The sequence below is a fragment of the Oncorhynchus mykiss genome, chromosome 12 (genome assembly GCF_057628025.1).
Source record: "Oncorhynchus mykiss isolate SJ-2025 chromosome 12, ASM5762802v1, whole genome shotgun sequence".
In the NCBI taxonomy this organism is placed as follows: domain Eukaryota; kingdom Metazoa; phylum Chordata; class Actinopteri; order Salmoniformes; family Salmonidae; genus Oncorhynchus; species Oncorhynchus mykiss.
Genome location: NC_143033.1, coordinates 22,982,631 through 23,270,988, shown reverse-complemented (window position 1 = coordinate 23,270,988; position 288,358 = coordinate 22,982,631). Strand labels below are relative to the sequence as shown.

At 42.2% G+C, this 288,358-nt stretch overlaps 7 protein-coding genes, 1 long non-coding RNA gene and 1 pseudogene across 26 annotated transcripts; 5 read left to right on the top strand and 4 right to left on the bottom strand.

The window, feature by feature from the left end:
• Positions 1-10,960: 10,960 nt before the first annotated feature.
• cbln17 (cerebellin 17) lies at positions 10,961-12,370 on the bottom strand. The gene is made up of 4 exons (XM_021626102.3): positions 12,094-12,370; positions 11,931-11,993; positions 11,579-11,707; positions 10,961-11,316 (listed from the first exon to the last, which is right to left on the bottom strand). Exons 1-4 carry the CDS (start codon positions 12,341-12,343, stop codon positions 11,033-11,035), a joined length of 726 nt encoding a protein of 241 aa, XP_021481777.1. The 5' UTR covers positions 12,344-12,370; the 3' UTR covers positions 10,961-11,032.
• A 13,556-nt stretch (positions 12,371-25,926) lies between these two features.
• LOC110537218 (uncharacterized) lies at positions 25,927-32,664 on the top strand. The gene is made up of 4 exons (XM_021623091.3): positions 25,927-26,533; positions 27,989-31,290; positions 31,459-31,533; positions 31,633-32,664. Exons 2-4 carry the CDS (start codon positions 28,055-28,057, stop codon positions 31,883-31,885), a joined length of 3,564 nt encoding a protein of 1,187 aa, XP_021478766.3. The 5' UTR covers positions 25,927-26,533; positions 27,989-28,054; the 3' UTR covers positions 31,886-32,664.
• A 40,533-nt stretch (positions 32,665-73,197) lies between these two features.
• On the top strand, positions 73,198-73,626 carry LOC110536819 (profilin-2 pseudogene; annotated as a pseudogene).
• A 2,632-nt stretch (positions 73,627-76,258) lies between these two features.
• LOC110537217 (E3 ubiquitin-protein ligase TRIM62) lies at positions 76,259-81,134 on the top strand. 2 transcript variants are annotated; one of them, XM_090192031.1, is made up of 6 exons: positions 76,259-77,030; positions 77,463-77,558; positions 77,704-77,937; positions 78,585-78,607; positions 78,710-78,825; positions 80,084-81,134. In XM_090192031.1, exons 1-6 carry the CDS (start codon positions 76,404-76,406, stop codon positions 80,626-80,628), a joined length of 1,641 nt encoding a protein of 546 aa, XP_090048157.1. In that variant the 5' UTR covers positions 76,259-76,403; the 3' UTR covers positions 80,629-81,134. The 2 variants fall into 2 exon arrangements, with proteins under 2 accessions (XP_090048157.1, XP_090048158.1); XM_090192032.1 differs by lacking the exon at positions 77,463-77,558 and having other exon boundaries at positions 76,283-77,030.
• Positions 81,135-89,846: 8,712 nt separating this feature from the next.
• LOC110537216 (bone morphogenetic protein 1) lies at positions 89,847-141,855 on the bottom strand. Of its 4 annotated transcripts, XM_021623088.3 has the most exons (21): positions 141,557-141,811; positions 134,395-134,527; positions 132,831-132,944; positions 132,464-132,619; positions 132,085-132,202; positions 129,516-129,694; positions 129,298-129,403; positions 125,513-125,637; positions 124,695-124,810; positions 118,556-118,658; positions 117,941-118,057; positions 105,549-105,694; positions 105,011-105,206; positions 104,529-104,654; positions 95,097-95,260; positions 94,671-94,851; positions 94,400-94,525; positions 94,066-94,193; positions 93,439-93,652; positions 91,534-91,784; positions 89,847-91,381 (listed from the first exon to the last, which is right to left on the bottom strand). In XM_021623088.3, exons 3-21 carry the CDS (start codon positions 132,898-132,900, stop codon positions 91,247-91,249), a joined length of 2,757 nt encoding a protein of 918 aa, XP_021478763.2. In that variant the 5' UTR covers positions 132,901-132,944; positions 134,395-134,527; positions 141,557-141,811; the 3' UTR covers positions 89,847-91,246. The 4 variants fall into 4 exon arrangements, with proteins under 4 accessions (XP_021478763.2, XP_021478760.2, XP_021478762.2 ...); XM_021623085.3 differs by lacking the exon at positions 134,395-134,527 and having other exon boundaries at positions 141,557-141,855; XM_021623087.3 differs by lacking the exon at positions 134,395-134,527 and having other exon boundaries at positions 95,097-95,257; positions 141,557-141,855.
• Positions 93,454-104,050, top strand: LOC118937646 (uncharacterized). Of its 2 annotated transcripts, XR_016484941.1 has the most exons (4): positions 93,486-93,622; positions 99,136-99,218; positions 102,854-102,978; positions 103,144-104,050. It is a non-coding gene; the product is annotated as an uncharacterized LOC118937646 (long non-coding RNA). The 2 variants fall into 2 exon arrangements; XR_016484940.1 differs by lacking the exons at positions 102,854-102,978; positions 103,144-104,050 and adding an exon at positions 102,443-102,575 and having other exon boundaries at positions 93,454-93,622.
• Positions 141,856-147,948: 6,093 nt separating the features above from the next.
• On the bottom strand, positions 147,949-163,590 carry LOC110539131 (neuropeptide FF receptor 1-like). The gene is made up of 3 exons (XM_021626101.3): positions 163,246-163,590; positions 153,286-153,385; positions 147,949-153,084 (listed from the first exon to the last, which is right to left on the bottom strand). The coding sequence occupies exons 1-3, from the start codon at positions 163,550-163,552 to the stop codon at positions 152,253-152,255; spliced, it is 1,239 nt and encodes a 412-aa protein (XP_021481776.3). The 5' UTR covers positions 163,553-163,590; the 3' UTR covers positions 147,949-152,252.
• Positions 163,591-170,521: 6,931 nt separating this feature from the next.
• Positions 170,522-209,958, top strand: LOC110537215 (anthrax toxin receptor 1). Its single transcript, XM_036937219.2, has 18 exons — positions 170,522-171,015; positions 177,284-177,355; positions 179,594-179,665; positions 179,833-179,914; positions 181,289-181,319; positions 181,578-181,657; positions 184,654-184,722; positions 184,812-184,892; positions 185,584-185,644; positions 190,483-190,581; positions 191,947-192,016; positions 192,761-192,839; positions 193,019-193,114; positions 198,634-198,675; positions 201,718-201,813; positions 201,939-202,106; positions 204,841-204,921; positions 206,573-209,958. Exons 1-18 carry the CDS (start codon positions 170,861-170,863, stop codon positions 207,035-207,037), a joined length of 1,899 nt encoding a protein of 632 aa, XP_036793114.1. The 5' UTR covers positions 170,522-170,860; the 3' UTR covers positions 207,038-209,958.
• On the bottom strand, positions 172,045-284,122 carry LOC110537214 (AP2-associated protein kinase 1). Of its 14 annotated transcripts, none has more exons than XM_036937218.2 (21): positions 283,084-284,122; positions 256,179-256,297; positions 255,821-255,929; positions 253,342-253,484; positions 252,693-252,814; positions 250,865-250,946; positions 250,346-250,478; positions 248,351-248,454; positions 247,490-247,584; positions 243,154-243,314; positions 242,167-242,321; positions 240,859-241,254; positions 240,240-240,376; positions 239,731-239,954; positions 239,435-239,536; positions 237,111-237,206; positions 235,234-235,338; positions 234,884-234,985; positions 233,262-233,417; positions 232,739-232,840; positions 172,045-172,635 (listed from the first exon to the last, which is right to left on the bottom strand). In XM_036937218.2, the coding sequence occupies exons 1-21, from the start codon at positions 283,241-283,243 to the stop codon at positions 172,580-172,582; spliced, it is 2,859 nt and encodes a 952-aa protein (XP_036793113.2). In that variant the 5' UTR covers positions 283,244-284,122; the 3' UTR covers positions 172,045-172,579. The 14 variants fall into 14 exon arrangements, with proteins under 14 accessions (XP_036793113.2, XP_090048146.1, XP_090048147.1 ...); XM_090192020.1 differs by having other exon boundaries at positions 237,111-237,203; XM_090192021.1 differs by having other exon boundaries at positions 172,323-172,635; positions 234,884-234,982.
• Between the last annotated feature and the right edge of the window lie 4,236 nt (positions 284,123-288,358).

Here is a 288,358-nt window from a genome sequence, read left to right as displayed (position 1 = left end):
TTTGTGCACTCGTTGTAACTACACTATTAAGTTTAAACTCCTCATCTCAGCACAATATGTCTTCTCAGTTTCTTATACATACTCACTGGCAGCTGGCCAGGGTTTTATCACATTGGTGAGCAGGGATGACACCAGCAGCTGGGACTCTAAGGGGTCCACAGACAGACACAGAGAGCACTCAATACTCTGAGAGCATTGGAACGCCCTGAATGGAGGGGGCAGCTGTTGCTCAGACTACAGGACCCTGTTAAGAGCTGTGTTCTTTATATTAGCATAGTGAAGGCTAAAAATAAGTGGCTGTGTATGCTGCAATTTATAAGTGTGTTGTTGCACTGTAGGCTGTATTGAGTTTATTACTATTACTATTATTGTGATAGTAATAAACTCTTGTGGGCTAGTATGTATCACATGTTTGCTGTGTATGACAGCATCCTTTATGAGAATCAAGGTCAAAACCTCAGGCCTGTGCTCCCTCATGAAACCATGTGACTGATGCAGTTCCCTGCTGGCCTTGGATGAGACTGTCTATTATTTATGTGTGTGTGTGTGTGTGTGTGGGTGTGTGTGTGTGTGTGTGTGTGTGTGTGTGTGTGTGTGTGTGTGTGTGTGTGTGTGTGTGTGTGTGTGAGCGCGTGCATGTGTTTTGGTGTGTGTACTGTATGTGTATGGGGGGGGCTTGCATGTGTGTATACATGTGAGCAGTGTTTGCAATGGTGCAAGCAGTGTCAGTTTAAATACCGAAAGCTAAGCCAAAAAGTATTATATATTGTGGTTACAGTGTAACACACACTGTGAACATGTCTATATTTGTGTTGCGTGTTGCGTGATGGTATGACATACTCAGCACAGAAAAAGTCAAGGGCATCATTTGCCTGTGGATTGATGATACTGTAAGTATGATTTGTTTGTTTACTCCATGTGTAACTCTGTGTTGTTGTACGTGTTGAACTGCTTTGCTTTATCTTGGCCAGGTCGCAGTTGTAAATGAGAACTTGTTCTCAACTAGCCTACCTGGTTAAATAAAGGTGAAATATATATTTTTTAAATGATAGGGCTAACTCTGGTGCACATTTCTTTGCCCTGCAATGGAAGGAAGTGGAGAGAGCTCACACAGGGAGAGGAGAGACAGATGGGAGATTTCACTGATCCAGAGTTGCTCTCCCCACTCTGAGTCAAAGAGCAGGGCCGGCCCTTTAAATCTTCCCATCCCCCCTCCTCGCCTGACCTCAATCTCTGTGTGTGTGTGTGTGTGTGTGTGTGTGTGTGTGTGTGTGTGTGTGTGTGTGTGTGTGTGTGTGTGTGTGTGTGTGTGTGTGTGTGTGTGTGTGTGTGTGTGTGTGTGTGTTTGTGTGTGTTAGAGAGAGACCTGTTTGTGACCTGTTGCCACAAGAAATGGGCAACCGGTGAAGAACAAACACCATCGTAAATACAACCCACATTTATATTTATTTATTTTCCCTTTTGTAATTGACATTTATATGACATTTGAAATGTCTTTATTACTTTGGAACTTTTGTGAGTGTAATGTTTACTGGTCATTTTATTGTATTTAACTTTTGTTTCATGTCTACTTCACTTGCTTTGGCAATGTTAACGTATGTTTCCCATGCCAATAAAGCCCTTAAATTGAATTGAGAGAGCGAGAGAGAGCGATTGTGTGAGTATGTGCATTAATTCCTCTATAGATGTAGTAGATACTGGCACGTGTAGACGCTTAAAAACAAACTGTAGTAAATTATCAGTCATAAAATGGGTTTGGTATGGGGGTGGTAAAATGGCCACTCTCTCAGCGGCAGACTCTCTCATTTATGGTTCAACATGTCCCCCTACTGCATTCCTCTGGAACTGACATAGACCAGAGAGAAACAGAGAGGTTATATTCAGTCATGCTAGAGGCAGACAGAGACCCATGATGGTCCTCGTGATGACCACAAAGCTGATCCTCTGCGCTCTGCTCCTGGATGCACTCACTGAATGGGCCTATGTGTGACTGGCTCAGATCTCAGACAAAAGGATAGACACAAGGTATATGATAAAACCTCTGCTAATGAATCCAATGGAACAGGAATGTGAGAATCCTTTGTCTGATTCTCTGTGTGTTAGTGTAAATCTGCCTCTGACCAGGACTAGTTCCTAACCAGGATTAGTCTTGTATTCTAGTTTAGTCAACATAATCACTGTAACAAAGTTAAAAAAAAATGTTAACACACAAACAAACAAACATGGATGGACACACATACACATACGCACACACAGACACACTTGTACGCACAACACAGCTGTGCTATGATATAAAAGAGTCACACAATAACTCATATGCTGAACACTTACACATTCCACATTCAGACAATGTTAGACCGATCCCTCCTCTCTCGCTCCTCCCTTGATTCCCTCCGTCCTTGGTTCTTTCCTTAAAAGGCCTGAAGCAGTGAGCCAGGACAGCGAGCCAAGGGTGGAGAGGGAGGAGAGGGAGGGAGGGATCGACGGAGTGAAGGGGAGTTGTCCTGGACTTACTTGCATTTTCTGACCAAATGAATGTTTTTGCAATGCTGCTATGTTTAACCTCATCTCCACATGTTCTCTGACTACACAAACAGAGATAACTCTTAAGGGTCTTCTCCTCTCTCTCTGAATCCTACCACTGCTCTCCTCTCATGTGGTTAGATCTCTCTCCGAGTAGAGGGACACCACGTGTGCTCCCTCCATTGTTCCCACAGCAGCCAAGCATGACTCAAGAGTGTTCTCTATTGGCCACAAAGAAGAACTGCAGGGCTGCCCCTCACATCAAATGATACTCTGCAGAAGTTTAACTATGAACAATTAGACAAGAGTTAAACAAATGTAAAACAGCACAGATGCCTTTTTTTACTTCAATAATATAATGAAGATATTGAACTGAAGTTGTTATTCTTATCCACTGTGTGTGAGTGACTATGAAAGCTTGTGTGAGACAGCAGATGTGAATTCTTATTGTTCATATTCTAAGTTTAACCTGTTCATCTCTAAATCTGTGCCGCCCTGTCTCTTTAATCTTTAAAACCCCTCACAATAACAAACTGCATGCGGGGGGCTTGGTGTATTTGGGGGTCTGTGTTTTTTTTTTACTTTTTGAGCTGGAGGTTGTCATGTTTACAGGGTACTATGGTGCTGATTACTAGAGGTGACCGCACAAAGGAAAATAAGGGTTTGGGGCTGAGTCACTGAATGGCCTGTCTCTGTTTTCTAGAGAAAGAAAGGCAGGAATAAAATGGAGGCAGCTGGGAAGCAGGAATTGTCTGACTCACTGGCAGATGGCTGGGTGAGGCCAGGGAGAGGGGGGCTAGCAGCATGGGCGGGTTCTGACAGGAAATGGGAGGGCCAGGTGGGAGGGGAGATGTTATTGGCGGGATTTAGGAGCTGCTCACTTGCGCACATCTGGTGTCTGTTTGATGCAACTGCAGGATGGATTCCTTCAAAATTATATTTTTCAACTTTAAAGTCAGATATATTCATGTTAAGATACAAATTTAAAAAATGTAATTCTTCTCTAAAAATAGATCTGGTTTGGATACAAAAAATGTATGTCTTTAATTTGTTTGTAGACTTCTAGTTTGGACATAGGACAATTTTGAATAAGGTATAAGCCTATACATTTAGAAATTGTGGTTTTAGTGTGCAAGTGAAATTGTGAAACTGAGTGATGTTATTTTGTTGTGATAGGCTATATCATACCTCATTTTTTAATGTCACCTTTATTTAACCAGGTAGGATAGTTGAGAACAAGTTCTCATTTACAACTGCGACCTGGCCAAGATAAAGCATACCAGTGCGACACAAACAACACAGAGTTACACATGGGATAAACAAATGTACAGTCAATAACACAATAGAAACATCTATATACAGTGTGTGTAAATGTAGTAAGATTAGGGAGGTAAGGCAAAAAAATAGGCCATAGAGGCAAAATAATTACAATTTAGCAATTAAACACTGGAGTGGTAGATGTGCAGAAAATGAATGTGCAAGTAGAGATACTGGGGTGCAAAGAAGCAAAAAATAAATAACAATATTCAGATGAGGTAGTTGGTTGGGCTATTTACAGATGGGCTGTGTACAGGTGCAACAATCGGTAAGCTGCTCCGACATCTGATGCTTAAAGTTAGTGAGGGAGATATAAGAATCCAGCTTCAGCGATTTTTGAAATTTGTTCCAATCATTGGCAGCAGAGAACTGGAGAACTGGCGGCCAAATAGGAGTTGGCTTTGGGGGTGACCAGTGAAATACAGTGCCTTGCGAAAGTATTCGGCCCCCTTGAACTTTGCGACCTTTTGCCACATTTCAGGCTTCAAACATAAAGATATAAAACTGTATTTTTTTGTGAAGAATCAACAACAAGTGGGACACAATCATGAAGTGGAACGACATTTATTGGATATTTCAAACTTTTTTAACAAATCAAAAACTGAAAAATTGGGCGTGCAAAATTATTCAGCCCCTTTACTTTCAGTGCAGCAAACTCTCTCCAGAAGTTCAGTGAGGATCTCTGAATGATCCAATGTTGACCTAAATGACTAATGATGATAAATACAATCCACCTGTGTGTAATCAAGTCTCCGTATAAATGCACCTGCACTGTGATAGTCTCAGAGGTCCGTTAAAAGCGCAGAGAGCATCATGAAGAACAAGGAACACACCAGGCAGGTCCGAGATACTGTTGTGAATAAGTTTAAAGCCGGATTTGGATACAAAAAGATTTCCCAAGCTTTAAACATCCCAAGGAGCACTGTGCAAGCGATAATATTGAAATGGAAGGAGTATCAGACCACTGCAAATCTACCAAGACCTGGCCGTCCCTCTAAACTTTCAGCTCATACAAGGAGAAGACTGATCAGAGATGCAGCCAAGAGGCCCATGATCACTCTGGATGAACTGCAGAGATCTACAGCTGAGGTGGGAGACTCTGTCCATAGGACAACAATCAGTCGTATATTGCACAAATCTGGCCTTTATGGAAGAGTGGCAAGAAGAAAGCCATTTCTTAAAGATATCCATAAAAAGTGTCGTTTAAAGTTTGCCACAAGCCACCTGGGAGACACACCAAACATGTGGAAGAAGGTGCTCTGGTCAGATGAAACCAAAATTGAACTTTTTGGCAACAATGCAAAACGTTATGTTTGGCGTAAAAGCAACACAGCTGAACACACCGTCCCCACTGTCAAACATGGTGGTGGCAGCATCATGGTTTGGGCCTGCTTTTCTTCAGCAGGGACAGGGAAGATGGTTAAAATTGATGGGAAGATGGATGGAGCCAAATACAGGACCATTCTGGAAGAAAACCTGATGGAGTCTGCAAAAGACCTGAGATTGGGACGGAGATTTGTCTTCCAACAAGACAATGATCCAAAACATAAAGCAAAATCTACAATGGAATGGTTCAAAAATAAACATATCCAGGTGTTAGAATGGCCAAGTCAAAGTCCAGACCTGAATCCAATCGAGAATCTGTGGAAAGAACTGAAAACTGCTGTTCACAAATGCTCTCCATCCAACCTCACTGAGCTCGAGCTGTTTTGCAAGGAGGAATGGGAAAAAAATTCAGTCTCTCGATGTGCAAAACTGATAGAGACATACCCCAAGCAACTTACAGCTGTAATCGCAGCAAAAGGTGGCGCTACAAAGTATTAACTTAAGGGGGCTGAATAATTTTGCACGCCCAATTTTTCAGTTTTTGATTTGTTTAAAAAAGTTTGAAATATCCAATAAATGTCGTTCCACTTCATGATTGTGTCCCACTTGTTGTTGATTCTTCACAAAGAAATACAGTTTTATATCTTTATGTTTGAAGCCTGAAATGTGGCAAAAGGTCGCAAAGTTCAAGGGGGCCGAATACTTTCGCAAGGCACTGTATACCTGCTGGAGCACGTGCTACGGGTGGGTGCTGCTATGGTGACCATTGAGCTGAGATAAGGCGGGGCTTTACCTAGCAAAGACTTATAAATGACCTGGAGCCAGTGGGTTTGGTGACGAATATGAAGCGAGGGCCAGCCAAAGAGAGCATACAGGTCGCAGTGGTGGGTAGTATCCGTTTTGGTGACAAAACTGTGATAGACTACATCCAATTTGCTGTGTTGGAGGCTATTTTGTAAATGACATCGACGAGGTCAAGGATCGGTAGGATAGTCAGTTTTACAAGAGTATGTTGGCAGCATGAGTGGAGGATGCTTTGTTGCGAAATAGGAAGCCGATTCAAGATTTAATTTTGGATTGGAGATGCTTAATGTGAGTCTGGAAGGAGAGTTTACAGTCTAACCAGACCCCTAGGTATTTGTAGTTGTCCACATATTCTAAGTCAGAACCGTCCATTGTAGTGATGCTAGACGGGAGGGTGGGTGCGGGCAGCGATCGGTTGAAGAGCATGCATTTAGTTTTACTTGCATTTAAGAGCAGTTGGAGGCCATGGAAGGAGTGTTGTATGGGATTGATGCTCGTCTGGAGGTTTGTTAACACTGTGTCCAAAGAAGGGCCAGATGTATACGGAATGGTGTCATCTGCGTAGAGGTGGATCAGAGAATCACCAGCAGCAACAGCGACTGTCACGTTCTGACCTCTATTTCCTTTGTTTTTGTATGTATTTAGTATGGTCAGGGCGTGAGTTGGGTGGGCAGTCTATGTTTGTTTTTCTAGGTTTTGGTCTAGTTCTATGTTCGGCCTGATATGGTTCTCAATCAGAGGCAGGTGTTCGTCATTGTCTCTGATTGGGAACCATATTTAGGTAGCCTGGGTTTCACTGTGTGTTTGTGGGTGATTGTTCCTGTCTTTGTGTAGTGTTCACCAGATAGGCTGTATTAGGTTTCACGTTCCGTTTGTTGTTTTCGTATTCGTTTAGTTATTTCATGTATCGTCAATTATTGATTAAAGAACATGAGTAATCACCACGCTGCATTTCGGTCCTCTCTCTCAACAAACGAAGAACGCCGTTACAGAATCACCCACCGCAACAGGACCAAGCGGCGTGGTAACGGGCAACAGCGGCACAAGGAGGAATGGACTTGGGATGATGTGTTGGACGGCAAGGGTTGCTACACATGGGAGGAGATCCTGGCGGGAAAGGATCGCCTTCCATGGGAACAGGTGGAGGCAGCGAGGAGAGCAGAGGCAGTCGGAGAGAGGAGCCGGCGATATGAGGGAACACGGTTGGCAAGGAAGCCCGGGAGTCAGCCCCAAAAATTTCTTGGGGGGGGGCTAACAGGGAGTATGGCTACGCCAGGTAGGAGACCTGAGCCAACTTCCTGTGGTTACCGGGGGGCTAGAGAGACCGGGCAGGCACCGTGTTATGCTGTGGAGCGCACGGTGTCCCCAGTGCGGGTGCACAGCCCGGTGCGGTACATTCCAGCTCCGCGTATCGGCCGGGCTAGAGTGGGCATCGAGCCAAGTGCCATGAAGCCGGCTCTACGCATCTGGTCTCCAGTGCGTCTCCTTGGGCCGGCTTACATGGCACCAGCCTTGCGCACGGTGTCCCCGGTTCGCCTGCATAGCCCAGTGCGGGCTATTCCACCTCGCCGCACTGGCAGGGCGACCGGGACCATTCAACCGGGTAAGGTTGGGCAGGCTCGGTGCTCAAGAGCTCCAGTGCGCCTGCACGGCCCGGTCTATCCATCACCACCTCCACGCACCAGCCCTCCGGTGGCAGCTCCCCGTACCAGGCTGTCTCTCCGGCCCATCCTTGCAGGGGCTCTCTCCTCTCCAGCGCTGCCGGAGTCTCCCGCCTGTCCGGCGCCTCTGCCGGAGCCTCCCGCCTATCCGGCGCCTCTGCCGGAGCCTCCCGCCTGTCCGGCGCCTCTGCCGGAGCCTCCCGCCTGTCCGGCGCCTCTGCCGGAGCCTCCCGCCTGTCCGGCGCCTCTGCCGGAGCCTCCCGCCTGTCCGGCGCCTCTGCCGGAGCCTCCCGCCTGTCCGGCGCCTCTGCCGGAGCCTCCCGCCTGTCCGGCGCCTCTGCCGGAGCCTCCCGCCTGTCCGGCGCCGCTGCCGGAGTCTCCCGCCTCTCCGGCGCTACCAGGGCCTTCCGTTTCTCCAGCGTTGCCGGAGCTTCCCGTCAGCCCAGCGCCGCCAGCGCCGCCCGTCTGCCCAGCGCCATCTGAGCCGCCCGTCTGCCCAGCGCCATCTGAGCCGCCCGTCTGCCCAGCGCCGCCAGCGCCGCCCGTCTGCCCAGCGCCGCCAGTGCCGCCCGTCTGCCCAGCGCCGCCAGTGCCGCCCGTCTGCCCAGCGCCGCCAGTGCCGCCCGTCTGCCCAGCGCCGCCAGTGCCGCCCGTCTGCCCAGCGCCGCCAGTGCCGCCCGTCTGCCCAGCGCCGCCAGTGCCGCCCGTCTGCCCAGCGCCGCCAGTGCCGCCCGTCTGCCAGGAGCCGCCAGTGCCGCCCGTCTGCCAGGGGCCGCCAGTGCCGCCCGTCTGCCAGGGGCCGCCAGTGCCGCCCGTCAGCCAGGGGCCGCCAGTGCCGCCCGTCAGCCAGGGGCCGCCAGTGCCGCCCGTCAGCCAGGGGCCGCCAGTGCCGCCAGTCAGCCAGGGGCCGCCAGTGCCGCCAGTCAACCAGGGGCCGCCAGTGCCGCCCGTCAGCCAGGGGCCGCCAGTCAGCCAGGGGCCGCCAGTGCCGCCAGTCAACCAGGGGCCGCCAGTGCCGCCAGTCAGCCAGGGGCCGCCAGTGCCGCCAGTCAGCCAGGGGCCGCTAGAGCCCCTCCGCCCGGAGCAGCTGCCCCTCTGTCCCGAGCAGCTGCCCCTCTGTCCCGAGCAGCTGTCCCTCTGTCCCGAGCAGCTGTCCCTCTGTCCCGAGCAGCTGCTTCACCTCTGTCCCGAGCAGCTGCTTCACCTCTGTCCCGAGCAGCTGCTTCACCTCTGTCCCGAGCTGCCCCTCTGTCCCAAGCAGCCCCTCTGTCCCGAGCTGCTGCCGCCCTTCTGTCCCGAGCAGCTGCCGCCCCTCTGTCCCGAGCTGCTGCCGCCCCTCTGTCCCGAGCAGCTGCCGCCCCTCTGTCCCGAGCAGCTGCTTCACCTCTGTCCCGAGCTGCCCCTCTGTCCCAAGCAGCCCCTCTGTCCAGTGGGGTCATTGAGAGGGGTGGGCATGGTGAGTAAGCCACGGAGGCGGACAATAAGGCGGACTGAGACAATGGCAAAGTGGGGTCCGCGTCCCGCGCCAGAGCCGCCACCGCGGACAGACGCCCACCCAGACCCTCCCCTATAGGTCAAGGTTTTGCGGCCGGAGTCCGCACCTTTGGGGGGGGGTACTGTCACGTTCTGACCTCTATTTCCTTTGTTTTTGTATGTATTTAGTATGGTCAGGGCGTGAGTTGGGTGGGCAGTCTATGTTTGTTTTTCTAGGTTTTGGTCTAGTTCTATGTTCGGCCTGATATGGTTCTCAATCAGAGGCAGGTGTTCGTCATTGTCTCTGATTGGGAACCATATTTAGGTAGCCTGGGTTTCACTGTGTGTTTGTGGGTGATTGTTCCTGTCTTTGTGTAGTGTTCACCAGATAGGCTGTATTAGGTTTCACGTTCCGTTTGTTGTTTTCGTATTCGTTTAGTTATTTCATGTATCGTCAATTATTGATTAAAGAACATGAGTAATCACCACGCTGCATTTCGGTCCTCTCTCTCAACAAACGAAGAACGCCGTTACAGCGACATCTTGATATATACAGAGAAAAGAGTCGGCCCGAGAATTGAACCCTGTGGCACCCCCATAGAGACTGCCAGAGGTCCGGACAACAGGCCCATTCGATTTAACACACTGAACTCTATCTGAGAAGTAGTTGGTGAACCAGGCAAGGCAGTCATTTGAGAAAGCAAGGCTGTTGAGTCTGCCGATAAGAATGCGGTGATTGACAGAGTTGAAAGCATTGGCCAGGTCGATGAAGATGGATGCACAGTATTGTCTTTTATCAATGTCTTTATGATATGGTTTAGGATCTTGAGCGTGGCTGAGATACACCCATGACCAACTCGGAAACAAGATTGCATAGTGGAGAAGTTATGGTGGGATTCGAAATGGTCGGTGATCTGTTTGTTAACTTGGCTTTCAAAGACTTTTGAAAGGCAGGGTAGGATAGATATAGGTCTGTAACAGTTTGGGTCTAGATTGTCTCCTCCTTTGAAGGGGGGGATGACCGTGGCAGCTTTCCAATCTTTAGTGATCTCAGACGATAGGAAAGAGAGGTTGAACAGACCAGTAATAGGGTTTGCAAAAATTGCGGCGGATAATCTTAGAAAAAGAGGGTCCAGATTGTCTAGCCCAGCTGATTTGTAGGGGTCCAGATTTTATAGATCTTTCAGAACATCAGCTATCTGGATTTGGGTGAAGAAGAAATGGGGGAGGCTTGGGCAAGTTGCTGTGGGGGGTGCATAGCTGTTGACCGAGGTAGGGGTAGCCAGGTGGAAAGCATGGCCAGCCGTAGAAAAATGCTTATTGAATTTCTCGGTTATCGTTGATTTATCGGTGGTGACAGTGTTTCCTAGCTTCAGTGTAGTGGTCAGCTGGGAGGAGGTGCTCTTATTCTCCATGGACATTAGTCTCCCAAATCTCTTTGGAATTACTGCTACATGATGCAAATTTCTGTTTGAAAAAGCTAGCTTTTGCTTTCCATTACTGCCTGTGTATATTGGTTCCTAACTTCCTGAAAAGTTTAATATCCTATTGCATATTGTATATACACTTACACCTTGCAATAAGCTATACTGGCCTCCATACATAGCAAATATATGTGTTGCCATGGCGAGGTTGAATAATTTCCATCCATCAATCCATTCACATTACAGGTCTGTGTTCTGTCTCCATCTCACTTGAAAGACCACACAACCAAATATAGGCATTTACTACCCCCTACTGGTCTAAGTGAATAATGCAGCATGTGTTGTAGATCAGAAGTGTGCGTTTGTGTGCAAGTGAGAGCGCAGGTGCTTGTGTATAATGTCTCTGTGCAGCAATAATTAAATGAAACAAGATTGGTCAAAAGCACTTCATTGATCAAAAGCACTTCATTGATGTTCATCATCACAACACATTTAAAACTTTTCTCAAACAGGGAAGAGTAGAATGCCAATAAAAGTGTTACGGTGATTTGAATCATCATATATCCTGTAGTTTGCAGGGAGTTGCATAAAAACGACATCTCCCACTTCCAGCTGTAGTATGACTGCATTGGATGCATTCCTAAACTGCTGATGGTCACCTACTTCCCCTGAATGAATTATTAGCTGTTCATTCTTGAACAGGGATAGGCCCATAACTGTTGACTGGAGAAAATCACCCATTGTGAAGCTGAAGTAGTAGACCCCTCTCACAGGTGCTGTGAAGATACCTGGATGTCAGGGAAATCATAGAGATCATCAAGACTTGTGCTGCACACTACATGACCGTACCTGTAGCACATTGACATAAAAGTATGATCTTGATTGCACTAAACAAAATCATGGGGCATCAAATGCAACCTGCCACCAACATCAAGCAGTTTTTACTAGTTGTGCTGGGGGTTTTTTAAACTTCAGATGCACTTGTTTTTGACTAGGTAGGCAATAGTCTACACTAACTGTTGACTGATGTTGATGAAGACAGTACAGTACCTGTAGCTTGGTTGTAGTGTTCACCGGTGTTTGTGAAGATGTTCTTGTAGACTACGGTGGTGGCAGTGTTGAATGGTCCTTGGTGTCCAGTTTTTCCCAAAGAGGTTGAAAATGCCACCTTGGGTCTCTCTGTGAATGCAGGAGAATAAAGAGAATGATTGACAAACATTTGCAGGAAAACAGTTGCAGGAAAATACCCCGGAGAACATGAAATTAGTGTCTTGATCATTAGCAATCATAATGACAAGATAATTAGGTACCTACATTCTGCCTGGTTTCTATGGCTACATTAACAATAGTTCATTTGATGTACAAACTAACTAAACAAACTGATTTAACTGTACATTTTTACCTGCATTCTCTGTCTTCAATGCCTCAAGTTGTCCTTCAGACCTCATCAGCCTGGACCCCATTACTAAGACAAAATTAAATAATTTTAATGTCAACAATGGAAATTAACCAGAGTATAACATGACTCAGTCAACTGATAGTGGGGCTTAGTATTCTGCTATGACCTGAGTTCTCTGTTTTCAGCACCTCCACCTGAGTCTTAGTGTCTCGTAGTTCAGTCATGGTGCGGCTCAGCTCTGCTCTTTGCTGCACCACCATGTCTCTCAGATCTCTCAGCTCAGACTTGATGTCAAAGTGAAGGGCTGTCTGTAAGTGAGAGGATTCATCTTCACTTGGAATGTCCTTAGCTACTCCCAAATGACAGATCAGCAACACCAGTGGAGTTAGAAAAGCTCTCATTGGGAAAATATGCATGGAGCTAGTTCAGTATGCAATACACTCCAAACATCAGTCTCTTTAAAAACACCTTGTGGTTAACCATTAACTTGGAGAATTTAGCGGTCTTCTGGTACACCCATAAAAGGTTTAAACTGGGCCATAAGCACTTTTCCCACCTGTTATTTTTCTGTAATATTTAAACTAGGTCATTGGCCCTTTGTCCGCTTGTTATTTTTCTGTAATATTTAAACTAGGTCATTAGCCCTTTGTCTACCTGTTATCTTTCTGTAATATTTAAACTAGGTCATTAGCCCTTTGTCTACCTGTTATATTTCTGTAATATTTAAACTAGGTCATTAGCCCTTTGTCCGCTTGTTATCTTTCTGTAAGGTTTAAACTAGTTCATTAGCCCTTTGTCTACCTGTTATCTTTCTGTAATATTTAAACTAGTTCATTAGCCCTTTGTCCTTGTAACGGCATTGCTCCTCCTCTGAGGAGGAGGAGAAGCGAGAAGGATCGGAGGATCAATGCGCAGCGTGGTAAGTGTCCATAACGTTTATTTCAAGATATAAACTGAACACTATGAAACAATACAAAAAAATAAATGTGAACATGAACGAACCAGTACCGTGGCAACAAACACACACACGGAAAACAAACACCCACAACTCAAAAGTGAAACCCAGACTACCTAAGTATGATTCTCAATCAGAGACAACTAACGACACCTGCCTCTGATTGAGAACCATACAAGGCTGAACTCAAAACCCCAACATCGAAAAACACACATAGACTGCCCACCCCAACTCACTCCCTGACCATACTAAATAAAGACAAAACAAAGGAAATAAAGGTCAGAACGTGACAGTTCACCTGTTATCTTTCTGTAAGATTTAAACTAGGTCATTAGCCCGTTGTCCACCTGTTATTTTTCTGTAAGATTTAAACTAGGTCATTAGCCCTTTGTCTACCTGTTATCTTCCTGTAATATTTAAACTAGGTCATTAGCCCTTTGTCTACCTGTTATCTTTCTGTAATATTTAAACTAGGTCATTAGCCCTTTGTCTACCTGTTATCTTTCTGTAATATTTAAACGAGGTCATTAGCCCTTTGTCCACCTGTTATTATTCTGTAATATTTAAACTAGGTCATTAGCCCGTTGTCCACCTGTTATTTTTCTGTAATATTTAAACTAGGTCATTAGCCCGTTGTCCACCTGTTATTTTTCTGTAATATTTAAACTAGGTCATTAGCCCTTTGTCTACCTGTTATCTTTCTGTAATATTTAAACTAGGTCATTAGCCCTTTGTCTACCTGTTATCTTTCTGTAATATTTAAACTAGGTCATTAGCCCGTTGTCCACCTGCTTTTATTCTGTAAAAGAGGTCCCCTCAAAAATAGTAAACTAATAAATATTGGACCAAATGCTACTTCTAGGGGCTTTAGGGTTAAGGTTAGGGTTAGGAGTTTTGAATGGGACAAAATGTTGTGTTCCCACAAGGTTAGTTATACAAGGCTGTGTGTGTGTGCGCGCGCGTTGTTTGGTGATGCCCAGCGTGCATGAGCAGAGCTGAATGGCGTGAAGGAGAAGTGTTTTGTGGGTAGTGGCGAGGGGAACAAGGGAGGTCACGGAACCCTCTCTACTGTACACATCTGAGTTGATGAGTGTTTCACTAGAGCCCCTGCTGCATTTTTAATGCCCAGCTAGTAAAATATTCAGAGCTGTGAGTCTGGAGGGACATATACACGGTGCCAAAAAAATAATAAAAAAGTAACAATATGTACAGTGCCTTCGGAAAGTATTCAGACCCCTTCACTTTTTACACATTTTGTTACATCACAACCTTATTCAAAACTGGATTGAATAAAATCCTCAGCAATCTACTCACAATACCCTATAATGACAAAGTAGAAACAGTTTCTTAGAAATGTTTGCAAAAATATATAAATAAAAATACTTTATTTGCATAAGTATTCAGCCCCTTTGCTATTGAGCTCAGGTGCATCTTGTTTCAATTAATCATCCTTCAGATGTTTCTACAACTTGATTGGAGTCCACCTGGGTTAAATTCAATTGATTTGACATGATTTGGAAAGGAACACACCTGTCTATATAAGGTCCCACAGTTGACAGCGCATGTCAGAGCAAACACGAAGCCATGAGTGCGAAGAAATTTTCCGTAGAGCTCCGAGACAGGAATGTGTCAAGGCACAGATCGGGGGATGGGTACCAAAACATTTCTGTAGCATTGAATGTCCCCAAGAACACAGTGGCCTCCATCATTCTTAAATGGAAGAAGTTTGGAACCACCAAGACTCTTCTTAGAGCTGGCCGCTTAGCCAAAGTCAGCAATGGGGGAGAAGGGCCTTGGTCAGGTAGGTGACCAAGAACCAGTGGTCACTCTGACAAAGCTCTAGAATTTCTCTGTGGAGATGGGAGAACCTACCAGAAGGACAACCATCTCTGCAGCACTCCAACAATCAGGCCTTTATAGTAGAGTGGCCAGACAGAAACCAATGCTCAGTAAAATGCACATGACAGTCTGCTTGGAGTTTGCCTAAAGGCACCTAAAGGACTCTCAGACCATGAGAAACAAGATTCTCTGGTCTGATGAAACCAAGACTGAACTCTTTGTCCTAAATGCCAAACATCACGTCTGGAGGAAACGTGGCACCATCCCTATGGTGAAGCATGGTGGAGGCAGCAGCATGCTGTGGGGATGTTTTTCAGTGGCAGGGATTGGGAGACTAGTCAGGATCAAGGCAAAGAGTAACGGAGCAAAGTACAGAGAGATCCTTAATGAAAACCTGCTCTAGAGCACTCAGGACCTCAGACTTGAATCTCATCGAACATCTCTGGAGAAACCTGAAAATAGCTGTGCAGCAACGCTCCCCATCCAACCTGACAACCTTCTAAAAACCTGTATTTGCTAATCCTAAACTTAAACTTAATCTGAACCCCCAAAACCCCCCAAAGTTCTTGCTTTCTTACCTTTTCAGGACATTCTAGTGAATTCTTAGGACATTGTGGTACTGTAGATAAACTGTAGGTTAACATTCACACACACACACAGACACACAGTGAGTTTAGATAGCACCAGAATATCTCCAAGTTTCCTGTCTGTGTCTGTAACCAGTTGAGAAGCACCTGCACCCTGATTAGCATCCACCAAGTTTCCTGTCATGAATGAAACATGTTTCTGGAAGCCATGGCTGTAAGGGCTTTGTCGTAAACAAACAGGCTGTTAGAGTGGCTGTAACTGCTGGCTGTGAGGACTTGTGCAGCTGGCCCAACTAAAAGAGTTGAGCAGATTCTAAAGGTATGGCACAGGGCTAAGCACAGAGTGGCCCTGCTCACACTATACAGAATCATTAACAGTAACACAAACAGACAGATGACATGGCAGTGTCCTCTCCCACACACATGGCCCCTGTCAAGGCCTGTCAGCACACTCAGCATAAAGGAAGATGTTTGCATGTGGTATTGTACCGTCCTTTCTGTTTGTTTTTCTGACACACTCAACTTGTGTTTGTGTGTCTCCATACAATCAAAAAATGATAATGTTGCATGAATGGTTGCATTTGTATTATACTTGTATTTTAAGCAGCTGGACAAACTGTAGTATTTTTTTAATATTTGTTTTTATCATTTAATAATTTATTTACCTTCCTATTTCCCAAGTAATGTTTTTTGTTATTCACAAGGCCAAGTGTTTGTTTTTCTGCTGCAGACAAATTGCCCTTCAGGGCAAATAAAGATTTATACTGCACTAGCAGACTCACATGTACTCATACAAAGAGACAAGGAGGTTAAGGGTTTCTGGAAATATAACTTCAATTAGCCAGGAGTGAGAGAAGCCATGCAGAAGTCACCTGGACCCCAAGGGGTCATGTTTTATTGATTCCCTCTCTCTCACTCAATTCCTGTCTGGTTAAATCCCATCAAAATACGTAAACGTGAAAACCATTTTCTGGAGAGAAGACTCTCCCCATAGTCCCACTTGCTAACTGTGTATTAAAATGAACTTTTATTGGCCACCCAAATTTCAGGAAATGGGGATGTAAATACATGCAGTAAACAAAAAAAAGGACTTCAGTCCACATCAAACACAGAAAAGTACTTTAATTAACACTGACATGGATTACCATGGGGACTAGGCTATGGTAATTAGTTGTGGATATGCCACACAAACACATTAATGCACGCATGTGCACACCCACAAACGCATACGAACACACACACATACAAACACGCACAGACACATTCTAAAACACACACTTAGGATCACACACAGGCAAGCTACTGCAAAATTAACTGAACCCTTCACACCCCCCTTCTTCACAGTTGTCACCTCCACATCATCGGCCCCATATACAAATCAACAATGACATTTGGCTTTATGTTGCATTATGGGCCATAGGGGATAGATGGCATTATATACTATAATGAACCATGCATTATGATTTTGAATGCTCATTATCATACAGTTGGACACATACAGACTTTCTATTTTGTCCTTTTTTAAATACTTAAGGATGCATGTAATCTCAAAACATTAAATACATGTGAAATAAACGTGAATGACAATCCTATTTGGTGTTTAACCAAACAACCTTTTCATAGGAATTGGCCCATAAATTACTGGTCATTGACTGTACATTTTTCATAAAGAGAATTCCAATACTTATTATTGGAAATGGACCTAATGTATATTCATATAGAACTATCATCATCATATTACATTCAGTCTCAATGCTTGGGCTTTCAGAGTGGCAATTTGGTCTAAGGCACTGCATCTCAGTGAAAAAGGTGTCAGTATAGTACCTGGTTCAATTCCAGGCTGTACCATATCTGGCTGTGATTGGGAGTCCCATAGGGCGGTGCACAATTGGCCCAGAGTCGTCCGGATTTGGCTGGGGCAGGCAGTAATTGTAAATAAGAATTTTAATTTGTTCTTAACTGACAGTTACATTTGTGGGGCAATACTTCCTTCTATTGTACAGTTATGGAACAGGTTTGCAGAGGGAAATACAGGGGAAACATGAGAATAAGAGAGCTACAGAGTAATGAGAATAGGGACATTTGTTTTGTAGAAAGAGGTAAAACCGTTATTTTTCAAAAGTCACTCTTCTCTTTGTATTACAGTATGTGCCTGACAGACAGAGGCCCTGTAGATACTCTAAAAGCAGCTACTCATGGCAGAGACACGTGGCAAAAATACAACACCAGACCTTGACATATTCCACAGGTTGATTCTTTCCCACAACACTTTGGGAAAGTTTCAAACATTTCCAGACATCAGTGTGTAAACTATTCGAAGATAATCGGATGGAGTCCATATTTAATCATTAGGTTTGACCTTGTTGTGTACTAGATAACAAAGATGATGGTTACATAATGTCGACTAATCTAGACATGTATAAAGAGGGTGTTCATGTTCCGAAAAGACACTTCACTAACGGGTTGTATAATACAGTGTAATGATGATGAGGGCTGTTTTAGTATCTCTGGTGTTACTTGTTTGTTTGTGTGGGACACAGGGACAGAAAGACAGTGAGGAGGTCAGGGAGCATGATATCCCTCAGCTGGGTATCAATGAAGAGGGATAGAGTCAGATTGGAAGATATGAAGTTGATACCTCTACTGAAAAACAGACAACCAACCAGCTTAAGATCTGGAATGAGCTGAAAGAACTGAGAGACATTGTGATGGATCAGAGAGTGGGGCTCACCACTTTATTTTAAGAATGTGAAATGTCAGAATAATAGTAGAGATAATTACTTATTTCAGCTTTTATTTCTTTCATCACATTCCCAGTGGGTCAGAAGTTTACATACGCTCAATTACTATTTGGTAGCATTGCCTTTGAATTGTTTGACTTGGGTCAAACGTTTCAGGTAGCCTTCCACAAGCTTCCCACAATAAGTTGGGTGAATTTTGGCCCATTCCTCCTGACAGAGCTGGTGTAACTGAGTCAGGATTGTAGGCCTCCTTGCTCGCACACACTTTTCCAGTTCTGCCCACAAATTTTCTATGGGATTAAGGTCAGGGCTTTGTGATGGCCACTCCAATACCTTGACTTTGTTGTCCTTAAGCCATTTTGCCACAACTTTGGAACCAAGCTTTAACTTCCTGACTGATGTCTTGAGATTTTGCTTCAATATATCCACATGATTTCCCTTCCTCATGATGCCATCTATTTTGTGAAGTGCACCAGTCCCTCCTGCAGCAAAGCACCCCCACAACATGATGCTGGTGCCCCCGTGCTTCACGGTTGGGATGGTGTTCTTTGGCTTGCAAGCCTACCCCTTTTTCCTAAAAAGATAACAATGGTCATTATGGCCAAATAGTTCTATTTTTGTTTCATCAGACCAGAGGACATTTCTCCAAAAAGTATGATCTTTGTCCCCATGTGCAGTTGCAAACCGTAGTCTGTTTTTTTTTTATTGCGGTTTTGGAGCAGTGGCTTCTTCCTTGCTGAGCAGCCTTTAAGGTTATGTCGATATAGGACTCGTTTTACTGTGGATATAGATACTTTTGTACCTGTTTCACCCAGCATCTTCACAAGGTCCTTTGCTGTTGTTCTGGGATTGATTTGCCCTTCTTGCACCAAAGTACTCTAGGAAACAGAACTCATCTCCTTCCTGAGCAATATGACGACTGCGTGGTCCTATGTTGTTCATACTTGCGTACTATTGTTTGTACAGATGAACGTGGTACCTTCAGGCGTTTGGAAATTGCTCCCAATGATGAACCAGACATGTGGAGGTCTACAATTTCTTGGCTGATTCCTTCTGATTTTCCCTCTTCTTTCCCTCTTCAATTTCTTGGCTGATTCCTCTTTGAAAAGGGACAACTCATGAAAAAAATAAAAAAGGATGTGGCTCATCCCCCAAAACCACAATACATTCAGAACATTGTCAACAGTTATTTGCATCATTTGGGATACTAAGAAGGTTAGGTCCATCTCTTGTCACAAATATAAGATTATTTCTTTAAACGTTAGGATGATTTCTAAAACGCATTATCTGCGTGTCAGTGCGACTACACACCTGTATAACAAGCAACTAGGAATTTGGAAAGCATCCAGGGTCCAGGGTTTTTCTTTCTTTTTTTTACTATTTTTTACATTGTAGAATAATAGTGAAGACATCAAAACTATAAAATAACACATATGGAATCATGTTGTAACCAAAAAAGTGCTAAGCATATGTGGGAAATCCTTCAAGACTGTTGGAAAAATATTCCAGGTGAATCCGGTTGAGAGTGCGCGAAGCTGTCATCAAGGCAAAGGGTGGCTACTTTGAAGACTCTCAAATATAAAACATATTTAGATTTGTTAAACACTTTTTTTTTGTTATTACATTATTCCATGTGTGTTATTTCATAGTTTTGATGTCTTCACTAATATTCTACAATGTAGAAAATTGTCAAAATAAAATAAAAACCCTTGAATGAGTAGGTGTGTCCAAACTTTTGACTGGTACTGTATTAGCTGAAAACCTATTGACTAACTTAGTCCTCTTTATTCATATGTGGAACTTAAGGCTTCCACAAGACTACCGCTGCCTTTTTGGAGATGGTGTTCCATGACAGGTCACAGTCCTTCACGGTTATAACTGAATAGGTCTGTGCTAAAGTGAAACTTAATGAAAGTCTTACTCTACCCTGGTGGAAGCTATTACCACAAAATCATCATGAAATTCAAAACAGGGAATGTGCATTGTAATAACAGATATACAGTGCATTCGGAAAGTCTTCAGACCCCTTGACTTTTTCACATTTTGTTACGTTACAGCCTTATTCTAACTAAAATGGATGAAAAACATTTTTTCCTCATCAATCTACACAAAATACCCCACAATGACTGATCAAAAACAGGTCTTTAGAAATGTTCAGACCCTTTGTTATGAGACTCGAAATTGAGCTCAGATGCATCCTGTTTCCATTGATCATCCTTGAGATGTTTCTACAACTTGATTGGTGTCCACCTGTGATATAAGGTCCCACAGTTGACTGTGCATGCCAGAGCAAAAACCAAGGCATGAGGTCAAAGGAATTGTCCATAAAGCTCTGAGACAGGATTGTGTCGAGGCACAGATCGGGGGAAGGGTACCGCCGTCTGGCCAAATTGAGCCCCAGAGTTTCTCTGTGGAGATTGGATAACCTTTCAGAAGGACAACCATCTCTGCAGCACTCCAACAATCAGGTTTTATGGCCAGACGGAAGCCACTCCTCGATAAAAGGCACATGACAGTCCGCTTGGAGTTTGCCAAAAGGCATCTAAAGGACTCTCAGACCACAAGAATCAAGATTCTCTGGTCTGATGAAACTAAGATTGAACTCTTTGGCCTGAGCATCACGTCTGGAGGAAATCTGGGCCCATCCCTATGGTGAAGCATGGTGGTGGCAGTATCATGCTTTGGGGATATTTTTTAGCGGCAGGGACTGGGAGACTAGTCAGGATCCAGGGAAAGATGAACGGAGCAAAGTACAGAGAGATCCTTGATGAAAACCAGCTCCAGTGCTCTCAGGACCTTAGACTGGGGTGAAGGTTCACCTTCCAACAGGACAACGACCCTAAGCAAACTGCCAAAACGACGCAGGAGTGGCTTTGGGACAAGTCTCTGAATGTTCTTGAGTGGCCCAGCCAGAGCCCGGACTTGAACCCGATCAAACATGTCTGGAGAGATCTGAAAATAGCTGTGCAGCAACGCTCCCCATCCAACCTGACAGAGCTTGTGAGGATCTGCAGAGAGGAATGGGAGAAACTCCCCAAATACAGGTGTACCAAGCTTGTAGCATCATACCCAAGACTCAAGGCTGTAATCTCTGCCATTGGTTCTTCTACAAAGTACTGAGCAAAGAGTCTGAGTACTTATGTAAATGTGCTATTTCAGCTTTTTAATCTTTATAAATTTGCAAACATTTCTAAAAACCTGTTTTTGCTTTGTCATTATGGGGTTATTGTGTGTAGATTGATGGGGGGGGGGGGGGGTAATTTAATCTGTTGTAGAATAAGGCTGCAACGTAACAAAATGTGGAAAAGTCAAGGGGTCTGAATACATTCTGAATGCACTTTGTATGTTGCCTCATGTTACTTTCTGTATATTGTCCATTTCTTTTGATTATTTATTCACAGACAGACCAAAGGTAGCATTCTCTGCCTCACTGGGAATCAGTGGAGAATTGGGACCCTTCAACAGTGGAACCACCATGGTCTATAAAAACATACAGTGGCTTATAAAAGTATTCGCTCCCTTGGCATTTTTCTTATTTTGTTGTCTTACAATCTGGAATTAAAATAGATTTTTTGGGCCTCCCGGGTGTCGCAGTGGTTAAGGGCGCTGTACTGCAGCGCCAGCTGTGCCATCAGAGTCCCTGGGTTCGCGCCCAGGCTCTGTCGTAACCGGCTGCGACCGGGAGGTCCGTGGGGCGACGCACAATTGGGTTAGGGAGGGATTGGTCGGTAGGGATCTCCTTGTCTCATCGCGCACCAGCGACTCCTGTGGCGGGCTGGGCGCAGTGCGCGCTAGCCAAGGTTGCCAGGTGCATGGTGTAGCCTCCGACACATTGGTGCGGCTGGCTTCCGGGTTGGATGCGCGCTGTGTTAAGAAGCAGTACGGCTGTGTATCGGAGGACGCATGACATTCAGCCTTCGTCTCTCCCGAGCCCGTACGGGAGTTGTAGCAATGAGACAAGATAGTAGCTATTACAACAATACCACGAAATTGGGGCAAAAAAGGGGTAAAAAATAAATAAAAAAATAGATTTTTTGGGGGGTGATTTGATTTACACAAGATGCTAAATATTTTTTTATTGTGAAACAAACAAGAAATAAGACAAGACACTGAAAACTTTGTAGAGCCACCTTTTGCAGCAATTACAGCTGCAAGACTCTTGGGGTATGTATCTATATAAGCTTGGCACGTCTAGCCACTGGGAGTTTTTCCCATTCTTCAAGGAAAAACTGTTCCAGCTCCTTCAAGTTGGATGGGTTCCGCTGGTGTACAGCAATCTTTAAGTCATAACACAGATTCTCAATTGGATTGAGGTCTGGGCTTTGACTAGTCCATTCCAAGACATTTAAATGTTCCCCTTAAACCATTCAAGTGTTGCTTTAAATTCTGACAAATTTCCCAGTCCCTGCCAATGAAAAACATCCCCACAGCATGATGCTGCCATTTTGGCGAACACCAAACCTGTTTGCTTGTTTTTTTCTTTAATTAAGCAATGGTTTGTTATGGTGCCATATTCTTTCCAATTTTTAATAATTGATTTAACAGTGCTCCGTGGGATGTTCCGTTTCGGATATTTTTTTATAACCCAACCATGATCTTTACTTCTCCACAACTTTGTCCATGACTTGTGGAGAGCTCCTTGGTCTTCTTGGTGTCGCTTGTTTGGTGGTGCCCCTTGCTCCGTGGTGTTGCAGACTCTGGGGCCTTTCAGAACAGGTGTACATATACTGAGATCATGTGACACTTAGATTGCACACAGGTGGACTTTATTTAACTAATTATGTGACTTCTGAAGGTCATTGGTTGCACTAGATCTCATTTAGGGGCTTCATAGCAAAAGGGGTGAATACATTTGCACACACCACTTTTCCATTTTTCTATTTATGATTTTAAAAAAAACATGTTATTATTATTTATTTTTTCACTTCACCAATTTGGACTATTTTGTGTTTGTCCATTACATGAAATCCAAATAAAAATCAATTTATATTACAGGTTGTAATGCAAAAAAATATGAAAAATGCCTAGGGGGATGAATGCTTTTGCAAGGCACTGTATTCACAAACATCAGCAACCACTACAACCTAATTACAGGTATGGTAATGTCCTCACAAGAATGTGTACTGAAGCACACAGTTATCTGATTAATAAAACACTAAACTGGAGCTCATCTCTATGTTAGGAATGATCTCTCTCCTTTAATTAAATCTTCACTGCACCAGTGAGAGGGGTCTACTACTTCAGATTGACCCTTTGTGGTATTGGTACAAATGGATGGGTGCTTTGCTTTATAAAAATATCAGCATAAAAAAAGTTAGTATTGCATGTTGATGAAATCAATAGCGGTGGGCATAAAAAGTTTGTGTCTAATGCAGCTGTACTACATCTGGAGGAGAGTGATGTGTTATACATGAAAACCAGTGAGAGAGCTTCTGATGATTCAAATAACCGTACTATCTTCAATGGCTTCCTTCTCTTCCCAATGGGAAATTAACACCATGTTGTGATGAGAAGCTTCACTAAAGTGTATTGATGCTGGGAATACCGCTCGAATCAACCAGTGAAATTTACTCTCACTAATAAATGCACGATTGAATGCACGATTCAAAAAAAACAAAAATAAAAAATAATAATATTTGTCACATACACATGGTTAGCAGATGTTAATGCGAGTGTAGCGAAATGCTTGTGCTTCTAGTTCCGACAATGCAGTAATAACCAACAAGTAATCTAGCTAACAATTCCAAAACTACTACCTGAAGACATAAAGATATATGAATGAGTGATGGTACAGAGCGGCATAGGTAAGATACAGTAGATGGTATTGAGTGCAGTATATACATATGAGATGAGTATGTAAACAAAGTGGCATAGTTAAAGTGGCTAGTGATACATGCATTACATAAAGATGCAGTAGATGCTATAGAGTACAGTATATACGTATACATATGAGATGAATAATGTAGGGTATGTAAACATTATATTAGGTAGCATTGTTTAAAATGGCTAGTGATATATTTTACATAATTTCCCATCAATTCCCATTATTAAAGTGGCTGGAGTTGAGTCAGTGTGTTGGCAGCAGCCACTCAATGTTAGTGGTGGCTGTTTAACAGTCTGATGGCCTTGAGCTAGAAGCTGTTTTTCAGTCTCTCGGTCCCAGCTTTGATGCACCTGTACTGACCTCGCCTTCTGGATGATAGCGGGGTGAACAGGCAGTGGCTCGGGTGGTTGTTGTCCTTGATGATCTCTATGGCCTTCCTGTGACATCGGGTGGTGTAGGTGTCCTCGTAGAAGTTTGTGAGTGCTTTTGGTGACAAGCCAAATTTCTCCAGCCTCTTGAGGTTGAAGAGGCGCTGCTGCGCCTTCTTCACGATGCTGTCTGTGTGGGTGGACCAATTCAGTTTTTCTGTGATGTGTACGCCGAGGAACTTAAAACCTACTACCCTCTCCACTACTGTTCCATCGATGTGGATAGGGGGGTGTTCCCTCTGCTGTTTCCTGAAGTCCACAATCATCTCCTTAGTTTTGTTGACGTTGAGTGTGAGGTTATTTTCCTGACACCACACTCCGAGGGCCCTCACCTCCTCCCTGTAGGAGCAAGACATCCTGGTCCGTGATGGGGCTGGTTTTCTTTTTGTAATCCGTGATTGACTGTAGACCCTGCCACATACCTCTTGTGTCTGAGCCGTTGAATTGAGATTCTACTTTGTCTCTATATTGACGCTTAACTTGTTTGATTTTCTTGCGGAGGGAATAGTTACCCTGTTTGTATTCGGTCATGTTTCCGGTCACCTAGCCCTGATTAAAAGCAGTGGTTCCGCTTTCAGTTTCACGCGAATGCTGCCATCAATCCACGGTTTCTGGTTCACGATTGCACTATACAACGTGATACCTTTATGATTCAATATTATTTTGGTCAATATCTGGGATTTCCTGGATATATGAAACGTAAACATATTGAAATAACTTTGTATCATGAGCATGTTTGTGGAGTTGTTCAGAGGGATGGTACTGTATATTTTGAAACAGTAGATGGCAGCAATACCCAATAAAACAATCACTGCCTGCACTAACAACTCAGAATAGGGGTAATAACAATGATAAGATATGGATATAAAGCTGTAATTACCTCAGAGTTAAACAATGTGCCATTACACTGTACATTGATCATGGTGGTTGTGCTGTAAAAAAAAAAATCTGATTGTCAAATACTATTTCAGTTATACAGTTATACAGTTATCCTGATTCCCCGCCTAGTGAGAACAATTGTTTGTGAAGTTGAATATTGGATTTCACTGTTGCTTTATATGAGTTGTAATGTTAATAATTCTGTCAAATATGTTATATTCTGAGAGAGTATTAAATATGTGTAGGGGGTACTGTAGTTAGATTGTATCACAACGTACTATGGACATACACAGTCCATGGCAGAAATATTAGCTCCAGACTATTGTAGCGAATGGTGGGGCAGGGAAGTGAATCCGGGTCGCTGGCATGAAAAGGCAAAAACCATACGTATTTGGCCACCAGGATTAACCCCATGGTGGAAATTGTAAAGTGGTTCATATAGCAAGGATCGCTACAATATCATCATAAGCAGGACATGTCACCAAAATGTATTTTTCTTTCTTGTATCACAAAACGTTCTGATCGAACTAAAAACTGTACAATGAAGAAACTGCTGTCACCCTATCACCCACATGATGTGTTGAGAGACACAGGGTAAAATATCATGTCTTCTCTGCTGGTGTGATACCCTGCAGCAATTTGCCATATCTTGTTTTTCAAGTCTGGTGGTACTTTTCACCCAGTCCCTTCCCTTGTGATTTTAGTCACTTCCTTCTGTCTCACTCTCTTTCTCTCTCCTTCCCCTCAGATGAATTTCGGATGCCAGTCACCCAGCCATAGATCTGTGTGTGCGCATGAGAAAGGGAATAGTGAGAGAGAAAGAGGAAGCGAGAGAGAGAGTGAGAGAGGGAGGGAGGAAGAGAGGAAGGGAGAGGGATAGTTGGACAGAGTGCTGAACGTAGGGCAGTGCATCATTGTGTTATGATGTGAGCAGGGAGGCAGGAAGGAGGAGAGGGACCAAAGTAAGAGGAGGAGAGAGGGAATAAACTGAGAACGCAGCTGGACTACATGTCTAGTCTGAGGGAGCCAGATTAGTGGTGACTCAGAGCTTTTGGAATACTTACCAGAAGGGAATATGGCTTTGCACCACTGTTAGACTGCATAGTGTATGCTCATGTGAGTTTGTGGGTGCCACGGAGGGACTGAAAGGGAGAAGGAGTTCAACCTCATCAAAAAGGAGTCACCCAGTGCCCCCCTCCTCAAAGACTTGGAGTAAAGGAGTACAGAGGAGGGGGGCAAGGTGGAGAGGAGGCCAGGTGGAGAGGTGGGCCCCCACGTCTGGACGCAGAACACCTAAAGGACAAAGTGAAACGTGCCACAGCTCAACCCAAGGTTTGACAAATGCTGACAATGGTAAGTCACCTGAACATGCTTAGTGACCCGGTCAAGATTGACTGTGAAGGCAGGGGACAGGTTCCTCATTGCTCTGTCCTGGATATAAATCTATATAGTGATGATGAGAGGACACTGTTTACACCTCTTTTACAGTGTCAGAAAGGGAATTATTGGCAGATTGATCAACTGTGTATGAGGAGGGGCTAAGGCATTTGTCACGGAATGTTCCGTAGTGACATCAGATGGGGTCAGTTGGGACTACAACCAACTGACATCTACAATGTGACAGTCAAAGAGTGGTGCCTGCAGGCACAACTGATTAGATGATCTGCCTGCAATTCTGACAGCACTGCATGACGCCTGGGGGGTGAGTGTGAGCTGTGGGACAAAAATATTTTTTGCATGCACACACTCAGTCACACACGCACGCACACACACAGCTATCTTGAGGTATTTTACTGTATCAGCAAATGCAAACTCACACATAATGTTTTAGGCACACCCACTGCCTCTCATACACACACACACACACACACACACAGACACAGACACAGACACACACACACACACACACACACACACACACACACACACACACACACACACACACACATACACACACACACACACACAATTGTCCTTGCTTTGGCACAAACTATAGTTGCATGCATCAGTCAAATAAAGACACACATACACACTCGGCTACTCTGGCATTTACTGCGTCAGTTAAATGCACACAGAGTCACTGATTCATTTCCCCTTGTCAGGCTTTAATTAAGTCATTAGCATAAATTCATACATTATCCCCCCGCCCAAGGTTGGGACAGGACGGTGTGAGAGGATGCCCATGAGGGAGACAGAGAGAGAGGTCACCACAGGAGTCATGCTGTGCCTAGATGATCTCTGTGAAATATGACCTCTGAAGGAAACAGAACCTGGGCAGACCATGCTTTTATGTTCTGAATATAATGTGCTGAATCCAGTAAGGGTTTCCTTTGACTAAAAGTAAGCAAGGGTCAGGACTCCAAAGACTGTTTCTTGACTGTCATGCACCCCCATGTCCTGCTCTGTGACACCTTGGTGTTATGAGGGTACTGTAATCCAGCTCACAATACTAAAACAACCTCTTCTACATTATCTGATATAATATTGTATCACATTGTCAGTGTAGGGTTTATCTCTCACATTGTCAGTGTAGGGTTTATCCTTCTAAATTCTTTCATGTTTGTTCTAACTTGTGGTAGACGAGAAAATGTCCATTATTCATGACTATCTCCAATTTGCTGTCAAGGCTTCAGACCTTTGTTTGTCCTCTATTTCTGATGCATATGGGCAGCTCTGGCAGTGTCCTTGATTTGTACTTTGTTGGAATCCAATTGTTCTGCCCTGGTACGGATTCCTTTCACAGTGCCTTATCAAAATGAGACATCATAATGTGCTCTTTACAATAAACTAACCTTGACTTTCCCATAGATGTGATGGTGATGGTGGACACAAGCTCTCCTGGGTTTTCAGGCCACTGAGTCAGTCGGCCAGGTGATGGGGAGACGGGCGGCTGACCTGACCACTCCTGTGCCAGTACTGGGAGTTCCTGCCCTGGTGGGGGTGCGTGGTTGGAGTACAGCAGGGGGGGAGAGGGCTGGGGGAGTGCTGCCATTGACATGGGGTCCCCACTGCAGTATCGGAGTGCAGACTTCACCCGGCATGAGAGCTCCACCCATCTTGCACGGGACAAAACTAACAGGCACATTCCCCAGTCAATCAGAAAGAAGCATTACTCCTACATGCAATGGCTACATCCCAAAAAAGGCAAAGGAAGAGGAGGGAATCAGACAGACTAAGAGTGTCAGACAAAGAGGTGTTCTTTCAAAACAGAGGAGTTTAGATTCCAAGACCAAAAAAGGTGTGACATTTGAAGAAATTTCCAGTGAACTTACAGAGAATGTGGTCTTCAACAAATGGAAAAGTGGGACTTATTGCTATGCCCGGGCAATCAAGACTAACCCACACCTATTAGGGGGCGTGGGGAACAGCAAGATTAAAGGGAGGCGGGACTTGCGCTACACAAATGGCAGCGTAGTTGACTCGGAGGCTATAGGAGGGATTTGTATTGATGGCAGTGATGAGGCGGAGCCTGTCTCGACCATGTCCTCTCGAGGAAGGGACCAATCAAAACCTAAAGAACATTCTGTGGCACATTCATATTGTGGGAATGCAAAACGACGACCTGCTCCCCCACCTCTCTGGATGCTCCAGGAAATGTGCAGACACTGTGGAGGGAGACAGACTGTGGTCCCTGGAGCTGGAGATGAAGATGCCAGTCTGGAAGTTAAGAGCACTTCCTCTGCATGCCCTGAAGGAACAACAGCCATGAAAACACCTATTTCACTCACAGACAGAAACCACCTTCTCCCTTCACATACTGAGAAAGAGAGGAACTCTACATGCTCCACTCCGAGGCTTGCAGACAGGGATCTGATACAAAGACAGCCGACACAAACAGAATCTCAATCCACCCACCCCCGCTGTAAACCCATAATTTACAACAACAAAGACAGGAAGCCCAACCTGCCTGCAAACCCAGCGCCTGCATGGAAAACCAAAGATCTGAAACAGACTAATGGTTATACCTCACATTATACATACCCCCTGCATACCTCTATCAGAGACCCAGTAGAAACCCTAGTTACGCCTTCACATACACACTCAGACAAGCCAACCCACCAAAGAACCATCTTACACACAAAATCTATTACAGTCACTAAGGCAACTATTGAACCCAGGCGTGCAGATGCCAACACCCATGAGACCCCATCTCACTGGAGTAAAATTCCTCGACCGAAAATACTCCAAATGTATCCTCAGATCGCAATAGCCACCAGGGCAAACACGCCACACGCACACCGTAAACATCCAAAGACACCCACACACCCAAATACACAGCCCAACCCATCAAACACATCATGTACATCTACTCACCCTTACCGTCCAAACACACCATACAGAACCTTTCCTCCAAGCCATGTTAACCCATCCCATGTTATTAGAGCCCCTAAGCCTGAAAACACAAAAACACGGTCTAACACTGCTACAACATTACATAGAAGTGCACCCCCTTACCCTGCTAACACACACGCAACTAAACCCCTTAACTCTGCAAACTCACATACAGCTACACCTCCCACCCCTGAAAGCACACTGACGACAACCACAAAACTCCTAAACAGTGCTACTAAAACGATACATAGAACAACACTCCCTAGCCTCGCTAACACATTACATATAGCTACAACTCTAAAACCAGCAAACACACCATGCAAAGCCACTCTCTCTTACCCTTACAACCCATCACACACAACTACTCTCACAAGCTATTATAACCCATCACACACAACTACTCCCACAAGCTATTATAACCCATCACACACAAATACACCCACAAACTATTATAACCCATCACACACAACTACTCCCACAAGCTATTATAACCCATCACACACAAATACACCTACAAAACCTTTGTTCCATACCCTTAACCTGTCAAACACATCACACACTCCTATTTCCCCTGACTCAGCTAATGCATCCCCCATAACACCCCCTAACGTTGATAACGCATCACATACAACTGTATCCTCTCTCTGTTCAAATGCCTTATGCACAGCTACGCAGCATCAGTCCTCATCCACGTCACTGACGATCTGTAGACCACTGATCATGACACAGATACACAACAATAAAACACCTGACCCATCAAACAGATCAACCACTAACACGCAGAATAACAGCACATTTATAAATACACATATTGAACAAACCGCTGCCCTTCACACCAGCTCTCATAACAGATTTGTTGTTGATCCAATAATGCATGCAAATGTATATGCCAAAGTATTGTCTCTGTATAACAAAAGTAGACACTGTACTCCTGTCATCGTATCACAGACACATCAGGAAAGACACTCTGGAATATTCAATGCATCACAGGTCACTAACCTTCCAAAACACATCACTGAAATAAAGATAAACAAAGAATGGGAACAGCAGGGACACATTGTCACACAACATCAGGGAGACCTTTTCACAAACCTAAAACCTGGATCTGAGTGTCAGATACATTCTCACAAAGAGCACATTCCCCCTAGCATGTTACATACACGTGCAAATACCACATTTAGATTCAGCGTTGGCAGGCAGATATACACAAATTATGCTCCAACTTCCAGCACACCACAGACACAAACAGATCCTAAGCCCCTCATTGCATCAAAGACAAACACTACTGCACATGTCAAACCCATCACCGAAACACCAAATCACATAAACAAAGACTTCCGTTCCACACCAACCCCACACAAACACACAAGCCCCACACACCGACTCATACCACAGGCCCGTCCATACACAATCACTGAACTCCTCACACACAAAGCCGTAAACCCCAAGTACAACCCCCTTTTGCCGCCATCACGCATGGCACACCTAGAATCCTACACCCTTACCCATTCCAATCAGACACACCAGATGATCCATCCAGTATTTTTGTTGTCAAGTACCATCCCACAACCCTCCCGAGACGACCCTAGGCTGGCTCACTCCCACCCGGCTGATACAGACCTGCTGCTGCTGCCCCCCTCCCCACAGTGCAGCAGGCCAGCCCCTTTCCATAGGAGGCTGCAGTGTGTGGAGGCCAGCCTGGCAGCCAACCAGGACAGGATCACTACACTTCTCAACATCATCCAAGACCTTGAGATGAGCCATGCTCTCAACATGGGGTAAGAGATAGAGGGGAAGAGAAAGTGAATGTGAGAAAGGGAAGAAATAGAAAGGGAAGTAGAAGGAGTGAGTAGAGAAAGTGAACGGGATGACATTACAGAGAAGAGAGAAGGAATTAGAGAGAAGCCTCTTTTGTTCTAGTTAACATCTCCTGCTCTTTGTTTCAGTCGGCGATGCTACAGGACAGGACAGGACCTCCGGGAGTGCTCCACCTGTCAGAAGACTGCTTGTATCGTATATAGGTGAGACACAGGAAGCATGGTCAGATCGGCGGACTCTTTCCTTCTGTTTTTGCTTTCCTCCTTTTCACCCTCTCTTGCTCTATCTCTCTGTCCCTGCAGTGTGGAGTATGACTTCAGGCAGCAAGAGAGACGTTTCTTGGAGGTTTTGTATCCCCAGAGGGCTGACAACAACACTCCTCCCTCCCTGCCCCACAACAGCACCCTGCTGACAAACGCCATCACTAAGACCATGACCAAGTCCAAGGTTAAAAGCAAAAAGTTGTGCAAGATGCTTTTCCAATGGCTGCCAAGGACAATTCAGCGAACAAAGTCCTCCTTTCACCAACTCTCTCCAGATCATTTGAATTCCTAGCATGTTATTCATGAGGTATTGAGGTATCCCTGTAATATAAGATCTGATGGTGTGTTCAAGACAACTGGGAACTCTGTTAAATACAAGGTCAAATCAAGATGTCAGTAATCTCCAGGTCGGAAAACCAGAGCTCTTGAAAGAGGCGGAATTCCTGAGTCGGAATTCTGAGTTAGATGAACGTTCCAAATGATTTTTCCCTGTCGGAGTAAGTTTTTCTGAGAGTTCCCAATTGTCTTGAGCACACTGAAGTCGGAAGTCAGAGATTTCCAAGTTCCCAGTTGTTTTGAACTCGGCATGATGTCCCTATCACAGCAAGTAGCACTTGTCATTGTAGAAGACACCTACATCCCTTCCTGTCCACATGATGGGTGTCCTGAAATCTGATTTGCTCCTTAATGACTGATTGACACCCTATTGCCCAATCATGACATAGCATGAACAGGAATTGCCCTTAGTAACTATAGACCTTTGCCCAGTCTAGCAACAGTCTATCATATGGAGAAAACTTCATCCCTCAGGTTAAAATCATGAACTTTCATCCAAAGCACATGCACTAGTTGTTGAACTAGATACAACATCCAAAAGTTTGCTAGATTGCAATCACTATTTTCAGAGCCTATTGTAGATGATAGTCCATATTCTATAGTATTTTATTGTAGCTAAGCATCAGTGAAGTGTTGTAGTCCTCTTACAGATTCCCCTACCAGATTATCCCAGGGTCAATGTATATACATCATAATTTTGAAAAATAAACCAAAGCCCACAGTACATACTGTAAACATTTTCTTTTCATGTTTGATTAAATATCTTATCGCTGACATCAATGTCTATCCTTCCTTGGTTGTAATATAATCTCTTACATAAAACACACATAAGGTACTGGGACATATACAAGCACTCACGCATGGTGCTACACAGGAATCCACCCATCAAACTCATGCATACTGTAGTCATCCAGGTCCCCTCTGTTCTCTGACCTGACACTGTTAGACAGTTCTCAGCAGCCAGCTCGTCCTGGAAGTGGAGAAACTTTCATTCTCTTTTTCCCAGAGGGGATGAAGCTCATGCAGAAGGTCTCCAAATCCCCAAACAATCTAAAGCCTAACAGGGTTTCTTAAAATTCCACGGAGTTAAACAAAGGCAGGTTGGAACCCGGCGGCAGGGTAGCCTAGTGGTTAGAGAGTTGGACTAGCAACCGGAAGGTTGCAAGTTCAAAACCCCAAGCTGACAAGACACAAATCTGTCGTTCTGCCCCTGAACAGGCAGTTAACCCATTATTCCCTGGTAGGCCGTCATTGAAAATAAGAATTTGTTCTTAACTGACTTGCCTAGTTAAATAAAGGTAAAATAAAAAAGGTAAAATAATAATAAAGGTAAAAAAATGACGCATGGAAATCCCACAATAAAATGTTCCATGGGCACATGCAGATACACATGTGTGCACCACAGCACATACACACTTACTGTGTTCATACACAACCTCCTACACCAAAAGCACCAAATGGCAGGCTTCAAGTAAGCATTAATAAATTTAGCTCATGCTGCTAATGAATGTCTCTTACAAATAAGCAGCTGCCAAGGGGTACATGCCATTTTGGAAAAGATTCATCTTGAGCCAGAGATCATGAAAAACATAGAGAGACATGCTGTTAGAGAAGTCCTGTCAGACATGTATTGTTGTGAACTATTTGTTGGCAGCCCTGGCAGCTATGCCAGCATTGCTGCATGACGAGGACAAAGTAGTGCCCTCTTACCCCTCTCATACACACTCTCATACACTCCCTTTGGCTTCAGAGCACTGCTAGCACTGGAGAAAATGGTGTGTATTCTTCCATGTTGCTCGCACTGGAGAAAATGGTGTGTATTCTTCCAGGTTGCTAGCACTGGAGAAAATGGTGTGTATTCTTCCATGTTGCTTTCCCTCATGTTGTTTCTCCAGAACAAGCCTCATCTCTTAAATGTCAACACAAACGTCAGACTATTCATCTTGTACTGTGTCTGATGCTAGAGAGAGAGTGAGAGAGAGAGAGATGGAGACTCAAATTGCATGCAAGGGTAGAGAGGAAAATAAAATGTTGTTGTGTGTGTGCTTTAGGCTGGTGCAGTTAAACAGATGTGACGTAATACAACTCTGTTGAAGTTTTAAGTGTTCATGTCCTGTCAGATGTCAAAGCAGAGAACTGTGAGGAAGCTCATCCTTGTCCTGCACTGTTAGCACACGATTCCCACGAACCTCCAGTTCAAACTGGCTTTGAGATTAAAGTTTTGGTAAAGAAACATTCTATTGGAAATGAGGCAGCTAGCTATAAAGAGAAGGCAATTATCCTACTAGGATCAAAGAGAGACCATAGTAACTGAAACAGGACCATGCCTCTTAGAAATAACTATAGACTAAACAGCTCTCTTGCATATTGCTTATTACTGCCTTGTTTAACAATACACCCAATCTGCAGTGATGTTTTTACTGAGACACAAAACAATGATGAATCGACAAAAAGTATTTCAGTTATGAACTGTGGCAGACTACAGAATGCGCATTTGTGTGTGTGTGTGCGCATATGGGCGTGTGTGTGCGTGTGTGTGTGTGTCTGGGAGGCATTGGTTTGGGGGAGTGTATTTTTATGCAGGTTCTTGTAATGGTACCGAAAGGTATGGTCGACGTTTTACGTGCTCCTAAGCAATTGTGCTATTTTGTGGTTTTTTTGCGTTGATCCTAACTTTTTTTGTACATAATGTTTTGGCCATCATTTCATATGACTGAAAAAGGCATCTGGACATCAAAACAGCAATTACTAACCTAAATTTGGCTGAGGACTTCTATTTCAAAGAATCAGAGGCCATAATGCTCATTCCAGATCAGCTTCATTAATAAGTGCATTGATGTCGTAATCCCCACAGTGACCATACATACATATCCTAACCAGAAGCAATGGATTAGAGGCAACATCCACACTGAACGAAAGGCTAGAGCTGCCGCTTCAATGAGCGGGACACAAATCTAGACGTTTATTTAAAAAAAACTATGCCCTCCGATGAACCATCAAATAGGCAAAGCATCAATACATCACTAAGATCGAATCCTACTACACCGGCTCGGATTGCAAACTATCACGAATTACAAAGGGAAAGCCAGCAGTGAGCTGCCCAGTGCTAGAAGGCGAGCTAAATGCCTTCTATGCTGGAGGAGGCGGCGCTATAGAGGTCGGCGTGCAGGATATCTAACGACACTGTGACCGCTCCTTTCTATTGGCGGACGTGCAATCATTGGAAAATATCAATCAAATGTATTTACGTCACAAAGTGCTATACAGAAACCTAGCCTAAAACCCCAAACAGCAAGCAATGCAATGTAGAAGCATGGTGGCTAGGAAAAACTGGATAAGCTCAGTTCGAGACCATCCTATAAATGTGATCTGAAGAACTGTAATATCCTGTGTTTCACCCAGTCGTGCCTGAGCAAGGACATGGAAAATATAAATATAGTTGGTTTTCTATACATCTGCAGGACAAAACATCTGCGTTCGTTAAGCTGAGGGGTGGGGGTGTCTCTATGCCAACAACAGTTGGTGTGGGATCTCTAATATTAAGGAAGTCTCAAGGTTCTGCTTGCCTGAGTTAGAATACCTGATGATAAGCTGTAGCTATTTTTCGTAGCTGTGTATTTACCACCATAAACCGATGCTGGAACTAAGACTGCATGCAATGAGCTGTATAAGGCCATAAGCAAACAAATACATGTTCAACCAGATGTGGCGCTCCTAGTGGCTGGGGATTTGAATGCGGGGAAATTGAAATCCCTTTTACCTCATTTCTATCAGCATGTCTCCTGTGCAACTGGAATATGTTCTGAATATGTTCCGGGATTCATCCGATGGCATTAAGGAGTTTACCACATTGGTCACCGGCTTCATTAACTTCTCTAGGGTAGGGGACAGCATTTGGAATTTTGGATGAAAAGCATGCCCAAATTAAATGGCCTGCTACTCGGGCCCAGAAGATATGATATGCATATAACATATAACTAATTCTGATAGAAAACACTCTAAAGGTTCCAAAACTGTTAAAATAGTGTCTGTGAGTATAACTGAACTGATTTGGCAGGGGAAAATCCATTCAGGAAGTAGTTTTTATTTTGGTTTTGTAGTTTTCTATTCAACGCCATTACAGTATCCATTGACTTAGGATTGCAGTTCCTATGACTTCCACTAGATGTCAACAGTCTTTAGAAATTGTTTCAGGCGTGAATTCTGATAAATGAGGGAGTAAGACCAGTCTGAATGAGACCCTTCATAGAATGGACCCTGACGTGTCACAAAGCTTTTTCATACGCAATCCCGAGAGAGTGCATTTCTTGTTTACCGTTTATATTGATGACGTTATTGTCCGGTTGAAATATTATATATAATTTAGGCTAAAAACAACCTGAGGCTTGAATATAAACATCGTTTGACATGTTTCTATGAACTTTACGGATACAATTTTGGTTTGTTTTGTCTGCCTGTTTTGACTGCATTTGAGCCTGTGGATTACTGAAGAAAACGCACAAACAAAACAGAGGTTTTTGGATATAAATAGACTTTATCGAACAAAAGGAACATTTATTGAGTAAATTAATGTCTTCTGAGTGCAACGCTATGAAGATCATCAAAGGTAAGGGATTCATTTTATCTCTATTTCTGAGTTTTGTAACTCTTCTGCTTGGCTGGTTTGTAATGATTTGTCTACTGGGCTATGTTCTCAAATAATTGTAAGGTATGCTTTCGCCGTAAAGCATTTTTTAAATCTGACACCGTGGTTGGATTCACAAGAAGTTAATCTTTAAACCTATGTAAAATATGTTTGGTTTTCTGAATTTTTATAATGAGTATTTCTGTATTTGAATTTGCCGCTCTGCAATCTCACTGGATGTGACTGCAGAGAAGTTAATTAAACCCATACTTTCTTCTCACTCCTTACCTACATTTTTATTTAATTTAACATTTTTTATTTCACCTTTATTTAACCAGGTAGGCCAGTTGAGAACAAGTTCTCATTTACAACTGCGACCTGGCCAAGATAAAGCAAAACAGTACAAATGTAGAAGAGTAGGGAGGGAAGACAATAAATAGGCCATAGAGGTGAAATAATTACAATTTAGCATTAACACTGGAGTGATATATGTGCAGATGATGATGTGCAAGTAGAGATACTGGGGTGCAAAAGAGCAAGAGGATAAGTAACAATATAGGGATGAGGTAGTTTGGTGTGCTGTTTACAGATTGGCTGTGTACAGGTACAGTGCTCTGTAAGCTGCTCTGACATCTGATGCTTAAAGTTAGAGGGAGATATAAGCTTCAGAGATTTTTGCAAATCGTTCCAGTCATTGGTAGCAGAGAACTGGAAGGAAATGCGGCCAAAGGAAGTGTTGGCTAAGGGGATGACCAATGAAATATACCTGCTGCAGCACGTGCTATGGGTGCGTGTTGCTATGGTGACCAGTGAGCTGAGATAAGGCGATTTACTTAGCAAAGACCTATAGATGACTTGGAGCCAGTGGGTTTGGCGACAAATATGTAGTGAGGGCCAGCCAAGGAGAGCACACAGGTCGCAGTGGTGGGTAGTATATGGGGCTTTGGTGACAAAACTGATGGCACTGTGATAGAAAACATCCAGTTTGCTGAGTAGAGTGTTGGAAGCATCGACAAAGTCAAGGATTGGTAGGATAGTCAGTTTTACGAGGGTATGTTTGGCAGCATGAGTGAAGGAGGCTTTGTTGCGAAATAGGAAGCTGATTCTAGATTTAATTTTGGATTGGAGATGCAACTTCTTGGCGCATCCATCCCGTTAGCGGGATCCTTTTCATCAACATCCGCTGAATTGCAGAGCACCAAATTCAAGTCTAATATAGCAAAACACAGTTTAGCTTGTTGTTAATCCACCTGGAATGTCAGATTTCAAAAAAGCTTTTTGGCGAAAGCATACCAAGCGTTTATGTAAGGACATCTCTCTCAGCAGACAAAACATTACAAACAGCTAGCAGCAAAGTAGATTGGTCACGAAAGTCAGAAAAGCAATAAAAGGACTCGCTTACCTTTGATGATCTTTGGATGTTTGCACTCACGAGACTCCCAGTTACACAATAAATGTTCCTTTTGTTCCATAAAGATTATTTTTATATCCAAAATACCTCCATTTGGTTGGCGCGTTATGTTCAGAAATCCACAGGCTCGAGCGGTCACGACGGGGCAGACGAAAATTCAAAATAGTATCCGTAAAGTTCTTAGAAACATGTCAAATGTTTTTTATAATCAATCCTCAGGTTGTTTTTACAATATGTAATCGATAATATTTCAACCGGACTGTAGCTTCTTCAATAGGAGAGAGAGCGAAAATGTCTGCTCCACTCTGTTGGCGCATGCAAAATGCTGCTGGCACCCAGCAATCCAATGACGCGATGTGATCTTTCTCGCTCATTTGTCAAAATAAAAGCCTGAAACTATATCTAAAGACTGTTCACACAATGTGGAAGCCATAGGAAAAGGAATCTGGTTGATATACCTTTAAACGGAGGGAAGGCATGCAATGGAACAGAGAGCTTTCAGGAAAAACAACAATTCTTGGTTGGATTTTCCTCGGCGAGGCAGTCATTTGAGAAGCCAAGGCTATTGAGTCTGCCGATAAGAATGCGATGATTGACAGAGTTGAAAGCCTTGTCCAGGTCGATGAAGACGGCTGCACAGTACTTTCTTTTATCGATGGCGGTTATATTGTTTAGGACATTGAGCGTGGCTGAGGTGCACCCATGACCAGCTCGAAAACCAGATTGCATGGTGGAGAAGGTACGGTGGGATTCAAAATGGTCGGTGATCTGTTTGTTATCTTGCCTTTTGAAGATTTTAGAAAGGCAGGACAGGATGGATTTAGGTCTATAACAGTTTGGGTCTAGAGTGTCTCCCCCTTTGAAGAGGGGGATGACTGCGGCAGCTTTCCAATTTTTAGGGATCTCAGACGATACGAAAGATTGGTTGAATATGCTGGTTATAGTGGTTGCAACGATTTCTGCAGTTAATTTTAGAAAGAGAGGGTTCAGATTGTCTAGCCCAGCTGATTTGTAGGGATACAGATTTTGCAGCTCTTTCAGAACATCTGTCTTCTGGATTTGGGTGAAGGAGAAGCGGGGGTGGGCTTGGGCAAGTTGCTGCAGGGGGTGTGAGATGTTGGCTGGGGTAGGGGTAGCCAGGTGGAAAGCATGGCCAGCCGTAGAAAAATGCTTATTGAAACTATCGATTATGGTAGATTTATCGGTGTTTCCTATGCTTAGTGCAGTGGGCAGCTGGGAAGAGATGTTTTATTCTCCATGGACTTTACAGTGTCCCATAACTTTTTTGAATTAGTTCTACAGGATGCAAATATCTGTTTGAAAAAGCTAGCCTTAGCTTTCCTAACTGACTGAGTATATTGGTTCCTGACATCCCTGAAAAGTTGCATATCGCGGGGGCTATACGATGCAATTGCAGAACGCCACAGGATGTTTTTGTGCTGGTCAAGGGCAGTCAAGTCTGGGGTGAACCAAGGGCTATATCTGCTCTTAGTTCTAAATTTTTTGAATGGGGCACTCTTATTTAAGATGGTGAGGAAGGCACTTTTGAAGAGCAACGAGGCGTCTTCTACTGTTTTAGGGAGCATTTGACAGTGATGAGGGGTGGTCGTTTGACCGTGTACCCATTACGCACGCAGGCAATGAGACAGTGATCGCTGAGATCCTGGTTGAAGACAGCAGAGGTGTATTTAGAGGGGAAGTTGGTCAGGATGATATCTAAGAGGGTGCCCATGGTTACGGATTTAGGGTTGTACCTGGTAGGTTCCTTGATAATTTGTGTGAGATTGAGGGCATCTAGTTTAGATTGTAGGATGGCCGGGGTGTTTAAAGACTTCTTTGAGATCGGTGTTCCATCCATGGGACAGTTGAGCTAATGTAGGCTAATGCAATTAGCATGACGTTGTAAGTAACAACAACATTTTCCAGGACATAGACATATATTGGCAGAAAACTTAAATTATTGTTAATCTAACTGCACTGTCCAATTTACAGTAGCTATTACAGTGAAAGAATACCATGCTATTGTTTGAGGAGAGTGCACAGTTTGAACATGAAAAGTTATTAATAAACAAATGAGGCGCATTTGGGCAGTCTTCGTACAAAATTTTGAACAGAAATGCAATGGTTCATTGGATCAGTATAAAACTTTGCACATTCACTGCTGTCATCAAGTGGCCAAAATCTAAATTGCAGCTGGGCTGGAATAATACATGATGGCCTTTTCTTGCATTTCAAATATGATTGTACAAAAAAGAGAATGGTTGGATTTTTCTTGGTATTATCTTTTACCAGATCTATTGTGATATATTCTCCTACATTCCTTTCACATTTACACAAACGTCAAAGTGTTTCCTTTCAAATGGTATCAATAATATGCATATCCTTGCTTCAGAGCTTTAGTTACAGGCAGTTAGATTTGGGTATGTCATTTTAGGTGAAAATTTTAAAAAAGAAGCAGATCCTTAAGAGGTGTTAAGCATGTCCCAGTTTAGGTCACCTAACAGTACGAACTCTGAAGATAGATGGGGGCGATCATTTCAGATATGGTGTCCAGAGAACTGCTGGGGGCTGAAGGGGGTCTATAACAAGCGGCAACGGTGAGACTTGTTTCTGGAAAGGTGGATTTTTAAAAGAAGAAGCTTGAATTGTTTGTGCACAGACCTAGATAGTATGACAGAACTCTGTCTCTAGAGGCACCATTTAAGCCAGGTGAGGTCACCGCATGTGTGGGGGGTGGAACAAAAGGACTAGCTAAGGCATATTGAGCAGTGCTGGAGGCTCCAAAATGAAATAAGACAATGATCACTAACCAAAACAGCAGTAGACAAGGCATATTGACATTAGGGAGAGGCACGTGTAGCCGAGTGATCATAGTGTCTAGTGAGTAGCTATGCGAGCTGGAGATACGGTGATTCAGACAGCTAGCAGGCCGGGGCAACCAGACTAGCAGATGGGCCTGCAGGGGACAACGCAATGGAAGAGCCTGTAGAAACCCCCTCGGACGGTTACGTCGGCAGACCATTCGTGATGGAAGGGCGGGACTCCGTGACGGTAGTAAAAGGGTCCAGGCCAATTGGCAAAAGAGGTATTGTAGCCCAGGAATTGGCTGATGGAATCTCTTCGGCTAGCCGGGAGATGGGCCTAGGTTCAGGCTTGCTCCAGGCTAACTGGTGGTTTCTTTGGGACAGAGGCGTTAGCCAGGAGTAGCCACTCGGATAATAGCTAGCTAGCTGCAATGATCCGGTGTAAAGGTTCAGAGCTTGCAGTAGGAATCCGGAGATGTGGTAGAGAAAAGCAGTTCGATATGCTCTGGGTTGATGTTGCACTGTGCAGACTGGCAGGAATTGACCGGGCTGAGATTGGCTGATGTCCGAGTTAACGGTGAAGACCGCTAGCAATGGCTAACCAACTACTAGCTAGTAGCTAGTTAGCTTGCTAGCTTCTGATGGCGTTTCCGGTTCTAAAGTATAATAAATAGTAGATCCATACCACATTGGGTGAGGCGGGTTGCAGGAGAGTATGTTCAGTCCGTAGATGGAAATTGAGATTAAAAACATTTAAAATATATACGATGAAAACAATATATACACAGGACAGGACAGGACAAGACAAGACAAAAACAGACGTCCGACTGCGACGCCATCTTGGAACATGTACTGTATATAGTACTTCAAACAATCACCTAATCAAACCTACATGTACATATTACCTCAATCAATCACCCCAACTGCCTCGTAACCAAGTACACTGACTCAGTACCAGTACTCCTTGTATATACAGTAAACTGTATATGGCCTCATTATTGTTATTTTGTGTTATTTTACTGTGTTACTATTTTATTTTTATTCTGTTGTTCATTTTCTTCCTTTTAACTGCATTGTTGGTTCAAAATTCAAAAGGCACTCGCACATCTGAGCTATCTTTGTTGCAGGTGCATGGTAACAGTTGAATAAGCTGAGAAAAAAGAAGAAACCTGCACACTGCTCTTGCTAGTATCACTGATCTTTAATAAGCTTTACGTATCGTTCTCAAGGCCTTCGTCAGAGCTTCTTGGTCCAATAGAGAAACCTTATTCAACTGCATTGTTGGGAAGACGCTTGCACGTAAGCATTTCACAGTAAAGTCTACACTTGTTCTATTCGGCGCAATAAAATAAAATGTGCCCGCCCCAACTCCTGCACACCCACCCCACCCTCTCTCTCCTCTGCCTTGTTCCTATAAAAATCTCCCAGCATAATCTTATAAACAGAACAGACTCTTCCACTCATTCTTCCCTAAAAATGGAAACAGTGCTGCCGGTTTGATTCAGTTGGAGAGGACTAGTGACTCACTCTGACGTGGAGATCTATTGGCGGCCCCTGGGGACAGTGAGGGGGGGACAGGGGGGTGTAGTGGGACAGGCGGAGGATTACTCCCCCCTCTGTATTCTCTGGGCTGGGTGTTCTCCAGGGGGGTTTGAGTGGAGCTTCTGTCCGGAGAGATGCGAGGTCGGTGTGTCCTGTGACGATGATGCGATGTGACAGAGCACAGCAGAGGAGAAGAAAGAGAGGAAGGCACAAAAAGAAAAAAATCATTAAGTTAGCACTGTGATATTCAATGCTGCTGGCGCGCAACAATGCACAGGGGATAGATAGGATAGATAGGGGCCATGAATCAGTGGCCAGGGATGATGCTGCAGATAGTAGGAGGTGGCCTGATGGGGAAGGAGGGGGAATCATCAGGTACTGTAGCTCAGGATTTAGATACAGATACAAGGATTGGCTGAAGTTCAGGCCTGACTTACGTAACAACCTAACACAGGGAAAAAAATGACAAACGGTGGCTGAGAAATATACATCACAATAGATAAAAATGTACGTCTAAACTTCGTAACAATATTCAACTTGTGTATTAATAAAAAAAACTAGCGCAGGAGAACTACAAAAGAGGTATGCCACAAGTGCCACTGTAGTATACATTAGTCCTCTTTCCACTGTGTGCTAAACCTGGTGCTTGAACGTACCGGTAATGGTGTTGGACTAGGCCGAAACAGCATCCCTCACCTCCAAAACAGGGTTAATCCAAACATAATGATGTACTGACTTATCCAAGAACTTGGGCCGTCTAAAAGCACCCTCAAACCCTCAGGGCCAAATCCGCAAGATCTGGGCTTACACAGGAAGTGTGTCATGCTCAAACTAGCATCTCCAAGAAGTGCATGGAGGCCATTAAAATGTTCTCCTATTAATTAACAACAAAATATTATTAAACCAACAGTTGCCAGTTATTCGTTTTTGTTAACCATACCCTACAAAACTCACAAAATGTTCCAATTAGCACAAATGATCAAAATCGCTAAAATATTGCTAGCTAGCTATTTAGATAACTACAATTTGAATTAAATTGTTAGCTAACTTAGCTAGCCAGCTGTATTACCAAAATTATTTAAAAAAATAGTGAGTGGGCTTGCAACCAAAAAGATATTAACCGGTAGTTAACTAGCTTGCAGACTGTTGTGGCTATCCAAAAAGGCTTTGGTCTAGGTTACACTTTGGGTTGGCTCTAAAACACATTGTACTAGTGAATTCTGTTTTAATCCCAAAACAGCCCAGTTCCCTCTTCTGATTGTGTATCTCTTAGCTGCGCTTTTGGGGGGTGGGGGAGGGTGGTCTTGAGCTCCAGAGAGGTGTGGTTTCTAGATCCCAGTCGATCCTGATTGGTAAGTATTGGTCAGGCTTAGGATGTACTCTGACACTATACAGTAATTACAGTAATGACAAATGTGCTCAGTGACAATAACGCTTGGGTCCAGTACCACCATGTAGAGAATCAAACAGCAGTGAGTTACACAGGACTGAAAGAGCTGTTTAGTCAGGAGAACGACGTGGGAGGCAGTCCACTAACAGCTTGTTAGCACACAGCAGAGGATGAGCATGATGGACAGAGACAGGGATTTAGCGCTAGGAGACCTGTTTAATCCCTGTTAATTGGCCCAGAAGAGTCATACAACCTAGATTATTTTAGTGACACGACATGTCCTCCTGAGTAACATAACCTATTCACACACACGCACACATACACACTCACCATGCTATGTAAACACACTGGGCAGGATACAAATAAACAAGTACATACAGTAACAGAGGAGGCCCATGCATCCCAAAAATCTGAGGGGGCACAAAGTACGTGTGGATGGTTGGGGGGGTGCACCTCTCTAGACCACCCCGTCCAGCAGTTGGAGAATTTTGCATTTTTCACACCTGAAATGACTTTTTCCTGCAATCTAGAGCCATACTGTAATCATTAAGCTTAATTCTATGTCAAATGTATGTTTCTTTTTCTGTATATCTAAGCATACCTCTTGAGCTTTCTGTACCCTGCTGACTGCTAAAAGATTGAAAGGAATGTGAGTCTTATTCAGTACATTTAGTAGTTGCTTGCTTTTCCAACGTCTACCAACCGTCCAGCAGGAATGCCAGCTAAGATAGTTAGACAAGCTAGCTACTCTAACTTGATAGCCTGAAATGGCTTCTTGGTAGCCAGTTATGAGGTTGGGAGATTGTGGACCTATCTGGGCTAGCTAAAGGCAAATGTCGAGGTGGCTAGTAGTATTACAGAGAAACACCCAGCAACAAAAAATGAAATGTTTTTTCCCCCCTACAGGACAAATAAGAGGGGGCACATGCCCCTCTGCCCCCAATGTGCATGACGCCTCTGTACAGTATTTACATTCTGAACACCTTTTCACATACATAAACTCACCCACTTATGCATACACAGTTCAAAGATGAATATTTTCACACTGTGAACAACATTTTTGTAGTGAGCACGTTCATGCACAAACATATGTTTTTGTTACTAGTACTGGCTCTGGGAGCCAGACATACATTTTCTCAATGGAACTTTTCCAATTGCACAAAACATAATTGAATTAGTGCTGTGTGTAATTGTATTGCATTCCACGCTCTATTTAATACTTGTATTGAAAATACTTTTCTGTTGATAATGTGTGTGATCTATAAATATATCTACCCTCACCTTACATTAGAGTCCAGTTAACAGGGGAATTCACAGCTGAGAATCACACATCACATTAGCACAGAGAGAGAGGTGGTGGGTGGCTATTCCACAGTGTGTGTATGTGTGCCCTTATGCTTGCATGAAAGAATGTGTGTTTCAGTGTGTGATTGTGTGTGAGTGTGTTGTTTGTTTCTGTATACCAGAATCTTGAAAATGAGAGCAGCTGAGATATTAATTGTGTCAAAACAGGTTTTCATAGTCCAAAAGATGACTTCAATACTGCCAATGGCCAGCAGACAGAAGCAGATAGTAACATTGCTCTCATCTCTCACTGTACATCCCAAACCACCCCATTCACCCCTACAAACTCACTCGAAGGGCCCTCCATTTTCACCTGTTGCTGACGAAACTCCAAGGTTGACTTCCAGAGAGTGGTGAGGGAATCATTAGCCGTATTTGAGGGGATCAAATCAAAACCTTAATGTGTCATGGGTAAATTGTGACTGACTTTGATGTACAAATAATAATGAGTAGTTATTTATGATGCAAGGTTCTTTGCAGATAAGTCAGTCGGCAGTCGCCTGCTCTGTCGGCTACAATGTCGAACAAGCACAATAAACTCATTAACTTCGTGACAATTGTGACTTGAATGATGGAATTCATGATCCGCTTTTAAAATAAAGTAAAAATGAAATGCAAATGAACAAATCCCCCTGTTGCTTTGCAAGATATAAACCTCAGTAACAGTTAAATACTTAATTTGGGAGGTATTTCATCTTTTACATGTCAGATCTCGATATCCGACACAACAAATTCATGTGGCATATGATTAGGCTCCTCTCCATTATTTTGTGTGAACTTGTGTGAAAAGCGCAAACTCAAAAATAACACAGTGCCTTTTGGGATTCCACTTCACTCTTAAGCCTGCAGCATTGCTGGCTCGGTCAAAGTGGTTATCGGAGGGTCTAATTAGCCCCCATACCCTCCATAATTTTCACTCACTCAGCTTTGGGACACTTGTGCATGCGGCAGAGGGGTGAGAGGCACAGCGTTCTAAGGCACTGCATCTCAGTGCTAGGGCCATCACTACAGACTCTGGTTCGATTCCAGGCTGTATCACAACCGTCCATGATTGGGAGTCCCATAGGGCTGCGCACAATTGGCCCAGTGTCATCAGAGTTAGGGTTTGGCTGAGGTAGGTCGTCATTGTAAATAAGAACTTGTTCTTAACTGACTTGCCTAGCTAAATAAAAAATAAACAATTAAAATTAAAACAAGCAAAAGGTGGGCAGAGGGGCAGTGAGAAGGGAAAGGGGGTGATTTGGGACTCATGTCACTCTTTGGCTATGGGTCCCTCCCATCTGGCCTTCTCCTTCAATGGGTTTTGAGAAGGAGGTTAGGAGAGAGTATGTAAGGAGTATGTAATTGAGATTCTCCCTTAGTACCAATTTATCTCTCCTTCCTCCCAAAGTGTGCAGTTGTTCACTTCCTTCACTAATTTGAAAGATAAGAATAATGGTGGAAACTCCTACTAGCCCATGCCTCCCCCAATCCAATGCTTTAAGATTTGTATGAAGTAGTGAATTAGTGCTAGGGGATATTACCCTTTTTCATTCAATTTCTCTTTTAATTTAGAACACAAAGACACACACAGAGAGAGAGAGAGAGAGAAAGAGAGAGAGAGAGAGAGAGAGAGAGAGAGAGAGAGAGACACACACATACACACAAATACACTCTGTGATAAGGATACAGTATGTGGTTTACAGTTTTTTGGTCGCCCACGATGAAATCGGGGGAAGGGACTGTGGATCTGTCTCCATCCTTTAGGATATTAGTATGTTATAGAGAGTTCGTACGTTAGACATGACACCACTGGTCCAATGTTGATGAAACTTGGCTAAATGATGCGTCTTGCCATAGAGATCCAGTATTTAAAAATTAACACTGATTGGCCAGATGGTGAAGAAAATGCTAAATTAAAAAGCTCACGCCCCTCACCCCGTTTGACCTAAAGTCATGACATTCGGTACATAGGTCCCTCTTCACAAAAGGAACAATTTGCCTCGGGGCCCCATAAGGTCCACCATGATGGATTTTCCGTAATTTCAAATTTTGTGAAAAACACTTTAAACGTTTATGTAATGGCACCGATTGACCGATCAGCACGAAAGTTGATATGCAGCATCTATTTTTTATTTATTTAACCTTTATTTAACCAGGTAGGACAGATGAGAACAAGATCTCATTTACAACTGCGACCTGGCCAAGATAAAGCAAAGCAGTACGACAAAAACAACACAGAGTTACACATAAACAAACGTACAGTCAATAACACAATAGAAAAATCTATGTACATTGTTTGCAAATGTAGAAGATTAGGGAGGTAAGGCACTAAATAGGCCATAGTTGCAAAATAATTACAATTTAGCATTAACACTGGAGTGATAGATGTGCAGATGATGAAATGCAAGTAAAGATACTGGGGTGCAAAAGAGAAGATAAATAACAATATGGGGATGAGGTAGTTGGGTGTGCTTTTTACAGATTACGGAGACAGAGGTCTCTCAACATAATATTTTCCAAATTAGTACCTAAAATAATATTGACCAATAAAAATTCCTATAGGTGTGGTCTGGCACATACAGTGGGGCAAAAAAGTATTTAGTCAGCCACCAATTGTGCAAGTTCTCCCACTTAAAAAGATGAGAGAGGCCTGTAATTTTCATCATAGGTACACTTCAACTATGACAGACAAAATGAGAAAAAAATCCAGAAAATCACATTGTAGATTTTTTATGAATTTATTTGCAAATTATGGTGGAAAATACGTATTTGGTCAATAACAAAAATGTATCTCAATACTTTGTTATATACCCTTTGTTGGCAATGACAGAGGTCAAATGTTTTCTGTAAGTCTTTCACACACGGTTGCTGGTATTTTGGCCCATTCCTCCATGCAGATCTCATCTAGAGCAGTGATGTTTTGGGGCTGTTGCTGGGCAACACAGACTTTCAACTCCCTCCAAAGATTTTCTATGGGGTTGAGATCTGGAGGCTGGCTAGGCCACTCCAGGACATTGAAATGCTTCTTACGAAGCCACTCCTTCGTTGCCCGGGCGGTGTGTTTGGGATCATTGTCATGCTGAAAGACGCAGCCACGTTTCATCTTCAATGCCCTTGCTGATGGAAGGAGGCTTTCACTCAAAATCTCACGATACATGGCCCCATTCATTCTTTCCTTTACACGGATCAGTCATCCTGGTCCCTTTGTAGAAAAACAGCCCCAAAGCATGATGTTTCCACACCCATGCTTCACAGTAGGTATGGTGTTCTTTGGATGCAACTTGAAGCATTCTTTGTCCTCCAAACACGACGAGTTGAGTTTCTACCAAAAAGTTATATTTTGGTTTCATCTGACCATATGACATTCTCCCAATCTTCTTCTGGATCATCCAAATGCTCTCTAGCAAACTTCAGATGGGCCTGGACATGTACTGGCTTAAGCAGGGGGACACGTCTGGCACTGCAGGATTTGAGTCCCTGGCGGCGTAGTGTGTTACTGATAGGCTGGTAGGCTTTGTTACTTTGGTCCCAGCTCTCTGCAGGTCATTCACTAGGTCACTCTGTGTGGATCTGGGATTTTTTGCTCACCGTTCTTGTGATAATTTTGACCCCACGGGGTGAGATCTTGCGTGGAGCCCCAGATCGAGGGAGATTATCAGTGGCCTTGTATGTCTTCCATTTCCTAATAATTGCTCCCACAGTTGATTTCTTCAAACCAAGCTGCTTACCTATTGCAGATTTAGTCTTCCCAGCCTGGTGCAGGTCTACAATTTTGTTTCTGGTGCCCTTTGACAGCTCTTTGGTCTTGGCCATAGTGGAGTTTGGAGTGTGACTGTTTGAGGTTGTGGACAGGTATCTTTTATACTGATAACAAGTTCAAACAGGTGCCATTAATACAGGTAATGAGTGGAGGACAGAGGAGCCTCTTAAAGAAGAAGTTACAGGTCTGTGAGAGCCAGAAATCTTGCTTGTTTGTAGGTGACCAAATACTTATTTTCCACCATAATCTGCAAATAAATTCATTAAAAATCCTACAATGTGATTTTCTGGATTTTTTTTCTCATTTTGTCTGTCATAGTTGAAGTGTACCTCTGATGAAAATTACAGGCCTCTCTCATCTTTTTAAGTGGGAGAACCTGCACAAATGTTGGCTGACAATTTTTTTTTTGCCCCACTGTAAATGCATATAAATCATTCAAGGGTATTCGTATTTTAACAAACTTTGATAAACCCTTTCAATACTCAACAAATGAAAGAACATTCATATCGACCACAAGGTGACGCTATAATGGGCACATGCTTATATCTCTTGATCTGTTTGACTCAGAGTGATTAAATTTGTCACACATGCTCATGGATATGAGTCTAGCTAACTCATGCGATATCTCAGACACCACTTGCCTGATCTTGACGAAACTTGGGTGAATGATGGTGTCTTGCCATAGGGATCTGTCATTTACACAATTGCACTGATAGGCCCAAGTGGGAGATATAGTAATTAACATAAATGTGGTAGTCACACACAAAAACAAATAAGATACATGTTTCAAAATTGCCATCTGAATGTAGTATACAACAGTACTTTAAATAGAGTACATTACACTGTTTTCACATTAGGCAATACACTTGAGCTACCCATTAAAGTTCACTGAACATCAAATTTCTATAATCCCATGTTTGATCAAAGGTGTAATCGTTGAAGAAATCTTTCACAACATAATAAATCAAAGAAATTTAAGAAATTGTTTTGAGCATTTGGCCATAAATTCTCATCGACATCGCAGTATATATCCACATTGTTCATGCACCTGGGGAAAATCATTTTGGCATGGCGAATCCAAGGGTGGTACACTCGTGGAGATGATAATCATCTGTATTGTAATCCACCCATGAAAAACACCTCAGCAACTTCATTTTGGTCACATGTTTACTGTATAGGGGATGCATTTCTTTCTTTTGGGGACTTTCTGGATTATTTGGGTATTAGTATTGTCTTGATATTGTATTAGTGCACTATAGGAGCTAGACACATAAGCATTTCGCTGCACCTGCTGTAACATCTGCTAATCTGTGTACATAGCAATACACTTTGTTTTGATTTGTTATAAACAGTACGTCTCTGATCTTGTCAATATCAGATTTTTTTAAAATGTGAAGTAAAGTCATAATAGTCATCATCATAGTAGTACACTCGAGTATATATCGTACTTATGTTTCTACTTTACATACATACATTTTGATTATGTAGTTCTCCAAATATGTAGTAAACAAACTACAGTGGGGAGAACAAGTATTTGATACACTGCCAATTTTGCAGGTTTTCCTATTTACAAAGCATGTAGAGGTCTGTAATTTGTATCATAGGTACACTTCAACTGTGAGAGACGGAATCTAAAACAAAAATCCAGAAAATCACATTGTATGATTTTTAAGTAATTAATTTATATGAACTTGTATTTCAATATATATATTTCACCCAAGTCATAGACTGTTCTCTCTGATACCTAGACTATTTACATTGACACCCCCCTACCTACATGATTTTACACTGCTGCAAGTCGTTGTTTATTATCTATGCACTGTCACTTTACACCTACCTACGTGTACAAATTATCTTGACTAACCTGTACCCCCGCACATTGACTCGGTACCGGTACTCCCTGTATATAGCCTCGGTACCGGTACTCCCTGTATATAGCCTCGTTATTGTTATTTTATTGTGTTACTTTGTATTGTATTTTTTACTTTAGTTTATTTAGTAAATATTTTATTAACTATTTCTTGAACTACATTGTCGGTTAAGGGCTTGTAAGTCAGCATTTCACAGTCTACACCTGTTGAATTCGACACATGTAACAAATACAATTTGATTTGATAGATTGAATTAACATTGTAAAATTAATAATTTAATTATACAAGGCATAAAGCTTAAGTTACAAGGCCATGCTGACATTATGATAGCATTCATAATCAATAAGGACAAGACAAAGCATGAACTAATCAGACCTACTCAGGCCTGGGAAGCATTTCATACAACATTATTCCAATGGAAGGATATGAGCAAGAACAACAGACCTAAAATCCATTTATACCAATTCTGACTTCTTCGGATTCAAAATCAATTGTTGACCAATCCAAAGACCAAACGAAAGGTAGTAAAACTAAGATATCCAATCAGATCAAACCAGCCAACATTCTCTAGGAAGGGGGTCACATCTATGTGTGATGACCTGAGGGATTGGGCTGAGTAGGAAAATTGCATACAGTGTCGTCAGAGTTTATACTGAACAACTACAAGGGACCACAGAGATCATGCATCCATATAAATGGCATCAGAGTTCTCCTCAGGGGACAAGTTTCAAATAGACACCAAACATGGATGCAATAGTGTTATTCTACACACATTTCTGTAGTCAATTCTCTGTTTACTGTTGCAGAGAGAGAGAGATACATTTTGGCCCCTCAGAGGGGGAAGGGTGTACTGGCCCGTAAATATTTGCCCCTTGTGTTTTCCTTGCGTTCCTGGGCCATTTGCCATGCAGCCCCAGGTGACAGAGAGCACATAGTTTTGGACCGATCCTACAATCATGCACATGTGGTCATGTTTGCTGGGTAGACAATTGGCACTGTGGTGAGGTACTGTGTTGTGACAGCTGTTAATCAGAGTGAGAGATGGGTTTAATGGCAGCTGAAAAGAGCCCAAGTTGTGTATTTGCATGTCTACTTAATCAGCATGACCATGTTGACCTCCTGTGTCTTCATGTCCTCCTCACTCTCCCTCTGAAGTCCCTGCTCCTATGCTGTTCCTCTCAATCCCCACCACCCCAAATATTCCTGTAAGGGGTGAGTAACAGGTGGCAGCGAAGTCAGACGCAGGAGAGCAGAACTGGGTAATAACCAGAGCAGTTTAATATACATAATATATAACCACCGGCATCCAGAATAATAAAGAACGGGTACAAAAAAAACGACTCGCACCACACAGCAAATGTGCACAAGCACTTACAACAAACAATACCATACAAAGACATGGGGGGAACAGAGGGTTAAAGGGGAACAGAGGGTTAAATACAAACACGTAATGAGGGAATGAAAACCAGGTGTGTGGGAAAACAAGACAAAACAAATGGAAAATGAAAAATGGATCGGCGATGGCTAGAAGACCGGTGACGTCGGCCGCCGAACACCGCCCGAACAAGGAGAGGAACCGACTTCGGAAGAAGTCGTGACAATTCCATTCTCATTCCCTTGCCCCATTTCCATTCTCTATAATTTTCTTTATTTTAGTTATATTTGTTGATGGTAGTGTCTGTGTGGAAGCCATTCACTGCATAATAAAATAATCGCCCCTCTGTTCAGTTCTCCATCTGCTCTTGATCTTGAGCGCTGTAGTGTGCACTTACTGTACAGAGACCAGACGCCACTCACTCTGTAGACCTTTCCTGATAAAAGTTCACAGGTGGATTACCCAAGGTCAATTAAATGCACTTCTTTCAAAACTGAATAAAAACTTAATCCATGAGTTTACAAACATTAGGAACACCCTCCTAATTGTTTTATTTATTTATTTTATTTCACCTTTATTTAACCAGGTAGGCAAGTTGAGAACAAGTTCTCATTTACAATTCCGACCTGGCCAAGATAAAGCAAAGTAGTTCGACACATACAACAACACAGAGTTACACATGGAGTAAAACAAACATACAGTCAATAATACAGTATAAACAAGTCTATATACGATGTGAGCAAATGAGGTGAGATAAGGGAGGTAAAGGCAAAAAAAGGCCATGGTGGCAAAGTAAATACAATATAGCAAGTAAAACACTGGAATGGTAGATGTGCAGTGGAAGAATGTGCAAAGTAGAAATAAAAATAATGAGTTGCACCTCCTTTTGCCCTTCGAACAGCTTCAATTCGTAAGGGGTTTCACTCTACAAGGTGTTGAAAGCGTTCCACAGAGATGCTGGCCAGTGTTAACTCCAATGCTTCCCAAAGTTGTGTCAAGTTGGCTGGATGTCCTTTGGGTGGTGGACCATTCTTGATACAGATGGGAAACTGTTGAGTGTGAAAAACCCAGCAGCGTAGCAGTTCATGGCACACTCAAACCGGTGCACCTGGCACCTACTACCATACACTGTTCAAAGGTACTTAAATATTTTGTCTTGGCCATTCACCCTCTGAATGGCACACGTACATACACAATCCATGTCACAATTGTCTCAAGACTTAAACATCGTTATTTGACCTTTTTCCTCACCTTCATCTACACTGATTGAAGTGGATTTATCAGGAGACATAAATAAGATCATAGCTTCACCTGGATTCACCTGGACACTCTATGTTATGCCCCACCTGCCCTGAATGACAGTTCGCCACTGCAATTTATCTGAGATTACTGCCCTGCAAGAATAGTGAGGGTCCCAAAACACATTACCGATACTGTCATTGGATCTTAGAATGTGCCAATATTTGTAAACGATTCAAATCAAATCAAATGTATTTGTCACATACACATGGTTAGCAGATGTTAATGCGAGTGTAGCGAAATGCTTGTGCTTCTAGTTCCGACAATGCAGTAATAACCAACGAGTAATCTAACTAACAATTCCAAAACTACTACCTTATACACACAAGTGTAAAGGGAAAATAATATGTACATAAAGATATATGAATGAGTGATGGTACAGAACGGCATAGGCAAGATGCAGTAGATGGTATCGAGTATAGTATATACGTAGACATATGAGATTAATAATGTAGGGTATGTAAACATTATATTAAGTAGCATTGTTTAAAGTGGCTAGTGATATATTTTACATCAATTCCCATTATTAAAGTGGCTGGAGTTGAGTCAGTGTGTTGGCAGCAGCCACTCAATGTTAGTGGTGGCTGTTTAACAGTCTGATGGCCTTGAGATAGAAGCTGTTTTTCAGTCTCTCGGTCCCAGCTTTGATGCACCTGTACTGACCTCGCCTTCTGGATGATAGCGGGGTGAACAGGCAGTGGCTCGGGTGGTTGTTGTCCTTGATGATCTTTATTGCCTTCCTGTGACATCGGGTGGTGTAGGTGTCCTGGAGGGCAGATAGTTTGCACCCCCCGGTGATGTGTTGTGCAGACCTCACTACCCTCTGGAGAGCCTTACGGTTGTGGGCGGAGCAGTTGCCGTACCAGGCGGTGATACAGCCTGACAGGATGCTCTCGATTGTGCATCTGTAGAAGTTTGTGAGTGCTTTTGGTGACAAGCCTAATTTCTTCAGCCTCGGGTAAGCCCTGAGGTTGAAGAGGCGCTGCTGCGCCTTCTTCACGATGCTGTCTGTGTGGGTGGACCAATTCAATTTGTCTGTGATGTGCACGCCAAGGAACTTAAAACTTACTACCCTCTCCACTACTGTCCCACCGATGTGGATAGGGGGGTGTTCCCTCTGCTGTTTCCTGAAGTCCACAATCATCTCCTTAGTTTTGTTGACGTTGAGTGTGAGGTTATTTTCCTGACACCACACTCCGAGGGCCCTCACCTCTTCCCTGTAGGCCATCTCGTCGTTGTTGGTAATCAAGCCTACCACTGTTGTGTCGTCCGCAAACTTGATGATTGAGTTGGAGGCGTGCGTGGGCACGCAGTCGTGGGTGAACAGGGAGTACAGGAGAGGGCTCAGAACGCACCCTTGTGGGGCCCCAGTGTTGAGGATCAGCGGGGTGGAGATGTTGTTACCTACCCTCACCACCTGGTGGCAGCCCGTCAGGAAGTCCAGTACCCAGTTGCACAGGGCGGGGTCGAGACCCAGGGTCTCGAGCTTGATGACGAGTTTGGAGGGTACAATGGTGTTAAATGCTGAGCTGCAGTCAATGAACAGCATTCTCACATAGGTATTCCTCTTGTCCAGATGGGTTAGGGCAGTGTGCAGTGTGGTTGAGATGACATAATCCGTGGACCTATTTGGGCGGTAAGCAAATTGGAGTGGGTCTAGGGTGTCAGGTAGGGTGGAGGTGATATGGTCCTTGACTAGTCTCTCAAAGCACTTCATGATGACGGAAGTGAGTGCTACAGGGCGGTAGTCGTTTAGCTCAGTTACCTTAGCTTTCTTGGGAACAGGAACAATGGTCGCCCTCTTGAAGCATGTGGGAACAGCAGACTGGGATAAGGATGATTGAATATGTCCGTAAACACACCAGCCAGCTGGTCTGCGCATGCTCTGAGGGCGCGGCTGGGGATGCCGTCTGGGCCTGCAGCCTTGCGAGGGTTAACACGTTTAAATGTTTTACTCACCTCGGCTGCAGTGAAGGAGAGTCCGCATGTTTTGGTTGTGGGCCGTGTCAGTGGCACTGTATTGTCCTCAAAGCGGGCAAAAAAGTTATTTAGTCTGCCTGGGAGCAAGACATCCTGGTCCGTGACTGGGCTGGTTTTCTTTTTGTAATCCGTGATTGACTGTAGACCCTGCCACATACCTCTTGCGTCTGAGCCGTTGAATTGCGATTCTACTTTGTCTCTATACTGACGTTTAGCTTGTTTGATTGCCTTGCGGAGGGAATAGCTACACTGTTTGTATTCGGTCATGTTTCCGTCACCTTGCCCTGATTAAAAGCAGTGGTTCGTGCTTTCAGTTTCACGCGAATGCTGCCATCAATCCACAGTTTCTGGTTTGGGAACGTTTTAATCGTTGCTATGGGAACGACATCTTCAACGCACGTTCTAATGAACTCGCTCACCGAATCAGCGTATTCGTCAATGTTGTTGTTTGACGCAATACGAAACATATCCCAGTCCACGTGATGGAAGCAGTCTTGGAGCGTGGAATCCCTTAATTTGTTCAGAGCACTTTGAATAGCGTGTAACACAAGAATGCTTATTTTTGCCAGACTGTCCTTGAAAGAGATCATGTCTCAATTTGTTTCATTTTCTCAGTAGCAGATTTAATCTGACCATTTTTGTACCCCCTCTCCTTGAAATTTCTTTGCATCTCAGCCATATTTCTGTTGAAATCTGATCGTTTTTTGCAAAAAAAATATGATTGGACAGAATTGGCTGTAGGAAAGTGGGTGACAGCTATCAGCCCAAAACAAACTGTTACGATTAGTAGGTTTCCTGTAAAGATCAGTGTATAGAACATTATCCTCACACAAAATCAAAAGGTCAAGGAAACTGATTTGACGTGTGCCAGATTGCATAATAAATCTCAGGTGCTCAGAACAAGAGTTAAGAAAAGCATGGAACAGCTGGAGCTGTTTAACGTCACCCCTCCACAAAACAAAAATATAATCAATATACTGTTTCCAAATAATGTTAGGCAAAAATTGAATTGAGAATTTGAGAATTGAGAATTTCTCCATGTAACCCACATACAAATTAGAATAGTTAGGAGCCATAGGGGATCCCTTAGCAGTACCCTTCGTCTGGATAAAGACATTGTTTAGAAACATTAAATAATTATGTGTGAGTACTATTTCAGCCAATGTTGTAATGCATTCACTGGAAGGTAGTTCATTGTGGTCAAGTTGCAGAAGAAAATGTTCCATGACTTCAATACGGCCCTTGTGTGGAATATTAGTGTATAACGACTCAACCTCAAAAGTAACTAACAAAGTATTCTCAGGGAGAGGATCAAGAGATTCAATGATAGAGCTCATACTGCTGGTCAGTGGCGGTTTTAGCATGTAAATCTTTGTGGGGCAAAAAAGAAAAATAGTCGGGTGCATGCCAGCAAAGCCACTACACAACACAACACTAAACTATACATTATTTGCACTATAATGGTGACAAACGGTGCATACAAACAGCCTACATAAAGATGTCCCAACAGCAGTCCCCACATCTTACCACTGTTACACCTGGCTATCAGCGGAGCCTTGTCTGGCAGCGAAACAGTTCATTCAGCCTCATTTACTGCCTTTAAAAAAAACATAGCTGATATGGCTAACTTGCTTAAACAAAATGTGGTTTCTAATGACAATTGAGATTTACAAAATATGGCAAGCAGATAAGAGGCAATCCGTAATTTTGATTAAGACATTAATGAGCAAGCTAGGACAGACGTGGTCAATATAACTATTTGTTTAGCACTTTTGAAATCTACAGCGACAGAATTCAGAACATGGCCATTTCTTACAATATTCTCCCTGTACTCCAGGTCAGAACTGTAGAATAAATAAAGGTGACATATAAGAAGACAATGAAAGCTCTTACAATATTTGATGATTACATTTCTCTAAAACAGGTTATAGGCTACAAGTGCACCACCAAGTCAGAACAGTAGGTGAAATTAAGAGGGGTAAATTATTAGGGTGAGGCACATGGGCTACTAACATCTTACTACACAACATACACTTAGTATTACTTTCTTAGCTATAGTATTATCTCCCTGGCATATTACATCATTTATGCAGCAGCATACAATATATTTTTTGCTGTGCTCACTTGAACAGGAAGGTGGCGCAGCTGTCCTTTGTGGGAAAATGTTGTCATTAAAGTCTGGCATTCTCTGGATTTATGGTACTTTCAAACAACTGGGAACTCAAATCATGATGACGTCATTGATCTTCAGGTCGTAGCTCTAGGAAGAAGCCGGATTTACAATTCCGAGTTGGATGACCATTTAAAGCTCATTTATTCCCGACTTCCCAGTTGTCCTGAGTCAAGTTGTCGCAGTTTCGAGTTAACAATTGTTTTGAAAGCAGCACAAATCATGCTTCATTGACAGCATGGCCAATGTTGAATGTTTATCATTTTAAACTTGGAAAACAACCCCTTAATCCCAAATTAGGGCCACACAGCCACTCCACCGAATAGCAGGCTAGTGATTGCTTTGCAATGCTTGCAGTTAGCCACTGTCACTGATTCCTTCCAAACCACTCATTGTTGAATTTGCGTTTTCCAACTTGTTGTGTAATGTTTATGTCCAATGGCCGACGAGCACCGATACATTTTATCTATAATTTTTCTTAATTATTCTCTCATCAAATATTGTAAGAGCTTTCATTGTCTGCTTATATGCCCCCTTTATTTATCCTACAGTTCTGACTATGATCACATGTTATCCATTCACGTTTTTTATATGTTCTATTTATATCTGTAAATCAACCAATGACATCAAGTCACACCCAGCCACGATTACAGAAACCTACAGTGGGGAGAACAAGTATTTGATACACTGCCGATGTTGCAGGTTTTCCTACTTACAAAGCATGTAGAGGTCTGTAATTTTTATCATAGGTACACTTCAACTGTGAGAGACAGAATCTAAAACAAAAATCCAGAAAATCACATTGTATGATTTTTAAGTAATTAATTTGCATTTTATTGCATGACATAAGTATTTGATACATCAGAAAAGCAGAACTTAAAAATCGGCAGTGTATCAAATACTTGTTCTCCACACTGTATGTGTCCTTCCAAACTATATAAATTAGTGACCCGCAGTGTTTGTCATTATACCCTGATGAAGACAGCTTGTCTGTTGAAACGTTGGTTATTAAATTATTGTATCTGAGCTCCTAGAGTGTGAGGCTCTCCGTTTCTTTTTCATACTGTCTGAAAACCACGGCTTTCAGCCAATCTGTATTAAGGGCTCAAACCACCCAGTTTATAATGGGGGATAATCCCACCTTTAGCCTCACATTGATTTACCATGTCATACTAACCAGGTCTGTCAGTATAAATATCTGACGAAAGGTCCCACAACGTGAGCGCCTCAGTAGTCCTAATAGTACTTCTGAGCTGGTGAATAGAATGGGACAGTGTCACACGTGTTTGCGGCACTGCTGAAATACTGTGATGATGGTCAGACAGGAGCTGATGACCCAGTAGTTTTCTTTAGCTATCGTGACTGCCTAGGAACTGGTGTGTTGTAGTTCCATGACACTTCCAGATCACACAGATATTGTCCTTCATAAGGGCTCAGGCTCACCAGTTAACAGTCACTTGCACATGCTGGTAAATGGACACAAATCCCCTGGGTAGATTTTTGGCCAATTCTCATGGGACATCTACCAGGAAAACGAATAATGTACACTGAACAAAAATATAAAACGCAGCATGTAAAGTGTTGGTCCCATGTTTCATGAGGTGAAATATCCCAGAAAGCTTCCATACACACAAAAATCTTAATTCTCTAAAATGTGTACAAATTTGTTAACATCCCTGTTACTGAGCATTTCTCCTTTGCCAAGATAATCCATCCAACTGACAGGTGTGTCATATCAAGAAGCGTTTTATACAGCATGATTATTATACAGTGGGTTGTGTTGGGGACAATAAAAGGCCACTCTACAGTGCCTTGCGAAAGTATTCGGCCCCCTTGAACTTTGCGACCTTTTGCCACATTTCAGGCTTCAAACATAAAGATATAAAACTTTATTTTTTTGTGAAGAATCAACAACAAGTGGGACACAATCATGATGTGGAAAGACATTTATTGGATATTTCAAACTTTTTTAACAAATCAAAAACTGAAAAATTGGGTGTGCAAAATTATTCAGCCCCTTTACTTTCAGTGCAGCAAACTCTCTCCAGAAGTTCAGTGAGGATCTCTGAATGATCCAATGTTGACCTAAATGACTAATGATGATAAATACAATCCACCTGTGTGTAATCAAGTCTCCGTATAAATGCACCTGTACTGTGATAGTCTCAGAGGTCCGTTAAAAGCGCAGAGAGCATCATGAAGAACAAGGAACACACCAGGCAGGTCCGAGATACTGTTGTGAAGAAGTTTAAAGCCGGATTTGGATACAAAAATATTTCCCAAGCTTTAAACATCCCAAGGAGCACTGTGCAAGCGATAATATTGAAATGGAAGGAGTATCAGACCACTGCAAATCTACCAAGACCTGGCCGTCCCTCTAAACTTTCAGCTCATACAAGGAGAAGACTGATCAGAGATGCAGCCAAGAGGCCCATGATCACTCTGGATGAACTGCAGAGATCTACAGCTGAGGTGGGAGACTCTGTCCATAGGACAACAATCAGTCGTATATTGCACAAATCTGGCCTTTATGGAAGAGTGGCAAGAAGAAAGCCATTTCTTAAAGATATCCATAAAAAGTGTCGTTTAAAGTTTGCCACAAGCCACCTGGGAGACACACCAAACATGTGGAAGAAGGTGCTCTGGTCAGATGAAACCAAAATTGAACTTTTTGGCAACAATGCAAAACGTTATGTTTGGCGTAAAAGCAACACAGCTCATCACCCTGAACACACCATCCCCACTGTCAAACATGGTGGTGGCAGCATCATGGTTTGGGCCTGCTTTTCTTCAGCAGGGACATGGAAGATGGTTAAAATTGATGGGAAGATGGATGGAGCCAAATACAGGACCATTCTGGAAGAAAACCTGATGGAGTCTGCAAAAGACCTGAGACTGGGACGGAGATTTGTCTTCCAACAAGACAATGATCCAAAACATAAAGCAAAATCTACAATGGAATGGTTCAAAAATAAACATATCCAGGTGTTAGAATGGCCAAGTCAAAGTCCAGACCTGAATCCAATCGAGAATCTGTGGAAAGAACTGAAAACTGCTGTTCACAAATGCTCTCCATCCAACCTCACTGAGCTCGAGCTGTTTTGCAAGGAGGAATGGGAAAAAATTTCAGTCACTCGATGTGCAAAACTGATAGAGACATACCCCAAGCGACTTACAGCTGTAATCGCAGCAAAAGGTGGCGCTACAAAGTATTAACTTAAGGGGGCTGAATAATTTTGCACGCCCAGTTTTTCAGTTTTTGATTTGTTAAAAAAGTTTGAAATATCCAATAAATGTCGTTCCACTTCATGATTGTGTCCCACTTGTTGTTGATTCGTCACAAAAAAATATATATCGTTTTATATCTTTATTTTTGAAGCCTGAAATGTGGCAAAAGGTCGCAAAGTTCAAGGGGGCCGAATACTTTCGCAAGGCACTGTAAATACTGTTAGAGCAATGACTGGAAGTCTATGGTATCTACTAGCATGCTAGCAGTTACCATAGACTGCCTGTCATTGTGCTAACTCTATTTAGCAACTTCCTTCAAACTGTATGCAGAGTCATAAAAATGGTTCCCACGTGTTAATCTAACTCTGGGGAAGTCCTGAAGTATCCCTTTAAGGAACTTGACAAAAAATACTTTATTTTCTTGTTATTTCGTTAATTTAACAGAATGTTTCCTAAAAGTTTGTACATGGTTACATTTCATTTCACTTTTGGTAATGTTCCAGGAATGTTGTAGAGCTGGTTTGACATTGGGAATGTTCTCAAATAATTCAGAGACCTTTATGGGGTAGGAAGCATGAGTTTTTACTCACCAAAGTGTGGTCAAAGACTTAGTAACTTAGTTATAGTCACGATTTGGTTACCTGTAATTACAAACATAGTTATGTTTTGGGGTTATTACATATTTATTAATTGATTTCCCTAATTCTTCTAAACTACCTACAATGCACTATTTATCAACATGACATGGAGAATTTACTCTGTGCTGAGTTTATATGCTAGCTCGGTAGCTAGCTCAGGCAAACCATGTTAGCCACAAGTTAGCATGTAATTACATTCCAGACCAGGTGTTGGTGAGGAAGTGTGATGTAAACAAGGAACAGATGGAGCATGTGCAGCCATGCAGCATCCTCATGCTCTTCACAGACTTTGTAGCTATGTTATCTATTGGGAACCCGTTAAAACGGTCTAAGAATGTTTTTTAAAAACATATACATTTCATTCTCAGCAGCAACAAAACACTCTAGGTTCTATCTTGTTAAGTGTGTTCAGGCGTGTTGGCTGCACCCACTAATTGGCCACAACTAATCTTAATGAGTGCTTGTTTCCTTTGAAATAGGGTCTGTTTGAACATACTAAAATGAACAGCTTTGTATGAGTAAAAAGACATGGCATGCTAGCTCCATCCTGGTGGTGCAGTGGACAAATTCCATAGCTGGAGAACAGGAGATTATAGGTTAGAATCTCACTGAAGCTGTGTCACAATAATTGTTTTTATGTGTTTGCATGATTAATGCCTAACACGGAACCCAAACCGGCTGGGTGCGTGCGCCATGGTGCCTACATTTATTTTGTCCCCCTACACCAAACGCGATCACGACACGCAGGTTAAATATCAAAACAAACTCTGAACCAATTACATTAATCTGGGGACAGGTCGAAAAGCATTAAACATTTATGGCAATTTCCTCTAGCTTGGACCTGCTAGCTAATTTGTCCTATTTAGCTAGCTTGCTGTTGATAGCTAATTGGTCCTGGGATATAAACATTGTGTTGTTATTTTACCTGAAATGCACAAGATCCTCTACTCCGACAATGAATCCACACATAAAACGGTCAACCGAATCGTTTCTAGTCATCTCTCCTCCTAGGCTTTTTCTTCTCTTGACTTTATATTGTGATTGGCAACTTTCATAAATTAGGTGCATTACCGCCACTGACCTCGTTCGTCTTTCAGTCACCCAAGTGGGTATAACCAATGAGGAGATGGGAGAGACAAGACTTGCTGTGTGATCTGCGTCACAAATAGAACTGACTTCTATTTTAGCCCTTGGCAACGCAGACGTTCGTTGGCGCAATAATTGAATAATACAAATTTCTAAATTTATTTTGCAACGCGAGCGGTGTAGTCAGACTGTAACACTTCAGCTCCACTATTCGAGTTGCGTAGCCATCAGCTTCCTGTCAATGTGACGTTCTACCTGCTACACAGAGCGCAGTGTTCTTTATTCTATTTCCCGTAATGTACTGTACCATATTTATTGATTATGCGTAAGTACAATAGCGTTGGTCCAGTTTTTCGCAAGTACTCATTCAATTGTTGCTAGTGGCTGTACTCTTAATTACACAAGTTGCTTTTGTTTATATTGTGAACAGTCAATGTAGCTAGCTAGCTATAGTTTCTGTTAGCTAGTAGCTTCTTGACTTTATAAATATTAGTACCACATCCAATGCTGTATAGTCGAGAGTACATTCAACAAAAATCTACATTATTTCTCAATATTTCAATTAATACGATAGAATGAACTTGCACGTCAGCCATTGAGAATTAAACCTCCATGATTCTTGAGCTTGGACGCTGCCGTTGGACGTGATGCAACGTTAGCGCAACACGGGCGGTTTAGCAGCTTTCATTGATTTCAAAGGAAGCATTTCCTCAATGGCTGATGGCAATGCTGGATGACCGATGGCTATAGTGCAGCAGTTCAGTAAGGAAATGAATTTATATGTGTCCTATCTGTAACCCAAAATAACCTAGCAGAGTTATTAAAAGTCTTATTGAAACATTCAGTGAATGTTTTAAGGAAGTTATTCAAAAACGTCCAAATAACCTATCATTTCTATTTTTCAGAGCATTAATAAAACCTCCCAGGTAAACCTTCAAAGAACCAGAGTAAAACGTTCTCAGAACCTCCCTGAAACGTAAAAACAAATGTTCCCAGAACAGGCTAAATTTTCACTTCTGTTCTCAGAACTCTGTCCCTTCCCTGACAGTACCTAGAACCCTACTCATGTGGCATCAAGACAATGTTGGAGGTTGGAATTACCAGGGACTGGGAGACCAAGTCACCATGGAAACAGACAAGAGTTCACTCCACAGAGGAATCTATATTGACTTGAAGGTTTCACTTGGTTTTTCTAAAGGGCACAATGCAGGTGAGACATTTACAATGTTCTAATACAGTGAGAGGCCATGGACTCCTCATTTTAAATCCTAATAATTTCAAATGCTGGTCTCTCACAAACACTATCTCCCCCATCTCCCTTCCCTCTCTCCCCTCTCTCTATTTATATTAAGAAATAGCTTAATTGCCACTAACCGTACAGACATGTCTTTTGTCAAAGCCTACTGTAAATGTCAATGTTTGCTTACATTCTGTAGGGTGGTAATGCCATGTCCAGACTATGGTAGATTGTTATTGTCAAATCAAAGTTTATGGACTTGCCATTTTTGGCCTTTTAACTGAATTCAATTTTTTTGATACCACTGCAGTCAAACATACAAAAATTCATACGGAGGATATTATGCAAGAAAGAAAATGGAATGGCACAATTTAGCTCACACATTTACTGTACATTTGTGTGTGTGCCCCTCCATCTATGAAGAATTATGTTTGGATTATGGAGGTGAGCTAAGGCATGAGTGATTTGATATGCCTAGTTTACATAAGCCCATTGGTCCTCAGACTCTGCCTGTTTACCATTCGTCCCTCCGGCTCCAGATAGGAACATAAGCAGTGTTTTGACCTGTCCTCCCATGATAAGATCAATAACCACAATTGGATGATTTGGGCTGCATGATAGATATGTTTCAGTGCATACCTGTCACAGTCCCCTCCTCTCCATCAGGTCTCATTGCTGTGCGGTGCTACAGTAGTTGGGGCAAGTGTCTGCTTGTTTGTCCATGCCCGCTTCACCATTACTGAGTATGAAGTGACCATTCACCCAGCTAACAATTCTAGGGAGAGAGAATGTTTTTGCAATGTTACCCGTAATGTTCTTCCAGTTTTCCGTTAGTTAGGGGAACATTGTATCTATGAGTCTGTTATAGCAGCAGAGGGGGGACCAACTCCATATTATTGCTCATGATTTTGCAATGAGATGTTTGATGAGAAGATGTCCACATACTTTTGGTCATGTAGTGTATCTCTCTACGATTTGGTCCTGCCAGACATACTGTACCTACACATATGCTATGGTCACAAGACGTAGGCCTGCTTATTGTTCCTAGAATTTCTAAGCAAACAGCTAGAGGCAGGGCGTTCTCCTATAGAGCTCCATTTTTATGGAATGATCTGCCAATCCATGTGAAAGACGCAGACTCGGTCTCAACCTTTAAGTCCTTTCTGTAGACTCATCTATTCAGTAGGTACTATGATTGAGTGTAGTTTGGCCCAGGCGTTCGAAGGTGAATGGCAAGGCACTGGAGTGATGAATCAACCTTCCTGTCTTTGCCTGGCCGGCGCCCCTCTCTCTACTAGGATTTTCTGCCTCTGACCCTATTACAGGGGATGAGTCACTGGATTGCTAGTAATCTCCCATGCTGTCCCTAGGAGGGGTGCATCATGTCTTGCCAGGCTTTTTCGCTATACGTGGCTTGAGTGGGTTGAGTCACTGAGGTTGTCTTCCTGTCCGGTCTTCCACACCCTCGGGCTCGTGTTGTGTGGGAGATCGTTGTAGGCTATACTCAGCCTTGTCTCAGGATAGTAAGTTGGTAGTCTGTTGATATCCCTTTATTGGTGTGGAGGGCGTGCTTTGGCAAAGTAGGTGGAGTTATATCCTTCCTGGATTGCCCTGTCCAGGGGTATTGTCGGTATCGAAGGCACTCCTGCGTTGTCATGACTGTGTGGTTAGGGTATTTGTCCTGTTGGAAAGTGAACCTTGGCCCCAGTCTGAGATCCTGAAAGCTCTGGAGCAGGTTTTCATCAAGGAGCTCTCTGTACTTTGCTATGTTCATCTTGCCCTCGATCCTGACTAGTCTTCTAGTCCCTGCCACTGAAAAGCATCCCCACAACATGATACTGCCACCACCATACTTCAACGTAGGGATGGTGCCAGGTTTCCTCTATACGTGACGCTTGGCATTTAGCCCAAAGTGTTCAATCTTAGTTTCCTTAGACCAGAGAATCTTGTTTCTCATGGTCTGAGTCTTTAGGTGCCTTTTACTGAGGAGTCGCTTCCGTCTGGCCACTCTACCATAAAGGCCTGATTGATGGAGTGCTGCAGAGATGGGAGAACATTCCAGAAGGACAACCATCACAGTCAAACTCAAGCGCTCTGTCAATGCAACCATCGGGTTCTTGGTCACCTCCCTGACCAAGGCCCTTCCCCCTATTTTTTTGTACCGTTCCCCAGATTTGTGCCTACGCTCCTGTCTCAGAGCTCAATGGACAATTTCTTTGACCTCATGTTTTTTCTTCTCTGACATGCACTGTCAACTGTGGAACGTTAGATAAACAGGTGTGTGCTTTCCCAAAATAATTTCCAATCAATTGAACTTACCACAGGTGAACTCCAATCAAGTTGTAGAAACATCTCAAGAATGATCAATGGAAACAGGATGCATCTGAGCTCAATTTCAAGTCTCAGAGCAAACGGTCTGAATACTTATGTACAGTGGGGCAAAAAAGTATTTAGTCAGCCACCAATTGTGCAAGTTCTCCCACTTAATAAGATGAGAGAGGCCTGTAATTTTCATCATAGGTAGGCCACTCCAGGACCTTGAAATGCTTCTTACGAAGTCACTCCTTCGTTGCCCAAGCGGTGTGTTTGGGATCATTGTCATGCTGAAAGACCCAGCCACGTTTCATCTTCAAGGCCCTTGCAGATGGAAGGAGGTTTTCACTCAAAATCTCACGATACATGGCCCCATTCATTCTTTCCTTTACACGGATCAGTCGTGTAAATAAATTCATTAAAAATCCTACAATGTGATTTTCTGGATTTTTTTCCCTCATTTTGTCTGTCATAGTTGAAGTGTACCTATGATGAAAATGACAGGCCTCTCTCATCTTTTTAAGTGGGAGAACTTGCACAATTGGTGGCTGACTAAATACTTTTTTTGCCCCGCTGTAATAAGTTTTTTTTATTTTTTGTAAATTTGCAAAAATGTCTAAAACTGTTTTCACTGTCATTATGGGCTATTGTGTGTAGATAGATGAGAAAAATAAATAATGTAATATAATTTTAGAATAAGGCTGTAACGTAGCAAAATGTGGAAAAAGTCAAGGTGTCTGAATACTTTCCGAAAGCAGAGGGGAAAGAAGGACATCTGGAAGTGTCATCCAGGGATCCCGGCTCCAAATGGGATAGACAGGTTAGCTGACAATGTCACGAAAACGATGTGCGCAATTCAACTTTGTAGAAGTCTGTGTGTTGTGAGTCTAGATGGCTAAATCACTAGCAAAAATGTTAAGAAGCTGCCATGCGGGATTTGTAGGTGGCTCGTGTCAGCCAGTTTTATCTTGTTCTTGATATCATGTCTTGTTTTCACTGTCATGTCTATGCTAATATGGCAAAACTTTACTAGCTAGCTAACCAACAGCTAACGGTGTATTTGAGATACAAGTGCTGATTTTGAAGATTTATTTTCAATAAACATTGGAGACAAAACAGTTTGCATGTCAACAATCTGTTTTGCCCCAAAGTTGCGCACATGGCGGTTGTTGCTAAACAACCAACCCGTTTATAACTGTCCACCTTTAAATAATGTACCCCTGCATCAACAGCCAGACTAGAGCGTTCCACTGGGAATAGGTTCCCCCACAGTGCTTCCCAAACCTTTGTGTCATGACATCTTCCTTTGGCCCTCATGTAAATAATGTTTTCCTGCCAAGCCGACAGCTGTGTGACCCAGTAGAAATGACTGACCTACTGTTTGGCAAATACTGGCTCACATCAACCCATCAACCCTCACGTTCACTTGTTTGCAAGATACTCACCTGTGATGCCATATTATAGCATGTGACATTCACACTTGAAGGTTTATCAGAATGTAGTAATTTCCTGTTGGCTTTTTGCCCACTGGATTTGCAGAACGCTTTATTTCTGTCTGGCCATGTGGCCTCGTTGTACATAAAGTGAATAAAATAAACGAAAATGTTCAAGACGTCCCAAGAGAACCAAATACTCTCATTTACTCAGACTTGCAAACTCTGTCATTTGTCTGCAAGGATTTCTGTAAATTACATGTTCCTGCCCTCTAGTGACCAAATGTATCATCACATTCACAAGAACAGATGTGACTAAAGAAAGGACTAGGGTGGCCTGCATCTTAGACTAGGTTGAGGAGTGATGTTGCCACTATGGTGCATCGGTCAGGATACAGGCATGATTGAAGACACTGTTTCCAGTTCAGGGTATGTATTACCTAACAAATAAAGGCACAGCACCAGGGCACAGGAAGGTATGGGGAGGTATGGAGTGGCTTTTAAGGCTGGTAAGGTTGTGCTAGAACAGGGATGGGCAACTCCAGTCCTCGGGGGCCGGAGTGCTGCTACTCCCCCCCCCCCCCCCCCATCCCTAGCAAACATAGCTGATTTAAAGTAATTGCATTCTATATTGAAGTTTATGATTAGTTGATTGTTGGAGTCAGATGTGTTAGCTGGAGCAAAAGTGTGACAACAATCAGGCCAGAGGACTGGAATTGCCCATCCTTGTGCTAGGATGTGGTTCTGGAGGGTACAAAAGGGAGATACAATACATTGGCATATGTGACTGACCAGCGCTATAATACTTCAGGCCATTTTTTTTCTCAGTAGGATCCTTTCCCTGAATGTAGAGACAAATATGACATAATTGACACACATCACTTTATTGGAAGTCACATGTAGGCCTACATATTTTTATTTGTATAGTTAATAATATTTCACTATAGATGACAGCCCACAGTAGTCTATAAAATGACGATTATGTGATAATTAAGATGACAATTATACGAGAAAAATCTTCAATCTTGGTGATTTGCTTACCATCCTCAGATGTGAAATAAACTGTTTCTCTTGTGGAGAGTTTTCCTCTAGGAGTTTGCATGTGCTTAGGTCTCTTCCGTTTATTTTCAGTTCCCCCCCCCCAATAACAAACCTAGTCCTTGCCGATGACTAGCATACCCATAACATGATGCAGCCACCACCATGCTTGAAAGCATGAGAGTGGTACTCAACGATGTGTTGTGTCGGATTTGCCCCAAACATAACACTTTGTATTTAGGACATAAAGATAATTTATTTTCCAAAATTTTAGCAGTGTTACTTTAGTGCCTTATTGCTAATAGGATGCATGTTTTAGAATATTTTGATTCTGTACAGGCTTTGTTCTTTTCAGGCTTGGTTCTTTTCAATCTGTCTTTGTGGAGTAACTACAATGCTGTTGATCCATCCTCAGTTTTCTCTTATCACAGCCATTATACTTCATAAATGTTTTAAAGTCACGTTTGGTCTCATCGTTCCATCCACTCCATCAACTGAGTTAGGAGAGGATGGAATCTTTGTGGTGACTGGGTGTATTGAAAAACAAAGTGAAAGGTCTGCTTTATCTACCAATAAGTGCCCTTCTTTGCGAGGTATTGGAAAACCTCCCTGGCCTTTGTGGTTCAAATCAAACATTTTTTGTCACATTTTACCTTTAGGGAAGTCAAATTCTTATTTTTCAATACCGGCTTAGGAACTTAACTGCCTGTTCAGGGGCAAACTGACAGATTTGTACCTTGTCAGCTTGTGGGTTTGAACTTGCAACATTCCGGTTACTATTCCAACACTCTAACCACTACCCTGCCGCCGGCGTTTATATACATGCCCCGAATACAAGTGTCGACCTTACCGTGAAATACTTACTTACAAACCTTTAACCTACATGTGAAGTGAAGTTATAATAAACAGCGAGTAGCAGCAGTGTACAAAACAAATGGAGGGGGAGGTCAATGTAAGTAGTCCATGGGCCATTTTGATTAATTGTTCAGCAGTCTTGGGGGTAGAAGCTGTTATAAATATTCTTAGGGATAGGCGTCCCGCTAGCGGGACACCAGCCAACAACTTCCGGTGAAATTGGAGGGCGCATATTTCAAATAAACAATCGTAATATTAAACATTCATGAATATATAAGAAAGTTGTATCATTTAAAAACTTAAATTCTTGTTAATCTAACTGCATCGTCCAATTTACAATAGGTTTTACAGTGAAAGCATACCATGCAATTGTCTGAGGACGGCGCCCCACATCAACATATTTTTCAACCAGCAAAGGCTTCATAAAATCACAAATAGCAATTAAGTAAATCACTTATTTTTGAAGATCTTCCTCGGTTTGCAATCCCAAGGGTCACTCCACAAATTTCTTGTTAACAAACTATAGTTTTGGCAAATCAGTTAGGACATCTACTTTGTGCATGACACAAGTCATTTTTCCAACAACTGTTTACAGACAGATTATTTCACTTATAGCTCACTATATCACCATTCCAGTGGGTCAGAAGTTTAAATACACTAAGTTGACTGTGTCTTTAAACAGATTGGAAAATTCCAGAAAATGTCATGGCTTTATAAGCTTCTGATAGGCTAATTGACAGCATTTGAGTCATTTGGAGGCGTACTTGTGGATGTATTTCAAGGCCTACCTTCAAACTCAGTGCCTCTTTGCTTGACATCATGTGAAAATCAAAATAAATCAGGCAGGACATCAGAAGAAAAATTGGTTCATCCTTGGGAGCAATTTCCAAATGCCTGAAGGTACCATGTTCATCTGTACAAACAATAGTACACAAGTATAAACACCATGGGAACACACAGCCGTCATACCGCTCAGGAAGGAGACACATTTTGTCTCCTAGAGATGAACGTACTTTGGTTCGAAAAGTGCAAACCAATCTCAGAACAACAGCAAAGGACCTTGTGAAGATGCTGGAGGAAACAGGTACAAAAGTATCTAGAAATGTCCTCTGGTCTGATGAAACAAAAATTGAACTGTTTGGCCATAATGACCATCATTATGTTTGGAGGAAAAGGGGGAGGCTTGCAAGCCGAAGAGCACTCTCTCAACCGTGAAGCACGGGGGTGGTAGCATCATGTATTGGGAACTAGTAGGAGGGACTGGTGTACTTCACAAAATAGATGGCATCATGAGGCTGGAAAATTGTGTGGATATATTGAAGCAACATCTCAAGACATCAGTCAGGATGTTAAAGCTTGGTCACAGATGGGTCTTCCAAATGGACAATGACCCCAAGCATACTTCCAACGTTGTGGCAAAAGGGCGTTAAGGACAACAAAGTCAAGGTATTGGAGAGGTCATCACAAAGCCCTGACCTCCATCCCATGGGCAGAACTGAAAAAGCGTGTGCAAGCAAGGAGGCCTACAAACCTGACTCAGTTACACCAACTCTGTCAGGAGGAATGGGCCAGAATTCACCCAACTTATTGTGGGAAACTTGTGGATGGCTAACCAAAATGTTTGACCGAAGTTAAACAATTTAAAGGCAATGCAACCAAATACAAATTGAGTGTATATACACTTCTGACCCACTGGGAATGTGTTGAAAGAAATATAAGCTGAAATAAATCATTCACTCTACTATTATTCTGACATTTCACATTCTTAAAATAAAGGACGCCATTGAGATTGACCTAAGACAGGGAATTTTTACTCAGATTAAATGTCAGGATTTGTGAAAAACTCAGTTTAACTGTATTTGGCTAAGGTGTATGTAAACTTCCGACTTCAACTGTACATTCCTCCTACAGATAACCATTAACTTCTGGTGTTGTAACCAGATTGTGGCACTCCTCATTTCAATAGGATACCTGATGACTAACAATATTTAAAGTTTAGAAGTCAGAACCCATCAGTTGTAAACTTTCATTCATAGGCTAGGTTGTAGCAACCTCATGGGTACAGGGAGCATTTTGACCCGAAAGTAGGCTAGTCATGACTTCACTGTTTGAATGTAAAACATGTGTGATCTCACTTTGTTTACCTAATTAGGTTTATTGTTTAACTAGCTAGCTAGCTACATGTCTTAAGCTAAAGTGTACTGTTAGCTAGCGTTAGCTGGCTGGCTCCCTGGCTGACATTGTTATTCGTATCCCAGAGCAGTTTGCTTTTCGAGTTAGAGCCTAATGTTAGCTTTCGAACATTGAACCTGGTTGGTTAGCTCCCAGCACTCTGTGCCATTGTTAGCGCTGTGTTCATTGTTGTTTAGCTAGCTAATGTTAGCTGGCTGGCTCATTAGTTAACATTATTATTATATTTTACTTTAGTTAAGAACAAATTGTTATTTTCAATGACGGCCTAGGAACAGTGGGTTAACTGCCTGTTCAGGGGCAGAATGACAGATTTGTACCTTGTCAGGTCGGGGGTTTGAACCTGCAACCTTCCAGTTACTAGTCCAACACTCTAACCACTAGGTTCATTGTGTGCCTAGCTAGCTAGCTAGCTACATGTCTTAAGCTAAAGTGTACTGTTAGTGTACTGGCGCTGTGTTCATTGTTGTTTAACTAGCTAACGTTAGCTGGGTGGCTGGTTAGCTAACGTTATGTGACGTGTGTACAACACCCGTTGAATATGGCCGGTGTCAGTAAACGTCTACAAAAAAGCGTAATGAAATTGTTGCCAGAACGAGCTGGTTAGGCTGTTTTCATGTCATTCATAGGTAAACAAATCATCGGCCAGAGCTTCAAGTGTGTGCTCCAAGAGCTAAATGAGTTGGGTGGGGCTATGACTTAAGAGTGTGTGAACGATGCTGAATGGGTGTAGACAAAGAAGAGCTCTTCACTAGATACCAACACATTCAAAGGCCATTTTCTCAAAAGTGAGTTTAAAAGTTGATCAACTTTCAAAGCAGATTTACTTTCCCATTGTTCCTCAAATGCAGAGAATGATATACCATTTTGTAGCCCTGAGTCTCTACTTTTATCCAATGTAAAAAATAAAATAAAAACACAATTTCAAATGTTGCTACATAAGACCAAATCCAGGTGTTAAGTCACATTTGAGTATCATGTTGTAGCCTAAACCTATCGATGTTACATTGAACTGGGTGAATGGAATATGAATGACAGTCATCCAATATGCTGTAATAGAAATAAGGCCATGCTCATGAAAAAATAAATGTGTCCTCCCTCATCATAAACAGCACTGAAGCGCCACTGGTTTGCAAGGTACTGGATACATTTGTTTTCAGCAATAGTCAGGTATTTTGTTGGAAACTAACATTTTGTTAGTTGATCAGATATTATGAATGTAGTTAAACACAAAGTTCTTGGCTGAATTTAATTACTGAGTTTATTTATTTTCTAATTTTCTCCACCCCACTTCAGATGAGTATATCCATGAGTAATATAATTCCATCTCCTGCCATTCCTAGATCCTGTATGTGAATTATAATACAGGTAATGGCAGACTTGCACTTTGGCCACTAGATGTCTGTATTCTACTTCTAATTCAGTGGTAGGCTTTGTGCAACAAAAGGGGATGACATTATTAGTTATCCTTTGTGACATCACAGAAGTCTGAGACGCTTCAGTTGACACAGTGGCAGTATTTCACTGACATGTTTTCCCCACACCAACAAGGTAGGTTTTTAGGGAATTCTCAATATGGACCCATGTTGGTAGATAATCAATTCTCTCCATACTTGATCACCATTCAGCACACTTTCTGCTTTAATTATCTCAGGCTAAAATAAATTAATATTTTCAGGGACACATCCCTCCCCAGGAATGGCATTGCCCAGCTTGCAGCACTATGTGGACAGGTTGATGTTTGAGGGCCAGTGTGCAGACTGTGCGTTGGTGAACGTCAGTACCCGCAGGGTGATGGCGGCCACTCCAGGGGGATCCCTGGAACATCTGACCCGGCGTGAGATTAGGAGGATACTGGCCAGGAAGAGAGAGGCCATCCAGACCCAGGGAGTGAGCCTGGGGGGGCTGCGCTGTGCCCTGGTGAGGGACAACATGGTCACCCCAGGGGAAAGGTCAATGGACCTGCGCACCAAGCACAGGCCCAGCCGGGGTGTGGCCGTGCGCCGGACACGCCATCTCCTCCTGGTGCTCCTCGGCAACAGGGGGATCAGCAGCGGATTCCTCAATCACAAGGCCTATCAGATGGCTGCATGCCTTCGCAACGCAGGATCATCACAACTTGCTTGAATTTACTGCTTACCTGAACTCTTGCTTGGGAGGATATTCCTGTGTCATGGACAGTATGGGATATTTGACGGAGTAAACTGAGTTGAAACTGTCTAAAACTGTCTACACTGTGTCCTGTAGTTAGTGGCATATTTGTGCTTCTTTAATTGTGTAGTGACCTAGAATACAGTAACCTAGTATGCAAGACAAGTACACACAAGTCTGTATGGCCAGGTCCTACATTGTCATTACAGTATTACCTGTACATAACCATCTGATCATTTATCACTCCAGTGTTAATCTGCATAATTGTAATTATTCGCCTACCTTCTCATGCCTTTTGCACACAATGTATATAGACTCCCCTTTTTTCTACTGTGTTATTGACTTGTTAATTGTTTACTCCATGTGTAACTCTGTGTTGTCTGTTCACACTGCTATGCCTTATCTTGGCCAGGTCGCAGTTGCAAATGAGAACTTGTTCTCAACTAGCCTACCTGGTTAAATAAAGGTGAAATAAAAAAATAAAAAATAAAAAATTACATGGTCAGCCACAGACCAGGATAAACAGGCAATGTGACAATAACTGACAAAAAGACAGTTAAAAAGTTAAGTGTCAGACACTCAGTTTAAGTAGTAGACTAAGTATGCCTGCTGCTTGGAATACTAGACACCAAAAGCAGAGTAAATACGTACCCTGTCAAGAATCTTGGAGAAATGGTCACACATTGCGTTTATAACTTGCATAATAGCATAACATGAGTCTAAGGTCTATAATATACCTTCAGAACAGAATGTATTAGAGACGTGAACAATTAAGAAAGAAATGTGACTCATGCATGCAGTGCCTGATATTAACATCAGGTAGAAGAAATAAAAAAGGGCATATGCTCAAAATATGACTTCAGCCCATAGTGTTTGACAAGGTGTTTGTCTACATTGGAGTGCACTTAAAAGTAACCAGCTAGCGCAGGCTGACACTGTACTGGTTATTGAACTTAATTGCGTTGAACTATCCTCCCCACATTGTCTGATACTACTGCGCTGTTGGAACTAGGAACACAAGCATTTTTTTTTTACACCCACCAATCAAATGTATTTATATAGCCCTTCGTACATCAGCTGATATGTCAAAGTGCTGTACAGAAACCCAGCCTAAAACCCCAAATAGCAAGCAATGCAGGTGCACGTTGGCGAGGAAAAACTCCCTAGAAAGGCCGAAACATAGAGAGGAACTAGGCTATGAGGGGTGGCCAGTCCTCTTCTGGCTGTGCCGGGTGGTGATTATAACAGAATATGGCCAAGATGTTCAAATGTTCTTAAATGACCAGCATGGTCAAATAGTAGGTCTGGGACAGGTAGCACGTCCGGTGAACAGGTCAGGATTCCATAGCCACAGGCAGAACAATTGAAACTGGAGCAGCAGCACGGCCAGGTGGACTGGGGACAGCAAGGAGTCATCATGCCAGGTGGTCCTGAGGCATGGTCCTAGGGCTCAGGTCCTCCGAGAGAGAGAGAGAGAAAGAAAGAGAATTAGAGAGAGCATACTTAAATTCACACAGGACACCGGATAAGACAGGAGAAATACTCCAGATATAACAGACTGACCCCAGCCCCCCGACCCAAACTATTGCAGCATAAATACTGGAGGCTGAGACAGGAGGGGTCAGGAGACACTTTGGCCCCATCCGATGATACCCCAGGACAGGGCCAAACAGGAAGGATATAACCCCACCCACTTCACCAAAGCACAGCCCCCACACCACTAGAGGGATATCTTCAACCACCAACTTACCATTCTGAGACAAGGCCGAGTATAGCCCACAAAGATCTCCGCCACGGCACAACCCAAGGGGGGGGCGCCAACCCAGACAGGAAGATCACATCAGTGATCTGTGTATGTGTATAATAAAATTAGATTTGATAAATGCACACACTTCTATTGGAAAGTTCAGTTATGAAAAACCTGTTTGGGTACTCACATGAACATGGGTGTAGTTGGCTATAGCTGACTGGAGCTCCAGATGTGCGAGTACACACATCAAGGTACTATTTAAGCACAGTAGGCTCCCACACTTAGGAGTTTATAGAGAACAGCCATCACTGTTCACTTATATATTTTTGTATACATTTTCTGCCAGTTGATTATATATTTTGTCAGTGATGTTACAGTATATGGCTCTTTGAAATAATGTAATACCATTGTTTAGTGTCATGCAAAATGTAGGTAGTTTTCCAGCCAGCTAAATAAAAAATAGGGCACATCTGTTTTGACTCAAAGTTTTCACATACAATACTGTAGGCCTAAACACACACACACACACACACACACACACACACACACACACACACACACACACACACACACACACACACACACACACACACACACACTAGGGATTAACTGATTCCCATAACTAAGCATTATAGTAAAGTGGATTATTAACAATGCTATTCTGCTCAAGAACCAGGACTGCACTGCAGTTACCACAATAACTTCTCTACACAAACAATCAGAGCACAGAATGACCATGGCTGGCCTGCCTTATTTTCCTGACTGTAGCTCTGACATCAGAGGGGGAGTTTACAAGGGGGCCCACAGAGCACCCCTGCCTATCTGGGATGGAGCAATAGAGAGGCCGCCTCCTCACCAGCCCCTTCCTTTCCCACAGTCAACAGGAAGACTGAGCTGAGTCAGAGCGGAGACCAGACAGAGAGGACCCAAACACTCAGGAGAAGGTGGACGTCTCAAAAGCTTCCAATCCAGCACAAAAAAAACGATAATTCTGAAAGAAGGAATGAACATAAGGAGTAAGAATCACAGAGAGGTGGAGAAACTCCAGTTAGCGTCTCCACACAACGTCGAGGTGGAGAAATCAGACAAGAAAAGTTCCAAAAACAGGGAGGGGGAGCTTCCAATGCAAACTACAAAGGAAAAGCAGAGGTCGTCTAGTATGGCTGGGCAAGTATCCAAGAGCTCAGCACAGCGACTCAGCCGAGACCTGACCTGTTCTATCTGCCTGGACCTCTTCAAGCAGCCTGTCTCCCTGCCCTGCGACCACACCTTCTGCCAGGCATGTATCGCTGGCTACTGGACGGGCCCCAGAGGCCAGGTCCAGGGGGGGTCCGGATCCTGTCCCCAGTGCAGGAAAGTCTTCCCTGGCCAGAGCTACCGGCCCAACCGCATCGTGGGTAACATAGTGGAGAGCTACTGCCAGGGCCTGGAGGAGAGAGAGGGGCTGCTGGGGGACATGGGGGTACCAGAGAGGAGCCTTGCTCCTGCCCCGTGCTGTGCCCGGCACCGAGAGGAGCTGAAGCTCTACTGTGAGGAGGACCAAGAGCTGTTGTGTCTGGTGTGTGGACTCTCTCAGGAACACCGGAACCACAACATGGTGTGTGTCCATGAGGCACAGCAGAGATACAGGGTAAGTCCAAATTCTATTTGACTTGTGTTGCCTTGTTACACTCTTACATTTTTCAAAGAATGCTAGCAAAAGGCTTAGCTCAGAGTTAAAAAAAACAACTCAACCAAGGGTCCCAGTTGCAGGGAAAATTGAAGACAGGTGGTGCTATGGACTGAGCAGTAGAATTTTGCTTGGGAGGAATTGAAGCAAAAAAAGTTGATTTGATCAAATGTTGCACAAAAAAAACAAAGTGACTTGACATCATCAACTACAATGTCAATGACTTGTCACCACTTTATGTGTCACTTTTTTCTGTAAGACAAACTGCTCATTATTCTCCCCACATTCTCCTGTTATGAGTTGCATCCGGATTGTTTCCCATAACATTCATATTCCAGCACCAAGCCTGATGCCGACTTTGAATCATGCTGCTACTTTATTCTGGCCATGCAGGCGTCTCTCAGCAGTTCCATGGACTCTCTGAAAGGGGAGCTGAACACAGCCCTGCAGTGTGAGAGAGAGACTGAGGACGAGGTCAAGAAGCTCAAGGTGAAACACTCAAGTATCTACAGCTTGTAACAATCTGTACATTGCACTTAAACCTTGAGTGTCTCATAAACCTTGACCCTCTTGAACTAACTGCCATTGCTAATGAGCCCCCCCCTATAACCCCACACACTTTCTGTCCCCCCAGGAGCACACGGCAGACCTGAAGCAGCGCATCGAGGCCCAGTTCAGCGACCTGCACCAGTTTCTGTACCAGGAAGAGAAGCTGCTGCAGGTGAAGCTGAAGACAGAGGAGCGCAGGGAGCTGATCAGACTGGACGAACACAAGGCCCTGCTCTGTGTGGAGGTCTGCCGTCTGCAGAGGGCCCTGAATGAGATTGAGGACAAGCTGAGGGAACAGGACCCCTTTACATTGCTGCGGGTGAGAGACAGGGTAATTCTAGGCTGGTGGAATTTCACATGAGAAGTAACTCAATGAGCCTCCTTGACGGGGGAATGTGAAAAATATGTGTTTCACACTGAAAAGTTTTAGGTTAGATTTTATGTTATTTTGCTTGTGCTGTTTGAAAATGATGTACTGGATGGGAGGACAAAATTAGCTTGCACACTTCTAGACATATACATCTGCTGTAATAAGTTAGTAAGTAACCATTCTAGGCATTCTACAGAAAGGTCTTTCTGATAGCAATGAGTAGAGTAGTACTTCATTGATCCCAACTTGGGAAATTCACTCAGCATTATCCTTGATAAGGACAAGACCCTTATCAATGACAAACACATAAAATACACACAATGGCCCTCCAGAGTGCAGGGAGGGACCCTTCAGGGTGGAGCACAGGCAGGATGTGGGCCCATGACCTCACTCCTGGTCAATGGTGAGGATAAGGAGATTATAGGGAAAGCAGGCTCAGACCCAGGGACTTTCCCCCAACCACTGGGAGATCCCACAGGGCCGGGATAGCGTGAGCTCAGACACTGATGTCATGTGGAAAACAGCTTTCTCTCATTTTACCCACTGCCAAAACTAATCAGCACACTCTCCCCTCTGTTTTTCCTGTCTCGTCCCAGAATATCAAGACCCTGGTCCAGAGGTGAGTGCGTGATGGGACGTGGGACGTTTTAGATTATTATTCCATAATGGAGTTTTCATGTTTCTGATATGTATTGTCTGAAGCTTGTGTTGCCTTTGGCAGGCCGACTCCCAAGTTTGAAAAGCCTACTCTCACGGCCCCCAGCCTGTGTGAGGGTCGGTTCGCAGGGCCCCTGCAGTACCGAGTGTGGAAATCACTGAAAGGAAGCATCTACCCAGGTACTGTAAGGCATTAACCTTTAGAGTGGAGGCTGCTGAGGGGAGGAAGGCTTATAGTAATGGTTGTTATGGAGTCAATGGAATGGTATCAATCACATGGAAGCCATGTTTGATACCATTCCAATGACTCCATTCCAGCCCTTATTATGAGCTGTCCTCCCCTCAGCTGCCTCCACTGAACCTTTAGTAGAGTGACTGATAATTACAGCACTCAGGAGCAATAATTCAGGAGCTTTCAGCAACTATTTTTCCTCTGCAACATACATGAATTGCCCAGAATTGACTACTTGACAGTTGTTTTGTTATTTAAAATGGAAAGTTGAAACTGCTACTGAGAATTATACTGTGTTCACATTGTCAAATCAAATCAAATTGTATTTGTCACATACACATGGTTAGCAGATGTTAATGCGAGTGTAGCGAAATGCTTGTGCTTCTAGTTCCGACAATGCAGTAATAACCAACGAGTAATCTAACCTAACAATTCCACAACTACTACCTTATACACACAAGTGTAAAGGGATAAAGAATATGTACATAAAGATATATGAATGAGTGATGGTACAGAACGGCATAGGCAAGATGCAGTAGATGGTATAGAGTACAGTATATACATATGAGATGAGTAATGTAGGGTATATAAACATAAAGTGGCATAGTTTAAAATGGCTAGTGATACATGTATTACATAAAGATGGCAAGATGCAGTACATTATATAGAGTACAGTATATACATATATATATGAGATGAGTAATGTAGGGTATGTAAACATTATATTAAGTGGCATTGTTTAAAGTGGCTAGTGATACAATTTTTTACATCAATTTCCCATCAATTTCCATTATTAAAGTGGCTGGAGTTGAGTCAGTATGTTGGCAGCAGCCACTCAATGTTAGTGGTGGCTGGTTAACAGTCTGATGGCCTTGAGATAGAAGCTGTTTCTCAGTCTCTCGGTCCCTGCTTTGATACACCTGTACTGACCTCGCCTTCTGGATGATAGTGGGGTGAACAGGCAGTGGCTCGGGTAGTTGTTGTCCTTGATTATCTTTATGGCCTTCCTGTGACATCGGGTGGTGTAGGTGTCCTGGAGGGCAGGTAGTTTGCCCCCGGTGATGCTTTGTGCAGACCTCACTACCCTCTGGAGAGCCTTACTGTTGTGGGTGGAGAGCCTTATGGTTGTAATGCTTTGTATCTGTGTCATGGCATGTAAAATCATGCAATACCTAACTTGACCAACTAATTTTCTCTTATTTTCAGTTCCGGCCGCCATCACCTTGAATTCGAGCACGGCCAACCCCTGGCTTAGCCTGACCTCCTCCCTCACCTGTGTCCGCTACCAGACCTTCAACCACTCTGTCCAGGACAACCCCAACCGCTTCAATGCTGCATTGTCCCTGTTGGGCAGTCAGGGCTTCACCTACGGCCGCCACTACTGGGAGATAGAGGTCTACAGCAGCACTGTGTGGACCGTGGGTGTGGCTAGAGAAACTGTATCGAGGAAGGGAGTAATCAAAGCCTTGCCGGCCAATGGCTTTTGGACCCTGTCCCTGTCCTATGGAATACAGTACATGGCCTGTACATCACCCCCTACTGTGCTTTCACTGGAGGAGCCTCTGGCTAGGATAGGGGTATATCTGGATTATAAGAGGGGTCTGGTGTCTTTCTACAATGCAGAGAGCATGACACATCTCTATACGTTCCGTGAAACCTTCACAGAGACGTTGTACCCCTACTTCAATCTGGGATTCCTGGATAAAGTGCATGAGAATGAGCCCCTCAAAGTTTTCCTTCCCAAAATCTGACAGATGCAGCACTTATCTATTCCCCACAAAGCCTGAGGCCATCCTTACACTGGTGTGATGCTAAAATACCCTCAGAATCTAACTGTTAGATTATAAGCTATATATAATATATTAAATATATTATATATAGCTATTATATTGTTTGAGATGTTAGAGAGAGTAAGCAGGCCAACTGTAAATAATACATTTTTCAAATGTAATCTTGATGTGGGCCAGAGCTTCACCATCAAGGTTTGTTAAATGTATGTATGCGCAATAACCTTTTGCAGTATTACAGTGTAAATTGTACGTGACTGGCGTAAACAGAATGATGAATACAAAATTGCCTTATCGTGTACAATGTAAGGCAGTTCAATATTTTGAGACATAAATGGGCCAACTATTTTAATAAGTAATCTTCAATGCATAATAATAATATTTTAGTGAATTGTGGATATCATCAGTATTTCAAATGTTCACCTCACAATACTGTACCATTCAAAATAAATAAGAATTTGTTTTGTGTCTCTCTGTTGAAATAGAACCTGATATTTGATCTGGACAGTCTCAGCACAAACAGTAACAGGCATAAACACACTTCTGCATGGTGGATTTGTGCATGTCAGAGCACAGGTGTCACGTAGAGTAGGCCAGAAGGCTAAACTGGATAACCTAACCTCTATCAAAATAAAAAGATGGCGGAGCCGCAAAAGTTCTTCTGTGCAAAGGTGTTTATTTACAAGTGATTCTGGAACAAAAAACAACAGTACTGCCATCAACGTCTACCTTATGGGACAGCTTAAAAACAATGCTGCCCCATCCACAGCTCAATCCAAAAAATGCCCTCCTAGAGACTGGAGAGAGGCTCCTTTTGTAGGGCTAGCCCCTCCCCTCAGAACAATTAACCCTAATTAATTAATCAATTAACAATACAAACCTACATTTTCCATGAACTAAACATACTAAAGGATATACATTGCAACACGGTTTTAAACAATATCACAACATAACATTTACAACATTACATCACTACTGACAATATCTTTCAATATGCATTAATGAGCCATTTGGGACAGGCACTATAAAGCCAACCCAATTCCCTTAGCTCGGGTCCTTTTCCAGCATACCCGGAAGCTACAGAGATGGAGAGAGGAACAGAACAAACAATGCGCCCATCCACAACATTGATAAGTATAATAATTATTGTATCTCTCAAATATGAACATTGACAAGTGTGAAATGCATATACCAAGACAGAAGTTAAATTGTGTGTCGACCCACATTGTTAACTTAATGGCGCAGGGAGGAGTGATGAATATGTGTGTGCGTTAAAGAACCAAATGCTGCCCGCGGCCAGTGACGGACTTCTACGTCACATTACCTTCCTCCTCTCCTGAAGCGACCATGTTCGGGAGCCTTGATAGGTAGTCCGCAGTAACGTTCTCTTTTCCTGCCTTGTGACGGACACAGAACCTGAAGGGCTGGAGCTCCAGATACCACCTGGTCACACGAGAATTCCGGTCCTTCATGGTCTGGATCCAGGTCAGTGCTCTGTGGTCTGTGTGCAGGTCAAATTCCCTCCCAAGAAGGTAGTAACGGAGGCTATCTAGGGCCCACTTTATAGCCAGGCACTCCTTTTCGATTGTAGAATACCTGGTTTCCCTGGGCAACAGCTTCCGACTCAGGTACAGCACAGGAAGCTCTTCTCTTGGCTCCCCTTGGGCCAGTACAGCTCCAATTCCTACAGCCGAAGCGTCCACCTGCACGAGAAATCTCTTCTTAAAATCAGGGGTCTGGAGAACAGGGAATGAGCACAGTCGTTTTTTCAGTGTCATGAAGGCTTCCTCACACTCCTCAGTCCACTTCACAGGGTTGCTGGCCCCCTTCGAAGTGAGGTTGGTCAGAGGGACAGAGATGGTCGAAAACTGTGGAATGAATCTCCGGTACCACCCTGCCAGACCTAGGAAGGACTTCACCTGTGTCTTGGTTCTGGGTTGAGGGCTATTCCTGATGGACTCCACTTTCTCCACCTGAGGCCGAACTTCACCCTTACCCAGCTGGTACCCCAGGTACTTTGTCTCCTGTTTCGCCCACTCACACTTCAGAAGGTTAAGCGTGAGGCCTGCTTCATGGATCTTCCCCAGGACGCTGCTAAGATGCTGTATGTGCTCCTCCAGGAGTGGCTGTAGATCACCACGTCGTCCAAGTAAGCAGCACAGTAATCGTCACAGTCCTGGAGGACCTTGTCCATCAGCCTCTGGAAAGTCGCAGGGGCCCCATGAAGGCCAAACGGCATGACCTTGAACTGGAACAGGCCCATTGGCGTCCGGAATGCAGTGTAGGCCTTGGATTGTTCATCCAGGGGCACCTGCCAGTACCCTTTGCAGAGATCCAATGTGGTGATGTAATGAGCTCTACCTATTCTCTCCAGTAAGTCGTCAATGCGGGGCATGGGATAGGCATCAAACTGGGAGATGGCATTCACCTTACGGAAGTCCATGCAGACGCGCTGTTACGAATCCCTTTTGGCCCGACAGTCTAGGGGGGATGGTAGTGAGACCCGTAACATAACTCATGTAAATTATAATTGTGACAAAGTGAGTGTGAACGAAATAACCACGACAACCGAAATAATACCGTCAAACTCAGGGTTTATTTATAAACACACGGTAATGGGGGGAGCAGGAAAAAGGGGCTGAGCTGGACCCAAGGAAAGAAACAATAAATATACAAAAACACCCCTAAGTTAGACTAGCCTACTTTAATAACAGCTAACTAACTAACCAAAAATACAGTGGGTGGTCCGCCCAGTTCTAACTAGTGTTTTTAACAAAGTTTACCTACGGGTAGTGTATGCCCATGGGCGACTTGTCTTGGTTTCCCCCTTTTCCCACCAGCAACAAACACCATAACCAAAACAATACTCACAGGAGATGACAAAGTGATTTGGAGGTGCTCAAACAAAAGAAGAGGTTAAGACCCAAAGAGAGAGATCTACACATACATGGCATTTACAAAGAGATTGAGCTACTGAAATCTATGAAGAACAGAGATCTATCAACATGGCATTACAAAGATTGAGCTACCGAGCAAACAAATGATGGGGTTTTTAAACCATGGGGAAGGAACTGTGATAGGGTAGGAAACAGGAGGAGGTGTGTCTTCTGATTGATGGGTTGATTGTTGACTGATTGGGGAGTGATGATGTTCACCTGTGAGGGGAGACGGAGAGAAAAGAAACACACAGGATACACACACAGGATACACACACAGGATCCTTGTATCCGTAACACGCGCAAAGAGCCATCCTTCTTTGGGACAATGACAATAGGGCTGCTCCATTCACTTGAAGATGGCTCGACAACATCCATCTCTATCATGGTGTGGACCTCTTCCTTGAGGGCTACCACCAGCCTCTCAGGCACACGGTAAGGATGCTGGCGGACAGGGTTCTGGCCTGGTTTCAAACAAATGACGTGTTCCAGGACTTTGGTTCTTCCTGGTCTCTGACTGAAGAGGGCCGGATACTTGCCAAACAGCTGCTTCAGCTCATCTTGCTTGTCTTCTTCCAGGTGAGCCAGTATGACTTCTGCTCGTTCTTTCCATGCCTCTGTGACCCCATCCGACTCATCCTCTTCTACTCTGCGGACCAGAAAGGACCTTCCTTTGGAGAGTTCCTCTTTCTCCTCCCAGGCCTTGAGAAGGTTCACATGGTAGGTTTGCTTCTTCTTACCCTTGTCCGGGTGCAGCACCTCGTAGGTCACTGGGCCCATCTTCCTCCCGATTAGGTACGGTCCTTGCCATTGCGCAAGGAGCTTGCTAGTAGATGAGGGAAGGAGGAGCAGGACTTTCTGTCCTGGCTCAAACTCTCTGTGGCGAGCGTGCTGGTCATAGCCTCTCTTCTGGGCCTTCTGGGCTTGCTGAAGGTTTGCTCTAGCTTCCTCTCGGTACCGTTCCAACCTGTCTCGCATCTGGAGGACATACTGGACAATCCCCTGTCCTGAGGTAGCTACTGGGGAACCTTCCCAGCACTTCTTCAGCGGGTCCAGTGGTCCTTGCACTGGCCATCCATAGAGGAGTTCGAATGGCGAGAAACCTGTCGATGCCTGAGGCACCTCCCTGTAAGCAAAAAGCAGAAAGGGTAACCACTTATCCCAGTCTTTACCAGTGTCAGCCACAAACTTCCTCAGCATGTTCTTGAGCGTTTGATTGAATCTCTCTACGAGCCCATTCGTTTGGGGATGGTAGGGAGTAGTCCTCAAGCCTTTAATGCCCAGCTGTTGGTGGAGTTGAACCATCAGTCGCGAGGTGAAGTTTGTCCCTTGGTCCGTCAGGATTTCATCTGGGATTCCTACACGAGAGAAGAGCTGAACAAGAGCACTGATTATTTTTGGAGTGGTTATGGAACGGAGTGGGAAGGCTTCTGGGAACCGGGTGGCATAGTCACAGATCACCAATATATACTTGTAACCTGCACTACTCTTCTCCAAGGGTCCAACAATGTCCATTGCAATTCTCTTGAATGGGGTAGAGATAACTGGCAGTGAACATAGAGGAGCCCGTTCAGACCTACGGACAGCACTGGTTTTCTGGCACGTGGGGCATGATTTGCAGTATTTTTGTACATCAGTATACATGGAGGGCCAAAAGAAACGGGAGCCTAGCCTAAGATAGGTCTTATGTTGCCCTAGATGGCCTGCCCATGGAACTGTATGTGCAAGGTTGAGAACAAGTGGTCTACAGGTAGATAGCAGGAAGTTGGTGGTGCCATCTGCCTCTGACCCAAGGTAGAGTATGTGGTTGTCTACTGTGTAAATCCCCCCACATGAAGATTGACTGTCCCCAGCTAAGGCCTTGTCAAACAAACATTTCAAGGTTGCGTCAGACTTCTGCAGTGTAGCAAAATTTTGTGGAACATCCCATTGCACCTCTAACCCAGACACATCCGCTACAGGTACAGGGGTTCCCACATACTTCTCAAGACGCCGCTGGCGGCGTGACTTTCTGGGCCCTTTGGTTCCCCCCCCGCACAGACTATCACACAAGTCAGGCAGAGGTTGTAAACCAGCTTTGGCCTGGGCACAAGTGACAACTGAACATGCCATCTGAACATCAGACTGGCAAACTGACTGCTCATATAGCTGACCCCCCACACTTCCCAACAGATCAGAGAGTACAGGCACATCCCTCCCCAAAATCATCTCAAAAGGTAGCTTCTCCATTACCCCAACTTTGAGGAGGTATTTCTGACCCTGAATCTCAACTGTGAGCTCAGCTGTGGGCTGCTGTGACTGGTCACCATGGACACATTGGATCAGTGTCTGATGACCATAATCAATGTCATTAACAGGTACATTACCTTTTCTGATCAATGACAGGGAACTGCCGGTGTCAATCATTGCAGTAAGACTTTTACCATTCACTTTTACAGGTACCAAGCATGACCCTTCCCGAGTCTGTCTATTCTGAACACCATCCCCCTCTCTGGGTACATAACAGTAACCTGAGAGCTTGGATTTACGTAGCGGACACATTGAAGCTTTGTGCCCCTGCTGCCGGCAGTAAAAACAAGTCAGACCCCTCCCATCAGAGCGAACTGCATGATCCCTTACCTCCCTCCCAGACACATAACCCCCAGAGTTACCTCCACCATCTCTGGCGTTTCTGATGTCCCTTGTGTCTCTGAGACTCCTTGGAGCGGGTGCTGCAGGTTGTGGTGGGCCCCCTTTACGTGCATTAAGATACTGCAGTGCAAGCTTGGCCGCCATAAGCCCGTCCTTGGGCTCGTGCTCTCGGACCCAGGTTCGAATGTCGTGTGGTAGAACTTGTAGAAGTTGCTCGAGGATGATGACCTCCCCGATTTCGTCCTGTGTCTTCTCCCCCGGTCGAACCCATCGTCGGTAGAGACCCTTGAGGCGGTGGTACGTCTCTGTCGGTGACTCACCCGATGGCGTTGATGCAGCTCTGAAGCGTTGACGGTAGGTTTCCGGTGATATGTCAAACTTCACCAGCAGCGCTTCCTTCAAGCCCTTGTAGACATTGGCCAGCCCCTCATCCATTGCTGTGTAAGCCTCTAAGGCCTTGCCCGTGAGCAATGGGACAAGCCTGCAGGCCCACTCTACCTCAGGCCACTGCCACGTCTTAGCCATGCGCTCAAACCTCAGCAGGTAGTTTTCGATGTCCTCCCCCTGCTGGTATGAGGGCATCTTTGGCTCCTTCCTCAGGAATGCTGGAAGATGGACGTTAACACTGCTGGACTGGTCTCCTGGCGCTGGCCTCATTACTGCTTGGGGTGCCTGCTGTGGAGTTGAAGTCCCTGCTGCATCGAGCCTTTGTCGTCCTGGTGTTGGAAGACCCAATCTTGGGCTCTCACTGACGAGTTCCGCCTGGTGGGGAGCTGTGAGGATAGATTGGCGTAGGCCACGTAACTCCTGCTTGAGGTCTTCGTCCCTCCTCTCAAGGCAGGAGAAAAGTTGCTGAAAAAGGGTTACCATGGTTGGGTGTGGTTCTGGTCCCCCAACTGCTCCTTCAGTCAGCAGCTCACCCAGTTCTGGTTGTCTTTGGCCCCGCGGTCGGGCTCCTAGTTTCTCATACTTGACCTCTTCTTCTCCAGACGATTCCATGGTATTCCACCCCGGTTCAACTTCAGGTACCTTTTCTGACAGTTGCTGCTGTTGCTGAGAACGCAATCCGGTACACATTCCTTTACCTCTCTTGTTGGAATTCACTGATTTGCGGTACGCCATCCCACCACTGCCACCATATGTCACGTAGAGTAGGCCAGAAGGCTAAACTGGATAACCTAACCTCTATCAAAATAAAAAGATGGCGGAGCCGCAAAAGTTCTTCTGTGCAAAGGTGTTTATTTACAAGTGATTCTGGAACAAAAAACAACAGTACTGCCATCAACGTCTACCTTATGGGACAGCTTAAAAACAATGCTGCCCCATCCACAGCTCAATCCAAAAAATGCCCTCCTAGAGACTGGAGAGAGGCTCCTTTTGTAGGGCTAGCCCCTCCCCTCAGAACAATTAACCCTAATTAATTAATCAATTAACAATACAAACCTACATTTTCCATGAACTAAACATACTAAAGGATATACATTGCAACACGGTTTTAAACAATATCACAACATAACATTTACAACATTACATCACTACTGACAATATCTTTCAATATGCATTAATGAGCCATTTGGGACAGGCACTATAAAGCCAACCCAATTCCCTTAGCTCGGGTCCTTTTCCAGCATACCCGGAAGCTACAGAGATGGAGAGAGAGGAACAGAACAAACAAACAATGCGCCCATCCACAACATTGATAAGTATAATAATTATTGTATCTCTCAAATATGAACATTGACAAGTGTGAAATGCATATACCAAGACAGAAGTTAAATTGTGTGTCGACCCACATTGTTAACTTAATGGCGCAGGGAGGAGTGATGAATATGTGTGTGCGTTAAAGAACCAAATGCTGCCCGCGGCCAGTGACGGACTTCTACGTCACAACAGGAAAGAGGAAGCTCACTAAGAGGTCATTTGAAAAGAGTTTTCTGTGTGGTTGTGTCAGTCTTTCTTCCTGTGATCCTTTTGGCTTAGCCCACAGTACATTGAACCGAGCTGAGTAATGCGTCAAAAATATTGGAGTAAAATTGATGGACCATTTCCAAGAAATCCCTGACTAATCAAGAAAGAGAGGGAGAGAGCGAGCAGTTTAAACCCGCACAGTGATTTTGTGTGTGTGTACCATTAGCAGTAGCACTTTGAGGAAAACATTCTCATTCCACCATGCAGGCGGATACAACCCACACACATCAGGAGTGGTCCCGTGTGACTCAGTTGTTAGAGCATGCCGCTAGCATCACCAGGGTTGTGGGTTCGATTAGTATGAAAATGTGTCTCGAGGATTTGGACAAATTCACTTTTCAGTGAATTAAAGTAGTATATTTTGGTCCCATATTCCTAGCACGCAATGAATGCATCAAGCTTGTGATGCATTTGCAGTTTATTTTAGTTGTGTTTCAGATTATTTTGTGCCCAATAGTAATGAATGGTAAATAACGTATTGTGTCATTTTGAAGTGCCTTTCATTGTAAATAAAAACATAATTTGTTTCATAACACTTCTACATTAATGTGGATGCTACCATGATTACGGATAACCATGAATAATGATGAGTGAGAAAATGAAAGAGTGATAAATATCAAACCCCCCAAAAAATGTTAACCTCCCTTGTTATTGGTAATAGTGAGAAGGTAGCATGTTTTGGGGGTATAATCTTTGTGCCTCTGTAACTTTCACACTCATTATTTAGGATTGATTCAGGATAATCCATAATCATGATAGCATCGACATTAATGTAGAAGTGCTTGTAAACATATTATATTCTTATTTACAATAAAAGTGACTCCAAAATGACACAATACATTATTTACCATTCATTTCTATTGGGCACAAAATAATCTGAAACACAACCAAAGCAAACTACAAATGCATCCAACAAGTTTGTAGAGTCACAAGCTAGGAATATGGGACCAAATAATACAATGTTTGACTACTTTAATATGTTATAAGTGAATTTGTACAAATACTTATGACACCTTCAAATGGGGGAACTAGATACATTAAGTGCTTCAATTTTTAAACGGTAAAAGAGATATGTATGAAAATACCCTCAAATAAAAGGTGACATTCTGAACTGTCACCTCATATATAACATTTGGTCTTCAATCCAAAATGGAGTGTAGAGCCAAATGAAATGTTTTAGCTTCACTGTCCAAATAAATACAGTTGAAGTCGGAAGTTTACATACACCTTAGCCAATGTCACGCCCTGGCCATAGAGATGCTTTTTATTCTCTATTTTGGTTAGGCCAGGGTGTGACTAGGGTGGGCATTCTATGTCATTTTTCTATGATTTTCTATGTGTTTGGCCGGGTTTGGTTCTCAATCAGAGGCAGCTGTCTATCGTTGTCTCTGATTGAGAACCATACTTAGGTACCCGTTTCCCCCACCTGTTTTGTGGGAAGTTAACTTTGACTTTGTTCAGGGCACATAGCCCAAAGCGTCACGGTTTGGGTTGGTTCTTTGTTTTGTCGGTGTCATTTTTAATAAAAAGAAAATGTACGCTTACCATGCTGCACCTTGGTCCAGTCCTTCAGCCAGCCGTGACAGCCAAATACAGTTAAACTCAGTTTTTCACAATTCCTGACATTTAATCCAAGTAAAAACTCACTGTCTTATGTCAGTTAGGATCACCACTTTATTTTAAGAATGTGAAATGTCAGAATAATAGTAGAGAGTGATTTATTTCAGCTTTTATTTCTTTCATCCCATTCCCAGCGGGTCAGAAGTTTACATACACTCAATTAGTATTTGGTAGCATTGCCTTTAAAATTATTTAACTTTGTCACGACTTCCGCCGAAGCCGGTCCCTCTCCTTGTTCGGGTGGCGTTCGGCGGTCGACGTCACCGGTCTTCTAGCCATCGACACTCCACTTTTCATTTTCCATTTGTTTTGTCTTGGTTTTCCTCACACCTGGTTCACATTCCCTCATCTGACTAAATGTATTTTACCCTCTGTTACCCCCATGTCTGTGTGTGGAATTGTTTTTTTTGTTTTGTGTGGTTCGTGTTTGACCCGTGTGTTTTGTTTATTGTACCGTTTGTGGACTTTGGGCGTTATCGCTATTTTCCAAGGGCATGAATAATGTAGATGTCCTAACCGACTTGCCAAAACTATAGTTTGTTAACAAGAAATGTGTGGAGTGCTTGAAAAACTAGTTTAATTGACTCCAACCTAAGTGTATGTAAACTTCCGACTTCAACTGTACGTAAGGGAGTCTTTATTTGGGACAAATCATAAAAACAATTGGAAAAGAACAGACCACCACCTTAATCTACAGTTATCTATATTTATTAGCCTAGCCCTTGAAAAGAATAACAACACATGTTCACTTTTCTTCTTCTTCTGCCAACATCAATCCTGTGTGTGTGTGTGGGTGGGGGGGTGGGGGGAATCATCCCTGTTCTGCGTTGCAAGACCATACTAATTACAACTGTGTGCTCAAAACAAATTTCCCCGGTTCTATCCGTCTTTCCTAATCATCAATGTGCAACCCTCAATGATACACAGTATAGTGCCAAGATTTAAGTCAAGAGTAAATAGACATATTTAGGAACCAAGGCAAGGTGGGAAGGTTATCTTCCCAAGAAGTTAGGGCTCAGCTGGATTTCAAGTTAGGAGGTGGTTGGGGAACTTGGGAGGTGGTTGGGGAACCTATTCCCTAAAACCCTGACAATCCTGTATCCTATACAGTTATACCACCATCCCACTGATCCTTACAGGCCTGTGGGATCCTTTTTGTTATCTTGAGGAAATGACAAACTTTTGGGGAATTCATTTCAGATGTCCCACACATATCCACTCTCTCGGCCACCCTCCCTAATCTAAATGATACAAACTTGAAAACGCTCTCTACTGCTGCATGGCTTGACTCCTTACAGCTGGCTTTGGGCGGAGTGGGGTATGGGGGGGGGGGGGGCAGCTATCCAAGCATCCGCTCCTCTTAGGGAACTGGGAGTGTCAACACTTTGGGGTGCACAGTCTCCTCTTAAGTCTTGGTAAAGAGGGGTTCACTTGCTTGTGTGCAATGTGTCTTGGAACTTTGTGCTCGTGTACCGTACATGGAAGCCCTTCTTATTGATGGTATCATCAGAATGGAACTTTATAACAATGGCATCCCCAGCAGAGTAGATTTCCTCAGGAGGCTGGAAGATAAATAAAAAGAGAGAGAGAGAAAGATTATCTTATACCTCTACATTTAAGTAGGAAAACACCCCTGCCATTTTGTGAATGCACTATATATGTATAGTAGTTGTTACAGTCTAGTAGGTGTACTGAAATCTTTTGTTGTCCTTACCCCAGATCCACAGTAGCGACCAAGCCTTGGGGCCTTGACATCAGCACCATCAAATAGTTCAATGTAGTCATAGCCACAGTCTGCCTCTTCCTCAATCTCAAAGGTTTGGAAGATGAGCTCTACTCCATAGCCCTTCTCAGCGGATACCACCCACTGGCAGTCAGATGCCCCTGGGTAGTTGTTATCCCCAAACTGGGCGTGCGAATAAAGATCTTTGGTCTTGACCTCAGCTTTCAGGCTTCCTCCACACTCTGAGAACGCACAGCCACAAAAAAAAGAGACAGAGCCTCAGAGAAGGAACTCATTGAGATATGGAATGTCCAATTTATCAACAAATAATTATCTGAAAGGCAGTGTTTCTCCTCTACATTCCATGTGGGATTCTATAACATTATACCCATCTGAAAAAGCTGACCTGTTGTCCCTTTGTTTTCTTTGTTGAAAGAGACCAAAAACCACAAACCCAGGTGGCAACATGGGCATTGTCACCCCCAATCATACTAATGAATTCATATCTCATTATTCATGGGTCCTGACAAAAAATGTAGATGTTGTCACGCTGCCTGCTGAATCACACATTACAAACATAATGTACTGTACTTTAGGGATAATATAATACCAAGACAAGATGAGAATCAAAAACCAGAGACACTGACATCAGCATACAAGAATACCTTTGCATCAGTAGACACAGAGAGATAATCATTAATGATGGAGGTAAACAATGGTCCCAGGATCAAAACCTTGTTGCACATCCTTTTCAACCTCCCAGTAATTAGAGTTGTCTTTGGGAAAAAGTAAGCCTTTTTGATTGATCTGAAGGACAAAATTAGTCCCAACTGGATCAAATGCCTTGGTAAGATGAATGAATACCACTTAACTGGTCTGCTGGAGTTAATGGATTATTATTAGGGTTACGCTCCCCAGTTTCTGTGTTGTGGGTTTGTATGTGTGTGTAATTCAGGAAATGGTTTTCTGGAATCCTAAAGCCACAAACCCCATCGCTGATTGGAGCTCTGACCCCTCCCCCTCATCAGGGGAAACAGCTGTCTCGTCAATTAAGAATGCCTTCTCCAGCTTGATAAAAGCCAGTGTTCCTCCCTCAGGGAAGATAGCTTATTTTTTTATGTCCTGTGTTGGTTGTTGGTCAGTGAAAGTTTTGTTATTATTTTGTAGCCACTCCTTCAGAGGTTTATGTATGCCAAAAGGACTTAGTGTTTTTGGTTAATTGAAATTGTTCACGTAAATGATTCAGTTTCATTTGTTTCCAGGGGGGGGAAGAGGAACGCACCTTGGGAGTATTTAGGCAAGAGGCATACGGGCATACATAAACCATAGTATTTAATCTGTCTATGCACATTATGCAAGACCTGGGCGGACCACCCCATGTATTTTGGTTAGCGTGCCGGGTGGTGCTAAAGGTTAGGTAAGAAGTGGGAAGATAGGTAAGGTAGGAGAGGGGACTCCTTAATATTACTTTCTTTGCCTTGGTTCCGTCCAGCCCCCTTTCCCCATTTTACCGTGTTAAGGAATATTAATTTCCCTGTAAACGGTATTTTTCTCTGCCTCTGTCGTCCTTCCCAGCACCTACGATCACATACTTTTTCACTTCACTGGGAGTTGAGATGTAGCAGGTTGATGCGTTCCATCCTCCAAGAGGCGTACGTAACATTTATTATCAATATCTTAAATAGGTTATGGCAGTGGATTGACCAGACCTACATGGAAAAAGGTTGAATAATGTATTATACAATGAATATTAGTTGAATATTCTCATCTCTCTGAAATCAAAACAACATGTTAGCAGTTCAACCATATACCTGTGTGCACCAATGAGAATTATCCATTTCAATCCTTTTCTTTCTAGTATCACAAAATGCTAATGCCAGTGTATGTGTCACCCACCTGCACTGTGTGAAGCCTCAAAGCCTCTCTTCTGGACTGAGTTATCAGAGAAGAAGCGCATAAACATCTCGTTGCCGCTGGAGATGACTGGCGAGGGTTTCTTGATGCCACAGAAGCGTCCCAGACTAGGGGCCCGGCCATCCTGCCCATCGTAGATCTCCAGGTGGTCGTAGGCACACTCCAGGTGAGCCTCCATGTCGATCTCATTGAAAACCTTAAAAGTGAATGTAGATTCAGTGAGGTAGGTGGTGAGCTATTAACAACGGTAATAATCTACATGACCCATCTTCCACTAATGACTATGTACCGTTATAATGTAAATTGTAAGCATTACATAAGAGGTGTCTTTAAAACTATGCCAATCCCTACATATATTTACATTTCTACCTCAATTACCTTGTACTCCTGCACATCAACTCAGTACTGGTACCCTGTGTATATAGCCAAGTTATCGTTACTCATTGAGCATTTATTCCTCGTGTTATTATTTTTCTATTATTTCTCTCTCTGCATTGTTGGGAAGGGCCCGTAAGTAAGCATTTCACTGTTAGTCTACACCTGTTGTTTATGAAGCATGTGACAAATAAAATTTGACTTGGTTTGATCATGACACAGCAGTAAACATACGATTTTGATGCGGTGGCCTGGGGTGGTGGAGAGGGCCCAGGTACAGGCCTTCTTGCTGGGGTATTTGTCAGGCCAGTTGGGGCTGGTGATGGTGCCTAACACATTGCTCACCACATGATCACAGCCAGCTGAAAGATAAACATGGCTGATTCAATCAGTAATCTAAGAGGACATATCCTATCCCCAACTTTTTGATGTCATAATCCATGTAAAATAGGATGTCAATGGCTGTATGTAAATACTGGATGGATAAATATGGATAGGTACATGTATGAACAGAAATAGCTTTATGTAAATGTAGGATAAATCCATTAAAATAGGAGTTATTCTGTACCTTCCTTGCAGTCATGTTTATTGTCATGCAGCACAAAGCCACTACGACACTGACAACTGTAGCTCCCGAAAGTATTGACACACTCTTGTTGGCAGCCTCCGTTCTCCTTAGAGCACTCGTCCTTGTCTGCATGGGAACAGAACATTGTCAGAAATTGCTAAACCCACCTACAGTAAACCCTTTGACACTAGACTGTTCGAGCCATTGACCATATACTTTAAACATACTTTAAATGTATGTTTGATGCAAAAAAAAAAGTTTCAAGGCTTACCAGAGAAGAATTGGGCTTTGAAGCCTTTCTTTGACACTGTGTTGTCTGATTTGAACTCAATGCGCATGTTGTTGTATTGGGAGGTGACGGTTTCTGGTTTCTCAGTTCCACAAAACTTCCCATGAAGCCTGGAGTCAGCGGTCAGTCCACTCCTCACCTCCACATAATCATATTTACACACCTGAGGGAAGAAGAGACCACATAGGACATGTCAGACACACCTCAAGAGGATCTGGAGCAAGTACTATGGAATAACTCAAAGTAAACCACAGCACACACACACAGCTTACAGGACTAGACAATAATTTCCCTCATGAGCAGAGATCTTCATGGTCACCTTCACTGTGAAGTCATTGTAAATGCCCATTCCTGCCCACTCACAACATTTGTAAGCATTATAGGGTGTTCTCAGGCTATAATGCTTACATCGTTGCCCTCGGTCTCAAAGACATCAAACAGCAGGGTGATGTGGTAATGTGTGGGGGCCACCAGCTGCCAAACACAGTTCTTGTTGGGGGGGTATTCTTTGGGCCAGCCGGGGGTGTTGATGGAGCCATTAAGCTTGGTAATGAAGCCTCCACACGCAGCTGCTGGGGGGATACAGAGCTGACATTAGAGGTGGCCACGAGGCAACAACTCAAACCACCTAGGTTATAGTTTAGGGAAGGTGGAACTTGTTCACAGTTCAATAAAGTATGAAGCACGTGAATGTGACACAATGTCAAAATACTCCCCCCTATGTTTCAAACTGCAACATTAATTAAGCAAATAAAAAAGTCAGGTCATACCTATGTAGGTAGTCCTGTTATGAAATATGTACCAGGGTTTGAATCAAAGCTCTACAAAATGAAATAATCATCCACTAAGTACAGCAATTAAGAATAACCACATTTCGAGTGGCAGTAGGAAATAAAAAAGAAAGTGACAGGTTTATACCACACATGTCGTCTTAATGCAAAAGAGGGTAAAACACACCAACTAATGTAACCTCCCATATGGATAAGTAATATATGGCCAAACGTTTGGACACACCTACTCATTTAAGGGTTTTTCTTTTTTTTTTAAAACAAAAAAATTCTACATTGTACAACTATGAAATAACACATATGGAATCCTGTAGTAACCAAAATATATTTTAGATTCTTCAAAGGACAGTAGCCACTCTTTGCCTTGACCGCTTTGCACACTCTTGGCAGTTTCTCAACCAGCTTCACCTGGAATGCTTTTCCAGCAGTCTTGAAGAAGTTCCCACATATGCTGAGCACTTGTTGGCTGCTTTTCCTTCACTCTGCGGTCCAACTCATCCCAAACCATCTCAATTGGGTTGAGGTCGGGTGATTGGGGAGGCCAAGTCATCTGATGCAGCACCCCATCACTCTCCTTCTTGGTCAAATAGCCCTTACACAGCCTGGAGGTGTTGGGTCATTGTCCTGTTGAAAAACAAATGATAGTGGGACAAACCAGATGGGAAGGCGTATCGCTGCAGAATGCTGTGGTAGCCATGCTGGTTACGTGTGCAGCAATTCGACCATGAAGGCCTGATTCACGCAGTCTCCTCTGAACAGTTGATGTTGAGATGTGTCTGTTACTTGAACTCTGAAGTATTTATTTTGGCTGCAATATCTTAAGGTTGGTAACTCTAATGAACTTATCCTCTGCAGCAGAGGTAACTCTGGGTCTTCCTTTCCTGTGGCAGTCCTCATGAGAGCCAGTTTCATCATAACACTTGATAGTTTTTGCAACTGCACTTAAAGAAACTTTTAAAGTTCTTGAAATGTTCCAGATTGACTGACCTTCATGTCTTAAAGTAATGATGGACTGTCGTTTCTCTTTGCTTATTTGAGCTGTTCTTGCCATAATATGGACTAGGGCAATCTTCTGTAAACCACCCCTACCTTGTCAAAACATAACTGTTTGGCTCAATTGCATTAAGAAGGAAAGAAATTTCACAAATTAACATTTAAAAAGGCACACCTGTTAATTGAAATGCATTCCAGGTGACTACCTCAGGAAGCTGGATGAGAGAATGCCAAGAGTGTGCCGTCATCCTGGCAAAGGGTGGCTACTTTCAAGAATCTAAAATCTAAAATCTGTTGTTTAACGCGTGAGTTACAAATATCTCTAACAGTCGCCCAGCGTGTTTTTTTTTTATGCTTGTGATGTCAGAATGTACTCACCGTTCAAAAATGTGATTGTTACACGACAGGACAGTGAACCCGCGCTGCCCTCAAACCAAGGCACGTTGCCTGCTAATTATCTATAGGCTATGTTAAAACTAGTCAATTTCAAATTAATTTTTACTTTCAAACAACAGTTTGAATTGAGGTTTGTTCCACCTCCTCATTAATTCACAATTGAGGCTTTACTGAGCCGGGGACAAACTTCTCTCTTCAACAAGAGCCCAATCAATTCCCCAGTGTTTCCCCAGATCAAGTATGAAGACATTACGCATCTCTAGTCAGAACAGGCCTTGCACAAACGTTTTCCCCCAGCACATTATCTGGCTGGCACCCGAATTGCCTTCATTGTTTTCCTTACAAACTTTGGACATATATGCGTTCCTATCAAAGTAAGTGGCTTATTTTCTGTATATCGTGTTGTCGTTTCTATTGTAGCACACCATTTGTATGTATGGATCATATGTATGTATGTATGTGCTAATGCTAAGCTATTTGCTGGCTATGTGTGGCGCCATTTTGTTGACATCATACACTGCATTCTGGTTGTCACATAAGCGTCTGTCAGACCAAAGATGTTATAACAAGGGATAGTTCACTTGACTGACTTATGGTGCTTTCAAGACAATTGGGAACTAAAAAAACTACTAGCTTAAACCATGACATCAGTGATCTACAGGTCGGAAGGTCGGAGCTCTAGAAAGAGGCCCAAGTTCCCGAGTTGGAATCCAGAGAGACAATCCCAGTCGGAGCTTGTATTTTTCAAAGTTCCCAGCAGTGATGTTGGAAGTCAGAGATTTACGAGTTCCCAGTAGTTTTGAACACACCATCAGATTGTAATGTTGCCAGCTCAGACCCCCCTAAGGGGTTTATTTTTATTTAGCGTATAAACTTACCCTGTGTTTGCCCCCAATTTATTGATTGATCCCCCATGATAGTAATATTTCCTGCATCATATCCCCCCACAATACATTTCTACCCCCATGGATTTGAAAAAACACCCACAAATGAAATGAACCCCCCCACAAATCCCATTAAAATGGTTTCATCCCTGTTTAGCTTTTGTGATATGATTAGGCTAGGCAGTAGGCTTGTATTTGGTGTGATGATCTGTGAGGTGATAACATTTTACTTGTGTTGCGATTTGTCAAAAACAGTAAACGACTTGTCAAGTCATGTGCTCCGGTTCTTGTATACACTGTAACGAGTACATAGAATATTTGTAATATGCTGAAATGTGGCTAAACTAAATTCATATTTTTCAGACAATGGGCACAGCCATCTTTGATGTTGTTTATTTGCGTCTTATAGTGAATGGCATTCTGGGATTAGGGAGTTTTCACCAAGTCAAACATAAACAAACATGGCTGCCATCATAAAGAATATAGACGCTGTTAGCTTAGCTGACACGCATCTCCTTCCTAAACAATATTACATTTCTCCCTTCACCAGAGATGTGGTACATTGTAAACAAGTCTAGTGTTAGGTGTCTCACTTTAGTTTTTTTTTTTGTCAGTGCAACCTGTTATTTAGACTGGTTTATGTAATGAGTTTAGCTGTGGATGTGTTCCATGTGATGTTTGGATGATGACTTTCACATTTATCTTTTACAATAGCTGTGTTGCTACTGTTCCAATTACATATTTGTGATCGTATGCTGCAGGGACCACTCAACAATGATCACAAATACGAGATCATACAGGTCAAAGGGTTAACACTTTTTGGGTTACTACATGATTCCATATGTGTTATTTTATAGTTTTGATGTCTTCACTATTATTCTACCATCTAGAAAATAGTTTTTAAAGTTTTTAAAATGCACAAAAACCTATGAATGTTTATTTTCATACCCTATAATTTTGGCTGTCTATAGGGTTATGGAATCACATTGTATTTATAAAACATGGTTTACATGTTGTTGTAATCAATGGCTCTATGTGGTTGTAATCCACTTTTATTTTAGGCCCCTCCCCTCAACAACACTAGAAGATGCCTGTGACAACTAACCATTTCAACTAACCATTTCTGTATTTTGTTTTAGAAAAACTGTATCACCGAACACCAAGCTAACTGCACTAACCCTAGCCTGTCAAGCCTATAGGGTTGCTATTAAGTTAGTGGCTAACGTTAGCTGGTTCATGGCTGTGGTAGAGTCTATGTATGTGTCATTTGTAGCATTGTACAGATAAGACACGAGTCATTATATTCTGACCTAACTCAAATTTAAATATCTGGCTGCGTCATTATGTCTTTGGATAATTATTTATGACACAGTGAACTATTTGAAGAATTCTAGGTGGCAAAGCTAAAAGGGGAGAAGATCGGGAGAAAAAAGACAGATTGGATCCTGAAAAAGAGACCGCAATAATTGGTAAGTAGGTTTTTGTTAATTGATTGCAAATGAGCATTTGACAGTGTGCTGGTATTGTCATGATATTTTAAAAAATATATACGACTCATAGCATGCTAACTTCAGAAACATAACAATTGTATTAATGAGTTCATCTGACTCTGATAAGTAGAAAAACAACCGAAATCTCAATCTCTCAGTATTCCATTAAAAATGAATATCCCATAACAGGGTTGGGGTTAGTTTCACATGAATGAATTGAAGATGTTAAAGGGATAGTTCACTTGTTTACACCTTATAGTGAGATGGCTAACAAAAAACATATGTGGGAGATGGGGGAAATTAGACAAAGTTCAATATTCATGCCCAAAATCCCCTCAAGTTAATATTGGCTATTTAAATCACTCTGAACCATGGATTACATTTTCACCTGGCCCATGGGCTACTTTCAGGGCAAGGAACCATCTGACTGGCTATAAGGTGTAAAAAAAAAGTTAGTTATCCCTAATTAATTTACAAATGAATCATTGCAAATACGGCATTAATGGTCAATGATTTGTTATTAAACTGAATCTTACTGAAGGTTCAGTTTTAGGATCACTATTGTTTTCACTATATATTTGACCTCTTGGGGGATGTCATTTCAAAACATGATGTTAACTTTCACTGCTATGCTAATGACACACAACTGTACATTTCAATGAAACATGGTGAAGCCCCAAAATTGCCCTCGCTGGAAGCCTGTGTTTCAAACATAAGGAAGTGGATGGCTGCAAACTTCCTACTTTTAAACTCGGACAAAACAGAGATGTTTGCTCTAGGTCCCAAGAAACAAAGAGATCTTCTGTTGGATCTGATGATTAATCCTGATGGTTGTACAATCTCAAATAAAACTGTGAAGGACCTCGGCGTTACTCTGGACCCTAATCTCTCTTTTGACGAACATATCAAGACTGTTTAAAGGACAGCTTTTTTCCATTTATGTAACATTGCAAAATCAGAAATGTTCTTTCCAAAAATGATGCAGAAAAATGAATCCATGCTTTTGTTACTTCTAGGTTAGACTACTGCAATGCTCTACTTTCCGGCTACCCGGATAAAGCACTAAAACTTCAGTTAGTGCTAAATATAGCTACCAGAATCCTGACTAGAACCAAAAAAAATTGATCATATTATTCCAGTGCTAGCCTCCCTACACTGGCTTCCTGTTAAGGCAAGGGCTGATTTCAAGGTTTTACTGCTAACCTACACCACATTACATGGGCTTCCTCCTATCTATCTTTCTGATTTGATCCTGCCGAACATACAGTGGGGCAAAAAAGTATTTAGTCAGCCACCAATTGTGCAAGTTCTCCCACTTAAAAATATGAGAGGCCTGTAATTTATCATAGGTACACTTCAACTATGACAGACAAAATGAGAAAAATAATCCAGAAAATCACATTGTAGGATTTTTAATGAATTTATTTACAAATTATGGTGGAAAATAAGTATTTGGTCACCTACAAACAAGCAAGATTTCTGGCTCTCACAGACCTGTAATTTATTCTTTAAGAGGCTCCTCTGTCCTCCACTCGTTACCTGTATTAATGGCACCTGTTTGAACTTATCAGTATAAAAGACACCTGTCCACAACCTCAAACAGTCACACTCCAAACTCCACTATGGACAAGACCAAAGAGTTATCAAAGTAGACTTGCACCAGGCTGGGAAAACTGAATCTGCAATAGGTAAGCAGCTTGGTTTGAAGAAATCAACTGTAGGAGCAATTATTAGGAAATGGAAGACATACAAGACCACTGATAATCTCCCTCGATCTGGGGCTCCACGCAAAATCTCACCCCGTGAGGTCAAAATGATCACAAGACCAGTGAGCAAAAATCCCAGAACCACACGGGGGGACCTAGTGAATGACCTGCAGAGAGCTGGGACCAAAGTAACAAAGCCTACCACCAGTAACACACTACGCTGCCAGGGACTCAAATCCTGCAGTGCCAGACGTGTCCCCCTGCTTAAGCCAGTACATGTCCAGGCCCGTCTGAAGTTTGCTAGAGAGCATTTGGATGACCCAGAAGAAGATTGGGAGAATGTCATATGGTCAGATGGAACGAAAATATAACTTTTTGGTAGAAACTCAACTCGTCGTGTTTGGAGGACAAAGAATGCTGAGTTGCATCCAAAGAACACCATACCTACAGTGAAGCACGGGGGTGGAAACATCATGCTTTGGGGCTGTTTTTCTGCAAAGGGACCAGGACAACTGATCCGTGTAAAGGAAAGAATGAATGGGGCCATGTATCGTGAGATTTTGAGTGAAAGCCTCCTATCAGCAAGGACATTGAAGATGAAACGTGGCTGGGTCTTTCAGCATGACAATGATCCCAAACACACCGCCCGGACAACGAAGGAGTGGCTTCGTAAGAAGCATTTCAAGGTCCTGGAGTGGCCTAGCCAGTCTCCAGATTTCAACCCCATAGAAAATATTTGGAGGGAGTTGAAAGTCTGTGTTGCCCAGCAACAGCCCCAAAACATTACTGCTCTAGAGGAGATCTGCATGGAGGAATGGGCCAAAATACCAGCAACAGTGTGTGAAAACCTTGTGAAGACTTACAGAAAACGTTTGACCTCTGTCATTGCCAACAAAGGGTATATAACAAAGTATTGAGAAACTTTTGTGATTGACCAAATACTTATTTTCCACCATCATTTGCAAATAAATTCATAAGAAATCCTACAATGTGATTTTCTGGATTTTCTTCCCTCATTTTGTCTGTCATAGTTGAAGTGTACCTATGATGAAAATTACAGGCCTCTCTCATCTTTTTAAGTGGGAGAACTTGCACAATTGATGGCTGACTAAATACTTTTTTGCCCCACTGTACCTACAGGTACGCTACGGTCACAAGACGCAGGCCTCCTAAATGTCCCTAGAATTTCTAAGCAAACAGCTGGAGGCATTGTTTTCTCCTATAGAGCTCCATTTTTATGGAATGGTCTGCCTACCCATGTGAGAGACGTAGACTCGATCTTAACCTTTATTGAAGACTCATCTCTTCAGTAGGTCCTATGATTGAGTGTAGTCTGGCCCAGGAGTGTGAAGATGAACGGAAAGGCACTGGAGCAACGAACCGCCCTTGCTGTCTCTGCCTGGCCGGTTCCCCTCTATCCACCGGGATTCTCTGCCTCTAACCCTATTACAGGGGCTGAGTCACTGGCTTACTGGTGCTCTTTCATGCTGACCCTAGGAGGGGTGCGTCACTTGAGTGGGTTGAGTCACTGACGTGGTCTTCCTGTCTGGGTTGCCCACCCACTGGGTTGTGCCGTGGCAGAGATCTTTGTGGTCTATACTCGGCCTTGTCGCAGGATGGTAAGTTGGTGGTTGAAGATATCCCTCTAGTGGTGTGGGGGCTGTGCTTTGGCAAAGTGGGTGGGGTTATATCCTGCCTGTTTGGCCCTGTCCGGGGGTATCATTGGATGGGGCCACAGTGTCTCCTGACCCCTCCGGTCTCAGCCTCCAGTATTTATGCTGCAATAGTTTAGGTCGGGGGGCTAGGGTCAGTCTGTTATATCTGGAGTATTTCTCCTGTCTTATCCGGTGTCCTGTGTGAATTTAAGTATGCTCTCTCTAATTCTCTCTTTCTTTCTCTCTCTCGGAGGACCTGAGCCCTAGGACCATGCCTCAGGACCACCTGGCATGACGACTCCTCGCTGTCCCCTGCATTGCTTGCTGTTTGGGGTTTTAGGCTGGGTTGCTGTACAGCACTTTGATATATCAGCTGATGTAAGAAGGGCTATATAAATAAATTTGATTTGAAAATTTGATTTGAATCTGATATGCTTTTCACCTAGTTTTTGTCCTTTAAAATGTTTCATTTATTTCATTCTATGACCCCAAACCCAACACCTAACTGTTCTGTGCTCTTTATCTTCTATTTGTGCAACAAAGGGACAAATGTGAACCCCAGTCTGAGGTCCTGAGCAGGTTTCATCAATGATCTCTGCACTTTGCTCCGTTTATCTTTGCCTCAATCGTGACTAGTCTCCCAGTTCTTGCCACTGAAAAAAATCCCCACAGCATGATGCTGACACCACCATGCTTCACCGTAAGGATTGTGCCAGGTTTCCTCCAGACGTGACGCTTGGCATTCAGACCAAAGAGTTCAATCTTGGTTTCATCAGACCAGAGAATCTTGTTTCTCATGCTGTGAGACTCTTTGGGTAACTTTTGGCAAACTCTGAGTATGCCTTTTACTGAGGAGGGGCTACCATCTGGCCACTACCATAAAGGCCTGATTGGTGGAATGCTGTAGAGATGGTTATCCTTCAAGAAGGTTATCCCATCTCCAGAGGAACTCTAGAACTTTGTCAGAGTGACCAAGGGTTCTTGGTCACCTCCCTGACCAAGGCCCTTCTCCCCCGATTGCTCAGTTTGGCCAGGAGGCCAGCTCTAGGATGAGTCTTGGTGGTTCCAAACTTCTTCCATTTAAGAATGATGGAGGCCCCTGTATTCTTGGGGACCTTCAATGCTGCAGACATTTTTTGGTACCCTTCCCCAGATATGTGCCTCGGCACTCTATGGACAATTCCTTCGACCTCATGGCTTGGTTTTTGGTCTGACATCTTATATAGACAGGTGTGTGCCTTTCCAGATCATGTCCAATCAATTGAATTTACCACAGGTGGACTCCAATCAAGTTGTAGAAACATCAAGGATGATCAATGGAAACGGGATGCACCTGAGCTCAATTTCAAGTCTCATAGCAAAGGGTCTGAATACTTATGTAAATAAGGTATGTTTTTTTTTTTTTGTAACACATTTGCAAAAAATTATAAAAACCTGTTTTCACTTTGTCATTATTGGGTATTGTGTGTAGATTGCTGATGAAAATGTTTAACTTAAACCATTTTAGAATAAGGCTGTAATGTAACAATGTAATAAAAATGTAGCCTACAGAGGATGAAGATGTACAGTACTAAGCACTATTCTGCATACAATGGGCACAATTTCTCCATCCTCCAACCATGACTTATGCTCCACAGTAAGCATCTGGCACATTGATGTCCAAGTGATAAATAATATCAACATTTAGTTAGAAGACAGGGACTGATGAGTGCTTTTCAGCTACACTAGTGTCAATATTGGGATATTTCTCTCCTGAGAAGCTCATTAATCAATTATGACAATAGCAAAGATGATTATTTTGTGATGTGAGACTGTGGATTGAGTTGTCTATTACCTTGAGACTGTCCAGTGAGTGGGATGATGAAGTTGTGATTCGTTCTACATTGGTGTTTTTAGGAGATGGATAAGTAATAACCCCCTGCACTCACCCTCACAGCTGCGTCTGTCTGAGGCGAGCTCAAAGCCAGGGTCACAGGCACATCGGTAGCTGCCCAGGGTATTCACACAGCGCTGCTCACAACGCCCATTATCAGGCTTACAACACTCGTCCATCTCTACCACCCACAGACGCCGTTGTGATATGCAATTAAGAAGAAGAAAGGAACCATCAGTTCTACTGCACATTGTATAACTACTTCCACTTCCCCCCCTTTGTATGTTCATCAAAGTCGACCTCTTCCAAGTAGACATCGTCGTAATATGCCACGATGAAAGAAGAACGAGAACATTTAGCAAAGCATTCTAGGAAACCATCAATTCTACATCCTTCCCTTTGTATTTTCAGTCCACAGAAATAAAGAGTTCAACATATACTCCATCTCACCCAGAGGTCATGGCATCCCAAAATATTACCCGATCCTGTGTCATCATAAACACTAATCACAGATGGACACTATTCTTGGCATCTGACCTTTGAAAAAGGTGGCAGCAAATCCTGCCTTGTTCACTGATCCATCAGACACAAATTTCATCCAAAGCTGGTTGGAGCTGGTCTTGATGTCGTCTGGTTTGTCATGGCCACAGAAGCGGCCCAGCAGTGGACTGCTCTCTGAGTTCCCATCTCTCACTTCCAGGTAGTCATAAGCACAGCTGTCATGCCTCTCAATCTATGGTAGACATAAGGCAAGGAAGATTGGGGAGGATGTTGACACAGGATGCCCAACTGTCCTACAAATTCACATCTCTGCTATGTCGGTTTTAAATATGATTATTTTGACTATTATTTTGACAGTATCCTCCTGTAAGTGATAAAGAAGAAGTCTCCATCCAGCACGTCCTACATCTCAGTGCCTGGACTATACGATTGGCAGTAAGAGGATGTGCTGGATGGGCTGCTGTCATCCCAAATTGAATGCCGATTATTCATCCTGCTCAGTAGTGTCTGGGTGTCTCGTACAGGATTGAGTGAAAATTACATTCCACTTCCCTTTCCGTCTCACAGTCTTTACCTCAAATGACTGGAAGGAGAGGCCCACATGGAAATCCTGTGCTACTGTGATCTTCCACACGCACACTTTGTTGGGTCGGTAGTCGTCAGGGTAGTTGGGTGACTGGATCTGGCCATTGTCCCTGTTCACCTCTCCCCCACAGATGGCTGGTGAGAGAGGGAAGCAGAAGGAGGGGGGTATAACTTCCATGAATTCTTCCAACAACAATATCAACTTCACCCTTTTCCCCTTCTTTTGAGATCAAGAGAATATAGTGATAAGCAATAGTTTCTGTGCATAGAGCTTACGTAATTTGAATGTTTCAGAAAACGAAGGCTTTTTTCAGACACTAAAAAAGGGAAAATAATCTTGCTCGATATCTATCTATATATATAGTACCAGTCAAAGCTTGGAAACACCTACTCATTCAAGGGTATTTTTTTTACTATGTTCTACATTGTAGAGTAATAGTGAAGGCATCAAAACTATGAAATAACACATATGGAGTCATGTAGTAACCAAAACAGTGTTAAATAAATCAGAATATAATTTAGATTTTAGATTCTACAAAGTAGAATTTGCCTTGACAGCGTTGCACACTATTGGCATTCTCTCAACCAGATTCACCTGGAATGCTTTACCAACAGTCTTGAAGGAGTTCCCACATATGCTGAGCACTTGTTGGCTGATTTTTCTTCACTTTGCAGTCCAACTCTTTCCAAACCATCTCATTTGGGTTGAGATCGGGTGATAGTGGAGGCCAGATCATCTGATGCCGCACTCCATCACTCTCCATCTTGGTCAAATAGCCCTTACACAGCCTGTAGTTGTGTTTTGGGTCATTCTCCTGTTGAAAAACAAATAATAGTCTCACTAAGCTCAAACCAGATGGGAAGGCGTATCGCTGCAGAATGCTGTGGTAGCCATGCTGGTTAAGTGTGCCTTGATTTCTAAATAAATCACTGACAGTGTCACTTGCAAAGCACACCCACACCATCACACCTCCTCCTCCATGCTTAAAGGTGGGAACCAAACATGCAGAGATCATCTGTTCACCCACTCTTCGTCTCACAAAGAGAACAAAAAAATCGAACATTTGGACATATCGGACCAAAGGACAGATTTCCACCAATCTTATGTCCATTGCTTGTGTTTCTTGGCCCAAGAAAAGCTCTTCTTATTATTGGTGTCCTTTAGTATTGGTTTCTTTGCAGCAATTCAACCATGAAGCCCTGATTCACACAGTCTTCTCTCACCAGTTGATGTTGAGATGTGTCTGTTACTTGAACTCTGTGAAGTATTTATTTGGGCTGCAATTTCTGAGGCTGGTAACTCTAATGAATTTATCCTCTGCAGCAGAGGTAACTCTGAGTCTTCCTTTCCTGTTTGCGGTCCTCATGAGAGCCAGTTTCATCATAGCGCTTGATGGTTTTTGCAACTGCACTTGAAGAAACTTTCAAAGTTCTTGCAATGTTCCACATTGACTGACCTTCATGTCTTAAAGTAATGATGGACTGTCGTTTCTCTTTGCTTATTTGAGCTGTTCTTGCCATAATGTGGACTTGGTCTTTTACCAAATAGAGCTATATTCTGTATACAGTGATTCCTCCTTTAAAAGTTGTGTCATACTGCAGCACACCTTGCGGGCTGCTGCAGCAGTCTGTGGCAAGTTATTTAATTGTCAGCCATTTTTCTGTTAATGCGATTTAGTGCTAGTTTGACCACCAGAGGGCATCTTGGAGAAGCATTTGATAGTCTTCCATATTGGCATTACCAGAGAATGTAAAACCTTTTTTGGAATAACATTGTATATGGGATTGATTTTAAGAAATTTGGCTTAGTTCATTTGATTAATATTATGATGTTTCTATTCCGAGAAAAACAAAAAACAAAACTCTCAGGGTTTCCATTGGAATGGAAAATATGGAGCTGAACAATGTGAAGGTCAAGAGTAGGCTACAGCATAAGAGGATTAGAGGATTCTACATTTGCCTTCATTAGACAACTTTGTTCCAATATTTTTATATAATATATTTTTTTTATTTTTTTACATTTGGATAATAAAGCATTTAAGGCATTTTGAAGATATAATCCACCTGCATTTGTTTATTAGGCAACTGTGCAGTCTGACAAGTAAACATAGCCTACAATACATAATGTAATACACATGGGCCATGTCTGGCCATGTCTGTATTAGAGAATGAGGGCACGCAGGAGACTGGGATTCAATTCCCCGATGGGGAGGAAGGAGTAGGCTGTCCTTGTAAAAAATAATTTGTTCTTAACTGATATCATATGTGTTATTTCATAGTTGTGATGTCTTCACTATTATTCTACAATGTAGAAAATAGTAAAAAATAAAGAAAAACCCTGGAATGAGTAGGTGTGTCAACTTTTGACTGGTACTTCCTTAATTAATTTGATTAGTATTATGGTGTTTCTATTCCCAAGAAAAACAAAAAACCCTCTAGGTTTCCGTTAGGATGGATCGGAAAATATGGTGCTGTACAACATAATGGTCAGTAGTACAGTGCTGAGCTATTTAGCTAAAGAATCACTGTGTCGTGCGGGCAGGGCACGCGGAGGACCGGGGTTCAATTCCCCGATGGGGAGGAAGGAGTAGGCTGTCCTTTGTTCTTAACTGGCTTGACTAATTAAATAAAGGTTACACTAAGAGCATAACATCTCTTTAATTTTCTAATTTCAGTCTAACCATTACCCAAACGGAGATTAAGTGAAAATAAAAATCTCATTGATTTATCAAGACCAGTCCCCATGCTTGTCTCAGAGCAGTGCGAAACGGTGCTAAAATATGTGTAGGCTTTTGCTTCAAATCCTATTGCTTCTAACTTCAATATGCTCTTTAAATAAATAAGACCTACACCACTTTTAACAGCACATTACTCAACACTAATGAGACTCATTTAGCCTATGGTAGGTCTACAGTATATCTAAAAAAAAAAATTGCATTTTAAGGATTGGAGGATTCTGAATATCTAAGGGGCTTTTATATAATACAAAATTAATTTATAATAATAACATTCGCTTTGTTTAAAAAGTAATTATATTTTGGAGATTTCGTTTTCATTTAACCTAGAGTGAGTGAGAAAAAGGCCATTCTTGAACATGGGGTGAGACATTCTCACCAATTTGTAAATAAAGCCAGTTTGTTATTTAGAAAGGTTTCCCCGGAAATAAATCAAACTTGATTATTTAGCAGACATCACTTGCTTATATTTAGTCAACACATATATCTTAAGAATATCATTGAACATTTTAGTTTCTCCAAGCTTGTCTCAGAGCAGCGCAAAACGATGCTGACATAGACGTCCACAGCGGGAAGGCTATATATACCGATATTTATAGATTATTTTGTTTTCAAAAACGATAGTGAGTATTGTAATCTGAATTAGTCAAAATAATGTTTATAAAAGGCCAAAATATAGCCCTGCTAATAGCCATATTGTCACTGTACAACGTGACCGTGTGTTTGAAATAGTATTTTCCAGTAAGAAACCATTTGTTTACCTTCATTAGACAACGTTGTTCCAATATTTCTGTAATTCAGTGATATTTATTCCCATAGTAATTTGTTATGGATCCATAACTAAATAAACATCTGCATTTTGAAAGTATTTTTATCATTATTTTATTAACAAAAGCACAAAGATGATGAAGAAATACATTACTGTATAGTACAGTGCCTTGCGAAAGTATTCGGCCCCCTTGAACTTTGCGACCTTTTGCCACATTTCAGGCTTCAAACAAAGATATAAAACTGTATTTTTTTGTGATGAATCAACAACAAGTCGGACACATTCATGAAGTGGAACGACATTTATTGGATATTTCAAACTTTTTTAACAAATCAAAACTGAAAAACTGGGCGTGCAAAATTATTCAGCCCCTTTACTTTCAGTGCAGCAAACTCTCTCCAGAAGTTCAGTGAGGATCTCTGAATGATCCAATGTTGACCTAAATGACTAATGATGATAAATACAATCCACCTGTGTGTAATCAAGTCTCCGTATAAATGCACCTGCACTGTGATAGTCTCAGAGGTCCGTTAAAAGCGCAGAGAGCATCATGAAGAACAAGGAACACACCAGGCAGGTCCGAGATACTGTTGTGAAGAAGTTTAAAGCCGGATTTGGATACAAAAAGATTTCCCAAGCTTTAAACATCCCAAGGAGCACTGTGCAAGCGATAATATTGAAATGGAAGGAGTATCAGACCACTGCAAATCTACCAAGACCTGGCCGTCCCTCTAAACTTTCAGCTCATACAAGGAGAAGACTGATCAGAGATGCAGCCAAGAGGCCCATGATCACTCTGGATGAACTGCAGAGATCTACAGCTGAGGTGGGAGACTCTGTCCATAGGACAACAATCAGTCGTATATTGCACAAATCTGGCCTTTATTGAAGAGTGGCAAGAAGAAAGCCATTTCTTAAAGATATCCATAAAAAGTGTCGTTTAAAGTTTGCCACAAGCCACCTGGGAGACACACCAAACATGTGGAAGAAGGTGCTCTGGTCAGATGAAACCAAAATTGAACTTTTTGGCAACAATGCAAAACGTTATGTTTGGCGTAAAAGCAACACAGCTGAACACACCATCCCCACTGTCAAACATGGTGGTGGCAGCATCATGGTTTGGGCCTGCTTTTCTTCAGCAGGGACAGGGAAGATGGTTAAAATTGATGGGAAGATGGATGGAGCCAAATACAGGACCATTCTGGAAGAAAACCTGATGGAGTCTGCAAAAGACCTGAGACTAGGACGGAGATTTGTCTTCCAACAAGACAATGACCCAAAACATAAAGCAAAATCTACAATGGAATGGTTCAAAAATAAACATATCCAGGTGTTAGAATGGCCAAGTCAAAGTCCAGACCTGAATCCAAACGAGAATCTGTGGAAAGAACTGAAAACTGCTGTTCACAAATGCTCTCCATCCAACATCACTGAGCTTGAGCTGTTTTGCAAGGAGGAATGGGAAAAAATGTCAGTCTCTCGATGTGCAAAACTGATAGAGACATACACCAAGCGACTTACAGCTGTAATCGCAGCAAAAGGTGGCGCTACAAAGTATTAACTTAAGGGGGCTGAATAATTTTGCACGCCCAGTTTTTCAGTTTTTGATTTGTTAAAAAAGTTTGAAATATCCAATAAATGTCGTTCCACTTCATGAATGTGTCCCACTTGTTGTTGATTCATCACAAAAAAATACAGTTTTATATCTTTATGTTTGAAGCCTGAAATGTGTCAAAAGGTCGCAAAGTTCAAGGGGGGCGAATACTTTCGCAAGGCACTGTATATGCCTTTACATTTGGATAATAAAGCATATTGCATATAAGCATATTGAAGATATAAGCCACCTGCATTTGTTTATTAGGCTACTGTGCAGTCTGACAAGTAAACATAGCCTACATTACATACTGTAGTAAACATGGGAAAGTGCCTAATTCCTAATTCATAAGGGAGAGTAGGCCATGTCCAGACTTTCTCGTGACCTCAAGTACTCATTCCTCTGACAAACAAAGAACTTTGAGTCATGCAGGCCCAGGCATGGATCAAGCAAGCCGAGTCCCAAGCATCCGCTCAAACTCCATGTGTTGGGGGCAATTTCTTGCCAGGGATGAGGCCCATATTAGATTTTTTTATGGTAAGTTTGGCTATTTACAAAGCAAAAGGTACATAAAATATTGTAGCCTCCACCTCACAGACTGTTATGTGTTCCACAATAATTCACTCTTGCCTCCTTTTTCAGGTATCATGGCTCGAGATTTCTTTGAGGAAGAAATCATCAAGAGATATGCTGGACCCTAAATCAGAGAGGTTTTTCTCGAACCACATCGTTTCTTTCAAGGTAGGATTATAGCAATATTTTGTTACGTTTAGGCCTATTTACATGTATATTTCTATTATTGTACCTAATGTTGACTGTTAGGCTGAATGTATTTTTTTCTTCTCCAAATGCAGACGGCATAAACTGGGTCAAGACGTCAGCAGACCTTTATGTAGTAAAATAAAGGTTAAATAAAAAAGGAATAAATAAAAGACCTACAACACCTACGGTAGGCCCACAGTATATCTAAAAATATTTTTTTCAGCTCTACATGTAGGTCTCCTGATTTAAACCCGATCAAACTTGTTTGGCATCAACTGAACACATGTCGGCTCGGCAGAGTTATGGATGATAACTCTGCCAAGCCGACAAGCAAAGATGAACTAGTCAAGGCCATCAAGATGTTTTTGCAAGAGAAATTGACGATACAACAATAAAATGTAGTTTAAATAAACACCTGCATTTGAATGTATTTTTTCTCGTTATTTTATTAACGAAAGCATAAAGATGTTGATGAAGAAATACTGTACTGCTGTTTTAAGATAGAAATGTAACACTTTAGAGTACTTAAGCATCCAATACATTGCAAGTTGAGGGATTTTCACTACAATAGCCGGGCTATTAAAAAGTATATTGTTCTGCTAATAGGAAACATTTGTATGATGGGCTACACCTGCTACAATACTACAGTAGACTTGTGGAAGACAAGTGTTTGACAACCTGTTTTCAAAATGCCTCCAGTTGTCCATCACTACTGTAAATAAAAACACAGCATCTTGTTTACATTCTTTATTGTAACCACAATGTCACAAATCATTTATATCTACCTTTCCAATAACTTTGAGTTCGGGATTTACAAATGTGAGCTTTTCATTAACAGTTACATTGTTTTAGTTCGAACGTGCAGACTTTTTTTCTTTAAATGATTGTTTTATGTAGGATGCTACATTTTTGACCAGTTGCAATAGTAAGTAGGCCTAATAAAAAACTCCTTCTTCTATTAGGCTCTTCAGCCTCATAACTGGCTGAGGTAGGCTAAGTTATTTTATATAGGTCTTGGCTCCAAAGAACTAGACTCCAAATAAGCCCTCTTGTTGTTTGTAAAGTCAAATTAAAATGAAGATTATTGTTGAAATGAATTGCTCGACTGATGTAGGTTTTCTCCATCTGTTGGTGTGCAACACTTGCATAACAAGTTACACGGAACCCAAACCGGCTGCTTGCGTGCGCCATCGTGCGCTATCGTGCATAAATGTATTTTGTCCCCCTACACCAAACGCGATCACGACACGCAGGTTAAAACATCAAAACAAACTCTAAACCAATTGCATTAATTTGGGGACAGGTCGAAAAGTATTAAACATGTAAGGCAATTTAGCTAGTTAGCTTGCACTTGCTAGCTAATTTGTCCTATTTAGCTAGCTTGCTGCTGCTAATTTGTCCTGGGATATAAACATTGAGTTGTTATTTTACCTGACATGCACAAGGTCCTCTACTCCCACAATTAATCCACACATAAAACGGCCAACCAAATAGTTTCTAGTCATCTCTCCTCCTTCAAGGCTTTATCATCATTGAACTTTTATGGTGATCGCATCTACACTTTCATAGTATTACCACGACAACCGGCAAAACAATTTGTCTTTCAATCACCCACGTGGATATAACCAATTAGGAGATGGCACGTGGGTTTCTGCTTCTATAAACCAATGAGGAGATGGGAGAGGCAGGACTTCCAGCACGATCTGCGTCCAAAATAGAAAGGAGTTCTATTTTAGCCCTTGGCATCGCAGACGCTCGTTGGCACAACAATTGAATAACATGGATTTTTACAATTATTTTGCAATGCTCGCGCAAGCGACGTGTCCGGTCGGGTCAGCATGTTAGCTATATTTTCAGCACCAGCCAATGTTCACCTGCTATTGATTGTGCTGTGGTTGCCGCCGGTTGTTTTTAAATTTTATTTAACTAGGCAAGTCAGGTAAGAACAAATTCTTATTTACAATCACGGCCTACCCCAGTTTACCCTGGGCCAATTGTACAATGCCCTATGGCACTCCCAATCACGGTCGGATGTGATGCAGCCTTTATTCGAACCAGGGACTGTAGTAATGCCTCTTGCACTGAGATGCAGTGCCTTAGACCGCTGCGCCACTCGGGAGCCATGACCAATATATACAGTCGTGGCCAAAGGTTTTGAGAATTACACAAATATTAATTTTCACAGAGTCTGCTGCCTCAGTTTGTATGATGGCAATTTGCATATACTCCAGAGTGTTATGAAGAGTGATCAGATGAATTGCAAAGTCCCTCTTTGCCATGCAAATTAACTGAATCCCCCAAAAAACATTTCCACTGCATTTCAGCCCCGCCACAAAAGGACCAGCTGACATCATGTCAGTGATTCTCTCGTTAACACAGGTGTGAGTGTTGACGAGGACATTGCTGGAGATCACTCTGTCATGCTGATTGAGTTCAAATAACAGACTGGAAGCTTCAAAAGGAGGGTGATGCTTGGAATCATTGTTCTTCCTCTGTCAACCACGGTTGCCTACAAGGAAACACGTGCCATCATCATTGCTTTGCACAAAAAGGGCCTCACAGGCAAGGATATTGCTGCCAGTAAGATTGCACCTAAATCAACCATTTATCAGATCATCAAGAACTTCAAGGAGAGCAGTTCAATTGTTGTGAAGAAGGCTTCAGGGCACCCAAGAAAGTCCAGAAAGCGCCAGGATCGTCTCCTAATGTTGATTCAGCTGCGGTATCGGGGCACCACCATTACAGAGCTTGCTCAGGAATGGCAGCAGGCAGGTGTGAGTGCATCTGCGTGCACAGTGAGGCAAATACTTTTGGAGGATGGCCTGGTGTCAAGAAGGGCAGCAAAGAAGCCACTCTCCGGGAAAAACATCAGGGACAGACTGGTATTCTGCAAAAGGTACAGGGATTGGACTGCTGAGGACTGGAGTAAAGTCATTTTCTCTGATGAATCCCCTTTCCGATTGTTTTGGGCATCCGAAAAAAGCTTGTCCGGAGAAGACAAGGTGAGCGCTACCATCAGTCCTGTGTCCTGCCAACAGTAAAGCATCCTGAGACCATTCATGTGTGGGTTTGCTTCTCAGCCAAGGGAGTGGGCTCAATCACAATTTTGCCTAAGAACACAGCCATGAATAAAGAATGGTACCAACATATCCTCCGAGAGCAACTTGTCCCAACCATCCAAGAACAGTTTGGTGATGAACAATGCCTTTTCCAGCATGATAGAGCACCTCGCCATAAGGCAAAAGTGATAACTAAGTGGCTCGGGGAACAAAACATCGATATTTTGGGTCCATGGCCAGGAAACTCCCCAGACCTTAATCCCATTGAGAACTTGTGGTCAATCTTTGAGAGGCGGGTGGACAAACAAAAACCCACAAATTCTGACTAACTCCAAGCATTGATTATGCAAGATTGGACTGCCATCAGTCAGGATGTGTCCCAGAAGTTAATTGACAGCATGCCAGGGCGGATTGCAGAGGTCTTGAAAAAGAAGGGTCAACACTGCAAATATTGACTCTTTGCATCAACTTCATGTAATGGTCATGTAATTGTCAATAAATGCCTTTGACACTTATGGAATGCTTGTAATTATACTTCACTATTCCATAGTAACATCTGACAAAAATATCTAAAGACGCAAACTTTGTTGAAATTAAAAAGTATCTATATCCACAGTAAAACGAGTCCTATATCGACATAACCTGAAAGGCCTATCAGCAAAGAAGAAGCCACTGTTCCAAAACAGTCAGAAAAAAAACAGACTACAGTTTGCAACTACACATGGGGACAAAGAAAGAAAGTACTTTTTGGAGAAATATCCTCTGGTCTGATGAAACAAAAATAGAACTGTTTGGCAATAATGACCCTCGTTATGGAGGAAACATTGGGAAGCCTGCAAGCTGAAGAACACCATCCCAACCGTGAAGCACGGGGGTGGCAGCATCATGTTGTGGGGGTGCTTTGCTGCAGGAGGGACTGGTGCACTTCGCAAAATAGATGGCATCATGATGTAGGAAAATTATGTGGATATATTGAAGCAACATCTCAAGTCATCAGTCAGGAAGTTAAAGCTTGGTCGCAAATGGGTCTTCCAAATGGACAATGACCCCAAGCATACTTCCAAAGTTGTGGCAAAATGGCTTAAGGACAACAAAGTCAAGGTATTGGAGTGGCCATCACAAAGCCCTGACCTCAATCCTATAGAAAATGTGTGGGCAGAACTGAAAAAGTGTGCGTGAGCAAGGGGGCCTACAAACCTGACTCAGTTACACCAGCTCTGTCAGGAGGAATGGGCCAAAATTCACCCAACTTATTGTGGGAAGCTTGTGGAAGGCTACCCAAAATGTTTGACCCAAGTTAAACAATTTAAAGGCAATGCTACCAAATACTAATTGGGTGTATGTAAACTTCTGACCCACTGGGAATGTGATGAAAGAAACACAAGCTGAAATAAATCATTCTCTCTACTATTATTCTGACATTTCACATCCTTAAAATAAAGTGGTGATCCTAACTGACCTAAGACAGGGAATTTTTACTAGGATTAAATGTCAGGAATTGTGAAAAACTGAGTTGAAATGTATTTGGCTTAGGTGTATGTAAACTTCCGACTTCAACTGTATATATATATATTTTTTTCAGAACATTAACTGTGTGTATGTAGATGTGGAAACAAAGGATTTGTTGCAAGTTGGGGAGGGGATTATTTCTTTTTTTCAATGACGGCCTAGGAACAGTGGGTTAACTGCCTGTTCAGGGGCAGAACAGCAGATTTGTACCTTGTCAGCTCAGCGATTTGAACTTGCAACCTTCCAGTTACTATTTTATTTTATTTATTTATTTATTTCACCTATATTTAACCAGGTAGGCAAGTTGAGAACAAGTTCTCATTTACAATTGCGACCTGGCCAAGATAAAGCAAAGCAGTTCGACACATACAACGACACAGAGTTACACATGGAGTAAAACAAACATACAGTCAATAATACAGTATAAGCAAGTCTATATACGATGTGAGCAAACTAGTCCAACGCTCTAACCACTAGGCTACCCTGCCGCCCCAAAATTATTTAGTAGAGATTGAATAGTTTTTGTTCAGCTAATAGCCCATCCTAGAAATGTTGTTAGCATAATTCACAGCCTGCTACGCTTGCGAAAAACAAATAATAATAATTTTCCACTTGTTAAAGATTCCAATTGATAAAGTGTTTCTAGCCACAAATCGGCCCCAACCCCAATTAATACATTTGGGCACAATCGAAAGCGTGCTGGACTTCGGGCTAGAATGTTGAGGATTCAAAACCTGCTTCCTGCTTGTTTCATTCCATTATTATGCCGGTCTCAGAGCAAATAGCCTCGATTGTTACTCCCATCTCATTCCTCGCCTTCTTCCACGCGTCATTCTCCGCCTGAGTGGCTCGCTTGTGGGCATTCGGTTGGGTGTCAAGAATTCAGCATAGCAAGTTTGTTTGAAGGTCTGGTTATTCACAGGCAAATAGTAGTATGCTCTAAACCGCTCTAGGAAGTGTAGTGTACTGTTTTTTTTTCTTCTGTATATATGAATTACAAATCAGCCTTTACTTGAATCATGTTTCTAGTATATTGCATAGTTACAATGTGTAATCATTGATGTCCCAGGAGTGGCAGTGGTAAACACCGTTGAAGTGTATAATTGTAATACATACATACATGCAGACACAGCATCATTCAAAGAATGAAGTTTGATACACCTTGTTTTGGATATAACTGTCAAAATACTTGCTAAATAGCAATTTTCACAAATTAACTTTATGACAAAAAAAATATGCAAAATCGTTTGTTTCTACATTAACATATTCCTCTCAATTGTACATTCTTTGCTTGACTCGTTATAATTACTTACATTTGCTTCCACCGTAATGTTTTTGTCAAACACCTTTGCTGATGAAAGTCACCAGTAACGGGTGGCATAACGTCAAATTCATCATTGGAACCACTCAATATGATTGGTCATATAAAAACCTTGGGACCCAAATGCATAATGAGTGCTCTAACTCCCCCCTGCCGTGGTGTGGAGCAATGAAGCTGTGACGCTGGGTATCTCAAAGTCCCGCGGTGTAAGCTCGCAACTTTTAAAAGGAGGAACCACTGTACCACCCCTACCTTGTCACAACACAACTGAATGGCTCAAACGCATTAGGAAGGAAATAAATTCCACAAATTAACTTTTAACATGGCATACCTGTTAATTGAAATGCATTCCAGGTAACTGCCCCATGAAGCTGGTTGAGAGAATGCAAAGCTGTCATCCAGGCAAAGGGTGGCTACTTTGAAGAATCTCAACTATATAACACTTTTTTGGTTACTACGTGATTCCATGTGTTATTTCATAGTGTTGATGTCTTCACTATTAATCTACAATGTAGAAAATAGTAAAAATAAAGAAAAACCCTTGAACGAGTAGATGTGACCAAACTTTTGACTGGTACTGTATATAAACAAAATATAAACAATATGGACTATGGTCAAACGGCTGATGTTACCTTCATACACGGCTGAGAAGCCCTTGCCCACCCAGTTGCTGCTGCTCCTGAACTCTATCCATAGCCGACTATCCGTGGAAACGATAGGGCCAGGTAGACTGTCCCCACAGTAACGGCCTGATGCAAAAGATAAAACAAAAACACCACAACAACTCCAGGGTAATGACTAATAACAACACTGAGATAGGCAGCTCCTGGGCTGAGATTCATTACAATCTGAGTTAGATCCACCTTATTGTGCGATTTACATTTAAAGGTCATTTCCGATTGTGCCGACATGTGCAAAGTTTACTGTGAATGCGGTCTCTGTGAATGAGGGAACACTGTCTAAGGTACATAGCTGAAAAGGGGCGATTGGGTTGAATCCGAGGCATAGTTTATCACTATTACACAGACAGCTGGCGATGTCTGATCTTTATCCATCAGTCTATTATTCTGAACATATTGTACATTCCAACCATTCTAACATTTTTCTGCTCTAGGATTTAAAAATCTCAGGTGAACATTAACTTGATTGGATGTTTTCTGAGAGTTATTGGCAGATGTAGATAGCAGACCTCTCTGGAGAGTTCTCTATGGATAGGTTCAACTCTAAATATTTTTCCAAGTAAAGACCTTTCAGAGGGGCTTTTCTCCCGAACCCGTCTCGAACCTCCACATGGTCATACCAGCACAAGTGACTCCTGTAGAGGTCCATGGCAGTAATGTTCAGAATGATCTGTGTGTGAGCGAGAGACAGGCAGACAGACAGACAGACAGACACAGACACGCAGACAGACAGACAGAAATTAAGATAGGGAGAGATAAAAGAAAGGTATCATGACATTGGCCTGGGGGATAGGTTTATGACAGTCATAAATTCCTCTTTCCCCCTTTTTCCTCTCTCTACTCTCTATATTTTTTGTAAACTTGGTTAACATAGAGATTCTGGGAACATCAGTAGGTGGGGGGGAAATGAACTATATTCTGGTAATCCGAACAATTGAACATATGCGGTGGTACTTAATGAATATGATGTCAGTTCTGTTGTCATCTGAGACATTCTCATCAATGATGAGATGACATAAACTCTACAGTGGAAAGTCTACACATCAGAGTTATCAGATTCACATGGAATTGTTGTTCAATTTAAAATGTTTGAATATGAAATTATTTGTGACGGGATGAAATGTGATTTTAGCTTCTAAAATGTGAGATGTGGGTTTTCATAAGTTAGGGCTGCTCACTCAGTGGCCCGCCCACGTGAAGAGACAGAGGTTGTAAACTATGAAACACACCCCTTTTCTCCCTTCCTATATAAGCCCTTGACGACAAGATAACTTCCTGTTCCGAGGATGTGAGGACGACGGTCCGATGTCAGAATGGTTCAGATAATAACTACACAACGAAGCCAACATCAGCATGAGCTTTGGTTGCGAATGGTATGAACTTTGAACTCTTATTCACAACAGAAGTCATACCTCCTAGCCGTTGAGTTAGCGACCGCAGCTGCAAACGCAGGTTAGGAAGGAACAGACAGAGTATCACATCTACCACACAACGACGTTACTACAACGTATGCAATTGACTACCAGAGACATTCTTCAAAGGACTCGGTTTGGCAACACAGTCTTCCATCTACCACCAACCTACTGAAGCGCAGCTCAGAGTAAATATTTATTGCATTTTCCTTTTCCAAATGGGCGGTAATTTAGAATGCATAAGATACTGTATTTACGATAGCACAGCTTTTTTCCTTTGTTCCTCAGTCTCCCGCTCTTTCACTCAACCCAGACCCTTTTCCTTTGTGTAACAAGGTGTCATATCTGTTCCGCCCGCTAGGGACGTTTTCCTTTATGACGTAATTTGTAATCAAGTTATAATTTAATTATGTGTATGTGTGATTAGTTAGTTATTTAGTAAATACATGATTAAACCCAATTTTGTATTGCTATTCAACTTGTTAGCTAGGGTTCTTGCAGATAACCAAGAATTTACAACTTTCAGATTATGAGACTGAAGTAAGATGACGATTGATATTGACTGCTATTGATGTAAAACATTACTAGGTCTTTAAGAGTTTATTTGGAAGATAACAGCTCTATAAATATTATTTTGTGTTGCCCGACTCTCTAGTTAATTACATGTACATGATTAGCTCAATCAGGTGATATTAATTACGGAGAAAATATTTTATAGAATAGCATGTCATATCACTTAATCCGGCATAGCCAAAGACACGACAAGGGAAAGAGTAGAGTTTGTTAAGGGTAGCACATAAAGGTAAGAGGAAATCAACCATTTCTTCTCGAGTGATCGAGAGAGCAGCAGAATTAAATTCAGGTTGAGTTGTCAGGCAATGTAGCCAATGCACCTCACTTGACTCAAACCAGAACTATCCTCCCCTTTGTTATAGGATACCGTATATATTTTGTCAAGTGAACTGATTAGGGGTTGCAAAGTTTACCAGTAAACTACCAGAATTTTGGTATCTTTCAAGAGTTTATGTAATCTATCACAATATCTCTAATGGCCCTTTTGGGTACATCAGTTGAGGTGTCTGTAATCATCTCTGGCCCTCTGTGTGGCTTTATCACGTAAAATATATAAAATAATTAAATACGATAATTAAAAAAAATGTAAGAGAATGACAATGCTGTAAAACATTGTCCTAAATACAAACCAGCAATTTTGTGAAAATCATTGGTGTTTAATATGATGGTTTCAGCATGAAATATAATTTTATTTTTAATTTACACATTTTTATTTATTTTACTATGTCAATGTGTTGGTGTCAAACTGGTGTCGGTTGTGAAAAAAGTCAATAGTTGGAAGAGTTGCAGAGATAATTGAAAATAATGCCATTGTTGATTAAATGCTTTTTTCATTAATTAGGCTATTTTCTTTTCAACCATATGGTCTATCTACTAGAAACTCATGGACAAAATGTGATTCCTTTCAGGAAACTAGGTGTATGGCAGCATTTGAACGTAAACATACATTTTTTTTTTAATCAAAATGTGTTTTTTTTTGCCAGAAATACCTTATTAAACGTGAACTTCATGTGCCTTAATAACAAACTTGTATTCCAGCCATAAATTCAAATAAAATCGTTAAATTAAGAGTTTAGATTGTTTAGCCACGGAAAAAGACAGGAACATTCATGCTAGCCATAGATTTACTGAGATAATGAATGGGCTGGACATGCCGGGAGATGTTTGGATTGGTCTGCCATTTAGCATGCTTCCGTCTAAAATGTGAGCTGTTCAGTCCTTTCTACCACACCGTTTTTGAAAGATATAACATTAGCCATCGAGAAATAAAAAAGTTTTGCTACTTTTGTCAACAACATTGAAGCCCTGAATTTAGCAGGCGTTATCGACAGATCAGTTGGAAAATGTGATGGGCTACTTTCTGCACATGCCACATGGTAAAATGATTCAAGTCTGCCGTAAGAGTCTAGCTACATTTTCAGATATAAGTTTCTAAATTTTGTCAATAAGTCATTTTTATTGCAAGTTAAAGCATACTGTTAGTTAGCTAGCAAACATTAACTTGCTGGCTCAATAGCTAACGTTACATGTATGATCTGTGTAGTAATATTACTCAAATCAGAAAACTCTTTCCATTGCTAGTTATAGCTTAATATCAGCTATCTAATATGCAGATTCATACTACAGCTATGACAATGTTTATATAGGTAGCAGTATGCGTTGGGATTATGCCAGTTCTTGTTTAGCTACATGTCTAAACAAAAGACTCCATTTCGGCCGGATTATTACATGACCCATCAAATTAGCCAGGTATTTTTAACTGGACACTTTCTGTTTTTGATATTGCTGCTATGCAAGTACCCATTTCACTGTACCATTTACACCTTTTGTACTGTATCATGTGCATGTGACAAAGAAACTTCGATATGATGTGAACCCTTAAAAAGATGGGTGGGGTTAAGGCTTAAGAGGGTAGAGGGATTATTACCAATCTCCCACAAGGTATGACTCCAAACACCCAGAAAAGGCTACTCTCCTTGATGCTATCCTCACAAATAATCCTGATAGGTATCATTGTGGTGTTTTCTGTAATGACCTTAGTGATCACTGTTTTACAGCCTGTGTTCGTAATGGCTGCTCAGTGAAACGACCTGTCCTAATTTGTCATAGACGCTTGCTAAAAAACTTTCATGAGCAAGCCTTCCTTCATGACCTGGCCTCTGTAAATTGGTACAGAATGAGCTTGATCTGTTGAAGATGCTTGGACCTTATTTTTTAATATTTTCAGTGGTATTGTTAACAAGCACGCCGACATAAAGAAAATTAGAATTAAAAACAGGTTCAGCCCCTGGTTCAACCGTGATCTTGCAGATTTACTCCACCTCAAGAATAGCACTTGGCGAAAGGCTCTGCACACGAATACTCAGTCTGACTGGCTATCATTCAGGCAAATGAGAAGTAAGTGCACTCAAGCTATCCGGAAGGTCAAAGTTAGTTACTTTAAGGAGCAGTTCTCTCTCTGTGGGTCTAACCCCAAGAAGTTCTAGAAAACGGTTAAAGACCTGGAGAATAAATCCTCCTCACAGCTGCCCATATCCCTTAAATGTTGATGTGGGGTTGTTACTGACAAGAAGCACATGGCTGAGCTCTTTAATCACCACTTCATTAAGTCAGGATGCCTCCTTGCCTGTCCAACATTTCCTAATCTCCCACCCCTTCTAATGTGACTATCCCCGATGCTTCTCCCTCTTTTTCCCCTGCCCCGCTACAAACTTTCTCTCTGCGGGCAGTGACTGAGTCCGAGGTGCTAAAGGAGCTCCTTAAACTTGACCCCCCAAAAACATCTGGGTCAGATGGGCCTATTTCTCTTTTGCCCTGTTTATCAAAAGTGTTGGAAAAACTTGTCAATAATCAACTGACTGGCTTTCTTGATGTCTATAGTATTCTCTCGTGTATGCAGTCTGGTTTCTGTTCAGGTTATGGATGTGTCACTGCAACCTTAAAAGGTCCTCAATGATGTCACCATGTCCTTGATTCTAAGCAATATTGTGCTGCTATTTTTAGTGACTTGGCCAAAGCTTTTGATATGGTAGACCATTCCATTCTTGTGGGCCGGCTAAGGAGTATTGATGTCTCTGAGGGGTCTTTGGGCTGGTTTGCTAACTACCTCTCTCAAAGAGTGCAGTGTATAAAGTCAGAATAGCTGCTGTCTCAGCCACTGTCTGTCACCAAGGGAGTACCCCAAGGCTCGATCCTAGGCCCCACGCTCTTCTCAATTTACATCAACAACATACCTCAGGCAGTAGGAATCTCTCTCATCCATTTATATGGAGAAGATACAGTCTTATACTCAGCTGGCCCCTTCCTGGATTTTATGTTAAATGCTCTACAACAAAGCTTTATCTACCCTTAACCTTGTCCTGAACACCTCAAAAACAAAGGTCATGTGGTTTGGTAAGGAGAATGCTCTTCTCCCCACAGGTGCGATTACTACCTCCTGAGGGTTTAGAGCTTGAGGTAGTTACGTCATACAAGTACTTAGAAGTATGGCTAGACGGTGCACTGTTCCTCTCTCAGCACATATCAAAGCTGCAGTTAAATCTAGACTTGGTTTCCTCTATCGTAATCACTCCTCTTTCACCCCAGCTGACAAAAACTAACCCTGATTCAGATGACCATCCTACTCATGCTAGATTACGGCGACACAATTTATAGATCGGCAGGTAAGGGTACTCCCGAGCGGCTAGATGTTCTTTACCATTCGGCCATCAGATTTGCCACCAATGCTCCTTATAGGACACTTCACTGCACTCTATACTCCTCTGTAAACTGGTCATCTCTGTATACCCGTCGCAAGAGCCACTGGTTGATGCTTATTTATAAAACCCTCTTAGGCCTTACTCCGCCCTATCTGAGATATCTACTGCAGCCCTCATCCTCCACATACAACACCCGTTCTGACAGTCACATTCTGTTAAAGGTCCCCAAAGCATGCACATCCCTGGGTCGCTCCTCTTTTCAGTTCGCTGCAGCTAGCGACTGGAACGAGCTGCAACAAACACTCAAACTGCACAGTTTTCTCAATCTCTTCATTCAAAGACTCAATCATGGACACTCTTACTGACAGTTGTGGCTGCTTTGTGTGATGTATTGTTGTCTCTGCCTTCTTGCCCTTTGTGCTGTTGACGGTGCCCAATAATGTTTGTACCATGTTTTGCGCTGCTACCATGTTGTGTTGCTACCATGTTGTTGTGTTGTGTTGATACCATGCTGTGTTGTCATGTGTTGCTGCCCTACTATGTTGATGTCTAGGCCTCTTTTTATGTATTGTTGTGTTGTCTCTCTTGTTGTGATGTATGATTTGTCCTATAGGTATATTGTATTTATTATTTATTTTTAATCCCAGGCCCCCGTCCCCGCAGGAGGCCTTTTGGAAGGCCATTATTGTAAAAAAAAAATGTGTACTTCATGGACTTGCCTAGTTAATTAAAAGGTCAATAAAAGGTCAATCTATTATGCTGAGTTCATAATAGATGAATACTGTATATTATTATTATTTTTTTTTTTAAGTTATTCAAATATAAATGACCAACGTTACAATCAATTGCCATAGATTTTCTGTCAATTACCAAAATTACTGAAGATTCTGGTAACTTTAGTAAATTACCGGTAGGTTTGCAACCCTAGAACTGATTTAACTCAAGGAGAAACTCGCTGCACATTTGTGAACTATTTCCACAAGACAGAGCTTGACGGCTAGACCTTGGATGTTTTCAACCCACCTTCTCTCCAGGTGTGACAGAGATCCTCCAGATACAGTGGACATAGGCTGCATATCCATTGGGATAACCAGGAGAGGAGAAGTTTCCACTACTGTCCTGTAGGCTGTCCCCACACCCTGCCCACAAAACAGCACATGGTAATAAAACAAAGAAACAGACTCTAAACACACCACAGGAATGGCATAAGCTACAATAGAGAAAGAAGGCAGTTGTCTCAACATTCTGTCTCTACATACTGGAGATTTCCTTTAGCCTCAAAAAGGAGGAACAATAACTAGCACTTGAATGGTTGCTGATTTATTGGTTGTTGAATTTTAACAATGTTGGCCATTCCTGGGGCTTGAGTTCTCCAGATTACAAGAATAAACTGAATTCCAATTTTTGGAAACAAAGAAACAAAAAAACAATCAACCTCCTTTCGACGATGACAACGCAAGTCCATTCATCTACTAATTTCACAGATTTGTCGTCACGGTCTTGTCTTAGACTAACACAGTAATCATCAGCCGTCATCTTTTGAATAGGCAGGGGTGGTAGTAGTTAGACCTTGTGCAGGGTTTATCAGCATGTTCTCTCTGACATTTCACATGGTGAGAATTCTACACTCTTAGAAACAAAAAGAGCTATCTATAACCTAAAAGGGTTCTTTGGCTGTAGCCATAGCTGAAACCTTTGAAGAACCCTTTTCGGTTCCAGGTAAAATGGAAGGGTTCTACATGGAACCCAAAAGGGTTCTACCTGAAACCAAAAAGGGTGCTCTTATGGGGTCAGCCAAAGAACCAGCAGTCAGGAGGCCTGCCAAGTCGGATTTGTCTTACTTGTACACTTGTAGAGTTTGCGAGCTTGTGTGATGTCCCCTTTGCTCAGCCTTGTCCTCTGGCCAATGGGTGGCCTGACTCCATTTACATCATAGCGAGGTAGAATGGTGTCTAAGAAAATGCCTCTGTGGTTCAGACACAAACACAAACACAAACAGGGTCAATAAGAGAGACCAATAAGAGAGACCAACACCTATTCTCTCTTTGCAGAACTGAAGTTTTCATTTGTATTAATGGACAAGAGGAAACTTTGGTTTTACAGCGAAAATTCAAAACCATTCTTCTTAGATATTCTTAGATATTACCATCATTAACAACAGTTCAATCGAGTACAGGCTTAACTGAATGAACAGCAAAGACGGAATGCAATATGATATTTTATTAAATAGTTTGGGGAATCCTCAGCGGCAGATGATGTGATGGCATCAAACCCCAAAACAGTTGCTGAAAAACAGCAAGTACGAGAATGAGGGTAAGTTTACATACAAATACATCCCAAGATTTGGTTGGTTGAGAGAGAGGAAGGTGATCATTGCCAGAGTGAACCAATGGGTTAAACAACAAGCGTGAAGAATGTGCATTATTGTGCCGTGCTTATACAGATGTAGGATCTTAATTTGATCACTCCTTTGTTGCTCATATAATTTCCTCCACAGCAGGGAATGCAAACTTGAGGTTTTAAAAACACTTCACTCTGGTCAAGCTTTATATTTCGATAAAACATGTTGAAGGCCCAAAATTGCCAAAATGGCTGCAAATGTTTTACTTTTAAACTCGGACAAAACAGAGATGCTAGTTCTACGTCCAAATAAACAAAGATATCTGCTGTTTGATCTGACAATTAATCTGGATGGTTGTACAGTCGTCTCAAAGAAAAAATATTTGAAGAGCAGCTTTTCTCCATCTTTGTAACATTGCAAAAATCTGAAACTTTTTGTCCAAAAATGATGCAGAAAAGCTAAGCCATGCTTTTTAAACTTCAATATTAGACTACTGCAATGCTCTACTCTCCAGCTACCCGGATAAGGCCTAGAATTTCTAAGCAAACAGCTGGGGGCAGGGCTTTCTCCTATTGATCTATATTTGTATGTGCTTTGGCAGTGGGCGGGGTTATATCCCGCCTGGTTGGCCCCATCCGAGGGTATCGTTGGACAGTGTCCCCTGACCCAGTCTCCAGTATCTATGCTGCAATAGTCTATGTGCCTATGGTCAGTCTGTCCTATCTGGTGTAATTCTCCTGTCTTATCTGGTGTCCTGTGTGATGTTAAGTATACTCTCTTTGATTCTCCCATTGCGCTCTCGGAGGACCAGAGTCCTAGGACCAGGCCTCAGGACTTCCTGGCCGTCCTCAGTCCACTTGGCTATGGTACACTAACGTGCTACATTTTCCCGGACACACACACCTCTCTCTCCCTCTCTCCCGCCCGCTCGCCCTTTAGTCCTGAAGTGACCTGTTGCACCCTCTAAAATAACGTATTATCTGACCCTGCCATCTATGAACGTGTGGCCATGTACTCTCATAATCGGAACTAGGCACAGCTATATGAAGACTATCCACCCCTCAGAGCCTGGTTTGTTCCTAGGTTCCTGCCTTTCTATGGAGTTTTTCTTAGCCACCATGCTTCTATAGTACATCTGCATTGCTTGCAGGCTGGGTTTCTGTATAAGCACTTTGTAACATCTGCTGACAACTGTGGTATACGCGGGATAAACGCCTCCGTTCTATACATACCTTGGAAAAAATAAACGATGCATAATCCTTTGTGGAGTTCACTTTTCCAAGGTAATGTACAGAATGGAGGCGTTTATCATGCTTATACCAGAGAAAATAATACTAAAGCACACATTTACCAGCATCATTTTTTGTTGTTGATGATATTTTCATTTTTATAAGCTCTCATCTTTCATTCGATTAGTTCGATATTAATTGACGCGACCCAGTTGTTCATTCATTATGTTCCATTGCCATGCTGGTGGCAACGTTCTTAACCCTTGCTTGCTAGCTAGCCAACTAACTATGGCTAACACGGGCACAACCCCTTCACCCAGTATAACAGCAAAGTAGCTGCATTTGTGTTTGTTTAAACCATTTTCTATCGACATTCATTTTGATACATCCATAACGATTAGCTGATGATGCCCGATTAGCTAGAAAAGTTTGCCTTCTCATCAGGATACTCGTCAACAATGACTGTTAATAACGAGGAGACAGCATTGCAAACTAGAAACATGTGTGAGGATTGGACAGCATAGCGGCAGCAGGTTCATCACTCACCTCGTTAGGTCATCAGATGCTCCAAAAATATTATGTCTCTGCAAAAGCAAATCAATGCTACCTAGCAAAAAAATGTCCTCGTTGGACCTGCATTTACAATGTATCTTATTTCAGTTTCTGTGGTTGTTGATTTAGAATTCTGTAAGTACAGTCTGCAGGTGTAAGCGCTTATTACATCATGATTACGAGGAGTCCCGATATCTTTTCCGACTGTCCCAATATATTTTCCAACTTGTCTCATCATTTGGTTTTAATGTCCATTCTAGAATGCCCTTCTAGCCAATCAGAAACAAGTTTTCAACAATGCTGTGGATTAACATCCACATAATAATTCACATTTCCTGTTGCCGCAGGATTTCCTGCTGTAGCAAACTGGCTCAAATTAATATCCTACATCTGTAGGCTAAGGTAAATAGGTGAATCACATTCCGCACATGGCTATTAGGAAAGAGGAGAAGAAACAAGACGCTATGCTGATGATGATACGTTTGTATTCATTCCCACTACGCCCGTAGAATAGGAAACAAAGTTAATTATGTTCTTCTTACTGGATGAAGTTAAATGATCATTCAGACCAGCCTTCCTGATTGAACTTTCATAAACTACATTTCCACTGGAAAAGCAGTCATGAGTCGGGACAGCTGAGGCGCAAGCCATAATAAGATATTTTCACATGGGGTTCCTGTTTGACACTTTACTACTTTATTGAACTCCCTTTCTGTCCCTCAGTAGCCAGTTAGGGAGCTCACCATCACCAGGTTCCCATGGCGATGCACCCTTGAATGGCAGGCATGTGCAAACAGAGTGTTCTGAATGAGGGCTTTAGGCTGTGCCAAAGGGCTCTGTGGAGCCCAGCCCTGAATGCAAGAGAACAAGGCCACTCCAGCCCAGATTGTCACATACAAAGACCCAACTGGCAGCCCTATATTTACCCTGGCCCGCCTCCACGACCCTGGCCTGCAAAGTGTTGGTGGAGGTAAAAAAGTAAAACACAGAAAAAGCAACAGGGTAACAACATGCACGAGACTGAAATGAAAAGACGTCCGTCTTCTGTGAAATCATTCCAATCAGGACCCAATCGCCATGGCTTCCAGTGGTTATTTGCAGGAGAACTATGTGCAAAGTGTTAGTTTTGTTGGAAGACAACCAGTTCCTGACAGTGAGGGACATTGTTATTCTAACATGTATACTAATAAGAGGATTTATCATGCACGGGGGGGGGGATATGGGGGTTATGGGGGATATTGGGGGATATGGGGGATTTAAAAAAAAATGGCACTATTAATTTATTGTATACCAGACAACTAAGATGCTTCACTGCATAAAATGTATATTTGACCTGACTAGAATATATCAGGGGAAAAGCAAAGTACTTGTGTGAATAATACTCAACTGAAGGTCAGAATATGTTACATGTTGATCCTAAGGAGTAGAATGTCCAACCAGACAGTTGGAGTCTGACCTAATGAACCAAACAGAGCCTATAATGAATCAGTTGCTTTGTACCAACCTTGAAAAGGTATTCCGTGCGTAATGCATGATGCTGTCAAAGTCGTACACTTCCCCAAGAGAGTCCACCTCCCCTGGCTCCATCTTCAGGAAGTTATACTCTTGACCTGGGACAAATGGGAAGAATCAAGATTTGACCTGTCAGACTAAAATCAGGTATTATTCAATAATTTGACTAAACAGGCAGGCAGACAGACAGAGAGAAAGAGAGAGACTTACCTGCCTGGATGTTATCTCTGATAATACTGACATGCTCATCGCGGTCGGGTCGTGTATGCTCGTGCCAGAAGCCGATCACGTGGCCCAGTTCATGCACAACGATCCCAAACTTGTCACAGTTCTTTCCTATGGAGATGGCCTGGGGACCTCCGCCCCTCCTGCCCACGTAGGAGCAACACCTGCAGAGGGAGACACAGTCTTTCAGGGGGATATGCGCTTGGGAGACAGTGGGCCTTTTCCCACAGATTGTGCTTGATTAACATTTACTTCAGTCAATTCAGCACATATAATACCTTATTACATGTATTGAATTGAAAAACTACCCATTGATTTGTACTCATTGATTTTCTTTCAGTTCATTATTTGACCCCTGAATGAAAATGGATTTGACCGTTTACCCCGCAATAACCCAGTATGTTCAAACTCTGCAACTGGAGAAATACAATACAGCTCTAGCTCTATGGTCAGTCACACATGAAAACCAAGCCCAGATTTAGAAACTGACCAAAGACTTTGCTCTGAGGCAATGTTCCAGGTTCTTTTTTTGTCACATGCAATTTGTGACGATCTCAGCTAGTTTTGGAGCAAGGGGGTGAAAGGTGGCTATAGGAGGCGCAAAAACACTCAAAAACACACATACAGTAACAGGTTGAAAATAATTGCACAGCACATGCAGGCAACACACACATTGTTTTTATTTTTTTTTATCCTTTATTTAAAGAGCGGGCACATTGAGATTTACAACTCTTTTACAAGTCAGCCCTGGCCAAAAGAACTGTGTACTTACACATGGTCTAGAATCAAATCCCATGTGTAGAACAACTATCTTACAGCCTCGCTCCCAGTCTTTTCTTTCTTTTTCAAAGGAGAACAGATTTTCTAACTCCTTACATATTTGTATTTATTTGTGAAATGACAGGAGCAGAGAAGCAGGGAGAAAGAGCAGCGGAATGAGAAATTCATAGGGCTGATGAAGGGTTTGAACCGGCATCTGTGTGTGGTTCCGAGGATGAGAGTGTTACTGCTAGACTATGCATTTGGAGCCAGTCCTAATCTGTCTTAAGCAAAAAATATGAGAGAAGAAAGAGCAATTAGTCCTGCAGTATGAAGTATGAACCTTGTCTGAATGGCAGACATTGTGAAAGGTTTAAGGTCAACGTGGAGGCATGTAGTTGCTGCTCATGAAGATAATCACCAGGTTTGAAACCACAGGAGCTGAAGATATAGGCTAAAATGACAGTGAAGCATTCCTGCCTGAAGTGTATTCTTTTGCATAGGAAAACATATATTTTGTGTCAAGGACAGCTTAGAAGGCCACAACCCAGAAGCAACTGGCAATGTTCTGTGGGATGGAGCTGTACTGATGAAAATCAGGAGAGAGCTGTAATTTACCAGCAGGTGGGCATAAAGGACTTCTAAGTAGTAGGTGCGTGCATTGAGCTTTCCTGGAGAGACAAGAGAAGATTTGGTATCCTAATAGACGGGTTGGTTGTTTAGCAACAAAACCGACGTGGGCGCAAATATGAGACACAACAGACTGAGTTGGCATAGGTTGTTGACAACATGTACACTATATTTGGATGCAGTCTATCACAGTGCCATCAGTTTTGTCACCAAAGCCCCATATACTACCCACCACTGTGACCTGTACACTCTCGTTGGCTGGCCATCGCTTCATACTCGTTGCCAACCCCACTGGCTACAGGTCATCTACAAGTCTTTGCTAGGTAAAGCTCTGCCTTATCTCAGCTCACTGGTCACCATAGCAGCACCCATCCGTAGTACGCGCTCCAGAAGTTATATCTCACTGGTCACCCACAAAGCCAATTCCTCCTTCGGCAGCCTTTCCTTCCAGTTCTCTGCTGCCAATGACTGGAATGAACAGCAAAAATCATTGAAGCTGGAGACATATATCTCCCTCACTAGCTTTAATAAGCACCAGCTGTCAGAGCAGCTCACAGATCACTGCACTTGTACATAGCTCATCTGTAAATAGCCCATCCAACTACCTCATCCCCATACTGTATTTTTTCATTTATCTTGCTCCTTTGCACCCCAGTATATCTACCATTCCAGTGTTTAATTGCTATATTGTAATTACTTTGCCACCATGGCCTATTTCTTGCCTTCCATCCCTTATCTTACCTCATTTGCACACAATGTATATATACTTTTTTTCTAATGTATTATTGACTGTATGTTTGTTTATTCCATGTGTAACTCTGTGTTGTTGTATGTGTCAAACTGCTTTGCTTTATCTTGGCCAGGTCGCAGTTGTAAATGAGAACTTGTTCTCAACTGGTTCTCAATACATCGTTACAGTTGTTGGTTAGCTAGCTAGCGAATTTAGGCCATATTAGCATCGATGTTAGATCAGTGAAAATAACAAGATAAAACTAGCTGAAACGAGTCACTTAAAATTCCCCACATCGCAGTTTCTTGTCATTGGTGCTATCTATCTGGCCATCTAGAATCACAACCTTCTGCCGCATTGAAGAATGAGCTTCATATTGGTGACTTTCTCAGCTAACCCGTCTATAGCCTATTGCAACAATGGCCTGTCACTCACCCGCACGGCCGGTAGGTGAAGACTATGTAGCTCTCCTCCGTTGTCCTCTCAATGAAGGTCACGCACGTGTGCTTCTCCCAGTGACGCATGGCCTGACGGAATATCGCTCGCTGGCTGCCTAAAAGGGAGGGTGGTCCTTCAAGTGCCCTAATCAAGGACTGCACTGAGAGTCTCAGTGGATTGAATTACTGATGTCGTACATTAGTAGACAACTTATATGATTGAACATCAAAAGCAAACAAATGATGATTTATTCTCTATAATGATTATGGTTATACTGCAGATATGTACAGACAGATGGAGAGACGTTAACAATCAATGAAGCATCTGAAAATCAAGTCAATTTAAGGTCTTTCTCTATCTCCTAGTCAGAACTCACCACTGAAATTCCCACTGATTACATATGGAATGACCCCATCTGGCCACACCCGCTCTGGTCTGGAGGTGGCAGCCCTCCTCCTGCGACGAAAGCCCTGCCCATGGCTGTCTGGAGACATGTCATTCCTACTGCTCTCACTGGACAACGAACCATTCACTGGAACAAACACATGCAAACAGATAAGTAACCCATGCAGGGTTGAGGTCATTCAGTCAATTTTAACTCAGTCCCTTCGGAAAACAAATGTAACCCCTCGTTTAAAATTCATACATGGTTTAGCAACTCAGATGGCAGTCATATGTGAACACACCCTAAATTGACCCCAATTGTGAAATCCTCCATGTCCAGCATGGCTCCTGTACTGTACCTGCATCTGTGTCGTTGAAGGTCTGGATGGACCTCTGAATAACATCCAGAATGCGGTCCACCTTAAACATACGTAGGTCTTCCTCATCCAAAGCAATGTCTCCCAGGAAGGCAGCTAGAGCAAACACACAGACACAACCAAGAATTCATCCTGTAGCTGAAACATTGTTTTAATGCGATTCACAGTTGGCAAAAAAAGTTTGCAAAACTAGAGAGATACTTATTTAGACAGGCAATCAAGAAGACAGAGATGGAAAAAGTGAAAGGGAGACAACTACTGTTTTTGGTAAACCTTTATTTGTACCCGAATATATAGCTACACAGTAGTTGGAAGAAACTGGAAGTAAAGGTGGGAATCTGGTATATTTAAAACATAAACATATCTACAGCCACTCGGCATGGTACGCATTTGAATTCAGCTGACAGTATATCACCTACAGCATGTAAAGCAGTGCTTTGGGGTATGTTATGCTTAGGTCCCTCATTTTTGACATGTGTGAAGCTATGCAGTAAGGCCCACACCCTGCCTGCTGGCTATGGTGTGTGAGCTGATGTGTGATTGGTGCTTCCCTCTCCCCCAATGGGAGGCCCTCAGGGCTCTGTTAGACTACTGTTTGACAAGCGCACACAGCTCCTGCATACAGTATGCACTGCAAAATAATCCTCACATACCCACTAACTGTCACATGTGTGAGCACATACAGTGCATTCATACTTAAACAGAGATGCCCAATAGAACACAATTATACTGAACAAAAATATAAATGCAACATGCAACAATTTCAACAATTTTATTAAGTTACCCTAATCTATGGATTTCACATGACTGGGCAGCGGTAAAGCCAGCGGTACAGCCTGCGGTGCAGCGGTGCGGCCTTAGAGGGCATAGGCCCACCCACTTGGTAGCGAGGCCCACCCACTGGGGAGAATGAGACAATCAGAATGAGTTTTCCCAAAAAAAAGGCTTTATTACAGACAGAAATACTGCTCAGCAGCGTTCCCGCAGGTGAAGAAGCCAAATGTGGAGGTCCTTGCGTGGTTACACGTGGCCTGTGAATATGAGGCCAATTGGACGTACTGCCAAATTCTCTGAAATGGCATTGGTAGAGAAATACAATTTTAATAATCTGGTAACAGCTCTGGTTGACATTCCTGCAGTCAGAATGTCAAGCACTCTCCCTCAAAACTTGAGACATCTGTGGCATTGTGTTGTGTGACCAAACTGCACATTTTAAAGCGGCCTTTTATTGTCCCCAGCACAAGGTGCACCTGTAATCATACTGTTCAATCAGCCTCTTGAAATGCCACACCTGTCAGGTGGATGGGTTATCTTGGCAAAGGAGAAATGCTCACTAACAGGGATGTGAACAAATTTGTGTACACATTTAAGCTGTTTGTGTGTATGGAACATTTCTGGGATTTTTCACTTCAGCTCATGAAACACTTTACATAGTGTGTTTATATTTTTGTTCAGTGTACATAAAGGGGTTGAAATAGACGTGCTTTCTGAATCTGAACCCTTTTTCCCCATGACATACAGTAATCTAAATCAACCCCACACAAACCTTATGGTCATGTTCCAATACCCATACTACCACATAGATCGGCATGATGGTGTGCAGCAGTGTGCAGATGTAGAGCTGAGAGGCCATACTCTTTGAATACCCAGACAGGCTGCTACTTGTCAGTTAGAGTAACCTGTCAAAGCATAACAATCGGAAGGCTTAATTAGCACAGTGAGTTGAGAGAAATTGATCAGAAAACAGGTTCAATTCAACCTGCCATGACAAATCGAACCTTTAGAGCCACAAAGTGTGAGATGCATGACATATAGATTGGTACATTTCAGATATGATACTCAGAATTTATAATTAAGTAGTCAAAGCAATATGTTAAAGTAGATGCCTCTTGGGAATTTGCTGACTTCTGTCCAGAGGGAATGAGTCTAGTGGGATTGATCTACACTCTGCCTTTTTTCTCCTTTTCCCTTGTGGCTACCCTCACACTGTGACATGTTCAAATAAGGTCCATGGAAAATTAGCACTCCACAATACTAACCTAAATGACAGAGTGAACAGAATCAAAATATTCTAAAACATGCAACAAGGCACTTAAATTATACTGCCAAAAAATGTGATAAAAAATAAACTTTTGTCCTGAATACAAAGCATTATGTTTGGTGGAAAAAAAGATCACTGAGTACCACTCTTCATATTTTCAAGCATGGTGGTGGCTGCATCATGTTATGGGTATGCTTGTCATGGGCAAGGACTAGAGAGATGTTTTATTAATAAAAAGAAACAAAATACAGCTATAAGTACAGGCAAAATCCTAGAGTAAGACCTGGTTTAGTCTGCTTTCCAACAAAACTGGGAGGGAAAATGCACCTTTCAGCAGGACAATAAACTAAAATACAAGGCCAAATCTACACAGGAGTTGCAGGAAATGTAAAACGTGCAGTGTATTTGAGGTTTGAAAAGGTTTTTGAAGTTTGCGATTTCAATTTTTAAGGGTTTGTATAAGTGTATAAACCCCTACAAAAATGTCCATTAATTATAATCCACATAATAATTCACATTTCCTGTTGCTGCAGGATTATTTTCCTGCTGTAACAATCTGGCTCAAATTAAGACCCTACATCTGTACATGGGTGATGATGCACCACTTCATGGGGCAAGGGAAAGTAAATTATGGAGAAGGGAACCACCAAATCCTGGGTCTAAGTAACCCTAACTAAGTACTTTGGCAATAAGCCCCGGTTGTCCCTGCCTTTGAAGCAAAGTCATTCATGCAAAGAGTGACTGTAAATGACTGCAGACCTAGGCCTACAGTGCTCAGCACATGCCTTGCAGCCAGTGGGATTTCACCGGCTTCCAACCGAGGACTACTCTGTCATGGCCTCAATGACCCGGGGTCTCCAGGCAACGGAGAGACGGATAGAAGGAACAGGACAGAGATGATATTAGGGGGGAGAAGGAAGAAGGGAACAGGACAAAGGAGGAAATAAAGAATGGAGAGGGAAAAGTAAATATGGGGAAGGTTGGGAGGATGGAGAGAAGATGAGAGTAACGTGATATAAAATTAGAGGAAAGGGAAGAAAAGAGGGGAGTTGAGAGATGTGGGGAACCAGATAGTTGAACACAATTGTAAACTGGGTCTTCAAGAAGAGGGAGCCTATTCAGTGCACCGTCAATGTATTATTAAATACAAATAAAAAGCATCGGAGTGGATCACAATGGTGCTGTGACCCGAGTTTGATCTATTGATGTCTAGTCTGTTAGGTAATGGGGTCATTGTGAAGAGGAGGAAGAGGCCAAATGGCATTGAAGTATGATGGAGGGGGTTCAGTGAACCACGCTCACGTGATGAGTAACCTTGTCTGAGTGTACATTTTCTGAGGAAGCTCCGTGGATTAATACAACCTCAGATGATCTGAGTTCAAACTAGGTTAGCGGTTACTGAGATTTACCTAAATGTACCACCTAAAACCACTCCCTTTTCCCAGGATAAATAACTGTGAGAAACCGATAAATTGTAATAAAATATTATAAATTATTTATATGAACATGACGTGAAATGGAACTTTTAAATTACAGTGCCTTGCAAAAGTATTCGGCCCCCTTGAACTTTGCGACCTTTTGCCACATTTCAGGCTTCAAACATAAAGATGTAAAAATGTATTTTTTGTGAAGAATCAACAACAAGTGGGACACAATCATGAAGTGGAACGACATTTATTGGATATTTCAAACTTTTTTAACAAATCAAAAACTGAAAAATTGGGCATGCAAAATTATTCAGCCCCTTTACTTTCAGTGCAGCAAACTCTCTCCAGAAGTTCAGTGAGGATCTCTGAATGATCCAATGTTGACCTAAATGACTAATGATGATAAATACAATCCACCTGTGTGTAATCAAGTCTCCGTATAAATGCACCTGCACTGTGATAGTCTCAGAGGTCCGTTAAAAGCGCAGATGAAGAACAAGGAACACACCAGGCAGGTCCGAGATACTGTTGTGAAGAAGTTTAAAGCCAGATTTGGATACAAAAAGATTTCCCAAGCTTTAAACATCCCAAGGAGCACTGTGCAAGCGATAATATTGAAATGGAAGGAGTATCAGACCACTGCAAATCTACCAAGACCTGGCCGTCCCTCTAAACTTTCAGCTCATACAAGGAGAAGACTGATCAGAGATGCAGCCAAGAGGCCCATGATCACTCTGGATGAACTGCAGAGATCTACAGCTGAGGTGGGAGACTCTGTCCATAGGACAACAATCAGTCGTATATTGCACAAATCTGGCCTTTATGGAATAGTGGCAAGAAGAAAGCCATTTCTTAAAGATATCCATAAAAATTGTTGTTTAAAGTTTGCCACAAGCCATCTGGGAGACACACCAAACATGTGGAAGAAGGTGCTCTGGTCAGATGAAACCAAAATTGAACTTTTTGGCAACAATGCAAAACGTTATGTTTGGCGTAAAAGCAACACAGCTGAACACACCATCCCCACTGTCAAACATGGTGGTGGCAGCATCATGGTTTGGGCCTGCTTTTCTTCAGCAGGGACAGGGAAGATGGTTAAAATTGATGGGAAGATGGATGGAGCCAAATACAGGACCATTCTGGAAGAAAACCTGATGGAGTCTGCAAAAGACCTGAGACTGGGACGGAGATTTGTCTTCCAACAAGACAATGATCCAAAACATAAAGCAAAATCTACAATGGAATGGTTCAAAAATAAACATATCCAGGTGTTAGAATGGCCAAGTCAAAGTCCAGACCTGAATCCAAACGAGAATCTGTGGAAAGAACTGAAAACTGCTGTTCACAAATGCTCTCCATCCAACCTCACTGAGCTCGAGCTGCTTTGCAAGGAGGAATGGGAAAAAATGTCAGTCTCTCGATGTGCAAAACTGATAGAGACATACCCCAGGCGACTTACAGCTGTAATCGCAGCAAAAGGTGGCGCTACAAAGTATTAACTTAAGGGGGCTGAATAATTTTGCACGCCCAATTTTTCAGTTTTTGATTTGTTAAAAAGGTTTGAAATATCCAATAAATGTTGTTCCACTTCATGATTGTGTCCCACTTGTTGTTGATTCTTCACAAAAAAATACAGTTTTATATCTTTATGTTTGAAGCGTGAAATGTGGCAAAAGGTCGCAAAGTTCAAGGGGGCCGAATACTTTTGCAAGGCACTGTACATGCAATGTCTAAATCTGGATTCTCTACGGCCTTCTCTCTAGTCACTGCATGTTCAATGCTCAGGGTGGGGACCGACAGCCAATCTCAGTATGTATCAGTATCATCTCATCATGGTAACTTTTTATTGTGACAGGTGGACCTACATTTGCTGCAGCATAGCCTATGCTACAGTAGTATAATGACCGAATGCGAGTCTAATTTACACATCTCTATCTGGCTTTCAGAGTCACCTAATTTTTAAAATGTTTATTGCAGCTGCAGAGAGTGCAAGAGCGAGCACACTCTCTCTCTCTCCATCAATTCCATTCAAATTTCTTCCAAAATAGATCATCCTGTTCAAGATTGATTTATAGTCCTATATATACAGTGGCAAGAAAAAGTATGTGACCCCTTTGGAAATACCTGGATTTCTGCATAAATTGGTCAAAAAATTTGATTTGATCTTCATCTAAGTCACAACAATATACAAACACAGTCTGCTTAAACTAATAACACACAAACAATTATATGTTTTCATGTCTTTATTGAACACACTGTGTAAACATTCACAGTGTAGGGTGAGAAAAGTATGTGAACTCTTGGATTTAATAACTGGTTGACCTTCCTTTGGCAGCAATAAACTCAACCAAACATTTTCTGTAGTTGCGGATCAGACCTGCACAACGATCAGGAGGAATTTTGGACCATTCATTTTTACAAAACTGTTTCAATTCAGCAAAATTCTTAGGATGTCTGGAGTGAACCGCTCTCAAGGTCATGCTACAGCATTTTAAATCGGGTTAAGGTCAGAACTCTGATTGGGCCACTCCGGAAGTCATACTTTCTTCTGTTCAAGCCATTCTGTTGTTGATTTACTTTGTGTTTTGGGTCGTTGCCCTGTTGCATCACCCAACTTCTGTTGAGTTTCAATTGGCGGACAGATAGTCTTACATTATCCTGCAAAATGTCTTGATAAACTTGGGAATTCATTTTTCGGCGATGATAGCAAGCTGTCCAGGCCCTGAGGCAGCAAAGCAGCCCCAAACCATGATGCTCTCTCCACCATACTTTACAGTTGGGATGAGATGTTGGTGTTTTGTGCCTTTTTCTCTCCACGCCCTAGCCGGCTCAAGATTTTTCCTTGCCCCAGTTGGCTCGGCAGGCGCCCATCCCACGTCAGGCCTCAGCCGGATCGCCAGGTTTTTATGCCTCGGCCGGCCCGTCAGGCTCGTCCGGACGGGACACCGGGTGGCGTCCCTAGTGGGGGGGGGAGCTTCCACTCTCCCTCCTTGGTGCTCGAGGGTGCCAGGCTGCCTTGCTTAACGCACTTCTGCCACCATCATTACGCACACCTGCTCCCCTCGTCACACGCATCAGCGATCCATTACACTTACCTGGACCCACTCACCTGTGTTTATTTCCTACCCTATATCTGTCTGTTCCCGAGGTTGTCCCCCGCTTCAGCATTATTGTCGTCATGTTGTTTTGTTCCCCCTGTTCTGACGCTGTTCCTGTCCTGTTCCTTGTCTGTGCTTGATTAAATGTTCACTCTCCATTCCTGCTTCTCATCATCAGCATCGGTTCTTAGAGAAAGAGGTAGGCAGGCTAAAAGCATTAGGGGAAATATTCTTAAAAATGATAACCAAATTTGCTATACTTTGTAGGACACATGGTGCTGCACCAGAATGTTCTCTCTGCTTTATCATGGTTTGAACGAGGTGCCTAATTCCAGCCCATATAATACAGTATAATACAATACAGTACAGTAGTACAGTTCACACTCAAAAAGATTAGCCTACTGGAGCTTGTTTCATTCATTATATTTTATTTTCGTGCTTAAATTTTTGATTAAAACTATTCAAATCCAGACACAGGGTTATTTATATCCTTTAAATGCTTTTGAATGACACTTCCGGTTTTGGCGGGAAATACCGTGTTAGTGATTTATTTTCGGGATGGAACATTTGTAAAATACCGGGAAAATATTCAATCCGAGTTCAAACCCAGGTGGTCACAGATACATATAGCATTGTGGATAACAGTCGTCTGGCTGAGCAGACCCGTTTCCAAAATGAAGTACCTTGTTACATACCCTAGAGTCCAGAGTGTTTAAATTGATGGATTTAATTAAATGGACATTTCACCTTAGCTCTATATTAAAAACATCAAGACTTTGTCATAAACATTTAAAAAAGTGCTCACCACAAGCTAGAACGAGCACATTTTAATTTCACAGGTAGGATCAGGAAGTTTCGACTTCCTATGTATTAGTCTGCTTATAGTGTACCACAAGGTCCTGCATTCATAGCAAATGCACGATGCATGACAGGGCCAGAGCAGGAAGCACCGGCCCACGCTGAGCTGTAGTCTTTCAGAGGCTGAGAGAAAATGTGGCACCCTGTACATCTAACAATGAATATGCCGATAGGAACATCGCTGGAAATGTCCAATGGCTCTATCGAACAAGGACAACCATATAAAGTATACCTGAACACAAATGTATAGAACGATAATCATAACATAGAGGCTTTGTGGAATGCACACAAAGCGGGACTACGTTAATGTTCAGATCTCATCCACATGAGGTCATCGGGTGTATAATTCGGTGCGTGAAACCCAGACATGACTTCTCGGTGGTCAATATGTGTGAAACAGATCTCACTGACCTAGAGGTGCCTTGGACATGATCAAAACAAACCCAGAGTCATAGGTGAAATATCCCTTTAAGGCTTTGTCCCTTGTTTTGACTCTATCATCTCTTGCACCCAATTGACATGTTCCATGTCTGTTCTTTAAAACTGTTTCATAGCTATTCCAGCCTCGCTTAAGTACAATGTTATGTCTATATATATATATATATATATATATATATATATATATATATATATATATATATACACACACACACACACACAGGTTTTAGGACCACATTTTGTGCCCAATGTTATTTAGCACGCCTAGATTCATCAAAAGGCCATATCCTCTGTTTTGAATATTTTTCATCATGCCCCCACTTGACATGTTCCATGGCCATTCTATTCAAGTCTTCCATAGCTCTATTCCAGCCTCCTACATACACTACAGAAGGTAAAACAGGATAAATGATCTTCACATAACAGAGAACATTGAATTGTATTGAAGCAAGCTCAAAGTGATGCTTGATTGATTAATGGACAAAGGCTTTTCAGCCCAGTCTGGATTTGACAGCTGTCTGTGTGTTCCATACAATACCCCTAACACACCACTGTGGAACAATGCCCGGCGCACCATGCACGATATGGTTGGACTTGGCCTCGAGTTTATAATCATTTATACCATAATTGATTTCGGTAACTTTACACGCTGTTGCTATACTACGTAAGTGATGTGCTTCACCTTCGAGCGGCGCGCTTGTGAAAACAAGTTCAACTCATTGCCTGTCCCTTTAAATCAACCATCACTTCGGTCTTGCCCAATGTGCAGTCTTATCTATAAAGGGAATCCAGATAAAGCAAACTATAATTAAATATCCCATATAATATGAAACATAGTAACATTACCAGCTTTGCAGGGATCTTTGTAGTCGATTACTTCTGGGGCGCTTAGGTCAATGAAGTTACTTGTTTCCACATCCAAATCAACCGTAAGTAAAACGCGGAGACCTGATAGCAGTAACAAATAGCTCGGCATAAAAGTCATATTTTGAAGTTAATAAAAGCAGAGTTTTGGAAAATTAAAAGAAAAGAAAAGAAAGGAAAAGCGGGTAGACAGAGAGGATTTGGGGAAACGCAATCTTTTTTTTTTTTTTTGAGGGCGGGTTTATACACACGGTGCTGCCTCTCCACAATGTCTTTATTCTAGATCAGTGATTCGCTAACATACCCGGGCGCCAGGCCAACATCCCATAGAAAAGCTTACAAACTTAGCACACTGGAGGTCGTGACACAAAGCTGCACCCTGGTCACCAACACAGGCCAATTCAGTTTTTTTTTAAATCAACACAATTTTGTAGTGCAATCTTGTTGTAAACTAGACTTGTAAAATGCCTATTTTTTATGTATGAACCCATACAGGATGTTATTTTCGTCATAGGGGTTTATAGCCTAGGGGCCGGATGTATGGGGTTAGGATTGAGATGGGGTGTTAGGGGTAAATTGGAGTTTAGGGTTTAAAAACTATCCAATGCTCTGGGTGAACTGAATAAGTAAACTGACCCATTTCACTAACATTTCCAGCTGAATGGTTGGTTGGTTTATCCCAGTTAGCCTAGACCTGGGTGACAGCGGGCCCTATATTACTTTCATTCAATGTCTATAGCCTGAGCCCTTGTTGATTAAATGTGTGTTCAACATATTGGACATTGTGATCTCCTCAACCCCAGAGTTAATGGGACAACCAACCCCAACAAAACTGCTGTTGACACACCTAACAGCATCATATACAATTATGTTGAAAAGTTTGGGGTCACCTAGAAATGTCCTTGTTTTCCATGAAAACATAAATGAAATGAGTTGCGAAATGAATAGGAAATATAGTCAAGACGTTGGCAAGGTTATAAATAAGGATATTTTATTTGAATAATCAGTTTGTCCTTCAAACTTTGCTTTTGTCAAATAATCTTCCATTTGCAGCAATTACAGCCTTGCAGACCTTTGGCATTCTAGTTGTCAATTTCTTGAGGTAATATGAAGAGATTTCACCCCATGCTTCCTGAAGCACCTCACACAAATACGGTCGATCTGCTCCCACAACAGCTCAATAGGGTTGAAATCTGGTGACTGTGCTGGCCACTCCGTTATAGACAGAATACCAGCTGACTGCTTCTTCCCTAAATAGTTATTGCATAGTTTTGAGCTGTGCTTTAGGTCATTGTCCTGTTGTAGGAGGAAATTAGCTCCAATTAAGCACCGTCCACAGGGTATGGTATGGCGTTGCAAAATGGAGTGATAGCCTTCATTCTTCGAGATCCTTTTTACCCTGTACTCCCACTCTTCCACCACCAAAGCACCCCATCACATTGCCTCCACCATGCTTGACAGATGGCGTCAAGCACTCCTCCAGCATCTTTTCATTTTTTCTGCGTCTCCCGAATGTTCTTCTTTGTGATCCGAACAACTGAAACTAAGATTTATCTGTCCATAACACTTTTTTCCAATCTTCCTCTGTCCAGTGTCAGTGTTCTTTTGCCCATCTTAGTCATTTATTTTTATTGGCCAGTCTGAGATATGTTTTTTTTTTTGAACTCTGCTTAGAAAGCCAGCATATCTTCAGTTTCTTGGCAATTTCTCACATGGAATAGCCTGAATTTCGCAGAACAAGAATAGACTGACGAGTTTCAGAAGAAAGTGCTTTGTTTCTGGTCATTTGGAACCTGTAATCGAACCCACAAATGGTGACGCTCCAGATACTCAAATAGTCTAAAGAAGGCCAGTTTTAATGCTTCTTTAATCAGCACGACAGTTTTCAGCCGTGCTAACACAATTGCAAAATGGTTTTCTAATGATCAATTATCCTTTTTTAAATGATAAACTTGGATTAGTTAACAAAACGTGGAACACAAGAGTTATGGTTGATGATAATGGGCCTCTGTATGCCTATGTAGATATTCCATAAAAATCAGCCGTTTCCAGCTACAATAGTCATTTACAACATTAACAATGTCTACACTGTATTTCTGATCAATTTGATGTTATTTTAATGGACAAAAAAATGTGCTTTTCTTTCAAAAACAAGGACAATTCTAAGTGACCCCAAACTTTTGAACAGCAGTGTACCTATTTCCTTCCTCAATCCAAGAAAGATATCATTCATGTTAATATTATACATCATTGTCACGGTCGTCACAAAGAGGAGACCAAGGCGCAGCGTGGTGAGAAAACATAACTCTTTAATAAAGAGAGAACACTGAACAGAACTAAACAAAATGTGAAGCAATATGGCTAGTGCAGAACAGGCAACTAAACATAGAATAACAACCCACAAAATAACCAAGGAATACGGCTACCTAAATATGGTTCCCAATCAGAGACAACGAATAAACAGCTGCCTCTGATTGAGAACCAATCTAGGCAACCAAAGACATATAAACACCTAGACTAGCGAAACCCCTAGACATACAAAAAACCCTAGACAATACAAAAACTACACAAACCACCCTTGTCACACCCTGACCTAAACTAATAATAAAGAAAACAAAGATAACTAAGGTCAGGGCGTGACAGTCATAAAAAACATTTGTCGACATTTTAACGATTCATGACGCTGACATGACATGTATTATATTAACAACATGGATGATCTCTTTATTGCAATGTCTAAATACTATTACAGCCACAGTAGAGGTGTGGGACCTTCATTTGACCAGTTTTGTTGCAGGAATAAAACAATCCTGCCGCAGGAGGATTTTATATTCTTCAAATAAGTGATCGTTTCTAACGGGAAATTAGTTTTGATAGGTTACAGGAGGCAATAATTTAGATGTTGCCTACAGCTGCATTTCGGGCGATTAGGCCTGGCTTGCAGTCGGCGTTCCAATTCGTTCAAAATGGGTTGAGGTGAGGGCTCTGTGCAGGCCAGTCAAGTTCTTCCACACCGATCTCGACAAACCATTTCTGTATGGACCCAGCTCTGTGCATGGGGGCATTGTCATGCTGAAACAGGAAAGGACGTTCCACAAACTGTTTCCACAAATTTGGAAGCATAGAATTGTATAGAATGTCATTGTTTGCTGTAGCATTAAGATTTCCCTTCACTGGAAGTAAGGGGCCTAGCCTGAACCATGAAAACAGCCCCAAACCATTATTCCTCCTCCACCAAACTTTACAGTTGGCACTATGCATTCGGGCAGGCAGCGTTCTCCTGGCATCCGCCAAACCTTGAATTGTCCATCAGACTGTCAGATAATGAAGAGAACACGTTTCCACTGCTCCAGAGTCCAATGGTGGCGAGCTTTACACCACTCCAGCTGACTCTTGGCATTGCGCATGGTGATCTGGATTGTGTGCGGCTGCTCGGCCATGGAAACCCATTACATTTTTTGTGCTGACATTGCTTCCAGAGGCAGTTACGAACTTGGTTGTGAGTGTTGCAACCGAGGAGAGATGATTTTTACTTGCTACATGCTTCAGCAGTCGACGGTACCGTTCTGTGCGCTTGTGTGGCCTACCACTTAGCAACTGAGCCGTTGTTGCTCCTAGACATTTCCACTTCACAATAACAGCACTTATAGTTGACCGAGGTAGCGCTAGCAGGGCAGAAATTTGACAAACTGACTTGTTGAAATGGTGGCATCCTATGGCGGTGCCACGTTTAAAGTCACTGAGCTTTTCAGTAAGGCCAATCTACTGCCACAGTTTGTCTATGGAGATTGCATGGCTGTGTGCTCGATTTTATACACCTGTCAGAAACGGGTGTGGCTGAAATAGCCGAATCCACTAATTTGAAGGGGTGTCCACGTACTGTTTGGCCACATACTGTCACTTTAGTGTTAGTTTCCTTCAATTTGTAGCCTACATTTTGGATAATTCCATTCCGTTTACCTTTCTTTCAGGTCATGTCTGTCACGACTTCCGCCGAAGTCGGTCCCTCTCCTTGTTCGGGCGACATTCGGCAGTCGACGTCACCAGCTTTCTAGCCACCGCCAATCCACTTTTCATTTTCCATTTGTTCTGTCTTTGTCTTATCACACCTAGCTTCACTCAACTAATTACTTGTTTATTATTAATCCCTCGTTCCATGTGTCTCTCCTCAGGCCGGTGGTGGCTGGTCCACTCCAGGAAGCTGAGGTGCGGGAGGTTCCTCTGTCCCATCTGGACATCGAGGGGGGCCTCGGCGCATGCTGTTCGAGCCATCCTAGACTCGAGGCGTCGGGCAAGGGACCTTCAGTACCTCGTGGATTGGGAGGGTACGGTCCGGAGGAGAGATGGAGGACGTCCTGGACCCTTCGTTGCTGCGGGATTTCCTTGTTCGGGCGGCATTCAGCGGTCGACGTCACCGGCTTTCTAGCCACCGCCGATCCACTTTTCATTTTCCATTTGTTCTGTCTTTGTCTTATCACACCTAGGTTCACTCAACCAATTACTTGTTTATTATTTAACCCTCTGTTCCCCATGTTGTGTTTGTGAGTGAATGTTTATTGTATTTGGTCCGTGTTTGTGGGCTATCATTGTTACTTTGTATATTTGGAATTTTTGAGTAAAGTACTTTAAGTACTCATATCTGCTGTCCTGCGCCTGACTCCTTACACCAGCTACACATAGGACCGCTACAATGTCTTTGTGGTTGTTTCTGTGGGCTGCTAGCAATAGTGGATGATATTTGGCTAATCTTGTGTAATAATTTGGGATATGTAGCCTCAATTTGGAACACAGTCTCCACATAGCTGTTTAAACCTGGAGCCTGGCCTGGAGCAAGGCGCACGGTTCACACAACTGGACAGCTGTCATTATCGTTCCATGATTAGTGAGGATTATGGTAGATTTATCTCGTTTTAAAGGTATGGCTTTAGATAAATGTACTGAAAACCATATTAAATGAATACTCCACAATAAATTGTGTTGGCCATCAAGTGGGAGGGTTTTCAGCAGTTTAATTAAATGTATTCAATGCGTGCAACGGAGTCACACCTGCAAAGCCAGTTACACAAAGGAACAAGGTAGGTCTGAAAACCAACTACTGACAATTGCTTAAATCAAAACACACATAAAAAAAACATAGATTTTAATCAACCCCTAAGTGAAGTGCAAAGAAACTAAAAGCCGTTTTACATGAATCTGTACAGACCGAATGAACTTTAAGTGTTAGCCATCCCTGTGAGTGGTTATGGTATCTCGTACTTCTAACTGCACCCAAAGAAGAAATATTCAATGACTGATGTCTCAGCATGTGTATTCCTGTCTTCCAGAAATACCCATGTTTAAATGTCATTTCACAGGCCCAGAGGACCCATACACCCAAACACATTTGCATATAATGGCTTCGGGGCTGTTTGATGTGTGTATATGCACACGTGCATGTGCTTGTATTGATATTGGTGGTGACGGGATTGTATCTTATCAGCCTAAAATTAATCAACAAAAGATTTTACTTCAAAGGGGAACCTCTAACAAGGAATAGATCATGATATCAATGCAAAACGAGTCTGATGGAATATGATGGGGGGGGGGGATCAGACCCGAGTTACCCACGTGAAAATGTTACTTTATTCTGACCTTGAATTTAAGCATGAGGTAAAGCATGTGCCAGCCAGCTATTTGTTTGGGGTGGAGATCATAGAAATGGAGGTGTGGCAGAGGTGTGTTTACAGAAACGCCTTATTCCGACCTTGACTTAATGCAATCATAATTCCATTACCTTTACATGCGAGGAAACTCTGAATAAGGTGGAGCAACCCATTGGTTCCGAGTAAAAAAACACCAATCTCTATGCACTAATTTATAAATTAATTAGCCCTATCGATAAGACCAGGGTTGGGTAGGTTACTTACTAAATGTAATCAGTTACCAGTCCTAAATAGTAATCAGTAACGTAACTTTGGGATTAACCGAACTCTGTAATGTAATCAGATTACTTCTAATTACATGTTTTATTACTTCCCCTTAACAGACATTGGAAGACCGAAAGGAGCCATCAAAAACATTATCATAGTGGTCCCTGATTCACTCAGGTGGAAAAAACGTAAAAGTTGTGCCTTTCTTCAAATGTAATTGAGAAGACATTTAAAAGTAATCCAAGTAGTTAACTAGTTTTTCTAATGCAATCCGATTACAACTATGCTAGTAACATAACTGATTACAGTTACCTTTTTTTGTAATCAGATTAAATCTTTCAGCAAACTGAAAAGCATGTCAATATGACAGCTATTTCAGCCCTGTAAAATAGCTCAAAGAAACTGGGTAGGATGGGTGGGAGGTAACGCAGTAGGTAGGTCTGCATGAACACAAAGAGAGGGTAGCCAATGGATCTTTTATTGAATAGATTTGTATCATTGGTCTTTGTAGGCTTCAGACGGTGTTACAGTTAACAGATGTGATAGATGGTGATGTAGGTGAGGCATGAAGATTTTTTCACTAGGGTGAATAGAAACAAGACATTGTTTTTACATTATGCCATTAACTTGGGCAATAAAGGGCAAACACTTATACTCATGTCACCAAACTGGAAGGCTCAAAGATACACATTAGCATCTATGTACAATATTAGTGCTCTATGGGCAACAAACAAGCACAACCAAATTAGCACCCATGCTGTAGGGAGAAATATAATATTTATTTACAGTAACCTAACAAAAGGAATAACTCCAACTTGGACGCCACACACCACATACGTATGATACTCACTGTCAATGACCGCATCTGTCACATGCTAGTTTGGTTGAAAGGGGGCTAATAACTGCAGGTGGGGGGCATTTAAAGGGGTAGGCCCACCTCTTTCAGGTGCACGTGATTGTTCTTAAGGAGCTTTGATGGAGGTGTGTGGCGACAAATGAGGGGAGGGCTCACCTCCAGGCAGAAAGGGAGTGGGAGGGGTGTTGTACAGGACCCTTTTCCACCGTGAAGTATAAATAGCTGTCATTATTCCACAATTTTATTATATGCCTATGGCTTCATCATTTGCAGGGGTGAAATTTGGAAACACAAGCCAAGGCTATATGGAAATCGATGCGCACTGACAGTAGCGCCGAACATATCGAGTTGATTTATGCACTCTAGAATGTTTTAATTATGTGCCCAGGCTATTATATATGTTTTTACCATTTCTATTATATTAAATATTAGCCGCTATCAGAAGCCACCGTCAATAATACCCACATACAGTGCCTTCAGAAAGTATTCATACCCCTTGACTTAAAAAAAAAAGGGGAAAAAAGTTGGCAAATTTATTGAGAATGAAATACAAAAATATCTAATTTGCATAAGTATTCACACCCCGAGTCCATACTTTGTAGTCTTGGGTATTTCTGTATCAGCTTTGCACATCTAGGTTTGGGGATTTTCCTCCATTCTTTTTTGCAGATTTTCTCAAGCTCTGTTACATTAGATGGGGAGCGGTGGTGAACAGCAGTCTTTAAGTCATTCCACAGATTTTCAATGGGATTCAAGCCTGGGCTTTGGCTGGGTCGCTCAAGGACTTTCACATTCTTGTTCTGAAGCCATTCCAGCGTTGCTTTGGTTGTATGCTTGGGGTCATTGTCCTGTTGTAACGTAAATCTTCGCCCCAGTCAATGGTAATTTGCTCTCTGAAGCAGGTTTTCATCAAGGATTTGCCTGTATTTGGCTCCATTCATTGTTCCCTCTATCCTTACCAGTCTCCTTACCACTGAAAAGCATCCCCATAGCATGATGCTGCCATCACATGCTTCATGGTAGGGATAGTGTCAGACAGGTGCTTTGCATTCAAGCGAAAGAGTACCAATTTTTGTCTCATACCTTAAGCTCTCAGGTGTGCTACCATGTGCCTTTTTCTCAGGAGTGTCTTCCGTCTGACCACTCCCCCATAACACATATGGAATCATGTAGTAACCAAAGTGTTAAACAAATCCAAATATATTTTAGTTTTTAGATTCTTTAAAGTAGCCGGCCTTGAAGACAGCTTTGCACACTCTTTGCATTCTCTCAACCAGCTTCACCTGGAATGCTTTTCCAACTGTCTTGAAGGAGTTCCCACATATGCTGAGCACTTGTTGGCTATTTTTCCCATCCCAAACCATCTAATGTGGTGGCAGGTAGCCTAGTGGTTATAGCGTTGGACTTGTAACCGAAAGGTTGCAAGATCGAATCCCCAAGCTAACAAGGTAAAAGTCTGTTGTTCTGCCCCTGAACAAGGCAGTTAACCCACTGTTCCTAGGCCATCACTGAAAATAAGAATTTGTTCTTAACTGACTTATAATATATATATATATATAAATAAATAAAAATTGGGTTGAGGTCGAGTGATTGTGCAGATCAGGTCATCTGATGCAGCACTCCATCCACTCTCCTTCTTGGACAAATAGCCCTTACACAGCCTAGAAGTGTGTTGGGTCATTGTCCTGTTGAAAACAAATGATAGTCCCAATAAGCGCAAACCAGATGGGATGGCGTATTTCTGCAGAATGCTGTTGTAGCCATGCTGGTTACAAGGCAGTAACCACAGACAGTGTAACATCCATTGTTTGACCCAAGCAAGTCTCTTCTTATTATTTGTGTAGTGGTTTCTTTGCAGCAATTTGACCATGAAGGACTGATTCACACAGTCTTCTCTGAACAGTGTGCTTTGAATTATAAAGAAATCACAGACAGTGTAACATCCATTGCTTGACCCAAGCAAGTCTCTTCTTATTATTTGTGTAGTGGTTTCTTTGCAGCAATTTGACCATGAAGGACTGATTCACACAGTCTTCTCTGAACAGTTGATGTTGAGATGTGTCTGTTACTTGAACTGTGTGAAGCATTTAATTTGGGCTGCAATTTCTGAGGCTGGTAACTGTAATGAACTCTCCAGCAGAGGTAACTCTGGGTCTTCCTTTCCTGTGTCGGTCCTCATGAGAGCCAGTTTCATCATAGCACTTGATAGTTTTTGCGACTGCACATCTAGAAACTTTCAAAGTTCTTGAAATTTTCCGGATTGACTAACCTTCATGTCTTAAAGTAATGATTAACTGTCGTTTCTCTTTGCTTATTTGAGCTGTTCTTGTGATAATGTGGACTTGGTCTTTTACCATATAGGGCTATCTTCTGTATACCAACCCTACCTTGTCACAACACAACTGATTGGCTCAAACACATTAATAAATAAAGAAATTCTACAAATTAACTTTTAACAAGTCACACCTGTTAATTGAAATGCATTCCAGGTGACTACCTCATGAAGCTGGTTGAGAGAATGCCAAGAGTGTGCAAAGCTGTCATCAAGTCAAGGGTGGCTACTTTGAAGTACATATATTCCATATGTTTTATTTAATAGTTTTGATGTCTTCGCTATTATTCTACAATGTAGAAAATAGTCAAAATAAAGAAAATTCCTGGAATGAGTTGGTGTGTCAAAACTTTTGACTAGTACTGTATGTAAATAAGATATGTGTTTCATTTTCAATAAATTAGCAAAAATGTCTAAAAACATCTTTTCACTTTGTCATTATGTGGGATTGTTTTTAAAACAATATATTTAATCATTTTTTAATTCAGGCTGTAACACAAAATGTGGAATACGTCAAGTGGTATGAATACTTTCTGAAGGCACTGTACATAATAACTGTCACTTTAGTGCAGGGACTGTTCATTTCCTTAAATTTGTAGTCTACATTTTGCATCATTCCATTACATCGTCTAGGCCTCCCTTTCTTTCCTCTGTCACGTCCATGTGGATGTTTCGGAGGGTCGCTATTAATAGTGGACATACAGTATTAGCGTATTACAAGTTGTGCAATAATTTGGGACACGTAGCCTTTTTAAAATCATTATGGGAAGCAGACCATACATAGCAGTTTAAACCTGGAGCCTGGCGCACCGTTCATGGCGACTGGACCGTTGTCATCACAGTCTGTGGATTTATTGGACTACTGTTCAACTTCTATTGTACACCTTTCTCACCTTCCAATATCTAATGGGTTGATCTATTGAATATGGCAACTTTCAGGATAAATCAAACCACTGTAATTTTCATTCACCAATATATTTTGTGTATGAAGGCTCTCCAACCCTGTTTATGTATGATTTATAAATACTTTCCTAAGCCTAAATAATCTATAAAATCAGAGTATTTTAAAATCTACCAATTGGTGATGAATATGTGTGTATTTCCATGGCTTGCTTTGATTGATCCCTATTCTGAACCCATTCTCTTGATACATATTGTAGTGAGTTTGTCGAGAACATTTTAATTAAAGGTACACCGTATTCAAAGGGATGGCTTTAGATAAATGTACTGAAAACCCTATTGAATGAAATCTGTTGGCCAGAAAATGGGAAGGTTTTCAGTGGTTGAATTACATTTATTCAGTGTGTGCAAGGGAACCACACCTACAACATGGGTGGGTAACGTTGGTTATCATTTTGCAAGCAGAACAGCATGGTTAATAGTTAATAGAAGCTTCATTTAAAAAATTCCCAGCAGTCAAAACAATTTGTTTTTGAGACAGGGGTGTGTCAACAAAACTATGTTGTATTCATTAGGTATCTCATAGCTAATTTGTAAAGATGCATTACAAGCTCAATTATGGCAATAACCATGGCCATTTGCACAACAATTAATCTATAATCGTCACAGCCCTAAATATAATCACTCCACCCAGGCTCCAATCACCCTGTTGAGTCCAACATTCCTGTTAATATCATCTAGGAGGATTCCATTGGTTGCATGTGGGATAACCTTAGGAGTGCCCTTAGAGCAGTGGCCTTTCCTCCCACCAGAAGACTCAGGGTTCTCGTTAAATACTCTGTTAGGGGGCGGGAAGTTGAAGCGTGTATTAACCACCCCTGTTGTTGTTTTTTGTGAACAGGCCCTGCAGGCCACTGCAGCCTGGAACCCCCTGCGGAAGTTCTCATTGAAGAAGCCATATATGATGGGGTTAATCCCACTGTTAAAGAAGGCCAGCCAGTGGGCCACAGGGAACAGGTAGCTGCTGAGGAAGTCAATCTGCTGCGTGTCCAGATCCCTGTAGTCAGTCAGCAGCATCAGCGTCCACAGAGGCAGCCATGACACCATGAAGAGCACTGCCACCATGATCAGCATGTTGATCACTTTAACCCTGCGTTGGGAATGGGCCCTCCGCACCTCTGCCAGCCTCACCTGCCTCAGGTTGACGGAGAGCTTGGCAACGATGCAGCCATACATGATGCTGATAACACCCAGGGGGGCCAGGTACACGTGCACGAAGATGACCATGGTGTAGACACGACGCATCTCAGGCTGGGGCCATTTCTCAAAGCAGACGAAGACAGGGTATGTCTGGTTGTCCTGGACCAGGTAGGTGTCTTCCAGGTGAATGATGGTCAGGGTAGCAGCCGAGGGGCAGATTATAGCAAACGCCAGCACCCAGATGAAGAGGATGGTGACGAGAGCAGTCACAGGCCTCATTCGGTGTCTAAAGGGGTACACAATACCTGTGAACCTGAGAGAAGGGGGAGGTAGGGAGGAAAAAAAACAGACAGAGGGAGAGAGAGAGAGCAAGATAGAGAGAGGAAGGGGTAGGGAGGAAGAGAGACTGAATGCCACAGAGAGAAATGTTTGGCTTGACAATTATAGCAATGGAGTTGACAAGAGCACAAACAGATCTGTGACAGGATAGTGCGGTGGTGTGGTGGTGGATTACCTGTCAACAGCTATGGCCACCAGAGTGAAGACTGATGCTGACACTGACATCCCCTGGACCAGGTTGCTCATGGTGCATGTAATCTGGCCAAACGGCCATCCTGGTAAGAAAGACTGCATTACACACAAGCGGTAGCCCGGTTGCTACACCAAATATTTTAATCTTAACAAATCTTAATGTGTTTCGATTGAGAATGGATTTTTATACTGTAGATGTGTGGATATACATTGCGTTAAGGGAGCAAATGGCCCTGAAAGGGATGGAAAATGCATACATTTAATAGATACAGTTGAAGTTGGAAGTTTACATACACCTAAGCCAAATGCATTTAAACTCAGTTTTGACAATTCCTGACATTTAATCCTAGTAAATAATACCTGTCTAAGGTCAGTTAGGATCACCCCTTTATGTTAAGAATGTGAAATGTCAGAATAATAGTAGAGAGAATTATTTATTTGAGCTTTTATTTCTTTAATCACATTCCCAGTGGGTCATGGTTGGGATGGTGTTCTTCGGCTTGCAAGCCTCCCCCTTTTCCTCCAAACATAACAATGGTCACTATGGCCAAAAAGTTATATTTTTGTTTCAGACGAGAGGACATTCTTCCAAAAAGGTACGATCTTTGTCCCCATGTGCAGTTGCAAAACGTAGTCTGCCTTTTCTTATGCCGGATTTGGAGCAGTGGCTTCTTCTTTGCTGAGCGGCCTTTCAGGTTATGCCGATATAGGACTCATTTTACTGTGGATATAGATCATTTTGTACCTGTTTTCTCCAGCATCTTCACAAGGTCCTTTGCTGTTGTTCTGAGATTGAGTTGTGCTTTTCACACCAAAGTACGTTCATTTCTAGGAGACAGAACGCGTCTCCTTCCTGAGTGGTATGACGACTGTGTGGTCCCATGGTGTTTATACTTGCGTACTATTGTTTGTACAGATGAACGTGGTACCTTCCTTGCTCCCAAGGATGAACCGGACTACAGTTTTTTTTCTGAGGTCTTGGATGAGTTCTTTTGATTTTCCCATGATGTCAAGCATAGAGGCTCTGAGTTTGACGGTAGGCCTTGAAACACCTCCAATTGACTCAAATGATGTCAATTAGCCCATCAGAAGCTTCTAAAGCCATGCATTTTCCAAGCTGTTTAAAGCCACAGTCAACTTAGTGTATGTAAACTTCTGACCCACTGGAATTGTGATACAGTGAATTATAAGTGAAATAATCTGTCTGTAAACAATTGTTGGAAAAATTACTTGTGTCATGCACAAAGTAGAGGTCCTAACCGACTTGCCAAAACTATAGTTTGTTAACAAGAAATTTGTGGAGTGGTTGAAAAACGAGTTTTAACGACTCCAACCTAAGTGTATTTAAACTTCCAACTTCAACTGTACCCACCGGGCACAAGCTGGTTGAATCAACATTGTTTGAATGTCATTTTTCAATGTATTGTGACATCTACATGGAAAGTACATTGGATTCGAAAAAAGTCAAAACATTTGTTTTGAGGGTGAAATTTCAACCACAGGATTATGTCATCATAGTAACCAATTTTCAACATAGACAAACTGTGTATAAAATATGTATAATTGGTACCTTTGAAACAACGTCCGATCTTCAATGTAGCATCCACTACCTATTACCTGAGAGTTGATCTACAACTATTCATTTGCTATCCCATCCAGGGTTTTAACCATGCCCTACCCTGCTTAGCTTTTATTTTGTCACTGACTAGTACCGATATATCACTAAATATATTCACTGTTGCTATCAAAGTCATGCCAAAGGGTAGGTTTGACAGAGCAAATGAAATGGAACCATATATATTTGTAAGTCATATATCATCAATTGTACTATTTTGGCCTATATAACACTTGCAAAGTCATAAACAGCTATTGTCTCAATTCAATCCAGGGTTCAACTAAAATATGCAAAACATAGTTCATAAATTGGTGTGATTGGTCAAAAGACCAATTAGTGGAAAATATCAGAATTGGGCTGCCTGTGTAAACGCAGCCTTATAGGCCTATGGTTTCAAGCTTTGGTTGATTTAAAATGTAATCTTCAAATTCATCATTAATATTTGATTTTAATTACTTTATTACAATCTCCATTACCCAATGCCAATTGCAACAGCTAGTCTTACTGGGGTCCGACACATAACGCAAAGACATTACAGACAAAAGACTTTACAATTGACATACATTTAAAAACATTAACATGTAGTGTGTGTGTGTGCATCTATCAGTTACACATACATGTCAGTACATAAACACAACACTTGGAATATGTTGGATTCACGTCTCGATTTCAACCTAAAAAAAAGTCAAAGTCTATTTAAAGTCTATTTAAAGTGCATTTAAAGTTTGCATAGATTTGATTTATTCCTATTACTTAACTTTGATTTTGGTTGATATGGAGACGTGAATCCAACATTTAATATTATTAATATATCAACTATTAATATTTGTAGACAAACTGGATTTTGTATTGTGTTTGGTTGTCAGTGCAAACAAATATCAACATTTGAATGAGATCTTCTGCTTGCATAGATCCATTGGTGCCACTGATTTAGTCTGTTTTTTCTATACATTAATTCTAAACTATATGTTGGATTCACCTCTATCTCAACTAAATTAAATTTGAAATGAACTTGAAATAAAGTCTGATTTGACTTAGTCCTATTCTTTAACTTTGATTATTGGTTGAGATTGAGACGTGAATCCAACATATCAATTATTAACATGGAGACAAACTGCAATTAAAACCAAACTAAGTCAGTGGCACAAAAGATACATTTCCTTCAAATTTTGATATTTGGTTGCATTGACAATCACACACATTTCAATTACACTTTTGCAATGTAGAAAATACTCTATTAACTTGTTACAAGTTAACAAATTATATGCTGGATTCATGTCTCCAACTAAACCAAAAATCTAAGTTAAAGAGTAGGATTAAGCCAGTGGCTCAGATGACACAATCCAAGCATTAGATAGGCTATCCTTTAAATGTTGATATTGGACCAATGTGTAAACCAAACACAATGCAATAATACTTTTGTAATACAGTAGCCTAAAGTTAAGGCTATGATACAAACGAATGTAACAGTATTTATTCAACCTTAAAATGAGTAACACATCCATGGCCACATTTTGAGGTTAGCCTATTGTAAATGTCTTCTTATGTAGACCTAACCAGAGAAAGAGTGCATTTTCAAGATAACATGCAAAGATTGCAGATTTTCTACACAATTGCTATAATAATATGTGCAGAATTTTGAACAACATTGATCACTTGCAATGTACTTTTAATGTAATCTCAACTGCAATACAGGGCCCGGTCTCCGAAAAGCATTTTAAGCCTAAATTCATGGGCAGAACCTTTGTAGGCGCATCATTAAATCTCTGAGCTGTTTCCCAAAACCAGACCTGGTGCAAGGACAGACGCTGGGAGACGAGAAGCAAGTACAGAGAGTGAACATTTAATGAATAACGGGCATGAAACGAAACGCAGACATCGTCTGGACAAGGGAAACATAATGACAATAATACTGGCACGGGTATGAAACTGAGGAATAGACTGATATAGGGGATGCAATCAAAAACGTGATGGAGTACAGGTGAGTCCAATGAAGTGCTGATGCCTGTAACAATGTTGACAGGTGTGCGTAATGATGGGCAGCCTGGTGCCCTTGAGCGCCAGAGAGGGTGGGCGGGAGCAGGCGTGACAGTTTTTTCACAGGGCCTCCTATGTGTGGCAGACAAAACACATTTAATAAATGGGTACAGTTGCGACCTGTCATTCACGGCAGGTGGGGCAGAGCATGTTATTTAGGCATTAATTTGTGTCACAGATCAGTTTGCGAACAATGTAAAAACAAATTTATTGAGAGAATAAAGCCAAATACAATCATGATCTCTTTCTTGCTTTCTTAAATATGGCAGCTCCAAAATATAGATGTTTCATCCTAGCTCAGTGCTTTCTGTGGTGGAGGGGCAACCAGTGGAAAATACAGAGCTTAGGCATTGGTAATCTTCTCTAGTGTCATCGCAGAATCTACCGGGAGAGCTAGGCAGTTCAAGCTCCCTTGGGTGCTGCCATAGATTTACATTAGAAGTGACCATCCTAGAAGGCTCAAGGTCATTGACTATAGATAAAATGACATCAAATCACGTTATATCTACAAAGCTTTGATTGGACTGATCATATCAACAACATACTTTCAAAATCTTAGCTAGCAAGCTATACATGTTAAGGCCTCGCCATGATGCTAAATTTATCTGAACTAATGTCTATCTGAATTTCTGTCTGTGTCCATTTTGAAAGTGCTGAACAAATAGGCTTTTTATCGAATTACATAAATCCACAAGGAGTGAGTAGAAACCACTATGTTTTTTTTTTAAAGGCAGTAAATGAGGCTGAATTTGTTTTAACTAGGCAAGTCAGTTAAGAACAAATTCTTATTTTCAATGTCAGCCTAGGAACAGTTGGTTAACAGCCTTGATCAGGGGTAGAACAACAGATTTGTACCTTGTCAGCTCGGGGAATCGATCTTGCAACCTTTCGGTTACTAGTCCAACGCTCTAACCACTAGGATACCAGTCGCCCCGAATGAACTGTTTAGCTGCCAGACAAGGCTCCGCTGTGTAGGTGTAGCGGTGGTGAAGAAAGGAAAGTTCTGCTGTTGGGACAGCTTTATGTAGGCCCTAACAGTATGGGCACAGTTTGTCACCGTTATAGTGCAAATAATGTATTGTTTAGTGTTGTGCTGTGTTGTGTAGTGGCTTTGCTGTCATGCATCTAAAAACAAAATGGGGAGCTTGCCCCACCAAGATTTACATGCTAAAATCGCCACTGAATGGGTGTAGGTAGTAAAGACCATAGGCAACTCATGAGTTTCAAGTTTGGAGAAGCTTGGACAGACGGGAGACTCTGGCAGCTCAGGACAGACGTGAGACTCTGGCAGCTCAGGACAGACGGAAGACTCTGGCAGCTCAGGACAGACGGAAGACTCTGGCAGCGCTGGGCAGGAGGAAGACTCTGGCAGCGCTGGAGAGGCGGGAGCACCTGTAGGGAGGAGACGGAGAGACAGCCTGGTGCGGGGGGCTGCCACCGGAGGGCTGGTGCGTGGAGGTGGCACCGGATAGACCGGACCGTGAAGGCGCACTGGAGGTCTCGAGCACCGAGCCTGCCCAACCTTACCTGGCTGAATGCTCCCTGTAGCCAAGCCAGTGCGTTGAGGTGGAATAGTCCGCACTGGGCTGTGCTGGCAAACTGGGGACACCATGCGTAGGGCTGATGCCATGTACCCCGGCCCGAGGAGACGCACTGGAGACCAGATGCGTTGAGCTGGCTTCATGGCACCTGGCTCGATGCCCACTCTAGCCTGGCCGATACGAGGCGCTGCTATGTACCGCACCGGGCTATGCCTGCGCACCGGGGACACAGTGCGCCTCACGGCATAACATGGTGCCTGCCCGGTCCCTCTCTCTCCACGGTAAGCACGGGGATTTTGCTCAGGTCTCCTAACTGACTTAACCACACTCCCCGTGTGCCCCCCCCAATAAATATTTGGGGCTGCCTCTTGGGCTTACAGCCGCGCTGCCGTGCTGCCTCCTCATACCACCGTCTCTCAGCTTTCGCTGCCTCCAGCTCTGCCTCCAGCTCTGCCTTGGGGCGGCGATATTCTCCCGGCTGTGCCCAGGGTCTCTTGCCATCCAAGATCTCCTCCCATGTCCAGAAGTCTGGAAATCTCTGCTGCTGCTGCTGCTGCCCGTTACCACGCTGCTTGGTCCTTTGGTGGTGGGTGATTCTGTAGCGGCTATCCTCTTCCTCTTCTGAGGAGGAGTAGGAGAGATCGGACCAATGCACAGCGTGGTAAGTGTCCATCTTTTAATAACGTAAATTAGCACTGAAAAAAAAAAAAGTGAACGAACGAAACCGTAACAGTTCAGTCTGGTGCAGAAACAAACACTCAACAGAAAACAATCACCCACAACTCAAAAGTGAAACCAGGCTACCTAAGTATGGTTCTCAATCAGGGACAACGATTGACAGTTGCCTCTGATTGAGAACCATACCTGGCCAAACACAGAAATCCCAAATCATAGAAAAAAGAACATAGACAACCCACCCAACTCACGCCCTGACCATACTAAAACAAAGACATAACAAAAGAACTAAGGTCAGAACGTGACACACTCTTCTCCGCCTGTCTGCCTCCCTTTTTATCTGTCTTGACCTGAGCTATTGCTAGTGAAGTTCAACATTGTATCAAATTATCACAGGGTCCGTCCGGAAGCTGTCTCTAAGAAACTTGCAACATTGAATCAACTAGCCTATTCCGGGCCCTCAAAGTTTCCTGCACCAGTGAGCTTGGGACAAAAAGCAGTTTTTTTATGACGTTTCCACTGGATATATGGGATTATCAGATCATGATATCTTGCTCTTTCACACTGAGGCTTAGTGATCAACAAGGACGGGAGTGTTGATAGATTTTTCAAATACTGAGGAACTACATGTCTCATTCGCAATGGCTGATAGAAAAACAGACTTTGTTGCCTCGTGTGAGGCGAAGACAACATGAGTGGTGAGTTAAGACAATCAGAAATAAGACATTGCCAAATGGGCACCTTCTTACATATGCATGCAAGGAAACAATCTACAGCATTTAAAAATAACAATAAGATAATGATCCTCTGTGGGTAAGTCAAGCTCCATGGTGAAGTATTTTTAATGATTTTATTTAGACAGGAGTAATAATATAATTTTGTTGAAACATCAATTTACTTTTGGGAATTCCAGCATCCTAATAGTGCACTGTACACCCGCACAGTGCAGGAAAATAACCTCTCCCTCAACGTCAACAAAATGAAGGAGCTGATTGTTGACTTCAAGAAACAGCAGAGGGAGCAAGCCCCTATCCACATCGACAGGACCACAGTGGAGAAGGTAAAAAGCTTCAAGTTCCTCGGCGTACACATCACTGACAATCTGAAATGGTCCACCCACACAGATAGTGTGGTGAAGAAGGTGCAACAGCACTTCTTCAGGAGGTTGAAGAAATTCAGCTTGGCCCCTAAGACCCTCACAAACTTTTACAGATGCACAATTGAGAGCCCCCTGTCGGGCTGTATCACCACCTGGTACGCTAATTGCACCGCTCACAACCGCAGGGCTATCCAGAGGAGTGTGCGGTCTGCCCAACGCATTACCGGGGGCACAGGAAATCTACAGCATTTCCTGTGCTTGTGTCACAGGAAGGCCAAAAACATCATCAAGGACATCAACCACCCTGAGCCACTGCCTGTTCACCCGCTACCATCCAGAAGGTGAGGTCAGTACAGGTGCATCAAAGCTGGGACCGAGAGACTGAAAAACAGCTTCTATCTCAAGGCAAGACATCACTAGTAGGCTACCATCTGGTTACTCAACCATGCACCTTAGAGGCTGCTGCCCTACATTATATACATAGACATGGAATCACTTTAATAATGGAACACTAGTAACTTTAATCATGTTTACATACTGCTATACTCATTTCATATGTTACTATATTCTATTATATTTTAGTCAATGCCACCCCGACATTGCTTGTCCTAATATTTAAATGTTTTAATTCCATTCTTTACCTTTAGATTTTTGTGTATTGTTCTACATTTTTAGATACTACTGCACTTTTGAAGCTAGGAACACAAGCATTTCGCTACACCTGCAATAACATCTGCTAAATATGTTTATGTGACCAATACAATTTGATTTTGATTTTAACTTTCCTTTCCAATTCACAAGAGGCTGAAACCAGAGATCTGTCATGATGAGATGCTCAAGTCACCACCTTAACAATGGGAGTCTTTGTCTCAAAGGCTGGGAGGCAGACGACAAGTTTAGGTCTGCATATTGTTCCCATAGAAACGCACTGGGTTTATACTGGACAGATTTTGGCGAGTGCTCTCTCGCTTTGCCGCTTCCTCTCTGCTGACACTCTATCGTCGGACAAAGCATCCGCGTGATCTAAACAGCGCCCCTCTATATGTAGCCCATGCAACTGATGCTGTATGGACATAAATAGTATGACATGCCATACTCTTTTGGTCCAGACAGCATCAGATACATGGTCTACACATACTGAGACAGAGGGTCGCTGTTTCGCTCACTCGGAAACTTTAACTGAGATTGATGCATCTTTCTGTCGGCGCGAATCTCGGTCAAATAAATTATCAATATTTCAATATTTTATTTGGAAGGGCAAGCAGATAAATTTGGGCGGGGCAAGCCCCCAAAGGTCCTCCCACAACTCCGCCCCTGCCCAAAACCATCGTTATTAACGATTCACTTGAAAACACTCATAATTGAAGTGTGCGTCAGACCACTCAAAGAACAACGAAGTGCGTCATTAGATGTTTTTTTTGCCCATAGCGTCATGTTATACACAGAACATCTCCGCTAAACATAACATCACATGGTTTGTCCGCCTCTCTGTGACCGCCGATAATTCAGAAAACAAAATTGACTACAAATACAAAGTTGCCAATGTCTTTGCAATTGCGACGTATAAAACTTAATATAAAAATATAAAACAGAGATGACTGTATTAAACAATAAATACAGTAGGCTATAGGCTAGGCCAATTTCAATTATGTTGAAATACATTCAATTGAGATATATTTAGCTACTTGTAGGCTACTGACTGTAATTTGTCTCAATATATTTCATGATGTGTAGCCTAAGGTGCCCAATGATGTGCCAAATATTTTAGTGCATTATTATAGGGTAAGTGTTGGAATTAGCCACCTCAATATTTGCAGTCATAGGTAATAATATCTTTCTAGGAGCTGATCCGTCGTCACTATTGTGGAATAATTTGAACGTTAATGTAAGATTTGAATGGAGAATGCTGATCCGAGAGCATCGTTGCCTTTCTTTTGATCCAATAGGTAGAAAACACATGCTTCAACAACACACTCAGCGAAATTTTCTCTGGGTGCTGTTTCGGCCATTGTAGGAAACATGCATCGTTAAAACACGTATTGTCTTCTCCTTTTTTCCCTTTGTACTGTTTGTGCCCAACAATGTTTGTACCGTGTTTGTGTTGCTGCCATTTTGTGTGGCTACCGGGCTGTGTCATGTGTTGCTGTCATACTATGTTGTTGTCTTAGGTCTCTCTTTATGTAGTGTTGTGGTGTCATGATGTGTGTTTTGTCCTACATTTGTATTTTTAATCACAGTCCAGTCCCTGTAGGAGGCCTTTTGCCACTTGATAGGCAATCATTGTAAATAACAATTGGTTCACAACTGACTTGCCTAGTTAACGAAAGGTTAAATAAAAAATAAATAAAAGTTAGCCTAAATTCCAACACTATGGGAAACCAGGCCCAGGTTATTTGTTTGTGCTTTTAGATGAAGTAGTTGTATAAATACAACATTTCTGACATTGTATTCCCATTTGAAATTGATTGTGCTTGTAAATTGTTGAAAGTGCAGTGATAACACATTTAGATGACAACTAACTAAAATCTGACATTGTTTTAACTTTTTCCTTTGGAATTTTGTTGTCCTTTTTATAGATGGATGAAAGCGTAGTGAATTAAACTAACATTTGGATTTCAAGAAAAGTATGGCTGTCTTTTTGAGTAGGTAAATAAAGGTTGAAATCTCATTGAACAACTTAACCAAATATTAGCCAAAATTCCCCGTTGAAATGATGTGGTGTGCCCAGTGGGTATGCAATAATTAATTATCAACAGCAAGTTGATTGAAAATCAGCCTTTTCACTCCAGACTTTCTCACACTTGGTTGACTCAACTGGAGACAGCCTCGAGCTGTAAAAGCCAGACTGAAACCTTTGATCCCTTCCTAGAAAGTTAACACTCTCGCCTCCAGAACCATATGATTCCCCTTACGGAGGGGATCCCGCATCGATTTCTGCATGTGCCCTACGCATTTCTGCTCCCTCCACTTTCTCACCTGATATTAGGCTGTCAATCAAAGTCGTTGGAACGCAGAACACTCCAATGAGCAGATCACTGATGGCCAAGTTGAGGATGAAGAGGTTGGTGACAGAGCGCATGTTGCGGTTCCGGAGGACCACCAGGGAGACCAGCACGTTCCCCCCGACGCAGAGCAGGAGAACCGCCATATAGCACAGGATATAGATGACAGACATGCCGGTGGAGTGCAGGTAGTAAGGCATGTAGGTGCGGTTGGCTCTGTCCATAGTGGCACTGTCCATGGTGCTGTTCACAGCAGTTTCATTCAGTGACGCAATCTCCATTTTCACAAGTCACCTTCCAAATGGAATCACATCAGAAAAACGTGTTATAGCCTACATATTGGCAGAGAAACCTAGCAGAGACAAATGTATATTTTAAAAGAAACGCAAGGAATATAAAAGAAAAACGATAAAGCCATAGCACAAACATTCTCTGAAAAAAAGCTTTAGTCATCATACAATGTTGCCATTTGGACGAATCCACTCCATCGTGATTTATTGTTCTTATTTTTTACCATCAAATGACACATATGTTCTTACTGAAACAAGTACATGAAACTGACGAAGAAAGAAAATACAGTAAAAGCTCAGTGAGAACAAATGGTGAGTTAAATTCATAAGATTGAGAAGGCAAAGTTGCTATTTCATAGAAATCTGCAGGATGCCTATTGAGATTTTCAAAGAGAGACTTACCTTTGTAAGAGCTACACTATAGTTCCCTTGTCTGGTCTTGTCTGTGCCGGTGCGCTCTACTGCGTCTTGTAATGCTTCTAGTCCACTTCTGGAATCGCATCAGCGTCACTCATACTCTATAACGATTAGGGATACTGTACCACATGGATAGTGCGACCAATGCATGTAGCCTATATTTGATTTATAGTAAGCCTACAGAACAATTTAAACAAAATTCGATGGTCAGTCTTTAGTTCCATGAAAAGGCTTATATTTGTAGGACTATTTTTCCCACCACTATAAGACCTGTTCATTCTTTATCCTGACTGATGACAAATAAGTAAGTAAATTGGGCACTTTCGGATCTGTCTCTAAACATGTCAATTATGTTCCAAGTGTAAGTTACTGTATGATGATATAACCTACTGACAAGTTACAAGGAGAGTCCCAAGAGACATTGAAATAAAGTAACCTAGTAGTTAAAAGATGTAACTGTACAGTAGAGTAGACATCTAAGAGGTGTATATTCACACATTCACAACACAAATACAACAGCTGGTTTTACAAAAAGATGAATGCTTTAAATGAGTGGTTCTCTGTTACGGTAAATAGGCTACAGTACACTAAGAATATGAAAAGTACCTCTCTTTATTAAATCTGTTCTTTGGGGCTCCGGTAGACTGCTAGAGCTCATGGCTCAGTCATCCCCAAGGTCATATAGCTGCGGTAAATATAACCCTGATGACATTGTATTTTTCACAACAACTTGCATATTTTCACTTCTCATTGTCTGTTAGCCTACTTGCACTTACAGTATTCCTTATGTATATTAAAAACAAAAAAATATGCTTTAAGTGAAAGTAGGTATTGGTCTGAAGCCGAAAAAGAAAGGAAATTCACATGAGCACCACAATGCCTACTTCACCCATGCTCTACCAAGGTTTTCCAGCACACAGCTTTGACCTACTACAGTAGCTATGTTGGTCTATTGTACTTCAAACAATGTGCAGGTTACTTAGGATTTAAACCTTCTCAAACAGCCTAATTCATATTCTTAGAGGAGGTTCTCCCACAATAATGTGATTTGCATCGCCTACAAGTTAAAGTATTGGATTCTTCACACACCACACTAATCCCATTCCACTACCTTTTCAAACTTTCTTAAATTATATGAAAACAAGCTTTGCTTTCATACTTACTAGACCATCATGCTTGATTCAGCGAGCTGTTCTGTCTTGTAGTAATGTGGTGCCTGCCTGTATTTTCTTAAACCTTTTTATTTAGCAATATAGTACATGTCATAAAGAAAAATATACTGTATATTTCATAAAATCATTGTTTGGTCAGTAGATGCCCAACATAACACCAGTTGAAGTCCAAAGTTTACATACACTTAGGTTGGAGTCATTAAAACTCATTTTTCAACCACTCCACAAATATCTTGTTAACAAACTATAGTTTTGGCAAGTCGGTTATGGCTTTAGATGTCATGGCTTTAGAAGCTTCTGATAGGCTAATTGGCATAATTTGAGTCAATTGGAGGTGTACCTGTGGATGTATTTCAAGGCCTACCTTCAAACTTAGTGCCTCTTTGCTTGACATCATGGGAAAATCCAAAGAAATCAGCCAATAACTCTTTTTTTTTTTTTTTTAACCTCCACACGTCTGGTTCATCCTTGGGAGCAATTTCTAAACGCCTGAAGGTACCACATTCATCTGTACAAACAATAGTACACAAGTATACTTGTACCGCTCAGGAATGAGACGCGTTCTGTCTCCTAGAGATGAACGTACTTTGGTGCGAAAAGTGCCAATCAATCCCAGAACAACAGCAAAGGACCGTGTGAAGATGCTGGAGGAAACTGGTACAAAAGTATCTATATCCCCAGTAAAACGAATCCTATATCGACATGACCTGAAAGGCCGCTCAGCAAGGAAGAAGCCACTGCTCCAAATCCGGCATAAAAAAGACAGACTACAGTTCGCAACTAAACATGGGAACAAAAATCGTACTTTTAGGAGAAATGTCCTATGGTCTGATGAAACAAATATAGAACTGTCTGGCCATAATGACCATCATTATGTTTGGAGGAAAAAGGGGGATGCTTGCAAGCCGAAGAACACCATCCCAACCATAAAGCACGGGGGTGGCGCATGTTGTAGGGGGCTTGGCTGCAGGAGGGACTGGTGCACTTCACAAAATAGATGGCATCATGAGGATGGAAAATTATGTGGATATATTGAAGCAACATCTCAAGTCATCAGTCAAGAAGTTGAAGCTTGGTCACAAATGGGTCTTTCAAATGGACAACCACCCCAAGCATACTTCCAAAGTTGTGTAAAAATGGCGTAAGGACAACAAAGTAAAGGTATTGGAGTGGTCATCACAAAGCCCTGACCTCAATCCCATAGAAAATTGTGGGCAGAACTGAAAAAGCGTGTGCGAGCAAGGAGACCTACAAACATCAGTTACACCAACTCTGTCAGGAGGAATGGGCCAAAATTCACCCAACTTATTGTGGGAAGCTTGTGGAAGTCTACCCGAAACGTTTGACCCAAGTTAAACAATTTAAAGGCAATGCTACCAAATACTAATTGAGTGTGTGTAATCTTCTGACCCACTGGGAATGTGATGAAATAAATAAAAGCTGAAATAAATAATTCTCTCTAATATTATTCTGACATTTCACATTCTTAAAATAAAGTGGTGATCCTAACTGACCTAAGACAGGGGATTTTTACTAAGATTATGGCAGGAATTGTGAAAGCTGAGTTTAAATGTATTTGGCTAAGGTGTATGTAAACTTCTGACTTCAACTGTACATACATTATAGTGCTGAGCGATTTGTGCTTTTTGAGGTTGGTTTTTGATTTCGGTTTCAAATATTCTATTTAACATTAAATGCACTCTGCATTATGTGGGTTGAATGCTGTAAAAACACAGAATACAAGCATTAATAAAAGTGACTGCCCATTACTGATTATCACTTATTAACCATCATTTATTCACTTTAGTTAACTTTAATAAAATATTTATTTTATTTGATTACTTTATTATTTCATTCCAGGTTATCATCTCATTTTTTTTAGAGCTGAGCTGTCTGACAAAATCACGATTTTGTAGTTCTTCAATGTAAATAAGGCACGCATTATGACTGTTGAATACCAACAATCAATCACTTTGATAATGTATTTTCAGACTCACGAAGAAATTGCTTTCTATCCCTTTCGGTCGCCTGTTCTCTCTTCTCTCAATCCCAATGTTTTACTCAGCACAGACTTGACAATTTTAAGCGTCCGCACAATGGATTATGGTCATTGTAGTTAATTACCATGTTTTCTGCGCTAAATTATGTAGCATATTGGCTTGTTCAGGCTTGATCTGATTTATCTCTACAGAAACTGCACTTCAAGCTCACAGGAAAAAAAACTACTTCAGGCAATTAGTCGTTTAAAAAACGAAAAATAACCACCATTTTGGTTAATCGCTCAGCACTAATACATTATTGACTGTCACATTAGGTGGCTGGGAGAGCAAAGCATGAGTGGCACAAACTGCATGGTGCTCTGCATCAGCAGAGACTTTGGACATTGGTGCGGCAGATGCGTGGATTTAGAGGGGTCATACGAATGTTTGCCGGGACGACAATGGTCTTTTCTGATACCGCGCAGTGGAGGAGCTGGATGTTCCAGTGGGACCAGAAGTGCATAGAGAGGTCCCGGTGCTCTCTCAATCAGCTGGGGTGCGCATTTCAGGGAACACAATCCACCACCCTGCCATTATACTGTGTGTCCCTGGGATGTACTGTAGAGGTGGAGTGCATCTGACAGATGAGGGCAATGACGTATTCCTTAAAAGTTGAGCTTTCCAGTCTCCACTGTTCTCTGCTCCGTAGAGCCACCTAATAATTGACAATAAGCACACCGTGCGTGCATGCACAGGCCAGTGTGTGTGTCGGGACTGGGAGACGGGTATTAAAACTATACACGAAATAGATTGGTCAGAAACCCAGGACCTTCAGATCCTATGGCCGTGACGTTGACGGTTACGCTACGAACTCTGTCAAGAACGTACACTCTACACAATCTGGTGATGACAGGAAGATGTTGTTGTTGTTCGTTCACTCATTACTGATTGAACCTTCATTTATCTTGCTTGTTTGAAAAACATAGTCTAAAACACTTGATGTGTTGAAAACAGTGACATAGCTTCTATTGACTCCGCAAAGGTCGTGCAAACATGCGATGATGTTGGTATTATTTAAAAAGACGATATGTAACTTTTTGGTTGACCCCACCAAATTCACATGGACATTTACAGATCTGGGGAAATGGAAATTTACAGATCTGGGGAAATGGAGATTTACAGATCTGGGGAAATGGGGATTTACAGATCTGGGGAAATGGAAATTTACAGATCTGGGGAAATGGGGATTTACAGATCTGTCATTCACCATTGTTATCAACTGTACCAGCAGAAATGGAACATAAATCACAGAAAATAGATGTTGTGGTAGGTGCAGCTGTAGAGAAGTATTTGGATGTAAAATATGTTACTGCAGAAGTTACTGCAGAAGTTACAAGGTGTGCCGGACTGGTAAAGGATCAGACAGGGCCAAGTAGTGGAATAGTGGTGAGGTTTTAATTGGTGTTGGGTTAGTTGGTAGGTAAATTTTTTCGTAACTTTTCCGGTTCCCTTTCGTGTCACAAGGTGTAGTGCATTCACACTCCAGTACACTAGGTGGCGGTGTATGCATCTTTCAGTTGGTTGCGATCTGCCAATACAAATTTAAAGAAGAAGGGTTTCGGGAATAAATTGAAAAGGACCTTGACACTGTTAATCACTCAGCACAAATTTAGTTTACAATGACAATAAGAAAATTGCATTGCAGAGGAAGGAGCGTACTGATTCATTGCAGGGATCATCAACTAGAGTCAGTCGCGAGACAATTATTTTCTTGAGCGGATGGTCAGGGGGCCGGAACATAATTATACAAATCATTTTTAGACTGCAAACTGACTGCCGGAAGCTTAAATAGATATAATATTTGACTACAACATATTCATTTCAAACCTTGCGATCACATACACTGAGTATACAAAGCATTAACCTTTTACTAGAGGGAGCTAAATCAGGGTCACACAGTGTTTCTTGGTAGTCTTAAACAAATATACTTTGAAACAAAAGTATACACCGTTACACACATGGTTGTGTTTAAAAAAAAAGTCAGATAGAGTTGAAATATATTACATTTCGAGTTTGCATCCCAATATTAAACTTTATATACATCACAGAAGACTGAAACAAAACCATTTGCCATAGTTTTAGGTGGTTTATTATTTTTATTTTTGACTTTATTATGAAAAATATTAATAACATTCCACTCATGAGGCCAATAGAGGGCGCTTGTGGTCATTAGACTGCAGGAAATTAAGAATACCTGCTCTTTCCATGACGTGACCAGGTGAAAGCTATAATCCCTTATTGAGGTCACTTGGTCAATCCACTTCAGTCAATGTAGATGAAGGAGAGGAGACAGGTTTGAAGAAGGATTATTAAGCCTTGAGACAATTGAGACATGGATTGTGAATGTGTGCCATTCAGAGGGTGAATGGGCAAGACAAAAGATTTAAGTAACTGAACGGGATATGGTGTGTATCAAGTGTGTCAGGCACACCGGGTTTGTGTCAAGAACTGCAACGCTGCTGTGTTTTTCACGATTAACAGTTCCCTGTGTGTATCAAGAATGGTCCACCACTCAAAGGACATTCAGCCAACTATACAAAACTGTGGGAAGCATTGGAGTCAACATGGGCCAGCATCCCTGTGGAACGCTTGGCACCTTGTAGAGTCCATGCCCCAAATAATTGACGCTGGCCTCAGATCTGTTTGTGCTCTTGCCAACTCCATTGCTGTCATTGTCAAGCCAAATGTTTTTTTTTTATGTCAATGACTGACAAGGTCATTTCCGATTGAGCTGACATATGCAGCGTTTACCGTGAATGCCGTCTCTGCCAACGCGGTAACATTTCTTCAAATTTCAATCACGCTGTAACGCTGAACTTCTGCGATACGGATTGAATAGAGTCCTGAATCTTTTATTATTGAACATTGTCCCAGTCAAATAAATTATGTAACATAAACATAATTAGCACCCTTAGGTAAGACAATGCATGTGATTAAAGGAACTATGTGGAATATTTGATTCTGTTCTGATGAATGATGTGTGTTTGTAACAAGCCACCCTGTGATCACTACTACAAACTATTGAAAAACAATTACTTTTACCAACAGTTGATAGCTGGACTTCTAACTAACGTCAATTGATTTTGCCTCGTTTTAATTACACTGCTGCTACCGACTTCGTAGAAAAAAAAAAGTAAATAGTGAACTTTTTGTCATTGTAAACTTTATGCAAAGTTGTGTGCTAAAAATAAAATAAAAAATATGGCAAAAGACTACAGGGGAATCATAATCACTGCAGTCATAACCCACTTGCCACTAAGTGGCACTATTGCTGAGGATGTAGGAAACAGAGGGAAGAAAGAAAGAAAAACAATAGAAAGAAAGGAAAAAGTACTGCATGACAAAAATGTATCCCCACTGCCAGTGTGTGTGTGTGTGTGTGTTGATTTGAGAGAGTGTTTGACCTGGAACAGCTCTTCCTGATCCAGTCCAAGCAGCTCCACTCCCCCTCTCCCGGCACAGGACTGCTGCTGTGGAGATGGGATGCTGATTCAGACTGGGAATATTTCATGCCTGGAATCTTAACTCTGGGTGGATCACCGCACCGCGAGGCGGTGTGCTGGGGAACACAGGAACTATCTGAAACTATCTGAAAGGAGATTATTTGGACTAGTTTGGACTTTTTGAAGGTGTTAATTTTGATTTTGCAGCTTTCTCCTGAAGCTGGAATAATGTCTCTGGGCAGTTGCAGGCAGACTATGCTTGCAGCAGAGATCTGCACCCTGATGGCAATTCTGGTGGCAGGCACTGCAGGACAGAGCCAGGACGGGAGGGAGGCAGGGTCCTCCTGCTACGGGGGGTTTGACCTTTACTTCGTTTTGGACAAGTGAGTGTTCTCCTCTGTCTTCTTGCCTGCTCCAAGTCTCACTTTTATGCAGGAGCATCCATAGAGGCTCTGTAGCAGCCTGCTTCCATTTAGTCCCAGCAAGTCACCTACCACATGTTGGACATTTCTATGCATTCTTATCATTATTGCCCAGAGAAATACTTACACCGAGCAATTACATTTTCCTATACAAATATATATTTTTATGGAGTGATCCACTAATCGGAACCAGAGGCATGACAACACAACGTGAACATATATGTCTCCAGAGGCTAATTGGAAGTGTTTGAGCATAGGGGTGGGGTGGTTGAAGAGGGAAATAGAGTTGGTGGAGGGGAGGGGGTGCTTGGGTTGAGGTACATATGCAGAAATTAGAGCAGGTATGTGGATGATATGCAGTCCCAGAGACCCAGGGAGCCAGAGGCTGCATACTAACCCCTCCCTAGTGGTTCCAATCAGTTCCACTAAAGCAGCACAGCAGAAAACTGGTCAAATCTACTTACTCAGCTTTCCCCACCTGCTCTATCAAGAGGCTCCATTCGTTTCTACTGGAAAATGAAATTGGGAAAAAACTGCCAACAAAAAACATAGGCAATCTGTAAACTTATTGTGCAAGCCTTAGAATCTCTGTTTTCACAAAAAATTGCCCATATGGCATGTAGGATGCTGGGTAATGCTAGGATGTTATTGTTATGTGTTCAAGTCATGTGTTCCTTACCGTTCCAGACTCACCCCTCCCACTGTCTCCAAATTCTTTTAAAGATGGTGATCCCCCCCCCCCCCGCCTCCCAGTTATTGGCAGCTCCATTGCAATGATATTTCTGCGGCGCACCATGCTAAAATACAGAACTACAGTAATTCCGAGCTTCCATAAGGGAAAGTTTTTTGACATTGGAGTGTGAGGTGGCATGCAGTTAGTGCAGTCTTATTCTATTCTCATCCACAATACGGTGAGCAGTCACGCTAGAGGATATATGAAAGCTAGCAAATAAGATGATTTTAGAATAAAATAGCCCCACAAAACCATTAGTTCATGTATTTTTTTTTACAAGTTGTTTGGATGCGTGTGGTAACACTTACCATAAAAATAACCAAGTTTACAGTAAAAGTAAATACAATTCTGCTCTTGAACGTGCAAAGGCAATCAGATCTGTTTTGAAGTGAGAAAACAACACATTTCTACTTTCGATAATTTTTTGCTGCTTTACATTTCATCCCACAAGCAATTCAAATATTTCATATTAACAGTTCTATAGATCAGTGTTTCCCAAACTCTGTCCTAGGGCCCCCTCTGTGTGCATGTTTTGGGGGGTTGGGCAGGATCGAGTTTGGGAAACCCTGCTATAGATCACATACAGTATTTCACACACTTTAATCAGAATACAGTATGCATGGGTGAAATGTGTGACTGTCTTCATACAACATGCAGAGCAATGGTAGCTACTTCATGACTCCCCCGTCGTTTCCCCTTCCACAGTGCGGTGTGCAGTGGGGAGAGCTCCTGTCTTTCTCTATGCCCCAAACCTCTCTCCATGTGTGCCTGGACTGCAGAACCCTTTCACCATTAGGCCCAGATGTTCCAAAGCTCCCGAGTGTTTGGCAGCTGTGTCAGGACTGGGACTCATATCACAGTACAACGGACAGAAAAACAAGTGAGAGGGAAGAAAAGAGAGGCAAAGAAAGAAAGGAGAGAGAAAAAAATATTTTGATTTATCCTTTCGCAATCAAATTATTCAGACTTTCAAGCATCAACATCTTTCAAATACTTAAACATATCCATGAAATATGTGGGACATTCTATAAGTATTCATAACTGCTGTATTGCTATTGTGTCAGTCTGAATTGGCCAATCACTCAAAACCTCTGGCACGTCTTTAGGCCGACAGAAAAAGGCACATTGAGTTCCATCCTTAACAAAACCTGTCTATATGCACCACACTTATCAAGTCTAAAGTGGTCACATCTCAAAGTTGCATTGACATTATCCTATTTGACTGTCTTTTTGGAAAAGCTGTGCTCATTTCCTGAGTCTAGTGTTGCTGTCCAAGGTAATCATCAAACACATACTGGTAATCATCCGAATAATCTTTTTCCTTAATGCTGTCCAAACTACTCCCCATTTCACGAGGTCCCTGCTTTTATTTTTTATTTGATTTATTAGGATCCCCATTATCTGATGCCAATGGTGACAGCTAGTCTTACTGGGGTCCGACACATAACAAAAAATACATTACAGACAAAAGACTTTAAAATGTACATACATTTAAAAATATTAACATGTAGTGTCTGTGTGCGCATCTATCAGTTACACATACATGTCAGTACATACACACAACAAGTAGGTCACCTGGGGAGAGGTGTTGTGCCGTGAGGTGTTGCTTTATTTGTGTTTTGAAACTTCTGCCTTATAATGGAAGGGAGTTCCATGCACTCAAGGCTCTGTATAATACAGCACTGTATTTCCTTGACATATATACTGTATTTCCTTGAATTTATTCTGGACCTGGGGACTGTGAAAAGACCCCTGGTGGCATGTCTGGTGGGGTATGTGTGTATGTCATTGCTGTGTGTGTGCAAATAATTAGGAATTTCCAACATTAATGTTTCTTATGAAAACAAGAAGTGGCATAGTCAATCTTTCCTCAATTCTTAGCCAAGAGAGACTGGCATGCATAGTATTCTTATTAGCCCTCTGATTACAGTGAAGAGCAAGATGTGTCGCTCTGTTCTGGGCCTACTACAGCTTAACTAGGTCTTTCTTTTCAGCACTTGACCATATGAATGGACAATAATCAAGATAAGATAAAAGTAGAGCCTGCAGGACTTGCTTTGTGGAGTGTGGTGTCAAAAAAGCAGAGGATCTCTTTATTAGGTGGCAGGTAGCCTAGTGGTTGGACTTATAACCGAAAGGTTGCAAAATCTAATCCCCGAGCTGACAAGGTACAAATCTGTCGTTCTGCCCCTGAAGGCAGTTCACCCACTGTTCCTAGTCCATCATTGTAAATAATATTTTTTTCTTAACTGACTTCCCTGGTTAAATAGAGGTTACATAAAAAATGTAAAATATATATATTGTCACGTGGTTAAAAATACCATGGGACCACGCAGCCGTCATACCACTCAGGAAGGAGACGCGTTCTGTCTCCTAGAGATGAACGTACTTTGGTGCGAAATGTGAAAATCAATCCCAGAACAACAAAGGACCTTGTGAAGAGGCTGGAGGAAACAGGTACAAAGGTTTCTATATCCACAGTAAAACGAGTCTAATATCGACAGAACCTGATAAATAATATGAAAGGCTGCACTGAAATCTAACAGTACAGCTCCCACAATCTTCTTATTATCAATGTATTTCAACCAATCATCAGTCATTTGTGTCAGTGTAGTACATGTTGAGTGCCCTTCTCAAAAAGCATGCTGAAAGTTTATTGTTCATTTGTTTACAGAGAAATAGCGTTGTGTTTGGTAAAACACACATTTTTCCAAAAGTTTGCTAAGAGCTGGCAACAAGCTGATAGGTCTACTCTTAGAACCAGTAAAGGCCGCTTTACCACTCTTGGGTAGCGGAATGACTGGCTTTTCTCCAAGCCTGAGGACAAAGACTTGTGGCAGCACAAGTAGGGCATTTGATTTGCAAACTCATCACATGATCAGTGTCTCGTCAGGAACACTAAAAATGCACATCCGGGCCAAAGAATTTCTAAATGTTTGAACATAAAAGTCCCCCACGTAATAGTAGAAAATTGTCAATAACCATTCATGAAAAATTGTCTAAACATTAACAATGATTCATATTTGTTCATATTTAAGTGACATTTGCATTACATTTGGGGTTTTACACATGTTCCAAGGTCAAATATATGTGTTGCTGGCTTTTTACTCCACCCATTCTATTGCCGCACTACGGAAAACCTGCTAACCAAACAAAGTGTTTCTTAGATTTTGCCCAGACCTCAAAAGTCATCCCCTGATGTGGTTCATGCATTGTTGTGAACACAGAAAAAATATTGAACAAAATGGGGGTAAACCAGAAAAAAATTGAGAAATACGAAACCTGGAATAACAAAAGAAAGAAAACGGGAATTGTGGGAAAAAATTGAAGTAGATAAAAAATTAAAAAATGATTTTAAAAGGTCATACCAACATGTTTTTCTGTGCATGACTGAACTTTAGAATGTGTGTATTGACTATGTACCCAAGAGGGAAAGAGGTTGGGCCATCCTAGAAATGTTCTAGTGAAATATACAGTAATATATACAATTTAGCAGATGCTTTTATTAAAAATGGTGCTTATGCCACCCTTTATAAAGCACAGGTTTATGTCATATTTGACATAGTGGGTTATATCACATTTGACATGGGTGGTTATGTCACACAGTTATGCCCTTAACCAACAGTTATAAAGCATGACACATGGTTGAGATGATTTGTATCACATTTATGTAGTGTTTATGAAGGCATTATGTAGCCTTTATAAGCTGTACGTAATTTAAAGCGGGACAATTTAAAGTCATTAAGCTGTCATATTAGTTGATATAGAATGGGAATATGTTTTCAAATACATTTTCTTCCAAAATGCCATGCTCAAATGCCACCTCAATAAGAACGACCCACTTGAGAAAAAACATATTTCTATAAAAATATATTACATTAGTGCACACTTTCTCTCGCTCTCACTTTCCCTATTTCTCGCACACACATTATTATTTGTAAAAACATTTTAGTCATTTAGGCAACGCTCTTATACAGAGTGACTTAGTGAGGGCACAAATTTTTACAAACTTAGTGCATAAACTTAGTGAGTGCACAGTAGTGAGTGCACAAATTTCCGTACTGGGCGAAATCCTCTTTTTGCTGGTTCTACACAGAAGTAAGGGCTTAGATAATGTGTTGGAGCTATACACTGCGTCTGGCCCATTCTCTTCACTCAAACTGCCTTTGATTGTGATTCTGAAAAGATTTCCTGATAGAAGTCAATCATAATGGAATGTGTATGGCATGCATTCAAAGTAAAACCCCAGAGAGGATAAAAATACTTATTCTACAACGTCTGCGGTCTAAATGAAAAAAGTAAAGGAAGTACACAGTATCTATTCTCTGTGTCTGTGTCAGTGAAAGGTGGGGGAAAAAACTATATTGACAGGCTCTGTTGTTTTATCCGTAACTATGTCATTACCAGTGATGTAAACTACTATAAAGTACTACTTAAGTAGCTTTGGAGGGTATCTGTACTTTACTATTTATATTTTTGACAACTTCTACTTTACTACACTCGTATAGAAAATTATGTACTTTTTACTCCATACATTTCCCCTGACATTCAAAAGTACTCGTTACATTTTGAATGCTTAGCAGGACAGAAAATGGTCCAATTCGCACACTTATCAAGAGAATATCCTTATTCATCCCTACTGCCTCTGATCTGACAGATTTACTAAACACAAATGCTTTAAAAAAAAAATGATGAAGTGTGACCCTGGCTATCCGTAAGTATAGAAAAAAGAAAAAGAAAATTGTGCCGTCTGGTTTGCTTAATATAAGGAAATGTAAATTCTTCATACTTTTAACTTTTGATACTTAAGTATATTTAAAACTAAATACTTTTAGACTTTTACTCAAGTAGTATTTTACTGGGTGACTTTCACACGAGTCATTTTCTATTAAGTATCTTTACTTTTACTCAAGTATTAGAACGTAGTACTTTTTCCACCACTGGTCATTAGTGTATCTCTGATGGTTGAATTTTTCTCTCTATCACCACAGATTTGGTATATTTAAGCAATAAGGCATGGGGGGTGTGGTATATGGCCAATATATCATGGGTAAGGGCTGTTCTTATGCACAATGCAACAAGGAGTGCCTGGATACAGCCCTTAGCCGTGGTATATTGGCCATACAGTATACCACAAAACCAAGAGGTGCCTTATTGCTTTTATAAACTGGATAGCAACATACAGTAATTAGAAGAGTACAAATAAATGTTTTGTTATACCCGCGATATACCACGGCTTTCAACCAATCAGCATTCAGGGCTCGAACCACCCAGTTCATAAAATTGGTTGATGCATGTTACATCTGAACAGGATAATGCGTTATGTAACATCTGAGCAGGATAACGCATTATCATTAGCTAACGCCCTGTAGGGTGAGCTGATTGGAGGACACATGGAAGCAGCGATTGGTTTGTGGACAGTTCAATCATGGTAGCTGTAAGGGCCCTTTTAACAGCTCCACCACAATAACAGACATCTTCTAACCTTTATTTTAGGTCCGGGAGTGTGCAGCACCACTGGAATGAGATCTATTACTTTGTTGATCACCTGGCTCATAAATTCATAAGGTACAGTATTGCCTGGATCGTTACCCAGATACCACTACAAGTACCAGAGAGCTCAATTAATGTACAGTGCCTTGCGAAAGTATTCGGCCCCCTTGAACTTTGCGACCTTTTGCCACATTTCAGGCTTCAAACAAAGTTATAAAACTGTATTTTTTTGTGAAGAATGAACAACAAGTGGGACACAATCATGAAGTGGAATGACATTTATTGGATATTTAAAACTTTTTTAACAAATCAAAAACTGAAAAATTGGGCGTGCAAAATTATTCAGCCCCTTTACTTTCAGTGCAGCAAACTCTCTCCAGAAGTTCAGTGAGGATCTCTGAATGATCCAATGTTGACCTAAATGACTAATGATGATAAATACAATCCACCTGTGTGTAATCAAGTCTCTGTATAAATTCACCTGCACTGTGAAAGTCTCAGAGGTCCGTTAAAAGCGCAGAGAGCATCATGAAGAACAAGGAACACACCAGGCAAGTCCGAGATACTGTTGTGAAGAAGTTTAAAGCCGGATTTGGATACAAAAAGATTTCCCAAGCTTTAAACATCCCAAGGAGCACTGTGCAAGCGATAATATTGAAATGGAAGGAGTATCAGACCACTGCAAATCTACCAAGACCGGGCCGTCCCTCTAAACTGTCAGCTCATACAAGGAGAAGACTGATCAGAGATGCAGCCAAGAGGCCCATGATCACTCTGGATGAACTGCATAGGACAACAATCAGTCGTATATTGCACAAATCTGGCCTTTATGGAAGAGTGGCAAGAAGAAAGCCATTTCTTAAAGATATCCATAAAAAGTGTCATTTAAAGTTTGCCACAAGCCACCTGGGAGACACACCAAACATGTGGAAGAAGGTGCTCTGGTCAGATGAAACCAAAATTGAACTTTTTGGCAACAATGCAAAACGTTATGTTTGGCGTAAAAGCAACACAGCTCATAACCCTAAACACACCATCCCCACTGTCAAACATGGTGGTGGCAGCATCATGGTTTGGGCCTGAATTTCTTCAGCAGGGACAGGGAAGATGGTTAAAATTGATGGGAAGATGGATGGAGCCAAATACAGGACCATTCTGGAAGAAAACCTGATGGAGTCTGCAAAAGACCTGAGACTGGGACGGAGATTTGTCTTCCAACAAGAAAATGATCCAAAACATAAAGCAAAATCTACAATGGAATGGTTCAAATATAAACATATCCAGGTGTTAGAATGGCCAAGTCAAAGTCCAGACCTGAATCCAATCGAGAATCTGTGGAAAGAACTGAAAACTGCTGTTCACAAATGCTCTCCATCCAACCTCACTGAGCTCGAGCTGTTTTGCAAGGAGGAATGGGAAAAAAATTCAGTCTCTCGATGTGCAAAACTGATAGAGACATACCCCAAGCGACTTACAGCTGTAATCGCAGCAAAAGGTGGCGCTACAAAGTATTCACTTAAGGGGCTGAATAATTTTGCACGCCCAATTTTTCAGTTTTTGATTTGTTAAAAAAGTTTGGAATATCCAATAAATGTTGTTCCACTTCATGATTGTGTCCCACTTGTTGTTGATTCGTCACAAAAAAATACAGTTTTATATCTTTATGTTTGAAGCCTGAAATGTGGCAAAAGGTCGCAAAGTTCAAGGGGGCCGAATACTTTCGCAAGGCACTGTATACTGGCCAGTAAGGATGTATCAATTCCAGTAAGGATATAAATAGACATGTTTTTGCACAAAGTATTTGGACAAGACAGCAACATACATAAAGAGATTATGTATGTGTGTCAACTGTGGAAATACCCTCCCATCTACATGTAACTGGCAAAATAAAGGAAACACCAACATAAAATGTCTTAATAGGGCTTTGGGCCATAACAAGCCAGAACAGCTTCATTGCACCTTGACATAGATTCTACAAGTGTCTGGAACTCTATTGGAGAAACTCCATCATTTGGTGTTTTGTTGACGGTGGTGGAAAACGCCGTCTTAGGCGCCATTCCAGAATCTCCCATAAGCTTTCAATTGGGTTGTGATCTGGTGACTGAGACGGCCATGGCATTTGGTTTACGTCACTTTCAAGCTCATCAAACCAGTAGCCATTGTATCCAAAATAACGACCTGCCCAGCATTTTTATACATGACCCTAAGCATGATGGGATGTTCATTACTTAATTAACTTAGGAACCACAACTATGTGGAAGCACCTGCTTTCAATATACGTTGTGTCCCTTATTTACTCAAGTATTTCTTTAGCCCTCAGCTGCGGATGTCCTTCATTGTATTTTCTACAGAGGGACGGATCCTGATGAAACTAACAGAAGACAGGCAAGACATAATCCCCTCATAATACAACACTTTTAATGATCTGCCCATTTTACGCATTGGTCAATCGTTTTGTGGAGGGTACTGTGTGTCAATCCTTCTATTTCGGGGGTACTGCCCACACGATACACTGACGGTACCAATGGTATATTGTGGTTGGGTGTGAGCAGGGAGCAGATTCGGGCAGGCCTGGAAGAGCTCCGCATGGTGCATCCCGGGGGAGACACTTTTATGCACAAAGGATTCCAAAGGGTGAGTAATGGATTGGAGATGTCCTTCTGCAAAAATGTCAAAAATCTATTTTTATTTTCACATAACCTTATCTATCTATGGGTAAAAGCAGAAGACAAATTGCTGTCTCATATTGGTCAATAAAGTACAGTGGGGCAAATAAGTATTTAGTTAGCCACCAATTGTGCAAGTTCTCCCACTTAAAAAGATGAGAGGCCTATAATTTTCATCATAGGTACACTTCAACTATGACAGACAAAATGAGAAAAAATCACATTGTAGGATTTTTAATGAATTTATTTGCAAATGATGGTGGAAAATAAGTATTTGGTCAATAACAAAAGTTTATCTCAATACTTTGTTATATACCCTTTGATGGCAATGACAGAGGTCAAACGTTTTCTGTAAGTCTTCACAAGGTTTTCACACACTGTTGCTGGTATTTTGGCCCATTCCTTCATGCAGATCTCCTCTAGAGCAGTGATGTTTTGAGGCTGTTGCTGGGCAACACGGACTTTCAACTCCCTCCAAAGATTTTCTACGGGGTTGAGATCTGGAGACTGGCTAGGCCACTCCAGGACCTTGAAATGCTTCTTATGAAGCCACTCCTTCATTGCCCGGGCAGTGTGTTTGTGATCATTGTCATGCTGAAAGACCCAGCCACGTTTCATCTTCAATGCCCTTGCTGATGGTAGGCTTTGTTACTTTGGTCCCAGCTCTCTGCAGGTCATTCACTAGGTCCCCCCGTGTGGTTCTGGGATTTTTGCTCACCGTTCTTGTGATCATTTTGACTCTACGGGGTTGAGATCTTGCATGGAGCCCCAGATCGAGGGAGATTATCAGTGATCTTGTATGTCTTCTATTTTCTAATAATTGCTCCCACAGTTGATTTATTTAAACTAAGCTGCTTACCTATTGCAGATTCAGTCTTCCCAGCCTGGTGCAGGTCTACAATTTTGTTTCTGGTGTCCAGCTCTTTGGTCTTGGCCATAGTGGAGTTTGGAGTGTGACTGTTTGAGGTTGTGGACAGGTGTCTTTTATACTGATAACAAGTTCAAACAGGTGCCATTAATACAGATAGCAAGTGGAGGACAGAGGAGCTTCTTAAAGAAGAAGTTACAGGTCTGTGAGAGCCAGAAATATTGCTTGTTTGTAGGTGACCAAATACTTATTTTCCACCATAATTTGCAAATAAATTCATAAAAAAATCCTACAATGTGATTTTCTGGATTTTTTTTCAAATTTTGTCTGTCATAGTTGAAGTGTACCTGTGATGAAAAGTACAGGCCTCTCTCATCTTTTTAAGTGGGAGAACTTGCACAATTGGTGGCTGACTAAATACTTTTTTGCCCCACTGTATCCTTCTAAACATTCTGCTTCTATCTGCTCCTCCAGGCCAGTGAACAAATCTACTATGCTGGTGACAGTGAGTAGATTATTCTTGTTTTTTTGCACTTGGAATAAATCATTTGGGTAGAACTCTGGCTCTCTTTATGTCATAAGCAGACACAAAACAGTACACATTAAAACCCATTGAACCCAATTTATGGTATCAGAGGTAATAGAATGAATTATCCAATTATTATCTTCACCTTCTCAGAGACAGATAGACAGTACAGTCTGTGTTCTGAGGAGATTTTGTTCTGCTCTATTGTCTTGTAAGTAATTTGTCCTGGTCCATCAGGTTTCCGTACGGCCAGTGTCATCATTGCCTTGACAGATGGCGAACTGAGGGAGAATCAGTTTGATCTGGCAGAGAGAGAGGTGAGATAAATATTGGTTTTAGACCTACAGTAATGGATGATCTATTGGCAATGTCTACGGTATCTCTACACTCACAGAGTGAGGAGAGTTCAAAAAGCTAACCACATTCCACAGGATATTCCAGTCCTGGAAGAGCGGGTTCTCAGTACTCTGCTGCCTGTCATAATCTGCAATTATCATTATTAGAAACTCTGTTTCTGATAATACACTATATATACACAAAAGTATGTGGACACCCCTTCAAATTAGTGGATTCGGCTATTTCAGTCACACTCATAACTGACAGGTGTATTAAATGGAGCACACAGCCATGCAATCTCCATAGACAAAAATTGGCAGTAGAATGGCCTTACTGAAGAGCTCAGTGACTTTCAACATGGCACTGTCAAAGGATTCCACCTTTCCAACAAGTCAGTTCGTAAAATGTCTGCCCTGCTAGAGCTTCCCCAGTCAACTGTAAGTGCTGTTATTGTGAAGTGGACATGTCTAAGATCAACAACAGCTCAGCTGCGAAGTGGTAGGCCGCACAAGCTCACAGAACGGGACCGCCGAGTGCTGAAGCGCATAGCAAGTAAAAAATTGTTTGTTCTTGGTTGCAACAGTCACTACAGAGTTCCAAACTGCCTCTGGAAGCAACGTTTTTGCAAAACCTGTTCGTCGGGAGCTTCATGAAATGGGTTTCCATGGCCGAGCAGCCACACACAAGCCTAAGATCACCATGCGCAATGCCAAGCATCGGCTGGAGTGGTGTAAAGCTTGCCGCCATTGGACTCTGGAGCAGTGGAAATGCTTTCTCTGGGGTGATGAATAACGCTTCCCCATCCGGCAGTCCGACGGACGAATCTGGGTTTGACGGATACCAGGAAAATGCTACCTGTCCAATGCATACAGTAGTGCCAACTGTAAAGTTTGATGGAGGAGGAATAATGGTCTGGGGCCGTTTTCATAGTTTGGGATAGGCCCCTTAGGTCCAGTGAAGGGAATTCTTAACGCAACAGCATGCAATTACATTCTAGACAATTCTGTGCTGTCCAACTTTGTGGCAACAGTTTGGGGAAGGCCCTTTCCTGTTTCAGCATAACAATGCCCCTGTGCACAAAGAGAGGTCCATACAGAAATGGTTTGTCGAAATCGGTGTGGAAGAACTTGACTGGTCTGCACAGAACCCTGACCTCAACCCCATCAAACACCTTTAAGATGAATTGAATTTAAGCCTAATCGCCCAACACCAGTGCCCGACCTCACTAATACTCTTGTGGCTGAATGGAAGCAAGTCCCCGCAGTAATGTTCCAAGATGTAGTGGAAAGCCTTCCCATAAGAGTGGAGGCTGTTACAGCAGCAAAGGAGGGATTAACTCCATATTAATGCCCATGATTTTGGAATGAAATGTTATACGAGCAGGTGTCTAGTGAAATGTAAAGAACCTAAACTCAAGCCTTTCAATAACTGGATGTCCATATATTGGCTGATGCTAATTTTGTGCAGAACTTCCTAGACTTGAGAAGTTTACTTAAACTCACCAAGACCCAATAAGTCATCATGGGCTGTGGAAGATCACCCAAAGCACTGTAACTACATGAGGACACAGAGGTTTTTCGAATTTCAACAAACAAAAACCTTTCTTTTTCTTTTTAGGAACTCAGTTGGGGTCTCAATTTACTGTTGAGAGTTAGAGTAGTAGAATACACAAGGTGCAATTTCGAAACATAGTTGTCACTCACTAGCTAGGTTTCGATTCAATTGGCATAAAAACAATCTGAGCATTTGTCACCAGAGGTATTTCCATCAAATTGATTTGTTGCAGATAAAACCATGCGCATGATGACATAATGCGCATAAAATATATATTTTGCCATTCAATTCCCATTCCCAAAGTAAAATGTGTTTCCATTGCATTTTTCAACTCTACTGATGTTTTTTTCACGAAAAAATGTAGTGTTATATAGTGAGTGTGCACACTCTGGTATTGGCACATGCACTCTAGCTTTCACGATGAGTCGTAGTGGAAAGACCACACAACATGTCATCGCATGACTCCAAGTTTATTTCGATATGATGGCTATTATATCAACATTTGCGCATAAAAGGCGTTTCCACCAACATTTTTCGCATAATACATTTGACCGGCACAGAAAGATCCCACCTTGTCTAGCGTATTTTCTTTTGTCGACATTTGAAAAGTTTACAGAAAAATGTAGTGTTTCCATCAGGCCTGTAATGACAGTTTTTTATCCGACATGTACTTTACACACATAAAAAGGTTGGATGGAAACCATGTTACTGACAGTCACTCACTTAGCCCATGTCAGTAAATCAAATACATTGGTAAATTTGTCTAGCCAGCTATCTGGCCAGCTATCAAATCTAATTTGTTTACTTTTTGTTAATAAAATATTTTTTCTGCTAACAGATCCCTCTGTACTTATTACATTATAGTTTTTAATCCTGGTGCTGAGATAATGTGTAGCGGCTAATTGTATAGCTAATAGGCTATGTGTTTGTAGATCGACTAAGGTGAATGAACCTACCGCAGCCAGGTGATAATGGCTGGAGTCATTGTATAGTTTTTAAACTGTATATACATTCAGTAAATGAGCTCCAGCTTTCTTAAAATTCACCCTGTCCGTGGACCTCACCAAAACTCAGACTCTGGTTATGGCCATGAAAGCACACGATTTAACCAAAGCAATCGATCAAGTGGACTGCTACAAAAATGCCTGCACCATTATAGACAGCAAACTCTGCTTTGGAGAAAACTTGGATATCTTTGTCTCCATGTGTCAGTCATGACTCAAGACTAAATACCTGCACAAACTGAGATGGCTGGAGAAAACCCCCAAATCTGTTGTACATGCCTTTATGGAGACATCTTTATACACTGTGTTGTATTGGTTTTCTATATATTTAACACCAACATGAAGTTCTCTCTACTTTGGTCAATATAGAGTTATGAAATAACTTTCATGTCTATTTGTGTGACCCTTTTGAAAACTAGGCCAGCCGGTCGCGTCAACTGGGCGCCTCAGTCTACTGCGTGGGAGTAAAAGACTTCAATGAAACCCAGGTGAGCCACGTTCACATGTTTCTGTTGTGAGCAGGGGATTATTATTGTTATTACACTGTTATTGAATTAGAATTCTCCTCACTCCCTAGCTTTGGACAATAGCCGACAGTAAGGACCATGTCTTCCCTGTGAATGATGGCTTTGAGGCACTGCAAGGAGTCATTGATTCAGTAAGGGCAATGTTGTTGTGGTTGGTAGAATGATGCAAACACCTGTTCACTATTGTAAGGTATGTTTTCAACACTGTTGAAAGTATACCATGGTATAAGATTTAAATACTTTCAACAGCTCTAACTCTTTTTGTGTTTGTCTTTTAAGTTATTTTTTTTTTGTCATATCCAATTACGATCTTGTCTCATCGCTGCAACTCCCCAACGAGCTCGGGAGAGGCGAAGGTCGAGTCATGCGCCCTCCGAAACATGACCCACCAAACCGCGCTTCTTAACACCCACCCGCATAACCCTGAAGCCACTGTTCAACTGACAACTGAGGTCAGCCTGCAGGCACCCGGCCCGCAACAAGGAGTCACTAGAGCGCGATGAGCCAAGTAAAGGCCCCAAGTCAAACTCTCCACTAACCCGGACGACGCTGGGCCAATTGTGCGCCGCCCTATGGGACTCCCGGTCACGGCCAGTTGTGACACAGCCTGGGATCGAACCAGGGTCTGTAGTGACACCTCAAGCACTGCGATGCAGTGCTTTAGACCGCTGCACCACTCAGGAGGCCTCAACAGCTCTAACTCTAACAGATTTACGTTTCCAGTAGTGCTGCTTCCCGCCTTCACCATTAACCATCGCCTTCTCCTTCTCATCCTCTCCCTCTCCCTGTTTCTCTCTCTCTTGCGATTCTCCCTTCACTCAGATCCTGAAGAGATCATGCATCGAGATCTTGGCAGCAGAGCCCTCTAGTATCTGTGCAGGAGGTGAGTGGTGTAATAGCTCCTCTGTTGGAGTTCCAGAATAACCCATTTTAAACATAGACAAACCCTGTATAAAATATGTTGAATTTGTACCTTGGAAACAACATCAGATCTTCAACGTAATATTCTTGATGAGAAAAAAACTATAGGCTGGGCAGCCCCTCCTACTGGAGAGTTGATCAACTGTGCATTTGGAAAGCATTCCGACCTCTTGACTTATTCCACTTTGTTACGTTACAGCCTTATTCTAAAATTGATTAAAAAAATACACTACCGTTCAAAAGTTTGGGGTCACTTAGAAATGTCCTTGTTTTATTGAAAGAAAAGCATTTTTTGTCCATTAAAATAACATCAAATTGATCAGAAATACAGTGTAGACATTGTTAATGTTGTAGATTACTTTGTAGTTGGAAATGGCACATTTTTTATGGAATATCTACATAGGCGTACAGAGGCCCATTATCAGCAACCATCACTCCTGTGTACCAATGGCACATTGTGTTAGCTAATCTAAGTTTGTCATTTCAAAAGGCTAATTGAACCCGATCAAACATCTCTGGAGAGACCTGAAAATATCTGTGCAGCGACACTCGCCATCTAACCTGACAGAGCTTGAGAGGCTCTGCCGAAAAGAATGAGAGGATCTGCAGAGAAGAATGGGAGAAACTCCCCAAATACAGGTGTGCCAAGCTTGTAGCTTCATACCCAATAAGACTTTGGCGCTGGAGAAGATGGCTGATAACCAACAGTGCTATTTTGTTAGTTTTTTCATATTGTTTGTCACTTATTTTGTACATAATGCTGCTGCTGCTACAGTCTCTTCTGGAAATCAGAACAGTGATTACTCACCTTGAACTGGACGAAGAATTAATCTTTAATTAATGAGTCGGGCGAGAGGGATTTACCCCAGACACCCGAATAGGCCCTCATCCCTGTCATTCACAAAATAAACAGATTGAAAGGATATCGTGGAAGGAGATCGGGTGCCTTGTGAGGAACCGCCGACGAGTGGCTAATCTGCTGTTGCCATCCCTACTATTGGCCAACGTACAATCGCTGGATAATAAATTGGACAAACTAAAAGCACGTATATCCTACCAACGGGACATTAAAAACCGTAATGTCTTCTGTTTCACCGAGTCGTGGCTGAACGACGACATGAATAACAAACAGCTGGCGGGTTATACACTGTATCGCAGGATAGAACAGCAGCCTCTGGTAAGACAAGGGGAGACAGTCTATGTATATTTGTAAACAACAGCTGGTACACGATATATAAGGAAGTCTTAAGGTTTTGCTCACCTGAGGTAGAGTATTTCATGATATGCTGTAGACCACACTTTCTACATAGAGAGTTTTCATCTGTATTTTTCATAGCTGTCTATATACCACCACAGACTGATACTGACACTAAGACCGCGCTCAATGAGCTGTATACCGACATCAGCAAACAGGAAAACGCTCATCCAGAGGCGGCGCTCCTAGTGCCTTGGGACTTTAATGCAGGGAAACTTAAATCCGTTTTACCAAATTTCTACCAGCATGTTAAATGTGCAACAAGAGGGAAAAAGACTCTAGACCACCTTTACTCCACACACAGAGACGCATATAAAGCTCTCCCTCACCCTCCATTTGGCAAATCTAACCAGAAATCTATCCTCCTGACTCCTGCTTACAAGCAAAAATGAAAGCAGGAACCACCAGTGACTCTGTCAATAAAAAAGTGGTCAGATGAAGCAGAGGCTAAGCTGCAGGACTGTTTTGCTAGCACAGACTGGAATATGTTCCGGGATTCTTCCGATGGCATTGAAGAGTACACCACATCAGTCACTGGCTTCATCAATAAGTGCACCGATGACTTCGTCCCCACAGTAACTGTACGTACATACCCCAACCAGAAGCCATGGATTACAGGCAACGTCTGCACTGAGCTAAAGGGTAGAGCAGCTGCTTTCAAGGAGTGGGACTCTAACCCAGAAGCTAATAAGAAATCTTGCTATTCCCTGCGACGAACCATCAAACAAGCAAAGCATCAATACAGGGCTAAGATTGAATCGTACTACGCCGGCTCCGACGCACGTCAGATGTGGCAGGGCTTGCAAATTATTACAGACTACAAAGGGAAGCACAGCCGAGAGCTGCCCAGTGACACAAGCATACCAGACAAGCTAAATTACTTCTATGCTCGCTTCGAGGCTAGTAACACTGAAGCATGCATGAGAGCATCAACTGCTCCGGACGACTGTGTGATCACGCTCTCCGCAGCCAATGTGAGTAAGACCTTTAAACAGGTCAACATTCACAAGGCCGCAGGGCCATACGGATTGCCAGGACGTGTACTCCGAGCATGCGCTGACCAACTGGCAATTGTCTTCACAGATATTTTCAACCTGTCCCTGTCTGAGACTGTAATCCCAACATGTTTCAAGTATACCGCCCCAACAGATCCACAGATGATGCAATCACGATTGCACTCCACACTGCCCTTTCACACCTGGACAAAAGGAACACCTATGTGAGAATGCTATTAATTGACTACAGCTCAGTGTTCAACACCATAGTGCCCTCAAAGCTCATCACTAAGCTAAGGACCCTGGGACTAAACACCTCCCTCTGCAACTGGATCCTGGACTTCCTGACGGGCCGCCCCCAGATGGTAAGGGTAGGTAACAACACATCTGCCACATCCTCAAAAGGCTCTACAGCTGCACCATCGAGAGCATCCTGACTGGTTGCATCACTTCCTGGTATGGCAACTGTTCAGCCTCCGACCGCAAGGCACTATAGAGGGTAGTGCGTACGGCCCAGTACATCACTGGAGCCAAGCTTCCTGCAATCCTTCCTGCAATCCTTCCTCTATACCAGGCAGTGTCAGAGGAAGGCCCTAAAAATTGTCAAAGACTCCAGCCACCCTAGTCATAGACTGTTCTCCCTGCTACCACACGGCAAGCGGTAAACGGAGCACCAAGTCTAGGTCCAAGAGGCTTCTAAACAGCTTCTATTCACAAGCCATAAGACTCCTGAACATCTAATCAAATGGCTACCCAGACTATTTGCATTGACCCCCCCCCCCCCCCCCCTGCACCACCTCTTCACTCTTTTACGCTGCTGCTACTCTCTGTTATTATCTCTGCATAAGTCACTTAAATAACTCTACCTACAGTACATGTATATAATACCTCAATTACCTCGACTAACCGGTGCCTCCGCACAATGACTCTGTACCGGTATCCATTGTATGTAGCCTCGCTATTGTTGTTTTACTGCTGCTCTTCATTATTTGTTAGTTTTATTTTTAACATTTTTTTTTCTTAAAACTGCATTGTTGGTGAATTATGGGCTCGTAAGTAAGCACTTCACTGTAAGGTCTACCTGTTGTATTCCGCGCATGTGACAAATAACATTTGACTTGAGCCTGTAATCGCTGCCAAAGGTGCTTCAACAAAGTACTGAGTAAAGGGTCTGAATACTTATGTAAATGTGATATTTCAGTTTTTATTTTTACTAATTTGAAGAAAGAAAAAAAATACTGTTTTTGCTTTGTCATTATGGGGTATTGTGTTCAGATTGATGAGGAAAACAAACTATTTCCTCCATTTTAGAATAAGGCTGTAACGTAACAAAATGTGGGAAAGAGTCAAGTGGTCTGAATACCTTCCAAATGCGCTGTATCTATAGCTATCCCTTCAGTCTCCCATCCAGGGCTTTAACCAAACCCAGCCTTGCTTCGCGTTGATATTTGACTATAACCATGTGTTATCATGAGAATGATTGTTGAGAAGTCTGCACTTAATAGATTCACTGTTGCTATCTATGTCATTCCAAAGGGTAGGTTCAACAGAGAAAATGATATGTAACCATATTTAGGCCTACAGTATATAGCATTTGGGAAGTCATCAACAGCTATTGTTTACATTCTAAAAATAGACATATACATCTAGGGTTTCAAGCTCATAAAAGTTTAAAAAATAAAATAAGCAGATTAAGCCAGTGGCTCAGATTGAACTATCCAAGTAATAGATACATCTCCTTTAAATTTTTATATTTGGTTGCATTGTCAACCAAACACAATTCGATATTACTTTTGTAAGAGTAAATAGCTTAATGTTAAGGCTATCGTACAAACTAATGTAACAGTATTTATTCAAACTTAAAATGTGTAACACATCCATGCACATTGAGGTTCCTGTAAAATGTCTTCTTATGTAATCACAGAACTCGTGCATGTTCAGGGTCGCAGTTCTGTGGAAATCTTCACAATTGCTACAGTTATCTGAACATAATCTCATATGGCATTGATCACTTGCACCATGTAGTTTAATGCAATTTCAATTGCAATCCAGGTCATTTGGTTGTGCTATTAGATGACGCACATTGATAACACATTAAGTTGTTGTATAAATAAACAAAATATCTGACATTGAATTCCCATTTAAATGTTGTTGTGCTTTTAAATGGTTGAAAGCGCATTGATAACACATTTAGGTGACAACTAAACCAGAAATCAGATATGGATTTTCCATTGGAATTGAATTGTGCTTTTAGATGGTTGAAGGCATAGTGATAACACGTTGGGAATAAAAATTTAAAAAAAATTGTGTGGATGAAAATAGTTTGGAATCTCATTGATCAATGCCTCTACCAAATATTACCCAATTATTCACGTTGAAATGACATGGTGTGCCCAGTGGGATGTATCATTATGGATAATTGGGAAGCTTTTGGCCTCAGGAAATAAGGATTTGAAAATATCATTAACAACTGTAATACCACTTTACTTATGATTATCAAGGTGAACACATGGCATTGATGATTGTTCTCTCCCTTTCATCCCTCCTTAGAGTCCTTCCAGGTGGTAGTGAAAGGAAATGGTTTCTCACATGCCCGCGAGGTGGGGAAGGTCCTTTGTAGCTTCCGCATCAACGACACTCTCACTTTGAGTAAGTGGAAGTTACGGTATCTACAATTTACCGACCATTAACCTTAATGAATCCCATCAGTAACACCCCTGATTTGATCTGGATTTCTAATTTCTAATGAGGCTTGGAAAGAGATATGTTTCAGCAATGTCACAGTGAGTTGGCTGTTATCAACTGTGATTATGAAACAGGCAAATACAAAAGAGAAGGATTTCAAACATCCTGAACGAAAGAACCTAAAGGAATGAGCCTGAAAGAAAGCTCATTGGATCAAACAGGCACCAGTTGGGTTCTCAAGACAATTTCTGCCTGTCTTCTGTTCCTTACCTAACCATTGAATTGAGCCAATGTAGAACAGTAGTATGGTGCCCTACACATGACAGAACATTGGACCAAGAAAGGACTACAAATATTTTGATGCAAGAGATTACCCTCGCTCAAAAGTTGCAAACCACTGTCTGGTTGCAAATTCCACACCAATGGAGTCGGCAGCAGTGCACAGATCTGAGTTGGAGATTTAATTAGGTTTCTTTGTTCCGTTCACTCATCCAAAACTGATCTAGCACATCTGCTGTAGCCTCAGTGTCTCTGATAAGCTAGGTAGAAGGCTCTCTGAAGCTTTAAGGGCAAGGGTTTATTTCATCTAGAATCTCCAAAAGTTCTATGGATAAGGGACTTGCAATAATATCCTTTGACAAGCAATATTCAGTAGAGTAGTCCAATTCTTTACACTGAAGAAACATTTCTACATTCTTTCCTGAGGCATTATGCGAAATGGGGCTACGTTTGATTTAGCCACAAGCAAGAGGGGGTTATAGCATGCCCACTGTTATTACAAATCCTAATGAGTTCTGGTCTGTCTTTCCTCACTCCCCTACGCACGCACGCACACACGTCCTCACTTTAATTCATCTGGTTGAATACTTAAGGCTTCTCAGATGTACAGAAGGAATGTGGATCTTATGTGCCATATGCACACACTGGACGTTCTCTCGGCCAGGGTAAATAAACCACACTCACTATGAACGATTTCAGTTGCTTCATTTTCCACAAGTAAAGGGCCACAAAGACAACAAAAAAGAAAGGAATTTTCACAACTTGTCTCAAAGTATTTCAATTTCAACTATAGTCTTTGAAGCGCTCTTTGATCTCCAACTCTTTGAAACTATGATACTTTAACTAAGATAAATAGTTAAATTAATAGCAGTTTGGTAATGAATTAGCTACTTAACTGTATTTTGTTGATTTTATTTTAGATTTCATTTCCATGCACCTCTAGCTGGATAAGTAGCTACTGCATGGGATTTATAATGAGGCACATTATCCACAGTATGAGGTATTCATATACACACATAATACAATGCATTCTCTTCTATAATCTCATAGTGAAAAGACCATTGGTCGTGAGAGACACCTACCTGCTGTGTCCAGCTCCAGTATTGGAGGAGGAGGGGACGTAAGTGACTGTTTAACTCTCACATCCTCACTGCTTTAGTTGATGCATGCCAAACCCTACTCATGAAACGCTAAGATAAACATACAGTATGGCAAAAAAGTATTTAGTCATCCACCAATTGTGCAAGTTCTCCCACTTAAAAAGATGAGAGAGGCCTGTAATTGTCATCATAGGTACACTTCAACAATGACAGACAAAATGAGAAAAATAATTCCAAAAAAATCACATTGTAGGATTTTTAATGAATTTATTTGCAAATTATGGTGGAAAATAAGTATTTGGTCAATAACAAAAATGTATCTCAATACTTTGTTATATACCCTTTGTTGGCAATGACAGAGGTCAAACGTTTTCTGTAAGTCTTTAAATTTAAAGGCAATGCTGCCAAATACTAATTGAGTGTATGTAAACTTCTGACCCACTGGGAATGTGATGAAAGAAATATAAGGTGAAATAAATAATTCTCTCTAATATTATTCTGACATTTCACATTCTTAAAATAAAGTGGCGATCCTAACTGACCTAAGACAGGGATTTTTTTCTATGATTAAATGACAGGAATTGTGAAAAACTGAGTTTAAATGTATTTGGCAAAGGTGTATGTAAACTTCTGACTTTAACTGTATTTTCTCAGAAAAGCAGTCGGTCTCTGAAATTAAAACAGAGATGTGTTGAAGGATATTAGAGCAAAATATATAAGCAGTGCAGTCACCTCACCCCTCACCTTCCTCTCACCTCCCTCAGGGCAGCTACCCTCCACGTCAGTATGAACAATGGCCTGAGTTTCATATCTAGTTCTGTCACCATCACCTCTGTCAGCTGTGTAAGTATCAACCCCTCACCACTTCTCTACACAGTGTTGTGCTTCTAATTGTTTGGCTCATTTTAGTACTGTACTCTTCCATGTCTATTCCTGGGGGGTAATATAGCTTGTGTTCAAGCACAGATATTAGTTTACGTACACCAGGTTCTGACCTTATTTCCTCTCTCGGCCTCCCCCAGTCTGACGGGACATTTTTGGCCATAGCTCTGCTCATCCTGCTGCTCCTCCTGACGCTGGCTCTGCTCTGGTGGTTCTGGCCTCTCTGCTGCACAGTGGTATGTCAGCCATCTTGTCCCAACGAAAGTCCATGAGGAGATACTTTTTGTAATCATTTCGTGAAGTGCGTGTGCATTAGGATATTGCAGTACACAGCAGTATTTGTTCATGAGATTGTGTTTCATCTACAGTACAAACATACAAAAAATGAATATAGTCGCTAGTGAAAGTCTACACACCCCTTGCACATTCTTCATGTTTTGCAGCTTTAAAATTACATCTAAAAAGGGATTCAATTTTATATTTTTTCACACCCCAGAGTTAATACTGGCATCCATTACAGCTGTGTATAATTTTGAATAAGATTCTACAAACTTTGCACATCTCTTAGGACAACATACACCGAGCATACCAAACGTTAGTACCACCTTCCTAATATTGAGTTGCAACCCCCCTTTCGCCCTCAAAAAAAGCCTCAATTCATCGGGGCAAAAGCATTCGACAGGGATGCTGGCCCATATTGACTCCAATGCTTCCCACAGTTGTGTCAAGTTGGCTGGATGTCCTTTGGGTGGTGGACCACTCTTGATAAGCATGGGAAACTGCGTGAAAAACTCAGAAACCTTACAGTTCTTGACACAAACCTGTGTGCCTGGCACCTACTACCATATCCTGTTCAAAAGGCACTTAAATATTTTGTCTTGCCCATTCACCATCTGAATGGCACACATACACAAGTCATGCATCAATTGCCTCAAGACTTATTAAAAATCCTTATTTAACCGGTCTCTTCCCCTTCACCTACACTGACTGAAGTGGATTTAACAAGTGAGATCAATAAGGGATCATAGCTTTCAGTTCTTAATGTTTTGCATACTCATTGTATATCTCTTGTTTTTGTAAAAATTGCTCAAGTTCAGTAAATTTGGTTGGGAATAATTGTAGGACAGCAATATTCAAAACATGTCTCTGATTTTCAAGCAGATTTAAGTCAGGACTGAGACTGGTCCATTCAGGAACACTCACCACCTCGGAAAGCCAGTCTGGTGTGTCTTTGGCATTAAAATGCGTGTAATTGTCTCGCTGTAAAATAAAACTATCCCGGGGTTAGGTTCTCAGAATACTACGGCGGGTTTTCCTCTAACATTTAACCTGGATCTGGATCATTGTTACTCTAACATCCGTGACGCATACAAAGCCCTCCCTCGCCCTCCTTTCGGCAAATCTGACCATGACTCCATTTTGTTGCTCCCAGCCTATAGATAGAAACTAAAACAGGAAACACCCGTGTTTAGGTCTGTTCAACGCTGGTCCGACCAATCTGATTCCACGCTTCAAGATTGCTTCGATCACATGGACTGGGATATGTTCCGGATAGCGTCGAACAACAACATTGATGTATATGCTGATTCGGTGAGCAAGTTTATTAGCAAGTGCATCGGTGATGTTGTACCAACAGCGACTATTAAAACCTTCCCCAACCAGAAACAGTGGATTGATGGCAGCATTCACGCAAAACTGAAAGCACAGAGGCAAGGCGCCCGGAAACATGACCGAATACAAACAGTGTAGCTATTCCCTCCGCAAGGCAATCAAACAAGCTAAGCGTCAGTATAGACACAAAGTAGAGTCGCAATTCAACTGCTCAGACATGAATGGAATGTGGCAGGGTCTACAGGCAATCACGGACTACAAAAAGAAAACCAGCCCAGTCGCAGACTGATGTCTCGCTCCCAGACAAACTAAACAACTTATTTGCTCGCTTTGAGGACAATACAGTGCCACCGACACGGCCCGCTACCAAAACCTGCAGACTCTCCTTCACCACAGCCAACGTGAGTAAAACATTTAACTTCTTTGGGACTGGGGGGCAGTATTGAGTAGCTTGGTAAACTACCTGCTACTCAGGCCCAAAAGCTAGAATATGCATATAATTAGTAGATTTTGATAGAAAACACTGAAGTTTCTAAAACTGTTTGAATGATGTCTGTGAGTATAACAGAACTCATATGGCAGGCAAAAACCTGAGGAAATATCCAACCCGGAAGTGGGAAATTGAGGTTTGTAGTTTTTGAAGTCATTGCCTATCGAATATACAGTGTATATGGGGTCATATTGCACTTCCTAAGGCTTCCACTAGATGTCAACAGTCTTTAGGAGCTTGTTTCAGGCTTCTACTATGAAGGGGGAGCGAAAAAGAGCTGTTTGAGTCAGGTGTCTGGCAGAATTCCATGAGCTAAATCATGCGCGTGGCCGTGAGAGGTAGCTGCGTTCCTTTTCATTTCTAAAGACAAAATAATTGTCCGGTTGAAACATTATTGAAGATTTATGATAAAAACATCCTAAAGATTGATTCTATACACCGTTTGACATGTTTCTACGGACTGTAATATAACTTTTTGGACTTTTCGTCTGAACTAAGAGATCGCGCATTGAGCATTTGGATTACTGGGCTAAACACGCAACCAAAAAGGAGGTATTAGACATAAATGATGGACTTTATCGAACAAAACAAACATTTATTGTGGAACTGGGATTCCTGGGAGTGCATTCCAATCAAGATCATCATGTATGTATATACTGTATTCGATACCATCTACTGTATCTTGCCTATGCTGCTCTGCACCATCACTCATTCATATATCCTTATGTACATATTCTTTATCCCCTTACACTGTGTACAAGACAGTAGTTTTGGAATTGTTAGTTAGATTACTTGTTGGTTATTACTGCATTGTCGGAACTAGAAGCACAAGCATTTCGCTACACTCGCATTAACATCTGCTAACCATGTGTATGTGACAAATAAAATTTGATTTGATTTGATTTAAGTGAATATTTATTACGCTATTTCTGACTTTTATGACACCTCTCCTACTTTGGAAAATGTGTGCTTTCGCCGTAAAGCCTTTTTGAAATCTGACACAGCGGTTGCATTAAGGAGAAGTTGATCTATAATTCAATGCATAACACTTGTATCTTTTATCAATGTTTATTATGAGTATTTCTATAATTTGATGTGGCTCTCTGCACTTTCACCAGATGTTTGTTTGAGACAATGCATTTCTGAACATAACACACCTATTTAAAATGAGGTTTTTGGACATAAAGTTTAACTTTATCGAACAAAACACACATTTATTGTGTAACATGAAGTCCTGTGAGTGCCATCTGATGAAAATCATCAAAGGTTAGTGATTAATTTAATCGCTATTCCTGACTTTTGTGAGCCCTCTCCTGGGCTGGAAAATGGCTGTATGGTTTTCTGTGACGAGGTGCTGACCTAACAATCGTTTGGTGTGCTTTCGCCGTAATGCCTATTTGAAATTGGACACTGTGGCTGGATTTACAAGAAGTTTATATTTAAAAGGGTGTATAATACTTGTATGTTTGAGGAATTTTTATTTCACTGGCTGTTGGCGAGGTGCGACGCTACCGTCCCACATATTCCAGAGAAGTTAAACGTGTTAACCCTCGCAAGGCTTCCGGCCCAGATGGCATTCCTAGCCGCATCCTCAGAGCAGGCGCAGACCAGCTGACTGGTGTGTTTACGGACATATTCAATCAATCCCTATCCCAGTCTGCTGTTCCCACGTGCTTCAAGAGGGACACCATTGTTCCTGTCCCCAAGAAAGCTAAGGTAACGGAGCTAAACGACTATTGCCCCGTAGCACTCACTTCCGTCATCATGAAGTGCTTTGAGAGAATAGTCAAGGATCATATCACCTCCACACTACCTGACACTCTAGACCCACTCCAATTTGCTTACCGCCCCAATAAGTCCACAGACAACTCAATCGCAATCACACTCCCCTAACCCATCTGGACAAGAGGAATACCTATGTAAGAATGTGGTTCATCAACTACAGCTCAGCATTCAACACCATAGTACCCTCCAAACTCGTCATTAAGCTTGAGACGCTGGGTCTCGACCCCGCCCTATGCAACTGGGTCCTGGACAACATCTCCACCCCGCTGATCCTCAACACTGGGGCCCCACAAGGGTGCGTTCTGAGCCCTCTCCTGTACTCCCTGTTCACCCATGATTGCGTGGCCATGCACGCCTCCAACTCAATCATCAAGTTTGCAGACGACACTACAGTGGTAGGCTTGATTACCAACAATGACGAGACGGCCTACAGGGAGGAGGTGAGGGCCCTCGGAGTGTGGTGTCAGGAAAACAACTTCACACTCAACGTCAACAAAACAAAGGAGATGATCGTGGACTTCAGGAAACAGCAGAGGGAGCACACCCCTATCCACATCGACGGAACTGTAGTGGAGTTCCTCGGCATACACATCACGGACAAACAAATGGTCAGTGTGGTGAAGAAGGCGCAACATCACCTCTTCAACCTCAGGAGGCTAAAGAAATTTGGCTTGTCACCAAAAACACTCAAACTTTTACAGATGCACAATCGAGAGCATCCTGTCGGGCCGTATCACCACCTGGTACGGCAACTGCTCCGCCCACGACCGTAAGGCTCTCCAGAGGGTAGTGAGGTCTGCACAACGCATCACTGGGGGCAAACTACCTGGCCTCCAAGACACCTACACCACCTTATGTCACAGGAAGGCCAAAAAAATCATCAAGGACAACAACCACCCGAGCCACGGGTGTTCACCCTGCTATCATCCAGAAGGCGAGTTCAGTACAGGTGCATCAAAGCTGGGACCGAGAGACTGAAAAACAGCTTCTATCTCAAGACCATCAGACTGTTAAACAGCCATCACTAACATTGAGTGGCTGCTGCCAACATACTGACTCAAATCTCTAGCCACTTTAATAATTAACAATTGGATGTAATAAATGTATCACTAGTCACTTTAAACAATGCCACTTTATATAATGTTTACATACCCTATATTACTCATCTCATATGTATACACTGTACTCTATAGCATCTACTGCATCTTGCCTATGCCGTTCAGCCGTCGCTCATACATATATTTATATGTACATTTTCTTATTCATTCGTTTACACTTGTGTGTATAAATACGGTAGTTGTTGTGAAATTGTTAGATTACTTGCTAGATATTACTGCATGGTCGGAACTAGAAGCACAAGCATCTGCTAACCATGTGTTGTGACCAATAACATTTGATTTGGCGCTTTGCTCCTTTCATGTTTTTTTTTTTATCCTGAGAAACTCCCCGGTCCCTGCCGGTGACAAGCGTGCACATAACATGATGTTGCCGTCACAATACTTGAAAATAAAGAGGATCAACAACATTGCATTCACTCCACATTACTGGCCTGTATGAAAAAGTGAAAAGAAGAACGCCTATGTTAAAAAATCCATTCCAAATCATCCATTAGGTTTGCAGTAAGGCTGTAAAGTAATTCTGCATGACAATACAGCAAATAAAACCTCTGTAAAGACCGTGCAAGGGGTGTGTACTGTAGACTTTCACTAGGCACTGTAGATAACACTCTGTCATCAAACCATTCTCTCATTATCAAACACTCAAATTCAAACTCATTTCCTGTACCCCAGCAGAGACGCTGCCAGTATGCCAATGGAAAAAAAATATTTTTTCATGATTATGATTCAGTTTCTTTTTCCATCTTTGCAGATCATCCATGAGCCTCCACCTCCGGTACTGGAGGACAGCTCAGTGAGTAAATCTTGTAGTCTCATATACTTTGTTTCTAGACCCTGCAGAGTTGAAACATCCCTATCATACCCTGTTATAAGGCTCTCTGTGTCTCTCTCTGTCTCCTGTTGTCTGCTCTGAAACAGCCAGCTGTCTCTGCCTCAAAGGGCTCTGAACCTGCAGGAGCATAATAGGGATTAGATAGAGTTATTGACTCACAGCTGTCATTTTCAATTTTAACCCGACAGAAGCAGACATTCAGCATGGAAAAATAAACATTGAGCCTAGTGGTTAGAGTGTTGGACTAGTAACCGAAAGGTTGCAAGTTCAAATCCCTGAGCTGACAAGGTACAAATCTGTCGTTCTGCCCCTGAACGGGCAGTTAACCCACTGTTCCTAGGCCGTCATTGAAAACAAGAATTTGTTCTTAACTGTCTTGCCTAGTTAAATAAAGGTAAAATAAAAAAATAAAAATAAAATTGAGGCATCGATGTCAATCTGAAAAACATGAGTTGGTTTCAAAATGTAGCAGGGCATAGGGACTGGTACCCGAGGAGGGTACCCACTCGGCACACACTGGTTGAATCAACGTCGTTTCCATGTCATTACAATGAAGTTGCATTGAACCAACGTGGAATAGACGTTGAATTGACGTGTGTGCCCAGTGGGTAGTTATGGAAGATAATACAGAGGCAACACAAAAAGCCATGGTCAAGCTAAATGAGGTTTCTCTCTCACTCGCTCACACACACACAAACAAAACTCCCTTCTTTACCTAAAGAAATCACACTGGTAAAAAACAAAAAGCACAAGGTCAGTCAATCACCCAAGGTCCTGATCTGTACAGCACCATTTCAGTCCTCTGTAGCCCAGTAAGTAGAGAATGGCGCTTGCAACGTTAGGGTAGTGGATTCGATTTCCAGAACCATCCGTACGCAAAATATATGCATGCATGACTAAGTCACTTTGGAAAAAAATTATGCTAAATGGCAAATATGATTTATATACAGTGGGACAAAAAAGTATTAAGCCACCAATTGTGCAAGTTCTCCCACTTAACAAGATGAGAGGCCTGTAATTTGCATCATAGGAACACTTCAACTACGACAGACAAAATTAGGAAAAAAAATCCAGAAAATCACATTGTAGGATTTTTTATGAATTAATTGCCAATTAATGGTGGAAAATAAGTATTTGGTCAATAACAAAAGTTTATCTCAATAATTTGTTATATACCCTTTGTTGGCAATGACAGAGGTCAAACATTTTCTGTAAGTCTTCACAAGATTTGCATACACTGTTGCTGGTATTCCTCCATGCAGATCTCCTCTAGAGCAGTGATGTTTTGGGGCTGTTGCTGAGCAACACGGACTTTCAACTCCCTCCAAATATTTTCTATGGGGTTGAGATCTGGAGACGGGTTAGGCCACTCCAAGACCTTGAAATGCTTCCTACGAAGCCACTCCTTCGTTGCCCGGGCGGTGTGTTTGGGATCATTGTCATGCTGAAAGACCAAGCCACGTTTCATCTTCAATGCCCTTGCTGATGGAAGGAGGTTTTCACTCAAAATCTCACGATACATGGCCCCATTCATTCTTTCCTTTACACGGATCAGTCATCCTGGTCCCTTTGCAGAAAAACAGCCCCAAAGCATGATGTTTCCACCCCCATTCTTCACAGTAGGTATGGTGTTCTTTGGATGCAACTCAGCATTCTTTGTCCTCCAAACACGACGAGTTGAGTTTTTACCGAAAAGTTCAATTTTGGTTTCATCTGACCATATGACATTCTCCCAATCTTCTTCTGGATCATCCAAATGCTCTCTAGCAAACTTCAGACCGGCCTGGACATGAACTGGCTTAAGCATGGGGACACGTCTGGCACCGCAGGATTTGTGTCCCTGTCGGCGTAGTGTGTTACTGATGGTAGGCTTTGTTACTTTGGTCCCAGCTCTCTGCAGGTCATTCACTAGGTCCCGCCGTGTGGTTCTGGGATTTTTGCTCACCGTTCTTGTGATCATTTTGACCCCACGGGGTGAGATCTTGCGTGGAGCCCCAGATCGAGGGAGATTATCAGTGGTCTTGTATGTCTTCCATTTCCTAATAATTGCTCCCACAGTTGATTTCTTCAAACCAAGCTGCTTACCTATTGCAGATTCAGTCATCCCAGCCTGGTGCAGGTCTACAATTTTGTTTCTGGTGTCCTTTGACAGCTCTTTGGTCTTGGCCATAGTGGAGTTTGGAGTGTGACTGTTTGAGGTTGAGGATAGGTGTATTTTATACTGATAACAAGTTCAAACAGGTGCCATTAATACAGGTAACGAGTGGAGGACAGGGGAGCCTCTTAAAGAAGAAGTTACAGGTCTGTGAGAGCCAGAAATCTTGCTTGTTTGTAGGTGACCAAATATGTATTTTCCACTATAATTTGCAAATAAATTAATTAAAAATCCTACAATGTGATTTTCTGGATTTGTACCTATGATGAAAATTACTGGCCTGTCTCATCAAGTGGGAGAACTTGCACAATTGTTGGCTGACAAAATACTTTTTTGCCCCACTGTATATATATATATATATATATATATATATATATATATATATATATATATAATAAAAACATATTTTTTTTATGAAGGGAGGTTGGCCTCCTGGCTCTCTTGCCAAAGAACACACTGTCTGCATGTGGACCGCCAACCAAGAGAGTGACTGGACTGCAGCTGTAGGTGAGAGGGGCAATGCAGCCAGGACCTGACAGGGCAGATTGTCTGACCTTATTCCAGATGGATGGAGTTGTTTTTGACTTTCTGTCCATTAAACTGGATAGCAGCCCCCAGCACTTTAGGTAGAGAGAGGAGTTTAGTCATGCTACAAGTTTACATCAAGTTTAGTTACTGTATACTGTAACTGTTTTCAGGCTCTTAGATGCGGCTGCAGTTTCTAACAGGGATACTCCATGGTCACACACACCACAAGGATGCCATGCTACAGAGTACCAATCAATAGTTTGGACACACCTACTCATTCAAGGGTTTTTCTTTATTTTTACTATTTTCACTATTGTAAGGATGAGGACGAGGACGGGTATCCCAAGAAGAGGTGGCCCACTGTGGATGCTTCATACTACGGTGGCCGAGGTGTGGGTGGCATCAAGAGAATGGAGGTGAGAAAGACATACACTGACTGTTGTGCCCGGGCTGCTGTGCCCTTCATCCAATTACGGCTCAGCTCTGCTCATTAATATTACCATTCCTCTGCCACTGACTGTTATTGACTGTCCCTGTTCAGGTCCGCTGGGGCGACAAGGGTTCTACTGAGGAGGGGGCCAAACTAGAGAAAGCCAAGAATGCCCGCGTCAAGATGCCAGAGCAGGAGTTTGACATGGCACCAACACGCACTCTCAACAATGGCATGCATAAACCCATCAGTCCCCAGAAATGGTACTCCCCTATAAAGGTACTGTTCACTTTATGTTACGTAACCACGCCCAGTTCCTGATCAAATGTGGTTGTTTTCCAACTTAAGACCCATTCCGGCCTGTTGTTACACAGGGAAGAGATGTTGGTAAATACACTATATATACAAAAGTATGTGAGCACCCCTTCAAATTAATGGATTTGGCTATTTCAGCCACACGCGTTTCTGACAGGTATATAAAATCGCGCACACAGCCATGCAATCTCCAAACACCGGCAGTAGAATTCAGTAGAGCTCAGTGACTTCCTCGGGAAGCCACCTTTCCAACAAGTTACTCAAATGTCTGCCCTGCTAGAGCTGCCCCGGTCAAGTGTAAGTGCTGTGAACTGGAAACGTCTAGGAGCAACAACGGCTCAGCCGCAAAATGATAGGCCACAAGCTCACAGAATGGGACCACCGAGTGCTCAAGCATCTGTCCTCGGGTTGCAACACTCGCTACCGAGTTTCAAACTGCCTCTGAAAGCAATGTCAGCACAATTACTGTTTGTTGGGAGCTTCATGAAATGGGTTTCCATGGCCGAATAGCCGCACACAAGCCTAAGATCACCATGCGCAATGCCAAGCGTCGACTGGAGTAGTGTAAAGCTCGCAGCCATTGGACTCTGGAGCAGTGGAAACGCATTCTCTGGAATGTTCAATCACGCTTTCCCATCTGGCAGTCTGACAGACAAATCTGGATTTGGAGGATGCCAGGAGAACGCTACCTGCAACAATGCATAGTGCAAACAATAAAGTTTGGTGGAGGATGAATAATAGTCTGGGGCTGTTTTTCCATGGTTTGGGCTAGGCCCTTTAGTTCCAGTGAAGGGAAATATTAAGTCTACAGCATCTAGACAATTCTGTGCTTCCAACTTTGTGGCAACAGTCTGAGGAAGGCCATTTCCTGTTTCAGCATGACAATGCCCCTGTGCACAAAGTGAGGTCTATTCAGAAATGGTTTGTCGAGATCTGTGTGGAAGAACTTGACTGCCCTGCACAGCTCCCTGAACTCAACCCCATCGAACACCTTTGGGATGAATTGGAACTCCGACTGAGACCCAGGCTAACGTCAGTGCCCAACCTCACTAATGATCTTGTGGCTAAATGGAAGCAAGTCTCCATAGCATTGTTCTAACATCTAGCCTTCCCAGAAGAGTGAAGGCTGTTATAGCTGCAAAGGGGGGACCAACTCCATACTAATGCCCATGATTTTGAAATTAGATGTTCAACAAGCAGGTGTCCACATACTTTTTGTCATGTTATATTTGCCAAAATTATTAAAAGTGCAGAGAATCTAAACGATATGTTAATTCTAAGTTTAATTTTGTTGGGTTGAAAAAATAAAAACATTCTCATGTGGCAGGTTGCCGACATTAGCATTCCCATAGACTCAACATCGATTGTTATCTAGCTAGCGTAATTACACTGTATCTAATAGTCGTTATCCATAAAGGCTATTTCCATTTTCAATCAAAGAGCAACACTTGAAAAGACATCTTGTTAGACACAGAATAACATTGACAAATTACAGAAACAATGCAGAAATATTTAATGAAGACTGTCTTTTGTGCCACAATGCTAAGAGCATTTATAAGGACACTGCTGACCTCCAAAAAGACTCACCAAAATCAAAAAATGGACTCTTACCTTAACCAAAACCCAGACCTAATTTTAACCAATTCTGAAATGAAATATTGGTTTGCAGGTCAGGAATGTCTGGATAGGCTTTTCCTAACGCTTCATCAGCTTCTGAGTGCTGTTAAAATGTTTCAATCATTTTCCTCACCAGATAATTAACACATTTTTCCAATTCTGTGTGCATGAAACATTTTTGATGAATGTCATTTACATTTACCATCACCAACGGTGTCAATGCGCAGGAAGTTGAAAAACAATAGCAACAAATTGGATACACCCACCCCTTGCCAGGTTGCATGAGGTGGATACCATAAAAGGTACCATTTCTAGTTGAGTAGTGGAATAACAAGAACAAAATTGCAGTACCTTCCTATCGAAATACAAGTGCATCATATGCACTCTCCACTCCATGGAAAAGATCAAAAACATGTATGGTATACCATACAAGTTCAAATTACTTGTAATTGAGTGTGGCAACAACAAGAACAAAATTGCAGTACCTTCCACTCACATACAATCATATGCACTCTAAATTCCATTACCCACCAAAAAATGTCTATGATCAAAACAAGTCTTAGTTAGTTGCAGTGTTCCTGTAGCGTCAACATTTCCAGGAAGTTTGTTTCATAACGTCTCAGTCAGCTGGATGAGCCGTAATATGAACCAGGCATGAACTGAGCCGACCTCGGGAAGACGATATCTGCAGAGAAGAGGGGAGCTGGTGCTAGTCCCAACCCAATACATTCCTTCCCCTTTATCTCTACCTACCCTCCTCCCTGACTGGTATGACGTGGAGGGACACAGCTTTCCATGGACAAAGAGCACCAGACAGACAGACACAGACACCTACCCTTCTCCTTGGCTATTATGATGTCGAGGGACACAGCCTTCCATGGACAAAGAACACCAGGCAGACAGACAGACAGTCCGACTGATCAACAGACCTGTATACTAAACCATATACAGTATAGAAACAAAGCACAGCAGAGTAAAGCAACTGACATGCAACCACACAGTCAATATTATTGGTATTATCATGTTGTTTGTCTATTATGTAATGTTTTCTCTTCCCTTTACTGTGCCTGTCTTTGTTCAGGGCAAGCTGGATGCTCTGTGGGTATTCCTGAGGAAAGGCTATGATAGGGTATCTGTGATGAGACCCCATCCTGGAGACAAGGTAAGACACGAAGACAAACAGCATAGAGAAAGACACATCCAACACATGCTACCTACTGTCACTGCACTGTATGGGCTGACACAAGGATATGCAGAGTCATGGAAAGCCCTTTTAGCAACTCAATAAGAAAGCCAGTGTGTGACTGATGCTTACATATGGGACAGAGAAGGATAGCTTACAGGGGATTTTCTTTCAAAGCTCTTCTAAGGGATCATAAGGCCCACTGGCCCAGCACTTAGATATGCTGTTATGCAAGAGAAGCAGGATAAAAATACAATCAGAGGAAACAGTTAAAGCAGTTGAAATCAGGAATTGAAAAAAATGTAAAAGTGTTTCCCCACCACTGCTTTGGTGAAAAGCTGAGGGATGGTTATGGAGAAGTGTACTCTCAAATTCATAGACAGAGCAATGAAGTATCCATGATATCAAAATTATAGCTTTAACCATGTTCTGAGGCTATATAGTGTGTGTTTACATTTACTTTGTTTACAAACATTGGGGTGAAACAAGCTTATATTTTGGGTTCTGACAGAACTAAGCTCATGAGGCATTTACTTTCTTCAAGAATCAATGGGTACATATAAAACATTTATGAGACAAAAATGGATGTAGCAACAACAGACTGCTCCTTTAAGGAGGCAGAGACCACACTACGTAATGCCTAGGCCCACTCAGTTGCAAATCCTCAAGAGAAAGAAGAACTCAAACTCCTGGAAAAGTGAGGGAAATAGGAAGGTCAGGAGCCAAGACCACATCCTGAGGAGCAAAGCAGACAGCATGGAAAATAGAGAGGGGCTCGGCTTCAGTCTACCCTCTTCCTTTTTTATTCTCTTTTTACACTTAGTTTTTTTTGCGACGATTCTTCCAGAACCTTTAATCTTTTTTTTCTTCATCTAAACTATTCCACCAGGCAGTTGAGGAGAGTGGGCATTTTCATTACCTCCCTACACACTCATCATGTTGGCAGTTTTGAAAGCCTAAATTCGTTAACTCCTTTTCAATGCCCTCACTGCCCATTTCTTCATTAAATAATCTTAAAACCTAATATTTTAAACAATTTTAAGCCAGGCAGTAAATCATAGAGCAGAAAAGTTGCAGCTGTTAGTCATTATAACAGTGCACAGACAGAGTGGCTGCGAGGAAGGCACAAAGTAACCTGGCATTTACAGGCTGAGGTGCTAATACTGTATTGCTCCAACCTGAAGGAATGTGTTCTAATCTGCTGAAACCATTAATATTAGATGACTACCCACATCCCCACCTTCCTGTAACTCTAGCCTAGCTGGGAGTTTTATTTTTATATGGTCTCAATGACAGATGTGGATAGGAGGATGGGGCAAACCATCCACACAATTCCCCCTCCTCCCAAAGCTGTTGCTACCTTAGTAAATCTCCTTGTTGTTTTGACCGAATTTGACATTTATAGCTAAGCAGAAGACAAGATGGAGTCAGCACATTATTCCGAAAGGAAAACAAATAAAATGAAAGATTGGTCTTATTCCCTTCCAATCCTATTTGAATGGAGACGCTAAGGTCTATAAATCCACTTTGCATGGAAACGTTATAAAATAATTCCAATGCATCAGTAAAACTCTGATGACTGCCTCTGATTGCACTCTTCCCTGTTGTATCCCTCTCTCCTAACTTACAGGGCAGGTGCATTAGCTTCACCCGGGTGAAAGCCTACCCTGCTCCTCGTTATCCAGTCTACAACCAGCCCTCCACAGCCATCTATAGTCTGCCTCACACCTACAGTCACCCTTCCTCACACAGCACCCTCTCCCACATGCCCCCCTCTCCCACCTCCACTCTACCCCCTCTGCCGTCCACTCCACCCCCAACCTCCTGCATCACCCATCCCCCTTACACCCCCCCTCCAAACCGAGCTCTGCCCCCCACTTCTCTAAGTCCTCCCACATCTGTTTCTCCACCCACCCCTCCACCCCTTTGCCCTCCCACCCCTCCCCTCTTTTGCCCTGCCACCCCTCCACCCATTAGCTCCGCAACACCCCCTTCCCCAACTGGCTCTCTGCCCCCACCCCCTCAGGCCCCACCCCCATGCAGAGCTCCCCCCCCTTCTCGCCCTCCCCCACATCCGTCTGATCAATGCCTGTGAGGAAAGAGAAGAGAAGGGCAAAAGCAAGAATGGTTAGTGCTATCCGGGGTCCATGGGACTTCCCTACCCTTAACCCTTACCATTTTCAATTTCAACTTCAATGGGGTGACGTCAGAGTTGGACATCCCAAGGACCCAGATAGCAAGGACCATCAAAGAACTGAGCAGCATGGACCCTGAAGGCCCCTGAATACTGTGCCTTTCTCTCCTTCTCCACCAATCGAAACCACTATCAACAGTTGGACAGGCAGGACAGCAAGCTCAACTCTAGTCATCAGAAATGCTTTCTACTTTACTCAGAGTATCATAGAGAAGCTGAGCAATTGATCTGTGAAACAAAGTTCCATTAGATTTTTCATGTGCTCTATTCCAACTGACCAGGATCTTGGGCATCCTTTCATATACTGTAGCTAGCTACAGGTAGTGCAAGATTTTGAGTATGGCTCACGAGACTATAGTGAAGATAATATCAATACTTCACTGCTTTACAGAAAAATGCAATATTTAGCAGAAGGGATACAATTACAGTTGAAGTCGGAAGTTTACATACACTTAGGTTGGAGTCATTAAGACTCGTTTTTCAACCACTCCAGTTAGTTTTGGCAAGTCGGTTAGGACCTCTACTTGGTGCATGACACAAGTAATTTTGCCAACAATTGTTTACCGACAGAATATTTAACTTATAATTCACTGCAGCACAATTCCAGTGGGTTAGAAGTTTACATACACTAAGTTGACTGTGCCTTTAAACAGCTTGGAAAATTCCAGAAAATTATGTCATGGCGTTAGAAGCTTCTGATAGGCTAATTTACATCACTTGAGTCAATTGGAGATGTAGCTGTGGATGTATTTCAAGGCCTACCTTCAAACTCAGTGCCAATTTCCTTGACATCAGGGGAAAATCAAAAGAAATCAGCAAGACCTCAGAAAAAGAATTGTAGACCTCCACAAGTCTGGTTCATCCTTGGGAGAAATTTCCAAATGCTTGAAGGTAGCACGTTCATCTGTACAAACAATAGTAGGCAAGTATAAACACCATGGGACCACGCATCCGTCATACCGCTCAGGAAGGAGGCACGTTCTGTCTCCTAGAGATGAACATACTTTGGTGTGAAAGGTTCAAATCAATCCCAGAACAACAGCAAAGGACCTTGTGAAGATGCTGGAGGAAACCGGTACAAAAGTATCTACATCCACAGTAAAACGAGTTCTATATCGACATAACCTTAAAGGCCGCTCACAGCAAGGAAGAAGCCACTGCTCCAAAACCGCCATAAAAAAAGCCAGACTACGGTTTGCAACTGCACATGGGGACAAAGATCGTACTTTTTGGAGAAATGTCCTCTGGTATGTTGAAACAAAAATAGAACTGTTTGGCCATAATGACCATCGTTATCTTTGGAGGAAAAAGGGGGAGGCTTGCAAGACGAAGAACACCATCCCAACCGTGAAGCATGGGAGTGGCAACATCATGTTGTAGGGGTGCTTAGCTGCAGGAGGGACTGGTGCACTTCCCAAAATAGATGGCATCATGAGGATGGAATATTGTGTGGATATATTGAAGCAACATATCAAGACATCAGTCAGGAAGTTAAAGCTTGGTCGCAAATGGATCTTCCAAATGGACAATGACCCCTAGCATACTTCCAAATGTGTGGCAAAATGGCTTAAGGACAACAAAGTCAAGGTCTTGGAGTGGCCATTACAAAGCCCTGACCTCAATCCTATAGAAAATGTGTGGGCAGAACTGAAAAAGTGTGTGTTCCGAGCAAGGAGGCCTACAACTGACTCAGTTACACCAGCTCTGTCAGGAGGAATGGGCCAAAATTCACCCAACTTATTGTGGGAAGCTTGTGGAAGGCTACCCGAAACATTTGACTCAAGTTAAACAGTTTAAAGGCAATGCTACCAAATACTAATTGAATGTCTGACCCACTCTGAATGTGATGAAATAAATAAAAGCTGAAATAAATCATTCTCCCTTCTATTATTCTGACATTTCACATTCTTAAAATAAAGTGGTGATCCTAACTGAACTAAGGCAGGGACTTTTTACTAGAAGTAAATGTCATGAATTGTGAAACTGAGTTTAAATGTATTTGGCTAAGGTGTATGTAAACTTCCGACTTCCAACTGTACATATTTCATAAGTTCAATAAGATAAGATAAATGGCACAGATTTAAACTGAAATGTGTCTTTTATGTGTTATACTAGGTACATATTACATGCTGATTGATAAAAATAGATTTGTATTTTGGATTAATTAATGACAGACACATTGGCAAAGAGGAAAACCTCTGACTGGGGAAGAACAGATGACTTGGTTTACTTGCTTACACAGAGATCATGCAAAGAGTTTTAAAAGACTGTGGCAGAGTCCTGTGGACTCTTAAAGGCACAATATGGGATTTCAACAGTTGGACCCTGCTACTTGAGATTATGGATATTTTTTAAGCTTTACATTGTTTACAAAAAAAAAGAGTAACACCCTTGGACATTGGGGTATGATAGGGTAAGGCAGATGTACTAAGCTCATAAGTCATTATTATAATTTATGTAATTAATTGAAATAAATGACCATTGGAAATCAGCAAATATGACAGATTGTGCCTTTAAACTAAGCATGGCTGACCTACCACTGGGCAACCAGGAACCAGCGAGTGAACATGGACCTTTTGATGTGACCTTTGGCTGTTGTTATATGGGATATTTTGCTGGTGTCACTATTGTGGTGTCGCCATTCCTAGAGGTACTAGGAATGAGCATCTCTGTGAATCCACCAGGGTCTAATTCCATTTCCAATCCAGATATGTGTTTATTAAGTATGTGCTTGCTGAGTATCTTCAACTAATGTATAGAATGTATTCAAAACCAGTGAGGCCATTTTTTTCTGTGTAATAAAATATTGAATTTCAGAACAATGATTTCCTGTTATGTAACTCATGATCATTTTGCTTAAAAGCTTATTCTATATTCTACAACTATCCCACATAATGTCCTAAATCTATTTAACTCACTCCATCTATAGAGCAGAGTAGACGGGTAATGGTCCGCAGGTTCACAGATGAGATTGAAAAGTTAGGATGCTGGAAGCTATTTCATACCGGGTGAAATAACTTCAAACAGAATTCCTCTCTGAAGAAATGGCTCAATATGAATAATGCATTGAGAAGTCTGAATAGGGTTGAGGTGGGCCTTCCAATGGCAGACTGACAAATTAGTAAATAATATAATATAAAATAATTTCCTGAAATTGAATGTAATGCCTGCATCATCTCCTGCTGCTCTCTCTCTCAGTTAATCTGTCCTGGCCCCTGCAGACACAACAGACTGTCATGAGGACAGGGCTTTAGGGGACGCAGAAGTTCTGAGGAACATTAGCTTTGAATTTCACATGACAACTGACACCAATCACTGTATTCACACATGCTTAGATGCCTCAGTCCACCCACTTCCCATTATATACAGAATGCATGTACACGCGTCTTAATTGTTAGCAGCATCAGCATATGGATTCTGTAAGAGAGTACATATTGTCATGTCCCTGGACTTTAAGGTGCACTTGTACAGTTCCATTAGAGATTCATGTGGAGCAGCCTTGAACACAGCAGATGTAATGTTGAGCACTGGAGACTCAGCACTGTAGATGTTCTAACCCCTCGTCTCTGGTCCAGACAGATTTCCACTGACAAGCCAGATCAACATGGACACAGGTAATCACCATCAGTTGTCATGATAGGGTTTAGGGGCAGTCAAATCAGATGAACAGAGAAAAGTAACATAACTCATAGTAGCAAGTAAAGTAATAAGAAAACGCCAGTAGGTTCAACTGACAATGTCTGTGGGAAATTGGTCTGGGGGCGAGGCAAGTGCACTAGAAGACAAACAGCATGAGTTTCTCCTCTCCAAACAAAGAAACTACATGGTCACATTTGTGGACCTGCATGTCATGGTTCTAAGCATGTCATTTAGAAAGGGTGTTTGGTGCCATGTATCGTATGTGTATGAATTCAGTATATATTCTGTGTCATTTTCAATCTATTCTATTATTGGTCAAACAGTTCATACAAACAATGTGGAAATCTTTGTTTGAGGACTGAGGTTGTTGAAAATACACTCCCCTCCATATGTATTTGTTTTTTTGGTGGGGAGAGGGGGCTCTATACTCCAGCATTTTGGATTTGAGATCAAGCGTTTCATTCGAGGCAACAGTACAGAATGTCACCTTTTATTTGAGGGTATTTTCACACATCTGTTGCACCGTTTAGAAATTAAAGCACTTTAAGTATCTAGTCCACCATGTGAAGAAGTATTTGGACAAATTCACTTAGGGTATTAAAGTCGTCAGCCTATGGCTGTGCAATGGCATAGCTTTGTTTTGTTAATTTAGCAGACAAGACGCTTTTATTTCCTGAGCCCTTATCACAGTGAAGTAAAAAAAAATTAAGTGTAATATAGCAGAAAATAGAACAATAGAACAAAATAGAACAGAGTCTGGAAACCATATTTTCAAAGAGTGATCATTTGAAACAAGGCTCAATTTGGAGAGTTGAAATAAAGAAAATGATGGGTTACAAACCCAAATCTGTTTATTTCCATTATATAGACGTTGGATTAACAATTCCATATTGAAGACTCCATGATGAGGAATTATAGTCCCAACATCCATTTGGGGAGTAGGCATATGCTTAATGATTCTGATAAAAAATATTCTCTGTCTTTATCAAACTAACGTTTCTGCATATTTTCAGTGAAACCTGTCTATGTTTAGGGGTGTTATAGTTTAGACGAACCAATTGTAAATTGCACTAGCATTTTTGTAATGGAGCCTAAGCGGAAAATAGACTGAACGCAATTATTCAAAAACTACAGCTCATTATTTGAACACATATTCCATAGTTTCTGCAACTACCTGCACCTAACAAACAATGTTTTAATTTTGTTCTACCCGCTGGTGGCTTTGAGTCTCTAGCGACACTTCTCAGGGAGTGACATTTTTAAATCGGAATGCAATTGAGTGAATGAGACACAGAGGGGAAAGGGAATTTAGAGAAGAATTGTGTAATGCTCGACTTGGTTTCTTTTTTGTTGTGCCTACAAATGCACATGCACAAATTAAACAATGGAGTCAAAGCAATTAATGTTGTCTTCAAAACAACATTTCACTTGCCCGTTTGGGAAGCCACAAAGCAAATTGCACCAAATAGTATTTTAGTATATTTCTTTAATCTCTGGTTAAACCCCTAGAGTCAATGTCCACAATGCAACGGAAATCTAATTAGCATAATACAATTTTAAAAATCAGTCAGTTGAAGCTACAGATATCAGTATTTTTTTTCATTGGATGCGTCTCAATCCGCCACATCTGCGATGTCTAACTTCTGCATCTGTGGGGAAAGGTGTCAGAGCTAGAGCAGTATTTGTCAGACCAAGAGACAACCCAAAAACTGGTCTTCTCACAAAATCATAGTGTCCGAACGGTTTGGCCTACAAACTATGACCCCTCAGTGGAAAGGTGAGAACATGTACACTACCGTTCAAAAGTTTGGGGTCACTTAGAAATGTCCTTGTTATTGAAAGAAATGCACATTTTCGTCCATTAAAATAACATCAAATTCATCAGAAAAACAGGATGGAATATCTACATAGGCGTACAGAGGCCCATTATCAGCAACCATCACTCCTGTCTTCCAATGGCACGTTGTGTTAGCTAATCCAAGTTTATCATTTTAAAAGGCTAATTGATCATTAGAAAACCATTTTGCAATTATGTTAGCACAGCTGAAAACGGTTGTGCTTATTAAATAAGCAATAAAACTGGCCTTCTTTAGACTAGTTGAGTATCTGGAGCATCAGCATTAGTGGGTTCGATTACCGGCTCAAAATGGCCAGAAACAAAGCACTTTCTTCTGAAACTCATCAGGCTATTCTTGTTCTGAGAAATGAAAGCTTTTCCATGCGAGAAATTGACAAGAAACCGAAGATCTCGTACAAGGCTGTGTACTACTCCCATCACAGAACAGCACAAACTGGCCCTCACCAGAATAGAAAGAAGAGTGGGAGGCCCCGGTGCACAATGAGCAAGAGGACAAGTACATTAGAATGTCTAGTTTGAGAAACCGATGCCTCACAAGTCCTCAACTGGCAGCTTCATTAAATAGTACCCGCAAAACACCAGTCTCAACGTCAACAGTGAAGAGGCGACACCGGGATGCTGGCCTTCTAGGCAGAGTTGCAAAGAACAAACCTTATCTCAGACTGGCCAATAAATATCCAGTCCACAAGAAGGTGAGTCCAGAAATGTCTTCTATGCTGCTGCATAAATAATGTAATATGCCAGGGAGATCTGAATACTGTAGCCAAGAAAGTAATACTAAGTGTATGTTGTGTAGTAAGCCGTTTGTAGGCCCTGTGCCTCACCATAATAATTTGGTCCCTTTTTCCCTCATAACTTCGCCTACTGTTCTGACTTTATGGTACACATGTAGCCTATAGTCTGTTTTAGAGAAATGCAATCATTTAATGTTAAGAGCTTTCATTGTCTGCTTATATGACCCTTTATTTATCCTCCGGTATTGACTTGGTGTACAGGACGAATACTGTAATAACGGCCCATGTTCTGAATACTATCGCTGTACATTTCAAAAGTGCTGAACAAATAGTTACAGTGCTTTCGGAAAGTATTCAGACCCCTTGATTTTTCCACATTTTGTTATGTTACAGCCTTATTCTAAAATGTTTTCAATTGCTTGTTTTTTTTACTCATAAATCAACACACAATACAAAATAATGACTTGCAAATTTATATAAAACATTTTTTTTTAATATCACATTTATATAAGTATTCAGACCCTTTACTCACTACTTTTTTCCAAGCACTTCTGGCAGCGATTACAGCCTCAAGTCTTTTTGGGTATGGCTTGGCACACCTGTATTTGGGGAGTTTCTCCGATTCTTCTCTGTAGATCCTCTTCTGGAAGGTTCTCCCATCTCCGCAGAGAAACTCTGCAGCTCTGTCTGAGTGACGATGGGGTTCGTGGTCACATCCCCGACCAAGTCTATTCTCCCCCGATTGCTCAGTTTGGCCAGGCGGCAGGAAAGGTCTTGGTGGTTCCAAACTTCTTCCATTTAAGGATGGAGGCCACTGTGTACTTGGGAACCTTCCACGCTACATAATTATTTTGGTACCATTCCCCAGATCTGTGCCTCGACACAATCCTGTCTCCGAGCTCTTACGGACAATTCCTTCAACGTCATGGCTTCTTTTTTGCTCTGAGATGCACTGTCAACTGTGGATCCTTATACAGAGAGGTGTGTGCCTTTCCAAATCATGTTCAATCAATTGAATTTACCACAGGTGGACTCCAATCAAGTTGTAGAAACATCTCAAGGATGATTAATAGAAACCGGATGCACCTGAGCTCAATTTTGCGTCTCATAACAAAGGGTCTGAATACTTACGTAAATAAGGTATCTGTTTTAATTTTGTTATTCGCCAGACATGGGTGACATGTCTGGTGAATATGCAGGCCAAGGAAGAACTGGGACATTTTCACCTTGCAGGACTTGTGTACAGATCCTTGTGACATGGAGCCATGCATTATCATGCTGAAACTTGAGGTGATGGATGAATGGCACGACAATGGGCCTCAGGAACTCATCGCAGTATCTCTGTGCATTCAAATTGCAATCAATAAAATGCAATTGTGTTTGTTGTCTGTAGCTTATTCCTGCACATACCATAACGCCACAGCCACCATGGGGCACTCTGTTCACAATGCTGACATCAGCAAACCATTCGCCCACCTAACCTGTTGTCTACGGTTGTGAGGCCAGTTGGACGTACTGCCAAATTCTCTAAAATGACATTGATGCCAGTTTATGGTAGAGAAATTAACATTACATTTTCTGCCAACAGCTCTGATGGACAATCCTGCAGTCAGCATGCCAATTACACACTCCCTCAAAACCTGAGACATCTGCGGCATTGTGTTGTGTGAGACATCTGCGGCATTGTGTTGTGTGACAAAACTGCAAAATGGCGCCGGAAGAAATGGCAGCGGTTTTACGGGCGCCCAACCAATTGTGCTACTATGTGGGGTTTTTTGCAACATATTTTGTACATAATGTTTCTGCAACCATGTCTTACGGCAAAAAAAGAGCTTCTGGATATCAGGACAGCGATCACTCACCTCGGATTAGACTAAGATTTTTTCTTCAACAAACAAGATGCACAAGACATTCTCCAAACACCCGGCAGGGCCGACATCCCCGTTATTTGCAAGAAGAAGCGACATAGCTACAGAGGACTGGATGCCTGGTCAGGACCCGGAAAAGGCGAGTGGGAAAGCTGCTGTTACCGTCAATACTACTCACCAACGTGCAATCATTGGACAATAAACTAGACGAGGTACGATCACGAATATCCTACTAACGGGACATCAAAAACTATAATATTGTAACGATTCTCTTCCTCTTCTGAGGAGGAGTAGGAAATATCGGACCAATGCGCAGCGTGGTAAGTGTCCATGTTGTTTATTATAACCGGAACACTGAAACAAAAACAAAAGTAAAACAAAACGGCAGCTCCTGACTGACGGGCGGCTCCGGCAGCTCCTGACAGACGGGCGGCTCCGGCAGCTCCTGACAGACGGGCGGCTCCGGCAGCTCGTGACAGACGGGCGGCTCCGGCAGCTCCTGACAGACGGGCGGCTCCGGCAGCTCCTGACAGACGGGCGGCTCCCGCAGCTCCTGACAGACGGGTGGCTCCGGACAGACGGGCGGCTCCGGCAGCTCCGGACAGACGGGCGGCTCTGGCAGCTCCTGACAGACGGGCGGCTCCGGCAGCTCCGGACAGACGGGCGGCTCCGGCAGCTCCAGACAGACGGGCGGCTCCGGCAGCTCCGGACAGACGGGCGGCTCCGGCAGCTCCGGACAGGAGACGGAGAGACAGCCTGGTGCCAGACAGCCTGGTGCGTGGGCCTGCGTGGGGAGACCTACAGGAGGCATGGTGCGTGGAGGAAGCACCAGATGGACCGGGCTGTGGGGGAGTACTGGGGCTCTGGTGCGCATCATTGGCACCACTCCTCCAGGCTGGATGACCACTTTAGCCCGGACCCTCCAGAGTGCAGGCACAGGTTGAACCGGGCTGTGGGTGAGCACTGGAGCATGGTGCATAACACTCGCACCTCTCCCTTAGGTTCAATACACACATTCGCCCGGCACGGGTGGAGCGCAGGCATCGGGCGCACTGCACCCTCCCAGCGCCCTGGAGACACAGCACACAGCGCCGGGGCACGATACCCTGGGCCGAAACGGCGTACCGGAGACCAAACACGCTGGGCCGGCACAATACGCCCTGGCTGGATGCCCACTCTCGCAAGGCACTTGCGGGGTCTGGGATATAGCGCACCGGGCTAAGAACGCACACTGGAGACACTGTGCGCTTGACCGCATAACACGGTGCCTGACCAGTACGACGGCCGCCACGGTGAGCATGGGGAGTTGGCTCAGGTCTCCAACCAGATTCTGCCACACTCCTTCAAAAATGGGGGGGGGGGCTGCCTCTCGTGCCTGTTGTGCTGCCTTAGCTCAAATCGCCGCCGCTCAGCTTTTGCTGCCTCCAACACTTCCTTGGGGCGGCGATATTCCCCAGCCTGTGCCCAGGGTCCCTTGCCTTCCAGTATCTCCACCCAAGTCCAGGAGTCCAGAACCCTCTGCTCCAGGTTAGCACGCTGCTTGGTCTTTTTTTGGTGGGTGATTCTGTAACGATTCGTAGGAGTAGGAAATATCAGACCAATGCGCAACGTGGAAAGTGTCCATGTTGTTTATTATAACCGGAACACTGAAACAAAAACAAAAGTAGAATAAAACGCAACAGTTCTGTCAGGTACTCACACAAAACAGAAAACAATCGCCCACAACTCAAAATGGGAAAACAGGCTACCTAAGTATGGTTCTCAGAGACAACGATTGCCAGCTGCCTCTGATTGGGAACCATACCAGGCCAAACACAGAGATAGAAAACATAGAACATAAAACAACTCACGCCCTGAACAAACTAAAATAGAGACATAAAAAAGGAACTAAGGTCAGGACGTGACAAATATCCTATGTTTCACAGAATCGTGGCTGAATGACGTCATGGATATTCAGCTAGCGGGATATACGCTGCACCGGCAAGATAGAACAGCACACTATGGTAAGATGAGGGGGGGCGGTCTGTGCATATTTGTAAACAACAGCTGGTGTACGAAATCTAAGGAAGTCTCTAGATTTTGCCTGCCTGAAGTAGAGTATATTGTGATAAATTGCAGGCCACACTACTTGCCTAGAGAGTTCTCAGCTATACTTTTCGTAGCTGTTTATTTACCACCACAGACAGATGCTGGCACTAAGACCGCACTCAGTCAGCTGTATAAGGAAATAAGCAAACAGGAAACCACTCACCCCTAGGCGACGCTCCTAGTAGCCGGAAACTTAAATGCAGGGAAACTTAAATTAGTTCTACCAAATTTCCATCAACATGTTAAATGTGCAACTAGAGAAAAACAAAATTTAGATCACCTGTACTCCAAACACAGAGATGCGTACAAAGCTCTCCCTCGCCCTCCATTGGGTAAATCCGACCACAACTCTATCCTCCTGATTCCTGCTTACAAGCAAAAATTAAAGCAGGAATCACCAGTGACTCGGTCTATAAAAAAGTGGTCAGATAAAGCAGATGCTAAACGACAGGACTGTTTTGCTATCACAGACTGGAACATGTTCTGGGATTCTTCCGATGGCATTGAGGAGTACAACACATCAGTCACTGGTTTTACCAATAAGTGCATTGAGGACATCGTCCCCACAGTGGCTGTACGTACATACCCCAACCAGAAGCCATGGATTACAGGCAACAATGAGCTAAAGGGTAGAGCTGCCGCTTTCAAGGTGCGGGACTCTAACCCGGAAGCTTACAAGAAATCCTGCCCTGCGACGAACCATCAAACAGGCAAAGCGTCAATACAGGGCTAAGATTGAATCATACTAGAGTGTGATCACTGGGAAGCACAGCCGCGAGCTGCCCAGTGACACAAGCCTACCAAACGAGCTAAATCCCTTCTATGCTTGCGTTGAAGCAAGCAACACTGAGGCATGCATGAGAGCATCAGCTGTTCTGGACGACTGTGTGATCACACTCTTCGTAGCCGATGTGAGTAAGACCTTTAAACAGGTCAATATGCACAAGGCTGCGGGGCCAGACTGATTACCAGGACATGTGCTCCGGGCATGTGCTGACCAACTGGCAGGTGTCTTTACTGACATTTTCAACATGTCCCTGATTACGTCTGTAATATCAACATGTTTCAAGCAGACCACCATAGTCCCTGTGCCCAAGAACATAAAGGCAACCTGCCTAAATGACTACAGACCCGTAGCACTCAGGTCCGTAGCCATGAAGTATTTTGAAAGGTTGGTAATGGCTCACATCAACACCATTATCCCAAAAACCCTAGACCCACTCCAATTTGCATACCACCCAAACAGATCCACAGATGATGCAATCTGTATTGCACTCCACACTGCCCTTTCCCACCTGGACAAAAGGAACACTTATGTGAGAATGATGTTCATTGACTACAGCTCAGCATTCAACACCATAGTACCCTCAAAGCTCATCACTAAGCTAAGGATCCTGGGACTAAACACCTCCCTCTGCAACTGGATCCTGGACTTCCTGACGGACCGCCCCAAGGTGGTGAGGGTAGGTAGCAACACATCTGCCACTCTGATCCTCAACACCGGAGCTCCCCAGGGGTGCGTGCTCAGTCCCCTCCTATACTCCCTGTTCACCCACAACTGCATGGCCAGGCATGACTCCAACACCATCGTTAACCTGTTATGGCTGCAATCCCCCTATCGGGATAAGTGTCATAAACAACCGCTGAATAGCATAGCGCTACATACAATAAATATTACTATAAATATTTATATTCATGAAATAACAAGTGCAATATAGGAAAACACAGCTTAGCCTTTTGTTAATCCACCTGTCGTGTCAGATTTTGAAATTATGCTTTGCAGCGAAAGCAATCCAAGTGTTTGTGTAAGTTTATCGATCGCGCAATAAAACATTAAGAACACTTAGCATCAGGTAGCTCGGTCACGAAAATCAGAAAAGCAATCAAATTAATCGTTTACCTTTGATGATCTTCGGATGTTTTCACTCACGAGACTCCCAGTTACACAAAAAAAATTCAGTTTGTTCCATAAAGATGATTTTTATATCCAAAATACCTCCGTTAGTTTGTCACGTTATGTTCAGAAATCCACATGAAAGAGTGGACACCACAACGCAGACGAAAATTCCAAATAGTTTCCATTATGTCCACAGAAACTTGTCAAACGTTTTTTATAATCAATCCTCAGGTTGTTTTTAAAATATATAATCGATAATATATCAACCGCAAATGTCTTTCACAGTAGGAGAGGGAAAGGAAATGGCTATCCGAATTCTGTTGTGCAAGCAAAACTCATGTGACCACTTGACGCGATGTTATCGTTCTGGCTCATTTTTCAAAATAAAAGCCTGAAACTATGTCTGAAAACTGTTGACACCTTGAGGAAGCGATAGGAAAAGGAATCTGGTTCATATCCCTTTAAATCCAGCAAAGGAAGGCTATGGAACATGGAGTTTTCAAAATAGAGGCCACTTCCTGTTTAGATTTTCCTCAGGGTTTCGCCTGCAATATCAGTTCTGTTATACTCACAGACAATATTTTGACAGTTTTGGAAACTTTAGAGTGTTTTCTATCCAATACTAATAATAATATGGATATATTAGCAACTGAGACTGAGGAGCTGCACGTTTACAATGGACACCTTTTCATCCAAGCTACTCAATACTGCCCCTGCAGCCATATGAAGTTACAGTAACTTGCGAAAGTATTCGGCCCCCTTGAACTTTGCGACCTTTTGCCACATTTCAGGCTTCAAACATAAAGATATAAAACTGTATTTTTTGTGAAGAATCAACAACAAGTGGGACACAATCATGAAGTGGAACGACATTTATTGGATATTTCAAACTTTTTTAACAAATCAAAAACTGAAAAATTGGGCGTGCAAAATTATTCAGCCCCTTTACGTTCAGTGTAGCAAACTCTCTCCAGAAGTTCAGTGAGGATCTCTGAATGATCCAATGTTGACCTAAATGGCTAATGATGATAAATACAATCCACCTGTGTGTAATCAAGTCTCCGTATAAATGCACCTGCACTGTGATAGTCTCAGAGGTCCGTTAAAAGCGCAGAGAGCATCATGAAGAACAAGGAACACACCAGGCAGGTCCGAGATACTGTTGTGAAGAAGTTTAAAGCCGGATTTGGATACAAAAAGATTTCCCAAGCTTTAAACATCCCAAGGAGCACTGTGCAAGCGATAATATTGAAATGGAAGGAGTATCAGACCACTGCAAATCTACCAAGACCTGGCCGTCCCTCTAAACTTTCAGCTCATACAAGGAGAAGACTGATCAGAGATGCAGCCAAGAGGCCCATGATCACTCTGGATGAACTGCAGAGATCTACAGCTGAGGTGGGAGACTGTCCATAGGACAACAATCAGTCGTATATTGCTCAAATCTGGCCTTTATGGAAGAGTGGCAAGAAGAAAGCCATTTCTTAAAGATATCCATAAAAGTGTTGTTTAAAGTTTGCCACAAGCCACCTGGGAGACACACCAAACATGTGGAAGAAGGTGCTCTGGTCAGATGAAACCAAAAATGGAACTTTTTGGCAACAATGCAAAACGTTATGTTTGGCGTAAAAGCAACACAGCTCATCACACTGAACACACCATCCCCACTGTCAAACATGGTGGTGGCAGCATCATGGTTTGGGCCTGCTTTTCTTCAGCAGGGACAGGGAAGATGGTTAAAATTGATGGGAAGATGGATGGAGCCAAATACAGGACCATTCTGGAAGAAAACCTGATGGAGTCTGCAAAAGACCTGAGACTGGGACGGAGATTTGTCTTCCAACAAGACAATGATCCAAAACATAAAGCAAAATCTACAATGGAATGGTTCAAAAATAAACATAACCAGGTGTTAGAATGGCCAAGTCAAAGTCCAGACCTGAATCCAATCGAGAATCTGTGGAAAGAACTGAAAACTGCTGTTCACAAATGCTCTCCATCCAACCTCACTGAGCTCGAGCTGTTTTGCAAGGAGGAATGGGAAAACATTTCTGTCTCTCGATGTGCAAAACTGATAGAGACATACCCCAAGCGACTTACAGCTGTAATCGCAGCAAAAGGTGGCGCTACAAAGTATTAACTTAAGGGGGCTGAATCATTTTGCACGCCCAATTTTTCAGTTTTTGATTTGTTAAAAAAGTTTGAAATATCCAATAAATGTCGTTCCACTTCATGATTGTGTCTCACTTGTTGTTGATTCTTCACAAAAAAATACAGTTTTATATCTTTATGTTTGAAGCCTGAAATGTGGCAAAAGGTCGCAAAGTTCAAGGGGGCCGAATACTTTCGCAAGGCACTGTAAGTTTGCCGAAGACACAACAGTGGTAGGCCTGATCACCGACAACGAGGAGACAGCCTATAGAGTGGAAGTCAGAGACCTGGCAGGGTGACCTATCCCTCAACGTAACCAAGACTAAGGAGATGATTGTAGACTTCAGGAAAAGGAGGACCGAGCACGCCCCAATTCTCATCGACGGGGCTGTAGTGGAGCAGGTTGAGAGCTTCAAGTTCCTTGGTGTCCACATCAACAACAAACTAGAATGGTCCAAACACACCAAGACAGTCGTGAAGAGGGCACGACAAATCCTATTCTCCCTCAGGAACTCAAAAGGTTCTACAGCTGCAACATCCAGAGCATCCTGACTAGTTGCATCACCGCCTGGTACGGCAATTGCTCGGCCTCTGATCGCAAGGCCCTACAGAGGGTAGTGCATACGGCCCAGTACATCACTGGAGCTAAGCTGCCTGCCATCCAGGACCTCTACACCAGGCGGTGTCAGAGGAAGGCCCTAAAAATTGTCAAAGACCCCAGCCATAGACTGTTCTCTCAACTACCGCATGGCAAGCGGTACCGGAGTGCCAAGTCTAGGACAAAAAGGCTTCTCAAATTTTTACCCCCTACCCGGACTATTTGCATTGTGTGCTGCTGCTGTTCTCTGTTTATCATATATGCATAGTCACTTTAACTATACATTCATGTACATACTACCTCAATTGGGCCGACCAATCAGTGCTCCCGCACATTGACTAACCGGGCTATCTGCATTGTGTCCCACCCACCAACTGCCAACCCCTCTTTTACGCTACTGCTATTCTCTGTTTATCTACCTCAATCAGCCTGAATAACCGGTGTCTGTATGCAGCCTCGCTACTTTTATAGCCTCACTACAGTATATAGCCTGTCTTTTTACTGTTGTTTTATTTCTTTACCTACTGTGGTGGCATTTTTCTGCTTTACCAAATGAGGAGAGTTACAAACTACACACCAGTCAGAGTTATACTTAAATTACATCTTTAATAATAATAATAAGAGCTTTGCAATAGCCTCTTTTGACTTTCAATGATGCACTATCTCTAATGAACCATTGAAAAGTGACCTCAGAAAAATACAAAGATATTTTATAGCCAAGATACACCCCTCTCAACTTACATGACGAACCACAGATCTTAGGAACTGTTCACAAATAAATACTTTTTCTTGAGAAAGGAATATCCCTTAGCCAGATAACATTCGCTATTAATTATCGTTGAGTTTGGTCCCTCGGATGAGGTTCTAATCTTGTTCCTGTTACTTCATAGTACAAAACCATTACCTCATCCAATCTGGAATGCTCTTTAGGTTTTATCACCCAAAGACATCGTAAATCTCCTCTGTCAGTGCTATATCATAGAGGCCCATCCTCAGTGGAACACACACACAATACTCTATTCTGTCGAATAAAACAACCATTAAAATGCAATACAAACATTATAACATAATCTTGCAATTTTCCACGACACTACCTATTGTTCACCTAATACCTTTTTTCCACTATTGGTTAGAGCCTGAAAGTAAGAATTTCACTGTAAGGTCTACCTGTTGTATTCAGCGCACGTGACAAATAAACTTTGATTTGATGTTAGAGTAGCCTTTTATTGTCCCCAACACAAGGTGTAATGATCATCTTCTTGATATGCCACACCTGTCAGGTGGATTATCTTAGCAAAGGAGAAATTTGATTATTTGTCTTGAGGACAGCTTTGCACACACTTGGCATTCTCTCAGCCAGCTTCATGAGGTAGTTACCTGGAATGCATTTCAATTAAAGGTGTGACTTGTTAAGTTAATTTGGGGTTTTTCTTTCCTTCATAATGCGTTTGAGCCAAACAGTTGTGTTGTAAAAAGGTAGGGGTGGTATACAGACGATAGCCCTATTTGGTAAAAGACCAAGTCCATATTATGGCAAGAAAAGCTCAAATAAGCAAAGTGAAATGACAGTCCTTCATTGATTTAATACATGGTCATTCAATACGGAACATTTCAAGAAGTTTCTTCAAGTGCAGTCACAAAAATCATCAAGCGCTATGATGAAACTGTCTCTCATGAGGACCGCCACAGGAAAGGAAGACCCAGAGTTAGCTCTGCTGCAGAGGACAAGTTCATTAGAGTTACCAGCCTCAGAAAATGCAGCCCAAACAAATGCTTCAGAGAGTTCAAGTAACAGACACATTTCAAAATCAACAGTTCAGAGGAAACTGTGTGAATCAGACCTTCATGGTTAAATTGCTGCAAAGAAACCACTACTAAGGACACAAATAATAAGAAGAGACTTGCTTGGGCCAAGATACACAAGCAATGGACATTAGACCGGTGGTAATCTGTCCTTTGGTCTGATGAGTCTAAATTTGAGAATTTTGGTTCCAACCGCCATGTCTTTGTGAGACGCAGAGTAGGTTACTGGATGATCTCTGCATGTGTGGTTCCCACAGTGAAGCATGGAGGAGGTATAATGGTGCTTTGCAGGTGACACTGATGGTGATTTATTTTTAATTCAAGGCATACTTAACCACAGCATTCTGCAGCGATTAGCAATCCCATCTGGTGAAACGCTTAGTGGAACTATCATTTGTTTTTCAACAGGACAATGACCCAATACACCTCCAGGCTGTGTAAGGGCTATTTGACCAATAAGGAGAGTGATTGTGGAGTGCCTCCACAATTACCCGACCTCAACCCAATTGAGATGGTTTGGGATGATTTGGACCACAGAGTGAAGGAAAAGCAGCCAAAAAGTGCTCCTTCAAGACTGTTGGAAAATAATTCCAGGTGAATCTGGTTGAGAGAATGCCAAGAGTGTGCAAAGTTGTCATCAAGGCAAAGGGTGGCTACTTTGAAGAGTCTAAAATATTAAATATATTTTGATTTGTTTATGTTTTGGTTACTATATTATTCCATGTGTGTTATTTTATAGTTGAGGCTTCACTATTATTCTACAATGTAGAAAATAGTAAATTATTTAACTAGGCAAGTCAGTTAAGATCAAATTCTTATTTACAATGATGGCCTACCAGGGAACAGTGGGTTAACTGCCTTGTTCGGGGGCAGAACAACAGATTTTTACCTTGTCAGCTCGAGGATTCGATCCAGCAAACTTTCGGTTACTGGCCCAACACTCTAACTAGAATAGCTGCCGCCCCATACATGAAGTGCTTTCATTTCTAAATGGTAAAGCAGATACTGTTGGTATGAAAACAGCCTCAAATAAAAGCTGACCTTCTGTACTGTCGCCTAATACGAAACATTCTATCTCAAATTGAAAATGCTGGAGTATAGAGCCAAAAGTATAACGCTGTCATATAATGACACTTTGAGAAGCAGACACAGCCACAATCCTGTGGAGAGAGAACTGAAGCATGCCATGTGGCCAAACACAGAGCCAACCGTAACTACTAGCTGAGCTTGGTGGCAGAGGGATTGGAGGCAGTAAAAGAAAAGGCCCAACCATGATGACATAACCTCCTCTGCCAGGGCTAAGAACCAGGCGCACATACTCAAGGGAGAGCTGAGGTTCTGTGAGCTGCCCCTCGATCAACTCCTTAAGTCTGATAGACAAGTAGATCACTCCACTACCGCTATTTCTGTTGCAATTTCAAAATGATGAGGGGGATGCTGAGGACACGCTTGCTCGCATTGGATAAATCACCCATATAAGACTCTTCAATTCCATTTTGTATTAAGCCTACATTTGTTAAAATACCCTTCTGACTGATTACTCTGGGATCCAAACAATAATCCAATCAACTGATTCATTAGAGGTAAGAAAGCCACTTGACAAATGATGTCTAAATAAGCATATTGTTAAAATGAATGTTCAAATCAGATTGGTAGACATGTCAAGTGACTGAATACATTATCAGTAATAGGCCTACTACAGCAGTGCATGAAAAATCCTTTTAGTTTACAGCAGTGTGGTACATCGAGACCCATGTCTTTTCCTATGGTCTGTAGGTTGAAAAGGTTTTAGAATCATTGCTGTAGGTAGGTTATTTTGCATTATAGGTAAATAGGCATACAATACAAAGCTGCAGTCTGTTGGGCTCAACATAATGTTCCTCCTATATGTTAGAGTGCATTTTTATACATAGTCGCTAAGACATACAATTCAATATAGAGGCTGCTGCTATGGTTATGGACCAAACTTAAGTATCCTTTAAGATAAGCCTTTCAAAGTCCTCATTCTTTTGACAACATATATTTTTATTAGGACTGTCAAAATATAAAAACAATTAATTGATTTAATCACAGGGTTTGCTGTGATTATTCGTGATTCATTGCACATTAGAAATCTGCTCAAATTAAGATTTTTCATTAAAAAATCAAACATTTCACAAATATTGACATCTTGATTTTGTCTAAAGTAATGGTTTGCAAAATTTGGTGAATTGAGAAAGCACACTTTCTTTAATCATAATGTCAACTTGTTTTTACATTGCATTGTTGTTTTTAGCTGTATTGGGATGTTTTTAGTGTATTTTGAACGCTTTAAGACAATGCGATTAATCACGATTTAAAAAAATGTGAAGTCAAATTACAAAAAGTTAACTTGAGTAAACTGATTAACTCTGACAGCCCTACTTCTTATAAAACCGTTCCATGCTGACCTTTGAAGAAGGAAACTGCATAAAACAACGGTTACAATGTAAGGAATAGTAGATGTAGATTACATACGTTTCACACAGAGGTCAAATGTCACATGCTAATCAGGCAAATACTCAACTGATGTAATTTAGTACTTCAATAGTATATCAAGTCTAACCATATAAAAGCAGTGTAATTTACACAACATTAGTATATTATTAACATGGTGTTAAAAACAATGTGACAAAATTATATCAACATTTTAAATTAAAACCATTCAACAAAAAAACACATTTTCCTTGAGCTCTACTTTACATGGGAGACTTCTCTAATTCAGAAAATGTAGATTACTATCAGTACTTTTAGAGTAAAACAATCCTGGACAATCTTCGGTTTCAAAATAGTTTAAATCGGTTCGATGTGTCCTGAAAATCCTAATGTATTGCAAATAAAGTGCCGCAATGCTTCATCTGAAGGTGAATCAGAAAGCTGAGGCAGAACAAGGGTGTAGCAAAACAGGTAGAATATGGGCAAGATAGAGCAAGTCATTGTTAATACTGCAATTGTACAGAAATACAGTCAGTCTACCTATAGTATGACATCCTCAACAGAGGGAGACAGAGCAATCTAGATTGCACACTGGTACTGGGATATGACCTCTACAGGTGGATATAGAGCAGGGCTGGCCTGGGCCAGGCTTCAACAGATCACCTCCCTCCCTGGGAGGCCAGCTTTGGTTTTTGATAAGGGGTGGGGGTCCATATATAAAATACTTTCCCTGTGGGCATCTGGGGTATAAGGGGGCCCTGAGGAATGGGTCCACTATAGCTCTGCCTCCAATGGTCCAGGAGTGCAGGGGCCCCACAGTCACCGAGCCAACAGCAGCCTGCTGCCCCACACTGGAGACCACGCGGTGGGCTGCGACAGGCTGCTGGAACAGGGGGGCCTCCCGAGCACCAGGAGTACCTGGGCAGGGTCTGCCATAAGATGATGCAGCCACCACCATGCTTGAAAATATGAAGAGTGGTACTCAGTGATGTGTTGTGTTTACCCCAAACTTAACACTTTGTATTCAGGACATAAAATTACTTTCTTTGCCATATTTTTTTCAGTTGTACTTTAGTGCCTTATTGCAAACATGATGCATGTTTTGGAATATTGTTATTCTGTATGAGCTTCCTTATTTTCACTTTGCCATTTAAGTTAGTATTGTGGAGTAACTACAATGTTGAGCCATCCTCAGTTTTATTCCATGACAGCCATTAAACTCTAACTGTTTTAAAGTCACCATTGGCCTCATGGTGAGATCCCTGAGTGGTTTCCTTCCTCTCCAGCAACTGAGTTAGGAAGGATGCCTGTATTTTTGTAGTGACTGGGTGTATTGATACACCATCCAAAGTGTAATGAATAACTTCACCATGCTCAAAGGGATATTCAAAGTCTGTTACCAATAGGTGCCCTTCTTTGCAAGGCATTGGAAAACCTCCCTGGTCTTTATGGTTGAATTGGTGTTTGAAATTCACTGCTCGACTGAGGGAACTTAAAGATAATTCTATGAGGTATTCAAAAATCATGTTAAACTCTATTATTAGACACTGAGTATATGGAACTTGTTAAAGCAAATTTTTATTTTACTCCTGAACTTATTTAGGCTTGCCATAACAAAGGGGTTGAATACTTATTGACTCAAGACATTTCAGCTTTTCAATTTTATTAATTTGTAAAAATACATAATTCCACTTTGACATTATGGGGTATTGTGTGCAGGCCAATGACAAAAATAATCTGAAGTCAATCTTTTTTCTTTTTTTTGTGTGCAAAGCTATCATCAAGGCAAAGGGTGGCTACTTTGAAGAAACTCAAATATAAAATATATTTGGATTTGTTTAACACTTTTTTGGTTACTACGTAAGTTTTGATGTCTTCAATATTATTCTACAATGTAGAAGATCGAAAAAAAAAGACAAAAAAAACCTTGAATGAGTAGGTGTGCCCAAACTTTTGACTGGTACTGTAAGTGCATGTGACAGATGGGAGCAATAATAAATATGCTATGTTGCAGTTGGCTCACCTGTCCTATACTAAATGGACTTTAAAAAGTATGTGATAGATTGCTTACTTTATTGAGATGAAATTTGCAGCTGAAATCTGACCAAAAAATACATATTTTCACCCTCTGTAAATTACGTAATTTCATTTTTCATTCAGAACTTAAAATGAACCTAACTTCAACGTTTGGAAAATACTTTTTTCAACATCATTTTGCATAATGAGTATGAAATCTACTCAATGTCATCCCCCAAATGTAATTAAACCTCTGCGCATATGTAAATAATATGATAATAAGTTGTGATTAATTCACAGTACATGATTTAATTGATTGTACTTGAGAATTTGTATTTATTTGCATTTATTAAGGATCCCCATTAGTAGAAGTGAGTGTCTAAAAGATAACAGCTAGCTAAATGTGTCGCCCCTCTCGATCTGAATCAATCTGTCTGCCAATAAATCACGTTAACCACATGACTACCATGACAGGGTCAAATTCTCAGCAATCAACTCCCTTCAGTCACTCAATCAATAGTCAAAACAAAAGTACATTCACATATATATGTTTATTCAACATCCCTTTCTTTGTAACTCTTTAGTTGTCTCAAAAAAATAGAAGGTGCACACAGAAATGACTGCGCTGACGCAGGATTAGGTGTCATATAGACGGACAGAGATCCAGAACATTCAGAGGGATTAGGTGTCATATAGACGGACAGAGATCCAGAACATTCAGAGGGATTAGGTGTCATATAGACGGACAGAGATCCAGAACATTCAGAGGGATTAGGTGTCATATAGACGGACAGAGATCCAGAACATTCAGAGGGATTAGGTGTCATATAGACGGACAGAGATCCAGAACATTCAGAGGGATTAGGTGTCATATAGACGGACAGAGATCCAGAACATTCAGAGGGATTAGGTGTCATATAGACGGACAGAGATCCAGAACATTCAGAGGGATTAGGTGTCATATAGACGGACAGAGATCCAGAACATTCAGAGGGATTAGGTGTCATATAGACGGACAGAGATCCAGAACATTCAGAGGGATTAGGTGTCATATAGACGGACAGAGATCCAGAACATTCAGAGGGATTAGGTGTCATATAGACGGACAGAGATCCAGAACATTCAGAGGGATTAGGTGTCATATAGACGGACAGAGATCCAGAACATTCAGGAGAACAATGGTCATCAGAAATAGCTTTTTCCACTTTTGGCAAAAACAACTGGGCAACATGAAGGATCTCTTTTTCACAACAACACAAGTTGAACTACCTGGAGGGCAAGACCTTTACCAAGAACAACAGTACAGTGGTGTCTACAGGAAGAAGCAAAGATTGCATAGGTCAATAGCCTCATGAGTATCTGCAGATGACTAGACTGTACAGTAGTGGAGGGGATAAGATGTGAACTTCAGCTTGAGATAGATGTGACACAACATTGAATTTTAGAATACTGCCAATAAGTGCTGTTGCTTGGCATGCATTGTTTGGAAAACTGCAGTAGAGCAATTATCTGTAATTCCTTGAAATGTATAGTGAGCATTCCTATCTTCATAGGATCTAAATGTGGTCATAGTGTTGAGTCCTGTGTAGTGCTTGCCCCTCTCTGTCTGATAACCAATATATTCCTTTCCTCTAATTCAGTCAGATCACTGAGTCTAGTGGTCCACTCAGAGAGACACCGATGTGCTCTCAAAAACAGTGGCTTCCTCTATGGGCAACAGAGTGGACTCAGCGCTATTTAATTAAGAGGGCCTGTGCTTTTCAAATGTGACGAAGTCAACACAAACATCACTGTTGATGTCACTTATTGCAGCGAAGTTAGACAACAACACAACCGCATCACATCCAACGAGTCAGACTGGCTAGGAGTTCCATTACTGTATGTTCAAACATTCACACACCGATGATAACACTGTCTACCAACACAACAGAACAGAACATTCAACAACACGGTCATGCTTCGATATGCATCTTTTTGATAATATAAAATCTGCGTGGAGAAAGCACGGCTTTGTAGAGCACTATTTCAGCAACGGCTGTAGTTCTCTGCCTTTGTACAGCGTGATTAAGTATGGTACAGTATAAGACATGGTAAAGCTCCCTGGGTTGCGGTCCCAATGTACAACAAACTACTTTGTTTGCAATAAAACCCTCCTTAGGTCAAGGTAAGTTAATAGACACTACTTGAAGGAGAAATCCTACCCAACCCTCAACAACAGATCAAAGCTAAGATTGTCATAACTGTATGTTATGATAATGTCACAATAGGAATCTGGGGAGAAATATGGCGGAAAAAACACAGCTGCACAGGAAAAACAAAGTATTCGTCTATAATAGTCATCTTAAGAATTATATTGAAATATATGAATCTTTATTTATAATGATATTAATTTCATACATTCATTCTCTAACACTCTATTCATATTCACATTTATTATTAGCTATATATGAAATAAACTTTTCTATATATTTTTTTCACAATGTACGCTATGATGACCGATGAGTAACAGAGGACATACATGTTTTGTAACGTTAACTTTATACACGAGAGGAACCACATGTATGATCACTGGATCAGAGTCTGTGGGTATTGCAGATATACATACATTTACACTATGTAGGGCTGATAAATTACTGGAATATAGGATCTATGTACAAGTAGGAATGGACTTTCTGTGGGAATGCATGTTTGAATAGAATGAAAGGATTGCGTGGGCACAAACAGGCTGAAATGAAAGGGATGATATTGACCGACGGTCTGTATAGTCAGGCTAAGGAGAGGTCAACGAGAGGAAAACAAGCAAATGCTTTAGAAAAGCATCACTGTTGTCAATGTGCAGCTGAGTCCCGAGCCAAGCTGGTGTTTTTAAATCTTAGCTTCTTCCTTTGGGAATGTTAGCTCCATATTTATGTTAATGTAGGCTTTAAAAAGTCTTAAAATATGTTGGTGCTAACTTATAACTTTTTTGAATAACTTCCTAGCTCATTTTGACCAAAGACAGATAACATGCCTGGTGGCTCTTACAGTGCTCTGCTAATGGCAGCTGGGAGGATGCGTCCACAGGGAGGCTCAATCTCTGGACCAGCTGGTGGAGTAATCAGTCATTTTTGATCAAAATCTGTCATTTTAGATATTGACATCTATCCCATCACGCCGGCTATGATACCTCACGCTAAGGGTTAAAACACAATCCCTTAAAAACTCAGCCACCGAAGTGTGGGAAACTAAATTGGCAGACAGACAACCATTTTTTCAACATTCTACAGTACAACTCAAGATGTTTAGAAGAAATCAATGTTGTGATATTGTTGTTACCGAATGTGCGCAAATAATAATCCAAGTGAAATATAAATATAACCCCGGAGAAAGGCAGGAGACAAAACATCTACTTGTCCACCATAGCTACATCTACTAAAAAGAGTGGAATTATCTGGTTGCTTACAGGACAAGACTGACCAGAGAGATAGGAGTGAAACATGGTGAAACATTTGACCCTGGTCTACAGAAAGAAGAACTATTGGATCAAGTTAGAGTGACAAACACAAAAGCTAGAAAAAGTTAGTGTCGTGAAAGCAAAAGTTATATTGTTAGGGTGCCATGAACGCAAAAGCTAGAAGCAGTGTGCCATGAACTTGTTTGCCATGATGACCGCAGAAGGCAACAGAACATAGGCCTAAATGCTGTGAGAGCATGAAATGAGAGGGCAGAGGGGGGAAGGAGAAAAGTGGTGGACATGACGGGAATCAATATCAGAGGCATGATGGGACAAACACAGACAGGACAATGATTATGGTTCTAGAACTCTATCGCCCAGTGCGTTCGGAATGACAGCAGGAGTTCCCATGGAACAAGCATTGGTGATGAATGGTGTAGGGGTGTAACGACTAATGGTGGGGTCTATTTTCCTCTCCAGCATCAATAGTTCTACCTCGTCACTCCATCCCCCCACTCCCCCTCTCTTTAGTGTCCCGGCTCCCCACCGGCCTCTACAGGTCGATGAGCTGGTCCACCATGAGCAGGGAGCGGGCCAGGCTGGGAAGGCTGGACTCAGAGCTGCCACTGTTACTTCGAGAGTGGCCTCCTGAAACTGTCCGGACAGAGAGGAGGGCGGTAGGGAGGTGGGCCAAGGCGAAGCAGGGGGGACAGGGGGGAAAAGCAAGGGAGGTAAGTAAGAAATAACAGATACCAGGGAAAAGAGGGAGAGAAGATAAGGTTACAGAAGACAGAGAAAGACAGGAAGAGGAATTTCTCTCCAGATACAATCTAAGAGTGTTAAGGAATAACTACACAAAGGATGTGAGGATGGCTACTCAGATAAATCTACAAGGGGAAGAGGGAACAGGGTTTAATACACTACTGAGGACATTGACCGGAATCAAATCCCAGAGTTCCTCTGACCCTGGTTGAGGTATGAATGGCAATCTTAGTGGGACAGGACAGAGACTCCCTGCTTGTCCCTGCCTCTGGTCTGAAGGCTGGAAGCCTACTGGGCTTACCTTGGGAGGAGGCCATGACAGGGATGGGGTCAAACTCATCCTCGTTGCCTGTCTCTGCACTGGGTGGAGGCTCAAAGCCTGGGATCAGGAGATCAGAAGAGTCTGCAGAAGATGGAGCCGAGAAAGGAGGAAGGGGAGGTTAAGGTGTTTGGGAGAAGCATTGAGTAAAGCAAGCAGCACAACCAAGAGTATAAAGGAAGAATAATAATAAATGTCAGAAAGGGAGAGAGATAGAGGAGGAAGCAGATAAGGCGAGTTACAGAGCAGTGTGCCACACAACTACAGAGGGTTAGAGTTAGACTGCAAGTCAGTAGCCTGCTAGTGTAGTTGTCTCTCTTCACAGGGAGAAGAGCTAGCTTCCTAACAGGGAGAACAGCTAGCTTCCTAACAGGGAGAACCAAACCATTTGTTCCTACGGTACACATCAAGTATAAGTGGCAGCACTTCTGCCTCTCCCATTGTGGGACTAAGTGGTCCAGTTTGGGCTTGTTGTGGGCGTGTGATTTTGGAAACAGAGCCTTACCTGATAGAAACTGGGTGGAACCCCCAGATGCCAGGTCAAACTCTTCCAGAACAGACCTAAAGCCAGCAGAAGCGGGAGCAGAGGAGAGAGAGGAGACTCTAGAAGGGGGAGAGATGAGAGAGCAACCCAGCAGAGAGTCCTCCCCAAGCAGGGGATCTGTGGGAGGGAGGGCAGAGGAGTGGGAGGGGGGGCAAGGGTTAGACTGGAATGTTTAGTTCAGGATATCTCCAGGATATGGCCAAAATATATTACTGTATCATGTATAATATAATGGGGAGGCAGGGTAGCCTAGTGGTTAGAGCGTTGGACTAATAACCGAAAGGTTCATATAAGTTCATATCCCAGAGCTGACAAGGTACAAATCGGTCGTTCTGCCCCTGAACAGGCAGTTAACCCACTGTTCCTAGGCCGTCATTGAAAATAATAATTTGTTCTTAACTGACTTGCCTAGTTAAATAAAGGTAAATAATAGCTAGATTGTAAGCGCCAAGGAAAAGGGATGAAAAAGAATGTGTGTTCCTAATAGCTCTCAATGTCATAGTATATAATGTATGGTCATAGTGGCACTAAACATCAAAGTATCCAACCGTAAGTCGGGGTATGGGGAGGTTTCCTTTGAAACCATAAAAAAATGAGGTAACTATCTGCATCAGCTTTTTCAGTACTTCAGTACTTCTTTTGGGGTTTCACAAACACTAATATGAAGTCCAGCATAAAAAAAAAAAGACTTAGTTTCAACTTCCTTTTATCAATTCCAAAACTGTTATTATTCGGTAGATCTACTTGAACGTTTGATTAGTTACTTTCAGTGATCATGTCTTATTGTTTTACATTGCTTTGTGGTTTTGATTATTAGCCATTTTAAACCACTTTCACAGGCATTGTTGAGCACAGTGCTCAATCTACTAGCCTAAGTGGAGGTTGATCTGCACGCAATGGGCCTCAATGGGCTTGGCAACAGTAACAAGGCGTGATGTGTAACAAAAAAAATTGGGGGGGGAGAATGTTTCTTTGGGACCATCAAGCAACGTCCTGACAACTGATACACAGAACATGAATATTGTATATTCTGAAGACATGGCAACCACGTTCTGTGTATGTTTGATGTGATGTTGATGGAATATTCTCCTAACCCTGAGAAAAGTGGACACAAATGTTCTTGCAACGTTCCATAAAAAGCATCTAGAACGTTGTAGAATATTCTGAGAACATTGTAACCACATTCTAGACATTAAGGGAATGTTCTCCTAACTTTCACACCAAAATATGTTAAAAAGGTTGACAGAAGGTTTTTGCTAACGTAGATAGAATGTTCCCCTAACGGAAAACTGGACACACATTAGGGGAACATTACGGGTAACATTACATTCAATCTCCCTAGAACTGTTAGCTGGGTAGACAGACACTCAAAATATCAATCAGACAGTCTCATTGTACTCCACTCTGTCCTCTGAAAACCTTATACAATGATCAAAGACCAGTGTCGAGGCAGGTGGTATTATCAGTAATAACAGAAACCAAAACATTTTGGTTTCGTCAGATCTAAATAACCTTCCACTGTGGCATTCATTTTTGGAAGCATCTAGATTGTGTGTCGCATTGGCTGTGAGACAGAAACTAACCATGAAGCAGTGTAGAATCTGTCTCAGACTGGGACACAGGAGCCTCCAGACCAGGGATCAGAGTGTCCAGACTCAAAAGAGAGTTCTCTGCTGGACCCACTACTGTACATGTAGAGAGAGGGAGGAAGAGACAAAGACGAGGAGAGGGGGAAGCAGAGAGAGGGAGATGGGGAGGAAGAGAACGAGAAATGGAAGCAGAGAGAGGGAGAGAGGAAGAAAGGGTGCACTGAGGGTAGACAGAGGATATTGCGATGGAGCATTCCACGGTAAAACATTTACATTGGGAAAAACAAATGTAACAAAGTGTGTACAGCAATGAAATCTCCAGGAGTGAAAGTATTTTACCATACCATTAACAGCCTCCACCACCGTTCTGCCAAAGGGATCAGCCATGGACAGGAGGTCAGGGAGCAGGTGGTGTGTATCTGGGGACTTCAGTCCCTCAATAAGCTTCTCTAAAGGCCCAGAGAGAAATGAAGAGCGAGGAAGAGTAAATGGAAAGGGAGAGAACAGTAAGAAAAAGTGAGTGGCAGCAACACTCTAGCTAGCAAATACTGCATTTGACATGGTCAAGCAATTAAGGAATTTGTGAGGGTGGAGAAAAGGGGTGAAGAAAGGAAGAGAGAGAAGAGGAGAAGGTGAAGGACAAATAATAATTTTTTGGAACTAATATGCACTCCATGGATGGACTCAGCTGCACATCCTCCAAGCCTGTGTCATCTATTACTTTCAGAGAATGTACAGAATGTCCTTATTTATCGCTTACATATAGGCCTATACAGATAAGCTGTTGTACTACAACTATAACCACTCAACCCACTCATGTCGTTAAGGCCCGTTTCCTAGTTCATGGGGAGCAAACATTAAACATTGCTGATTAATTTATATTTACTGGCCAATAGTGTATCCTAGTTCCAAATAACCTGATACGGCTGAGACGTAATGTTTGTTTATCAAGTGCAGCTTTCCAGTCAGAAGTGATTGACAGCCCCCATGGAGATAACCTGCCATGGTATTTACATTGTCACCATTGAGCCTTAAGGAACTGGAACGGTATTCAATTGTTTAATGAAGCTATTGACCTTTACATTAGCTTTCAAGGGTTTTGTAATCAATGATATAAGAAATGCAACTAAAACCATAGATTTCTTTTTTTACGTACCAGTAGCTTAAACAAAACAGAGATGGAGGGAATGAGAAAATTGGGAAATGAAAGAGGTTGGGGATAAATTCATGAATTACAGATGAATAAGACAAAGATAATAACAGAATGGCTGAAGAATGACATTAAGACAAAGAATCTGAGAGAGACACATTAGAATATAGCTAAATAAAGAAAAAATAGCACCCTACAGATGAATGAAAGGTTCACCTCAAGCAGAGAAACTGTTTGCAGTGGAACCGTTCTCTTTGAAGAAAAGTTCTAAAAAACCAACAAGGTCAACTTTCCATCACATTCCAACAAGCCAGTTAACAAGCGATTAGAATATCTTGCATACATCGAGACGTTTGTTCACACAGCCACAAAACCCTAAACATTATTTTCACACCAGATGCATAACCCAGTTACACAGAGAGAGCTGTCTAGTAGCTACATCCACTATCTGGGGTTCCCCCTAAAGACCACTCTACACACCAGGTCATCTCCCAACACAACACATGCACACATCTGCTCTCTTCCTGCCTCTCCACTCTGTACTTACAGTTAAGTCATGGACCAAGGCACAGCACAAGTCCACTCTAGCCCCTTTAACTTGGGAAAGAGAGCACTGTACATCACTGCTAGCAACATGATTACCAGTACTTTGGCTTTCTTAGAGCAATATCCCACATGTTACAACATGAAGTACTGCATTATTTTGAGCTCCATTTTTGACTTAATTAAAAGAAGATTAGGCTTGGAATGGTTTTTTGACAACCACTTACTAAAACAGCCAAACGTTGCCATGACCACTAAGGAACAGTAATTGTGTGTGGATTCCAAGGGTGCGTTTGTTTTTCAGCCTGATGTTTACTGGCACCTGTCAAAAACAACAGGCATGACATGTTTTCGTAAATGCATCAGTTATTCTGCACTCTGGCACTCTCAAACCTGAGTGCTCTGAACTCGGAGTAGATTTCCAGAGTGGATATACGAATGCAGCATCTCAGTATGTCGTGTTGATGCTCTATGTGGGGTAAGTGATTTGAAGTGTACTTTTAGAAATAAAAAGGGACACAACCTTACCTGGAGTGTCTGAGAGTGCTATGGTGCTGAAAGGGACCGGAACAGTCAACAAAGACTCTCCTGTATCCAGTCCAAGGATGTCTTCAGATTGCTCTACTGGTGCAGCAGAGAAAAGACAACAAAACAGACATACACTAATGAACACTGCAGAGATACACAAAGCATGGCATATTGTCTGCATAGCGTCTGATAAGTAGAGATGATTGGGCATGGATAGTTCAAGGCAAAGACACAGTGTTTTCTTGGCCAGTTATTCAGTGAAGACATCCCATTAAATGGCTAGCTAGCTAAGGATTTTGAGCACGCAGAGTTAATGAAAGCTTTCAGAAAGGGATTTCTGCTGAGCTTAGAGTTCAGATTGCTACTGATGAGGTCACAGAGGACCATTCACTCAGCAGGAAAAAATCTGCACTTTTATGAACTTCTCCTGTCCTCCAAGAGTTGCTGAACTTTCTCTTCATTTCAGTAGCTCATCAGTTCCTGCACCTTGGTTGGGGAGTGGAGGAGTAACAGAGTTCCCTTCCTTTAAGTCCATAGTATGACATATAGAATAGTGAATTATAGGATTTCTATGGGTGTGTCACTGGAGATGATTGTAATGGAGAATGGAGGATCTGATTGCTAAAGGAAGAACAAAGGAAGGGGAGCTATGGGAATACCTGAGAGATACAGCGTATTCGGGAAGTATTCAGACACTTTGACTTTTTGTTACATGACAGTCTTACTCTAAAATTGATTCATTTTTTTCCCCTCATTAAACTACACACAATAGCCCACATACATTTGTTTTTATTGTATATACAGTAAAAAAAACAGAAATAGCTTATTTACATCAATAAGTATTCAGAGCCTTTGCTATGAGACTCTAAAATTAATCTCAGGGGCATCCTGTTTCTATTGATCATCCTTGAGATGTTTCTACAACTTCATTGGAGTTTACCTGGGGACAATTCAATTGATTGGACATGATTTGGAAAGGCACGCACCTGGAGTGCCAGTAGTCGATGAGGAAATAAAAAAGTGTGTGAACCGACAGTCAGAAGTTTACATACAATTTAGCCAAATACAGTTAAACTCAGTGTTTCACAACTCCTGACATTTAATCCTAGTAAAAATTCCCTGTCTTAGGTCAGTTAGGATCACCACTTTATTTTAAGAATGTGAAGTGTCAGAATAATAGTAGCGAGAATGATTTATTTGGGCTTATATTTCTTTCATCACATTCCCAGTGGGTCAGAAGTTTACATACACTCAATTAGTATTTGGTAGCATTGCGTTTAAATTGTTTAACTTGGGTCAAACTTTCGGGTAGCCTTCCACAAGCTTCCCACAATAAGTTGGGTGAATTTTGGCCCATTCCTCCTGACAGAGCTGGTGTAACTGAGGCAGGTTTGTAGGCCTCCTTACTCGCACACGCTTTTTCAGTTCTGCCCACACATTTTCTATAGGATTGAAGTCAGGGCTTTGTGATGGCCACTCCAATACCTTGACTTTGATGTCCTTAAGCCATTTTGCCACAACTTTGGAAGTATGCTTGGGGTCATTGTCCATTTGGAAGACCCATTTGCAACGAAGCTTTAACTTCCTGACTGATGTCTTGAGATGTTGCTTCAATATATCCACATAATTTTCCTGCCTCATGATGCCATCTCTTTTGGGAAGTGCACCAGTCCCTCCTGCAGCAAATCACCCCCACACCATGATGTTGCCACCCCCGTGCTTCACGATTGGGATTTTGTTCTTCGGCTTGCAGACGCAAACCGTAGTCTGGCTTTTTTATGGCGGTTTTGGAGCAGTGGCTTCTTCCTTGCTGAGTGGGCTTTCAGGTTGTGTCGATATAGGACTCGTTTTACTGTGGATATAGATACTTTCGTACCTGTTTCCTCCAGCATCTTCACAAGGTCCTTTGGTGTTGTTCTGAGATTGATTTGCACTTTTCGCACTAAAGTACATTCATCTCTAGGAGACAGAACGCGTCTCCATCCTGAGTGGTATGACAGCTGTGTGGTCTGCAAAAACTATCAAGCCATCGACTTTAATACATTTTTAGGCTGTAACATAACAAAATGTAGAAAAGGTCGAGGGGTCTGAATACTTTCCGAATGCACTGTATACTGTAGGAAGATTAATATAATATTAATATGCCATTTTGCAGACGCTTCAATCCAAAGTGACTTAGTCGCTCGCGCATGCATACATTTTAGATATGGGTGGCCCCAGTGGGAATTGAACCCACAACCCTTGGCGTTGCAAGCACCACTCTCTACCGACTGAGCCAGAGAGGACTGAACCACTATGAGTGATGGAGATGAGAAGGGTCTCACCAGCAGGTTGGGGGGTTGTTTCCCCAGGGGAGGAGACCTCCAGCAGGCCAGGTATCAGTTCCTCTGTGGGGGCCGTCTCCACCTCTGCTTCTGCAGCCACGTCTAATAGCGATAAGGTCAAAGTGAATGATACAGCTTTATCTGATTGGAAATACGATTACAGCAGAGGATATGTTAGAAATGAGGTCTACGGGTGTATTTTTAACACCTATCTCTTCACCTATCTGAAAGCACACGGTATTCTGTTGTGTGTGCAACACATACACACACATGTGCACACACACAAACAGCCTCACCATCAGCCTGTTCATCAACCAGGTCTTTGTTAATCAGTTGCTCTGCACTGAGATTGGAGAAGTCATCATCACCAAAAGGGTTCCAGGCGGGCTGCGTGGGGGAACCGGTGGCAGGGCAAGGGGTAGGGGAATGGGCAAAGGCAGCAAAGTTGCCATCTTGTGCTGGTTCACACACACTCTGCTGAAGGGACCGGGTGGAATTGGGTGGAGATGTACCGACAGATCTGGAAAAACACACAAATGCCGGAAGAGGTCAACTTGTTGTTACACACTGAAGCAGTGATGCCAAAACGTTGGTGGTTTACCCAATTAAATACTAGGAGTTGATATATAGAGTGCGCGACTCTATTTATTTTTACAGTTTACAGTTTATTCGTTGTTAGTCAGCACCTCTACACAAAATAATTTTCAGTGGGTGTGCGCCAGCTCATGCTTTTTATTACACATTGAAAACGAGACATATTTAACTAAGGATGATATTTCTGGTGATGATGTCATGCATATCTTACATTAACTGGTTGAGGTCATCCTCTGCAGTGGCCTCTTGCAGTAGTAGGCTGAAGTCACTTCCAGGTAGCCCACTGACTACATTCTGAGTAACGTTACTCGGGGTGCGCTCTGCTGTCTTTGGAGAGTGGTGCGGAGTCTTGGACAGAGGGACGGAGAAAGAGAGAGGAAATATAAGAAAAAATATAGTATAAACAATACAGATCTCACAGTCTAACTGAAGGGAGAAGAATTAAACAGAGGACGACTCATGAAAAATAACAAATCCCAATAACACTCACTAATGATTAACTTTCAATTCCAAATACAAATACATACAACACTAAAGAAAATGAGGCAAACAAAGTAAAATGAAGTGAAAAACAGACAGGGAAAAAAAGGCTATCACACAGAAATGAGGGTCATTCAAACATTCACAATGTTGCAGAGTTTTTCAAGTTACTGAGAGAACAACACTAACGAGTAAAACTGAAAGACAGCAAAATGATGAAGGCTGATGGCATTGGCATGACGATAGATGGCTGGGTGGAACAATGGATGGCCTGATGTCATTTTCAAGCAGGCTTTGAGTGTGTCTGACAGCTCAGGGAGCAGATGCGGTGCAGGCTGCAGGTATGTTACCGTCTCAGTCTCAGCTGTGTTGTGACTGGTCTCGGCAGGAGTGGACTGGGTCTTGACAGGTGAATGCTGGGCCGCTTCTGTCTGAGCTACTGGTTGCTGGGCAACTGGTTGTTGAGGAACTGGTTGCTGCCGAGCTGTAGGCTGCTGTGCAGCTGAAGGATGGGCTGGAGTAGGCTGAGCAGATGGTTGCTGCTGGGCCTGGCTCTGGCTGGCCTGCTTACGACGTGCTGGGGCTTTGGGTGGGGCTGGGCTGGACGGAGCCTGGGCCTTCTGAGGGGAAGGACTGGCCATCGGGGGAGGCAAGGCCTGTTGAGGGGTGCTCGGGGCCTCTGCCATGGTCTGCACAGGTGGGACTCCTCCCACTGCTGCGATAGGCTGCTGCTGCAATTGTCCTGGCTACCACACAAAGACGTAGGACAGCACAGTGTCAAAAAACCGAGACAACGAAAACAAAGCTGCTTCACACACAGACAACACACTGTGCCACTAAGAACGCATGTGGCTGCTATCATGGGTTCACCGGCATAACACTTAACTTTTTCACACATAATTATATACCGGTATACCGTAAAACTGTCTTACCTACCTAAAAACTAAGGACCAATTGTTGCAATAGGAGGAGACTGTAAAAAATGTAATCCCAGGAAAATATAATGGGGTGCAATTGTGTGGTAATGTTTTTTTCCATCCAATTTCCTCCCTCATGCACATTTCTTCTCTGTTTGGTCAAGAGTTTCCTGCACTTCAATGACCTACTTATCTAAGCTTGTTCCATGATGACAGTCTATACAAAGGTTGGCTGAACAATAACCCAACCCTGAGGCAGCAGCTTGTCACACAGATGGCACTTTACAGCTGGCATAAGTGGCTTTGTCACTAAGCAACAAAATCCTATGAAATAAATTAGCTATATTTCTTTGAAATTAATTTTACCAGACCCGTTAGAGGGTAAAGAGGAACATTTTCTTTTGAATTTTTTTGTTGTTACTAATAACCATAATTATATTAACCCACTTAAATCTTTTTTTTAAACTTGCAGGGTTTTGTACTGTAATTGATTAGATTCATTAAAACGCTTCCAGATGCTCAGAAGATACGTCATCCACCCCCACCTGGTGATGGCAGTTATTTTTGCAGCAGAAACCTAGATCAGCACTCCTATTCTGAGACGCATGATACAAACAGCCCCTGGTCTCCCATCCAAGGATCGACCAGACCCAACCCTGATTAGCTTCAGAGAGAAGCCAGCAGTGGGATGCAGGGTAGTATGGCTGTGGGTTTGGGTGTTAGCTGGCTGCCTGAGTTTACCTGCTTCTGCTGAGCACCAGCCTGGGGCTTTCCACCCAGCTGGGGTGTTGCCTCACTGGGAGGGTTATGTGATTGGCCGGTCGCTGGCTGAAGTGCCTTCTGTGCCTTCTGTGATTGGAGGGCTGCCGCTTGCTGGGCAAGGTTTAAGTTCACTCCTGCAAGGAATACAGAATATGGTTACTATACAAGCCATGAAACTAAGAAAATATATTGCATGCTATATACATCACTGGCAAGACCTCATTAGATGAAACTGTTGAGAGACATTCTAAGCATACCAGTCATTTGTTTCTAAAGAGAGCCATATAATGTTTGACTAAATATTACTAAGATCTAATTTTTGTAATAATTCAACCAAATTTGGCTGGTATGTTCTGAACAGTTTGCACCCAAAGAGGCATTTCTTTGAGTTACCGAGAAAAGAGGGCAAAACAACTGTTTTAGGTCAGTGCAGGTCCAGCTCGATGTTAACTAGCTAGCTTATTTGGGTACATGCCCACTTAGGCATACATTTATTTATCATGGCTAGTGCCCACTGTCCGCCATCTTAATTTACTTCCATTTTCTCCAACTTAGCTATTGCCATTAGGGTAGAGAATCTACCTCAGTCACTTCTGTTTATCTCTTGAGTAGCTACAGTGCCTTCAGAAAGTATTCACACACTTAGATTTTTTCCAAATGCTATTGTGTTACAGCCTGAGTTTAAAATTGATTAATTTACAAATATTTTTTCACTGACCTACACAGCACGCCATAATGTCAGTGGAAATACATTATTTATTTATTTTTATTAATAAAATATGAAAAGCTAAAATGTATTGAGTCAATAAGTATTCAACCTCTTTGTTAAGGCAAGCCTAAATAAGTTCAGGAGTACAAAGTGTTATGTTTGGGACAAATCTAATACAACACATTACTGAGTACCACTCTCCATATTTTCAAGCATAGTAGTTGCAGTAAATAGGCAGAGTGAGGGTGGGTACATACCAAGAGGAAGGGCCCCCCCGGCAGGTAGGTTGGCCCGTTTGCGAGGGGTGAGGGCAGCCGGCTGGATGGGTAGGATTCCAGCGCTGGGCTGGGCATGGCCCGCTTTGGGCCTCTGCCGGGGCGTGATGGAGGTCTCAGTGGTGGGGATGGGGTCTGTCAGTCTGGGGGAAAAAAGGTGAGAGTTGGTGAGACTTGTAGATAACCTGTAGCCAGTGGGTTTGGCGACGAGTATGAAGAGAGGGCCAACCAACGAGAGCGTACAGGTCGCAATGGTGGGTAGCGTATGGGGCTTTGGTGACAAAACGGATGGCACTGTGATAGACTGCATCCAGTTTGTTGAGTAGAGTGTTGGAGGCTATTTTATAGATGACATCACCAAAGTCGAGGATCGGTAGGATGGTCAGTTTTACGAGGGTATGTTTGGCAGCATGAGTGAAGGATGCTTTGTTGCGATATAGGAAGCCAATTCTAGATTTAATTTTGGATTGGAGATGCTTAATGGGAGTCTGGAAGGAGAGTTTACAGTCTAACCAGACACCTAGGTATTTGTAGTTGTCCACGTATTCTAAGTCAGAGCCGTCCAGAGTAGTGATGCTGGACGGGCGAGCAGGTGTGGGCAGTGATCGGTTGAATAGCATGTATTTAGTTTTACTTGCATTTAAGAGCAGTTGGAGGCCACGGAAGGAGAGTTGTATGGCATTGAAGCTCGTCTGGAGGTTAGTTAACACAGTGTCCAAAGAGAGGCTAGAAGTATACAGAATGGTGTCGTCTGTGTTTGAGGTGTACCGGAGAATCACCAGCAGCAAGAGCAACATCATCGATGTATACAGAGAAGATAGTCGGCCCGAGAATTGAACCCTGTGGCACCCCCATAGAGACTGCCAGAGGTCCGGACAACAGGCCCTCCGATTTGACACAGTGAACTCTATCAGAGAAGTAGTTGGTAAACCAGGCGAGGCAATCATTTGAGAAACCAAGGCTGTCGAGTCTGCGAATAATAATGTGGTGACTGACAGAGTCGAAAGCCTTGGCCAGGTCGATGAATTCAGCTGCACAGTAATGTCTCTTATCGATGGCAGTTATGATGTTGTTTAGAACCTTGAGCGTGGCTGAGATGCATCCATGACTCTGAAACCCAGCTCTGAAACTCTCAAAACGGTCAGTGATCTGTTTCTTAACTTGGCTTTCGAAGACCTTAGAAAGACAGGGTAGGATAGATATAGGTCTGTAGCAGTTTGGGTCTAGAGTGTCACCCCCTTTGAAGATGGGGATGACCGCGGCAGCTATCCAATCTTTGGGAATCTCAGACGATACAAAAGAGAGGTTGAACAGGCTAGTACTAGGGGTTGCAACAATTTCGGCAGATCATTTTAGAAAGAGAGGTTCCAGATTGTCTAGCCCGGCTGATTTGTAGTGGTTCAGATTTTGCAGCTCTTTCAGAACATCAGCTATCTGGATTTGGCGGGTTGCTGTGGAGGGTGCCAGGCAGTTGACCGGGGTAGGGGTAGCCAGGTGGAAAGCATGGCCAGCCGTAGAGAAATGCTTATTGAAATTCTCCATTATAGTGGATTTATCGGTGGTGACAGTGTTTCCTAGCCTCAGAGCAGTGGGCAGCTGGAAGGAGGTGCTCTTATTCTCCATGGACTTTACAGTGTCCCAAAACTTTTTTGAGATAGTACTACAGGATGCAAATTTCTGTTTGAAAAAGCTAACCTTAGCTTTCCGAACTGCCTGTGTATATTTGTTCCTAACTTCCCTGAAAAGTTGCATATTACGAGGGCTATTTGATGCTAATGCAGAATGCCACAGGATGTTTTTGTGCTGGTCAAGGGCAGACAGGTCTGGAGTGAACCAAGGACTATATCTATTCCTAGTTCTAAATGTTTTGAATGGGGCATGCTTATTTAAGATGGTGAGGAAGGCACTTTTAAAGAATAGCCAGGCATCATCTACTGACGGGATGAGGTCAATGTCATTCCAGGATCCCCCGGTCAGGTCAATTAGAAAAGCCTGCACGCAAAAGTGTTTTAGGGAGCATTTGACAGTGATGAGGGGTGGTCGTTTGATCGCAGACCCATTGCGGATGCAGGCAATGAGGCAGTGATCGCTGAGATCTTGATTGAAAACAGCAGAGGTGTATTTGGAGGGCGAGTTAGTTAGGATAACATCTATGAGGGTGCCCGTGTTTACGGATTTGGAGTTGTACCTGGTAGGTTCATTGATAATTTATGTGAGATTGAGGGCATCAAGCTTGGATTGTAGGATGGCCGGGGTGTTAAGCATGTCCCAGTTTAGGTCACCTAGTAGCACGAGCTTAGAAGATAGATGGGGGGTAATCAATTCACATATGGTATCGAGGGCACAGCTGGGGGCAGAGGGAGGTCTATAGCAAGCGGCAACAGTGAGAGACTTGTTTCTGGAAAGGTACATTTTTAGAAGTAGAAGCTCGACTTGTTTGGGTATAGACCTGGATAGTAATACAGAACTCTTGCAGGTTATCTTTGCAGTAGATTGCAACACCACCCCCTTTGGAGGTTCTATCTTGGTGGAAAATGTTATAGTTAGCGATGGAGATTTCAAGGTTTTTGGTGGTTTTCCTAAGCCAGGATTCAGACACGACTAAGACATCCGGGTTGGCAGAGTGTGCTAAAGCAGTGAGTAAAACAAACTTAGGGAGTAGGCTTCTAATGTTAACATGCATGAAACCAAGGCTTTTACGGTTACAGAAGTCAACAAATGAGAGCACCTGGGAGTGGAGCTAGGCACTGCAGGACCTGGATTAACCTCTACATCACCAGAGGAACAGAGGAGAAGTAGGATAAGGGTACGGCTAAATGCTATACGAACTGGCCGTCTAGTACATTCGTCACAGAGAGTAAAAGGATCAGGTTTCTGGGCACGATAGCATAGATTCAAGGCATAGTGTACAGATAAATGTATGGTAGGATGTGAGTACATTGGAGATAAACCTAGGCATTGAGAAATTATGAGAGAGATATAGTCTCTAGAGGTGTTTAACCCAGGTGATGTCATTGCATATGTAAGAGGTGTGACAACATGGTTGGCTAAGGCATATTGAGCAGGGCTAGAGGCTCTACAGTGAAATAAGACATGAATCACTAACCAGGACAGTAATGGACAAGGAATATTGATATTAGAGAGAGGCATGCGTAGCCAAGTGAACATATGGGTCCAGTGAATGGTTGGGCTGACTGGGAACACGGCGATTCAGACAGTTAGCAGGCAGATGCTAACACGATAACAGTTAGTAGGCCGAGGCTAAACAAGCTAGCAGTTAGCAGACCGGGGCTGGCAAGTTGGCAGTTAGCAGACCGGGTTAGCAAGCAAGCAGTTAGCAGGGGCTAGCAGTTAACAGACCGGGGCAGGCAAGCTAGCAGTTAGTAGACCGGGGGACGTCGCGATGGGGGTAAGTCTGTTTTTGCCTCTTTGTGCGGTGACGTCGATAGACCAGTCGTGGAGTTAGTAGGATTCCAGGTAGCTCTAGGTAGCTAGCAGGCCTAGCAGGTTAGCAGAATGGGCCTTCAGCGGGCGTCGCACCTGAGGGGCCTGTTGGAATCCTCGGGCAGATTATGTCGGTATTCCAGTCATAGAGGATCGGTGGGGTTCCGTGCCCCGTACCGGCAGTAGAAGAGGTCCGGATATTGTAGCTCAGGAGTGAGCCGGGGGATGGGTCTAGCATGGGCTAGCCCCAGGCTAGTTGGTGCTAGCTCCGGGACAGAAACGTTAGCCAGGAGTAGTCAACCCGGGTTGCGGTTAGCTAGCTGTGATGATCCAGATGAAAATATTCAGAGTTTGTGGTAGGACTCCGGTGATATAGAGAGAAAAATAGGTCCGGTATGCTCTGGTTTGAAGAGCATTGTACAAACTGGCAAGAGCTTTCCGAGCTAAAGGTTAGCTGATGACCGCTAGCAGTGGTTAGCTGATTGATAGCTGGTAGCTAGCTAGCTTCAGTTGAGTTATTCCAGTTCAGAGGTAAATAGAAATACTTTAGGGGGGGAAAAAAAGGATCCACACCACATTGGGTGAGGCGGGTTGCAGGAGAGTATTTTGAAGTTGCGGTTTAGGAAAAATATTAAAAATAATGCGAAGAAAAAGATATACACATGGGACGAGACAAGACAAAGACGTCTGACTGCTACGCCATCTTGGAACAAGATGTCAATGGTATGAAATTACCTTATGAATGATGTTAAAGCAGAACAGAGAACACACAACTAAAAAAACATGGATACTGGCCTCAATACTGCTGCGTATAATAACAACAACTACAAGATTACTCAGGCAGCCCCCTGTATAACAAACACCACAAACCTACCTGGCCTTACTCTGTGTCTGGCTCTGGTTCTTCTTCGCTGCAGCAGCCTCACTGGCTTTGATTGGCTCAGGGAGTTGAGCAGGAATTGGAGAGTTCTATATGATTAGAGGTAAAAGTATTGTAAATTCATATTTGGGAGGGAATGGATCCATATGACAAGCACATTCAGTAGATTCAGGCATGGATTGAATAGAACATTGGTAGATCTGACCTGAGGCCAATCTCAGAGCAGAGAGAGACAAACATACAGGAAACACTAGAGAGAGACACCCTAGAACAGAGATTGACTGACCCACATACACAGAGTGTACAAAACATTAAGGACACCTGTTCTTTCCATGACATAGACTGACTAGGTGAAATCAGGTGAAAGCTATAATCCCTTATTGATGTCACTTGTTAAATCCACTTCAAAATCAGTGTCGAGGAAGGGGAGGAGACAGGTTAAAGAATGATTTCTAAGCCTTGAAATAATTGAGATGTGCCATTCAGAAGGTGAATGGGCAAAACAAAAGTTTTAAGCGCCTTTGAGCAGGGTATGGTAGTAGGTGCCATGCGCACCAGTTTGAGTGCGTCAAGAACTGCAACACTGCTGGGTTTTTCACACTCAACAGTTTCCTGTGACTCAAGAATGGTCCACCAATCAAAGGACACCCAGCCAACTTCACACAACTGTGGGAAGCATTGGAGTCAACATGGGCCTGCATCCCTGTGGAATGCGTTTGACACCTTGTAGAGTCCATGCCCCAATGAACTGAGGCTGTTCTGAGCGCAAAAGGCAGTGCAACTCAATAATAGGAAGGTGTTCCTAATATTTTGTGCACTCAGTGTAGACTTTCCGCTGAGCAGAGAAAGACTGACCTTAACATTCTGAACAGGGCAGTCCCGACGAGCGTGTTTAAAAGCAAAGTAGGACACCTGGTAGATGTCAGGTCTTTTGTCAGGGTCGGGCTCCAGCATGTACCCTGACAAACACAAACAGAATGAGAAGGAGAGGTGGAAATGAGAGAGAAAAAGTGAGACACCAATCAAACCACAACATAAGAGACAAAAGCAACACACTGACTATCCCACAACGGGTAGATTAAGCATGGTTAGATGAAGAGGTAACACGTTGTACAGAACTGATACTATATACACTAAGTGAACAAAAGTATGTGGACACCTGCTCATCAAACATCTCATTCCAAAATCATGGGCATTAATATGGAGATGGTCCCCCTTTACTGCTATAACAGCCTCCACTCTTCTGGTTAAGGCTGTCCACTAGATGTTGGAACATTGCTGGGGAGACTTGCTTCCATTCAGCCACAATATCATTAGTGAGGTCGTGCACTAATGTTGAGCGATTAGGCCTGGCTCACAGTCGGCGTTCCAAATCATCCCAAAGGTGTTCAATGGGATTGAGGTCAGGGCTCTGTGTAGGCCAGTCAAGTTCTTCCACACCAATCTCAACAAAACATTTCTGTATAGACCTTGCTTTGTGCACGGGGGCATTGTCATGCTGAAACAGGAAAGGGCCTTCCCCAAACTGTTGCACCAAGTTAGAATCACACAATCGTCTAGAATAATTCAGAAATGTCTAGAAGGTCAAGACAGTCGTGAAGAGGGTAAGACGAAACCTATTCCCCCTCAGGAGACTGAAAAGATTTGGCATGGGTCCTCAGATCCTCAAAAGGCTCTACAGCTGCACCATCAAGAGCATGGTTGCATCACTTCCTGGTATGGCAACTGCTTGGCCTCCGATCTCAAGGCACGACAGAGGGTAGTGCGAACGGCCCAGAACATCACCGGGGCCAAGCTTCCTGCCATCCAGGACCTCTACACCAGGCGGTGTCAGAGGAAGGCCCTAAAAATTGTCAAAGAATCCAGGCACCCTAGTCAGAGACTGTTCTCTCTGCTACTGCACAGCAAGCACTAAACTGCATTGTTGGATAGGGCATTTCACTGTAAGGTCTACACCAGTTGTATTCGGCGCATGTGACTAATACAATTTGATTTGATTTTATGCTGTAGCATTAAGATTTCCCTTCACCAGAACTAAGGGGCCTAGCCCGAACCATGAAAAACAGCCCCAGACCATTATTCCTCCTCCACCAAAATCTACAGTTGGCACTACGCATTGGCGCAGGTAGCGTTCTCCTGGCATCGCCAAACCCAGATTAGTCCGTTGGACTGCCAGATGGTGGAGCATAACTCATCACTCCAGAGAATGCGTATCCACTGCCTTAATGGCGGCGAGCTTTACAATACTCCAGCCGACGCTCGGCATTGGGCATGGTGATCTTAGGCTTGTGTGCGGCTGCTCGGCCATGGAAACCCATTTCATGAGGCCCCTGACGAACAGCTTTGTGCTGATGTTACATTCAGAGACAGTTTGGAACTCGGTAGTGAGTGTTGCAATGGAGGACAGACGATTTTTAAACACGATTCGCTTCAGCAGTCCCGTTTTGTGAGCTTGTGTTGCCTAGCGCTTCAAGGCTGAGCCATTGCTGCTCTTAAACGTTTCTAATTTACAATAACACAGCTTACAGTTGACCGGGGAAGCTCTTGCAGGGCAAACATTTAACAAACTGACTTGTTGGAAAGGTGGCATCCTATGACGGTGCCACGTTGAAAGTCACTAAGCTCTTCAGCAAGGCCATTCTACTGCCAGTGTTTGTCTATGGAGATTGCATGGCGGTGTGCTCAATTTTATACCCGTCTGCAATGGGTGTGGCTAAAACAGCGGAATCCACTAATTTGAAGGGGTGTCCACATACTTTTGTAAATATAGTGTACTTCTAAAATATGTAATGTCACTGTAGAATCTACACTAATTTTCATAGCAGATACAGTGAGTGGTGGAATACTGACGGATGAGGCAGTGCAGGTCGTAGGAGTAGCGGGAATTGTCAGGAATGGTGAAACTGCCATCACAGATGGCCACCTGGCTCTCCCCAAAGGGTAGAGTGAAGTAGCACAGCTTATACAGCAAACAGCCCATTGCCTGGAGGGAGGGAGGGAACACACACACCACACAAACACAATGCTCTTAACCTCTAGGCTACCTGCATCAACACACACACACACTAATTAAGTTATATAACATTTAGAACAAACATCCAAATGCCTTGAGAAACAAGATGGGAAAGGCTTCTCCACACAAATATGTCTTTTCAAATGTCCTACTGTACCAACTACCTGAGATTCCTATTGCCACTGGCCAAAGACTTGCTATAAGTTTTCATTTAGTTTATTTATATTCTTTAACATTTTCATGGGCATTCTGTGACAAATTGCTGAAAAGTGTATTGTAAAAAAGCCCCATACAAATCAGAAGCTGGCACTGATACTATGACTAAAGCATAGATCTAAAATACAACATCCACTCACCCATATGTCAGCTTTAGTAGTGATAATCTTGCTGTTGTAGAGGTTTACCATCTCAGGAGCACGATATGACAGAGTGGTGTACCTGAGAGAGAACAGAACAAGGTCACAAACAGGAAGATGAACATCATAAGCTTTATCTAACGAACACTAACTTTGAAAAGGCTCGGCTCAGGTGGACTTTGAAAGGACTTTTCTATGGCTGTAAAAAAGTTTTTTTCAAAAAAAATGAAATGGCAGGAAATGGTACGCATATACAGTTGAAGTCGTAAGTTTACATACTCTTAGGTTGAAGTCATTAAAACTAGTTTTCAATCACTTCACAAATTTCTTGTTAACAAACTATAGTTTGGCAAGTCGGTAAGGACATAATTTTTCCCACAGTTGTTTACAGACAAATTATTTCACTTATAATTCACTGTATCACAGTTGACTGTGCCTTTAAACTGCTTGGAAAATTCCAGAAAATTATGCCATGGCTTTAGAAGCTTCTGATAGGTTAATTGACATAATTTGAGTCAATTGGAGGTGTACCTGTGGATGTATTTCAAGGCCTACCTTCAAACTCAGTGCCTGGTTGCTTGACATCATGGGAAAATCAAAACAAATCAGCCAAGACCTAAGAAAAACAATTGTAGACCTCCACAACTCTGGTTCATCCTTGGGAGAGATTTCCAAATGCCTGAAGGTACCACGTTCATCTGTACAAACAATAGTAAGCAAGTATAAACACCATGGGACCACTCAGCCGTCATACCGCTCAGGAGGGAGACGCGTTCTGTCTCCTAGAGATGAACGTACTTTGGTGCGAAAAGTGCAATTCAATCCAAGAACAACAGCAAAGGACCTTGTGAAGATACTGGAGGAAACAGGTACAAAAGTATCTAAAGCCACAGTAAAACAAATCCTATATCGACATAACCTGAAAGTTCGCTCAGCAAGGAAGAAGCCACTGCTCCAAAACCGCCATAAAAAAGCCAGACTACAGTTTGCACATGGGGACAAACATCTTACTTTTTGGAGAAATGTCCTTTGGTCTGATGAAACAAAAATAGAACTGTTTTGCCATAATGACCATCGTTATGTTTGGAGGAAAAAGGGGGATGCTTGCAAGCCGAAGAACACCATCCCAACCGTGAAGCACAGGGTTGGCAAGATCATTTTGTGGGGGTGCTTTGCTGCAGGAGGGACTGGTGCGCTTCACAAAATAGATGGCATCATGAAATAGGAAAATTATGTGGATATATTGAAGCAACATCTCAAGACATCAATCAGGAAGTTGAAGCTTGGTCACAAATGGGTCTTCCAAATGGGCAATGACCCCAAGCATACTTCCAAAGTTGTGGCAAAATGACTTAAGGACAACAAAGGCAAGGTATTGGAGTGGCCATCACAAAGCCCTGACCTCAATCCTATATACAATTTGTGGGCAGAACTGAAAAAGCATGTGCGAGCAAGGAGGCCTACAACCCTGACTCAGTTACATCAGCTCTGTCAGGAGGAATTCACCCAACTTATTGTGGGAAGCTTGTGGAAAGCTACCCGAAACATTTGACCCACATTAAACAATTTAAAGGCAATGCTACCAAATACTAATTGAGTATATGTAAACTTCTGACCCACTGGGAATGCGATGAAAGAAATAAAAGCTGAAATAAATAATTCGCTCTACTATTATTCTGACATTTCACATTATTAAAATAAAGTGGTGATCCTAACTGACCTAAGACAGGGAATCTTTACTAGGATTAAATGTCAGGAATTGTGAAAAACTGAGTTTAAATGTATTTGGCTAAGTTGTATGTAAACTTCTGACTGTCGGTTGACAAACTTTTTTATTTCCTCATCGACTACTGGCACTCCTTCGGTCTGTGGGTTCTGGAACTTATTGGTGGCGCTTCCGAAGTCACACAGCACGTAGTGACCCTTATCATGTAACAGGATGTTTTCCACCTGCAGAAACACAAAAGAGAAGAAGAGTCAAACAGAGCCAGAGAACTACAGAATGAGTCACGTAATGGTCACGCTATTTAAAAAATATATAATGTGAATTGGATAAAAAAAATTGTCTGCTGAATGGCATATATAAATACCGGTAACAGCTTGCCTATATAACAGCAAGACTAAGCCAATAAGAAGATGAGGAGAGAGGGACCAAGAGCAGAGAAGGGAGGTGGGAGAAAACACAGGAGAGGGTTCCTACAGATGTAGGATCTTAATTTGAGCCAGTTTGCTACAGCAGGAAAATAATCCTGCAGCAACAGTGAATTTTCAGGTGAATTATAATTAATGGAATTTTTGGGGGGGTTGATACATCATTCGTAAGGGAAAATCATGTCTGAAATATCAAAGTGGAAATTACAAACTTCAGAAGCTTTTTTAAACCTCAAATACACTAAGTTTTACATTTCCCACATTGCAGGAAAGTTCTCCTGCAACCGGGTGATCAAATTAAAATCATACATCTGTCCTCCGCATACCTTAAGGTCCCTGTGGATGATGGGTGTCTTGCCCTGGTGCAGTCGAGACACGGCGTCACACGTATCACAGAATATCTGCAGTACCTCTGCCTCGGTGAAGCCTGTCTGCAGACGCTGGTTCATTAGGTTCACCACCTGGCCTCCTGCAAAGATACACCACACAATTTCATTACTGAACACACACTGGGAATGGAGCTTACAGCCACACTCAGTCACACCTATCTTGCACTCAGACTCAGTCTCTTGATAATCTAAAATGACCACTTCACAATAGGGGCCTTTACTCAGTGGTTGCACATGGTGTTATATAGCTATGATGTGGAAGCTTACTAGGCTTGAGCAATATACCGTATACCAGGGTGTTTCAAAATACCAACAATATGATTTTCAACATCGCAGTGGGCTGCTGGGGTGCGTGCTGCGCCACTGCTTATAACTAACTATAAGTGAAGTAGAACTATAAAAAATCTAAGATGTCTCAAATAAATTACATCCAGCTCAGGGGCTCCAGCTATGCATTTGGTTTGCTAACTTGCTAGCTAAGTGGCTAAAAGTGTAACGCTCATTCCTTCAAAGATAAATGTGAATCTGAACCATCACCCCTGATGTGACAAAACCGCAATTCGTCAAAGAGCAATTCTGTCTGGTCCAGCAACGGTGGGTTTGTGCCCATAGGCAAGTGAAGAGCACTTTTTGCCATTCCTGTCTGGTCCAGCGACGGTGGGTTTGTGCCCATAGACGACGTTGTTGTCGGTGATGTCTGGTGAGGACCTGCCTTACAACAGGCCTACAAGCCGTCAGTCCAGCCTCTCTCAGTCCATTGCGGACAGTCTGAGCACTGATGGAGGGATTGTGCGTTCCTGGTGTAACTCGGGCAGTTGTTGTTGCCATCCTGTACGTGTCCCGCAGGTGTGATGTTCGGATGTATCGATCCGGTGCATGTGTTGTTACATGTGGTCTGACACTGCGAAAACGATTAGCTGTCTGTCCTGTCTCTGTAGCGCTGTCTTAGCAGTCTCACAGTACAGACATTGAAATGTATTGCCCTGGCCACATCTGTAGTCCTCATGCCTCCTTGCAGCATGCCTAAGGCACGTTCACGCAGATGAGCAGGGACCCTGGGCATCTTTCTTTTGTTTTTTTCCCCAGAGTCAGTAGAAAGGCCTCTTTAGTGTCCTAAGTTTTCATAAATGTGACCTTAATTACCTACTGTCTGTAAGCTGTTAGTGTCTTAATGACCGTTCCACAGGTGCATGTTCATTAATTGTTCATTGAACAAGCATGGGAAACAGTTTTAAAACCCTTTACAATGAAGATCTGTGAAGTTATTTGAATATTTATGAATTATCTTTGAAAAACAGGGTCCTGAAAAGGGGATGTTTCTTTTTTTGCTGAGTTAAAATGTTTATATTTATTAGTTTTTTGTTGAAATAGCGCCCCTTGTGTGCATAATTGGTAAAATCGTACACCCCGGTATGGTACAGAAACAGTATGACGGTATGAAAATCGGGATAAAGCTCACTGAAGGAAATGCAGTCTGAGTAGTAGGATCTACTGTACAGTATATCAAACATTGTATTATCAACATGTTGATACATTTATAAAACCGTCTCTACAGTATGTATGGTCTTCAAGGTTGAGCCACAGAGATAAAATTAAATAAAAAATTGTCCAATACACAAAACTTAGAGCCAATTCATAACCTCACAACCTTTTAATAATTTCAGACATGTGTTGTCTTTCAATGAACACTTAAGTGTCCTCTTCATTGTGACAGTTCTCCAATAGAGCGGAAAATGTTAGGCTGCTCTATCATTCCATTATTAAGAGCAAATTATTCTGTGAATGAAAGAAAGAATGAAATATATGACCCCAGATTGGCCGTGCTTGACCAGCTGTTAGCGTGATACGTAAAGTTAGCCTTGGAGTGAAAGAGTGCTAGAAAGCCCAATGTCACAATGGATAAAAACACTCGCAAAATAATGGCAACATTCACAGTTCAAAGGAAACATATTTTTCTTAAAGGGGGTAGGTTTTTAGTTCACACAGGCCTATTTTATACATTCTTAGAACCGCAAGTTTGAACATGCATTCACATCCTGGGAAAACAACCTGGTGCAGCACAGAAGTCAAATGAGTTGCAAAGATACAAAGACAGAAGTAAGAAATGTTTGATCTGAACAGTCCTGAAAAAAACAAGGCTTTGATTTAAAACAAGTATTTCCTAGAGATACGCTTAAACAATCACATTATCTACACCTTCACATTTTTTTGTGGAACAACTGAACGGTTAAACACAACATTTAAAGAAAGTCACCACCACAGCCTATATGGAGGACAGAATATAGTTAGACAGAAAGCGCCCTCAGGTGGACTACAAGTGGAGTGACAGTGGCCCACCTTTATTTCTACCTTTCATAGTCACTTTTGAGGAATGAACTACACTTGATTGAACACAGATCCTTCAGTAAACACTCACCTTTACAGTAGTCCATGAGGATGAGCACTTCCCACACATCTCCTCCTCCACAAGTGGTGATACTAGAGTCCAGATAGCCAACAATGTTCTTATGGCCGACCAGGTCCTTCTGCGATAGCACAAGGACAACCACATTACAATAAAAGACAGAGTGAACATTATCATGCCACTCAAATTCAAACTTTGTCTCCTGAGGATAATTTGGTTGCAAATCATCGTTGCTGATACATAACATGCTGCAGTTTGTAGAGCTGCCTGTATGCGTGTCATGTATGTGTTTTCATGTGAGCAAAGGAGAGAACTAGACTTAATAGCTCCCTTTTCAAGCATGCCGTGGGGTAATCCCACAGCAACTCACCATAATCTGGATCTCTCGCTTGCACACCTGCAGGTCGTGCTCATTGTTGACATACATCCTCTTGAGGGCACAGCGGAGCCCCTGGCTGGTTCGTACCAGGAACACAATTGCAAACCCCCCTGTGATATAGAGTGAATGAGACCAAATTAAATGTTCAGTGTTTGGAGGCAAGCAACCATTGGAAGTCTGAAGTAATAGAGAAAACTGAATATAAGAGATACTCCACGTCAGGAACAAATCACTTTCAAGTGTATTCAGGTATCAAGAACTGCTTGCATTTTGTATTTATATGGATGTGTTATATGGATCTGTAATTTATGTAATTCAGGGCTCATCTGTAAAATAGACCTTGGTCTCAGTATGACTGAGATCAAGGCTAGTATAGTAATTATTTACCTTTAATTAACTAGGGAATTAATTAAGAACTAATTCTTATTTACAATGACAGCCTTGGAACAGTGCCTTGTTCAGGGGAAGGACGACAGCTCGGGGATTCGATCTAGCAACCTTTCGGTTACTGGCCCAACGCTCTAACCACTAGGCTACCTGCCATCCAAATTACAGTAGTGGGATAAAAGGCTTTACTGGTGATTCCTCATGAAACTAGAACAAAAAGACACCATGATAATGTTTTTGGGCTTGGAAACCCGATGATCTTTAAAAGGAGGCAAATAATTTGTAGGATTTTTATTTGGCATTAAGCATGTTTAAATCCAACCTTTTTATGTGAGTAAAGTACATCAGATAAAAAATGTCATGACAGGCCTAATGGAAACAGAAAATTTTTCAGTAAACTTTCGAAATGTAGAGACATGTAGAGACATACATGACTTGCAGACTTGTTTTTGAGTTGCTGTGCGTTTTGTTGCCAACCTGTTTTGCTACCTGACAAATTTACGGTTTTTACTTTTTAATTACCGTTTATATTTTTGTTTTTTCCTACTCAACTTTTTCACTCCGGACGCTTTATCTGGACACGATTCGTCAGGACCTCCAACAGCCGAAGCTAAGTAGTAACATTAACATGATGCCTTCTAATTGCAGTCGCTGTACTCGCCTTACGGCGAGGATAGCTGAGCTACAAGCCCAGCTTCAGACGCAATCGCTAGGCAAGGGTAATTTCAGTGTAGGAAAGGATGAAACAGCGTCTGTGCCACCAGTAAGTACAGATAGTAGTATAAATCCCCTGGCACAGTCCCCGCAGCCGGACAACTTTCTCACGGTTTCTGGAAGGAAATGCTGTAGGAACGCTCAACCGGTGTCGCTCATTCAGCCGACAGAAACTTTCAACCGGTTTTCCCCATTAAGCAGCGGGTCGGAGTCAGAGGCCGAGTCTTCTCTGGTCTCTACTCCTCCCGTTACGGGGTCTGAGACGCCGAAGCTTCCCACCATTAGCTCTGACAAATTGAAAACTCTAGTCATTGGCGACTCCATTACCCGCAGTATTAGACTTGAGAATCATCCAGCGATCATACACTGTTTACCGGGGGGCAGGGCTACCGACGTTAAGGCTAATCTGAAGATGGTGCTGGCTAAAGCTAAAACTGGCGAGTGTAGAGAGTATAGAGATATTGTTATCCACGTCGGCACCAACGATGTTAGGATGAAACAGTCAGAGATCACCAAGCGCAACATAGCTTCTGCGTGTAAATCAGCTAGAAAGATGTGTCGGCATCGAGTAATTGTCTCTGGCCCCCTCCCAGTTAGGGGGAGTGATGAGCTCTACAGCAGAGTCTCACAACTCAATCGCTGGTTGAAAACTGTTTTCTGCCCCTCCCAAAAGATAGAATTTGTAGATAATTGGCCCTCTTTCTGGGACTCACCCACAAACAGGACCAAGCCTGACCTGCTGAGGAGTGACGGACTCCATCCTAGCTGGAGGGGTGCTCTCATTTTATCTACCAACATAGACAGGGCTCTAACTCCTCTAGCTCCACAATGAAATAGGGTGCAGGCCAGGCAGCAGGCTGTTAGCCAGCCTGCCAGCATAGTGGAGTCTGCCACTAGCACAGTCAGTGTAGTCAGCTCAGCTATCACCATTGAGACCGTGTCTGTGCCTCGACCTAGGTTGGGCAAAACTAAACATGGCGGTGTTCGCCTTAGCAATCTCACTAGGATAAAGACCACCTCCATTCCTGTCATTATTGAAAGAGATCATGATACCTCACATCTCAAAATAGGGCTACTTAATGTTAGATCCCTTACTTCAAAGGCAATTATAGTCAATGAACTAATCACTGATCATAATCTTGATGTGATTGGCCTGACTGAAACATGGCTTAAGCCTGATGAATTTACTGTGTTAAATGAGGCCTCACCTCCTGGCTACACTAGTGACCATATCCCCCGTGCATCCCGCAAAGGCGGAGGTGTTGCTAACATTTACGATAGCAAATTTCAATTTACAAAAAAAAAAAATGACGTTTTCGTCTTTTGAGCTTCTAGTCATGAAATCTATGCAGCCTACTCAATCACTTTTTATAGCTACTGTTTACAGGCCTCCTGGGCCATATACAGCGTTCCTCACTGAGTTCCCTGAATTCCTATCGGACCTTGTAGTCATAGCGGATAATATTCTAATCTTTGGTGACTTTAATATTCACATGGAAAAGTCCACAGACCCACTCCAAAAGGCTTTCGGAGCCATCATCGACTCAGTGGGTTTTGTCCAACATGTCTCTGGACCCACTCACTGTCACAGTCATACGCTGGACCTAGTTTTGTCCCATGGAATAAATGTTGTGGATCTTAATGTTTTTCCTCATAATCCTGGACTATCGGACCACCATTTTATTACGTTTGCAATTGCAACAAATAATCTGCTCAGACCCCAACCAAGGATCATCAAAAGTCGTGCTATAAATTCACAGACAACACAAAGATTCCTTGATGTCCTTCCAGACTCCTTCTGCCTACCCAAGGACGCCAGAGGACAAAAATCAGTTAACCACCTAACTGAGGAACTCAACTTTACCTTGCGCAATACCCTAGATGCAGTTGCACCCCTAAAAACTAAAAACATTTCTCATAAGAAACTAGCTCCCTGGTACACAGAAAATACCCGAGCTCTGAAGCAAGCTTCCAGAAAATTGGAACGGAAATGGCGCCACACCAAACTGGAAGTCTTCCGACTAGCTTGGAAAGACAGTACTGTGCAGTACCGAAGAGCCCTTACTGCTGCTCGATCATCCTATTTTTCTAACTTAATTGAGGAAAATAAGAACAATCCGAAATTCCTTTTTGATACTGTCGCAAAGCTAACTAAAAAGCAGCATTCCCCAAGAGAGGATGACTTTCACTTTAGCAGTGATAAATTCATGAACTTCTTTGAGGAAAAGATTATGATTATTAGAAAGCAAATTACGGACTCTTCCTTAAATCTGCGTATTCCTTCAAAGCTCAGTTGTCCTGAGTCTGCACAACTCTGCCAGGACCTAGGATCAAGAGAGACACTCAAGTGTTTTAGTACTATATCTCTTGACACAATGATGAAAATAATCATGGCCTCTAAACCTTCAAGCTGCATACTGGACCCTATTCCAACTAAACTACTGAAAGAGCTGCTTCCTGTGCTTGGCCCTCCTATGTTGAACATAATAAACGGCTCTCTATCCACCGGATGTGTACCAAACTCACTAAAAGTGGCAGTAATAAAGCCTCTCTTGAAAAAGCCAAACCTTGACCCAGAAAATATAAAAAACTAATCGGCCTATATCGAATCTTCCATTCCTCTCAAAAATTTTAGAAAAGGCTGTTGCGCAACAACTCACTGCCTTCCTGAAGACAAACAATGTATACGAAATGCTTCAGTCTGGTTTTAGACCCCATCATAGCACTGAGACGGCACTTGTGAAGGTGGTAAATGACATTTTAATGGCATCGGACCGAGGCTCTGCATCTGTCCTCGTGCTCCTAGACCTTAGTGCTGCTTTTGATACCATCGATCACCACATTCTTTTGGAGAGATTGGAAACCCAAATTGGTCTACACGGACAAGTTCTGGCCTGGTTTAGATCTTATCTGTCGGAAAGATATCAGTTTGTCTCTGTGAATGGTCTGTCCTCTGACAAATCAACTGTAAATTTCGGTGTTCCTCAAGGTTCCGTTTTAGGACCACTATTGTTTTCACTATATATTTTACCTCTTGGGGATGTTATTCGAAAACATAATGTTAACTTTCACTGCTATGCGGATGACACACAGCTGTACATTTCAATTAAACATGGTGAAGCCCCAAAATTGCCCTTGCTAGAAGAATGTGTTTCAGACATAAGGAAGTGGATGGCTGCAAACTTTCTACTTTTAAACTCGGACAAAACAGAGATGCTTGTTCTAGGTCCCAAGAAACAAAGAGATCTTCTGTTGAATCTGACAATTAATCTTAATGGTTGTACAGTCGTCTCAAATAAAACTGTGAAGGACCTCGGCGTTACTCTGGACCCTGATCTCTCTTTTGAAGAACATATCAAGACCATTTCAAGGACAGCTTTTTTCCATCTACGTAACATTGCAAAAATCAGGAACTTTCTGTCCAAAAATGATGCAGAAAAATTAATCCATGCTTTTGTCACTTCCAGGTTAGACTACTGCAATGCTCTACTTTCCGGCTACCCGGATAAAGCACTAAATAAACTTCAGTTAGTGCTAAATACGGCTGCTAGAATCCTGACTAGAACCAAAAAATTTGATCATATTACTCCAGTGCTAGCCTCTCTACACTGGCTTCCTGTCAAAGCAAGGGCTGATTTCAAGGTTTTACTGCTAACCTACAAAGCATTACATGGGCTTGCTCCTATCTATCTCTCTGATTTGGTCCTGCCGTACATACCTACACGTACGCTATGGTCACAAGACGCAGGCCTCCTAATTGTCCCTAGAATTTTTAAGCAAACAGCTGGAGGCAGGGCTTTCTCCTATAGAGCTCCATTTTTATGGAACGGTCTGCCTACCCATGTCAGAGACGCAAACTCGGTCTCAACCTTTAAGTCTCTACTGAAGACTCATCTCTTCAGTGGGTCATATGATTGAGTGTAGTCTGGCCCAGGAGTGGGAGGGTGAACGGAAAGGCTCTGGAGCAACGAACCACCCTTGCTGTCTCTGCCTGGCCGGTTCCCCTCTTTCCACTGGGATTCTCTGCCTCTAACCCTATTACAGGGGCTGAGTCACTGGCTTTACTGGGGCTCTCTCATGCCGTCCCTGGAGGAGGTGCGTCACCTGAGTGGGTTGAGTCACTGATGTGGTCATCCTGTCTGGGTTGGCGCCCCCCCCCCCCCTTAAGTTGTGCCGTGGCGGAGGTCTTTGTGGGCTATACTCAGCCTTGTCTCAGGATGGTAGGTTGGTGGTTGAAGATATCCCTCTAGTGGTGTGGGGGCTGTGCTTTGGCAAAGTGGGTGGGGTTATATCCTTCCTGTTTGGCCCTGTCCGGGGGTGTCCTCGGAGTGGGCCACAGTGTCTCCTGACCCCTCCTGTCTCAGCCTCCAGTATTTATGCTGCAGTAGTTTATGTGTCGGGGGGCTAGGGTCAGTTTGTTATATCTGGAGTACTTCTCCTGTCCTATTCAGTGTCCTGTGTGAATCTAAGTGTGCGTTCTCTAATTCTCTCCTTCTCTCTTTCTCTCTCTCGGAGGACCTGAGCCCTAGGACCATGCCCCAGGACTACCTGACATGATGACTCCTTGCTGTCCCCAGTCCACCTGGCTGTGCTGCTGCTCCAGTTTCAACTGTTCTGCCTTATTATTATTCGACCATGCTGATCATTTATGAACATTTGAACATCTTGGCCATGTTCTGTTATAATCTCCACCCGGCACAGCCAGAAGAGGACTGGCCATCCCACATATGCTCTCTCTAATTCTCTCTTTCTTTCTCTCTCTCAGAGGACCTGAGCCCTAGGACCATGCCCCAGGAATACCTGACATGATGACTCCTTGCTGTCCCCAGTCCACCTGACTGTGCTGCTGCTCCAGTTTCAACTATTCTGCCTTATTATTATTCGACCATGCTGGTCATTTATGAACATTTGAACATCTTGACCATGTTTTGTTATAATCTCCACCCGGCACAGCCAGAAGAGGACTGGCCACCCCACATAGCCTGGTTCCTCTCTAGGTTTCTTCCTAGGTTTTGGCCTTTCTAGGGAGTTTTTCCTAGCCACCGTGCTTCTTCACCTGCATTGCTTGCTGTTTGGGGTTTTAGGCTGGGTTTCTGTACAGCACTTTGAGATATCAGCTGATGTACGAAGGGCTATATAAATAAATTTGATTTGATGATTTGATTTAGAGAGAACAAAATATGCTAAACAAGTTGGGATCTTTTTCTGTCAGTAAAATTAATTATGCGATAATTGTCAGTGAAAACACTAATGTGCAAATATTGATATAATAACCATCATATCAAAGTAAACATGGAGTCATGCGATGACAGGAAAGCATGCAGTTTATTAAGCTATAGATGACAAATTATGAAGTTCACAGGGTGGTGAAAGTGCAAGGTGATGAGCTTGATACTCCTTTCCAATAAATATTGAGGTGTCTTATTCTGGTGACATGAAAACCGATGCTTGGCATATGACAAATAAAAATAAACTTGCTCCTTCGTCTATAAAATACTAATCTCATCATGTAAGTCAGGATGGGCAAAATGTGGCCCCCATTTTATAGGCCTGCGGACCAATATGACCAAAATAAGACCGTATTCAGACCGCTTGAATTTTTCAACATTTTGTTACATTACAGCCTTATTATAAAATAGATTAAATAATTTTTCCCCCTAGTCAATCTACACACAATACCCAAAATTGACAAAGCAAAACAGGTTAACAAATTATCAAATTTATATGAAAAATATATAATTAAATCACATTTACATAAGTATTAAGACCCTTTACTCAGTACTTTGTTGAAGCACCTTTGGCAGCGATTACAGCCTCGGGTATGACGCTACAAGATTGGCACACCTGTGTTTGGGGAGTTTCTCCCATTCTTCTCTGCAGATCCTCTCAAGCTCTGTCACATTGGATGGGAGCGTTGCTGCACAGCCAATTTCAGGTCTCTCCAGAGATGTTCGATTGGGTTCTGAAAAACATCCCCACAGCATGATGCTGCCACCACCATGCTTCACCGTAGGGATGATGCCAGGTTTCCTCCAGACGTGGCGATTGGCAATCAGGCCAAAGAGTTCAGTCTTGGTTTCATCAGACCAGAGAATCGTATTTCTCATGGTCTGAGAGTCCTTTAGGTGCCTTTTGGAAAACTTTAAGCGGACTGCCATTTGCATTGTACTAAGGAGTGGCTTCCGTCTGGCCACTACCATAAAGGCCTGATTGGTGGATTGCTGCAGAAATGGTTGTCCTTCTGGAAGGTTCTCCCATCTCCACCAAGGAACTCAAGAGCTCTGTCGGAGTGTTCTTGGTCACCTCCCTGACTAAAGACCTTCTCCTCCGATTGCTCAGTTTGGCCACGAAGCCAGCTCTAGGAAGAGTCTTTGTGGTTCTAAACTTGATGGATTCCACTGTGTTCTTGGGGACCTTCAATGATGCATAATTTTTTTGGTACCCTTTCCCAGACCTGTGCCTCGACACAATCCTGTCTCTGAGCTCTATGAAAAATTCCTTCGACCTCATGGCTTGGTTTTTGCTTTGACATGCACTGTCAACTGTGGGGCCTTATATAGACAGGTGTGTGCCTTTCCAAATCATGCACAATCAATGTAATTTACCACAGGTGGACTCCAAAATCAAGTTGCTCAGCTGCTGATGTGTCAGCAAGTCTCCAAAAATCCCCAAAACGACTCTGTGATGGTCAGATCTGTGGCGACATTATTTGCATCCCTCATCACTCTCACATAGCGATAAACTTGTCTTAACTGGTCTACTCTGGATACAGGTGGTGTCCATTATAGTAGAAAAAAATGGGGCTTCCTGCATCTCTCCCTGAATGTCACACTTCACTCGCTCGACTAAGACATAAATCACCCCATTTTGGATTTAAAGACTGAGATATTTAACGGATCCTGCAGGGCGTTCTAAAAGTTATTTCAGAACTGGGTCGTAAAATGACAGCAGTTCAATTATACTGAGAAAATTCCCACTGTTGGCCTGCCCCAGCTTTCGACGGTGCCCTCTGAACGCCAATTACATGATGCAAGTGTGAGAGTTACATTAACTATGCTCTCCAACATCTGTCGCCAGAAATTTGCTGCGTTACCCCACGCATCTCTCCATTTCTGCGTCAATAGTGCCATTGAGCTTCATTACTCATATACCAAACAGGCACCCATGTGAATCTGGGATGTCTCATGACATGCTATTATGGATGTTAGATGGCGCCAATCTCTCACCCCATTCACCCACGCATCAGAGAAGAAAAGGGCACTCCAATCTCCAAACAGGCAGAAAGGCTAACAATACGCGCAATCTAGCTTGACCGAATAACATAGCCATGTACGTGGTAATTTGATTCTAGCCTTGGTTGTAGTGGTGTAATATAACTTGGAAAAACACTGCCTTTCGTCAACTCATGGGAATGGGCCAGCAGGCTTACACGAGCCTAATGCAATAACATGACGTTTAACTTTTCCACATTTGTTGCATAATGTCCCATCAGTTGGATAGGTAAAAAGGCTGTCTGTCCCACTTCCACCTGTTTCCTCAGCCACCATGATTCTAGCCTCGCCCTGCTCCTCTTCCTCCCCGCCGGGGATAGCTTGTCCGACCTGGCTTGTGCTCAGGGTCGTATCCACCGATACCTGACAACCTGTATCCTCCTCTGTCAAAGTTGCTTCTTCTGGCACGATGGAACAGCTTGGCCTTGGCTCACTTGACCCGCTAAAAGCTGCTGCTGGCGACGATAAACCTACATCCTCTTCTGGTCCCGCTACATTGCTTGTGCTAGCAATGGCTGCACTTGAACTGCATTTGAAAAAGGAAGCCAATTTAACAAATGTTGATACCTCCTTTGCTTTCTCATTTTTGGCCTTCAACTTTTGTGTTCATACATTACTGATTTTGAAATCACCCTGGTGCGACTGCACCGGCTGCCCCGGCTGAAGCTACACCACTGGTCTGAATACTTATGCAAATAAGGTAAGTCATGATGTGACTATCATTAATGTGATGACTGTTATTCATCGAAAAATTACCCATTATGTTTAGTTGTTATTAGATTAAATTAATCACGTAACAATGAACTCATTAGGAAATTGGGGCACCACGGAAAAAGTTTGTTTAACAGGTTACCGTCTCCCGAATTAAATAAATAAATAAAAAAATAAGTTAACTAGACAAGTCAGTTAAGAACAAATTCTTATTTACAATGACGGCCTACGAAGAGGCAAAAGCTCTCCTGCGGGGACGGGGGCCTGGAATTAAAAATAAATATAAAATAGAATACAAATCAAAAGTCACTAATTAATCATTTCCTCATATCAGTCTCCTTTTGAACATCGCAGACTTCGTGAATCTGCAGAAATCTGAATCTCACTGATCATTCTATACCACACAAATTGATTTGATTATTTATTTACTAAGAAACTAAATGATAACATAGGATACACACACGGTATAGATTATCGATTAGAAACTCAATGCAATGACTATAGGGCCCTAGTGGACTAACACAATATGACACTTGTTACACAAGATGGAGAGTTAGAGAGAGAAAGCGAGAAAGAGAAGCAACACTTGGATACATTTGCAAACTACACTTACAGTAGCCCTAATACCTTGCCCTGAAAAGCCGCTCTTTTGGGGAAGAAGTAATGCATGTATTTACGTGCATTATTTACGTGCATTGAGAAGGGTTTGATTGGGCCTTCTTATTTCGGATGACCTTCTTCTTCTCTGATTGTCCACAAGAGGTCACAATATCCTTCTTCTTAGTTGTCTGCTAACTTGCACTCGTTATGGAAGAGTGGTCTCCTAAGGATGGCTAATCAGCCGTGTCGATGATCCCAGAGTGGTGATGAAAACAGTGCAGGCAACGATGATTTGAAGAGAATAACCGGTCCTACTAAAATTCATCTTCTTAGATACAGTACTTAGAACAGCTACTCAACCGTAGCATTGGATTGTTAGAGGTTCTTTTGTCTTCTTCAACCTCGTGTTGCATTTTGTGGTAGTGACTATCCTAGACCTCGCTACAGCTGTGGTCTGTTTTAGTCTGATATGTTAATTTTTAACAGAACCCTTTATACCCTTGGGTAAAAAGGGGAGTTTCCGTCATGCTGACACGCACTCTGGTTACGAGGTAATGTATGATAATTTACTATGATCTTGTTAGAAAACTAAAATCACAATCTTATCGTCACAAACACATTCTCTTTATCCTTGATATTTTCTACACAACGTAAAGGATGTAAACCAGATTAGAGGACGACTGATTATGATTTTCAACGCCGATAACGATTATTGGCGGACCAAAAAAAAGCCGAAACCGATTATTGGAGGACCAAAAAAAGCCGATACCGATAAATCTGCAGATTTTTTTACATGTATTTGTAATAATGACAATTACAACAATACTGAATGAAAACTTATTTTAACTTAATATAATACATCAATGACATCAATTTAGCCTCAAATAAATCATTAAACATGTTCAATTTGGTTTAAATAATGCAAAAACAAAATGTTGGAGAAGAAAGTAAAAGTGCAATATGTGCCATGTAAGAAAGCTAACGTTTAAGTTCCTTGCTCAGAACATGAGAACATATGAAAGCTGGTGGTTCCTTTTAACATGAGTCTTCAATATTCCCAGGTAAGAAGTTTTAGGTTGTAGTTATTATAGGAATTATAGGACTATTTCTCTCTATACCATTTGTATTTCATTAACCTCTCCTCGCTCCTCCCTGGGCTCGAACCAGGAACACAACAACAACAGCCACCCTTGAAGCAGTGTTACCCATGCAGAGCAAGGGGAATAACCACTCCAAGTCTCAGAGCGAGTAACGTTTGAAACGCTATTAGCGCGCACCCCGCTAACTACAGTGCCTTGCGAAAGTATTCGGCCCCCTTGAACTTTGCGACCTTTTGCCACATTTCAGGCTTCAAACATAAAGATATAAAACTGTATTTTTTTGTGAAGAATCAGCAACAAGTGGGACACAATCATGAAGTGGAACGACATTTATTGGATATTTCAAACTTTTTTAACAAATCAAAAACGGAAAAATTGGGCGTGCAAAATTATTCAGCCCCCTTAAGTTAATACTTTGTAGCGCCACCTTTTGCTGCGATTACAGCTGTAAGTCGCTTGGGGTATGTCTCTATCAGTTTTGCACATCGAGAGACAGAAATGTTTTCCCATTCCTCCTTGCAAAACAGCTCGAGCTCAGTGAGGTTGGATGGAGAGCATTTGTGAACAGCAGTTTTCAGTTCTTTCCACAGATTCTCGATTGGATTCAGGTCTGGACTTTGACTTGGCCATTCTAACACCTGGATATGTTTATTTTTGAACCATTCCATTGTAGATTTTGCTTTATGTTTTGGATCATTGTCTTGTTGGAAGACAAATCTCCATCCCGGTCTCAGGTCTTTTGCAGACTCCATCAGGTTTTCTTCCAGAATGGTCCTGTATTTGGCTCCATCCATCTTCCCATCAATTTTAACCATCTTCCATGTCCCTGCTGAAGAAAAGCAGGCCCAAACCATGATGCTGCCACCACCATGTTTGACAGTGGGGATGGTGTGTTCAACTGTGTTGCTTTTACGCCAAACGTAACGTTTTGCATTGTTGCCAAAAAGTTCAATTTTGGTTTCATCTGACCAGAGCACCTTCTTCCACATGTTTGGTGTGTCTCCCAGGTGGCTTGTGGCAAACTTTAAACAACACTTTTTATGGATATCTTTAAGAAATGGCTTTCTTCTTGCCACTCTTCCATGAAGGCCAGATTTGTGCAATATACGACTGATTGTTGTCCTATGGACAGAGTCTCCCACCTCAGCTGTAGATCTCTGCAGTTCATCCAGAGTGATCATGGGCCTCTTGGCTGCATTTCTGATCAGTCTTCTCCTTGTATGAGCTGAAAGTTTAGAGGGACGGCCAGGTCTTGGTAGATTTGCAGTGGTCTGATACTCCTTCCATTTCAATATTATCGCTTGCACAGTGCTCCTTGGGATGTTTAAAGCTTGGGAAATATTTTTGTATCCAAATCCGACTTTAAACTTCTTCACAACAGTATCTCGGACCTGCCTGGTGTGTTCCTTGTTCTTCATGATGCTCTCTGCGCTTTTAACGGACCTCTGAGACTATCACAGTGCAGGTGCATTTATACGGAGACTTGATTACACACAGGTGGATTGTATTTATCATCATTAGTCATTTAGGTCAACATTGGATCATTCAGGGATCCTCACTGAACTTCTGGAGAGAGTTTGCTGCACTGAAAGTAAAGGGGCTGAATAATTTTGCACGCCCAATTTTTCAGTTTTGATTTGTTAAAAAAGTTTGAAATATCCAATAAATGTCGTTCCACTTCATGATTGTGTCCCACTTGTTGTTGATTCTTCACAAAAAAATACAGTTTTATATCTTTATGTTTGAAGCCTGAAATGTGGCAAAAGGTCGCAAAGTTCAAGGGGGCCGAATACTTTCGCAAGGCACTGTAGCTAGCCATTTCACATCAGTTACACGAGCCTAATCTCGGGAGTTGATAGACTTGAAGTCATAAACAGCGCAATGCTTGACGCACAACGAAGAGCTGCTGGCAAAACGCACGAAAGTGCTGTTTGAATGAATGCTTACGAGCCTGCTGCTGCCTACCACCGCTCAGTCAGACTGCTCTATCAAATCATAGACTTAGTTATAACATAATAACACACAGAAATACGAGCCTTAGGGTCATTAATATGGTTGAATCCGGAAACTATTATCTCGAAAACAAGAAGTTTATTCTTTCAGTGAAATACGTAATCGTTCTGTATTTCATCTAAGGGGTGGCATCCATTAGTCTAAATATTCCAGTTACATTGCACAACCTTCAATGTTATGTCATAATTACGTAACATTCTGACAAATTAGGCGGCCCAAACTGTTGCATATACACTGACTCTGCGTGCAATGAACGCAAGAGAAGTGACACAATTCCACCGGGTTAATATTGCCTGCTATCCTGGATATATTTTAGCTAAATATGCAGGTTTAAAAATATATACTTCTGTGTATTGATGTTAAGAAGGGCATTGATGTTCATGGTTAGGTACACATTGGAGCAACGATACGCACCGCATCAATTACATGCAATGCAGGACACGCTAGATAAACTAGTAATATCATCAACCATGTGTAGTTAACTAGTGATTATGATTAATTGATTGTTTTTATAAGCTAATTTAAATGCTAGCTAGCAACTTACCTTGGCTTACTGCATTCGCATAACAGGCAGTCTCCTTGTGGAGTGCAATGGAGGCAGGTGGTTAGAGTGTTGGGACTAGTTAACTGTAAGGTTGCAAGATTGAATCCCCCGAGCTGACAAGGTGAAAATAAGAATGTGTTCTTAACTGACTTGGCTAGTTAAATAAAGATTAAATAAAGGTGTAAAAAAATAAATAATAATCGGCCAAATCGGTGTCCAAAAATACCGATTTCCGATTGTTATGAAAACATGAAATCGGCCCTAATTAATCGGCCATTGCGATTAATCGGTCGACCTCTAAACAAGATGTACACCTTGTAAAAACTCTTCAAGTAATGTAATTGCAATGTTTTGTTATAATGCCTTTATGACAATTTTAATGACATCACAAAATAGACAAATTTCCATATTCCACCTATTATCATTCCCAACATTCGGATGTTGAAATATATTGTCCCAGTGTTCATTGTTTAATGTTGAGGTTTTGGGAGGCAAACTCTTCTGTAACAAATAAACATTCCATTCACCCAAACTAGAAACCACAAGGAATCGCCTGCTGCCTACAATTTACAATTGACGCGAGCTGTCATTACCCCCCCCCAGACCCGCAGAGGGTGCTCTATTGAAAGCTCTTCCCCTGTAACCTGATCCTTGGATCCTCACAGGAGAGTAATGACAGGTATATCTGTTCTTTATTATTAATACATTTTCAAATTTCTATAAAATCTGTTTTCAGTTTGTCATTATGGGGTATTGTGTGTAGATTGATGAGGAAAATGATAATTTAATCAATTCAAGAATAAGGCTGTAACGTGACAAAATGTGGAAAAAAGCAAGGGGTCTGAATACTTGTATATACAGTGGCTTGCGAAAGTATTCACCCATGGCATTTTTCCTATTTTGTTACAACCTAGAATTAAAATTTATATTTGGGGGGGATTTGTATCATTTGATTTACACAAAGTGCTTACCACTTTGAAGATGCAATATAGTTTTAATTGTTTAACAAACAACAAATAAGACAAAAAAAAAATGAAAACTTAAGCATGCATAACTATTCGTGCGTGCATAACGCCCCAAAAGGCAATACTTTTTGCAGCAATTCCAGCTGCAAGTCTCTTGGGGTATGTCGCTATAAGCTTGGCACTTGTAGCCACTGTGATTTTTGCCCATTCCTCAAGGCTAAACTGCTCCAGCTCCTTCAAGATGGATGGGTTCCGCTGGTGTACATCAATCTTTAAGTCATACCACAGATTCTCAATTGGATTGAGGTCTGGGCTTTGACTAGGCCATTCCAAGACATTTAAATGTTTCCCCTTAAACCACTCAAGTGTTGTTTTAGCAGTATGCTTAGGGTCATTGTCCTGCTGGAAGGTGAACCTCCGTCCCAGTCTCAAATGTCTGGAAGATTGAAACAGGTTTCCCTCAACAATTTCCCTGTATTTAGTCATCTGACCAGAGTACCTTCTTCTAATGTTTGGGGAGTCTCCCACATGCCTTTTGGCGAACACCAAATGGGTTTGCTTATTTTTTTCTTTAAGCAATGGCTTTTTTCTGGCCTCTCTTCCATAAAGCCCAGCTCTGTGGAGTGTTTGGCTTAAAGTGGTCCTATGGACAGATACAACAATCTCCGCTGTGGAGCTTTGCAGCTCCTTTGGGGTTATCTTTGGTCTCTTTGTTGCCTCTCTGATTAATTCCCTCCTTGCCTAGTCCGTGAGTTTTGGTGGGCGGCCCTCTCTTGGCAGGTTTGTTGTGGTGCCATATTCTTTCCATGATTTATAATGGATTTAATGGTGCTCCGTGCGATGTTCAAAGTTTTGGATCTTTTTTTATAACCCAACCCTGATCTGTACTTCACAACTTGGTGGTGCCCCTTGTTTAGTGGTGTTCCAGAGTTAAATGAAGTCCACCTGTGTGCAATCTAACTAATTATGTGACTTCTGAAGGTAATTGTTTGCACCAGATCTTATTTAGGGGCTTCATAGCAAAGAGATTGAATACATATGCCCGCACCACTTTTCCATTTTTAGATTTTTTTTTAAAATTTCAGTTCACCAATTTGGACTATTTTGTGTATGTCCATTACATGAAATTTAAATAAAAATCAATTCAAATGGACTCAGTCGGGATCTCAACTTACTGTTGAGAGTTAGAATAATCGAATACACAATTTCCACATTTGGTTGTGCATTAGCAGTCACTCAATTAGCCCACGTCAGCTAAATGTTTTTAGATTGATAAGTTAGTCTAACGGCCAGCTATCTAAACTAGTAAGCATGGTCGAACTACTGACCGGGGTAGGGCCTACAGTGCCTTGCGAAAGTATTCGGCCTCCTTGAACTTTGCGACCTTTTGCCACATTTCAGGCTTCAAACATAAAAATATAAAACTGTATTTTTTTGTGAAGAATCAACAACAAGTGGGACACAATCATGAAGTGGAACGACATTTATTGGATATTTCAAACTTTTTTAACAAATCAAAAACTGAAAAATTGGGCGTGCAAATTATTCAGCGCCCTTAAGTTAATACTTTGTAGCGCCACCTTTTGCTGCGATTACAGCTGTAAGTCGCTTGGGGTATGTCTCTATCAGTTTTGCACATCGAGAGACTGACATTTTTTCCCATTCCTCCTTACAAAACAGCTCAAGCTCAGTGAGGTTGGATGGAGAGCATTTGTGAACAGCAGTTTTCAGTTCTTTCCACAGATTCTCGATTGGATTCAGGTCTGGACTTTGACTTGGCCATTCTAACACCTGGATATGTTTATTTTTGAACCATTCCATTGTAGATTTTGCTTTATGTTTTGGATCATTGTCTTGTTGGAAGACAAATCTCCATCCCGGTCTCAGGTCTTTTGCAGACTCCATCAGGTTTTCTTCCAGAATGGTCCTGTATTTGGCTCCATCCATCTTCCCATCAACTTTAACCATCTTCCCTGTCCCTGCTGAAGAAAAGCAGGCCCAAACCATGATGCTGCCACCACCATGTTTGACAGTGGGGATGGTGTGTTCAGCTGTGTTGCTTTTACGCCAAAAATAAAGTTTTGCATTGTTGCCAAAAAGTTCAATTTTGGTTTCATCTGACCAGCGCACCTTCTTCCACATGTTTGGTGTGTCTCCCAGGTGGCTTGTGGCAAACTTTAAACTACACTTTTTATAGATATCTTTAAGAAATGGCTTTCTTCTTGCCACTCTTCCATAAAGGCCAGATTTGTGCAATCTACGACTGATTGTTGTCCTATGGACAGAGTCTCCCACCTCAGCTGTAGATCTCTGCAGTTCATCCAGAGTGATCATGGGCCTCTTGGCTGCATCTCTGATCAGTCTTCTCCTTGTATGAGCTGAAAGTTTAGAAGGACGGCCAGGTCTTGGTAGATTTGCAGTGGTCTGATACTCCTTCCATTTCAATATTATCGCTTGCACAGTGCTCCTTGGGATGTTTAAAGCTTGGGAAATCTTTTTGTATCCAAATCCAGCTTTAAACTTCTTCACAACAGTATCTTGGACCTGCCTGGTGTGTTCCTTGTTCTTCATGATGCTCTCTGCGCTTTTAACGGATCTCTGAGACTATCACAGTGCAGGTGCATTTATACGGAGACTTGATTACACACAGGTGGATTGTATTTATCATCATTAGTCATTTAGGTCAACATTGGATCATTCAGAGATCCTCACTGAACTTCTGGAGAGAGTTTGCTGCACTGAAAGTAAAGGGGCTGACTAATTTTGCACGCCCAATTTCTCAGTTTTTGATTTGTTAAAAAAGTTTGAAATATCCAATAAATGCCGTTCCACTTCATGATTGTGTCCCACTTGTTGTTGATTCTTCACAAAAAAATACAGTTTTATATCTTTATGTTTGAAGCCTGAAATGTGGCAAAAGGTCGCAAAGTTCAAGGGGGCCGAATACTTTCGCAAGGCACTGTATTTGATCATTGGTTATCATATTGAAAACTTCAAATATTTGCCTCCACCCTATGGCAAAATGTGTAGAATTGCAGGAAATTAGTTAGAAAATAGTTAGAAAATAGCTAGATTCTCTCTACGGGCGCTGATTCTCTCTACGCCCAATGGCAAAATGCGCAGAAAAAGTAAAAATGTTTTGCTCGCAAGCTGAGGTGTATGGATGTGGGTATGTACACCCAGGAGCCACTGCAGCCCCGCATGATGAGTTCCGTTACACATCCCTGATTTAGGCTATATGTGCGCACTAGCCAACATTGCAAAAATAGCAGAGTGGGCACCAGAGTGGGTACACTCGCTTATTAACACAACTTGGCGCCAGAGGAGATGTCTCATAACCAATTGTGCTATTATGTGGGGTTTTTTCACAATATTTGTAAATTATTTTGTACATAATGTTTCTGCAACCTTATCTTATGGAAGAAAAGAGCTTCTGGATATCAGGACAGCGATCACTCACCTCGGATTAGACAAAGATTTCTTCAACAACAAAAACAACAACAAGCAGGACTCACACGATATTCTCCAAACACCCCACAGGGCAGATATAGCAATTATTCACAAAAGGAAGCGACGCAGGGGACGAAGAGCCGGATCCCTCGTCCGGACCCGCAGAAGCCAACTAGGAAAGCTGCCTTTACCGTCAATATTACTCGCCAACGTGAAATCATTGGTCAATAAGCTAGAAGAGGTACGATCACGAATATCCTACCAACGGGACATCAAAAACTGTAATATCCTATGCTTCACGGAATCGTGGCTGAATGACGACATGGATATTCAGCTAGCGGGATACACGCTGCACCGGCAGGATAGAACAGCACACTCCGATAAAATGAGGGGGGGGCGGTCTGTGCATACTTGTAAACAACAGCTGGTGCACGAAATCTAAGGAAGTCTCTAGATTTTGCTCGCCTGAAGTAGAGTATATTGTGATAAACTGGAGGCCACACCACTTGCCTAGAGAGTTCTCAGCTATACTTTTCGTGGCTGTTTATTTACCACCACAGACAGATGCTGGCACTAAGACCGCAATCAGTCAGCTGTATAAGGAAATAAGCAAACAGGAAACAACTCACCCAGAGGCGGCGCTCCTAGTAGCCGGAGACTTTAATGCAGGGAAACTTAAATCAGTTCTACCAAATCTCTATCAACATGTTAAATGTGCAACCAGAGGGGGAAAAAAATTCTAGATCACCTGTACTCCACACACAGAGACGTGTACAAAGCTCTCCCTCGCCCTCCATTTGGTAAATCCGACCACAACTCTATCCTCCTGATCCTCTGCTTCAAGCAGACCACTATAGTCCCTGTGCCCAAGAACACAAAGGCAACCTGCCTAAATGACTACAGACCCGTAGCACTCACGTCCGTAGCCATGAAGTGCTTTGAAAGGCTGGTAATGGCGCACATCAACACCATTATCCCAGAAACCCTAGATCCACTCCAATTTGCATACCATCTAAACAGATCCACAGATGATGCAATCTCTATTGCACTCCACACTGCCCCAGTGGTAGGCCTGATCACCGACAAGACAGCCTATAGGTGGTCAGAGACTTGGTCGGGTGGTGCCAGAATAACAACCTATCCCTCAACGTAACCATGACTAAGGAGATGATTGTGGACTACAGGAAAAGGAGCACCGAGCATGTCCCCATTCTCATCGACAGGGCTGTAGTGGAGCAGGTTGAGAGCTTCAAATTCCTTGGTGTCCACATCATCAACAAACTAGATTGGTCCAAACACACCAAGACAGTCGTGAAGAGGGCACAAAAAGGCTTCTCAACAGTTTTTACCCCCAAGCCATAAGACTCCTGAACAGGTAACCAAATAGTTTTCCGGACTATTTGCATTGTGTGCCCCCTCCCAACCCCTCTTTTACACTGCTGCTACTCTCTGTTCATCATATATGCATAGTCACTTTAACTATACATTCATGTACATACTAGAGGTCGACTGATTATGATTTTTCAAAGCCGATACTGATTATTGGAGGACCAAAAAAGCAGATACTGATTTATCGGCCGATTTTTTTACATTTATTTGTAATAATGACAATTACAACAATACTGAATGAACACTTATTTTAACTTAATATAACACATCAACAAAAATCTATTTAGCCTCAAATAAATAATGAAACATGTTCAATTTGGTTTAAATAATGCAAAAACAAAGTGTTGGAGAAGTAAAAGTGCAATATGTGCCATGTAAAAGTGCAAATGGTGCCATGTAAAAAAGCTAACGTTTGAGTTCCTTGCTCAGAACATGACAACATATGAAAGTTGGTCGTTCCTTTTAACATGAGACTTCAATATTCCACGGTAAGAGGTTTTAGGTTGTAGTTAATATAGTATTTATAGGACTATTTCTCTCTATACCATTTGTATTTCATATACCTTTGACTATTGGATGTTCTTATAGGTACTATAGTATTGCCAGTGTAACAGTATACCTTCCGTCCCTCTCCTTGCCCCTACCTGGGCTCGAACCAGGAACACATCGACAACAGCCACTCTCGAAGCAGCGTTACCCATCGCTCCACAAAAGCCGCAGCCCTTGCAGAGCAAGGGAAATAACTAATCTAAGTCTCAGAGCGAGTGACGTTTGAAACACTATTAGCGCACACCCAGCTAACTAGCTAGCCATTTCACATCGGTTACACCAGCCATTAGGCTGATAGGCTTGAAGTCATAAACAGCGCTGTGCTTGCGAAAAGCTGCTGGCAAAACACACGAAAGTGCTGTTTGAATTAATGCTTACGAGCCTGCTGGTGCCTACCATCGCTCAGTCAGACTGCTCTATCAAATCATAGACTTAGTTATAAGATAATAACACACAGAAATACGAGCCTTAAGGTCATTAATATGGTCGAATCCGGAAACTATTATCTCGAAAACAAAATGTTTATTATTTCAGAGAAATACAGAACCGTTCGGTATTTCATCTAACGGGTGGCATCCCTAAGTCTAAATATTCTTGTTACATTGCACAACCTTCAATGTTATGTCATAATTTCGTAACATTTTGGCAAATTAGTTCGCAATGAGCCAGGCTGCCCAAACTGTTGCATATACCCTGACTCTGTGTGCAATGAACGCAAGAGAAATGACACAATTTCACCTGGTTAATATTGCCTGCTAACCTGGATTTCTTTTAGCTAAATATGCAGGTTTAAAAATATATACTTCTGTGTATTGATTTTAAGAAAGGCATTGGTGTTTATGGTCAGGTACAGTCGTCCAACGATTGTGCTTTGTTCGCAAATGCGCTGTTGTTAAATCAATCCCCAGCATTGCCTCGATTATATCCAAAGCAGGACACGCTAGATAAACGAGAAATATCATCAACCATGTGTAGTTAACTAGTGATTATGATTAATTGATTGTTTTTTATAAGATAAGTTTAATGCTAGCTAGCAACTTACCTTGGCTTCTACTGCATTCGCGTAACAGGCATAACAGGCATGCTCCTCGTGGAGTGCAATGAGAGGCAGGTGGTTAGAGCGTTGGACTAGTTAACTGTAAGGTTGCAAGATTGAATCCCCCGAGCTGACAAGGTGAAAATCTGTCATTCTGCCCCTGAACAAGGCAGATAACCCACCGTTCCTAGGCTGTCATTGAAAATGAGAATGTGTTCTTAACTGACTTGCCTAGTTAAATCAAGGTATCATTTTTTTTTTTTTTTTATAAAAAAAAAAAACGGCCTTTTTATGTCTCTATTTTGGTTTGGTCAGGGCGTGAGTTGGTGGGCATTCTATGTTTTCTATTTCTGTGTGTTTGGCCGGGTGTGGTTCTCAATCAGAGGCAGCTGTCTATCGTTGTCTCTGATTGAGAACCATACTTAGGTAGCCTTTTCCCACCTGTGTTTTGTGGGTAGTTTTTTTTTTTTTTTTGTGTGTGTCTGCACCAGACAGAACTGTTTCGTTCATTCTCTTTGTTATTTAGGGTTTAGTTCTATTAATAAATCATGAACACTTACCACGCTGCGCTTTGGTCACTTCTTCATGCAACGATGACTGTAACATTATTGATTTAATTTGTTAAATCCACTTCAAAATCATTGTAGATGAAGGGGAGGAGATGATTTTTAAGTCTTGAGAAAATTCAGACATGGAATTCAGACATGGATTGTGTATGTGTGCCATTCAGAGGGTGAATGAGCAAGACAAAAGATTTAAGTGCCTTTGAACGTGTGTATCAATAATGGTCCACCACCCAAAGGACATCCAGTAAGCTTGACAAAGCTATGGGAAGCATTGGAGTCAACATGGGCCAGCATCCCTATGGAACGCTTCAACACCTTGTAGAGTCCATGCCCCAAAGAAATTAGTGCAAAAGGGAGGGCGGGGTGCAACTCAATATTAGGAAGGTGTCCTTAATGTTTTGTACACTTAGTGTACGTCACCACACACATGTCTGGTGGGAAAATGTGCATTGTTTTATGTGGATTTTTGAATATTTGCATGAAAACCTGGAAACGTAGCTATTGTGATGTCGCCAGATTGACTTTACATGTCGTAAACATTGCCATCACTCCAAAGTAAATTTGATGACATAATGATGGCAAAGTTGTTTCCTACTAATTATTTGCCAACTCCTACATCATTGTATTTACAGACCAATGTAGTTTAATTTTGACAAAACAGTTATTAGCCCCCATTCAGAATGACTGAGCAGTAATATGGCAGAGGCATTTTGAGAACTTTCACAACAATGGCATGACGCAACCGAGTGACAGAAGTGCAATCAATGAAAAGTAGGCTAGAGTTAGTATTGTAACATCTTATAAAATGTGCATCCACTGTCCCACAGCCCAGACAGTCAATTTATAAACTTAATCTCCCCTGGAAAAAAAGCATCTGGACAATATTTCCTCATGCTAATAGGCTAGCATTTGATTTGCAGCAGTTTGGGTTTGTCTAAACCTTGTAATTTGCTTCAATAATCCATAGAATTTGTTTTTAAGCACTCAAAATGTTTTAGTTTGAACATTCTGATTTTTCCTTTTGTGGCCATGATTTCAGTTTAAAATGTTGTAGCTTGCATTCCGCCATTGGAATTAATGGGGATAGAAGAGTGGTAGATTGAATAAATACTCTTATAATGGTGATTTTTACTGCTGCTCTAAATGTATTTATTACTTTTATTTCTTAATTAACATGTATTTTTCTTGATACTGCAATGTTGATTAACGGCTTGTAAGTAAGCATTTCACTGTAAAAGTCCATACCTATTGTATTCGACGCATGTAACAAATAAAATTTTATTTGATTCCAGTCTCATTATGAAACTACAGTAGAAGTCGGAAGTTTACATACACTTAGGTTGGAGTCATTAAAACAGGTTTTTCAACCACTCCACAAATTTCTTGTTAACTGTTAAATCTACCCCCACCTTTTTTGAAAATTCTGTTAAAAATCGCGCAACTTTTCAGCGTCCTGCTACTCATGCCAGGAATATAGTATATGCATATGATTAGTATGTGTGGATAGAAAACACTCTGAAGTTTATAAAACTGGTTAAATCACGGCTGTGACTATAACAGAGCGTGTGTTTCATTGAAAAACGCAAGAAAAACTGCTCTCTGAAAGCAAAAAATAATTTCCATAAGTCACTTCCACCAGTTGTTAAAGGAGAACAGAATTTAATGGAAATTTGCCTGCACTTCATACAAATTCCGCACGATGGCGCCATTGTACTAATTTTCAATCGAATTAATTGTTGGAAAATCCATCTGTCTGACCCCAAGTTTTCCAGTCTTCACCCGGATGCAGTTCAAGGAGAGATCAGATTGCATTGTTTTTGAAGTGAGGACCTATTGAAGAGACATCGCCCTGTAATCGTTTTGATAGATTATAAACGTTTACTAATACCTAAAGTTGGATTACAAAAGGATTTCGAAGTGTTTTGTGAAAGTTTATCGTCGACTTTTTTAATTTTAAAAAATTACGCAGCGTTTAAAAACGATGAATTTTTCTGAATGACACTACTTCAATACAAAGCTATTTTGGGTATATATGGACCGATTTAAACGAAAAAAAGACCCAATAGTGATGTTTATGGGGCATATAGGAGTGCCAAGAAAGAAGCTCGTCTAAGGTAATGAATGTTTTATATTTTATTTCTGCGTTTTGGGTAGCGCCGTCTATCGCAAAATCTGTTGTTTACGTGTCGAGCTGGCATTTTGGGGGGTGCATGCTATCAGATAATAGCTTCTGATGCTTTCGCCGAAAAGCATTTTAAAAATCTGACTTGCTGGCTAGGTTCACAACGAGTGTAGCTTTAATTTAATACCCTGCTTGTGAATTTTGATCAAGGTTTGAGTTTTAACGAGTACATTTAGCATTTAGCGTAGCGCATTTGCATTTCCAGGTGCCTACTTGGGACATGTGCGTCTCAAGTAGATTCAAGAAGTTAACAAACTAGAGTTTTGACAAGTTGGTTAGGATATCTACTTACAGACAGATAATTTCACTTATCATTCACTGTATCACAATTCCAGTGGGTCCGAAGTTTACATACACTAAATTGACTGTGCCTTTAAACAGTTTGGAAAATTCCAGAAAATTATGTCATGGCTTTAGAAGCTTCTGATAGGCTAATTGACATCATTGGAGTCAATTGGAGGTGTACCTGTGGATGGTGTACCAATTGGAGGTGTACCTGCGTTCTGTCTCCTAGAGATGAACGTACTTTGGTGATAGAAGTTAAAATCAATCCCAGAACAACAGCAAAGGACCTTGTGAAGATGTTGGCGGAAACAGGTACAAATAAATATATATCCACAGTAAAATGAGTCCTATATTGACATAACCTGAAAGGCCGCTCAGCAAGAAAGAAGCCGCTGCTCCAAAACTGCCATAAAAAAGCCAGACAACGGTTTGCAATAGGACTGTTTGGCCATAATGACCATTGTTATGTTTGGAGGAAAAAGGGGAAGGCTTGCAAGCCAAAGAACAAAATCCCAACAGTGAAGCACGGGGTGGCAGCATCATGTCGTGGGGGTGCTTTGCTGCAGGAGGGACTGGTGCACTTCACAAAATAGATGGCATCATTAGGGGGGGAAATTATGTGAAGATATTGAAGCAACATCTCAAGACATCAGTCAGGAAGTTAAATGCGTCTTCCAAATGGACAATGACCCCAAGCATACTTCCAAAGTTGTGGCAAAATGGCTGAAGGACAACAAAGTCAAGGTATTGGAGTGGCCCTCACAAAGCCCTGACCTCAATCCCATAAACAATTTGTAGGCAGAACTGAAAAAGCGTGTGCGAGCAAGGATACCTACAAACCTGACTCAGTTACACCAGCTCTGTCAGGAGGAATGGGCCAAAATTCACCCAAATTATTGTAGGAAGCTTGTGGAAGGCTCCCCGAAACGTTTGACCCAAGTTAAACAATTTAAAGGCAATGCTACCAAATACTAATTGAGTGTATGAAACTTCTGACCCACTGGGAATGTGATGAAAGAAATAAAATCTGAAATAAATTATTCTCTCTACTATTATTCTGACATGTCACATTCTTAAAATAAAGTGGTTATCCTAACTGACCTAAAACAGGGAATATTTTCCTGTATTAAATGTCAGGAATTGTGAAATACTGAGTTTAAATTTATTTGGCTAAGGTGTATGTAAACTTCTGACTTCAACTGTATATGACTAGAAGACAAGACAAGATATTGAAGTAAAGAAATCAAATTGGCCTAACCATTCCATACACCCCAATCCATAAGAGCATTATTTGTCATCTTCTGCCAACTGTCTTTGTGGCATCATGTTAAATTAGTAATCTTCATTGCAACTGTAGGCTGTGAAATTTACAGTATATCTAGCTTAACTATCTTAGCATGGAATTTACAGTAAGTCAATGTTGATAGCCTACATGTTATACCATAATGGTGTTGAATTTCAATGTGTTTAAACTGCAGTGTACTGTGTAGATCTATACAATATTGCAGTGGGAGTTGCTGAGCTAAAACTGAGGCAGGGATAGGCTAGACTGTCTCCATTCACCATGTTTCAGACTCAGTGTACACTGCAAAGCGGCACTCTAAAAGGATGGACAGAATAGGCAGAAATCATGATGCAATTTGCCTTACTCGTCAACAAAAGCATTGGATGTGAGAAAGTGATAGAAACATTGTCATCATGAACTGAGGTTGTTAGAGCAAAGTTGCAGTCTTTAAGAAGGTTGTGCAAAGTAAATTAATTTTACAAGATGTCAGGGCTACATCTTTACCATATCAGTGAACACAATCCACACAAATTACTCCACTGTGCAGGATAATGCAGACACTGCACCTTTCACTCAGGTGTACGATTCAAAATTGTAGTGTTATGTGATAACTGGGGTCAGGCATTTATTTGTATGTAGATTGTGTTTATTTAGGCTAGGTTATGCATTTGCCATTTTCAAAGACTAAGCCCATTTATTTTTCTATTTTTTAATTAATTTAAAGGATTGACTGAGTTTACATGGAATTGAATCCAAGCCAGATGCTTAATGAGAAAAATATACTGTTTTGAGAGGTGATTTTACACCACTGCACAGGGAGTCAGGGATTAATGTCACATCACTTCCTCACATCAAGGCATTATGGTCCTGTGTGGCTCAGTTGGTATAGCATGGCGCTTGCGGAGGACAAGTAAGAAAATGTATGCACTCACTACTGGATAAGAGTGTCTGCTAAATTACTCAAATGTAAATGTACAATTACCTTCAGATTCTTTGGATTTCACTACCAAGTACATGAGTGATATCAAACAATCAACAACTTGATCTGCATGGTATTGGGTTGTCAAAATAACAAAAATGCCAGGATTAATGTGCCCAATTGGCTTTTGTTTAAGAGTACAAATTCTTTGACACCCCAAACATCTCTCTCTGTGCTCTTCAGTACCTGAAAATTAGCTATCATTCCTAGTGAGCCTCTTCTCGTGTCCATGGTCACTAATTTTAATAATTCATAGAACACCGAAAACAGACGGTTCCTGAGTCCATGGTCACTAATTTTAAGAATTCATATAACACCGAAAACAGACAGTTCTGAGTCCATTTAAGTGCCTAATACGTAAGGGGATTCCCTGACAATTAATTTACCAAATGCAGATGCTGCTCCAACAATGACAGAGCTGTCAGTCATTTGACTGATATGACATAAGTCACATCTTGCAGCAGCCACACACTTGATCCTCAAAACTGATGCCATGAAAGCCACACTACAAACAACATGGCACGATGGCTTATCCATCTACAGTGAAATAGTCATTGGCTGGGTGTGTCAGATGTAGGAGTGTCAGGAATAGGAGTACATCATGTGGAAAGTTGACACAACAGTATGTCTTTACCAATGGCATACAGTAGCCATATCACACTGAAACCTCGGCTTGCCTCTGGCTTGAGCATAAAAGAATTCCATCATTCCATATTTCATGCAGCAGCTTTACCTGATTGGTAATGACTAATTGATGTTGACCATTGTTGCAGTTTGCTGTCTGACTGAAATGTCACATGACATGTTCTCAGTCAACATGAACATCAAAACATTGTTTCCAAAAGACAAGCATCAATTCCTACATCTCACCTTCGGCCACTGTTTCTTCAATAGTGACTTGGTGCCGCCCAATTGTACATGAACGTCCAATCAAATTGCCACCTGTATGGCTGGATCCACTGCTACCCCCTCCAGAAGCAGGTCCAGAACTGACCAACTCCCGACGAGATGAATCAAAAAACTTCCTCATTATACTTTTGTCACGTCTCGATGATCAGGAAAAATTATCCTCACTTCGATACAGACTGTTCAAATGTCCTTGTTTACAGTTGTGCCAGTTTCACAAATGTATGTATTGTGCCAGTTTCCCAAATCTTGTATTTCTGGACAAGGCCGAAGGTTTGTCTGACACAGCCAGTCTTGTTGTTTGCAGATGCCAAAACAGCTGTGATTTCTTCACCAGCACTGGCAGCAGTTAGCTATCTCATCATTGACTAAGTAGCTAGCAATCTCGGAATGACCCGTCTACTATTTGCTTGACAGACTAGATACATAGACAAGAAAGCAGACTATAATAATTCCGCTAAACCTTGTGCAGTATTATATTTGCTATCGTCTCGGAGGACATTTCTCCATCAATACAGCTGTTCAGGGGGTTGTGGGTCCCTCCAACTCCGCGGCTAGTTTATGACATTTCATGTAGCTAAGGTTATCCAGGTTATCCTCTAAAAATGATGTCCGTTGCAATATATCCCCGGTGCAACGTGCAAATGTTACACGATCCTTCCATATTCAATGTCTTTCGGCAAATATGATTATTTCCAAGTCTACTACAACACATCATCTAGCTAGCTACAATTAGCTAACGGCTAGCAGGCTGCACACGAACCGCTAGCTAGCTATTTCGCAACAGGAAATGAATATCAAACTGACAGGAAATGGTCATTCCGATACTGAGTGTACCGATTGGAGCTAGATACTTTCGATCTCAGTTTGGTTTGATAGCTCCGTTAGAAAATATAGATAAATAATAGCCAGCTAGGCTAATACAAGCTTCGGCTACTACGACAACATCAACATAGCAGCAGCTGCCTGCTAAGGCTTACATCAGTGCAGTCATGATATCTGTATTTCTACGATTGGGGGGCACTGGTGGGAAGCATCTATAGCTAGGTTTATCCAATTTGCGACAGATTTTAATGGGAATACTGTCAAATGCATAAAAAATATGCACATTTTCCCACCAGAGATATGTTTCTATCAAACTGGCTTTTTACAGATGAAAGGCAGTGCGGGATGACGTAGTGCACATCAAACTTTTACCGTTACATTCCCATGTAGGCTACCGAATGAAAAATACAGGTTAAATGGGTTTCCATCGCATGTTCAACTCTACTGATGGTTTTGTCATAAAATTGTTATATTGAAAATGTGCCCAATCTTTCTTGGCACATGCGCTCTAGCCAACAACTCGCAGATAAAGTGCGTAGGCTACCCCATTATGAATGTAACATGATTGTGAGCGATATTATTTATATTTTTCAAACAGCAGCCAAGCTTCGATCATAATGTCACCAGAATAAGACCCTCGATATTTATTGGAAAAAATTGCATCAAGCTCATCACCTTGCACATTCGCCACCCTGTTTTTGATTGGATTCATTAGGATCCCCATTAGACGACGCCAATGGCGACAGCTATGCTTACTGGGGTCCGACATATAACGAAAAAGACATTACAGACAAAATACTTTACTATTTACATATAAAAACATTAACATGTAGTGTGTGTGCATCTATCAGTTTCACATACAGTGCATTCGGAAAGTATTCAGACCCCTGGACTTTTTCCACATGTTGTTAGGTTACAGCCTTATTCTAAAATTGATTACATAAATACAAATCCTTAGCAATCTAAACACTACCATGATGACAAAAGGAAAACAGGTTTTTATAAATGTTTGCAAAATTTGTAAAAACAGAAATACCTTATTTACATAATTATTCAGCATTCAGTGCATCCTGCTTCCATTTATCATCCTTGAAATGTTTCTACAACTTAATTGGAGTCCACCTGTGGTAAAGTCAATTGATTGGACATGATTTGGAATGGCACACACCTGTCTATATACAGGAAGGTCCCACAATTGACAGTGTATCTCAGAGGAATGTGGATGTGGTTCAGAAGATGTTGGTTCATCAGCAGGATTCATTTTCACAGAGAAGGCAGGCTGAATCACATGTGGTGAGCGAACGACACGGGGATGGTGGTTGGAAGAGCGCGCTTGTTTGAAATTGAAAAGCGTCACGGTAGTTTTTGATAAAGAAATTACATCAAGACAAAGCAGCTGCATTATAAGTGGGATGGCACTGTTGAACGCTACATCCCGAAGGGTTCGTGCTGATTTTACGGAGATTGACAGCCGGAATTTCGTCCCTTGAGAAAGTAATAAGTTGTGTCAGGAGAAGTTCAGTATTATCATACGCTCTAAAAAAGAAAAGGTTCCTCGAGTGTCCTTTAGGGGTTCTTCAAATTGAAACTGTGGGGGAACCCCTATAAGTTCTTCTAGGAACCCCTTTTAATGGTTCCTCGAATAACCTTTTGAATCACTTTTGGGGGTTCGTTTTTTAACCCCCTCCCCAATAATAATAGTAACATATTTTAGTTGTCAGTGTTTTATTATGATTTTGGGGGGGGGGGGGGGGGGAGAGGCAGAAGAGGTCTAAGCGCGAGAGGGAGGAAGACGGTGAACTTGGTTAAAAATGGCTGGAAAAGGGGAGATGGTTTGTTAAAGAAGAATGGTAAAAAGTGTAAGTAGTGAGCTGAAGACAGAAGGAGAAATGGTGTGAATGAGGGCGAAGTATCGGAGGTGGTAGGTGTGGTGAAGTTATCTGGGGCCAGAGGCTTGCACTGAGGGTCAGGATGAAGACCGATGGAGTGAATTATTTTGAAAAAGTGGACCCTTGCCTTTTGACTGATCCATTTGTGGTTTCAGGGTGTGTGGAAGCAGAATTTGGTACTGTGGAATCGGAGTGTAACCAGAAGTGGTCTTGTCATAATTGTTTGTGTTTCTGCTGGTCAGAGGGTGAAGGCGATCGGCGTTAAACGAATGGGGGCAAGAAATGTGAATTCTTCCGCTCTCAAAAGGGCGCCATTGAAAGAAGTGATTACTGGAGTAGCAGTAAATGTAAAACTTGACCAACTGAAGGGGAAGATTCCCGGTGTTTGTGATGCTCGTAGTGTGGTGCGACGCAGACAGGTTGGTGAAACAGAATCATTGCCTGTTCTTTTGAGATTTTATGTTGTCTCTTTGCCCGACTAAGTGATGTTAAGATGTATGAGCTTTTGTGACGAATACATCACGTTGTTACAGGTGTCAAGCTTATGGGCATGTGGCAGCAGTGTGTAGTAGGGAGGTTCCTAGGTGTGAGAAGTGTGCAGAAGGGCATGAGTCAAATAAATATGTATTAATGGGGGAAAGTAGTGGTATGTGTTCATTGTAGGGGTGCCCATGGGGCTGGGGATTAGAAATGCCCCGTGCAATAGAGGCAGGTTGAGGTTTCCAGAGTTAGAGTAGTGCAGAAGTAGAAGAAGATGGGTCAAGGGTGAGGCAGTAGTGTGAGTAAATGATCTGTACCAGTACAGAGGGATAGGCCAGTAAGTAATATGTTTCAGTAAGATTGGATTTTTAGCATTTATAGCAATGGTTATCAACTGTGCTGCTGGTCAGTTGCAGAAAACTGAGGTTGTGGTGGCAGCTGCAGAGAGGTATTTGGGTGTGCAAGACTTGACATCAGAAGAGTTACCGGGTGTGTTAAGTGGTGTTGTCCCGTCCTTTCAGGTTGTTGGCATTGAGGTAGGACTAAATAGATTTAAATAGTGGAGTATGGTGATTTTATTTTTATTTTTTTGTGAGTGTAGTGTTAGATGGTAGGGTATTTATGTATTTATTTTTTCAAGCAAAGTATAAGGGAGTTGTACTTCAATCTACTAGGTGGTAGTAATGCAACATATTGGATGTCAACCACAAATAAACCTCATTGAAGAAGAAATAGTGCATGTCAGAGCGAAAACCAAGCCATGAGGTCAAAGGAATTGTCTTGTAGAGCTCAGAGACAGGATTGTGTTGAGGTACAGATCTGGGGAATTATACCAAAATATTTCTGCAGCATTTAAGGTCCCCAAGAACACAGTGACCTCCATCATTCTTAAATGGATGAAGTTTGGAACCACCGAGACTCTTCCTAGAGCTGGCCACCTGGCCAAACTGCACAATTGGGGAAGAAGGGTAAGGGAGGTGACCAAGAACCTGATGGTCACTCTGACAGAGCTCTAGAGTTCCTCTGTGGAGATGGGAGAACCTTTCAGAAGGACAACCATCTCTGCAACACTCTACCAATCAGGCCTTTATGGTAGAGTGGGCCAGACGGAAGTCACTCCTCAGTAAAATGCATGTGACAGCACACTTGGAGTTTGCCAAAAGGCACCTAAAGACTCTCAGACCATGAGAAACAAGATTCTCTGGTCTGATGACACCAAGATTGAACTCTTTGGCCTGAATGCCAACTGTCACATCTGGGGGAAAGCTGGCACCATCCCTACCGTGAAGCATGGTGGTGGCAGCATGCTGTGGGGATGTTTTTCAGCGGCAGGGACTGAGACTAGTCAGGATCGAGGCAAAGATGAATGGAGCAAAGTACAGAGCGATCCTTGGTGAAAACCTGCTTCAGAGCACTCAGGACCTCAGTCTGGGGAAAAGGTTCACCTTCCAACAGTACAACAACCCAAAGCACACAGCGAAGACAGCGCAGGAGTGGCTTCGGGACAAGTCTCTGAATGTCCTTGAGTGGCCCAGCCAGAGCCCAGACTAGAACCCGATCTAACATCTCTGGAGAGCCCTGGAAATAGCTGTGCAGCAACGCTCCCAATCCAACCTGACAGAGCTTGAGAGGATATGCAGAGAAGAATGGAAAAAAGTACCCAAATACATGTGTGCCAAACTTATATCTTCATACTCAAGAAGACTCGATGCTGTAATCAATCCCAAAGGTGCTTCAACAAAATACTGAGTAATGGGTCTGAATACTTATGTAAATGTGATATTAAATATTTATTTTTATTTGTAATACATTTGCAAAAATGTCTAAACCTGGTTTTTCTTTGTCACTATGGGGTATTGTGTGTAGATTGAGGAAAAAAAATACATTTAGAATAAAGCTGTAATGTAACAAAATGTGGAAAAAGTAAAAGGGTCTGAATACCTTCCGCAAACCTGGTCTGAAAAACAAATAAAGCAACACCTCTCTCCCAATTAACAACACATCATTTAATCGCGTGACTCCACTATTACTTCTGGTTATTATAT

Bases quoted from the DNA above. Each gene is read 5' to 3' on its own strand.
- LOC110537215 (XM_036937219.2), top strand. From the start codon at position 170,861: ATGTCTCTGGGCAGTTGCAGGCAGACTATGCTTGCAGCAGAGATCTGC. The intron at 177,356-179,593 runs GTACAGTATTGC...GTATTTCTTTAG, and splicing joins CTGGCTCATAAATTCATAAG to CCCTCAGCTGCGGATGTCCT. The intron at 192,840-193,018 runs GTAAGTATCAAC...GGCCTCCCCCAG, and splicing joins CCATCACCTCTGTCAGCTGT to TCTGACGGGACATTTTTGGC.
- LOC110537218 (XM_021623091.3), top strand. From the start codon at position 28,055: ATGGGGAGACGGGCGGCTGACCTGACCACTCCTGTGCCAGTACTGGGA. The intron at 31,291-31,458 runs GTAAGAGATAGA...TCTTTGTTTCAG, and splicing joins AGCCATGCTCTCAACATGGG to TCGGCGATGCTACAGGACAG. The intron at 31,534-31,632 runs GTGAGACACAGG...CTGTCCCTGCAG, and splicing joins ACTGCTTGTATCGTATATAG to TGTGGAGTATGACTTCAGGC.
- LOC110539131 (XM_021626101.3), bottom strand. From the start codon at position 163,552: ATGGAGATTGCGTCACTGAATGAAACTGCTGTGAACAGCACCATGGAC. The intron at 153,386-163,245 runs GTGAGAAAGTGG...CTTTCTTACCAG, and splicing joins GATTGACAGCCTAATATCAG to GATGGCCGTTTGGCCAGATT. The intron at 153,085-153,285 runs GTAATCCACCAC...CCCTTCTCTCAG, and splicing joins GTGGCCATAGCTGTTGACAG to GTTCACAGGTATTGTGTACC.
- LOC110537217 (XM_090192031.1), top strand. From the start codon at position 76,404: ATGAACATAAGGAGTAAGAATCACAGAGAGGTGGAGAAACTCCAGTTA. The intron at 77,938-78,584 runs GTGAGAGACAGG...GTCTCGTCCCAG, and splicing joins ACCCCTTTACATTGCTGCGG to AATATCAAGACCCTGGTCCA. The intron at 78,608-78,709 runs GTGAGTGCGTGA...TGCCTTTGGCAG, and splicing joins ATCAAGACCCTGGTCCAGAG to GCCGACTCCCAAGTTTGAAA.
- LOC110537216 (XM_021623085.3), bottom strand. From the start codon at position 141,695: ATGACTTTTATGCCGAGCTATTTGTTACTGCTATCAGGTCTCCGCGTT. The intron at 118,659-124,694 runs GTGGGTTGAAAA...GCTCACACACAG, and splicing joins CTGTCACACCTGGAGAGAAG to ATCATTCTGAACATTACTGC. The intron at 104,655-105,010 runs GTCAGATGCCAA...TGTGGGTGGTAG, and splicing joins TGCTGCCACCTTTTTCAAAG to AGATGGACGAGTGTTGTAAG.
- LOC110537214 (XM_036937214.2), bottom strand. From the start codon at position 283,243: ATGAGGAAGTTTTTTGATTCATCTCGTCGGGAGTTGGTCAGTTCTGGA. The intron at 252,815-253,341 runs GTATGCGGAGGA...GTGTTTCTGCAG, and splicing joins TCATCCACAGGGACCTTAAG to GTGGAAAACATCCTGTTACA. The intron at 240,377-240,858 runs GTAACATACCTG...CCTCTGTCCAAG, and splicing joins ACACAGCTGAGACTGAGACG to ACTCCGCACCACTCTCCAAA.
- cbln17 (XM_021626102.3), bottom strand. From the start codon at position 12,343: ATGCATATTTTCCCAATGAGAGCTTTTCTAACTCCACTGGTGTTGCTG. The intron at 11,708-11,930 runs GTAAAAATGTAC...CTGCATTCACAG, and splicing joins ATTGAAGACAGAGAATGCAG to AGAGACCCAAGGTGGCATTT. The intron at 11,317-11,578 runs GTACTGTACTGT...CCTGACATCCAG, and splicing joins ACACTACAACCAAGCTACAG to GTATCTTCACAGCACCTGTG.